This window comes from Hyperoodon ampullatus (genome assembly GCF_949752795.1).
Source record: "Hyperoodon ampullatus genome assembly, chromosome: 3".
Classification (NCBI taxonomy): domain Eukaryota; kingdom Metazoa; phylum Chordata; class Mammalia; order Artiodactyla; family Ziphiidae; genus Hyperoodon; species Hyperoodon ampullatus.
In genome coordinates this window covers 166,475,611-166,763,968 of record NC_136916.1, presented here as the reverse complement: position 1 = coordinate 166,763,968, position 288,358 = coordinate 166,475,611, and the positions used below count along the sequence as shown (strand labels likewise).

The window sequence follows — 288,358 nt, the reverse complement described above, 5'->3', positions numbered from 1 at the left end:
CCGCCAAGCCAGAAAACGCTGTGGGTGATGTCAGCCCTGCCCGCCGAGAGAGGAAGGGGGCTATGGAAAACACCCAGCGAGGCGCACAGCCGCATCTGGCAGTCTAGAGGCTGCAGAGAAAGCGGAAACGTGGAGGGCATCTCCCTTCGGACTGGGAAGTGGCTCGGGGCGGAGAAAACGCCGGGCGAGGGGCCGGGCAGGGGAGCGGGCCCCGAGTGCAGGAGGGTTCAAGGGGGCACCGCCCTCCCAGGCCAGGGAGACCCCCACTCCCACCCCCAACCCCACCTCCGCGGCTGCGCGGCAGGCGGAGGCCCAGTCCGCCCCGCGCCCTCCACCCGCTTCTGCTCCCCGAGGCGGCGAGCCCGCCGCGCCGCCACCGCCTCCCGGAGCAGAAACTTTGCGTCTCTGCTGGAGGCCGAGCCGCGCGCCAGCTCCCTCCTCCCCCGCCTCTCCCCCGCCCCAATTAGCGCGAGCCGAGCGCCTCCCTCGGGAAGGGACCTCCTGGTGTACCGAGGATCACGCACGCCTTTACTGCCGCACAGGGTGGGGGGCTGCAGGGGAGCGAACCGGGGAGACACGAACCCCGGCCACACCGCAGGGCCCCGCCCGGGTGCAGGGCGGCCGGCCCGCCGCTTCCGCCCTCTCCGCCCCCCACCCCGCGCCTTCCTGCCCCCACCCCACCCTTCCCCGGCTCCTTCCTTCCCAGCCCACGCCCGCGCCGCGCCCCCCGGGAGGGAGGAGGAAAGAGCGCCGGGAGAGAGCGCCCAGCGGGGACAGCAGTGTTGGGGGAAGGCTGACGGCGCCCCCCACGTCCCGGCAGGAGCAACGTGCGCCACCGGCTCGCTCCGGCCCATTCATTCTCCGCTGCCCGCCCGCCCAGCTGCCTGCGAGCCAGGGTCTAGTGCCCGGCCCCGCCCGGCTCCCCCGCCCCCCGGGGCAGAGGCGAAGCGCTGCGGGAAGCCCGGGTGCGGCGCGCTGGATGCAGTGTTGCGGACTGGGGGAGGGGGGTGGGTGCAGACGGCTCCGATTCAGCTGGGGCCAGAGCCCCTGCCCGCGGACAGCCCACGGCCAAGCCCAGCTCCAAGACGCACCAAAATTTAAATGAGGATCCCTGGCCGAGGAAACCGAGATGCAAATCCGGAATGCATCCTAAACCGCACCTGCTGCGTAACACCCAGAAAAGAAAAAAACCCCAACAAAGAAAAGAAAAAGAAAAAGAGGAGAAAAATATAGGCTGAACTAAAAATTGGGTAAGAAATCATGGGCCGGCAGCTGCTACGCCGGCGTTTGCCACTCCCGACCTACCATGGTGCGAGCGAACGGAGGAAGAGCAGAGAGAACAAGGGTGGCTGCACCTGCGCCGGGGCTGTGACCGCAGGGGTGCCTCTGCTACTGCTGCTGCTGCTACTAAGGCGCTGTGAGCGCTGAGCGTTATGCCACCGCCGCCGCCGCCGCCCAACTGCGAGTAACGGCTCCGCGTCCGCGAGGCTCCCAGCACCACTGTCGAAGTGCGAGCCTGCGCTCCGCGGTATATATACGACGCTCGGTATCCCTCCGCCTCAGCCGCGGCCGCCTCGTTCTGAGCTGCGCTGCGAGGGCCGGGCCTTGGCCACTCGGCCCCGCCCACAGGCGCGCCCGGCCTCCCGCCGCCCCCTGCGCGCCATCCGCGGCGGCACTGGGCTGGAGACCCACATGCGAAGGGTTAGGGGAGAGGCGCAGGGTCGCGGGGCAGGTGCGGCGAAGAGTCCCGGAAGATGCCCACCGGGGCCGGGGCGAGGACAGAACGTCAGCATAGCCCCGACTTGGGGCGGCCCTGGGCTTCAGAGGCCCAAGGACCCTCACCCCAGCCCCACCCCCACCTGTGGGCCCCCCTCCTACCCCCACCTCACATCTCCTACCGCTCCGCTGGGGCACCCGGGTGCCCCTGGCCCCTGGCCTCGTCGTCCCCAGCTGGCCGCCTCCGTTGGGGAGCTGCGGGCGGTCCTAGGGTAGGGGGCGGCCGCGGGGAGCTGGGGACAGGAATTGACCGCTCTCCTTCTGCTGCCGGGGAGAGGGGTCTGGAAGGGGAAAGACAGTGTGCCTCGTGCAAGTAATTGGTCAGACGTTTGCTTTTGAAAATTTGAAGTAATATCAGAGACAAATTAATATATGCTCAGTTGCTAAATCTGTGTCGTGTTCATATGCTTAGCCAGTCTTATTTTAATGTTTTTACGTTTCCACTGAATTTTTTTTTTTTTATGCCTGAATAATCTCCCTCGTACTGTTTGGTTCTCTTTTTCCTGTGGAAAATACTATTCATCCTGACCCCAGTCTTACTGAAATTAATGTATCTGTGCATCTTCTATAGACTAAAACACATGCTTTGATTTTTTTGTTTGTTTCGTTTTGGTTTTTTTGTTAATTACCTGGTCCTGAGAGAGATCAGATCTTTACTCATACACCCCGTACAAACAAAGAAGGAGAAAAATAGATACATAGAATCCCCTAGATTAGAGCTAGAACACACAGCTGACTGACTCTACTGTGGAGCTAGACCATTTTTTAATGCACAATCTTAATTATATTCTTTTTCAAGTAGTATTTTAACCTTTAAATTTACTAATGTTTTCAATTTTCTGTATACTAGAGAAAGGACAGTACCAGATGTAAATTTGAAGCCCAGAACTTTGTAAAAATCTTGACAAAATGCTGCAGTTTCTTTTTTGGCCAAGGCAGAGCACAGAATTTGATCTTTTGTTTACAGGGCCTGGGCAACAGTTGCAAGTTATCATTTGCTTACTGTTTCAGAGAATGTGGCAAAGTGTGCGATTGACAAGCTCTGCCTGAAAGGGCTTTGCTTGGTTATGTTTGTTTCTGGCTTTGACAAAGTCTGCAGAAAGATGTTTTAAAACAATGGAAAATGTTCAGGCACACTGTAGATGCCCCAGGACTTCTGTGATAACCTCAGACAAGCATCTGTGGAACTGTTCTTACTGATATTCCTTCTGGAATGCTGCAGAAAGGGTGAAACTGCTGTACAATTTAAAGAGAAGCTGTAGCAGCAAGCCAGGGAATGGTACTGCCTTCCCTCTGCAGATGAGAAAGACATCATCCAGTTAACACATCTACCAATCACTGTCCTTGTCATCGCCATCGTCATCATCATCATCTTGTGCTCACAGGGGTAACCTGAGTGGGAATAAAATGTATGTATGTATATTTTTAATGTATATATTAATAGGAGAGTTGGAAATAGGGGGAAAGGGACTAATATAAAGTCAGTTAAAAGAATATTCAGTAATACAGTGAGTTACAGTCTAAATGGCCAAACACACTATGGGAATTTGTATTCTTTTGCCAGGCTTTTCATACAGTAGTTAGTTAAATACATTTTAAACTTGGTATACGTTGTGTAGGTAGGGGGAAATAGTGGCCTAGAAATGAAATGTGTTTGTTAAGGGTTTATTACCTTCTAATAGTCTTCCATTCCTTATAATTAAGTTGCTACAATCTATAGTTTTGAAAACCAGGCATTTTCTAAGATAATATTTCTTCCTCTATCATTTAACCTATTTCACCCAAATAAAACACTTTGAAACTTTTTCATGATTTTACTTGCTAAAAACTGTATTTCAAAATCATTTTACTTATTATAGTAAAATTCATTATTGTGATTCTTCATATTTTACCAGCTAGAGTTCTCTTTTGGTAATTCTTTAATGTATCAAAGCACATCTTAGCTTTCAAGTCTATTGGATTTATAATGAGGTCATGCTTTACTCAGTTTTACGGCTAGTTTGACACATTGAAATATAAGAAGGTCAAGTGACTTGCCCAAGATCTTGCTCAGGGGCTCTAATATTAGATTATATATTAGTAAAATTCATACCTGAAATTTTTAAAGGTACCGTGTGAAGATTTACCTGTTTCCTAAAGCAGGTTCTTCCGACCACCTAGATGATCACTGGGTTTTCATGAAAGATTCTTTAAGTGAATAAACTTCCTAATTTATGAAAAGATCAGGAATCAAGAAAATAAGCCACATTATTATGAAGTCATAATTTACTGAGAACCAAAAAACTATGGAATATTTCATAATATTGATAGAAAATGGTTATTATTATTTATATAAAGTAATGTTAAATTGAAGAAAAATAGAAAGAATGCAACCCCAAGTCAGGAATCTCAAGTTCGAATATCATTTCTGTCACTAACCTGATTACTCTATCTATCTGAGTCTAACAGAAAGAATACAAATGTAATAATTTTACATACTCAGGGGTAAAACAAGAGGTTTGGATTTAATCTAAAAATTCCTTCCAGCTGTAAAATGCTGTGCCTGAGATTATAATATACGTTATTATAAAATATACATGTATAATATATATTATACATTATTTCATATATGCGTGTATACACACAAATATACATATATTGAAGATGAAGAGGGCAATTGGAGAAATGGGAATGGTTTAAAAATTAACATTTGCTGAGCATTGGCTATGGCCAGGCTCTGTGCTAACTGTATTATTTCATCTTCCTGCCCATCCTGTGAGGCCAGTGTCATTATTATCCTTATGCAGAAAGCAAGGCACTGAGAGATTCAGTGACTTGCCTAATTTAAGTGGTGGAACCCAAAAATCTATTTCAGAGGCCCAAGCATGTAAGCATTGCACTATATCTCTTGTAATTTAATAGAATTTTTAATAAAATTTATTTTTAATTTTTTTGGAAGGAGCACAAAGAATAAGATTCAAATTTGGTTGTTAAAGAGATACTTCTTACCCAAGGATTTAAAACTAAAATCAGATCATAGGAATGTAGTAATAGCTGTATCTCCCACACAAGGAGTAGAATGCATAAGAAAAAGCAAAACTTTTACTTTGTGATATTTCCTAGTTGGAGGACATTTCTCATTTTGCAGAGGAGGCCTAAAGAGGTGAGGAGACTTGCTCACTGTCAAACATTTAGTTGACTATATGCTTTCATTGAAAGAGATAGTCAAGAACTCCCTAATCCCAGTCCTATTCCATGCTGTATCTCTGGGAATTGGTATTTTAAATTAAACACAGAGAGAGATAGATGATTGGATGGATGGATAGATAGATAGATAGATCTCCTAGCCTTCATGGAGATTACAGTCTTTTGAGAAAATGACTATGTGTGTGTGTGTGAGAGAGAGAGAGAAAGAGAGGTGGATGGTTGGTTTGATGGTTTTTACAAAGTAACCAGGCTAAATTCATTCACTGAATAAAACCATAGTCTGTTGTGTCTTCGTGGATGGATTATCTAGTTAGAGGATTTTCCTTCAGAAATTTGTAAGCTGTCTCACAGGAAAGAAATCTTGTCTTCTACCTCTCCACCATCCCCAGCTCCCTCCTCTCTGCCCCATAGGCCAATATAATTTGATGATGATCCACCATTTGGGATTCTCTCCCTCATTAATCATCTCCAATAGCCAGAACAGGTTCCTGCTGTTTGTGTGTGGATTTACATTTCATTAAATGTTATACAGGATTATTACACAAGCTTTACTATCCCTATCAATGACAAAATACCTCATTACTTTTCCATATAAAATTTTGCTATTATCTTTTTTTTTTTGCTATTATCTTTTATGAATGACTCTTGGATAGGTAAAGAATAAGGGAAAATTCTAACATTACATTCAAATTTGAAATGTGTTACCATCGTAACAAAACAAGCAAGTGTTAGGCCATGACTTATTACCATGAGAAAAACATTATCAATTTTAGCATATGTCTATTTAGTGTCCCAGAATTTTAAGTGAATCATAACCAGACCACCACATGTCCTACTGTGTGTTCCAGCTTGCAGGGTTCTTCAGTATATTTAGTTAATGATCTAAAGTGAAATATTTCCAAATAGCACCATTCACCTTGCATATGTGCCCAATTCTTGTTTGTTTTTTAAACACTTTCTTTTGTATAGTAGAGGACACATCTTGCCCTCCATTCACAGGGCTTGTGCTTCTTTTGCTAGTAGCTGTGGTCATGGATTTGCACTATTCCCTCCCTGGCTTGGTCCCCCCTTGTGACCTAGGTCATGAATATGCAACACAGCAAGTGTGAGGTCAGGGACAGAGAACAGAGCAAAATAATTTACCATTAATGAGACTGGACCCATGACTTGGGCCTCGTTAGATCTGTGCTTTAATGGACTGAGTTTTAAGTCACAGGCAGCCAACAGTTATACAGACTTAGGGACCAAGTATGTGAATTCAGATTCTAAAATGCCCAACGGGATAAGATCATAGTTTTTGTGCTTTAGGTGTTTACACTAAATTTAAACTTTTTTAAAAAAAACAATGCAGCTGACCTACTGAGCAATGTATTCTCTAAGCCATATTATTTTGGAAATTCCTGAGTCACCATTTTCCCCATTAATCCAAAAGTCAAGTGCAAAAGTAGCTTTAATCAACATCCAAACAATAACCAGCAACTTCTCATTTCTACCACATGTGCTAGAGTGGGGGTCACACCAGAGAGCAGGTCTAAGACATCCATGCAACAATAGGCATTTAGCAGCTTATAGATGATTTAACAACTAGTCATTTGAGGGCTGTGTAGCCACAGTAGTAAGCTGGAATGGCAGGTTTTGGGGTGACTCAGTTTGCCTGAAGGGCAGAGCCAGTGATCAGCACAAACTGGTACTTTCACTGAGGTCTTGATATGCAGAAAACTGGACCATAATGATAAATCAAAGAAACTGATGCTGATTGTGGATTATACCAAAGAACGGGCCTCACCAATTCCAACAGAATTAAGATTTACTTTGGTAGCTGTGTGGTTTGGTTTTGAATCATAATGAATAGCCTTTATCCTGCCTTCTGGAGCCATGATGTTCAAAACAGTAGCCACTAGCTACATGTGGCTATTTAACTCTAAATAATTAAAATTTAAAAATGTAGTTCCTTCGTTTCACTAGCCACAGTCAAGTACTCAGTAGGCCCCCATGGCTAGTGGTTACCATATTGGACAGCATAGAACATTTCCATCATCACAAAAGTTTTATTGGACCGCAGCATTCTAGAGATTTAAAAAAAGGAAGGAGCATCATGTTTGCCTGGATCAAGAATCCTGAGGGTTCCAAATTTTTAGTACCACATCCATTATTCTTCATTCATCCCAATGAGTTTATTCCCTTCTGATACATGCAGCACACAGTCAGTCACCCAAATTAGCTTCATCCTGTCACGTCTCTGCTCAGAAACTTTCAGAGGCTCCCCAATGCCTGCAGGAGATAAAATGCAAAGTCCTTGTGCCTAGCATTCAAAGCCCTTCAACAGTCTGTTGATCTACTTTTTCAGCATTACTTTTGTTACTCTACAAATATGAATTCTCTGCCTCAGACAAATGGGTTTACTCTCTGACCCCTGAATACTCATTCTGCCCTCCCAACTCACTGCCTTTTCCACGCCATTCTCAGTGCCCAGATGCCTGTCTAGATCCTCACCACCCATCTAAATCCTGCCAGTCCTTCATGGCCTCTTTAAATCACACATCTTTCAAACTTTCCCGATAATCATAGCTCTAAATGATACTTCCTCTCTTCCGAATTCCTACACCTCTTACCCATTTCTACTGGATATTATCTTTTCATGTATTTTATCTCCTCAACCATGTCGTAGCAGAAGCTACCATCTTATACCCTGAGCTCAGCACAGTACCTGATAATACATATCAATAGATTATTTAATTGATTAGTGGTGAGCTCAATTCACTACTGGGCTAGAGAGGATATGAGAAATGAATTTTCCAAAGTAGAGAGAAAAGGAAAAGGAAGTCTTTTGCTTTAATACTACCACTGGAACTACCACCAGAAATGAGTCTCCCTAGATTTGGTGGCAGATCATACTTCCTCGGGAATAGGCCAGACTATTCCTGCTTTGATCCTGACCTGTACCCTTCTACAGCCCTGAGCAAGTATGGACCTGGGCTGAGCCTTCCTTCTTCTGCAATGCTTTCCCCACTTTCACATGACTGGATCCATTCCCTGCTTCCTGTATGGAGAAAATACGGCCAAAGGCAAGTTGTAGTTGAACAGAAAAACTGGAACTATCTCTGTCTGAGTCCAGTGAAGATGCTTCTTGAGTCTTATTCATTCTAAGTAGAGACTGCGAGTCATTGGCTAATAAACCAACTCTAGGCATCACAACAAGATGACTGGATCATTTGGTCACTGAAAAGATTTGCCTTCAGGAGAGTTTTTAGGCTGTACAACTGAGCAGCGGTGTGCCCCCTTTCTTCTCACATCCTCCCCTATAAACCAAAACGAAAGAAATTTTGTCTTATTTCAGCGAAAGGCTTGGTTATTTTTATTGTTTTTTTGTTTTTGTTTTTTCGGTACATGGGCCTCTCACTGCTGTGGCCTCTCCCGTTGCAGAGCACAGCCTCCGGACGCACAGGCCCAGCGGCCATGGCTCACGGGCCCAGCCGCTCAGCGGCATGTGGGATCCTCCCGGACCAGGGCACGAACCCGTGTCCCCTGCATCGGCAGGTGGACTCTCAACCACTGCGCCACCAGGGAAGCCCTATTTTTATTGTTTTGACAAAGAAAACAGTTATTTCCCAAGAAGAGGACAATATGGTGGCATATTATTTGCCAGGTTAAATGACTATTTCCTTGGCCAGTTAACCACACAGACTCAGCCATCTCATCTGTAAAATGGGTGTAATAACAAAACCTCAAGGGCTTGTGTGAGGGTTACATGCGAGAAAAGAATGTAGAATTCGTTTGTAAGCAATAAATACCTAGCTAGACAAATACAAGTTGTGGTTGTTTGTAATATCTAAAACATCAATCAGCTAAATATGGGAAACGTCAGATAGAAGGCAATTCAGAACCAGTCAGGGAATCTGAAGCAGTCTAACAGTTCAGCAGTGGGAAGATCCAAGGTCTCCCATCTTTCCACGCCCCCAACAGGCTGGTGCCCAGGGCAACAAGCCCTCGCAGACTCATTCCCTCCACCATGCCAGTGGAATGCTGCTGAGTCATCACTGTCTTCTAGAGCAGCCGAAGAGATTTGTGACTCAGAGAACTGGTTTATAGTTTCACGTTTCACTGCTCTAGCTCTTCTCTGCCACACAAAGTTTCCTAGTTGCACCTGTTTCACACAACGTTTGAAACCTAGGAAATGACCTCAAAACCGAATAGCAGCAAAATATAGAAGCCATGTTTTAAATGGCCTATTGACATAGTGATTCTAATAGAGGTATTTCTGACTTTCAAATCCTAAAGAAAGGTTGAGAACTGAATAGAGCCGTTCAGGACTTTGTATACACCTGTGGGAACTTTGTATTTTGGGGTACTTTGAGACTAGAGCATGCATTTCAACCTGTGCTTTGTATGGTGACACCACAGGCTGCCACCGAGCCATTTTTACTTTCTAAACTCTGCTGCTTGTAACATTTGCTAGGTAGCCAGCTGGGTCGGGGGTTAGGTGCTGCGAAAGGCATGGAACAAGTTTTTCTTTCTGTGAAAGAGCACCATACTCTGAACAAGTCCATTCATACCTGTTTTAATCAGCTGAAGAAAAGAACCAAATTTTTAGGAACCAGCCTAAAAGTTGCACAGTGAGAAATGAAGATATATCCATGATTATTCTTTATTAGCATTTTGCAATACCCTAAAAAATACTTTGGAATGTTATAAAAAATTATAATTGTATAACTACTTGCCCTTTCATTTGTTTGTTACTCATCTCAAAAAATTAGCTTCTTTGGGACTTCCCTGGTGGTCCAGCCGTTAAGACTCCACACTCCCAATGCAGGGGACCCGGGGTTCAATCCCTGGTCAGGGAACTAGATCCCGCATGCCACAACTAAGAGCCTGCATGCTGCAACTAAAAGATCCTGCATGCCACAATGAAGACCCCACACACGGCAGTGACCTGGTGCAGCCAAATACATAAATAAAAATTTTTTTTAAATTAGCTTCTTTGCACTACATTGTAAATAAACTACACTTCAGTTAAAAAAATTCTTTTTAAAAATTAGCTTCTCTGAGCTCTTTTGGGAATAAGAAAGGGAACCACTGCTAGCCTGAAGAAGACGTAAGTAAAGAAACTATGATAAGGCAACAGGAAAGTGTCAGCAATTTAAACGAAGGTCAAAGATTTTAAACAAGCTGTATAGATAAGGCCTAGCACAGGGAACAATTCAGGACAGCCAATCCCTAAATGGAATCACAAAGTCCAAAGCAAAGTCATCTAGAGATTTTCCACAGTCATTTGGAGGCCTTGTAAATGATAACATTCCTCTGATCCCCTTAATATGATTAATCTTTCATTAAAATGTTTTCAAAGGTCAAAGGAAAGATCAGTCTAGTAAGACCCTAAAGGCAGCTCTGTCCTAAACTTGTACTTCTTGGAACTTAATTTTCTTATCTGAAAAATGGGAAAGGGGACCCAGATAGACTTTCTCTGGTGCCTCCCTGATTTAGAATTTTATGATTCTAAATATTTTGCTTGTGAAATTTGTGGGGAACTTGTGCAGAATTCCCTAGTAACTAGGAGACCCCTGGAGATGTGAATGTAAATAGAGCTAAGGTCATAGGGGACTTGACTCAAGAGTTACATCTTTTTATAAATGGTAAAAATTCAGATCATTATAGAGTTCTTACTTTGTTGAATGATACTCAGTTAAAATACTTAGAACAGACTAGGCCATGCCTACTCCCACTGACTGATCAATCCTGAACATTTATTTCCAAAAATAGCCAAAAATGATCAAAATCTGGGAAGAGGACATTATCACTTTACAAAGACCAGAAAAGCAACAATAAAAGGGGAAAGTGAGCAATTTTGAGTGTCACATTTTTTAAAAAAACATTTTCTTCTAAATATTTATATTCTTCAAAGAACATAATAGAATACATACAAAGGAAAGCTTGGAGATAAGCCCTGCTATATCAAAAGATTAATGTCCCATAATGATGATATTTCCTTAATTTAAAAATAAAAAGTGAAGACAATTCAAATGGAAAAAAAAATTGTGGCGTTGAAAAAAGAAACTATACCTTCTACACTGTAGACTCTCCATAAGTATTGGTTGATTGATTTTCTTGGAACTCAAAAGACCCTTTCACATCCAAGTTCTTCTTTCTACCTCTGTCCTAATTATTGTTCATTCATTCCTTCAATAAACTTTTATTGAGCTCATGGAAATGAAATTCACTAAACACTGTGAATAAGAAGATAAATTTGATAGGCCCTGTCCTTGAGGAGTTCACAGTTTAGTGAGCTAATTTTCTGACCACCAAAAGTAGCAGGTTTGGTATGTACTAGGATTGAAGTAAACTCAGAGGAATATTTTGTGGCACACTGATTCACATTAAGATAAACCTGGGATACACTTTACAGTAAACCTAACTTCTTGGTAAATGGGGACTCTCCCTCCAGCATGAAAATAAATGTAAAAGTGACTTTAAAAGCTTAAAGCACTATATGCAGAAGCAGGTAAGCCTAAATATAATGACACAGCTAAGTTATGGTCTAACTTCTTTGCAGCAGAATCAAATATTAGAGCTGAAAGGAAATCTGGAAATCATCTAATTCAATCCTCTCATTCGACAGAATAGAAAACTGAGGTCCAGGGAACGGAGGGGCTTAGCCAAGAATTTCCAATTTGATAGTGGCACAGTCAGAGCTCTTATCTCACATTATGATCTGACTTGACACCGAGAAGTCATGGTACATATTTCCTATACCATACACGTTGCAAAAGAAATATGATGTACTGTTTCTTTGAGTAGGTATTTTTATAATGAGTTGCTCATTTGGAAGTTCAGATATTTGCTCCTTTGGCAAACATTTTTAGAGATGACTACTAGACGCCTACAGAAAGAAAACCATAGGGCTTCCCTGGTGGCACAGTGGTTGAGAATCTGCCTGCTAATGCAGGGGACACGGGTTCGAGCCCTGGTCTGGGAGGATCCACATGCCGCGGAGCAACTAGGCCCGTGAGCCACAACTACTGAGCCTGCGCGTCTGGAGCCTGTGCTCCACAACAAGACAGGCCGCGATAGTGAGAGGCCCGTGCACTGCGATGAAGAGTGGCCCCCGCTTGCCACAACTAGAGAAAGCCCTCACACAGAAATGAAGACCCAACACAGCAAAAATAAATAAATTAATTAATAAACTCTTACCCCCAACATCTTCAAAAAAAAAGAAAACCACAGCTTTTCTCCTTTTTGATCAAGGCTTTGAGTAAAAGTCTAAGAAGCAGCAATAAACAGCAACTGGCAACTATAGCCTTAGATCAGAGAACAACTTTTACACTGGTACAGAGCAGACACCACTACAAGTTGTAAAACCTCAGGAAAGACCATTAATAGCATAATCTTGGAAACAGGAATATACACTAGTTCAATCACAAAAATCATTAGATCATCCAAGCCATATTGTGTCAAAATCAGAGAGAGGATAAAATCACATTTAAATGAAATGGCAGTTCTAAGAAATCCAGAGGATTTCATTTTCTTAGCTAGATTCTTACAGTAGTGAGAATAACCAAGTTACATTTCTCCTCTGCTAACTTTCTCTGTAGGACACTGATGGAAAATTATGTTCAGAGACAACTTAGTTCCCTTAATTCCTGTACCTTCCTTCAGTTATACAATAAAGCTCCCCAAATGCTTGAGCCATCTCACACTACAGCATCAGCTCCAGAAAATGAGGTGTTACTATAGCAGAAAAACTCGGGCTTGGGAGACACAACCTAGATTCTGTTCTGGGCTCTGCTTCTCAGTGGCTGTGTGACTGCAGGAGGGTCCATTGACCCTCCTGGATCTCAGACTGTTTCACTGTACAGTGAGGGATTAGAGGAACCCAGACAGACTATACACTAGGCAGACTATGGTACCAGATCTGGCACGTTTGACAGGTTATTTCACTAAGCCTTCTCCTCTATCTAGGAGAGTATTTCCTCAGGACACAAGAAGCCCCCCGTCGGTCTACCCAGGAGCTAACCATTGGCTCTCAGGTCACTGCCTGTTAAGTTACCCTTGTCTGTCCTGTAGCCCCCAGGCCGGCTCCTGGCGCGTCCCCCCTCAGGCCCCTCCTGCTCGGCCGCGGCGGAAAACCCGAGCCCGCGGGACCACAGGAGGGAAGTGGAAACGGGCCCTTCCGAAACAAAAGTGCCCACAAGGATGCTTGTAGGGCGGCTGGGCCCCCTCTCGTAAACAGGAAGGGTCGTCTCGGAGGCAGATCGAGTCAGGTTTTCGAGATAAGGGGAGGTTTTTCTTATTTCACCAGTGGCAACTGTTTCACACAACGTGCCAGATGAACCGTAACGAGCGCGGCCTCAGCAAGCCAGGAGGCAGGGCGAAGGTGGTTTGAGATCACCCCTCGGAGTGCCACGTGCCAGGGCAAAGGAACTCAGTATTGTTCTTAAATCAACTCCTTGCTTCCCGTCCCTGCGAGGGGAAGAGAATAGGCGACTCTCAAGCCTAAGCTTTTCAAGCGCGCGCGGGCAGGCGGGGCGGGGCGCGGGCCGAGGGCACTATATCTCCCGGCGGAGGAGCACACAGCAGCTCTTGCCTTACACGCCCAAAACGCGCGGCTCTGGAGCCGGTTATTTAGTTGGCGCTGCCGAGGCTGCTTTCCTCGTTCAGTTTGACAAGGATGCTCTGATTGGCTAGCGCGACCCTGCAGTAGTTGGCCGGAAAGAGCCGAGGCGCCTGATTGGCCGCGCCGCACCTGCAATGCGTCAAGCCGCAGTGGGCGTGAATGCCCGTGGCTGGAGGGGCAGCCGGCCGCCTTCTGTAGGGAGCGGCTCCGCCTATGGCCGCCATCTTTACTAGTGGCAGCCGGGACGTCCCGGACGCAAAGGGGTTTTTCGCGGCGTTCTTTGGCCAGTAGAAAAAGGCTTTGCGACAGAAGTTTTGTGGAGGGGTGTACTTTTCCTTGTTTCCATTGCGGTTGGTTGTTTCGGTTTTGCTCAGGTGCCAGGGAGGTGGTGGGGGTAGAATTCGAGGGCTCCCGGCTCAGGGCCGAGCGGCCATCCAGGAAGGAGGGAGTCTGACAGGACGTTTAGCCGCCGCTTCCCGAAAACCGCTGGGTCTGCGTTCTGTCGGCGAGCGCGGGGAGTGTGATTTGACTCCTCTCCATTTCTAGAAGCAAAAGGGAGATTTGCTTCCTGGGCATCTTGCTCGGGCTGGAAAGCAGTTCTGGAAAGCTCTCCCGAATACGTCATGGTTCTTGCTCATGCTGTGCGCCTGCAGGGAATGCGTTTTTTGTGTTTTAGAGCTGTAAATCCAGTAGCCGTCTTGGAAACTGTTTACCGGCTCCAGGGACAGTGGCCTGCAGGAGCAAAACGGAGCTTGCCTGACAGAAATGCTACGAGACGTTGGCTGAAAATTATTTTGATCTTATCAGTTTAGTTGCCTTTTTAGGCAACTATTGTGTGTGTGTGTGTGTGTGTGTGCGCGCGCGCGCGCGCGCATCCGGCTTTCATTCGTCTCTGATATCCACACCCGCAAAAAAGAAAAAAACCTCTTCTTATCTTTTACTGCAGCAGAAGTGGTCGTTGTTCAGGACTCTCTTCAGTGGATATGGGTGAAAAGAAAGACTATGTTCCCTGGGTGAATTAGAGCTGGAGAAACGGGAAAAGGCCGCGGTTGTCTTGGTTTAGCGGGAGTGATGTCTCTGTTGGTTTTGTCTGAGCTGCATAGGTGCAAATTCGGTGCAGTGTGGGTATCCAAAGGTGAATTCTGGAGCTGCCTTGGTGTGGGTGTTGCCATGGCTACAGGGAGAGGTAGTTGGTGAGTTAAGGGGGCCAATAAACCCAGCAAGGCCAGGCCTCTCCCTTGAATGAAACCGTAGTATTAACTATCCAAGTTTATGTATCCTGGCTTTCACCATTCCCATCCCAGTCCAAGATTCCTGGACTGATCATTACAGGCACACGAGAGTCTGTATTGATTCCTATATTGACTAATACAGGCGCAGTCACTGCCTTGTATGGGTTTTCTAATTAGAGGCTGCATACGGGAGCATAATTTTGGAACCATTTGCCATACAATTTGATGTGTAAGTTATTGCTACTCTTACCTCATCATACCGAATTTGAACATTTAATCATTGGCTTTTTATGCCTTTTCCCATAGGCAAACTACCACTTTACCTTAGGGTGCTTTCTGCCTAAAACTTAAACTCCATTTTACTGTGTATCAATATAATACCAGAGCACTGAGTTCACGGACATTGCAAAAGAAAGACAACTCCAGCTTTGCATGATCGCCATATAGCAACAACCACTCGTGCCTTTGTGGAACAGGCAGTAATTCAGTGTTCTTTGGCAGCTGCAGTGCTGGGAGTCCGCCCCTTGGCTTGCTGTGTGAGGTGTACAGCAAAGGACTACATCTTCCAGAGTCTTGGTTTCTTCTGTAGTATGAAGAGAATCAAGTCTGTTTCCCAGTCCTTGTGACGACTGCATGAGATGGGAATGTGCCAGCACTATGTAAATTGTAGAACTATTGACATAATGATATTCAGTTACTAAAGCATTAATTGAGTGCCAATAACTGTCTGACATTGTGAGAGGAAGATTTTCCTTCACTATTTTCTGCTTTGTGGGGTGAACAGATTGACAAACTCAGATCTAAAATAAACCTTAAATGGCATGGTTTTTTTCTTAATTGAAGGCATAGTATTAATGTAGCCTTATTAGCATGCAGGCCAGATTTGAGGGCCCTTAGGGTGACTAGCACATCAGTTTGCCTTGGTCTTTCCTGGTTTTAGCATCAAAGGCCCATGTCCTAGAAAGCCTCTCTGTCCCAGGCAAACCAGGACATTTGGTCACCCTTGGATTGTTTTCATTCCCACAGAATGGGAGGGTGAACAGAATAGGAAATGAAGATTCCTACTATATAGAGGTGATTAGGTTTCCCTGCAGCTGGAGGCTACTGGGCTCAAGAAAAGGGATGTCCTTGTGTAAGGTAAGTGTGGGCTGACGCCTGAAACTCAGCATGTCCAAATTCAAACATAATTTTATCCATCTTTATTGTTCTTCCTTCTCTCAGTCCCCACACAGGCCTTCCTTCCTTCCTTCCTTCCTTCCTTCCTTCTTTCCTCTCTTCCTCTGTTTTCTTTCTTTTCTATCTTTCTGTTTCGGAATTTTCTTTTATCTTTATCTCTGGTAAAGGCTCTCCTAAAGATTTCGTCACTTTGGAGTGCAGGAATTCTTTTTTATGCCATGGATCCCTTTGTCAGTCTGATGAAGCCTAATGCTGCTATGGTTCATTGCTGTATTCATAATTGAAGGCATGCTACATTTCACTTAGAGGTTAGTGAAAAGAGATGTTCTACTTTTCCATCCAAGTTCATGGACCTGAATTGTCTCCATGTAGGCCAGGTTCAGAACCCCACTCCTTCTCCATTGCCCCATTGTAGTTCTCTTTCCACCCTGTCCTCTTTTATACTCTTTCACCTTTACATTCTTTTTTTTTTTTTAATAAATTCATTTATTTATTTTTGGCTTTGTTGGGTCTTCGTTGCTGCGTGCAGTCTTTCTCTAGTTGCAGCGAGCGGGGGCTACTCTTCGTCGTGGTGTGCGGGCTTCTCATTGCAGTGGCTTCTCTTTGCTGCAGAGCACGGGCTCTAGGCACGCGGGCTTCAGTAGCTGTGGCGTGCGGGCTCTATAGCGCAGGCTCAGTATTTGTGGCGGGTGGGCTTAGTTGTTCCACGGCACGTGGGATCTTCCTGGACCAGGGCTCGAACCCGTGTCCCCTGCAATGGCAGGCGGATTCTTAACCACTGCACCAGCAGGGAAGTCCCACCTTTACATTCTTGCCATTATATGTCACCACCATAGTTCAAGACACTGTGGCTGTTTTCCTAACTATTGCAAAAATTGTTCTCCCACCCCTAGTTCCATCTTACGCCTAGCTGATGGAGTAGTTTTTCTAAAGCACATACATGACTATATAATTTCCCTCCTCAACCTCCCATGGCTTCCTATGGCCTCTAGCCTTAAGTGCAGTTTCCTCAGGAATTCCTTCAGGGCCCTCCATAATCTGATCTTTCAGTCCTAATAATCTACTACCCGTTGCAACTCCTAAATTTTGGCCGTACGAACTGTTCTTTAATCTTTGTGCTTTTTCCCCTCCATCTTACATTCACGTTGCTCTCTGGGCCTCGATTTCTGATTTCCATCATCTCTGCCTAGCAGAGTTCTAACATGCTTAAAGACTTACTTCAAATGAAAAGTTAGCTAAGATAACCTCTTCCTCCACTGGACTCCCTCAGTGCTTTATTTTACCCTCTTCTGTTCTTACTGTCTACTTTATTATGAGTATTTGATTACTCATTCCATAAGTGTTTTTCAAGTATCTGTTGTGAGTGTGGCCCTGTACTAGGGGCCATGCGGATATAAAATAAAACTGATTCGAACCTTGGTTTTTAAAGGACTTGTATTTTGGGTTGGGAGGTAATGTGAACCTAAGTAACATTTTTTTTCAAGGTAAAAGAAAACAAGTATTTCAGGCATCCAGAGGGAGAACTCACTTTGCTAGAGGGATGAGAGAAAGCTTTGTGGAGGAGGTGGCATCCAAGCTAGCTTGGAGGATCAGCGACTTATATGGATGTACATAGGTAAGGCATTCAACACAGAGGGAATACCAGGAACAAAGCTACCAAGCTGAAAAGAGAAGGGTATGTTAGGGAAGGGGAAGAAGTTTCGTCTGTTATTAAGGGGCCTCTTGGGAGATAGGCTGGTGGCAGGTTGGTTAAGGCTAGATAGAGAATGGCCACACATTCCAGGCCAGAAGATAAGATGATGCCGTCGCATGGAATCCATTGAAGAGTTTTGACAAGAGACTGACAGAATCAGAGGTGAGTTCAGAATAATTATGTGGCAGCAAAGTGGGAGGTGAATTTTACAGTGATACTGTAGACAGGGAGACTAATGAAAGCAGTAAGAATAATGGCGTATACTTATTGAGCCCTTACAAAATGCCGTGCAATATCTTTCCTTGCGATATCTCATTTATAGCTCACGAAAACCTTATTATTCACTCCTTTTCACAATATATAAGGAAATTTAGGTTAGAGAGGAATAACTAACCTCTAAGTTACAAGAGGTTAGTTATAATAACTAAGTTATAAGAATAACTTATCCAACTTCACCCATGGTGACAGAGTTGGAAGTGGAACCCATTTACTGTATGCAGTAGTTGGTCCATGAATTACCCTTAATCTGAAAGTGTTAGCAGTGGAATTAGAGGAGAAGATCCAAGAAATGATATATATTTTTAAATTGTCTTTATTATGTTTTGGCCGCGTCAGGTCTTAGCTGTGGCATGCGGGATCTTTTGTTGCAGTGTGGGTTTTCTCTCTCTAGTTGTGGCGCGCGGGCTCCAGGGCACGTGGGCTCTGTACTTTGCGGCACGCGGGCTCTCTTGTTGAGGCGTGCGAGCTCAGTAGTTGTGGTGTGTGGGCTTAGTTGCCCTGCAGCATGTGGGATCTTAGTTCCCCGACCAGGGATCGAACCCGCGTCTCCTGCACTGGAAGGTGGATTCTTCACCACTGGACCACCAGGGAAGTCCCCGATACTTCTTAAATTATAGTATTTTATGTACTTTAAGTTTGAAGTGAAGAATGAAAAAGCAACAAATATCACTGTGGTTGGGCTGAATTCCTGAACTGTCTTCTCCAATGTTGGTTTCATCATGTATCTCCTACATATTTTTCTATATGAAGGAAATAAGACCAGTAAGCAAAATGTGTTGCTACAGTTTTGCCTCACTTTACGAAAACTCATGATATCAAAATGGGGAAAGGATATAGATGCTAGTTGGGCTTGGCTTTCTACTTGGACTCCTCAGAAACCTCATAGAGGAAAAGTGCCAACAGCAGTGGCCTGGAGGTGTACCAAGTTATGCTTCCAAATCTTCCTGTTGATTGGGCATGTTTCTGAGTGTGAACTAGAATTTTTCAGTGCATTTGCCTTTGGGTGAAAGACCTTGGGTAGTACCTGCTTAAAGATATTTAATGGTTTCAGAGCACTGGAGGAGTGATTTTCCTACTCTCTGGTCAAGTCAGCATCCCCCTGGCCCCCCACCGTGCCCCTCCAAAAAATACACTAGCAATAAGGAGGAAGAGCGTCAAGAACAATTGCCCTTCAAGAACCACTGGATTATTTTGTGTTTCCCTTGGTACTGTCTTCCCAATCACCAAAGACCGTAAAAAGAGGAGTATTTATTCCAATCCCTTCTATTCCACCTCTCCCTACCCTTTATACTTCTGGTCTTTTCCTGATTATAGATGGCAAAATTAAATGCTGTATATGTCAAAGATCCTTCAAACCTAGGAAAGGCTTTTCATCGTCAGTAGTTCTAGTATACATTTTATAATACACGGACTACCTTTTCCCTTTTGCTAATGTTCTTACACCATTTTGTGTGTTTTTATCATTCTAATTAGATCATAAGTTCCTTAAAAACAGAAGTTACCTTTAAAAAAAAATTCCCACCACCTGCACCATTGTCCTGCATATAGTAAGCACTCAGTCTTGATTTGTCATTTTTCTCCTCTTTTTTTCTGATTTTTCTAGTCAACACTTATCTCTGATGACAGCATTGAAAAGTTTAATGATACTCTAGAAAAAGGATATTCATTCAACAATGTTTATTAAATTCATTCTGTATGTCAGGTACCCTTGAATGTGACTGCTTATTACCCTCTCCTGGGGTCATGGTTATTAGTGGTTTTGGGGTCATCAACACCTTTGGGTATCTAATAAAAGCCATAGAAACCTCCCAGAAAAACATACACAAAATAATTCTGCAACTCTTGTCATAGAGTCTAGACTTTCAGACTCGATCAAAACCAAAACATTTAAAATCTAAAAATCCTCTTCAGTGGGATGTGTTTAGGCCTTACCACTGTATGATCACATATGATCTATCTATGTAAATAACTATATACGTAGGCATTCATATGTAGTTTAGTTGATCAACCATATACATAGCACTAAGGGAACTATTTCGATACTCGAACTGATTGTTGTTTTTAATCATAGACTTTAAAGCAAAAAATGGCCATCTTTTTGCTACTGGAATTTGGGAGGCAAAATACATTATAGCATTGGTTTTTTTTGTTTGTTTGTTTTTGCGGTACGCGGGCCTCTCACTGTTGTGGCCTCTCCCGTCGCAGATCACAGGCTCCGGACGCGCAGGCTCAGCGGCCATGGCTCACGGGCCTAGCCGCTCCGCGGCTTGTGGGATCTTCCCGGACCGGGGCACGAACCTGAGTCCCCTACATCGGCAGGCGGACTCTCAACCACTGCGCCACCAGGGAAGCCCTTGGGGTATGTTTTTACATCGATTCTTAGTGAAACTCTTCCTGTGAGTTGTCTGTGAAGAGACTTTAAGTTATAACACTGGTAAAGATTTACTAAAGCAGAACATAAAAGTAAAGAAGCAAGCCACAAACAGAATGGCATTATAGAAACATTAATCTTATCAAATAAGAATCCATACACCAATGTTTACTAGGAGCATCCTTTTCTACAGTACATAGTATAGTGTATTATGTCTAGTATCCTAAACTCAAATTCCAGAGAAATATAGTATTGTAAATGAATAGGGTTTCTTTCCAGAACAATTTTCCCTTTTCATTAATCTTTCTACATCTGGTTTCCATTGTAGTTCTATATGCAGCCATCAAACAACTTGTCTTTCTGGTTTCTTTCTTTTAATTTTTAAAAATTTATTTATTTATTTATTTATTTTTGGGTGAGTTGGGTCTTCTTTGCTGTCTGCGGGCTTTCTCTATTTGCGGCAAGCGGGGGCTGTGCTTTGTTACAGTGCACAGGCTTCTCATTGCAGTGACTTCTCTTGTGGAGCACAGGCTCTAGGCGCACAGGCTTCAGTAGTTGCGGCTCACAGGCTCAGTCGTTCTGGTGCACGGGCTTCGTTGCTCCGCGGCATGTGGGATCTTCCCCGACCAGGGCTCGAACCCGTGTCCCCTGCATTGGCAGGCGGATTCTTAACCACTGCGCCACCAAGGAAGTCCCTCTTTTAATTTTTTATTTGACATAATTTCAGACTTACAGAAAAGTTCCAAGAATTGTACAAAGAATCCCCATGTACCGTTTATTTCCCAAATGGTAACATTTACATACATGTTCTCTTGTGCTCCCTCTTTCTTGTGGCAGGCATGATAGCCCTTTGTCCCTAAACATTTCAGTGTCTAATTCTAGAAATAAGGTCATTCTATTACATATTACATAACTATAGTACAATTACCAAAATCAGGAAAAGGACATAATAACATTGTCCAATATTGTCCAGTCTACAGTCTTCATTCAAAATTTGCAAATTGTCCCACTGCTGTTCTTTATAGCAAAGTAAAATCCCAGATCATGCATTGCATTCAAGTGTCATGTCTCTAGTGTCACGTAATCTGGAATCCTTCCTCAGTCTGTCTGTGTTTTTCACAACATGGACTAATTTACAGATTTCTAACCAATGAATATGCTGAGAATTTTTAAGGAAGTAAGTATATTTCAAGTAACTGAATTAATCACTGTCAGGATATATAGAAAAAAGGTTTAGGCACTAATTATTTTATGTTACATTCATTAAAAAATTATGCCAAAGAGATGGTAGAGCAAAAGATGAGAAAAAGCAATTTAAAATTCTAGACTTTTCCCCCCCTTCCTAATCCAATTCACTCTTTTTTACAGATGAGAAAATAGAAAGCAGACCAAGACAGATTAGGTAATTGGTCAAAAGTCCTCTAGCTCACCTTCTTGGATCTCCGTACTTTTCTCTATAGCGTATAATGCTTAATGGAAAAAAGTCAGTATAAAACTCTAAAAGTAGTACATTGGTTTATTTTTATTAATTCCATCTACTGTGTTTGGTTTGCCCATAAGAATTCTGCCAACCAGTTGTCTCTGTTACATATGTATCCCATACGATAGTTGTGTAATAGTTGATATTTGATTTCTATTATAATGTTTATAATATAATGTTTTGTCACATAGAAGTTAAATTTATCTTAGGACCATTTACACAGTATTTAGGCAGTAGTGTGATAATTTGTCTAGGACACAAGTGTAACATGACCTTATGTACTTCACAGAAGACAGGGTGGGCTCCAGGCTATGCTCTGAAGGAAAGGAACCTTTTAACCAGGTTCAGTCACCCTTGGTATGTGAGGGGGTTTGGTTCCAGGATCCCTGAGGATGCCAAAATCTGCAGATGCTCAAGTCCCTTATACAAAATGGCATGATATTTGCATATAACCTATGCATATCCTCCAATATACTTAAAATCATCTTTAGATTACTTATAGTACCTAATACAATATAAGTGCTGTGTAACTAGTTGCTAGTGCACAGCAAATTCAAGTTTTGCTTTTTTTGAACTTTCTGGAATTTTTTTTTTTCCGAATATTTTCAATCTACAATTGGTTGAATCCACCGATACAGAACCTGAGGCTACTGAGGGCCGACTGTACAGCTGTAAGCTTTTCACCAGAGTATCCCTGACAGGATAGGGGACAGAAGAGATTTATTGCTGCGAGCCTGAGCTAGTCTACCCAATGCTACACATTTTTTTGAAACTTCATGTATTTCATGTTTAAAATTTATACATATTTTATTTCTTTCAATTAAGAAGATGTTGCGCCTCCAAAACCTGTCTAAGAGATAGGACTTACTACTCCTGTAGCTTCAAAAACCACCCCATATCACCACACCCCCGTTTGAGAAACACACGAACAAATTTATGAAGAGAGTTGTGGAATTCCGTGCCTGGGGTCCAGGCAGAACAGAGTGGTAACTCGTGAGAGACACTTTGACAAGTAAAAGGCAGTCTGTGGAGAAGTGCATAAGTGGGGTTTGAGAGCAGTGAGATAGGGCAGAGCAGTTATGTGGCCTTTGATGCCACCGTGAGGAGCTGAAGAAATATAGTGAATGATAGGATTAATGCCAATTGGGGTGAAGAAAACCAGGATTCTGGGTCTCTCTCTGCTATTCCCTATGCCCTGTGACATTGGGCAATCTGGATTCTGGTTTCCTTATATGGAGAAAGGCAAGACTAAAATAGGTGATCGTGAGTTTTCTTCTGGCTGTAGTATTTTGTGATTCATTATGAACTAATAGAATGCATTAGCTTGTTAATAGTTTCCATGCTTCATAATTTCCAAATTTAATCTGATAGATGCCCTTAATATTATTACTAGCCACACACTGCTGATAATATGCAATATTTATTTCAAGGCAACCAGTATACTTACACTTTTAAGAATATCACTATGAAATCTAGGCCTGCCATCTTATGGATCCTAAATGGTACTACCAAAATACAGGGTAGTGTATCTGTTGGTGTCAGATGATTTCTGAACAGATCAAGAGAATACCTACTTACGTATATGTAGCTTACTTCCAAAGGAGTTTATACAGTATTTTGAAATTTATTTTCTTTGATAATTCTTAATTTAACTTCCTAAGAAAGAATCCAAGTAAATCTAAGTATCCCCTACCTCCAATTTTAGTTGTTTATTGATCCCAATAATTATTTTCTAGACAACATTTCATTTTCTAAATGGCTATAGGTAGTTCCTTTGCTTTTGAAATTGTTTGGAACAAGAGAATGGTCCTTTGAAGTGATTGTGGGGAAGTGCTTGCATGCGTATTGTATGAAAGCTGTGATCAGCTACTCATCCGTGGTTGTGAAGTGTAACAGTCTTCCTTTTTTCTTTTTATATAGCTACAAATTATTAGAGTTGATGGTTTCACATTGCAGCTAGGATGAGTGTTTGTGGAATTCACTCCTTCCATCTCCTGCTGATGGACCTTAGCATTTATCTTCTGTCGTGTAAAGGATCCAAAACACAGAACTTTTATCCACAGAGAACATGGGAGAGGTAGTAGGAAACATTTTTCAGCTCTTTCAAAACTGTAACTTTAAAATATTGCAAATAAATAAACCAAGGAAAAAGGACTCTGCTTCCTAAGTGAATTATGGAATTTGTCTCTAATTAAACTTTGTTTTGTCCCAAACAGATCCAAATAAAATTGTTATGCCTCTCTTCCCACTAACATAATTTGAGACACTGAAAATAGTCTAAGGATTGCTTTTGAAGTCCATTCTGAAATTTTATCTGGGGCACAAGTGGTAATTCTTCTGTTTAAGGTTGCTGATGAAGCTTTTTAAACCACACTCTATTTCTCACTGGTTTTCAATTTATTTTCATTATGCTTCAGTATTTGTGGAGGTTTTAATCCCTTTCAAGTTGAAACGTGATTATTATAGTATAGAAGGCAGCATTTGGACATGGCTGACAGTACAAGCAATTGCTATAACTAATTTTCATCGGTTTGAGTCCTTACAACTGAATCAAACAGCAGCAGCCCCTATCAGTTATAGAGAACGGTAGGGGAGATCTAGCTAAGCCATTTCAGTTTCTCGGGGCTCTCTTTTTTGCTGAATAGAGATGTTGGCTGAGATTACCTTCTTCCTGCTGCCTCTTGGAAGGTAAATGCTTTTGCTAATCATCTCATGATTTAATTATCAGATCTCCTTTCTTTAGAATTTTCTCTCTTGTTCTGACTAAGTCCTATTAATGACTTTCAGGAAACAGTGTAAATTGTTATTTCCACATTGAGCCCAATCCGAAGCCTGTGACGTCTGTATTTTTCTGTTTATTTTGGTTATATATTTTGAGATTTTTATGAACATTTAAAATGTTTTAAAATTCTGCTCAAAGTTAAAAGTTTTCTTTTTAGTCTGACTCTAATGGTTTATTTAAAACATATTTGAGAGGGCTTCCCTGGTGGCGCAGTGGTTGAGAGTCCACCTGCAGATGCAGGGGACACGGGTTCGTGCCCCAGTCCGGGAAGATCCCACATGCCGCGGAGCGGCTGGGCCCGTGAGCCATGGCCGCTAAGCCTGCGCGTCCGGAGCCTGTGCTCCGCAACGGGAGAGGCCACAACAGTGAGAGGCCCGCGTACCGCAAAAAAAAATAAATAAAATAAAACATATTTGAGAAAGCTTTTGGATTTTACTTCCAGTTGCTCAATTTATGTTTCAGAATTTCTAAATCATCTATATTTGCTTTTACTCTTAAAGTATACTGTCATTATAAAATTAAATGACTATACCACGTGCAAACAATATATTTTATAGAAATGAAATTGTTCACAGAAATGAGTCACTGTAGGAAAGATACCTCACAAATGAGTGTTTTGTGAAGTTCAAGTTTCACTAAAAAAGGCAAAGATTGAAAACACTCTAATGCTTAAAGCTGGTTTGGGGGAAAGAATGCAAATGTGTAATGTACATGTTGAAACTTGTGTTAGATTTCAAAATTTAGCTTAATTTTACTGCTGCCACAGGAATATTCCAGAGGTCATAAGTCCAAAAATAAAATCATTGCCAATTTTGTGCCTTTCACTTAAATATTCAATTAAGTAATTTTTTAGGCAATTACTTTTGGAAGAATAAGGTACCAGCGTAAAATTTAAATGGAGCCAACTGGTTTTATAGAGTTCCATGTAATAAGATATATATAAAAAAAAGCTTAAGTAGAATTGCTTAGTAATGGAATAATTTGGCTAGAAAAGAAGTAAAATAGAGCATTGTTCCTATGAAAACTCAAGCATAAGTTGAGGTCACTGTTGAAATTTTGTAGAATATATTTTTTCACTGGAGGGAGGTTGGATCACATATACTCAGAGATCCCTTTTAACTCTAAAAGTCTAAGATTTCAGTAAACTTTAGACTAATCCTTTATATAACTAACGTTAACAATTTCAGAGAGTATGAATGAGAGGCATTTGGGGGGGTGTTTAATCATTATTCTGGAAATATATCCTGAGTTGGGGCAATGAAGAAAAATCTGTTTCCCTTTTTGAAGGCATGTTGACAGTAGAGAAAAAAAAAATGAACTCCTGTAGCTCTAAAAACGTTTTATAAAAGCAATTATCCATTTCAACTTTCTCTTCTATTTCTGCTGATCTTCAGCAAATCCTTTTTAATAAAATGTGAGGATCATTTCCTGTCATTATTGGGTTCTAAAGTTTGATCTCCCCAAAAGGATTACTGTCCTTTGTGAACTGGCTGTGTGTGGTGGCCTGTACCTTGTGGGATCTGGATGTTGATCAATGGTGAAGATTTTTCCATTTTAATTCCAGCAGAAGAACCTTGTGATCAGAACTCAAGGGCATGATTCTTCCCTTTTGGGTGGGTACCAGATACACGTCCTCTCACTGTCCCCCAGCATCATCTAGTTGAAGAGGAAATGGTTCCCTGGCTGCCAAGTGTCAGTGAAGCGCTGTGTTAGAATTCTCTGGGAAGGGGTCTCGTTGACCCTTGGTAAGTAGTAATCTGGCAGTTTGTTTCTGACCAATGGTAAGCTGACCCTTAACAAAACTGTGACATAAGAAAGGTTATTTTTTTACACCATTCACCCTGGTTCCCATCATCAAGTCGCAGCTTCCATCTTCAGACATTCAGAGTCTTGATTTAGTGTTCTCCATGACACACCCTCTCCTCGAGCTTACTTTCTCGGAAGGATGTTATTAATATGCTAATGCAAATTTAGGTTAATGTCTTATCTCTCTCAGGGATATGTGCATTTCAAACCTTTCTTCTATGGAATGATAGCATCAGCTGACAGCAGAGGTATTTGGGGGCCCTTCTGGAAATTATATCATGTTAAACTATCTCCCAGCCTGTCTTCTTTTAAGGTCTTAGCCTCTAGTTCCATCTCCAGCATGCCCCTCTTACCTCTTTCTCTCATTCATTCATTCAACAAATATTTATAGAGCTTCAGTATGCGTGATGTACTAGGCTAGGCACAGGGAGTACCACAAGAAACTAAAGAAAGGGGCTCCCTGGTGGCGCAGTGGTTGAGAGTCCGCCTGCTGATGCAGGGGACACGGGTTCGTGCCCCGGTCCGGGAAGATCCCACATGCCGCGGAGCGGCTGGGCCCGTGAGCCATGGCTGCTGAGCCTGCGCGTCCGGAGCCTGTGCTCTGGAACGGGAGAGGCCACAACGGTGAGAGGCCCGCATACCGCAAAAAAAAAAAAAAAAAAAAAAACTAAAGAAAGGCACAATCCCTACTGCAATGGACTTTATAGTCTAATGAGAGATTCTGTCAAATAATCATATAAATACGTGTCAAGTTATAACTGTGGTAAGTGCTTTGAAGGGGAGAACAGAGTGCTGTGTATATATAATAGGGGCCCTAGCCAGGAGGTCCAGGACATATTCCCTGAGAAAGTCTGATTGAACTGAGTGGGAGTTAATGAGACAGAAGGATTGATAGGATGTATTGGTCTCCTAGGATTGCCATAATAAAGTACCAAAAATTGGGTTGCTTAAGACATCGGAAATGTAATATTTCGTGGTCCTGGAGGCTAGAAGTCCGCAATCAAGGTGTCAGCAGGGCCGTGCTCTCTCTGATGGTTCTAGGAGAGAATCCTTCCTTGTCTTATCTAGCTTCTGGTGTATGCTGGCAACCCCAGGTGTTCTTTGGCTTGTAGATGTACCTCCCAAGGCATATGACTGCCTTCTCCCTTTGTCTTTATATTTCCTTCCCTCTGTACATGTGGGTCTCTGTGCCCGGATGTCCCCTTTGTAGTAAGAACATCAGTCGTATTAGATTAGGACCCACCCTAATGACCTCAATTTGTTTAACTTGATTACCTCTGTAAAGACCCTGTCTTCAAATAAGGTCACCTTCTGAGGCACTGGGGGTTGGAGCTTCAACATATCTTTTTGGGGGCCACAATTCTACCCATAACAGGACAAGAAGAAGAGGAATAGAAGAGTGTTCTATGCAGGGGAAACAGTGCATGCCATGGCCCTTTGGCAGGAGGAAACATGGCCTCTGTGGAGTAGACAGTGAGGGGCTGTGCGGTGTGAGAGGAAGCTGGAATGGAAGTAAAGATGCATGGTTAGGCCTACGTTAGGGACTTTGGTCATAATGTAAGAGCGATGAAACTTTATTGGAGGATTTCAGCAGGAATAAGACGTGATCAGATTTGCACTTTGAAAAAAATCACCCTGGCTACAGTGTGCAGCATGGGTTGGTGACAGCAAGAATAGATGCAGGTACACCAGTTAGGAAGCTACTGCAGTGGAGCAGGTGAGAGAGGAAGGGACATAAAGGGAATTGGTCACAGAAAGTAGAATAAGTGAGCCTTGATGATAGATGGGATGTAAGATGGAGGAGGGAATGGTCAAGAATGATTCACTCCTAGATTTCTGACTCATTTGTCTAAATGCATGAATGAACCATGTTATGGGCAAACTTGTGAGTTTACTTTGGACATGCTGGTCCTGGGGTGCTCCTCTTAGAATCATCAGATCAGCATTTGTAGATCTGGGGCCTAGAGGGAAGGTCCCAGGTGAAGATGAAAATTAGAATCACCGGTGTGTGAGTGATAATTGAAGGTGTGCACCCTGGTTGAGAGAGTGTCTACAGGGAGAAGAGAAGAGGGCCTAGGGCAATAGCAGAAAATAGGCCCACGAAGGAGATTAAGGCAGAGCAGCCAGAGACAGAAGAGGAAAACTAGGAGAGTGTGGCTTCACAGAAGCCAGGGGAAGAGGGAGTGGTTACGTACAGCTGAGAGAGGCAAAAAATGTCCATTGGATGTAGCAATATGGAAGTGACTGGTAACTTAACAGGAAGATTCTTTGGGCTAGTGAAACGGAGGAAGCCGGACTGGAGGGGTGTGATGAGTGGGAGGAGGGTAATGAAGACAGTCTTTATAAACACGGACACTTTCCAGAAATTGGGCTGTGAAATGGTGGAAGAAGTAGTTCCTGGAAGCAAAGTGTAGGACCGTCTTAGCTCGGGCTGCTGTAATGAAGTGCCATAGACTGGGTGGCTTAAACAACAGACATTTATTTTCTCACAGTTGTGAAGGCTGAAAGTCTAAGATCAATGTGCCCGCATGGCTGGTTTCTGGGGAGAACTCTCTTCCTGGCTTGTAGTGGTTGCCTCCTTGCTGTGTCCTCACATGGTGGGAAGTGAAAGCGAGAGAGAAGGAGAGAGAGCATGCAAGCTCTCTGGTTTCTCTTAGCATAAGGGCAGTAATCCCATCATGAGGGCCCCAACCTCATGACCTCATCTAAATGCAATCACTTCCCAAAGGCTCTGTCTCCAAGTGCCATCACATTGGCGGGTTAGGGCTTCAACAAATGGATTTTGGGGGAACAAAATTGAGTCCATAACAAGAGAGTGTGGTTATTTTTCTTTAAACGGGAAGGCCTTCAGCATGCTGAAAAGTTGCAGTTGAGGAGTAAAGATTAAATATTTGAGCAAGAGAAGAGTAATTGAAAGCATGCAGCAAGAGAGGACAGAATAGAAAAAGTGGCCTTAGGTAAAAGAGGAGATACTGCCTCACTTAACAGTACGCTGGGATTTCGTCCTTTGGGGGATACCAGCAGGGGTGTGGAATTGCACAGAACCACTTAGCCTGTGAGTGTTCTCAGCTGTCAGATCTCTCTCCTTAGGTTCATCGCTGCCCCACGCTGCTGCATAGAAGAGGAGCAGACTGTCAGTGTCTGCAGATTTTAATACATTTCAAGTATCAAAGCAAATCATTTTTTCCCTCTTCTCACCCCTGGGCAAGGGTAGGGTGCGAAGTGGGAAATAAGGTGACATTTTTTGGGACCAGACCTATAAAAGAAGGTGGTGGTGGCAGTGGTGTTTTCCTCATAATCCACTACGTCTATGCGCCCCTCCCTTCTCCTGAGTACTTCCTTCATTAATAGAAATCAGCATCTGAGGAGCAGGGGCCCTTGGAATGCTCTCCTTAGGACTCCTGACAGGTAGGGGAGCCCACCGTCTTCCCTCCCTGAGGCTTCCCCATGCCCCTGCTCTCTCAGACGGCCCTCGGACTGGGCTGATGCTGCAGGCTGGGGTAGGTGCTTTTTATTCCAGTTTAATAGAATCTAATCTGACACCTGCTATAAACACAGGAAGACCCAAAGGTCAAGCCTTTAGTAAATCAGTTTGGTAAGATACACCAGGTGGCAAAAGAGAATCATTTCCACTTTAAAAAATAAAACTTTGTGATTTTCAGTCACCTCAAGGCACACCTTCTGTATTTTTCTCCTGAGACAGTAAAAAAAAATTATTTTGTTTTTTTCATGCCATGGTCTAATCAAGTCCAACCCAGAACAAAATCGGCCTAGTCCTCTCCGCGGGGGTGATGATTCTTTTTGTTGTATTCATCATTTCTGGCTCCTTCTACTTTTTAAAATTCTGGGTTTAACTGGTCCTTAATATAAGTGTTCCTGGGACTCCTGTGTTTCCTGTTCTGTATTCCATTCTGCATTTCCCAGATTAAGCTTCGTGTCATGGGTAGGAATTTGTGGGCTGGCCTTCAGCTGCACCTGCTGATAAAGACTGAACCCCACTGTCAGGCAGGTCGGGAACATGCTGGTTCATGCTGGCATAAATGGGCTTAGGGTTTTCATGAAAGTCTTCCTTTCTTATATGTTTATTTTTGTCTTTTGAAAATATTGAATAAGCATTTCCTGCATTTCTCATTGTAAAAGATTTTTTAAAAATACAGAAGTACTTACAGCAAAATGTAAAACAACGTCTCTGCCATCTCTCTTTTCCAGCACTCCCCCGTCAATTCCATTTGTGATTTCTTTAGTGGGATTTGCATCTTTTCAAAACCTTTTCTCATTACATATACCTAAATACTCTAAATATATACTATATATTACATATATATGTATGTATATGTTTGTTTATTTTATATATCTTTATATATGTATAAATACATATATACATATTTTGTATATATTACATTGTATATATAATATATATTATATATACATATATATACATTTATGAGGGTTCTTTTTACATTAACAAGATCAAATCATACATATTAATTTAATTTAATATTTAATATGTTTTTCATTTAATATGTTTTTGCAGTCGTCCTCTTTCCCTTCTCTCCCTCCCCCTTATTCTTTTTAATCTGCAAAGTATTCCATAATACAGATGTATCATTATGTAACCAACTTCCTATTGATGTTTTTGCTGATAACTGATAATGCTGCAGTGGTCAGTGCTTCCTTTGCATTTTTGTCCATGTGTGAAAGTATTTCTTTAGGTTAGATTCAAAGAGGTGGTATCCTGGGCATATGCATTCAGACTTTTGGAAAATGTCTGTGACACCCTTTCTGCCTCCACTTGTTCCCTCAGCTGGTGCCGCCCTGGAACTCCCTGTTCTGGTTTGACTAGTCCTCCTAGCTTCTCAGAGGAGGAGACAATGTCGTGGCTGGGGACTGGGTGGGCAACATGGCCACCGCTGCTGGTATATTCCCTTCAGTCAGAGAACCAAGAAAGTTTAGAACTGTGGCAAAAGCAGAGGATCTCAGGAAGTGCCGCCAACACAGGTGCAATCTTGGTTTGCTTAAGTGGAAATTAACTTCTTCTAAGGCTTTACCCAATGATATAAGTTGAGATAACTGGCTAACTTGTATTCAGGAAAAAAATAAAGTTTGATTTCTACCCTACACCATACATCATATGAAATTTCAGATAAATCAAAAACTTCAGTAACTATCTGCTTTGGGAGGAATTATGACCGATTTTTGTTTTATTATTTTTGATTGTCTCTAGTTTCCAAATAGTTCACATATTATTAAAAATTATTTTAAAAGAATTTCTTGTTGGGACTTCCCTGGTGGTCCAGTGGTTAAGACTTTGCCTTCCAAGACAGGGGGTGGAGGTTCAATCCCTGCTCAGGGAGGTAAGATCCACATGCCTCATGGCCAAAAAAACAAAACATAAAACAGAAGCAATATTGTAATAGATTCAATAAAGACCTTAAAAATGGTCCACATCAAAAAAAAATTTTTTTAATTAAAAAATAAAAAAAGAATTCCATATTTTCCAAGTACTATTTCTAATTCATTAATCTCTCTTCATCTCTTTATATCTACATATTAGAACATTACCCTCTTTTGTAGAGTCTCCTATTTGAGGGTCATTTTTTGGAAGTCTTTAGTGAGTAGAGATGCCAAGTCTTGCCTTAAAAATATGAAAGAGCAGACCTAGAGATAAGAAAACTTTTGTAACAAAATTGTATTATGATTTAAGACATGAGACACATTGTATAATATGTAAATGGCTCAAACACGCTCCTGGAAATACATTCTGAGTATATTTCTGGCTCATTTTTTACTACGTGTGGATAAATACTGTTGTAGATGTTCAGGAATATAACAAATATTAACACTACTATTTTAACTCCCCCAAATATTTATGGATTCTATTGTGAATTAAGAAAAATGATATCATTTTCAGTTGTTAGCCCTCCTTGAACTGGGAATTAGTTCACTCATGCACTTTATTTATTTATTTATTTGTTTGTTTTTATTATTTTATTTTTGCGGTACGCGGGCCTCTCACTGTTGTGGCCTCTCCCGCTGCGGAGCACGGGCTCCGGACGCGCAGGCTCAGCGGCCATGGCTCACGGGCCCAGCCGCTCCGCGGCATGTGGGATCTTCCCGGACCGGAACACGAACCCATGTCCCCTGCATCGGCAGGCGGACTCTCAACCACTGCGCCACCAGGGAAGCGCAATTTATTTTTAATTCACTTGGTTTTACTCAAAATTGTTTTTCTGCAAATTAAAATGCTGCTCTGCTTGCAAAACAATATTACTCAGACACCCTGAACATGCTGACTCGCTCCAGCTCTCATTCTCATCTTTGATCATAGCTGCAGGACATGGTTTCCAGTGAAGATGGTTTTGCTTATCAAGTCTTCTAAAGAAAAAGTGCTGTTTCCATATAGATGAATAGTCCGTTTTAATTAGTTTATTCTGGGTTTGATGAAACCCTTTAATGGATATTTGAGATAACTAAGCAGAGGAAGATTGTAGGTTATCCTCTTTTCTATTCAACAAATTTTGTATAGCACCCACCAGGTGCCAGGCACCATGCAGCTCCCCACCCTCATTCCTCTCTCCCTTCATACCTACTGTGTGCTGAGTGTGGTGTCAGACCATGAGGATCCAATCCTGAGAGAGGCAAACTTGCTGTCTGTCCTCAGGGGGCTTGCAGTGTAACAGATACAGATGAGTTCAAACTATAGCTGTGTGAGAGAAGTATGCTGGGGAACAGTGAAGGGGAAAAGAATAAGCTCAGAAAAGGCTGAGGAGAGGAGATAGTCTTGCCGGGTCATAAAAAATGAGGAAATGCTTATCGTGAAGGGGAGTTCATCACCCTGGCAGCAATTTGGGAGAAAGAGGAGAGAGGAGCTGGACCAGGGCAGGGAGACTAGGTGAGTGATGATGGGACCCTGGACTAAGGGAACAGCAGTGGAGGAAGAGAGATGGGAACAGACGCAATATGCGGTGAAGAGAGAGAAACACAGTCTTGATGCCTGGCTTTGAGGGGTTAAAAAAAAAGGAAAAGCCAAGGAAGACTCCCAAGTCACAAAGCCTTGGAAGTTGCCTGGGAGGGTGGGTATTGGTACTGTCCCAGGACACGACACGGGGACAGGTTTGGTAGAGATGAACAAACAGTTTGAGGTTTGTGAGACCCTGGCTGAGTATACATCAGTCTGAAAGCAGTGGAGAGTCTGGACCAGAAATAGATTTGAGAGGCATCTGTACCTAAGAGCTACACTTAACATAACAGCTAGAAAAGAGCCTAATGTTTTAGACTCTTCGACTCTCACTTTAATTATTATATTGACAGAGCCACTCTCTCATTTCCATTATTTCAAATTATTTATCCCAAAAAGGAACATTGCCAGCAGTAGATAATCACAGCCCTGTGATGGCTAACTTTGAATTGTATCATCTGGGGAGTTTGAAAATGTAGAGTCCTAGATCCTAACCCCAGAGAATGATTCAGTGAGTGAGGCAGAGAGAGACATTTCAGATATCCGCCCTCCTCACCTTTTTTCTCAGCTCCTGGCAGTAAACGGGATCACGTGACAGGTTCTGGCCAACAGACTGTGAGTAGATGTGCCAGGAGTCACTTTGATGGTCTTCTTCACCTGCCACATCAACAGCAAGAGGCTTTATCTCCACGGTGGAGCAACCAGAAACAGCCTGCGTCCCCGAGCCCCTGCTGAAAATGAGATGCTCTGGAGGACACTCAGAGCCACAGCGGACTTTGCGTGAGTGAGAAATAAACCTTTCAAGGTGAAATTGCCAAGCTTCTAGTGTGTGTCTTTTACTGCAGCATAGCCTGGCCAATCCTGACCAATGCAGCCTGCCTTCTAGGGGGCCCAGAAACCAGTTTTATAAACAAGCACTATTGGTGATTCTGGGGCAGTGGCCCACTGACCACACTTTGTGATAAGTGACCACACTGACCTTTTGTGATAGTATAGGTCTCATGGGTACCTTAGAATCTTCCTCAACACCCAGAATGTTAGATCTTCCGTAAAGGAGGTTTGGCTAGCAAAGGGTACACCCTTTGAAATGTTAATGGTGTATGTCTTTTAAAGGAAGCATGATTCATCAACATAATTAATGTATTGATCACAGTTTGTTGAGCATTTACTATGTGCCAGGCACAGCACTAAGTGCTTCACATACATTATCTCATCACCCCCATTGCAAGGCAGACAGGATTGTAGGAAGACACGGGTAGGAAGTGGTAGAGTGGGATTTGAGCCCAGTTCTGTCTGATTCCAAACTTTTGCTCTGACTCATATGCTCTCAACTTGCAGACCCTACCCTCCTGATGTTTTAGAGCTGGGGTCCTGCAGTTGAGGGTGACTTTAGTGCCCTCATCAGAATGACTTGCAAAGGTTGTGGTAATACTAAATGTTGTGTAGTATTAAATAATAAACAGTTTCTTAAACCTACTTCATGATTTTCAGCTAAGCATTTTTCAGGCTTTTGAGGACAGCTATCTAGCATACTTTCAACTTTCCTAACAATGAATGAAGGTTTTTTGATTTCTAAGGGCTGCAAAGGATGTTTGCTGTGGGGTTACAATTCCTTCTCTGGGGATCCCAGACTCTAATGAATTTGCATATCAATAAACCAAACTGATAACACACATTGCTTGAAATAAATTCCCTTAACAGGTCTCTATGCATTGACTATATGTCAAAAAATCTAAAAAATAGTCTCCACAGAGAAAGACAAATACTATATGATCTCACTTATACATGGAATCTAGAAAACCCAAACCCATGGAAACAGAGTAGATTGGTGGCTGCCAGGAACTGGGGTGTTGGGTGGTGATGAGATATTGGTCAAAGGGTACAAACTTCTAGTCATAACATGAATGAGTTCTAGGGATCTGTTGTGCAGCATGGTGATTATAGTTTACAATACTGTATTGTATATTTGAAGGTTACTAAGAGGGTAAGTCTTAAATGTTCTCACCATACACGCATACACACAAATGGTAATTACATGAGGTGTTTAACCTTATTGTGGTAAATATTTTTCAATATAAATGTCTATCAAATTATCATATTTTAAACGTATATGTTATATGTCAATAATCTTTCAATAAAGCTGGAAAATAGTCTCCGGATCAATAGTCTATATAGTTCATCCTCTCTTGATTCTCAACAATTCAGTGTTCTCAATCTGCTTAAAGGCAGATCTGTCTCTTCTTATGATACTAGAGTTAAGTTAGGCCCAGTCTTCTCCCAAGTCATACAGTTTTGCGTTTGCTCCTTCCCCTGGACAGGTAACAGGACAAGCCAACTCATGGACACAAAGAGAACAGTTATGGCCCACTCAAAACCAGAGCTCAGCTAATTAGTGGATGGCAAAGCAGGAGGTGGGAATGTTTAGTAATCATAACAACAACAACAACAGCAAAAAATACCTCGATCGACTTCTCAGTAAAAGGAACTGTTGTCCCAGCAGACCATGGATGTGCTTTTTAAAATCTGTTAAATGTCAAATCAGCTGATAGGGTCCAATGTTGACAAGCATTCAAAAGGGCTTTTTCTTGTCAAATAGAGAACCTTGTCGCAAAATCATTATCTACAGTCTACAGTAGTTGGTAATTTTGTTAGGAACCTTGACTAAAAGATCCTCTGGATTTATTTTTCCCTTAACTTCTCTTCAGAAATGGGTAGCATGGAGGGAGAAGTTACCATGGGATACCATGACTGGGAAAGTGATTTACCGTGCTGTTGCTAGAAAGGTTGGTTAGTTGGTTGATACAATTTAATGCCAACTCCCAGAGTAATTAAAAATTAGAAGAATGATCTGGTGCAAGCTCATGAAATATCTCCAAGCACGATTTGCTCAAGTCCCATTTTCAAACGAAGCATCCTGGAAGAAAAATGCCCCTACAGTTCCAAAGTGCCCCATCAAAGAACCCACATCTTGCCTGCAGTGCGGAGCCACAAAGGCAGGGGTTTGTCCTGGGTGGAAAGTTCACTGAACATGCTGTGCTGACTTGTTGAAAATTACTTGTTCCAAAAGCCATTCAGAAACCAGTAATTTGATTAGCTTGACTTCTGGAACAGTTGCCTACCTGCAGTAAAAAGTAATTACAACTGTCCGCCAGCAAATAATTGCTCCAGTGTCTAAACGAATGGCGAATCTTCTCTGGAAGGAATTACTGTTCTTCAATGAGTCAGCTCAGACCATGTCTCTGCTTTGGTTGCTGACGGACTGGGCCATCTGCCTAAACCAGTGAGGGAAGGGGAAAGGGCTGAGCATGCTTTAATTGGTGGAAACAAGGCAGGACAGGGACTTAACAAAGCTTATCAGCTGCAAGGCTTTTCTGAGCCAGGCAAAGCCCTTCATGAAGACACGGCCACCCGAGGCAGCTTTCAGGTCAAGGACTTGGCCACTGACTGTGAAACCGAGTCCCTCTAAAACCAAGTTCCCTTACGGAGTTTATGATTGATCTCTCTATTCAAAACCTCGATCCCTTTCTTGTCTCCTCTGACCTCAATCCTGTGCTAACTGAACACGAATCAAACAGAGTCAGATGACGAAGATGGCTGTTCTCGGTAACATTGTTAATACAGTAAAATTGCTATTATGGAGGTCATCAGTAACGTAAAGACTCAGAGCAAGATGAGCTCACAGATCCCTGAGCCATGGACCATCTGGCCAGAGAATCATAAACCAGAGACATCCTGACTCGCGAAACGACAGTTAAGAAATGTCACAAAATGATTAATCCCAGTTTCTTTGTTCTTCCCCTTTAAAACAGCCCTAACTCAAAGACCAAGATGGAGTGGATCTGAGACTGGTCCCCCACTCCCTTGCTTGGCACCCTGCAAATTAACCCTTATTTTGCTGCAAACACCCGCTGTCAGAGTTTGGTTTTCTGCACTGTGGGTCTTGCTCTAGAACAGCTGCATCAAAAAACCTCTGATGCTCCGGCCTTTTCCTCCCATTCTTGGCCAGTGCTCACTACATTTACAAGGGAGCCTAGTAGACAGGAATCCCTGTGCCCACAGCTGGGTAGCAATGGCAAGGGGTGTCCAGGTAGACCGTTTCCAGAGGAAAAGAAGGGGAACGCTTTAGCAAGGGCAGGAGGTCAATTTGTAAAAGGAAAATTTCCAGTAAACTGGAACAGTGCTTTTCCAATAACACTCAAAGGTCCAGGCGCTCAGGATTCCTGAAGGACTGCAATATCACTTCTGAAAAGCCAGCTCTACTTCGGTTGGCATCCCCTACGTCATAACAGCTGGCAGAACTGGGATACAGCAGAACCTCCTCCGGACTGGAAGAAGATCAGGGTTCGGGCCCAGTTCTTAGATCTTCCAGGCCCCTGTTTCGTCACATATGCGATGAGAGGAGCAGGTATTGTTGAGGGCTCTGACCTGGAAATTCTCTAGATTTAGGGCACAGTTGGGCTGTGTGGTCTGAACCCTGGTGGGATGCTATGGGCAGCCAGCTTTGGGGATGACGGCTTTTAAAGGGCTCCTCTGCGTGGAGGTCCAAAGGGCATCGTTAAGCCCTGGGGGGGAATTTATAAACTGCTGTTGAGTTGGTAGACAGTAGATGGTCTGGTAGAAGCCAGGATCCGTGTTGGCTCTGTGCCTAGAGGCTGGGGCCTTGTGCAACTGACCAAATGCTCACAGCCCTGATCCTATCCATTATCCTCTGCAAATGAAGATGAAGCACTGGGGGAATGTTATATTGGTGAGCGCGTTATGAGGGACGGGCCCCTCCTGCCGAGCCACCAGCTTCCTGCTTGGTCTTCCATTTCAGTAACACCTAATTTGGCAACTCACAGTTGCCTGCAGTTGTAGCGTGGTTCTGTGGCTGTGCACCAGCCCCTGTTTTTTGTTCTCTCTTCAGCTCTAGTTTAATATTAATATTGACTCATGATATTAAACACCTAACTTAACTGCGGACACAGTTTCTCCTTAGAGACCAACAATATTGGTTTAGAATGTGTTGCAAGGAAGACATGAATTCTTTCCTAAATAATTATGCCCGGGGTTAGTTGCATAGGTAACAGTAATTAAGCAAATCCCTGAGATAGTGATTTACAAATTATTAATGCAAAGTGTATTTTCTTTCTCTCCACTGTAGATTTACTTTATCATCACATCCATGAAAAATGTTAATAGAAATATGTATATTTAATATGCACCTATTAAGGATGTCATTTGACTTTTCATTTGCCGCTTTAAACCACTTTCAACTCCAGTGCTTTTATAAATTACAATTTTTGAGGCAAAGACTAGGGAAATAATTCACCTAATTTTTGCAAAGTACTTTGTTCAAAATATTTTGCAGGCAAATTTTAACCTGATGAAACTCCCATTCCCCCATCAGATTATGTTTCATTTTGAATGTAACATTCCACATTTGTTCGGTAAGTATTCAAGTGGGCTCTTTGTGGAGCCCTGGGCCGGGCACCTAAGTGCTGTAGAAATTGAGAATAAACACTTGACTGTTTTTGCTTTTAGTTACCTTGGAGAGCTCTTTCATTGTCAAGGTTGAAACCTTGGAGAGCTCGTCCTTTTTCAAGATTTTCAACTCCATGCAGACCTTTCCAGCTCTGTAAACCTCCAGGCCCACATCCCCTCTCAGGTATCCTGTCATCTGAAACCAAACTCCACCTCTAGGCTGGTCTTCAGCTGGGACGTGCCTTTGGCTGGGCCTTGAAGTGTGGGGTGTGGATGGGTGTGCGGAGAGAGGCAGGGGAGATGTTCTAGGTAGGAAAGCAATTAATTAGGAGTAAAACAGGTGTGGTGGCACTGCTCTCAGGCTCCTGTGGACTGGGGGGATGGGAGAGAATTAAAGCAGGTAAACCTTGTGTTCCACTGATGATCAGTGAGGTGGTGTCAGTGCACAGAATGGACTGGAAGGAACCTGGAGGCGGGGGGACCAGCCAGGAGGCTGTTCTACTGTTGCAAGTATACCATAGGACAGTATCGATGACAGTGACAGACCATTTCCATCCTTTTGGATGAGAGGGTCATGGGCCCTTTGAGAATATAATGAAAGCTGTGGGTGTGATCACCAGAAAAATATGCACACATGTACCACATATTATGTGTGATTTTGGAGGGTTGGTTCATGGGTCCAATAGGTGATGTGGGATCCCCAAAGGACACAGGAATATTTGCACAAACTGGTGGGAGTAACTAGGGAGACTCTGGGAAAGAAGGGAACACGTTTAGTTTCGTACAACAGGACAGGTGAGCGGGGGTGTGCTCAGGACAACTGGACACCTGTCTGGAGCTGTGAGGAAAGGCCAGGCAGCATGGCTGGAGCGGGAGAGCTGAGTCATTTGATTCAATTGCAAGAGTTTATATTTTGAGAATGAACGGGTTTCCTGATATAACAATAAGCAGAAAGCAATCAAGTATTTCCCAGCATAAATGCTGGGGGCACTATTTATGTGGGTAATCTTCCTAGAAGTGTTTGAGATCACTGTGATAAAAGCCATACATAAAGAAATAGACTCTAGGTGAATCCCTAAGTAAATTAGTTCATTAATATTCATTATGAAGCTTAAAAATTAAATGTAAGATGTAAGACTCAAGATCAGGATAAAAGATGACTATCTAAAATTAGAGTTATTAGGGACTTCCCTGGTAGCCCAGTGGCTAAGACTCTGCGCTCACAATGCAGGGGGCCCAGGTTTGATCCCTGGTCAGGGAACTAGATCCCACGTGACACACCTAAGAGTTAGCATGCTGCAACTAAAGATCCCTCATGCTGCAACAAAGATCCTGCATGTGGCAACGATGATCCCGTGTGCCACAACTAAGACCCAGTGCAGCCAAATAAAATAAATAAATAAATAAATAAAAATTTTAAAGGGTATAAATGCTTTAAAAAATAAAATTATAGTTATTAAAACAAGCTTAAGATGAACAGATACATCAAGATATCTCAGATTTTCAAAATTGCTTTCGCGGTGTCCACAGGCTGCAAGGGAAGCAGTTGTAGGTCAGAATAGCATGCCTCCACATCCCAGCTTCTCTTCCTACATCACCCCAGCTGTCAGCCAAAGCAGCAGCATCTTTTGAGCCTGTAACCTGCACTCAAGGTGGGGCTTTTTGGAGACTGATCGCCTGGGATCAGGTGTGTAGAAGTAGGCTGCTCTTCCAGAAGAGATGAGGGAAAATGATACGGTTAGTTCCCAAAATATCCAGGGCTGCCATCCACTCTCTACAAGAAATCACCACTCTGACATTTGGATTTGGGGAATTCACCAGTTCTAACTGGAGCCAAAGAGTCACACCGATTTCAGAGAGTAAGTGTGGGACACATCCCTGAATCTTCCTTCAGTCACCCTCCCATGCTGTTGCCACCTTCCCAAAAGTTCTGGAGGTCATTGGGCAGGCCATGCAGGGTCCTGAGTGGGTCTCAGCTGGCACTGACCACAGTATAGCCATGAGCCACTCCGGCCAGAACTGAGCACATGTCATGACTTTCTCGGAACCCACACCCTCTGTTCACTACAACCTATGCTAGGTCTCTTCATACAGGCTCTTCAGATAACCTGAAAGCAGAGACTTTAAAATGGATTTTGTGCACTGTCGGTGGGAATGTAAATTGATACAGCCACTATGGAGAACATTATGGAGGTTCCTTAAAAAACTAAAAACAGAACTACCATATGACCCAGCAATCCCATTACTGGGCATATACCCTGAGAAAACCATAATTCAAAAAGAGCCATGTAGGGCTTCCCTGGTGGCGCAGTGGTTGAGAGTCCACCTGCCGATGAAGGGGATGCGGGTTTGTGCCCTGGTCCGGGAAGATCCCACATGCCGCAGAGCAGCTGGGCCCGAGAGCCATGACCGCTGAGCCTGCGCGTCCGGAACCTGTGCCCCGCAACAGTGAGAGGCCCGCGTACCACACACACACACAAAAAAAGCCATGTACCACAACGTTCATTGCAGCTCTATTTACAATAGCCAGGACATGGAAGCAGCCTAAGTGTCCATCGACAGATGAATGGATAAAGAAGATGTGGCACATGTATACAATGGAATATTACTCAACCATAAAAAGAAATGAAATTGAGTTATTTGTAGTGAGGTGGATGGAGCTAGAGTCTGTCATACAGAGTGAAGTAAGTCAGAAAGAGAAAAGTACTGTAGGCTAACACATACATATGGAATCTAAAAAAAAAAAAGGTTCTGAGGAACCTAGGGGCAGGACGGGCATAAAGACACAGACATAGAGAATGGACTTGAGGACACAGGGAGGGGGAAGGGGAAGCTGGGACGAAGTGAGAGAGTGGCATGGACTTATATATACTACCAAATGTAAAATAGATAGCTAGTGGGAAGCAGCCGCATAGCACAGGGAGATCAGCTCGGTGCTTTGTGACCACCTAGAGGGGTGGGATAGGAAGGGTGGGAGGGAGACGCAAGAGGGAGGAGATATGGGGATATATGTATACATATAGCTGATTCACTTTGTTATAAAGCAGAAACTAACACACCATTGTAAAGCAATTATACTCCAATAAAGACGTTAAAAAATGGATTTTGTGGGTACTTCTGGGCAGAGTGATTTACTTACCAAGATAATTGTGACACTTTCCAGGAGCTACATAACTTTTGGGATCCATTTGGATGGTTATGGCATAGGAAGTCTAAAAGCCCCCTGCTCCCCAGAACTTGCAACAACTGGAATGCTGTTGCTTATTTATTTTTACAGCCTTTGTCTCTTATCAGAAAACATCAAATGACAAGAGATGTGACTCAAGCCAAGGATTCCAGTGTCTGGTCCTATCAGTGGATGAACCATATTATTGGATGAACTGTAGCTCTGTGCAACCTTCACTGACGTTTGGAATGAGGACCCTGAGATACATACCATGCTGCATCATTGAGGAAGGCTCAGACAAGAAATCCACCAGTTTTTACAGGTGTTATTTACAATAAGTGTTGATGCAAAATAAGATTTTCTCCTTGACTCCCAAAAGCAAAATTTCCAGAACTGCCTTGGTCTGCTCAGTTGGAGGAACCAGGGCTGGCTTGGTGGGGACCTGTCCTGGGTAAGGGGCTCCTGGAGGGGCTTAGGCCTCATCAAAGAGCTGGGTTTAAATCAAGGAGGAAGCAGAAGGCAGTGTTAAGAGCCAGAGAAGCCATCTGAGCATCAGGTACAAGGGTCAGGAAAGGCCGTAAGCAGGGAACAGGTTGGGGGACAAGAAATGAGGGGTCAGGTCAGACGGATGCTTGTATGACAGACAGTGACTTGGGACCAGCCCTGTGCCAGAGAAGGCAATGGCCCTGGGGGGCGGGGGGCGGGGCGCGGGGTGGAGGGGGACCTGTTCTAATGGGAGGTGACCAAAGGGATGCGGGCAGATTGACCAACTAAGAGATGCCAGAACAGAATGAGGAAAATTCCAGAAAACAGAGGTTATATTTTTGAGACAGGAATAAAATTCCTAAAATTAGAGTTTGAAGTCTCCTTGTGTGATGTGTATTTTGCATATCTATGCACAGGACTAATAAATGCTTATTAGTTACATGGCTACCCCTTGTCTCAAGCACAGGCTTCCTTCCGGTGTTTTGTGTGGTCTGGTCTCAAATTGCATGAGTAAGCGAGGGGATTCCCGGGCTTCTGGGGTATTTGTGGTGCAGTGTCTTGTCATCAGGCCCATTTTTTCTGAGGTGATAACAGGTCTTTCCTCCCTCCCTTTGTCCTTCCTTTTGAATAGTAAAATCCCTCATGCCAGGTGAAAAGCTTCCCTTTCTATTGGCGCATCTGAAGTTCCTGTAGGTTGAGGGTCATGAGCAGAGTGGGTCAAGCTGGCTGGAAGGAGCCTGGGCCCCATGTGGCTGTGGGTTTTTCACAGGCAGTGGCTTGCTGGTGCTGAGTCTGGACTCCCAGTGAGCCAGTTTGCTGCTTCTGTTGCCTTGTCAACCGCTTCTCCTGGCTTCTCACTGTGCTTCTCTCTCTTCTGTGGTTGCGGGAGCAGTTCAGTGAGGCCCCCTCTAGCCTCTCACATTGGCCTCACCTTGAGTTTTCCAGCTGGGGCCATGTACTACATGGGATGCTCCTCCTGGGAATGACACAGGGTTTTCAAGAGATTAAAACAAACAAACAAACAAAACAAACCCTGGGGGAATGTCATCTCTGTGTTATGTTCCCTCAGCCCTTAGAGCCCAGGGAAGGGCTAGGAATCTTGTCAGTGTTGACTAAAAGAAATATGGAAAGAAGTCAGATGCATGGGACACATTTAGGTGTTGGTGCAAAGCATAACCATCACTTCTGGCAGTTCTAAAAATTGATAGGATGATACGACATGTCAGTACTTTCAAAATCTCAGCCTCTTGCTAATACGCTGGATCCTAGAGATTCTTGCTTTTTAGTTCTGTGGACGATAATGGTTCGCCATGAACATTTGCAGTTATTCAAGGGCGGGAGATCAGGTTTTCCTGAACATTCTGATTCTGAAAGCTTCACTTCTGGAAGGTCATTCATAAGCCCACTAACACAGAGCCCAGTGTCACTGGCTAGCACATTAGAGATGCTAATTTAGTTTTCTGTCTTTATTACATGATCCCTTTTAAAAGAAAAACTTGCCCAATACTATTCATCCAATTGCTCAGTCTCATGCCATGATGTATAAAGTTTTACAGTAATTGAAAAAGCAATGAATAATACCCCAGCCAGTAAATAAATCACAAAGTTCATTAATTCAAAGCACTGAACATTAATTTGTAGAAGACTGTAGCACAGTGTAAAATAACATTACCTACAGTGTAAGAATGGGAAAGTGAGAATTAATTTTATTTTAATTTTTAATGCACTTTGCTCAAAAAAGATACAAAGCATTAACATAATTTAATATATATGCTGGCATTTATTAAACCACTGATTCATGAACAAATTAAGCAACACGTATTTTTTAAGTATTAAAGATTCAGTAGTGATAATTAACTTGAATGTCAAAGAGGAGACCATTATCAGCACATTCTGCAGAATCCCCCAAAGATTATGCAACCCATATGCTGAAGGATTGTGAAAGGTTGCAATCAGCTACTTGATAATCCCAGGAGAGGTTGAAAGACATTATGCTTTCGCCTGTCCTGATGGATCAGTTAGCTAAACGTTTGAGGATGGCAAAAAGTCAGGAGATGAATTTCTGTTCTTGATGCCAACTTTCACTCCAACAGAGAAAGATCTGTTTCTTCTATTTAGGCAAATCAAGCTGCATTATGGAGGTTCTGTCTACAGCATAACCATCACTAAGGATGCAGAAGGGAGGGCTACACTGGGAATGTTGCTTAGTCTGAATGACCATCACCACTAGGTGATTTCACTGCTGAGGTCTTCAAATTTGAGGGAGCTGCCGTGAATTTTGATGCTTTAAATACAAAAACTAATTCAAAAGAAGTAGCAAATTGGGATGATTTTTCACTAAAAGGAAACAGTTGTCACTCTGGGGACTGAATTAGTGGATAAACCAATCAGGGACTAAAACAACATATACTGTTACATTGTTTTTTCCTTGTTGTGAAAGTGCAATTTTTTTGTGAAATTCCACTTGGTTGGTGTTGAAATTGTGCATAGGATTCCAAGTTGCTAAAAAAAGGAATCTATTGTCTTTGAAACTTGTCAGTGTATTTGTTTATTCTAACAGGGCCTTTTGGCTTAAATTATGTAGTTTGATAGGCTACAATAATCAAATGGAATGAGTGCCAGTGTCCACAAAACACACCCATAAATTCTGTTGGTTAATTAACACTTTTTCTTTTTTTTTTCTTTTTTTTCTTTTTTTTGCGGTACGCAGGCCTCTCACTGCTGTGGCCTCTCCCGTTGCGGAGCACAGGCTCTGGACGCACAGGCTCAGCGGCCATGGCTCACAGGCCCAGCCGCTCCGTGGCATGTGGGATCTTCCCAGACTGGGGCACGAACCCGCATCCCCTGCATCGGCAGGCGGACTCTCAACCACTGCGCCACCAGGGAAGCCCCTAATTAACACTTTTTTATGGTCATAATTTCTCTGCAAATGAATCTCTTCCACTCAAGATTGTAATCTGCCTCCCATCAGTGGCCTCCACTGGTGCACCCCGTAGAGTCACTTTGGCTCATAGTTTGTAATTATTTATGCATAAAATTAGCAATCAGAATTTTAAGTTTATCTAAATAATCCTGGAAGAAATAAATTTGGGACTGAACTGTCCTTTCGAAAATAACTTTTTTCTCCTTTATTATAAAGGTTAAAATATTCATTTATATTATTCATAAAAATATAAAATTGAATATGTATCTTTCTCAGAGCTCCACTATCCAGATGTCACTTTGTTTACGCTGGGGTACATAAACTTTTTTTTGCAAATATACATATATATGTTTCCAAAAGAGTGGTCATACTAAGCCTATTGTTTTAAAACCTGTTAAGAAACATGTCATAAGGAATTCCCTGGCGGCCCAGTGGTTATGACTCTGCGCTTTCACTGCCGAGGGCAGGGGTTCAATCTCTGGTCAGGGAACTAAGATCCTCTAACCTGTGGGTTGCGGCCAAAAAAAAAAAAAAAGTCACGTATCATGGCAGCTTTCCATGTTAACAAATATAAATCGGCTTCATCGCTTGTGAGGCTGCATAACATTTTACTTTCTGGACCTCTAGGTTGTTTCCACTTTTCACTATTTGCAATAGACTGAATTGTGTTCCCCCCAAATCCGTATGTTGAAGCTCTAACCCTCAATGTGACTATATTTGGAAATAGGGCTTTTAGAGAGGTAATTAATGTTAAATAAGGGTGGAGCCTTAATCCAATATGACTGGTATCCTTATATGAAGAGGAAACAAAGCCAGAGCAAAGCCACGTGAGGACACAGCGAGAAGGTGGCCATCGGCAAGCCAAGGAGGTCTCAGGAGAAACCAACCCTGCTGACACCTTGACCTAGAAGCATATCTAAGGTAAATTTTAAGATAAATTTCATGAGAAGGGCTAGTTGAAAAGTATTCCCTTCAGCATCTCTTCTTCCCCTCTATTTTCTCTTCTCCTTTAACTTTTTACACGTATTACCAAATTTCCATCTAGAAGATTTCTGCCAAGGTATCTTGCCACCATCAGCGTGTAATAATATCTGCTTTCTGCACAAACTGGTATTTTCAGTCTTAAAATCTTCACCATCATTTATTGTGAAATTTGCATTTCTTTGACTATTAATAAGAACGCTATCTTTCCACCTGATTATTTGTAAATCTTTTGTGAATTGCATTTTTATTTCACTTTTCCCATTTTATCGGGGAGAGTCACATTTTCCTTATTCATTTATAAGAGCTCTTCACATCTTAAGGATATTAGTCCAGACGACCTACTTTTTTTAAAAAAAAAAAAGATTGCTTCTCTTTTTACATTTGTTTGTGACCGTTTTCTGTAGTTCAGAAGTTTAAAAATTTAATCTAGCAAAAATTACTTTCTTTTTGGAATTTCTAAATTTGGTGTCATGCTTAGAAAGATCTCATTTGACTCAAGCTTTTTAAAATACCTATATTTCCTTCTAGTTTTTCATGTGTTTTAAAAATATTTAATCTTTGATCCTCCTAGAATTTATTTGCTACTAAGAAGAACTAGGGATATGATGTAATTTTTCCTCCAAACTAAAAATTATTTCAAGATCATTTATTGAATAATCCACACTTTCTTTACTGATATGAAATACCATATTTATGCTAGATCAAACTGTTTCTATACTCTCTATTCTATTATGTCTACCTAGTTTTAAACCAGTGCCATATCCATATAAATTACAGTGGATTATTATAGCAATATATTTTAAATCTGGTAGAGTAAGTTTGTTGGACTATTTTAATTTAAATGGCATTCTCAGCTCTTATTACAAGGTTATAAACAATAGTTTGGATGGGATGAAGAAGGGCGTTGCTATTACCAATTGAGTCTTTAATTTCATCTCTGCTGCAGTTATACTGAAAAAATATCTCTTTCATTGTCCCACCATGTCATCTTACGAGCATTATCTGCTAATGTTTGTGTTTCCCTTTCTGGATTATGAGATCCTTGAGGGCATCTTGAGTGATATTTCCCTCACTTGGAGTGATAGTTTATCACCAGTATAAAGCATAGTACTTAGCATGCAGTTAAAAGATAGTTTTGCTTTTTATTTTTTAAAATAAAAAACAAGGAGCTATTTTTTGTTCTCCATCTTTTTGATAACTTTTTCATTTCTTTTAGTTGATTTTTTTTTTTTGCATTGAAGCATCATTTCAGTATTAACCCCAAATTCTCATAAGCTGTTTGTAACACAAACATCTGTTTGTAAGTCTTTTGTAAGACTATGACTTGAATTAGATCATCCTTGCTTAATAAGCCTGCTTTTAGTGACCCTGTTCCAACAGATGTTATTAAACACTTACTGTATTCTGTAAAAGGGTCAACCATATGATCTTGTAGGATGGACTGCTAGTAGCAGTGTCAAGGGAGACTGAATGAAGAAGAGTTTTTTGTTATGTTTTGGTCAAGGCTAAGCATGTCTAGCACTGTGTCTAATCTTATTTCTGGCAATGGTTTTTCATTGTCTTGTTTTTTACCACAGTAAATAAAGGAGAGTACAATCTCCTCTCCCGCTTTTAGGTGGGCAACACAGCCTAGCTTGAGAAAGAGGGCAGCGCAGATTAACAGTGGTAAGGGGATGGATCTGGATGTGTGTGTGTGTGTGTGTGTGTGTGTGTGTGTAAAGGCAGCACCTTTACAATTGTACTTTTTTAATGGCACAGTGGTGTCTATGTGGGTACTTTCATTCCTGTCGGAGACACTGAGAATTAACTAAAAATTTTCAAAGGGTTGAACCCTAAGAACTTAGCAAAAAAGAAATTGGAAAAATATAACTCAAAAAAAATCCTCTGTCCTTATACCTAATTCAAGTTAATGGCTGCCTTTGGGGAGAGGGTGGTTGAGAAGTGGGTTTGGAAGGGTACACAGGGAATTCAACTTTATCTATAATATTTTATTTCTTTTATTTAAATCAGGATTTTTCAGCCTCAGCATTGACATTTTGGGCCAAATTCTTTGCTATGGGAATGGCCCTGTGCATTTTAGGATGTTTAGCAGCACCTCTGGGCTGTATTCACTAGATGCCAGTAGCATCCCCAATTGTGACAACCAAAAATACCTCTAGACACCATCCAATGTCCCCTGGGAGTCCTCGCCCCCCTGCCGAAAGCCACTGATTTATAATAGAAAACAAATAAGCACAAATAGAACTAATTAATAGAAAAGAAGAGAATATTTACATGTGCTAATTGTGGGCAGGGGTAAGCACCTAATCATTCATTGTATTATTCTGTATCTTTAAACTCTTCCTAAAGACTCAAAAGAAAAATGCACCTTTTTACTTTTTTAAAAGATCCAAATCTTTTAGCTTGTGATAATCGAAAGTGATGTTTCTAATAAACTGCTATCTTCATTCCATGATAGGTTGGGCACATTCTTGCAGAGCCAACCCCAGGGGATGCTGCTCTTTGATCTGCTGCTTCACACACTTATTTCAGAGATTTTTGGTAATTCATCTTCACTCCTGATTGCTGTATGTTGGCCTAGTTTATTGCTCCTGCCTGATTCCCAGCAATCCATAAAGCCCTCCCTTCATATTTTTCCCTGTCTAATCCACTCTTCATACTGCACAGAGTGATTTTCCTAAGACACAAATATGTGATGTCCCTTTACTTTAAAATCCTTCAAAATTAGGTCCAAATTTCTTCCCAGGATGCAACCTTGCAGTGTGATTCCTATGCAGATCACCTGAAGTTTGCACAGACGTACAGGTTGAGGGCACTGTCCCTGGTAAGACTGCTGTCCTTCAGATGCCAGTCACAAGTTCAGGGGCCCCCAGCCTACCTGCACTTCTGACCAACTGGCTACAAATTCAGGGTGCCCTCAACCACCTAGAACAACTCATAAAACTCTCAAGAAAGTACTATACTTACAACTATAGTTTTATTATAAAGGATGCAAATCAGGACCAGCCAGATGTAGAGCTTCTGTGCACTTTCCTAGTAGACTCAGGATGCACCCTCCTCCTTGCACATTTGATGTATTTGTCGACCAGGAAGCTCACTGGAGTCTTGGGGTCTCGAGTTTTACTGGGGTTTCATTACATAGATATGATTGATTGAATTATCAGCCATGTGATTGAACTCAGTCTCCAGCTTCCTTCCACTCCCTAGAGGTTGGCTGGCTCAAAGCCCCAACCCTCTAATCACTTGGTTGATCTTTCCAGCATGACTGGTCTAAGTCATGACAGTCATGCTGGAAAGTCATCTCATTAGCATAAACACAGGTGTGGTCAGGGGCCACCATGAACAACAAAGGATCACTCAGTAAATGACAAGGATTTAGTGTTTACCACTGAGATAGGACTAGACACAAGGACCAGACAAATTCTTTACTGTACAACACAGGGCATCAGGGTTCTTCAGGACGTGACCCCAGCTTCTCTCACTTCACTGCAGCTACATAGCCCTGGTTGAGAGTCCTCGAACACACCTTGCTGTTTTAGAAACTGGACTTCTGCACATGCTATTTCCTCTGTCTACATGTGTTTTCTCCTTTGTCTAGCCAGGGAACTCCTTCTTATTTGTCAAGACCTAGGTGAGCAGTTCCACCTTGGTGGAGCCCTCCCAGGCAGAGTTAATCCCCACCTCCCCAGTGCTGCTAGTACTCCTTGTTTGTTTATAGATTATCTTTGCACTTTGTTTGTTGAGATGTCTGTATGTCCTGTTGGCACGTAATGTAGGGACTGCCGAGTGAATGTTTCATGGAGTTTTGCCTACATTATTTGAAGTTATATTTGTCTTTTTAGAAAGTGTCCTCTTGCCCTTTTTTGCTGCCATGTTCGCCACCTCACCCTTCATGCTCCAGCACTGTGGTAGTTCCTCATTACAAACATCCTTTCTTGGCTACTGGTGGATGAGCTACCACTTAAGATCTTGTTGCTGACAATCCTGCCCGGCCATTCATGTTTTGGAAAACTCACGGGTAACACTGATGAGATGACAGAAGAAGTAAGGTTTGTGAAATATCTAGAAGTAGGAAGTGGTTACGTAGAATATTTCACTGGATGAAATATTATGCATCTAATGCATATTTATGAGGTTTGTAGTAAAACCGAGAAATACTTCTATAGAATATTAGGGGGAAAAGTAATCACAATTATGATGAAAAAATATACCCATAAACTAAGACCCCAAAAAAACATAAAAGAAAGAAAGAAAAGGCCTCTGTAGAAATACCCCAAAATAGTATTTGTCTTTGGGTAATGAAAATATGGGCAATTATTCCCCATCTTCTTTATACTTTCCAGTGTTTAAAACTTTTTTTTTTTTTTTTGTATCGAGCATGTATTGCATGCTTAAAATGGTAGGAGGGGATAATTCCTCTCTGTACTCCTAAATAGGTGGGCACAAGGTGAAACCAATTTAATTTAGATACTTTCATTTGCAACTGTAAATTTACAGGTGAAAGAAATGCACATTTTTTTCTTTTTGGCAATGAGAGGAGGCAGTGAAAAGAGAGGCAAAGATGGGAATAAGAAGGGGAGGAGATAAACCAGCCACGCTTGCCCCATACTTAAAAGACATGCTGCCACAAGCCAGGAGAATCACCAGGGAGAGAAAAGTCAGTAGGATAAAGGAGTTTTTGAATGGAAACTGGGACCAACCAGTTCTTAAAAATGTCACTTCCCTAGTCAAAGAAAGGCAGCCTGACTAGTGGGGATTTAACTATTTGCTTGTTAAAAATTACTTAAAAAAATAAAAGGCTTATGTTTTTTCACGGATCCCTTTCATTTTCAGTATAACTTAGAAAACATACCACTTTCTGGAAGAGCTCTAATCATAACAGAGACTGACAATTCAGGGCATTTTGGGAAGAAAGGCTAGTTTAAGAGTAAGCTACACAAGAAAATTCATTTAACCTTTTAAAACGCTGGTTATAATCCCTTTTATCCAAAGCTCTTAGGTAATGCCCTCAGCCTGACCACATAACCCTCCTTATAGAAGAGTAAACCTGAGTTTCCTCCTAGAGACTCTCCTAAACGCTAACATCATTACCAAGCGTTGTTGCTGACATTCTTCCATAATTTCTGCACAACTTCTCAAAACTTTACATATTTCAGACAGGTTCTTGAGTGTGTGAACTGCGATTAGGCATAAATAGGCCACTTTAGTCATGACTGAAGAACAATTGCTTGGGATTGTGTCCACGTATTAAGGCATTCCTACATAAGACATGCCATCCCTTCTTCCTCTTAAAAAAAAAAAAAGGGAAAGCAGATCACAGCAATGAAATGGCTCAGGCTCTTTTATTTCCTTGTTGATATCTCTGGTTTCCAAAGTCACATTTTCTTTCTTTTACTTCATAGGGACTACCAGAAAATTCCTTAAGATTGAATGAGTTGATAGACCTGTTTCTCCAGTTTGCCTGAGTTAGTGGGTGAAGATTCCTTTCTTCTTAAGATGAAAAGAGTTTGCTTTTACATGTTCTTCATAGGCCAATGTTGACCTTAAAAATAAAAGTCAGTTATTCAACCAGCAAATATGTTTATTCCAGGATAGTGGAGGAATTGCAATTCGGGACAAACAAGCTATAGCAAAAGCCATAGGCAAGTCCAATAAACAAAGGAGAAGAACATTATTTTATAGGGAAAAAGGAGCGCATTGGGAGGGTAGTTTTTTTAAAAAATAAATTTATTTATTCATTTATTTAATTTTTGGCTGCACTGGGTCTTCGCTGCTGCACGCGGGTTTTCTCTAGTTGCTGAGAGCGGGGGCTACTCATTGTTGCGGTGCACGGGCTTCTCAGAGTGGTGGCCTCTTGTTGCAGAGCACGGGCTCTGGGCACGCGGGCTTCAGTAGTTGTGGCGCACGGGCCCAGATGCTCCACAGCACGTTGGATCTTCCCCGACCAGGGCTCAAACCCGTGTCCCCTGCATTAGCAGGCAGACTCCTAACCACTGCGCCACCAGGGAAGCCCGGAGGGGTTGTTTTGAATGAAAGTCCATTAGAGAAAGTGAGAGTTTGGGGTAATGATGGTTTCTCATTGGCTGAATTGCTGAGGTATTGGATTTCATGTAGGAGATGCAATGTACATCTTTTCCTGTTGGGACCTGTAATTGATGGTTCCTTCTTTTCCGTGATTCTTCTGTTGGGGTCTGTAATCGACAGTTCTTCCTGTAATTGAGACCGAGTGGTATGTGCATGAGAGCTCTCCTGCTTCTAGCCTCCCAAATCCATTTTAGTGAGGTTTCCCTTCATTAATGTTTATACCAGTTTAAAAGTCTCATCATCATTGAAACTAATTGGAACACCTCTAGGCTCTGGGATTATGACCTTGAGTGTAGAGATGTTGTCATTTATTCATTCATTCGCTCATTCATTCTGTATCATAAAGGACTCCTGGTTGTGAGTGACAGAAAGTCAACTGGAATCTGTTTAACTGAAATGAGGGATACATGAAAGGGATATTGGGCTGTTTTCCAGAATCCAAGCATAGACCCGAGGCTCCAGGGACAACTAGAATTAGAGTTCCGTACCCCTCTTCTCCAACTCACATCTGCTTTCATCCTTCTCTCTCTACAAGCAGGTGTCCTCTACTTGTCCACCAGCTCCTGGGCTATTATATCTTGCAGTCCAGACACACAAAGAGAGACCAGCTTTCTCTTTCTCAGTTCTAGCTCCAACATTCCTGGGAAAGAACTTTGCTTGGCCTGGATTGGGTCAGAGCTGGGTTGAACACTGACCAACTAAAGACGTGGCCAAGTTGGGTCACATCCTTACCCTGACCAATCAGATGGGGCCAGGACAGTAAGGCCACATTGTACTAACACGACCACCCTGTGGATTCAGAAAAGAGGGTGCTAATTAAGCAAAACAAAAGGTGTCCACTACCTATTCTTCTTTCTATAATATCCTTCTCCAAAAGTAAATGGGAATTATGTAGGTGCTATTTTGGCAACAAACAAGTACCGAGTACCTACACCTACCTACTTGGTGTCTAACTAACTGCCTCCTGGCAATCCTTTTGTTCATGTTGTGTCTTCTATGACATTGTTTAAAGGCTGTTTTCTATGGTTTTCAGCCCCTACCTCATGCCCGCGTCTTTTTCATTCTTCATGGCCAGTCTGACTGCCCACTTTACTGAGATCAAGATTGCATAACTACTCTCATCCAACTCTTCTGCAACTAAAATACAGCCCCTTTTCATATATCTCTCCTGCACAACCCCCCTGCCCCACATCTTTTCCTCCCAGCTTTGGAGGAAAGATTCACTCTTGTTGGTGTCCAAAGGTGATCAAGGTCTGTGAGACAGGCTAAATGAGAGTACATTAGAAAGTGTGACAGATGCTAGAGCAGCAACTTATCAATTTAGAGTGAGTAATCTCTACTCCAAAGAATAGCAACATTTACAAGTAGTTGAGCAGTGCATTCTTTTCCTTTAGTCAAGCTCCATGCAAAACCAAATCATAATTTGAAAACATTGTTGGTTTATTCCAAGAAATCCCTGCCAAAGGCACTGGAAATACCCAGTCTATAGGGTAAAATAATAGTGATAATAATAATAATAGTTAAGTGAGTTAGTTTCACGCTCTCCGGGGTGGTTTTTCCTGTGCAGAAAAGACTATTCAAAAGTTTACTTTTATTTTTGTCTAATGGTAAAAAGTTTATAAGGGTCCAGTGAACTATGGCCGTGGGTCAAATCGGCTCACGCTGATTTGCATGGCCCATGAGTTGAGAATGTTTTTACATTTATAAATGTTGGAAAAAATAGAAAGGGGAATAATATTTTGTGACGTGAAAATTTTTGAAATTCAGATTTCAGTGTAGTTGCCACAGAGACCGTATGTCCTGCTATGTCTAAAATATTTACTATGTGACCCTTTTCAGAAAGTTTGCTGATCCCTGGTTTAAAAGATTAGTGTTCAGTTTATTGAAACAACAAATTCAAAACCTTAGTGTGTTCCTAAGCTTTTAAAAAAACCAGATGGTTCACATCTATGAAACCATGACCACCACAATCAAGATACAGAACATTTTCATCACTCCCAAGAGATTCTCCTTGCACCACAGAATATCCCTCCTTCTACTCCCAGAGCCAGGAAGCCACTGATCCACTTTCTGTCACTATATATTAATTTGCATTTTCTAGAATTTTATATCAACAGAGTCATACAGTAAATACTCTTCTGTGTCTGGCTTTTCTTACCCAGCATAGATTTTGAGATTCATTCATGTCCCTCTGTATATCAGTAGTTTGTTCCTTTTTACTGCTATGTTTTTTAAAAAATAAGCTTTTAAATTTCCAGTTTAAAAATGTTGTATTATGAAACATTTCAATATACTTAACAAAAAAGGCCAAAATAGTGTATGAACCCCCATGTTCACATTACCCAACTTTAATCATTATCAACTCAGGGCCAGTGTTGTTTCAACCATACCTTCACCAGTTAATTCCCTCCCATATTTGAAGCAAATCCTAGGCATATACCATTTTACTTGTAAATAGTTCAGCATGTATTTCTAAAAGATATGGACTCTTTAAAAATATATATAACCATAACACATTTATCATGTCTATAAAGTTTGAACAATAATTCCTTAATTTTATCAAATATCCAGCCAGTGTTCACATTTTCAGCTGTTTTGTAAATGTCATCATTTTACATATACAGTATGTTTGAATCAGAATCCAAACAAGATCTGTGCATTACTATTGGTCAATATGCCTCTCAAGTCTCTTTTAACACGTCTCCATTTGGCTCCTTGCTTTATTTTTTTCCCTTGCACTTTATTTGTTGAAGAAAGCAGGGGGCTTCCCTGGTGGCACAGTGGTTAAGAATCCACCTGCCAATGCAGGGGACACAGGTTCGAGCCCTGGTCTGGGAAGATCCCATATGCTGCAGAGCAACTAAGCCCCTGTGCCTCAACTATTGAGCCTGCACTCTAGAGCCCACGAGCCACAACTACTGAAGCCCGTGTGCCTAGAGCCCGTGCTCCGCAACAAGAGAAGCCACCGCAATGAGAAACCTGCGCATTGCAACACAGAGTAGCCCCCTCTCACGGCAAATAGAGAAAGCCCGCGCACAGCAACGAAGACCCAACACAGCCAAGAGAGAAAGAGAGAGAAAGAGAAAGAAAGCAAGCAGGTAGTTTGTTCCACACGGTTTCCCACAATCAGGATTTTGCTGATTGTATTCCCTGGTGGTGTTTATGATGTTCCTTTGTGCTTTCATTTCCTGAAAACTTGTTGTTGGATATAAAGGAATAAATATTTTAATTGAAGAATAATGTTCTTAAATGTTCAAGTTCAGATTACATATTTCATTTGTTATTTTAGCAATAATTTTTAGGGATCTTGAATAATGTTTGCTTCAGTTTATAAAGGTAGCTAATGAAACACTTCCCAATGTAATACAGGCCTCTTTGGGATTGGCAAATGATGGCCCCTGGGCTCACCACTTGTTTTTGTAAATAAAGTTTTATTAGAACACAGCCATGTCCATTCATTCAATATTTATTATCTCTGGCTGCTTTCCCAATACAGTGGCAAAATTGAGTAGTTGTGGCACAGACCCTCTGGCCCACAAAACCTAAAATATTTACTATCTGGCCCTTTAAGAAAAAGTTTGCTGACCTTGGCTTAGCATTTATGCATCTTATATAAATTTATAAATGTAATACGTTTTATTTCCTCTTTGGGTACTTCAGTTACCTGACAATACATCAATCTTCTTCAAGTATTAATTTTTACAAAGGTAATCAATTATACCTAAAAGTATGGTAAACTTTAAATTATTCGATGGTCTGAAACTTTGCCTAAACTTCATAAGATTTCGACTTAAAATCAGGAGTCTAAAGCAGTTACTCGATTACATACTTTTAAATTGTGCTTATAAGGCGTCTCTTAAGCCAAATTCTCTTCCCCATCTGTAGTACAGAAAATATCTAATATGCCCAGATTCCTTCTTATGACAAAAACGTTACTATTATGGCCCTGATTCTCCTAACCCTTCCACATTAGTTGCTCTTCTGGAATGGAAGGATACGAAGCAGTGGGGAAGGCGGCAGTCCGGGGGGTCTGCTAAGGGAGGCGGAAGCTGCCCCGATTAGCTGAGGGAACTTAGAGCCAGAGATTTTGGTAGAACCTGAAAGTTGCAGACTTTTGCTGCTCATATCGTCATACTGTCTCTTTTTGTAAGCACTGTGTAGAGGCCTTCAAAACTTGAAGGGTGCTCATTTTGGACGCACACAACCTAATTCTCACACAGGTCTGCAACTTTCACAAGAGTCCATCCATCCTTTGACTTGATTTGCATCTCCCACTCTTAATCTGTTTCCTAACTAAAGATCTTTGAACTCCCCGGGACTCCACCGCCCCCCAGATATATTTTCATTTATTTATTTTCACATGCAAATACTTCACTATATATCTCTGATATATAAGAACTTTTAAAAAGTAACCTCAGTGCCATTAGTACATTAGTACATCTAACAGAATTAATAAGAATTACCTGATGTCATCTAATATTCTGCCGACTTCTAATTTCTCCACCTGTCTCAAAAAAAGAATTTTTACAATTCTTCCAACCAGAATCATAATGAGGCCGTATATTGCATTTGGTTGATATATCTCTAAAATCTTTTAATCTATTTCAATCTCCCGCCCCCTTAAAGATGTTGATTCGTTGAAGAAACTGGGTTGTTTTCTATAATTTCCTACACTCCGAATTTGGCTGATTGCTTCTAGGTGGTATGAGCTCTTTAAATTGTTCCTTTACCCATATATTTCTGGTAGCCGTCTTCATTAGATTCAGATTCAATTTTTTTTTTTTTTTTTTTTTGCGGTAGGCGGGCCTCTCACTGTTGTGGCCTCTCCCCTTGCGGAGCACAGGCTCCGGAGCACAGGCTCAGTGGCCATGGCTCACGGGCCTAGCCGCTCTGCGGCATGTGGGATCTTCCCAGACCGGGGCACGAACCCGTGTCCCCTGCATCGGCAGGCAGACTCTCAACCACTGCGCCACCAGGGAAGCCCCAGATTCAATTTTTTTAAAGTCAAGAATACTTCATAAGTGGGTAAATATATTTTCTAACCAACAAAGACCTTTGAACTTGAGAGGACCTTGAATTCTTTTGTATTTCTAAAATATTTAAAATGAGAAATTGATTGAAGTTTGGATATTTCACAAGGCTTTGAGTCAGACTTTCAGTCACAACTCACATAATAGCTAACTTGTATTAAGTGCTTTCTACGAGCCAGGCACAAGCCTAAGCACTTTACCTCTATGCTAATTTAACCTTCAAAACATTTTGCAGAAGAAACTGTCTACACAAAAAAATTAATCAATTGTCAATCTAAGAAAGAAATGGAAAGTTTTGTTTGAGCCAAACTGAGGATTATAATATAGGAGACAATCTCCCAGACAGCTCTGAGAACTGTTCTGAAGAGATAAATAGGAGGCCAGAATGTATGTGATTTTGGTGAAGGGTTACATGCAAACTCTCATCTTGATAGAAGGTTACTGCTATTTGGGAGGAAAAGATATCTTAGTTAATGGTTTTAGTGCTTTTCTAAGTATTGGAAGGTGCAGGAAAATGGGTTCATAAAATTTTCACCTGAAAATATCTAACTATCTGAGGGCCAGTTCTATCAGTTCTCCCAGGGCACAAAGTGCCTCATCCTGATGCTTGCCCTGAATTCCTTTCAGGGATTCCTTTCAGTGACTGCAGTGGCTAGTGACCTGATTCTTGTAGAACTGGATGGTGGGTGACATTCTTTATTTTACAATCCCCTCCCTTTTGGTCTTAATTTTGACCAAGGTTTGGGAGGCATTTCGTGACCACTTTGTCCCAAGGTGCCAGGAATGCTCATTTGCAGGTCAAGCAAAGATTTCATTGATAGGCCCCTCAAGGTACTGTTACTGGACTAGGCCCCTTTAACAGTAACCAAAAGCCTCTGGACTGCCTGTCTTACTAGTCTTCTATGGTCCAGGAAATGGTTGCCTCTTGTTGCTTTTTCCTGTATCTAGAGTTACACTATTACAGTCATTGATCTTATAGAACTATGTATTTGATCAATCACTTCAAGGCATCCATTCATCATTAATTTTATCTGAGACTCAGTCACACATTTGGTAATGCAAGAAACAATAATCTTATAGAATAGACAGAAAACAAGTAATATAGCTAGTAACATGAAGTTCATAAATATGTATTTAAGCCAAGAACTTCCATAAGGTGTGGCCCAGTATTCTCCCCAGGTCGTCTGACCAGTCTGTTCTGCACCAATCACTATCTTTAAGGGAAATGACATATTGGCATTGTACATAAAGTTCACCAAAGCTGCCTACACATACAGGGTGAGTGGTGGGTCATAGGTGACCCCTTACAGGATTGAGAAAGGAATGTTATCTTCTGAGGAATTACCCAGCTGGCACCGGAAAAAGAAAAATTGATCTTTATGGTTGAGCAGGTATTTCTGCCATTGGGGAGGTCTGGTTAATGCATAATGCATATACACAATGCACACTAGATGAGAGGGAGGAGGTACAAATGGGCAGAGAAAATTTTTGTTTAAATTTTTATCTTGCCTTAAAATACAAATTTTTATTTCATAAGAACTGAAGCTTAGGGCTTCCCTGGTGGCGCAGTGGTTGAGAGTCCGCCTGCCGATGCAGGGGACACGGGTTCGTGCCCCGGTGCGGGAAGATCCCACATGCCGCGGAGCGGCTGGGCCCGTGAGCCATGGCCGCTGAGCCTGCGCGTCCGGAGCCTGTGCTCCGCAACGGGAGAGGCCACAACAGTGAGAGGCCCGCGTACCGCAAAAATACCACAAAAAAACCCCTGAAGCTTAGGGAGTTTGATTTGACTCAGTTAGGAAGCCATGGTGAGAACTCAGGGGCGTAATCAGAATCCCAACTTCCTTGAACTATGTGCTCTGAACAGTTGCACCTGCAGTCTCAGCATTTTCTGGTTCTCACAGAAGCCTGACGGTACTAATTACTTCAAAGTGGTCCCTTCCACCCCTTTCATTCCGCCCCTCCCCCGCGGTTGGGGTCCAGGCCAAAGGACCGACGGGAAAACTACACTTCCCAGAGTGCACAGCGACCGCAAAGGGCCTTAACTACCGGCCTCGGCTTCCCGCCGCCATTTTTGTGGAGTGAAAAGGCGGTGCGGCCTGTGGTCATGGCGCTGTTTCCCGCCTTTGCGGGTGTTAGTGAGGCGCCCGAGAGCGGGAACCCCAAGAAAGGTAAGCACACAAAAGGGATGAAGAAGGTACTTGGCGGGCTTAGGGCGGAGTTTCTCGGGCCCAGGTCTCGCCCTTGCCTTGGATTTGTTTATTCATTTGTATCCCAGAGTTCTCCGCGGTGCTGCAAAGCCTTGTGGGAGGAGCAGCGGCACTTGTCCGGGTTTCTGGGCTAGAGTTGTAGAGTCCAGAAAGAGAAAGACAGACCAGGAGAGGCCTCGGAGCTGGGACTTCCATGTAATCATATTGTTGAGCCCCGTTTTCTCCCCCCAGCCTCAGTTACTTCACCTGTAAAATGGAAACAGTGGTACTCCACATCTCGGGGAGACTACTGATGCAAATGCTGGGTGTTCTTATTACAGCTTTTTTTTCCTTCTCTGTTCTCCTTATTTCTGAATTGTTTATTGGGCTCATATCTTTTGGCAGACCAAGAGCTAGAGAATTAGGATCCAAAGGCTAATCAAACACAGTTTCTCTCCAGATGGGCACAGCTGCTGGGAATAAGAACTAACATTTATTTATTGAGGGTCGACTGTAGGTCAGGTAATGGCATTACATATTTTATTTAAGCCTTAAGCGTTCCCAGGTCTGCATTGTTAAAAACTGTGGCACATAGTGAGTTGTAATTTAAAGTGATTAATCCTAAATCATGCCCTTATGTGGCAGAGTCCAGCTGTGTCTGATACCTTTATCGTATCCTGTAGTAATTCCTACATTTCTTTTTTTGGTACACTTCTCATAACTGTGAGTAATTTCTTATATAATTAGTGTAATTTTGGTCATCCTTTACTAGACCGTAACATCCATGTCGTCAGAAACAGTGTTTGTCTATTCATTGCAGCATCGTTAACCCCTAGCACAGGCCCAAAGTATAGTAGGTGTTCGATAAATATTAGCTGAATGTACAGACCAATAGTAGGTACTTAACAAAAAAGTAACAGTACATACAAGGTGGGATGTTATAGATGACACAGGTGAACCAGAGGAATAATGACTTCTGTGGGGAAGTTCAAAGAAAGCATTATATAGGAGCTAACTTTGGAGATGGGTCTTCAAGAGGGTAGGATTTGGACAACAGATAGTGGAAGGGCATTCCAGGGCCTTCAAAGGCACGCAGGAAGGAAAACATGAGACCTCTGCAAAAAACTGCAAATATTTCAATTTGTCTGGAAATGTAGAGGTGTAAGGAGGCACCTTGGGAAATATGGTTGGAACTGGTGATGAGGGATGGTACTGACTTGAATAACAGGCCAAGGGTTAATCCTTTTATTTTGGGAGGGTGAAGTGGCAGGTTTACAGGGGAGTGTTGCTCTTGTCATTTATCTTAACCAGTATTTATTGGACATCTTCTGGGTACCCAGCATCAGGGTAATGATTGTAAAAGAGCTTTTATTCTTTTTAAATTTATTTTCATTTTGTTTTTTTAATTTTTATTTTATATTGCAGTATAGGTGATTTAAAATGTGTTAATTCCACGTGTACAACGAGATGATTTAGTTATACATATATCTATTCTTTTTCAGATTCTTTTCCCATATAGGTTATTACAGAGTATTGAGTAGAGTTCCCTGTGCTATACAGTAGGTCCTTGTTGATGATCCATTTTATATATAGTCATGTATATATGTTAATCCCAACCTCCTAATTTATTCCTCACCCCCCACCTTTCCCCTTTGGTAACCATAAGTTTGTTTTCTAAGTCTGTGAGTATGTTTCTGGTTTGTAAATAAGTTCATCTGTATCATTTTTTAGATTCCACATATAAGTGATAGCATATGGTGTTTGTCTTTCTCTTTCTCTGACTTCACCTACTATGATAATCTCTAGGTCCATCCATATTGTTGCAAATGGCATTATTTCACTCTTTCTTATGGCTGAGTAATATTCCATTGTATATATGCACCACATCTTCTTTATCCTTTCATCTGCTGATGGATATTTAGGTTGCTTCCATGTCTTGGTTATTGTAAATAGCACTGCAGTGAACACTGGGGTGCATGTATCTTTTCAAAATATGGTTTTCTCAGGGTATATGCCCAGTAGTGGAATTGCTGGGTCATATGGTAGTTCTATTTTTAGTTTTTTAAGGAACCCCCATACTGTTCTCCATAGTGGCTGTATCAATTTACATTCCCACCAGCGGTGTAGGAGGGTTCCCTTTTCTCCACACCCTCTCCAGCACTTTTTTTTATGTAGTCTAAAAAATTTAATTTTTTTCTCTTTAAAAAAATATTTTTATTTTTCATTTTTTATTTTTTACACCTTTATTGGAGTATAATTGCTTTACAATGGTGTGTTAGTTTCTGCTTTATAACAAAATGAATCAGTTATACATATACATATGTTCCCATATCTCTTCCCTCTTGTGTCTCCCTCCCACCCTCCCTATCCCACCCCTCTAGGTGGTCACAAACCACTGAGCTGATCTCCCTGTGCTATGCGGCTGCTTCCCCCTAGCTATCTATTTTACGTTTGGTAGTGTATATATGTCCATGCCTCTCTCTCGCTTTGTCACAACTTACCCTTCCCCCTCCCCATATCCTCAAGTCCATTCTCTAGTAGGTCTGTGTCTTTATTCCTGTCTTACCCCTAGGTTCTTCGTGACATTTTTTTTTTCTTAAATTCCATATATATGTGTTAGCATACGGTATTTGTCTTTCTCTTTCTGACTTACTTCACTCTGTATGACAGACTCTAGGTCTATCCACCTCATTACAAATAGCTTAATTTCATTTCGTTTTATGGCTGAGTAATATTCCATTGTATATATGTGCCACATCTTCTTTATCCATTCATCCGATGATGGACACTTAGGTTGTTTCCATCTCCGGACTATTGTAAATAGAGCTGCAATGAACATTTTGGTACATGACTCTTTTTGAATTATGGTTTTCTTAGGGAATATGCCCAGTAGTGGGATTGCTGGGTCATATGGTAGTTCTATTTGTAGTTTTTTAAGGAACCTCCATACTGTTCTCCATAGTGGCTGTACCAATTCACATTCCCACCAGCAGTGCAAGAGTGTTCCCTTTTCTCCACAGCTTCTCCAGCATTTATTGTTTCTAGATTTTTTGATGATGGCCATTCTGACTGGTGTGAGATGATATCTCATTGTAGTTTTGATTTGCATTTCTCTAATGATTAATGATGTTGAGCATTCTTTCATGTGTTTGTTGGCAGTCTGTATGTCTTCTTTGGAGAAATGTCTATTTAGGTCTTCTGCCCATTTTTGGATTGGGTTGTTTGTTTTTTTGTTATTGAGCTGCATGAGCTGCTTATAAATTTTGGAGATTAATCCCTTGTCGGTTGCTTCATCTGCAAATATTTTCTCCCATTCTGAGGGTTGTCTTTTGGTCTTGTTTATGGTTTCCTTTGCTGTGCAAAAGCTTTGAAGTTTCATTAGGTCCCATTTGTTTATTTTTGTTTTTATTTCCATTTCTCTAGGAGGTGGGTCAAAAAGGATCTTGCTGTGATTTATGTCATAGAGTGTTCTGCCTATGTTTTCCTCTAAGAGTTTGATAGTTTCTGGCCTTACATTTAGGTCTTTAATCCATTTTGAACTTATTTTTGTGTATGGTGTTAGGGAGTGATCTAATCTCATACTTTTACATGTCCCTATCCAGTTTTCCCAGGACCACTTATTGAAGAGACTGTCCTTTCTCCACTGTACATTCCTGCCTCCTTTATCAAAGATAAGTTGACCATATGTGTGTGGGTTTATCTCTGGGCTTTCTATCCTGTTCCATTGATCTATCTTTCTGTTTTTGTGCCAGTACCATACTGTCTTGATTACTGTAGCTTTGTAGTATAGTCTGAAGTCAGGGAGCCTGATTCCTCCAGCTCCATTTTTCGTTCTCAAGATTGCTTTGGCTATTCGGGGTCTTTTGTGTTTCCATACAAATTGTGAAATTTTTTGTTCTAGTTCTGTGAAAAATGCCAGTGGTAGTTGATAGGGATTTCATTGAATCTGTAGATTGCTTTGGGTAGTAGAGTCATTTTCACAATGTTGATTCTTCCAATCCAAGAACATGGTATATCTCTCCATCTATTTCTATCATCTTTAATTTCTTTCATCAGTGTCTTATAATTTTATGCATACAGATCTTTTTTCTCCTTAGGTAGATTTATTTCTAGATATTTTATGCTTTTTGTTGCAATGGTAAATGGGAGTGTTTTCTTGATTTCACTTTCAGATTTTTCATCATTAGTGTATAGGAATGCCAGAGATTTCTGTGCATTAATTTTGTATCCTGCTACTTTACCAAATTCATTGATTAGCTCTAGTAGTTTTCTGGTAGCAGAAATCTCCAGCACTTATTGTTTATAGACTTTTTTTTTTTTTTTTGCGGTACGTGGGCCTCTCACTGTTGTGGCCTCTCCTGTTGCGGAGCACAGGCTCCGGACGCGCATGCTCAGCGGCCATGGCTCACAGGCTTAGCCACTCCGTGGCATGTGGGATCTTCCCTGACAGGGACACAAACCCGTGTCCCCTGTATCGGCAGGCGGACTCTCAACCACTGTGCCACCAGGGAAGCCCTGTTTATAGACTTTTTGATGATGACCATTCTGACCGGTGTTAGTTGATACCTCATTGTAGTTTTGATTTGCAATTCTCTAATAATTAGCGATGCTGAGCATGTTTTCATGTGCTTTTTGGTCATCTGTATGTCTTCTTCGGAGAAATGTCTATTTAGATTTTGTGACCATTGTTTCTTTTTTTTTGATTGGGTTGTTTACTTTTTTGATATTGAGCTGTATCAATATGAGCTATATACATGAGCTGTTTGTATATTTTGGAGATGAATCCCTTTTTGGTTACATTGTTTGCAAATGTTTTCTCCCATTCTGTGGGTTGTCTTTTCCTTTTTGTTTATGGTTCCCTTTGCTGTGCAAAAGGTTTTAAGTTTAATGAGGTCCCATTTGTTTATTTTTGTTTTTATTTTCATTACTGTAAGAGGTGGATCCCAAAAGATATTGCTGCATTGTATATCAGAGAGTTTTCTGCCTGTGTTTTCCTCTAAGAGTTTTACAGCATCCGGTCTTACATTTTAGGTCTTTAATCCAGTTTGGGTTTATTTTTGTGTTTGGTGTTAGAGAATGTTAAGAGCTTTTTATAAAGTACTGTATTTTAAAAAATTTAAACATAACATTATTAGCCATGATGAAATTAACTATAATTCTTTAATATCATCTAATTGTCAGTTAATGTTCAAATTTCCAGAGTTGTTTCAAAAATGGCCTTTTACAGATGGTTTCTTCAAGTCAGTATCCAAAGAAATCCAACACTGCATTTTGGATATGTCTCTTAGGTTTTTTTTTTTTTTTTTTTTTTTTTTCTGTATGCGGGCCTCTTACTGTTGTGGCCTCTCCCGTTGCGGAGCACAGGCTCCGGATGCGCAGGCTCAGCGGCCATGGCTCACGGGCCCAGCCGCTCGGCGGCATGTGGGATCTTCCCGGACCGGGGCACGAACCCGTGTCCCCTGTATCGGCAGGCGGACTCTCAACCACTGCGCCACCAGGGAAACCCTCTTAGGTCTTTTTTAAAAATATAAAACAGTTTCTCCCTCCCTTCTATTTTCTCCTGTGATTTGTTGAGGAAGGTGCATCATTTGTCCTATAGACATTTCCCACCAAATCCTTATGGTGTCATTTAACATGCTTCTCTACCCTAGCATTTCCTGTAAACTGGTAGTTAGATGTAGAGAGTTAATTAGATTCAGGTACAATTTTTTTAGTTGAAAATACCTCATTGGGTGTGCTCTACATTTGCTGTTGAGCCAAATCAGGAAGATGGGCTGTCCAGTTTTCTCTCTTTTAGTAGTAAGATTGATCAGTGGATTCCTGGATGGCCTGATTCATCCATTATGAAGCTGCCCATCAGTCTTTCACCTAATGATTTTTGCAGCCATTTATGATTATTGCTTAGATCCACCATTTCATTGGGGTTACAAAATGGTTATTTTCCATTTTTAGCATTCCTCCTATATTTATTAGTATCAGTTATCCTATAAAGAACTTCTTCTCTACACTGTTGGGATACCCTGAAATACAGTTCAGGCAGGAAAGACAGGATGAATACTTGATTTGTTCCTTTTGTCAGTTTACAGAATAACAAGTTTGGATCTTGGCAACTTTTAGAGGTGACAAGTGAGGTGTTTCTCCCCCCACCCCCTTTAATTATGAGCTCATGAATTTTTAACATGCTTATATTTCAGTCCATTGCAAATACTATTTTCTAATGCTCAAATTGTCCCATTTTTGGCTAATGGGGCCTTGATCAAGTTGGGCCTGTGTCTTTTTGGCATAAATCCGTTGTCTTTAATCACTTCCTTGCTTTCTGCCCTTAAAGCTGCTCAGAGCTCATCGCTTACATGTTTTATTATGGCCTGGAATTGGCCATTTCTCAAAGGAACCCTGGTTTCTTTTAGTGGAAAATGGTATGGGTATGTTAAAACCACAAATTGGATGTTGGGAGTACTCATGGCACTGGGTTGTCATTACTTCTAAACATTTTCAGTGGCCAGAACCAGAAAGAGAAAAATACATCATGACTTCATACTGATATTTCTAATCCAAGTTTAAGATTATGAGATTTTTAATTGATTTCTTTGATTTACTATTTATATTTATTTCCTCTTATGCTGGAAATATTAGTTCTTAGTGTCATTAGTCCAATTATGTACAGGTCCAAAATAACAATAGTAATATGACTAATACTAAATAGTTCAGTATTTCTTTATGGTTCTATTTGTCCTTAGGCTGTATCCCACAACCCATGTGCTGTCAAATTACTGTGTTTTAAATTCACTTGAAATAATTCTCTGTGTGGCTTCATTACCAATTTGATATACAATTAGGTATATTTGTTTTTAATTTTGGGGGATTGTGTTTTCCTTCTTTTTGATTTGGTCCCGTTTTATAATGTTGTGAAACATTTACATGGTTCTAAAGTTGAAAATACATATAACCCAGTTATTTCTGGAGAAAACCTTCCATCTCAGTTCTCCAACTTTCCCGTACAGTTTAGAATTTTTAGTAATCAATGATAGCCTTCCGTTTTTTTCCTCCTTAACATGAGCAACAACATTTCCACTCTGTTTCTATTTTTATTTTAATTTTTTGTTTTTTTATTAAAGTATAGTTAATTTACAGTGTTTCAGATATGCAGCAAATTGATTCAGTTATACATAAATATATATATATACTTTTTCAGATTCTTTTCCATTATAGGTTATTACAAGATATTGAATATAGTGACCTGTGCTATACAATACGTCCTCATCGTTTCTCTATTTTATATATAGTAGTGTGTATCTGTTAATTCCAAGTCCCAAATTTATCTCTCCTCCCCTCTCCACTTCGGTTTCTTTCTTTCTTTTTTTTTTTTTGCGGTACGCGGGCCTCTCACTGTTGTGGCCTCTCCCGTTGCGGAGCACAGGCTCCAGACGCGCAGGCTCAGCGGCCATGGTTCACGGGCCCAGCCGCTCTGCGGCATGTGGGATCCTCCTGGACCGGGGCACGAACCCGTGTCCCCTGCATCGGCAGGCGGACTCTCAACCACTGCGCCACCAAGGAAGCCCATGCTTCTGTTTCTTAAATGCATATTATTCTGCATTTTACCTAAAATCCCAGACATCACTCTACAGTGGAGTATAGAAGTCTTCCTCACTTCTTTTGACTGGTACACAGAGCTCCATAGTGTGGATGTCACATACTTTATTCTGTCAGTCCCTATTAAGGACATTTTGACTGTTTCTGGTCTTTTGCTGTTAAAAATAGAAGCACTGTACTTTTGGCCTTACACTATAAAATGTGATAAAAATGTAAGATGGTGTTAGTACTGGTGTGTGCAGAGCTTCAATTAAAAACAAAAACAGAAACAAAAAACTCCTGGACAGGAAAGATGAGCAATACCAAAGCAAGTGAGAGAGGCTCTGTTCGCCACTCTTGGTACTGTTAAGAGTTAGGCCAGGATTTCAGCAGGCATCACACTCAGTAAGTGTTTTGGGGAGGCTAAATTCAGTAACATTCATTCGGTCAACAAACAGGTATCCAGCGCCTCCCTTGTGTTAGGAGCAGCAGAAAGACCCCAGTGTGTGCTCCCTCCAATTCTCAAGCTTTTCCTTCTACACTGTCAGATTTATTAGGCTTGTCTACTCTAAAACATTGTTGCTTAGGGGTTGAATATTCAGACAGAGTTGGGCTGGAAGATATGAGGCATATGAGGCAGGTGTATTATTTATATTTGGGGAAGAAACTACACACATTGTCTTTTTACCTGAAATCTGCTCTGCTTCCTGTGTCCACATGTCAGAAAATGGCACCAGCATTCTCCCAGGCCAAAACTTAGACACATACCTCAGCTTCCTGTTTCCCCCATTCAGTTCTTCATCCAGTCCTTCCAAATAACTCTTAAATTCATTAGTTTCCCTCTATTCTCACTCTCACTGCATAATTTTCACCACGGTCACTCCCTGGATTATTACAACGGCCTCCTAAATAGTCACTCCCTGAACCACTCTCCACACCATAGTCAGAGTTTTAAAACTACTTATTTAAAAACACTGTGTCTCTGATATAAATCGTACCAGTGTTTTCTTAGCTCAGTCTCCCAAGACAATAGAAATAAAAACAAAACTAAACAAACAGGACCTAATCAAACTTACAAGCTTTTGCACAGCAAAGGAAACCATAATCAAAACGAAAAGACAACCCACAGAATGGGAGAAAATATGTGCAAATGATGCGACCAACAAGGGCTTCATTTCCAAAATACACCAACAGCTCATACAACTCAACAACAAAAAACCAAACAACCCAACTGAAAACTGGGCAGAAGACCTAAATAGACATTTCTCCAAAGAAGACATACAGATGGCCGATAGACACATGGAAAGATGCTCAACATTGCTAATCATTAGAGAAATGCAAATCAAAACTACAGTGAGGTACCACCTCACACTCGTCAGAATATGGCCATCATTAAAAAGTGTACAAATAACAAATGCTGGAGATGGTGTGGAGAAAAGGGAACCCTCTTATACTGTTGGTGGAATGTAAGTTGGTGGGAATGTAAGTTGGTGTAGCCACTGTGGAAAACAGTATGGAGGTTCCTCAGAAAACTAAAAATAGAACTATCATATGACCCAGCAATGTCACTCCTGGGCATGTATCTGGACAAAACTATAATTCAAAAAGATACATGCACCCCTGTGTTCATCGCAGCACTATTCACAGTAGCCAAGACATGGAAACAACCTAAATGTCCATCAACAGATGAATGGATAAAGAAGATGGCACATATATACAATGGAATATTACTCAGCCATAAAAAAGAATGAAATAATGCCATTTGCAACAACATGGGTGTACCTAGAGATCATTCTACTAAATGTAAGTCAGAAAGAGAAAGACAAATACCATATGCTATCACTTATATGTGGAATCTAAAATATGGCACAGATGAACCGACCTACAAAACAGAAAGACAGGGCTTCCCTGGTGGCGCAGTGGTTGAGAGTCCGCCTGCTGATGCAGGGGACATGGGTTCGTGCCCCATTACGGGAAGATCCCACATGCCGCGGAGCAGCTGGGCCCGTGAGCCATGGCCGCTGAGCCAGCACGTCCGGAGCCTGTGCTCCACAACGGGAGAGGCCACAACAGTGAGAGGCCCGCGTACGGCAAAAAAAAAACAAAAAAACAAAAAAACCCCAGGAAGACAGTCATAGAGAACAGACTTGTGGTTGCCAGGGGAGGGGGGGTGGGGAAGGGATGTGTTGGGAGTTTGGGGTTAGTAGATACAAACTATTGTGTATAAAATGGATAAACAACAAGGTCCTACTGTAGAGCCCAGGGAACTATATTCAATATCCTGGGAAAAACCATAATGGAAAAGAATTTAAAAAAGAATGTATGTGTATAACTGAGTCACTTTGCTGTACAGCAGAGATGGGCACAACATTGTAAATCAACTATACTTCCATAAAAAAATAAATTAAGGGCTTCCCCGGTGGCGCAGTGGTTGAGAGTCCGCCTGCCGATGCAGGGGACACGGGTTCGTGCCTTGGTCCGGGAAGATCCCACATGCCGCGGAGCGGCTGGGCCCGTGAGCCATGGCCGCTGAGCCTGTGCATCCGGAGCCTGTGCTCCGCAACGGGAGAGGCCACAGCAGTGAGGGGCCCGCGTACCACAAAAAATAAAAAAATAAATAAAGTAAAAAAAACCACTATGTGCCATTCACTGGTCTGCATGCTTTACAAATACATATTAAGTCACTGAATCCTCATAACAACCCTATGAAGTCAGTATTATTGTCAGCATGTTTAGGGAGGAGGAAACAGGCACAGAAGCAGGATTTGAGCTCAGGCAATCTAGCTTCAAAACGTGTGTGCTTAAACACTACTCTTTGCTGCTGATCTTTTGAACCCTAGGCCTGATTTTGTCACCCTTGCTCAAAACTCAAGCATTTCCGCATTGCTCTTAGGGTAAACACAAACTCTGATAGGGGCTTTTAGGCCCCTGAACCTCTCCGGCTTCATTTTGCTCACTCCCAGTGGTCCAGCCACAGCAGCTCCCTCCTGTTTCCCAGAGAGTCATGCGTTCTCACTCTCAGGCCTTTGTGTAAGCCATTTCCCCTGCCTAGATGCTTCCTAGGAGCATATTTGCCTACTTTTTTTCTCATCCTTTAGGTCTTATTGAGCTGTTCTCCCAGGCAGCTTTCTCTGATCCATACCTAGTTTGGACTAGGGAACCCAGCTGTGTGCTCTCATTATACCCTGTAACTTTTATCTTGGCGTTGTCTAATTACATGTAAATGATTGCCAGCGTGTCCGCTCCCTGAGGGCTGTCCTGGGTCTGTCCATGCCTGGCTCTGAGGGAAAAGGTGCTGGATGAAAGGAGAAGACTTGGAGAGATGAGGTTTTTTGTTCCGAGTTGCACAACTAAAAAACTTTAAAGCCAGTGTTTGAACGCAGGTCCTTCTGACACCGGAAATTGTATTATAAACCACACTGTGATATTGGAACGTTGGGGTTTCGTTGTTTAAACATTACCTTTGGGATCCCTGGGTCTCTTCAAATTGTAGCTTAACTCTGTGGAAAGCCTGACTTTGCTTAGATTCTCTGTACTCACCGTCTTAAATGCAGTTTAGTCATGTTTGCCAGTGCTGTTTGTACGAATGCTTGTGCTCTCAGATTCTGTCAGGAATCAAGTGTTTCCATCAAAACAAAGAGCTTGGCTCATTCTTTTTAAAGGAATAACCTCCTTCCCTAATATATATGCTGTAGAGCCCTAGAAATGTCTTTTGAATTATCACTGAAGGGGTGGTGCTTGCCTCTGAGTTCATGTAAACTCATAATCAGTGCTATTTTGTTACACAGATTTCCCCCACTATCTGAAGGTAGAGCAGCGTTCCGATGAAACCTGTCCTAAGCTGAAATGGTGTACAGTGAAGAAACAGTTACTTCAGGACACATCTTGCTAACGGATGCACAAAGTAAATCAGGATAAAGCACAGATACTCACAGACATAGTTCAAAGCTATGGCGGCTTGATGCTGAGCTCCTTCCTGGGGAAGGAGCTTGGTGAGGCCACTGTTGCTGCTTGGGGTGCTCACTGCCTCTCAGAAGGCTCGCTGCAAAACAAACACTGAAGGCTACTTTTGCTTTTCGCCTTTTTTTTTTTTTTTTTTTTTTTTTTTGTAAAAGCGAAAATCCTCTTCGGATTTTGGCTAGTGAAAATAGGTACTAGTTGAAGGTCTTTCATAAAAGGAAAGTGCCATAAAGTGAACTTTGGAAAAGAAGGGGAAAGCCTAATACAATGGGGAATGAGTATAGAACAAGGATATTTTATCCACTTGTGGTTCAAAATTTGTTTTTATTTTTTTAACTTTTTAATTTTTAAAAAAATTTATTTTTGGCTGTGTTGGGTCTTCGTTGCTGTGCGCGGGCTTTCTCTAGTTGCGGTGAGCGGAGGCTACTCTTCGTTGCGGTGCACAGGCTTCTCATTGCGGTGGCTTCTCTTGTTGTGGAGCACGGGCTCTAGGTGTGTGGGCTTCAGTAGTTGTGGCACGCAGGCTCAGTAGTTGTGACTCGTGAGCTCTAGAGCGCAGGCTCAGTAGCTGTGGCGCACGGACTTTGTTGCTCTGCGGCATGTGGGATCTTCCCGGACCAGGGATCGAACCCGTGTTCCCTGCATTGGCAGGTGGATTCTTAACCACTCTGCCACCAGGGAGGTCCCCAAAATTTGTTTTTAAAATTTAAATCTATTCATGACAATTCCTTGTTCCCTCCATCTATAGTGGAATTGAATTAAAGCATTTTCACTAGTGATGGAGAAATAGAATTATATAATAAACTTATATAATCGCAAAAAGCATTTCAGCTTGAAGTATTCAGTGATGATACATTATATTTTTTTCTGTAAAATTACACATGATGTGGTTTTTGTAGTTATCTGCCTGGTTTTGTTAGGCAGTAGTTCTAAAGTGTTTTTCTGCCGGATACTTCCACTCTTCTTCCTTTCTTAGATGTGTGTATGTGTATAGCAGTGTGCTAATTTCCAGGTAAATTTCAACCTGTGATTTACTTACTAACCTGCCGGGACAGAAGGTTTGTTAGCTAGTCATCTTCTCTATCTTAAACCCTAGGCATGTGGTATCCTGCTAGTCTTCTCTGTAATGTGTTACATCCTGCTTGGTATTAGCACAGTTATCTAAATACGTAACTGGTATTTGTAAATTATTTGAAGATGTAAGTAACTGTAGAAAAGGACTTTGCAATCTGATTAATAAAGCTTTTTTTTTTTTTTTGTGCGGTACGCGGGCCTCTCAATGTTGTGGCCTCTCCCGTTGCGGAGCACAGGCTCCGGATGCACAGGCTCAGCGGCCATGGCTCATGGGCCCAGCCGCTCCGCGGCATGTGTGATCTTCCCGGACCGGGGCACGAACCCGTGTCCCCTGCATCGGCAGGCAGACCCTCCACCACTGCGCCACCAGGGAAGCCCAATAAAACATCTTTTGATCTCAGATAACTTTCCAGGGTTCTGTGTAATTAAAATTTAAGAATGCAGATGTATCACATGAACAGTTAATGTTATGATTAAGTATAAGCACCACTCGAGCAGGGACTTGTTCACCACTGTGCCTCCAAAGCCTGGAACTGTGCCTGGACACATAGTAGATATTCCATTCTTTAATGATTAAATCTGAATTTACAATGAAGACTGGAAGAATTATAAAGTAGTACTTTATACCTAGATAATGGCATGCTTTTAACAATCAAATTTTTTCAGTTCTGTAAATTAGGTGCTGGGGGTACAGGGATGCAGAGATATGATTCAGATCCTCATTCACTTTACTTATTCAACAAATATTTATTGACTCCAGTTACTTTGTACCAAGGCACTGTGCTAGGAGTTGGGAATACAGGAGTGAATAGTCATGGCTCCTGCCCTCATGTTTCTTTTGGTTTGGGAAGAAGGGAGTGGGAGTGGAGGCAAGCTGGAAACTTGGGTGCACGAGTTGTAAACCGGTTGGTATATTTGTTTGGCTGGAAGAATATTTTTGTCGTTTTCGTTTTTTCTGTTGTCACTCTCGATAGTGTCATAGTAATCATTACTCATCTGGTCCCCGTAAGGATTTGAGTTGTTGGCCTTTGGCTTAGAATATGATGGGAAGACTTGACATGCAGATAATGAGATTACAATGTGAACATTGCTGTCGTAGCCCCCTGTACCAATTGCAGGGAGACTTAGGAAAAGCAACTCCTTAGTTGAGGCGGTGAAGAGTTAGCACCATGGCATGGTTAGAGAGGGCTGGATGGAGGATCCCAGGTCCAGGTTCAGACGTGTGTGTGACTTAACTTCTTTGAGCCTCCGACTATGGATCTGTAAATGAGGGAAGGGTATCCAGGCTGTGCTCCAGTGAACCTCTGTGGACCTGCTCCCTCCCTGTGAGCCCCCAGCAAGGGCATCCTGCTTCTTCTGTTCTGCATTTTGAACGTCTCTGAAACATTGAGCTTGAACAGTGAGTTCCTTGGCTAAGAAAGTTTGAAAATCTGTGGACTAGGTGAGCTCCCAAATTTTTCTAGGCCTAACACCCAATGATTATTACTTTAATATTCCACACATGGCTACTGCTAATATGATAGCCTCCTCCTCCCGCCCCCCCAAAAAGCAGCAGCAACTTCTTATCAGGTAAAAATACCTTTTGTTCCTATAAAAGGTCATTTGATTGAGATGAAGGTCACTCAGAGGGTCAGTGATGATTTGAGTTCAAAACCCAAGAGTTTTAGTTCTTTATAAACTACTTGTTTTTCCTCCCCACAGTGGTCCCATGTGGCAAAGCCTTAAATGCATCCTTTAAAAGCTTTTTTTGTACCTTCTGAAGGACTCTGGAGAGCTACACACTTTGTTGTTTTAAGGTATCTATTTCTTTACATTTCCTCCAAGCTCTCCTCACTATCCAGATATTTATGTAAAAATATAATGGACTTCTTTGAGAGCATCTCTCCTTGCATATTGTTTGTTCCACTTTTTCCCACTTTTCCTTTGCTCATGATAGAATCCAATTATTGTGAAAATAATTGTGATCTCAGTGAGCAACAGGAACTATTTTCACATACCTCTTGCCAGGAATTAGGCCCAAGGGAAGGGAACCCCACAGAAGGAAAAAGGAGACAATAGAAGAAAGACTGCATGAAGAATTCTTTTAACTCTTATTAAGTATGACCTTAAAAATTACTTGATCCCTTTGAGCCTTAGTCTCCTCTTCTGTACAGTGAAGACTGGTACCTCCTATAGAGGGTTGTTGTGAGGATTAAAAGGTGTAAATTAAGTGCTTAACCTGTTGCTTGGCCTACAGTAAAGCCCTTCATAAGCTAGATTCCCTCTCTTCTTTCCCTCTTTCCTGTGCTTTTCAATGTACCTTTTCTCTTTAGGAACCTTCCTTCCTTCCTCGATCCCCTCTTTTCCACAAATATTTATTAAACTCCTACTGATGTATGCCAGGCACTGCTCTCAGTGCTAGGGATGCAGCAGTGAATAAAATAAGGTACTGTATCATGGAGCATACATTCCGACATCCCCTCTTCACTAAGATGCAGTTACCACCAGGGACTAGAATACAGAATATATAAAGAACTCTTACAACTCAATAATAAAAAGACAACCCAGTTAAAAAATGGGGAAGAGATTTGAATAACTATTTCTATTGAAATATGAAGGGCCAACAAACACATGAAAAGATTCTCAACATCATTAGTCACCTGGGAAATGGAAATCAGAACCACAGTGAGAAAACAGCATACCCAGTAGGATGACTGTAATCTAAAAGACAGAGAATAACAAGCTGGCAGCGATGTGGAGAAATTGGAATCCTCATACCTTGTTAATGGGAGTATAAAATGGTGCAGCCAGTTAGGAAAACAATCTGACAGTTCCTCAAAATGCTGAACATGAGTTACCATATGACCCGGCAATTCTGCTCCTAGATATCTGCCCAAGATAACTGAAAACATATGTCCATATAAAAACTTGTACCTGGATGTTCATAGCAACATTATTTATAGTAGCCCAAAAGTGGAAGCAACCCAAGTGTCCCTCAACTGTTAAAGGATAAAATGTGATATAGCCATAAAATGGAATTATTATTCAGCAATAAAAACGAATGGAGTACTGATACATGATACAGTGTGGATGAACCTTGAAAACATTATGCCAAGCGAAAGAAGCCAGTTACAAAAGACCATATATTGTATGATCTTGTTTATATTAAATGTCCAAAATAGGCAGATCTATGGAGAGAGAAAGTAGATTTGTGGTTGCCTAGGGCTGGTTGTGGGAGTCGGAGGGCAGGAGGTGGGTGATGGGGAGTTGCTGCTAATAGGTGTGGGGTTTCTTTTGGGGATGATGAAAATGTTCTAAAATTATCTTACAGTGGCAGTTGCACAATTCTAAATATACTAAAAACCATAGACTTGTCCACTTTAAATGGGTGAACCTTGTATATAATCTATATCCCAGTACAACTGTTAAAAAATGTAATTAACCCTTCTCTCTTCTAATTTCAACCATTTTGTGGGTCCTTTCTCCTGAGCATGTGATTATACTCTGGCCTCCCATCCTAAAACAAAGCAGGACAAAATACACACCCCACCGTGGGCCCCCTTGCTGCCACCATTCTTTTTCTTTCCTTCACAGCCAAGACTCCTAAAAGTTAGAAAATAAGTAATTTAGAAATAGTTCATCATAGAAGAGTTAGAAATTAATAGATAAGCAGAAAGAAGAAAAATTTTGGATATTTAACCTCACTGCCCAGAGATAATCATTATTAACATCTTATATAATTTTAGCATTAATTTAAACAGTTGACACCTTCTGTTTTTATTTTCACAGAGTACTGTTATAAGGAAAAGCTTAAGTTACTGTACTAAGATAGAACATTGGAATTTTTTTTTAAAGAAAAATATCTGAATCTTCTGGAATAATGTTAAGCCTGGTGGGTTTCTATGCATGATTTGATGTTTTTAAACTTTTCAGAATTGTCTAAATCAAATTTGGGGTCATTAAAACCTAATGCTTTGGAAGCGTTCATGCTCATTAGAGTGTGGATGGAATACGTAAAGCCTTGTTGTATTTTAGGCCATGCTTATTACATGGCTTTTGCTTAAGCTACAGCCTGATATCACAAGAGGATTTCAGCTTTAAATATTTTAGAGTGTGTTAAAATCCCATGCCCTATGAAATAACAATTTCATGGATTCCCTTCAGCTTCTGTGGACTGTTCAAAACGTCTGGCTGACGTTGGCTGTGAATTAAGATGTCAGCTGGTAAGATGGATTTCCTGCTTTAGAAATCCTATTGAGCTAATTTCATTGATCTTTTCTCCTTTTTGCCCACGTGCAGAATTAGACTGGCTGAGCAACCCAAGCTTTAGTGTTGGAACCATAACACCTCTGAGCCAACAAACTGAAGAGGCCACAGCCTTTGTTTCTGAAGAGTTGCTACTGACCAGGTAGTTTTTTTGATAGGTGGATTTTTAGTCTTTGTCAGTGTACCGTCTATAGCTTAGTTTGAATGATGCTTCATAGAAAACCCTGTGATAAAAGAGTTAAGTAAAACTCTTCCTTTTACCTGATGTAATGAGGTGATCTTTGACTATTTTCCCTTATCTCACTCTTACAGATTATCCTTTTTTTCCCCTTTCCATTGGAGTAGCAAGTACATGACACAGTTACTGCCAGTAATTAGGCCACAAGGGAAATGGCATCATTGTGATTCTTCAGTAACTTTATTAACCTCATTAGTAACCTTTAGAATATTATAATTCAGGTATTTCTTTAGTTGCATAAAGATAGAAGTTGCATGCAAAAATAGAAGGAGCTTTTGTAATAACATAGGATAAAACCTCATGAAAACTTTGGGGAAAGCAAAATGGCACACATCTGTACCCAGCTTTGAAAGAATTTTGTTATAGATCACTGGCTTGAGAAATGAGCTCTCTCACAAATATAGACCAAATGGTCTCATTAATATGATGTACTCTAAAAGTGTAGGAAGCTTTTAGAAATTGAGAATAGTTGATGCATGAGAGGGAGTAATGAGGAAGATCTCGTTATAACTCTAAAAAACAAGGACCAGAGTTAAACCATTTTTTTTTTTTGGCATTAAGGATATGCTGGCATAATATGTAAGACTGAAAATAAACCTTGTATAGCATTAAAAAATACTGTATTTGATAAAATAACTGGTAGATTAATTTAAAAATATATAGCTTTGAAACTATAGGTTTACAAGCTTAGAAATCTTAGAAAGATTAGAATTTCTTCGGCTGATGTTATTTTAGGTCCAACTCTTAAATCTTTAAGGTGAGTTGCAATCCAGGAAGGTACTGTATAATGTATGGGCACATAGTAAGTCTGTGTGAGCATTTATAGAATTTCCTTTTGCATATATGTTTATTTGCATACTTGCTTACATATTATTTCCCTAATTCTCCTTTGAAAATAATTCTATTGTTGATTTTCCCAAACAGGAGTCCTCTGAATTCAGAGCCTTCAGATGAAAGTGACACTAACAAAAAGCCCAAACAAACAAGCAGAAAAAAGAAGAAAGAGAAAAAGAAGAAAAGGAAGCATCAGCACCACAAGAAAACCAAGAGAAAACGTGGGCAGTCAAGTAGCAGTGGATCTGAGTCATATACTGATTCTGAAAAGGACAGATCTTCCGGAAGCATCAGAAGCAGTAAAAAGGAATCAGAGAAACCAAAGTAGGTTTTCTATTCTCAAATACCTATGATTTTTCAAATCTTGAATTTTTCTCCCTTGATCGTTGCCACAAGTTAGACATCTGAATGACTATTTAGCCACTCAATCAAAATGGAGTCAATAAATACCTCAGTAAAGTGGGAAAAAAACAAAAAGAGCTCTATCATTAGGTCAACATAAGAAAAGAAAACTTCATTAAAAAAAAATAGGGCCATGATTTTATTTGAGAAATATTATTTAGACATAGTAATGGTTGTGTCAAAATCTGATTCAGACAAAAAGTCTACAGGATTTCTGAAAGATGGCAGATGTGCCTTACAGTGGGCATATGGGCCAGTTCATTACTTAGCTTTACACGCTTTTGTAATGAGTAAGAAAATGTCTTCTTTCTCTTTCTTGATATGTCTTCCTTTCAGTCACTGACATCAGAACCCCTGTGTGCATAACACACACACACACACAGACACACACACACAGGTTAAGGTTAATATAGCACTTAAAAATAATCATTGCGTTTGTCCTTATTTCACATTTGTTTAGAACCACTGTGTTAAAGGTATAGAATGGCTCATGACCACAGTACTTCCTTTCCTTGGGGGCCTTTTTTCTCCCCGTGTTTCGCTCTGCTGTCTACGCCGAGCATAGTGTTCCAGGTGTTCTGCAGGTTGACCCCCGAGCAGGTGCTTTTCCTCTCTGCTTAATCTAACTTCCTCTTACATAGGGAGGCACTTTTCCCATGCGTGAGACAGGTGGTTATGTGGTGAAACTACTTGAATTATTATTCCTCATTTAACTTTTTTCTTTTCTTTGTTCATGTGGTCTAGAAGAGAGAAAATCTAAGTCCTGTCCAAGGCATACTTGAAAAAATTGAGTGCTGTTAAGACTTTTGCGACTCTTCAGGGATTATTTGCTCTTGTGGTGTGCTTAGAAGTCCCGTTGATGTCAGTGGGAGCTGTGGTCGGAGTGAGCCTGGAATCCGGCCCGTAGTCTCCAGAGAGGCAGACACCGTAGTCTTCTGGGACCCTTCTGTCTGCAGATCCGTGTTGAAGAATGCCGCAGTCCTCTGTGGCTCAGAGGACCCAGATTTATTTATCCTTCTCTGTGTCTCACGTGCTATCCCTGTAACCCTAGAGGAGGAAGGAATACAGGAGTCTAGCAGCAAGGTTTCGAACTTGGCTGAATTTCTGTGGGCGGGAACCACCCCACCTTGCTTGCCTTTGAGTCCCCCCAGCGGTTGGCACTGGGCCTGATGTGGAGTAAACGCTCAAGTACGTTTTTGTTACATGAATGAATGGATGAATATACCATTGATATTGTTGCTTTTTTAGTATGTCTTCAAAGCAAAATACATTCATTGCTGTGTGTTCTGAAGACTCATCTTTATCTTTTTTATGGCTGAGGAAAATGAGTTTTAAAGGATTTCCTGAAACTGTACAGGAAGGACCATAAGAACTTGAAAGGTAGTTATTTTCAGCCTGTGCTTAACCACATCAGAGGTGATCTTTACAGCCTCTTGATAGTTTTCTGATCCAGACAGCATTTTTAAGTCTGTTGACATTTTGTAGAATATCCCCATTAAGATCAGAGTGGATTGTTCGTGTCTTTGTCTTTTACTTTCTCACTACTCACTTCTGCAGTCTGTTCCTGGGACGGTGACCTGGAAGAATCGTTTATTTCTGTACAGACAGGGAGTAAGATATTACTGAGTTGTGAGAGTCTTTCCATGATGTCAGGAAAGCGGCCTGGAGGGAGGGGTGGGTTGCATACCATATGGGACTCTATTTCAGGGTGATGGAGGGACAGCTTCCCCAGAGGTCACAGCTTATAACTGACCTTTGTGTCCTAGGATGAGCTCTTCTTCACCTTCGGGGGAGACGCTTCCTTCCTCGTACACAGCCTAGACCACAGCCTGCTTCCTGACCGCAGTACCCAGCAGGGGAGGAATGAGGGCTTGTTGCCCCCCAGGGGTGGTCTGCAGCCTGGCCCTTCCCGCCCCCTCTCCGCACTGGCTTTCCATTTCTTTCTGGAATGCATCGATCTCTTTCTCTCCCTTTGCTGCCCCTTTCAGTTTTTGTCATCAGAAAACCCTCCACAGTTGTTCTGGAGGGGAATGTGTTAAAAATCACCATGTATTTTAACCCGAGATGCATCATTCAACAAATATTTATTGAGTAGCTACTTTGTGTCCCTGAAATACCATTCAGCCAATAATTGATTTAGAAGCCGTTAGAATCTTTATTTCTATCTAGGCAGAGCCAAAAAGCAAAGATGGAACAACACTTAATGGCTGTTTTGACTACTTTGGCACTTTCTTGTGTCAGCAGCATTATGAACTGATTTTCTTTAGAGGAAGAAAGATGTTAGATGCCAGAAAGAAACCTCCCTCTTCTTTGACTCCTAGGGAACTGGTTCCCTTTGTATCTGAAAGTCTGCCAAGTACCAAATTGGTTCAAAGGGATAAATAAGGGTCTTGTCTTATAGTGGACTCTCTGTGCTTTAGATAGAGGTCCGGACGTATAGGCAAAACACCCTACACAGAGCCCAGACTATAAAAATGAGACTTAGACCATGCCTATACAGTAGCACACAAGACTGAAGAATTGAGAACTGTGGCTTTGTTGCTGTTGTTGTTTTTAATTGGAATAAATTATCTGAGCACTTTCAAGTAAGTTAGGCAAAGTTAGGGCAGCCTTATTTTTCTCTCTCTCTCTTTTTTTTTTTTTTTTTTTAGAAAAAACCTTGTTTATAAATATACTTGAAAATCAAGTTATAATCATTTAAATGAATTATTTTTTAAAAAAACACCTATATCCTTCACATCTATTTCTGGGATAAGTTGACTTCATTTCTTGGTAAAGGTCACTTAGTGTTGACAGTTTTTGCTCTGTATTTTAAAACTTTCTCCAGAGTAGGAGTCCTCTTCCCATTTTTATGGCATGTGCACATTTTATGTACTTAGGTGTGCTTGATGCTGTATGGAGTTTGAAATGTGTAACTTTCACATTTCTGAAACGTGAAATATGTAACTGGGAGATTTCTAAGTGCCTCTTCCCTTTTCTTGTTCGCCTTCCTTTGTCCCACAGCCAAGAAAATAATGCCACTGCTGATATTGGACGTCACTTTGTTTGGCTTGAGGACGTTCAGGCTCTGACGGGAGAAACCTTCAGAACAGATAAGAAGCCGGATCCTGCAAACTGGGAATATAAGTCTCTTTACCGAGGAGATGTAGCAAGGTATCCATTGTACAGCTCTCCCTGGCTTTCCCTGGTGGGAGGGAACTTCCTTCTCCTCTGTGCTCTCTCAGCACTGTCTGCGTCTCTTTGCCTCCTCACCCCCGCCATCGACTCTGTTGACTTTTATCCACTGTTAACTTGTGTAGGCATATACGATAGAAGGTGAGTGATCTCACATTCTAAAATAAAATTTTAAACCTTGAGATCAGGACCCAGGTCAGATTAATCTTATTTAGCCATGGTGCTTGGCATAGTGTGTGGCATAGTAGGTGTTCAATGAATATTTGTAGAATGAATGAACCGAAAAATACCTTGAAATAATTGTGACTCTCCGTAAACCATTTGGTCTAATCTATATGCCGTTCTTAGAAGTTACAAAGCCCTTTTATTTATCCACCCCCTGCAACGCACACATGCCATTTTTAAAAATGACATTAAATGGTAATGACTTTTTCAAACTGTTTCCAGCATACATACGTCACCAGATAATCGTAAAAATAGCTGATGGTATTTCCTTCAGTAATGAGTTTAAACTTTTCTCCTCTAATCTGTCAATCAAAAATATTTGAATCCTCAATAAACCCTTTAGACACTTAGTACTTTGTAAGAACAATAATACACAGTCTCTGTTCCCAAACAGCTTATAGGTAATGAAAACTGAAGGTAGAGAATCATGGAATATATGGCCAAGAGGAGGCCTTGAAGATCATTATCATTCTTCATGGGCTAATTAGTTTTTAAAGTAAATTTTAGTTCCCATTACTTTTCTGCACCTCCACATTTTAGTCATGTTGTCACTCATTGTGACACTGTAACTCACCACATAAGCAACTCCAACTAAAATTTCCTCTATGATGAGTTTATATCAGTTTTTTTTGGTGCATATTTTTATCTCCATACTGTCTACTAAAACCTCATGGCAGGGAGTAAATGACTATCATATTTAAAGTGTATTTGTGTATTTTTAGAATGATTTTAATGCTCCCTAAAGTCCTGTGCGGTTTTTCATGCCGCAGATGTGGGGATACACAGCAAATGCTGGCTTGGCATGAAGTATGTAGCCTGCTCCTGTGTGTGTTCTCTCACCGATGCTAGCCTGTCTGACCCTCACAGCTCCTCCATGAGGAGGGGGCACTCTGATTTTACCAACGAGGAAAGGAATCTCAGAGATGAAGTACCTTCTCAAGGTCATACAACCAGGAAGCAGGAGAGTTGGGGTTTAAACCTGTATTTCTCTGACTTCAGATGTTCTTCCAACTGTCCACACAAAAAAAAGAAGAGACAGGTTGGGTGGTAGGGCATTTTCTAGGCTGGGAAACAGAAGACTCTGGTTCTCATTCTGACTTTGCTGTTGACTAGTAATATAATCCCAGGCAAGTCTCTTAACTTTTCTGAGCTTCCATTTCTTCAGTTGTAAATTGGGAATTGTAACGCCTGCTGTGCCTTACACTCAAATATCAAAAATATTTGCTATGAAATTAGAAATTGGTGTGCAAATAGAAAGAGTTATTATTTAGTAATAGATTGAAAAAAAGAAAAAATATGAACAGAGAGTGGCTCTTGAGCCTCTGTTAATCAATGGCCCAGAGCTCAGGAAGAGTAATTAAAGACAACTTTATTAATCTAAACCACAAAGAGACTACTACAAAGGGCTTAGGGCATTGGTGTGATTTCCTAGTAAATTACTAAAACTTAAGTGAGGCAAGTCTTGCCCAGATTAATAGCGGTACAACTGTTGGTGTCCAGGTCTGAGAAAGTGTTGGTCCCATGGTACTCTGAGCTGCTCAGGGGACGGTGGGAATACTGTGTCAGGTACTGAGTTTTCACACTTTTTAAGAGGGATACTGACAAACCAAGAGCATTGAGAGGAAGGTGAGCAGACACTTGGCTAAGGCCATCGCGTGAGGATGAGGTGAGGGCTTGTGGGTATTTGGCCCCTGTCAGGGATATGGTCGTCGTTTTGTAGGCTTTGTTGGACTGTCTTTTGGAAGGTGGGTTGGCAATGTTCTGTGTAACTTGGGAAGCAGAACCGGGACCAGTGAGTGGAAGTCTGGCTCAGCATAAAAGCGATCTAAGAGTGTGAGCATCCCAGCAATGATGTGTGTTTTGGAGCACTGTCGTAAGCAAGGGTCAGGTTCTAAAGTTAGTGTATAACAAGTCAGAATTACCTTTGGAAAATTCCGTAGGACTAATATACTATCTGTCAGTGAAGTTCAGCTAGTTTTTTCTCCATTTTTGGAAGAGATTATTGTTTCTTTGGCTATATACCAGATGAAATAATTGGCTTAAGTTTAGGAGCCAAGTTGTATGAAATAATAATAATAATTTAAACTTATCTAGTCCTTACTGTATGGCTAAGGACTTTACATATATAATTTAATTTTTTTTCTATTTATTTATTTAGTTATTTTTGGTTGCGTTGGGTCTTCGTTGCTGCGTGTGGGCTTTCTCTAGTTGCGGCGAGCGGGGGCTACTCTTCGTTGCGGTGCACAGGCTTCTCATTGCGGTGGCTTCTCGTTGCAGAGCACAGGCTCTAGGCGTGCGGGCTTCAGCAGTTGTGGTGCGTGGGCTCAGTAGTTGTGGCTCGCGGGCTCTAGAGCACAGGCTCAGTAGTTGTGGCACACAGGCTTAGTTGCTCTGCAGCATGTGGGATCTAATTCCCTGACCAGGGATTGAACCCATGTCCCCTGCATTGGCAGGCGGATTCTTAACCACTGCGCCACCAGGGAAGTCCCAGGACTTTACATATATAAACTTTTTTGATCATCCTAGCAATTCTCTGACATAAGGTACTGTTATTATCCCTGTTTTACAGACAAGGAAACTGAGGCACAGTTTGTTTGTTTGTTTGTTTTTTAAAACTTGGTCATGGTCACCCAGCTAGTAAATGGTGGAGTTGGAATTTGGACCTAGGCAGTCAGACACTGAGAAGGCATGTGTGAATTGAATTCGCCAAAGGAAAGGCAAATTCATGTTGCTCAGCCCAGCTTACTCTGGGGCTCAGACCCACTGAGTGGATTCAGGGCAGAACTGGGTGTTTGATTTAAACATATTCTCTTCCCAAACCCTTTCCCTTTTTCTTTTCTTTTCATTTCTTTCACTCTTTCTTTCTTTCTCTCTCTCTCTCTTTTTTTGGGGGGAGGTGACTAAGTACCTGTATCTGAATTTATTTAAATTAGATACATGTGATATCATTCACTGAACCTCCAAACAAAGTGGGGGTCCCTACCTCTGGAATTATTCAAGTGAAGACTAGCTGATTATTTGGTAAGGATTTTATAGGAAAGTGCCTTTATTTGGGGAACTATTGCATTAACCCTAGGTTCTGTCCAATTATTGAGGTTCTGTGATAAGTGATAAATTGTATAGAACCTAAATATCCAACAGTAGGGAAATGATTAAATAAATTATGACACACTCTTCCAATGAACCAGTTTGAAGCCAATAAAAATTGTATTTTCTAAAACTAATGGTATGGGGAAATGCTTAAAAGTAGGGAGGAAAGCCTGAAGCTATATATCAGCTATTTTAAAAAAGGATGTGTGTATGTATATATGTGAATATATGCATATGCACATTATCTGAAAGTTGATACTTAATAATGTAGGCCAGTAGCATTCTTTTTTCTCCTTTATCATTTTCATCAAATTTGCTATAAAAGGAAGCTATTAAAATCAGTTTTACAAAATGCAGTTTTAAAGTCAGAAAACATTTTTTAAGAGATTGAATATCTAAAATCTTGTTCATTTTTAGTGAAAATAAAATAGTAATTAAGGAAAACAAAACTAGTTTTTAACTTAAAATTTGTTTCTTAGGGGATGAAAGGCTTATGTAGAGCTGTTTTAGCCTATTTTATCTCATCACCCCTTTGCTAAAGTTGTTTGACTCATAAATGGAAAGGAGAGAGATTATCCAGAGATAATCCAGGAGGAACGGGAGAGAGGATAAAGAGAAAGGGTTTGAGAGAAAACTCGTGTGTGTGAGAGAAACTATTCCCGCAAAGTGGAATCACTACAGTAGAGCAGTGGGGGAGGCACAGGCAAGCAGAGAGCTTCTCAGGTCTCTGTTGACAGTGAGGAAGGAGAGGAGGTGATGGAGCTGGACCAGGATGATGTGGAAGAGAAGCTCCCTGGGAGTTGACAGAAGATGGCAGCACCTCTCTCTTGCTTTTTTCTCTCCACAGCATTTTATTGTGAAAAAATTTAAAAATACAGCCAAAGTCGAAAGAATTTTACAGTGAGCACTCATATAGCCATGCCCTGCGTTCTACCATTAATGTCTCTGTGCTTGCCTTGTCACATACGTGTCCATGCGGCTGTCTACCCACCCATCTTAATTTTTGGATGCGTTTCAAAGTAAACTGCAGAAATCAATACACTGCCCCCTAAATACTTCAATGTGCATATCATTGGCTAGAGTTCAAGATTTGCTTATTTTTTCTTTTGATTTAAAATTTACTTACAGTGTAATAATCCACATCTTTATTTGCTGAGTTTGACAAATGCATATACCTGTGTAACCCAGACACCTATGAAAATAGAGGACATTACTATGACCCCAAGAAGTTTCCCCAGGCTCCTTTCCACTCAGTCCACACCCCACCTCCCTAGAGAAGATTACCATTCTAATTTTTTTCCACCATCAATTAGTATGGTCTATTCTAGAATTTCATATAAATGGAATCATATAGCGTGTGCTCCATTGTGTCTGGCTCCTTTCACTCGGCATAATGTTTTTGAGTTTCATCCATGCTATGGCATTTATCAGTAGTTTGTTCCTCTTCCTGGTGGGAGTATTCCATCAATGGCCATACCACCATTTGTTCATCCATTCTTCTATTGATGGACACCTGGACTTTTTCCAGTATTTGGCTGTAAGGAATAAAGCTGCTGAGAACATTTGTGCACAGCTCTTTGTGTAGACATGTGGTTTCCTTTTTCTTGGGTAAATACCTAGGAATAGAATTGCTAGGTCATAGGGTAAGGTCTGTGTTTAGTTTTTTTAAGAAACTGCCAGACCTTTTCCCAAAGTGATTGTACCAGTTTACATTCCCACCAACAGCATATGAGAGTCCCGGTTACTCCACAGATCATTTGCCAACATTTGGTATTGTCAGTCCTTTTAATTTTAGCTGTCTGGTGGGCCTGTGCTGTATCTCACTGTGGTTTTGATTGCTTTTCCTTGATGACTAATGATGTTGACCACTTTATGTGCTTATTGGTCATTCATATCTTTTGTGACATTTCTGTTCAGATCTTTTGCCCATTTTTTAATTGGGTTGTTTGTATAACATACATACAGAAAAGTGTGCACAGTTTTCCTTAGCTTTTGTGCACATATTCAGTAGTCTCGTGTTTAACTCTGGGGACGCCTACATGATCCATAAAAGCATTTCAGAACCCAGCCTCTTTTCCTGTAGAGTAGAAAATAGCCAAATGTAATTTTATTTGACATACTTTGTTTCAGGATTAAAAAAAGAATCTTAGACCTCTCTGTTATCTTAAGTAGGGACACAGGGCAGTACTGAGAAAAAGGGACTGGTCTAGGAGACGGATGACCTAGCGTCACCTGAGGTCTCAGCGTCCTCATCTAGGAATGGTGTAAAAGAGGAGATGATTTCCGCCTTGCCTGTCACACATGATTGTGATGTTCAGATGACATAATGTATGGGACAGTGCTGTACAAAGCTGCAGGAGAATATAAGTTACTAAGATCTGGAAGACAGGCGTGATCTTAAATTCATGAGACGTAAACAAAGAGTCATGTTAGAGGAATAAGTCAGGCAGAAAAAGTTAACAGCTAATCCTTGTACTTCTCTAAATAGAAGCAATTTGAAGGGAAGGTGAATTTGAATGTATGCAGTTAACTTGCAGAACAGAGTGTGTCTGCTGGGTCTTCAGTGATTTGGATCCAGGGCACATGTTCTCTCAGTAACTTGTTTTCTTTTTCAAATATAAGATACAAGAGGAAAGGAGACTCCTGCCTTGGCATTAACCCTAAGAAGCAGTGTATATCTTGGGAGGGGACTTCCACAGCAAAGAAGCGGTCACACAAGCATATCGAGCGCTACTTTACAAAGAAGAGTGTGGGATTAATGAACATTGACGGAGTTGCCATTAGCAGTAAAACTGAACCTCCCTCATCAGAGTCGATCTCATTTATCCCAGTGAAGGGTGCAGAGGATGTGGTTTCCCCTGTTACAACCTGGTTGAACCCTCTGGGGATTTATGATGAAGCCACCACGCAGTGGTTACAAGGCCGGGGTCCTTCAGGGCAAGAATCCAAGCAGCCAGATTCACAGCCCAACAGAGAGAACGTGCTTCTCAAGGCCAAGGTGGAGGAGTTTAACAGGAGGGTTTGGGAGAATCCTCGGGATATTCAGCTGTGGATGGCATTTGTTGCTTTTCAGGTAAGTGTCACTGTCCCAGTTCTCTTACCTTAGAATGACGGTCTTAATTTGGGGCACTGATTTACTCTGCAGTGATTTTTGAGCTCCTAGGAGGAACCCTGGTGCCGGGCCTTTAAAGATAACTAGAATTCAGCCCTTGCCTTGAGTTTACTCAAAAGCCCAGTGAGGAAGGATAAATGCCATCTGGGGTAATAAATGCTATAACATCTAATTTGGGGATGGAATGAGGGGGTGACTTGCCACTAGGGAGTAAGAAATGGCTTCCAACGGATGGTGAAACTTGAACAGAATCGTGAAAGAACAGTAGATGCTAACCAGGCAGGGGGAGGCGTTCCTGAAATACAAACAGAACATGCGAAGTGCACAGAATTGCAAAGAGGGGCTGCCCGTGCAATGACGTAGTTAGAGCTATGTGCTCCCCTTCTGGAACACATGGATTTGTCTTCGTCCCACTTATCTTTTTGAACCACTTATATAATTATCATATTTGTCCTACATTTGGCTGTGTTATTGGTAAAACTGGCTCTTCAGAAAAGGTTTTCAAGACATTGCATGCTAGTTATTGATACATAAATCTAAGTTTAAAATGACAGAGAGTGGATAGGTAAATTAGGTGAACTAAACACAAGATCAAACATGTCTGAATAACAATTCATTTTGAGAGGTGAGAAACCGTTAGGGGCTTATAAGTCACTCTACAAGCAGCCTTGAAATCCTGAGGGTCCCCCACTTCCATTTGCATTTGTAAATTGGTGTTTTTGTTGTTGAGGACGAGGTCATGAGAAGTCCGGGCCTGTACGCCATCGAGGAAGGAGAGCAGGAAAAGCAGAAGCGGTCCCTGAGGCTGGTTCTGGAGAAGAAGCTGGCCATTCTGGAACGGGCCGTGGAAAGCAACCCGAGCAGCGTGGATCTGAAACTCGCCAAGCTGCAGCTCTGCACCGAGTTCTGGGAGCCCTCCACTCTGGTCAAAGAGTGGCAGAAACTGATATTTTTACATCCCAACAATACAGCCCTTTGGCAGAAATACCTTTTATTTTGCCAGAGCCAGTTTAGCACCTTTTCCATATCAAAAATTCAGAGTCTTTATGGAAAATGCTTGAGTACTTTGTCTGCTGTTAAGGACGGCAGCATCTTGTCTCACCCTGAGCTGCCTGGCACTGAGGAGGCCATGTTTGGTAAGGAGATGATGACCAGATCCTCGTAGGCGGGAGGAGCTGTACTTTCTTTTGGCTAAGTTGAAAATGAAGATTTGTTTTCAGTTTATTTTAGGAATGTCTAAGTCGATAAAACTGATTTTTAAAAAAGATATTATGACTCCTTTTGATAACAGGTTCTCCCCCTCCAGCTTCTTGGTGGTGGGGCATTAGAGCCAGTAGGGTTCGGAAAATATCACCAGACTAGAAGTTCCAACTTTTCTACTTATTAATCAGGTAAATGTAGTCAAGTCTCTTAACTGCTTTGGCTGTTGGTGGCCTTCTCTACTGAGATGCCTGCACTGCTCATCTGACCCATTATAGCATAGGGTCTGAGGCACTAGTGTTTGCGGGATGCCCTGACTGGCTGGAAATCACTGATAGATGTAGGTTTTTGCTATTATTATACTGTTGCCATTTTTGGCAGGTCCTGAAGGAGACTAGAATATAAATTTTGTCCAGTAATGAGGCACGGGAGCTGGAGAGTGTCACTCTTGACTTGAATCCTGAGTTTGCCCTTCATGGGTTCTGGTGTGACCTTGGATAGGTTCCTTAACCTGTTTGAGCTCTAGTTTCTCCCTCAGCAGCAATAGTACAATACCTGCTTTACCTGATTGTTGCGCATGTCAGCTAAGATAAGATATGGTGAGTCTAGCTCAGTGTCTGGCATGTAGCAGGTGTTTATTTGATCAAATCCCTGCGATCGAATAGTGCTACTAATTTCTAAAGATAGAAATATATTGCTCTAGAAATAATAAGCATTTACTCCACTGACTTAAAGAGTCTCATGTTTGATATCCTTTGTGACGAGCTCAAACAGCTTAATGGTATTTAGTAGATGGAATTGTACCACAGTTAAAATGAACTGAAATTTTCAAACATGGAACCCTGATTTGTTTACAGCGGACTGAGTACACAATGAAAACTGCTGGTGAATAATGCCATCTAGTGATCAGTTGAGTACAGATCTTTGCTTTCTGATAAAAAATCTATGACGCCATCCTTTTCCTAGAATTTTTCTCATATTAATGAGCTTTGAGTATTTGATAACCAATATTCAGACCATCCTCTTGCCTTATTTTATTGTTACTATTCGAACTCTGTGATAGTTTCACATGAAAATGAGAATGTACTTTCACTGCAGTACTATTTGAGTCCTTTAAAATCAGGACATGTATGTCCCACAGCTTTGAAAATATTAACAGTCACTAATTTCAGGGAAGAGATGTTCTGGGTGTTGAACTGCATGTCTGTAGGAGTTATGTTCTCTCCCTTTTTGGGTGTTAACCGGGGTTCTTCCCCTTTGCTCTCCCTGCCTGCAGCCCTCTTTCTTCAGCAGTGCCACTTTCTGCGGCAGGCTGGTCACTCCGAGAAGGCCGTCTCTCTGTTCCAGGCCATGGTTGACTTCACCTTCTTCAAACCCGACAGTGTGAAAGACCTGCCTACCAAAGGACAGGTGCAAGTCCTGCTTGAGTCCCCCCACCCCATCTCCATCTCTCTCCCTCCCCCCTCCCTCTTTCGTGGGGGGTTGTGGATAATGGGGGGTGGTGGTCGTATTTTTTAAATATTTATATCCTCCTTTATATCAGTCCTGTTGAGGATTGTTCCTCAGAAATATTCTGGCAATCCAAGGAAAATTCCGTAATGAAAGTAGTGAAACATGGAGAGAGGAAAGACGATCCCTCCACCTCCCCAAATACAAAGATTCACTTGTGTTCCTTTTCTTTCCCTTACTTACTGCCCGTGTTTAAATGCTAGTTGCCCCCGCCCTCCAGGCAGGCAGTTGTCATGCCCTTTAAACTGTGGTCCTCTCTCCTGCCTCTGTGGATTCTAATCTGGGTCTCGTGTCTCTCCCCTGGTGGACCTTTCCACCACCTAAAATCTTTGCTGGAGTTGCAAGTGAAATTACATGTTGGTGCTTTGTCAACACCGATCCTGACTGGGGGTGGGTAGGGCTGGGGGGGTTAGGCATTTAGAAGATGAGGGAACATTGCCAATATTTGTGATGTGAAGCAATAGAAAAAACTTACCGTAGAACTATCCAAATAAGAAAACCTTCTTTTCCCTTTTTCCACTCAAGAAAACTCAGTTTTCTACTCAGCAAAGAGGGTCTGATGAGAGATGGATTGGACATCTGAATTTATGGTGAACTTTCAAAGGTCTTTCGTGACAGGCTACGGTCTCCATCTTGTGGAGCTTTCATGAACTGCCTGTAAAGACTTTTTATCATCCTTATTTTTAACCTTTTTTTCCTAGACAAAATTGGGTTAAAGAATATTGGTTAGTATTGGTCTAACTGATTATTAGTATAAAAAGCCAGATAACACAGTTATTTTAAGACACGTTTTGCTGTTTGAATAACGTGCTGTGCTGCAGAAGTGGTTCTTAGCCTCTCTGCGGAGCCTGGGGTATGTGCTGGGGGTCAGGATCGAAATTGCCCTCACCCCCACCCCTTTGCTGACACCCTCTGGGGTGGGAGCGGTTGCTGATGGGCTTGGGGGGCGCTGCCCAGGACAGAAGCATCACCCAGGGCTGGCCCACGCACTTGAGGCTTTAAATACTCTTGAGGGCATGACCACACCTCAACTTAATACATGTTCCCAGCACACAGTAGGGACCAGTGCTTGTTGGCACCGAGCTGAAGGTGGTGGGCACCCAGTGAGTAAGAGGTCTGTAATTTCAAAGCATGTGTATGACAACTTTGAAGCTTTTATTTAATGACATTCCATACCTTTGTAACTGAGAGACACTGTTACCATAAACAGAGTGGTACAACAGAAAACAGGCAGAGTCTGGGATTACTGGTCTGTGTTTCTGTGGAATAAATGAATTGGTTATAACCATTCATCACACTTAAAAAAACAAACCTTCTTTTCCTTGACTGCGCTTCTGCCATCCCTTTTATTTATTTATTTATTATTTTTTTTGCGGTACGCGGGCCTCTCACTGCTGTGGCCCCTCCCGCCGCGGAGCACAGGCTCCGGACGCGCAGGCTCAGCGGCCATGGCTCACGGGCCCAGCCGCTCCGCGGCATGTGGGATCTTCCCGGACCGGGGCACGAACCCGTGTCCCCTGCATCGGCAGGCGGACTCTCAACCACTGAGTCACCAGGGAAGCCCTGCCATCCCTTTTATAAGAGCAAATCCTGTAAAGAGGGAGTGTAGTCCTCCCGGTTCCCCTTGCCGAGGTGGCTGCCTGCACTCGGAGCGCAGGGCCTGGCCCTCCTGTGGCTCTCCTGGATGCAGACGGGGGCTCAGGCTGGGTCATCCTGCTCCTGCCCTTTGAAGCCTGCTCGTTTTTCTTCAAGAGGTTTCTTGCAAAAGCTTTCATTGAACAGGTTACTGGCTCACTTTTTTTTTTTTTTAATATTTATTTATTTATTTGGTTGCACCAGGTCTCCTTAGTTGTGGCTTGCCAGCTCCTTTAGCTGCAGCTCACGGGCTCCTTAGCTGTGGCATGCAATCTCTAGTTGTGGCATATGAGATCTAGTTCCCTGACCAGGGATCGAACCCAGGCCCCTGCATTGGGAGCGTGGAGTCTTAACCACTGAACCACCAGGGAAGTCCCTACTGGCCAACTTTCAAAGTCCTGATTGCCAGGTGATGACATGTTCAGTTTCCTGTTCATGGAAGTGTTCACGTTTGTTCCATAGGGACTTGCTGCCGCCAGACTGCCCCCACACGCTGCAGGCCTGGTGGCCAGATGACTGAGGGAGGGGCCAGGCTTTACCCTGCAGGCCTGTTTGTTCACGAGGTGCTCGCCGTGTTCAGCCGTCTCCCAGCAAACACTTATTGAGTCCCTCCTGTGTGTTGGGCACAGTGCCAGGTGCTGGGGGTTTACTGTAATTGAGATGTGGTCCTGACCTCTAGAGCTCACAGTCTGTCCTGTTGAAACTTTGGTAATATAATATTGTAAATCAACTGTAATTCTATTAAAAAAAAAAAAAAGACGTTGAATCTCCTTCCCCTCCAAAGGTCTTGAAAGCAACATGACTTCAGGTATCAGTTAGGGGGCCCAGTGGCATTCAGGGAACTGGCAGTGCCACTGTCCCTGGTCAGAACCGGCAAATTGTCCCTCTGCCACCCAGCTGCAGGTCCCTTTTGGTGGGCTTGGCCCGTCTTTCTGTAACTAACCTCAGAGGCGTCCTCCCATCACCTTGTGCCATATTCTGTTTGTTAGGAGAAGCCGCTGGGCCCAGCCCACATTCAAGGGTGTGAATACCTCAGGGCAGGGGAGGGCCACAGGGGCCTCTCTTGGTGGCTGCCTGTCACACTAATTGTTTTTTCTGTTTTGTGTATCGTATATCTACTCCCAAGACTGATGACAGGCAAGATTTCAAGAATCATAAGCCCCACTTATGCCAGTCAGCACTGATTTTGCCCAGTGACTTAGCAGTTCTGTACAAGGTAGACTAACCTCTTTATTTTAAACCTGAACAGGTAGAATTCTTTGAGCCCTTTTGGGACAGTGGAGAGCCCAGGGCCGGGGAAAAGGGCGCCCGAGGCTGGAGAGCGTGGATGCAGCAGCAGGAGCGGGGCGGCTGGGTGGTCGTCAGCCCAGGTAAGGCGCCTCTCAGTTGAGATGCTCCACCTTTTCCTTCCAGAATTTGTTTTCACGTCTTCATGGGTTATTTGTTCGTAGGTGTGAGCTATTTATCAGTAGCTTAAGAACACTGTGCAAACATCAAAGTGTCAAAAACTCATGAAGTAACTGACCTGGGAGAAAGACTGTTTCTTCCCTGTAGAGATTTTAAAGCAGTTGACTGCCATCCCCTCCTTTAGTCCATACACTCTGAGGGTTGAATTTCTTTCCAGAGGAAGTAATTTTCATTTTTTCTTTTGTAGGTTGCTTCTGATTAGTAATTTTGTTACTAATCCCCTGCTCTCCCTCCTCCCATTTTTGTGTGTGTTTAAGACTGTCTTTTTGTTTTCTTGGCAATGTACAGACCAACATATTATTTGAAAAATACTTGCCGTTTTAGGAATACTATAAAATAATTATTAACTAGCATTTATACAGTAGTCATTCTAAGTGACTCCAGAGTATTTTCCAGATTTGTACTCTTCAAGACAGCATTGACCAACAGAAATATAATTCAAGTCACATATGTAACTTCACATTTTCTGGTAGTCACGTTAAAAAAGTGAAAAGAAAGAGGTGAAATTAATTTTGATAATGTATTTTGTTTAACCTAGTATATCAGAACATTAACATTTCAACATGTAATCAATTTAAACAAATTAATGAGATATTTTGCCTTCTTTTTTTTCCATACAAAGACTTTGACATCTGGTGTATGTTTTATACTTACAGCACGTCTCAATTCAGACCAGCCACTTTCAGGTGCTTGATAGCCTCACACTATGGCTACTGAATTGGACAGTGCAGCTCTCAGCTATTCAGGAATTGCTTCACTTTCTGGTTTTGTTGAAAGTGTGAGGGGGAGAGAGCCCAGACTCAGCCAGCCTCTTCTCACAGGTGCGACCTTTCTGGGCCTTGGTTTCTTCATCCGCAGCATGGAAGCTTTGGATTAGCTAAGGTCTGCGTGGCAGCGCAGAGCTCCAGGCCAGGTGGCATCCCCGCCTCCACTAAGGCAGGTTGGGTGGTGGGACCGTCAGGTATTTGGGGTGACTCTGCTCTGGGCAGCGCTGTCTGGTGATGGTCATGCCTCACCTGGGCTGTCAAAGGCTCAGCTGTTTTGACTTCTCTTGAGTGTCCTTTCCTAAAAGAACTGGAACTGTTCTTCAGGCTGACCTCAGTGGTTTCATATATGAAAACAATAACCTGCAGGGAAAAATGGAAGTAGGTGTTGCACTTTTAGCCACTGAGTCTGCAAGACCACATGAAGAGTTACGAAAATAGGTCTTTGGGTAATAAATCTTCTTTCTCTGGGTGACCGACTCAGCATGGTTCTGTGTTTTCAGCTTGTTTTTGTTTGTTTCTATGTTTTGTGAATGAGCAAGACTCTTAGACTGCATGGTATGTATGTTCTAAAGTTTACCATATTCTGCAATTCTATGAGGATAGAGTTCTCATAGCAGTGCCCAGAGACCAAGTTAACATTACTTCTCTGATAAATGTCCAAATGTCTAATCATCACTCATAATCAGATGTAAAGTAATTTTCTCAGAAAGGTAACCCCAGTGTTGAAACCTTGATTTTTAGTATCAAGTTAGGGACATGTGTTGGTGCTAATATTCCTGCAAAGTTTCCATTATAGAGAATCTTCTACTGAATTCAGTGAATTTCTTTCTAATGAATATAATGGGAGTACGCAAAACCCCAGCAGCATCAGGAGAAAGGTTGAAAGATTCTTGTTTTCAGAAAACTAGTGGATAGCTATTTTTGGTTTTGTTTTATTTTTAAGTTTTTGGTTCATCATGACAGGGTTGGCATCTAGAGAGTGGCTGGTGTTTCTCATTGATTCTGAAGTACTTCTTCATACATTACAACTTATTTCTTCTTGCTTACCCTCACTTCCTGTTAGGCTGTGATTGTTACGTATATACATCTGTCCACAACCATGTAACTTTTTGAATTACTGATGTAATAAATTCTGGTATCTAAGTCTGATGTGTAACTCACAGGGGTAATTTCTCTTATAGTAAGTTTCTCAGCATGATTAAAGGATTACTTCAAATGTAGACCTTTAGAAGAAGGTGATAAATAGTTAAATTTGTTTTCTTCTTTGAGGAATTCAGAAGAGCATTGGGTAGAATATTGGGTTTAAAATGCTGGTACACGTATCATGCATTTCGATTTTTTGAGATTTTTGCTTGTTATTTATTTTGAAATACTTATAGACTCACAAGAAGTTGGGGAAAAAATACACAGGGAGGTTTGTGCACCCTTCACCCAGCTCCCCACAGTGGTAGTGCTGCAGACAGTAGCACAGCCAGGAAATCGATGCTGGTACAATCCACAGAGTTCATTCAGATTTCACTGGTTTGACAGGCACTCGTCTTTGCCTGTATTTGTTTCGTACTTTACGGCTTTACCACATGTGCAGCTTCACGTAACCACAATCAAGATACAGAAGCACTGCATCGCCACAGGGCCCCCTATGCTGTACCTTTCTTGCCACACCTCCTCCCCGCTCCCCCCAACTCCTACCACTGATCTGTTCTCCATGTCTATTATTATATTACCATGTTATTTCACCTGTGTTTATAGAAATGGGATCATAGGGCATGTAACTCTTTTCAACATTTTTTATTGTAAAACACACACAAAATTTACCATCTTAACTATTTTTAAGTGTACAGTTCAGTGACATTAATTACATTCAGACACTTGTGCGTGACCATCATCACCTCTATCCATCTCCTCAACTTTTTCATCTTCTCCGGCTGCAACTCTATACCCATTAAGTATTAACTCTCCATTCCTCTCCTCTGTCCTTAGCCCCTGATAGCCACCACTCTACTTTCTGTCTCTATGAATTTGACTACTTTAAGAATGTCATATAAGTGAAATCATTCAATATTTGTTGTTTTGTGATTGCTTATTTCACTTAGTATAATGTCTTCAAGGTCCATACAGTATGAAGCACGTGTCCATATTTCTTTGCTTTTTAAGGCTGAATAATTTTCCATTGTACGTATTTCCACATTTTATTTCTCTCTCCATCTGTGGATGGACACTTGGATTGCTTCAGCTTTTGGCAGTTGTGAATAATACTGCTATGAACGTGGATACACAAATACCTGTTGGAGTTCCTGCTTTCCATTCTTTGGGGTCTATACCCGGAAGTGGAATTGCCGGATCATGTGGTAGTTCTGTGTTTAATTTTTTGAGGATCCATCACACTGTTTTCCACATCAGCTGCACCATTTTACATCCCCACCACCAATGCACGAGGGTTCCAGTTTCTTCACATCCTCACTAACAGTTGTTTTCTGTGTAACTTTTTAAGATTGGCTTTTACTCAGCAGAATTCCCCTGAGATCCGTCCATACTGTTGCATGTGTCAGCAGTTTCTTCATATTTATTGCTTAGCGGTGCCCATGGCATAGATGTACCACAGTTTGTTTCTCTATTCACCCTCTGTAGGACATTTGGATAGTTGCCAGTTTTTGGCTATTACGAATAAAACTGCTGTGGGCATTAATGTATAGGTTTTTGTGTGAACATAGGTTTTCATTTTTCTGGGATCAGCACCAGGAATACAATTTCTGGGTCTTATGGTAAGTGCATTTTAGTTTTATAAGAAACCGCCAAACTGTTTTCTGGGTGGCTGCACCATTTTACATACTCTGTTTGTTTATTTTTAAATATTGAACTTTACAGAAGACTCAGACTTTTTTCCTTTCCTATTCTGCATGTTCAGAGTTAGGAAACAAAAGTGAAATAAAGTATAGGATATCTTGACTTGCTTCTTTTTAAAAAAAAAGTGAACATGTGTCATAATCATAGGGCCACTGGCTAAAAATTCTGATGGCTTAAGAAAATCTAAAGCAATGCTCTCATTAAATGTCATTTAGCATTCTAGAAGTGTATTGTACAATACAGTAGCCACTAGTGACACGTGGCTATTTTAATTAAAATTAGTTAAAATGAAATAAAATTTAAAATTCAGTTATTCTACCAGCTACATTTCAAGTGCCCAGTAAGTCACTTGTAGCTGGAAGCTATCATATTACTCAGCACAGAATTGGAACACTTTCGGCATCACAGAAAGTTCCGCTGGGCAGTGCTGTCCTAAATATGTGTCATTCCCATTTTAATTGCTGTGATAGCATTAGCAGTCATCTTATTTCACCGGCTAACCTGCCGTTTTTTTCTGGGAACCTGAGTGACTATGGGAGAGTCTGTAAATGCCACTGAGTGTCCCAGAAGGCTGGGCCTGGGTCTTACCTTGGCTTTCCAGTTGCCCACCCCTGTAGCTGGCACAAGCAGGTAGATTTAAGTGTTGATGGTGGCTTTATTTGCTGGTTAGGTGTGCTAGAAGTTTGATTCTTGCCTAGATGATGACGATGATGAACCAGAAGACGACGACCAGGAAATTAAAGATAAGACTCTGCCCAGGTGGCAGATCTGGCTTGCTGCTGAGCGGTCCCGAGACCACAGACACTGGCGGCCGTGGCGCCCTGAGAAGACCAAGAAGCAGGCGGAGGAAGACTGTGAGGACCCAGAGAGGCAGGTGAGCGCCACGCCCCCCGCGGGGTCTTTGCTCTGCCCCCGTTCCCGTTGGGGTTTGGCTCCCCGGAAGGAGTCTGCTGGGCTTTCTGGGCACCTGCCTGGCTTGGGAGGTTCTAGCCTGCTCCTGCCTACAGAAACTCCCTTCTTTCCCGGAAACCGGGGAGGCTTTCACTGGCTGCTAGTGATGGGGGAGCATGGAGGCACTCAGCCTGATAGTTCTTGTCCCCGAGGAGGAGCGTCGGCTCTGGTGGTCACCCTTCTGGAGATTGTCTTCCAGGTTATTCAGTTAATTTTTCACACGGAAGCCTGGGGGCTCAGGGTTTAAAAGCGTGGAGTCACTGTCCTAGATTCTTCAACTGTGTCCACTTTCCCCACCCTACTCTTGGATCCTTAAAGATGGGTGGGTAGGTGTGACTCCGGAAGACAAGAGGGACAGGAGTGTAGAGGCCATGTTGGGACGGTGGGTGTCCAGCTCATCTTGCTGGGGAGGAAGTAGCATCTCTTGGGCACCTGTGCTCGCCAGGCACTCAGGTTACGTCCCTCACGGCTGTTGCATGGCTTGGCGCCTGGTACTCTGTGCCCAGTGGCCAGCAGCTTTGGAAGTTTTACATTAAACGAAAGGAAGAGATTCTATTTTGATACCTGGAATTGAGCCACTTTGACAAGATACCAAGTACAGTTGACACCTTAAACAACGAGGGGGTTATGGGCACCGACTCCCCCGAGCAATTGAAAATCCGAGTATAACTTTGCAGTCAGCCCTCCGCATCCGTGGTTCCACAGCTGCGGATTCAACCAGCCACGGGTCACAGGGTCCTGTGGGACATGTTTAGTGAAAAAATCCGTGTGTAAGTGGACCCGCCCAGTTCAAACCCGTGCTGTTCAAGGGTCTACTGTGTGCTGCTTGGCATGTGACAGGTCACAAGTACAGTCTGAGAGGTTTTACAGCAGCAAAGGCTCCTGAGCTTTGACCTGCTTGCTCTCTGCAAAGCACATGCCGTGAGAGTGGAGACTTTGCCTGTTTCCGTCACTGCTGCGTCACCAGTGCCTGGACGAAGCTTGCCCATTGGTGAGCGCTCCGTTAATAGTCCTGGATGTGGACAGTATTTATTTGATGCCAGAGCCTCGGCTCCAGGCAGAGGGATCAGCACGAGTGAAGGAACCAGAGGGCGGGGATGTTCAAGGAGTGGCCAGAATGAGAAAACAGCACTGGGAGGAAGGACGGGGTTGGCCTCTGGGCAGGGGGGAAGGGCCAGCGCCCAGGCGACCGTCCATCGTGAGGCGAGCCTGCCCGTGAGGGCCCCGCCCCGCCGAGCTGAAGTTTTCAGGCAGGGTGGGTGGGCTCGGTCTTTGGTGTCTGATGGCTTTACAGAGTTCATGGTCACCCTTCAGAAGTTAGTTCTCAAGGCTCAGCAGTTTGGCGGTTTCCCGGAAGCCCATTTCTGGAGCAAACTACTGCCGCGAGCGATTTCTTAGATTTTTTTCTCTAGTCAAAGCTTGGAGGAGAAAAAACTTTCTGATTAGTGATGGTTTTGATGAGCTGAGTCCCAGGTAGTGCACTTTTATTGTGCTTGTGTTTTGATTTCCTCTTTGCTGAGGGCCACAGAGACCAGTCAGATAAGCAGGACCTGAGACACAGTGTAGTCCCCGTGGCCTTACATTTTACAGTTATTACGTGAAGTCAGCTACAAACAGTTACAGTCAGTATTAGGCTCTTACAGTTGCTTTCAGCATGGTCCGTTGCTCCTGCAGTTTCCTTTTTACTGTGCTGCTGTTTGTGTATTTTTTAGCATATTTTTCATTTCCTGAAGCAATTTTATACAAAGAAACAACAAAGTAGTAAAGTTCTTCTATCTTAAAATAAAAATTTTTCACAATTGTAACTTATCAAAGTAACTAGAAAAGCAATTTTGTGTGTTCTCAGAAGTGAATGTAAAAAAAAAAAAAGAAGTGAATGTGATTTTAGATTTCCTGTGAATCCGTTAGGAGACTTTGAAAGTTTCCACTTTGGTGTCCCCTCCTGTGGAGGATTCCCAGGAAGTGTGAGATGCTGCCGGTGCTGCAGGACCCCTGGCACTCACCCTCCCGCCTTCAGCTTGCCTTGGGAGGCCTCTAGCTTTTTTGCGTCTTGCAGATAACCTAGCTCCTGTCTGTTTAAAATTTAATTTGAATAATGTTGACTCGTTAAGTATATCCCTATAAAAAGAATTGTGGAAAAAATTGTGAAGGCTTTTTTGTTTGTTGCATTTGGTCACTTGATTTTGTCTTTGTTGCAGGTGTTGTTTGATGATATTGGACAGTCTCTGATCCGACTTTCCAGCCCGGATCTTCAGTTTCAGCTGATTGCAGCCTTTCTGCAGTTCTTGGGTGTGCCTTCTGGCTTCAGCCCTCCGGCCTCCTGCCTCTATCTGGCCATGGATGAGAACAGCATCTTTGACAACGGACTTTATGATGAAAAGCCCTTGACTTTTCTCAACCTTTCATTTTCCGGCGTCAGCTGTGTCGGACGCACGGACCAGCTGGGTTGCCGGCACTGGACCAGGGGTCACAGTCGAGAGGGCGAGGAGTTCATCCGCAGCATCTTCCACCTCGTGATGCCTTTGTTTTCAGGCGAGGAGAGGTCTGAGCTCTGCTTCTCCTGGTTACGGTACGAGATTGCAAAGGTAACTCCGGCCTCCTCTCCCCTGTGTGAGGACCTCATTTCCCGTCGCTGTTTGTCAGGGGGATGGCCAGGCTCTTGGTGTTCTTCAGGGCTCTGGGCCACAGCACCACCGGGTGTGTGGCTGCCCTTTCTGAGGGGCCACGGGGAAGAGGAGGAAGGTGGGAGTGAGTCCAGCGCGTCAGTGACGGGCTGTTGTGTTGACTCTTTATTACCAGATGTCTGTGATCATGTGAGCAGTTAGTGTTAAGGACCAAGCTTAAGCTTCAGCCAGGTTAGAGCATTTAGGGGCTTATTAAGATAGATGAAATAAGCTACTTACTTATGCTGCTCTTCAGTATCTGCTAGAAGTTCGTCTAGGGTTGACTCCTCTGCCCTCTGCTGGCCACCGGTTAGTATTGAATTATAAAACCCAAAGTTCTGATGCTTTAATTGCAGGTTGCACACACCAGGCTGTATGTATTATTAAAATAGTGCCTGGGGGCTTCCCTGGTGGCACAGTGGTTGAGAGTCCGCCTGCCGATGCAGGGGACACGGGTTCGTGCCCCGGTCCGGGAGGATCCCACATGCCGCGGAGCGGCTGGGCCCGTGAGCCATGGCCGCTGAGCCTGCGCGTCCGGAGCCTGTGCTCCGCAACGGGAGAGGCCACAACAGTGAGAGGCCCGCGTACCGCAAAAAAAAAAAAAAAACAAGTGCCTGGTAAAATTTGGTGGTCATCTATCTTTGGAGAAGAACACGTGGCGTATATAAGCCTTCTTTGTAGGGTTTCAGATGGAAACCTAGATGTGTTCATTTTGGGGCTCCTGTGGCCCTAGTGGAATCCTGATTTGTTTCTCAGAGAGCCTAAGCGTTTAGCAGACACGTGATAAAGGAAGGCAGTGGGGACGCCTTGTGTGGCTTTCTGCAGCTGACAGTACAAAGGGATGTCGTTAATATCCCAGCACTTGGAATCATTCTTTTCTTTTTACCTTTAGGTCGTTTGGTGTCTGCACACTAAAAACAAGAAGAGATTAAAATCACAAGGAAAGAACTGCAAAAAACTAGCCAAGAATCTCCTTAAGGAGCCAGACAACCGCAACAATTTTTGCCTCTGGAAGCAGTATGCGCATCTGGAGTGGTTGCTCGGCAACACAGAGGACGCCAGAAGAGTTTTCGATACAGCACTGGGCCTGGCAGGGAGCGGAGGACTGAAGGACCATGAGCTGTGTGAGCTCGGTCTCCTGTACGCGGAGCTGGAGGTGGAGCTGTTGCCGGACGTGAGAGGGGCCGCCCCAGACCGAGCCATTCACGTACTGACCAGACTGACCGAGAATGGGGCCTACGGGCCCTACGCCGGGCAAGTCTTGGCCGTTCAAATTTTGAAAGCTCGGAAGGCTTATGAACACGCGCTGCAGGACTGTTTGGGGGAGAGCTGTGTCTCCGATCCAGCTCCCGCCGACTCCTTTAGCCGCCTGATTAGCCTGGTTAAATGCTTTATGCTCTTCCAGTATTTGACCATAGGGATCGACGCCACTGTGCGGATATATGAGCAGGTATTTGCAAAACACAAGGTCTCTGTTTCCGCAGAGGGCCCTGGTCTGGAGAGCAGTGCCAGCCCCCCGAGCCTGAGCAGGGTCCTTGAGGCCGTCACCCTGATGCACACGAGCCTGCTCAGATTCCACATGAAAGTCGCCATCTACCCTCTGGCTCCTCTGCGAGAGGCTCTCTCAGAGGCTTTAAAGTTGTATCCGGACAACCAGGTTCTTTGGAGGTCGTATGTACAGATTCAGAGTAAGTCCCACAGTGCCAGTAAGACCAGAAGATTCTTCGATGTGATCACCAGGTCTGCCAAAGCCTTGGAGCCGTGGTTGTTCGCAATTGAAGCTGAGAAAATGAGGAAAAGACTAGTGGAAACTGTGCAGAGGTAATTACAGAGCATCTTGTCCGTGTGTCCAGAAAGCTTTACGCAGTGCTTGCTGTGTTCCCACCACCCACTCGGCCTCCAGAATACAGAAGTGAATGCGGCCCGGGCCTGGAACGCCTGCCGGGGGGTTTCTCTGTGTTGTAGAAAAACATGGTGAAAAAGGAATAAGAGACTTGCAAGTAGCAACACCTTTCGTCAGAGGCTCCTGTGGCTGTCTCCCTAGGGCGTGGTTTTTGGGATCCCTGAGCATTGCTTATGGTGCATGAGTGGTGACTGCCAGGTCTTCAGGTGTCTGAGAAGGTGTAGTAAAAGCATAGGGGTAAGAGCACAGGCTCTGGAGTTGGAATCTGGAGTCAAATCCCAGCTCTTAGCAGCTGTGTGATCTTGGACAAGTCAGTTCATGTCTCCAGTAGGTTCCCCCTTCTGTGAAATGGGAATAAAGACCTGCCTCAGAGGGTTGCTGGGAAGGTTGAGTACCGAGCACAAAGAGAGTGCAGACTAATTACTAGCCTCTGTTACTATTACTGATGATAACAGTGTCATGTTTTTTTTTTTTTTTTTTTTTTTTTTTTTTTTTTTTTTTTTTTTTTTTTTTTTTTTTTTGTGGTACGCGGGCCTCTCACTGTTGTGGCCTCTCCCGTTGCGGAGCACAGGCTCCGGATGCACAGGCTCAGCAGCCATGGCTCACGGGCCCAGCCGCTCCGCGGCATATGGGATCCTCCCAGACCGGGGCACGAACCCGTATCCCCTGCATCGGCAGGCGGACTCTCAACCACTGCGCCACCAGGGAGGCCCCAGTGTCATGTTTTAAATGGTTTTTGGGTTTTTTTTGGATACAGTATTTTATATCTGAAGGTTAAACGACAGGCTTGGGAACATATTGGCTTAGGCATTGTTGTTCCTTCCAGAAGCTTTGTTGTTAACTTCACTCTGACCTTAGAAATCGAGTGTTCAGAATTGCCTTTGAATAGTATTTCTTTCTTTTTTTTTAATAAATTATTTTAAACTTTTATTTCCTTCCTTTCTTTCTTTTCCTTCCTTCCTCCCTCCCTCCCTCCCTCCCTCCCTCCCTCCCTCCCTCCCTCCCTCCCTCTCTTCCTTCTTTCTGCATTGGGTCTTCGTTGCTGCATGCGGGCTTTCTCTAGTTTCATTGCGGTGTGCGGGCTTCTCACTGTGGTGGCTTCTCTTGTTGCGGAGCACAGGCTCTAGGTGCGCGGGCTTCAGTAGTTGTGGCTCGTGGGCTCTAGAGTGCAAGCTCAGTAGCTGTGGTGCAAGGGCTTAGTGGCTCCACGGCACGTGGGATCTTCCCGGACCAGGGATTGAACCCGTGTCCCCTGCATGGGCTGGCAAATTCTTAACCCCTGAGCCACCAGGGAGGTCCAGAATAGTATTTCAGTTTACTTGTTTTTTTACTTCTTCCATCAGGATTTTATTCACTCTACTTTCAACTGAAAGGTCTTTCTTTCCCATACGGTAAAATTTGCACTCTGCTAATGAAAGGGTAGGTTTTCCTTAGGAAACAGAGAAACAGGGAGTTTGTGTGCCTTCTGGGCAGACCCAGTGTGGTGGAGACACCACAGCACCCTGGACTCTGGCTTCCTCTGGCCCTGGAGGAGCCACATCATACTATATCCTGCACCCCCGTGTCCCCAGACCTGGGCGCAGCACTGCCTCCGACGTGCTCAGATCCACTTGTCGCTGACGTCTGCTGTCACTGACGTATCTCTTCCCACTGCAACGTAGGTGTGGGAAGTTGTCTTGGAGTTACATGAGCTTTTGTCTTGCAGGGTAGATGGTAGAGAGGTCTACGCCACCATTCCCGAGACCGGCCTGACGCATCGGATCAGAGCCCTGTTTGAAAATGCGATGCGGAGTGACTATGGCAGCCAGTGCCCTTTACTGTGGAGGATGTATTTGAATTTTTTGGTAAGAAAAGATGCGGAGTTTTTGTGTTTATGCAGAGCTCTGCTTTCTCCTTCGTAAGTGAGCGGTGTGGGTGTCCAGCAGCCCGCACCCCTCTCAGCCTTGCCTCATCCTGTGGGCGTCCTGGTGGGATGACGTCAGGTCCCTCAGGACGTGGGAGGGGTCACAAGTTGCCTTTTCAACTGGGGCCTTTGGTAGAATGGTAGCGAGGAGTGATGCCTGGGCTGTTCACTGCAGCAGAATGTCATGTGGCTTTCTCCTAGTTGACTTTGTTGAGTCAACAACTTGGAAACGGTCTAAGAGCTTTCATTTGAAAGAGACCTAAATTTGTTGCCATTCTGCTTCTAAGAATTTCCAGGTCCTGATTCTGTTTTGTTACTAAAAGATAAGATTCAATCTGGAATGTGGTTTTTAAAATAGACCTTTCCAAAGCAACTTTGTCTTTACTTAAAAGTACCACGATGACTGAATATGGTGAGAGGCCATTTAGTTTTGTTAATGTGTTGTGCAGGCTGAAAGGTGGTTCCTGGGCTTCATTCCTGGAGTCTTGAACTGTCTTTGCCTTTGCTTAAAGGCTTGGCATTGGGCTGGGCCTCCTTTACTATAATATATCTACTGCTAAGTTGCATGCTTTTTTTTCTTTTTTTTTTCTTTTTTTTTTTGCGGTACGCGGGCCTCTCACTGTTGTGGCCTCTCCGTTGCGGAGCACAGGCTCCAGACTCGCAGGCTCAGCAGCCGTGGCTCACGGGCCCAGCCGCTCCACGGCATGTGGGATCCTCCCGGACCGAGGCACAAACCCGTGTCCCCTGCATCGGCAGGCGGACTCTCAACCACTGCGCCACCAGGGAAGCCCTGCATGCTTTTTTAGAAACAGTCTTCTAGGCCACTTGAGTGTTGTTTAGCTCAAGGCTGTTGAATCATATCAGAGTGACTGCCATTGAATATTGTACCTTTCAGAAGCCAGAAGTGACCTTCCTGAAAAAAGATAAATATATATCTCTCTGATTGTTTCCATAGGATAATTTCTCAGAAGTTGATCAAAGTATTTGAACATTTCCCATTGACATTTGACAGAGTCGGGTGTAAAGAGATACAGAGAGAGTAAGTTAGGGGTTAGGAGAGGTTTGGGCCTCCCCCATCCTCTTAGAGTCCAGAATTCATCGGGGAGCACCTCCCCTGACCTCTGAAAGGCCTGAGTAGCAGGGAAGGACGCATCTCAGGACAGCACACCCAGGACAAACGGGCACAGTTTTGTGGGCAGAAGTCGGCATCAAGATGAATTACCACCGAAGTTTCTGTGTTTTTAATGTTTATTCTTCAGACTCAAAAGCTCAGATTTTACGTCTTGACTCCCTTGTGTGAAATGGAAACCTTCAGAAGTCCAGACGCCAGCGTGGTGTCCGTGGGCACGCGAGGCCTGGACGCGGGCCCTGCCCGTTACCAGAGGAGGCCACTGGGGCGCAGCAGGAGGGCTGGGTTCCCACTGAGCTCCACCCCCGTGGTCAGGCCCGCACTGAAGGAGCGCGCCAGATGCTCCCTAATGGTTCCAGCGCTAACACTCTGGGAGTCTAAGCCAGTGAAAGACTTTAAATTTAAAAAGAGGGAGAGCTTGCACACTTGCCAGTTTAACTTCTCCAGTCTTTTTTAGGTAGAGACAAATAGGGTGAAGTGCAAACTTGTAGTACTTTTACTGAGGATCTGCCATGAGCCAAGTCTGGGTGGACTGTAGACAGAAAAATTCTTGTTGACTTAGAAAAAAAGACGGGGACCATTAAGGAATGTCTGTCTTTTTGGAAAGATTAGCATCAGACCAAGAATTAAGTAGAGCAGTGATTTCCCCTAGCAGTTTCTGAGGCATCTGGGTGAGCTCCTAACGCTTTGATGAACTCAGGAAAAAATCAAATTAGGGCCAAACTGTGAGGTGTAGGCTCTGAGCGCCAGGAGAGGGCAGGACGCCGTGGGGCCACTGTGGAAGGATGTGGCTCTGGCTCCCTGGAGGAAAAACGGTCACTACCACGCTTTCACCTGGCCTTTAACCCTTTCATACCTGATGCAGCAAAGGCGTTTTCCAGTGGCCGACTGATGAAGGAAATAGCAGAGGGCAGTTCTCATTTGAGGCTAGCCAACTTACGTACCTGGATTTGCTGGATTCCAGGGTTAACTGTGAGTCTCACAAATGCAGTGGTTGAGAAAGTACAGGAGTACAGTGTTTCTTCTTTCAGGAACAAACAAAGCCTTAAGTGTAGTTACTATTTTAGCAGAGGACACTGAAGTATTTTGGTGTGTGAAGGAAGGACAGCTCACACTGGCTTCTTGGGTATAAATTCAGAGGTCCAGCCTCAGAATGGCCGAGGCTCATACCAGGGAGGGAGGCAGGAGTCCCCCCGGCCACGCGGCTGACTCTGTGGGTGGCACTTGGAGCGGGTGAGGAAGGCCCGCGCCTTGCCGGCCTGAAGGTCATCACAGATGCTGGTTACAGCCCGGAGTTCCAGTCTTCCTGACTGTGGGAGTTAACCTGAAAGATCCGAAAAGGAGGCGAGACTGTCCTTGGTAGATAGAGGTCCTGAGCTGTGGATGGGGGTCTCTTGATCCCCCACGTTTCTGAGAGGTCGGTCAACAGCCCTCACCAGTCCTGTCTGGACACCATGCCCTGGCTGCCTGGTGGGCAGAGCCAGCGTCCACTAGAAAGCTCTGCTGTGGGAAGGGGAAGTCTGGCAGAGGTGGGTGGGCAGGAAGCCCAGGAACAGACTTCAGTTCCGTGAGCTCGGCTTGTGCCCATTCACAGCTGCGGACGCCCGCCTGGGGAGCTGCCCGGTGGGTTGTGACTCCCTGGAGGAGGGACAGATCCCTCCCTGGGACTTGGGAGAGGCCCGGGGATATGGAGGGGAGGACACATGCTGCTCCGGCTTCCGCAGCAGGTGTGGAAAAAGCGCCTGTGAGTTGATACAGGATATAAGGATTTTATACCTTAGTGTAAAAATGTGCTTAGATTAAAAACATGCTGAATATCTGCGTGCTCTCAGACTGAAATTTCTGACCCGAAATTTGCTTTTGATAAGGTTACTGATTCAGTAATCCTGGTTACCTCATTTCTCTAAGATAGTTTTCAGAAAATGGCAAGTATTAAAGCAAATATTTTCTCTGTGTAAAGTTATCACCCTCACCTCACGCACAAGGCCTCGTTCTAGGCACTCTTAGTAATGCCAGGTGTGATGGCCCACAGTGATGGAGGAGATGAAAACAAGTCATAAGTGTTAAAGGTCAACTCCAGGCCCACTGAGACACAGCAGTGGCCCCTGAGGGCATCCCGTGGTACATGGACTCATATCACCCATCAGCCACTGTGGCAGTGGATCAGTACCGGGATGGCCTTGGATTCTCTTTCATCATTTTTGTATTTTTTCCCCTTGCCTCAGGTTTCCTTAGGAAATAAAGAAAGAAGCAAAGGTGTGTTCTACAAAGCACTTCAGAATTGTCCTTGGGCAAAGGTGAGTTTTAAAGGCCACGGTCTCTTCAGATTCCCAAGGACCTCCCTGCCAAGCCTCATCCAGTCAGTGTCATGGGGACAGGGCACTTCCCAAGCCTTTCCATAGACAAAGTATCCCCTTTGGAGACGGAGGGGCATGTTTCCTTTCCCTGCACTGCAGCTGGCATTTCATGGGAGCGTTTCTATAGGCGGCTGGTTCCCAACATTTGCCCAAAGCTCAGCCCAGATGCTGAGAGCGTTGGGATCTGTGTCCCAGCTCTGCCCTGTACAGCCCAAGTCAGGAGACGTTCAGAGACCAGACTGATGGTGACCGCAGTGTCTGCCAACAGCTGCCGGCCCCACTTTGGAAAGAGAGGGTCTCACTTTCCCTCTGCTTTTGAGCTCAGCCCTTCCTGAAGCACGTCAAGGCGTTGCCGGGTTAGGACAGCAAGGGGACCGTGGGCTGTGGTGGGGCAGCTGGAGGGAGCGGCGGCTGACCGAGGGTGTTGCTCTCCGGCCCCAGGTGCTGTACCTGGATGCCGTGGAGTACTTCCCCGATGAGCTGCAGGAGATCCTGGACCTGATGACGGAGAAGGAGCTCCGGGTGCGCCTGCCGCTGGAGGAGCTGGAGCTTCTGCTTGAGGACTAGAGACCAGGAGGGGAGTGGGGCATGCCTCCGAGGCCTCGGCGCCTGCCCCGTGGGAGCCAGGAGATACCAGAAGAGACGGTGACACATGCGTGCGAGCGTGTTAAGACCTCTGCCTTTGGAGTTTCTTTCTTGATAGTTTGTGTCTGGGTTATTGGTCTCTCACCTCTTGCACTTTTTTTGCGTGTGCAAATGACACAAAAGCCATTGTTCTGCATATTATATATGTACGTGTAGATATGTGCATAGACAGGAATCACACTAAGTGATAACCGAACCTGTCATGGTTGGTGTGTGAGTTCTCGTTTGGTCCACTTCCCCTGCCCAGCCAGCGCCAGCCCTGCTGGGGTGAATGTACCTTCTCGGTTGGTATCCTTGGTGGTCCTGCCAGGTCTCCTGGGTCTTGCAGTCAAAAAGAAGGTCTGGTTACTCAATACTAGGACTTCCTCCCCTGGGCTGGTGAGCAGATTTTACCCTTATCTTCAGACCAGAGCAGAGGGGAGTCGTTTAAACCTTGGTATTCTCACTTGTATCAAATGTGTTGAGTTCTCATTACTCCCTGAACCCTGTTCAGTGACGTCCTCGACTATGGCCCGAGCAGCCAGCGTCGCTTGGGAGCAATGTAGACCCTCAGGCCCCTCCCCAGCCCTGCTGTCAGAACCTGGGCTCTAATAGGACGCCGTTAGGGGACTTTGTGGGTACATTACCGTGTAGAAAGCACTGCCTGAACAAATAAGGAGCCCGCTGCTGGGGAGCTCACCAGCAGCCAGTCGTGGAGGATGGAGCGAGCTCCTTCCCACCAAACCCAGTGCTGCCTGTGACACGTGCCGAAGGTGGCTTTCAGCGGTGTTGGCCACGCTCTCATTTTGATTTCCAGGAACTGAGTTACATTTGACTGACAGGAAATTGCTTTATCTTCTCTGAGGTCCTACTTTTTAAAAAAGTGGACAGCTTCTCTCTGGCTTTTTTTTTTTTTTTTTTTTTTTTTTTGTAAATCATGCTCTCTAGAATTGCTGAAAGCATATTTCCTTGGCAACTCATCCAGAAAAGCCAGTGCTGTGGAATAGAATTTTGGCTAGAAATCGATGGACACTGGTTGGGAAAAAGCAGCAGAGGGCAGCACAGCTACAGCAGCGGTCCCCGACCTTTTTGGCACCAGGGACCGGTTTTGTGGAAGACAGTTTTCCCACAGAAGGTGGGGTGCGGGGGAGGGAGATGGGGAATGGTTCAGGCCGCAGTGCGAGCAATGGGGAGCGGCAGATGAAGCTTCCTTCACCTGCCACTCACCTCCTGCTGTTCGGCCCAGTGGTTCCTAACAGGTGGAGGCCCGGGGACTGGGGACCCCTGAGCTAGAGCACTTTGTAAAGAGCGTCTCGGAGCAGCCAAGGAAGTTGGCCAACCAAGGGGAGGCTTTCCTTCATCTGCCCCGCTTCCAGGCTTTGAGATGGAACTGTTCTGAAATGGGAGAAGAGCAGGAAATAATAGACAAAGAAAAGGGAAGGGGAAGCTTGACACGTTTCTGAACACTCCTGGGAGAGATCAGGTTCTGAACCCGAGAACAAGGGATGGCGGGGCTGGTGCGGGACTCTTCGGCCCTGCCCTTTTGAGGACTCTCGGTAGGAGCCTCAGTCTCTTAGCAACAGCGACACCTCCTTCCTGCCTCCAGAGCACTGAGAGCCCACATGCTCCACCGACCTTCCAAAAGGGAAGCCACGGCTGTAGGGACTCCTCAGCCCTGTTGCTTAAACAACAAAGATAGCCGGCTATTCACGTATGATCGTTGCTTTCCCATCAGCTGCCGTTGAACAACTGCCACCAGCTCTGGGGGTGCGACGGGGCAGCAGGTATTGGAGTCTGCAGTCCTTTTGGTCAGCCAGCTTCCTCAACACCCGGATCCACCGACTTGCTGCTACTGAGCAGCCGGTATGGAGAGCCCAGAAACAGGATTCAGTGTTTGTTTGAGAAAGAGCACGCTTTATTGGCAAGAGAGCACTGCACACGAGCAACATACGAAGAGGGCTGCATGGGCATCCTACACATCACGCTCAAAAGGTACTCGGGGTGCTGTGCTAGTGAAGATCAACCGCAACATGGACTCCTGGGCAACTTCCCCAACCTCACACCTCTGAGGGGGTTGACACACTTCCAACCTTTTCCTGGAAGGCAACTGTGGTCCACTAGAGATAGAGCCCCTCAGGGGTGCCTTCTTGTTTTTTATAAAGAACATTTTCTTTAGACTTTTTGAAGTCTTCATTTGTTACTTTCATCCTACGTTCTCTCAAGGCCATCAGACCAGCTTCTGTACAGATTGCCTGTAAGAAGAAACAGTGTGTTCAGAAAATGAAATACTTTTTATTCTAACAATTCAGAGTGCTATTTTGAAATCTGGTGTAGGCACCCAACCTAAACATGAAGTTCTCAAACCATTTGGGAACGATTACATTTTTAAAATGTATTAAACAGTCTAATTATTTCCTCAAAGGACCTGAAGTGGCTTAAACTGGGATTATTTCACTAAGGAAGAGGACTGGCTCAGGTTCCAACCCCCGCCGTGTGGCCTGGCAGGCCAGTAAGTTCTCACAGCCCTGCTTTCATTAAAGGCAGTAATCTTCCTAAGAAATAGATAAAATTATTCCAGAAATTTAGAGCCCACATAGAGTGTACATCCATTTCATTTACCTATAGTCAGAAGAGAACTTGTATTTTCTGGTTAAATATTTACAAGTTTCAGTACAGTATTTATTCTAATATATTTATTTTCTCAATAATTACTTGCCAAAAGTAAAACAAGAACCCAAGCAACATGATATGATAAAAACACAATCCTGGCATTGAAGATTCTATCTGGTTATGTCCTTTAGGATATTTATTTCAGATGGTTCAGAAAAGAGTGTGTTTCTGCATACAGAGAGAAGAAACAGGTAAAAGGGTAACATTTGGTAAATGGGGGTGATGAGTATGTGGATGTTTTTGTCGCAACTTTTCTGAAGGCTTGAAATTTTTCTAAATAAAAAGTTGGTGCAGAATTTTAAGGTTATTTAAATTTTAAAGAGATTTACTCCCCAACTGAGACACTAACCTAGTTCTACAGATGCCAGGGATACGCAGTTCAGTGCAGGCACCAGCATGAAACGGCCTGTGTGTGCCGCCCCTACCTAACCGTGGCATCAACCCAGGTCCTCCCCAGAAAGCAGGCTGTGGCCGTATGCAGTGCTGCCAGGCCTTGCTTTAAACTCTGGTCATCTGGAAAGACATGTCCAAACTCATACACACATACGATAAAACAAAGAGGTACAATCCAGCCCAGGTCCTCACCTTGATGTCAGCACCAGAGAGGTCATCTTTAGCCATGATCAAGTCATCCAGGGTTACGTCGTCTGCTAGTGTCATCCTGCTCGTGTGGATCTGAAAGATGCGCTTCTTCGTCTTTTCATCGGGCAAAGGGAACTCGATCTTCCTGTCGATGCGGCCTGTGGGTATAAAGGTTTTCAGTCACACCCCTGTGGGCCCCGGGAGAGGCCTTAGTCTCCACACGAGTGGTCTCAGTCACATAGTGTCCTATGGAAGGAGTCCAGATCTTAAAAAGTGAACACTCATGTCTGTAGTTTGTAAATATCAACGTTTGAATTCATCTCATTTACAAAATCCTCTCTGCTCTGGTACTTTGGGAAACAAACGAAAGGAGCGATTCCTAAATGGCACAGTTAGTGGAAAAGGACAGATCAATCATGTTAAAAACATTACAAAAGACAGTAAAATTAGCTACTGCTTCTTTTGGTACTACCTGAATGTAAAAAATGGACCTGAGCTGTCATGAATTATTTCTTTAAAAAAAAAAAAAAAGGCGTCTCGAGGCTAAAAGGGCCAAGCTACACACACTACGTCACGATTATCTCAAGGGAACACAGTTTTGGTGAATTATTCTAAGTTTCAAGGCAGTATCTGCCTTACATGTATCATTTATATTCTCCCCAAAGCGCTCCTAAGAAATACAAATCCACATAGGACGTTCATTCTCCACAGTGAAACCAAAGCAAACGTGACCTGGTCTGATAAGTGCTGGGTCCAAAGTCTCTATCCGGTTTGTGGCCATGATGACTTTCACGTCTCCCCTTGAATCAAACCCATCCAACTGGTTCAACAGTTCCAACATTGTTCGCTGAATTTCTCTCTCACCACCGGAATTTGAGTCATACCTTTGGAAAAGAAGTGAGGGAGAAGTGAAGACCCAGCTGATCTCCTGTTAAAGGGGATTACAAAACACAGCTGTCTCAGCCTATATATAGTCACACCCTCCCAAAGCCCAAGATAAACAACACATTATTTTCTTCATAGCGGTTTTCATGCCTGAAATTATGTGATTTATTCAGTCTCCACAACTGAGCTCCTCAAGGGCAGAGACTCATCCTTATGGCTGTGTCTCCAGAGTCAGGATGGTGCCGTGCTCAGAGCGGGTGCTCAAGGCATGGCTACTGACGGACCAATCAACTGCCGGGTAGTTGTTACCTGGCACGTGGGAGAGCAGAGCCTAAAGCACCCATGGAAGCGACCCAGTAGAGACTGTGGCAAACCAACATGCGGGCCATGTAGGGAGTGCCCAACGGTCGGTCATTCTCAGAGAAGAGCCATATGGTTTTTACCTCTAAATAACACAAAAGAGGTAAGAGAAAGTCTACCTTTTCGTCCCAATAGCATCAATTTCATCAATAAACACGATGGACGGTGCATGTTCTTCAGCAACTCGAAACAGTTCCCGAACAAGTTTGGGCCCATCACCTAGGTACTTCTGAATAAGTTCAGAGCCAACCACTCTCAAGAAAGTGGCCGAGGTTTGGTTTGCTACTGCTTTGGCTAGTAAGGTTTTACCTATTTTAGATTGAAAGAGAAAAAGAGGGAAAGAAAATCTCAAGTGCTGTTTTAACTTTAAAACACTCATTATCACCTTAAAAAGACATCAAGAATGGGTGGATCCCTCTATGAAAAGCATTCTGTTCTCCAAAGCAGACGAGGAAATTCAAAAAAACCTAAAAAACATATTTTGATTATTTTTAACCATCTTCCTAAATTCATCATGATAATGTCAGAAAATACTTTTTACTGCAAAGTTGCATATAATATTAACCTGACCTATGCAACCAGGGTTAGAGAACCAAACTCAACTCCTACAAAACTATCAGTGATGAAAAAAAGGCCCGGGAGCCCTAGGTTTGACCAAAGGACACATAGTGTCCCTGAGCAGGGCCTGCAGTGCCCTGGGGCTACCTGAAGACGTTGCTGTGGGCTTACCCCAGGGCTGAGTCAGCTGAGCCAAGACCAGCTCCTGATGAAGCCCACAGCTGAGAGCTGCTGAAAGCTCAAGAGACTTTTCCCTTTGTGGTGTGCCCTTATGGGACGTTCCTCACTGATCTCAGGAAAGACCTGACATTTCCAACCTTGCTCTGTTCCCTGATATTCCTCCTTCAGATCAAGAACAAGAGTAAGCAAAGGGTACCAACTTAAGAACTTTAGAGCTCAAGGCCATGGCCCCTTTGATGGTGAGGGCTGGGCAGTCACCTCAGGACACAGAGGCAGTTAGAGGCAGAGCTGGCAGAGGACCACCCTTAGGCCTGTAAGGGGAAGGGGAGGAGGCCGGCAGGCGAGTGAGTGAGTGACACAAGATTTCGTGCAAGCAGGAAGGAGGACAGGGAGTTAAGCTCTGCAACAAGACGGGGCAATGGCGTTCCCTCAGCCGGGCAGTCAGAGTGGCAGGTTCAAATGCTTATTAGAGGGCTGGACTGCTCCCTGAGAGCATCATTTAAGGATGGCTGACAGAAGACCAAAAGGACCTTCTACGTGGATGGGATCTTACAGTCCAGAAGCAGCCAGGTTCAGCTGCTGGGATGTTCAATGGCCAGAGGGATCCCTGAACCAGTCTCCTCCTCCTCCCGACAGGGCTGACACCCAGTACTCCACTCCAGCCCTTGTCAGCACATGTGCCCCAAAGAAGGCTCACGGCTGTGGGTCAGAAGGCCTGTGTTCCAGCTCCAGCCCTGGTACCAGTTCAATTCCCAGAGCTAATGGGGCCTTGGGCTAGTCGCTGGCTTCTCTGAAACTCACCTCCCTGGGCTATAAAATGACAGGCTGCAGTAGCTCCCTGCCTCAGGGTACAGCTGGCTCCCTGTCCCTCCAGCGTGGGCAGTCCTCAGTATAGACCCTCTTGGCAACATGGCTTCAGTTCACTCAATCAAATAACCTCTCTTCCTTTGGAATTTACATAGCAATGACTACACAACTTACTCAGGTCAACTTACTGCATAATGAACCAGATACATATATGCATTTTTATCTTTATCCATTTATTCATCCAATGGTAGACTCGTTCAGTACCAGTGGACCAGGAGGATGAACCTAATCTGAACAGCACAGGATAGCTTTTAAAACAGTGGTCCTCCAAGGTGCTGATGCTTGGCCACACTCCAGATGAACAGATCAAAATCTTCAGGGATGGGAGCGGGCATCAGTACTTTTTAAAGCTCCCAAGGTGATTCCAACGTACAGCCAAAGTTGAGCACCCTGTTTATTTTTATTTTTTCTTACAAAATATTTTCAGCAGACTCACATTACTCTTTAAAATATTTTAAAGCATTGTTTTACAACATATAAATCTAGCACAGTTGAGTGTACAATAGGTGTGCTGGGGAACTGGAAATGCATTCACATTGAGCAGGCATTTCCGGGGGGGGGCTGCCTCCTACTGGTGTTTCTCTTCTGTTGTAATTCCTACTATTGTTTTTAACACATTAACTCTGTTAAGTCTACAGTTACAAGCCTAAGATCGTTCAGTTTCTTAGTACACCTATTATACAGAAATATATACTTTCATGCAATAGGTATGTTTCCAGAGGAGCTGCTTATTCAGAAATGTCCAAAATGCTGCTTAGAGCACATTTTCAAACTAAGGAACTGTGGCATCCTCACTCAACAGCTAAGTCATTATAACCAGCTAATGCTGCTGCTCAAGAGATGAGCTCAGTGCCTGGAAAGTGACCAACACAGAGCACACATACCTGTGCCAGGTGGACCATACAGAATGACCCCCTTAGGGGGCTTTATACCCATCTCTTCATAATATTCAGGATGAGTGAGTGGAAGCTCCACAGATTCCTAAAGAAAACAGACACTTGGTAAAAATAAAAGGCTTTCTTATTGAAATTTATCAGATTCATTCACTGACATCATGGGTACATCTCACTTTCAACAAAAATAAGCTAAAATTTCTACTATCCTTGTTAGAGACAATGTTTGACTTCCACTAGCTGCAAGGACATATTGAAGAGGACCTCTGTCCTACCTGAGGTCCCAGCACCCATCCCCTCTTCCTAATAGCACCCAATTTCCCTTTCATTTCCCAGTAAAAGTTAACCTTGAGTAACATTTAAGCCCTTCCTGAGCAAAAGAAACTTAAAGCTAAAATTCACCCTTTTCAATGAAACTGCAGGCAGGAGCTGGCAAGATTTTCTGTTGTGACCACCTAGGGACATGATGGCTATTTCCCAGCTGTCTGAGTCTCACCAGTGGAGATCTGTGATCACTCTGAATGACCTTGCAGATGAAAGAACCTGCAGAGGGCTGGCCCACCATGTGCCCCTGACCCCAGGACCATGGCAGGAGCTGGGGTTAACGTTCTAGACCCCAGCACTGTGCAAGTGTGTGCCACTCACCCTACCCCCAGACATCACTGGAGGCTTCTGGATAGCCACAGCTGAAGTCAGGACAATTGGAAACATGTTCACACAGATAATTATTAAACATTACATGTAAAAAGTATTAAGCTACTGCTGCTGCAAGAACTATCATACAATTCATACTTACTTCTATTACCTAACTCAGTATTAACAACACAAAACACCACCACTAGCAAGGTCTGAGTCAGTTACTGGTCTGATCAATAAAGAAAAAATAAAACATGCAAAACAACTCCAAGCACCCTAAATGAGACAGCAGTAAGAAACCAAAGGTCTAAAAACCCAGAGCTCAGGACTTCCCTGGTGGTCCAGTGGTTAAGACTCCAAGCTCCCAATGCAGGGGGCCCAGGTTCAATCCCTGGTCAGGGAACTAGATCCCACATGCATGCCGCAACTAAAGAGCCCGCATGCCACAACTAAGACCTGGAGCAGCCAAGTAAATAAGTAAATAAATATTTTTAAATAAATAAATTGGGCCCCAGAGTTGGTTCCTTGACATACCTTAATTTCCTGGATTTGGTTGTCTAACCCCCCAATATCAGCATATGTCTCCTGGGGGGCCTTTTCCACCTTCATCACTGTGACCAAGGGATCTGTGTCATCCATCAGCACCCCTATCACAGCATGCACCTAACAGGGAACATTAAGCTTTAACAAAGGCATGTAAAGTTCACACAATCCACTTACGATGAAATGGCAATCACAGAATTTTCTCTACCCTTTGGAGTGCTCTGGTGATCTACTTCCACAGGACGGGTGGACGGATCTGCAAGGAAGAAACAACCACTCTGACGGGCTTTCTTAGGCTATCAACTTACCTTGTGGTTGAGCAGGACCGAGCAGCCCGGTTCCAGCAGATCCTTGTCTACAAATGAAAGAATGCTGACGTAGTGTTCTGAGCCCACAGACGTAGACACGATGGCATGATTGTCATCAATGATCTCTTCCAAGGTTCCTACTGACATTGGGGTCCCCCTCAGATCATCCACCTTTGATCTTTCCTCCTACATAAGAGTAGGCCAAGAAGGAAAAGCAGATTTGACCTAAAAAGTAGACGATGCTGACAGTTCACTAGATTCACAAAGCAGTTGGTACTTTTCAAAGGCAGCTAAGGATTTCCCTGGTAACACAGTGGTTAAGAATCCGCCTACCAATGCGGGGGACACGGGTTCGAGCCCTGGTCTGGGAAGATCCCACATGCTGTGGAGCAACTAAGCCCGTGCGCCACAACTACCGAGCCTGCACTCTAGAGTCCAAGAGCCACAACTACTGAGCCCGCACGCCTGCAGCCCGTGCTCCGCAACAAGAAAAGCCACCGCCATGAGAAGCCCGTGCACCGCAACAAAGAGTAGCCCCTGTTCCCCGCAACTAGAGAAAGCCCGCGCACAGCAACGAAGACCCAATGAGGAAGACCCAACGCAGCCACCAATCAATCAATCGATTAATAAATTTAAAGTAAAAAAAATTTTTTTAAAGGCAGCTAAATAATAATGCATTAAAGCCAGAAAATGAATTTCATTTATTCATGAACAGTTTTAAGTTCTAAGTAGAATTCAATTGGTAAAAAAACAAGTTACAGTAATTTCTCAATTTACCTCTTGCTTTTCTTCTAAAGGCTTCATTTGTTCCTGATTTCTAATGAATTCTTCCTCCATGAGAAGATAGTCTTTAATTCTCTCTAACTTCAGTAATTTTAACCGGCACTGAGTATGAGGTGTCACTGTAATTAAAAAAGAAAGTTTTATTATACTTGGAGCTTGAAGTCTGCAATTAATTCGGTTCATCCTTAAGAACAAAAAGAAGTTAACACTTAAAATAGACTTAGTTTAGTTGGACAGACACTGAAAAATTCAAAGTTTGGTGACCCGAAGTAAGCAGGTGCTTAAATGCAAAGGAGAGAGGGATTTTATGTATTGGGATGGCCAGAAAGTTCGTTCGGGTTTTTCTGTAACATCTTACAGAAAAGCCTGAATGAACTTTTTGGCCAAGCCAATAATGGGATGAGGCCTATGACCAAACAGATAATATAAATGACATATGGTAACTGTCTACAAAGAAGAAAACACTCATTGACCAAAAAGATAGTTTGCTTTGGTTTATTATTCCCCACAGGTGCTAATAAAGATAGCTGCAGGTGCTGTTCAGTCAGTATAGGTTGTTGCACCCTAGCTGTAACACATACATCCATCTATAGGAGGATTATGAAATACTGGGGATATTAACATACGTGCAAACATTTTTTTCCACACTCGTGTGTTCTTTCTTTTGGCCTAAAGTCTCATGCTACATAGGACTTTTAACATTTATATAGACAACTTCTCTTTTGTAGTTTCTGGGTTTCTTGGCTTCTTCAAAAGGTCTCTCCTCCCCTAAGGTTAAATGTATTCCTGAATTTTCATTTATTTACTTATTTACATATGTATATCTAATTCATCTGGCAAAGAGCAAGGGGTCTAATTTCATTTCCTCTCAGTAACAAATAAAAGATGCCAGCCATTTATATTAAATAACCCATCCTCTTCCACAGAACAGAAATGTCACCTTTACCACATATTAGTTATCCATAACTTGACTCTGTTTTTGAACTTTATACACTCTTCTGGGGATCTGATGATCTATTCTTTATCAATACCATACTGATTCACTACGGTAGGTTAATGGCACATTTTTTTACTGTCTATTATTAACCAAGCAATATTTTAAAAATTATTTTATTGCATCTAAGCAAGAATAGACTTGTTTAGATGATAGATGAGGATGGCAGAGGTATTTGAGCTGAAGCCTGAAGGGATGAGAAGCAGGCAGCCATGGGAAGGACTGGGGGAAGAACATTTTTAAGCAGAGGGAAGCAAAGGCCCTGATGCAGGAGATTCAAAGGACACGAGGCAGGGCAGTGTGAAGAACAACACACAAGGGGAGTGCAAGAGGCTGAGGATGGAGCAGTGGGCTGGGTGACGTCACCTGATTGAGTTTTATTCCTTGCTTAGTAGGAAGACATTGAAAAATTTTATGTTCAGGCATCGCATGCTCTGAGTTCCAATACACTAAGTTCCATTTCTTCATGAAATAAGTGTATCTTATCTCTAAGGTAATCAAGCTCAACCTGAGTTTTCTAATCTAACCCCGTACTCTAATACACTAGAGGAGCTGGTTATTTAAAGGAAATTAATGGAATTTCTTAAAATGAATAACAGTCGTATCCTGTGTATACTGTTAAAACCAAAATATAGCGTTTATTCCAACCTAGAGAATGCCCCACAAAGTCACAGACCTAGAGCTTCAACCACGCCCTATTTCCTGTCTCCACATTCAGACCTCTAAGCTACACACACAGAGACAATCCCCCTAGGAATTGGAACCATGTCATTACCCAGGGGCAGTTTGCTGGCAGCATCTGGTCCCTTTGTTTTCTTCTTCTTTTTCCCCACTCTAGTTGGTACAGGAGGTTCATATTTCTTTTTCTTGTCCTTGAGTTTTTAGAATAGCAAGGAAAAAAAATCACACAGAAATCATATTAAAACACAAACTTACTTATGCGGGACCATCATCTATTTTCAGGTAATATAATTTTCCTCATCTTTTAGGATGTTATTAAAGACGGTCCTAAAAAAACCCCAAAATCTGTTTTTACATTCCTGCAATGTTAATATGTGAATGTAACTGATCTTTATTATAATACACATTGATAGATCATTCAATAATGAACAGAGGTCAGAATTCAGAATTATATGCCAGAAGTCTGAGGTGAAATGATTTGACACAATTCTTCACACCTAAGCATATTAAACACTAAAATCACAGGCAATTTATTTTAACACTTCTGTAACGTTATTAATTTTACACCTTTAAAAATCATTAATTCATAAATACCTAAATGACGGTCAATAATCTTTTGTAAAACACGAAAAGGGTGTTGTATCTGTAGGCTAGGCTGGTTAAATGAACAGAGATCATTTATTTTGCATTTTAAAATTCATGGATCCCCAAAGAACTTCCCAGCCGAGATCCGCCGTTTGCCGCCGTTTACTCACACGACAGACACATCCGGCTTCTTAGTTATTTACCTTGTCATCCTTCTTTCCACCGCCAGGACCGTGACCACCACTCTGACTCTGACCCTGAAAAAAAGAAGAAAATTAAGACAGAGGTATAAATTCGGAATATGATCACTTCAAAAAACCCTTCCTATTCTCCTGCAATTCTAAGACACCAACACTTCCCCACATTTTAACATTTCTGAACTCAAGATATACCTTGCAGTCAACGTGTACATTTAATGTGGCAGAATTCCTTTTTCCTGGAAAGCTGTTAGTAGATCAATGGTGCACCTTGCCACAGACTGCATCTTAAATCAAGGACAACTCTATTAAGAAACAGATATAACTCATGTGTCATTATGAGACAAAGATCTTAAGACCACCCTTTCTTGAGGGGAAGGTATACAGCCTGACACTCTCTAATATAAAACTACCTGGCTGAGGCCACCGAGAGAATATTTCCTGAAACTGGGCCATGAAAGCTAAATCATTTAACCTACTCAACAATCACTTATCACTCACTTACTCCTTACTAGGATCACACCAAGATCCAGGAGACTTTCCTTTCAATGGCAGCTTAAATACCTCCCATCCCTAAAGCCTGGGGCGCTCGGGCAGGTCCTTCTCCCCAATCTAAAATGTTGAATCACCTTAAGCTATCAAGAACTTAGTGTATTAAGAAGTTCAGTGGGATTTCTGACTTTAAAACAGACCCTTCAGTTACAGGACAATGTTTCACACAGAGCAGTGTCTCAGAAATGACGGCATTTGAAATGAGCAACAGTGAATTTACTTGATTAGAGGGGCCCTCTGTTCCCACAAATCACTTCCTCTAAATTAATACAGCACCAGCTTCGTTATCAGGACAAAACAACCCTCTCATCGTTACCTGAAAGAGTTAAAGTCAAATCTATTTCCCTACAGGCAGGATTCTTAAAACTTTGCACTTTATTCTGAAGAAGGTAATTCAAGGCTCTGAGAAATTTTGGGAAATAGAATTAGTTTTACTGCAATAAGCCGTCCAAATTGCAGGCCTTTCACAATCAATTACACCCCTAAGGAAGTGTGCTGTTGGCTGGGGCAGCTGATGTCTGAGATGTTTACGATGCGCCTAAGTCTGTACCAGACGTTCTCCCCCACTACCGCATCAATCCCGGACAATCCTTCAAGGTAGGGTTCATTACTGCTACTTTCTAGATGAGCAACTGCAAGAAGCCTAAGAACATGGGCTAAGGAAATAAATGTATCCAGGTTTGAATTCCGACTTCATTCCTAATAGGCTATGTGACCTCAGGTAAGTCAAGTCACCTCTCTGAGCCTTGGTGTCCTTAACTGGAAAGTGGGGATGGTATTAGCTCCTATTTGTTGCTGAAAATGAAGTAATGCACGTAAAACACTTCAAATTTGCATGACTCATAGTACCTGCTCAATACAATATCATCGGTGAATAAGAAACGTCAGGGTCAGGGTTTTGTCAGTCTGGTTATGAAGTCTGGGCTCTGAAACAAATCCACTCTGGTTCAGTTCTTCACTCTCTCTTCTGTTCACACCCTGTCTCTGGTTTTGTCCAGGCCATCATATCTTATTTGGGCTCTAGTCTCCCAACTGAGATTTCCAGGTCCAGCTTCTTCCCTCACCAATCCAATTATTACCACCTACAGCAAAGAGCCGATCCCTCAAATCTCCTCAAAAACGTTCAACTGCTCCCTAACATTTAGAGTGTGATGTCCAAACTCTTTAGCTTGGCATAACTGGCCCTTGCCAAACTGGCTGCAACTAACTTTTCCCAGGTTCATCTACCTTTCCCATGATCCTACAAGTCTGGCCCCACTGGAGGACGTTTTCCTGAGTTGGTCCCGAACTTCTTCATGTCTGGGCCATTTACGTGATGTTTCTCAGCCTCAAATAATAACAAGTCTGTGCGTTACACTATATGCCAAGCAGTGTGCTAAACATTCTCAGGGCATCATCTCGTTTTATTCTTACAGACGCTATGAGGTTGGCACCATCATTACCCCTAGTTTACAGATAAGGAAATGAAGGCTTAAAGAGGTTAAGTGACTTGCCTGTTGTCACAAAGCTGTCAGAGAGGTAGCCAGGAATCACACTCAGGTCCACGGGACACCAATACCTGTGTTTCTCTACTGCCTGGATAACTAGTACCTCGTAGCAAAGACCCACAGGGTTTGTGTTCTAGCACAGCCGCTTACCCTGTCTCAGTTTCCTCCTTGGTAAACTGAGGATAATAATAATGACCTCAAGGGACTGTTGAGAAGAATAATGAGCAAGTGCTGGAAAAGTACCTGCCACGTGTTTATCATACCTACAATACTGCTACCCCAAAGTCCTTCTAAGACCTGTAAGACTGTGGTCGGGACTTCCGGCTGTTCACGATACAGGCCAAACACATTCCCATCTCAGGCCCTTTGCACTTGCTGTTGCTTCTGCCTGGACCAGTTTCCCTCAGGTATCTGCACAGGCTACTCTCTCATTTCATTTAGATCTCTGCTCAAATCTCACCTCCTCATCGGGACTCGCTGACATCCTATGTAAAACAGCCACCCCTCCCCATCCTATCCCCTTCTGCAGAAACAGCCCTAAGCGACGGCCACCCGCCCCCACGTCATATCACATATCCCTTCCTCTATTTTTTTTTGTCTGCCTTCTTGAGAATGTAAGCTCCAAGAGGCAGAGACTAGGTCAGTCATGCTCACCCCCTGTATCCCCAGCGCCTAGAGCAGAGCCTGGGCCCTCCTTCCGTCAAAGTGCAGCATCAATCCGCGAACTAATGAATAAATGCTAGCTGCTTTTATTATTACTAGCGCACCACGGGACCTTTCCCTCCAAGGTCCACCTGTTAGAAAGGCATCTTAAGGCCTCCGTCAAATGCCTCCAACTCCGGGCGGTCTCCCACGACTCGCTCTCCCTCCGCAGCTGGAGCGAATCCCTCCCTCCGCTCAAGCCGCCCATCCCTCCACTTGCGCGGCTCCGAAAGCCCTCGTCCCAGTTACTCGAGGAGGCTCCCGCCGAAACACCCCGCGCCGGTTGGCAGAGCCCTGGCCGGCGGAGGAGTGAGGCCGGGCCACCTGACCCGCTCCGCCGCCCCCGTGGCCCGCCTGGGGGACCCTCCGTGCCGAGCCCCGGCCCCGGGGCCCCGGGATAAGGCCCGCCCCAGGAGACCGGGCCGGCGGGTGGACCGAGTGCCTCCGGCAGCCGCCTGGTTCTCTCGCCTCGGGTCGCCTCGACCCCGTCGCACCGCCACTACCAGCCGAAACCCTTAGTCACTCACCATCTTGCTTCGGCCGCTCGAGCCGCCGCTGCCGGAAGTGCACCGCCTCGGCGGCCCGTCAGAGGCGGAAGTTGCCGAGGGACGCCACGGGGGCCGATAGGAACCAAATCCCGCACGCACCAATGCGCTCTCAGGGCTTGTGCGAGCGGGTGGGCAATGATACGCTAACTTACAAGCGAGATTTGAGCCTTATAAATATTTCACTTGAAAAAAATTTTAAATCGCAGTTATTAGGTTATTGTCAACAACTTAAGACAATGACCTCGATTGTCAAACTAAGACAATTGTGAAAATATAAAAATTTTTAATATGCAAAAATCAAGCTGGGAAGACCTTTACTTACTTCTCCAAGAACTGGACTGGCATTTGGAACTGAGAAGTTAACATATACTTTTGCACCAACATTTAAGCTCTGATTTGGTCTCTGGAATTAATCTGCTCATCCGAGAGGCTGTCTCATGAATCATCTAAATCTTTTTTTTTTTTTTTTTTGATGACTTGTGATGATGCCAAATGTTGTCTTAAAAGTCCTCATCTTGCACCCAGTTTGTAAAGTTCGTCATTTATTACATCCATCAGAACATCAGAAAGATGGCAAGCATCCTTTTGGCCTCTGGAAACTTCCATAACAGGTGCTCAAAATGCTGCATCTCGCTGAACTGGAGAGATGGATTTATTTGTCTGATTTCCTCCCCATCCCCATCCAGATTAATTTAGGCATTTTAATTTTGAAACTCTAAAAATATTTCCCTAACGCGACAGGAAATTACTCTTTCCATTTCATCACCAAAATACTGTAATAGAAAGTCTTGACACTGTCAACCTCCACCAACAAATGTGGCATCTACATGATACATGAAATGATGTGATAGGTTAGGGGCAAGACAACTCTCCCTTCACGAATGCGGAAAGCAATTCCAGAGGTGTGCAGAATGTCTAGGAAATCTGTGTGTTATCTGAAGAAGTACAGTGCCCCTGAGATTGCATCACTTTCAAAGAATATAGGCTAATAGTGAAAACTTACGAAGTTATTCTGGAGGATATTCATTAAAAAAGACTTCTTAATGCAGAGCAAACATGGTCCTCTCTTTTCTCCCCATCACGGACCCTCTCAATATTCTCCACCCAGCTGACAGCCATCAGCATATGGGAAGAAATCAGAATGTTTTCATGCTAAAAATGAAACTAAATCTAAATCTTTCTATTTTAGATACTAAATACTAAATCTTTTATTTAAAAAAGAAGAGCAATTAAACAGGCAATCAGCACAGGGGTTAAGGGTGTGGGCCCCCACTTCAGGTCTCCTTTCTGGCCTTCTCACTAAGGAGCTGTGTGGTCTTAGTAAGCTGTTTAAGCCCTTTGTGCCTCAGTTTTGCCATCTGTGAAATAGGGGCCTTAAGAGTTCCTCCCTCGATAAATTAGGAGCTTGGGATTAACATACGCACACTACTATATGTAAAATAGACAAGCAACTAGGACCTACTGTATTGCACAGGGAACTCTACTCAGTACTGTATAATAACCTATATGGGGAAAGAATCTGAAAAAGAATGAATATATGTATATGTATAACTAAATCACTGTGCTTTACACCTGAAAGTAACACAACATTGTAAATCAACTATACTCCAATAAAATTTAAAAAAAAATTCCTCCCTCACAGAGTCCTTGTTTGAGGACTAAAGTGCCTAGAACTCTGAGCATCAGCTACAATTATTAGTAGTAGTATTTTTAATAATACTCCTAGTTTCCTTGTTCTGTGCTGTATCAAATGGTCACATATCCCTCACAAAATTTATAACCTATTGGTACAGAGATCTTCAAACACGATTGCCTACACGTGTCCTCAAAAATACTCTGCAGGGCTTCCCTGGTGGCGCAGTAGTTGGGGGTCTGCCTGCCGATGCAGGGGACGCGGGTTCGTGCCCTGGTCCGGGGGGATCCCGCATGCCGCGGAGCGGCTGGGCCCGTGAGCCATGGCCGCGGAACCTGTGCGTCTGGAGCCTGTGCTCTGCAACGGGAGAGGCCACAACAGTGAGAGCCCCGCGTACTGCAAAAAAAAAAAAAAAAAAAAAAAAATACTCTGCAAAACCACGTATTGTGTGACACATTTCTAAGTTGGCATCTAAATTTCATCATAAGTTTTAAATAGCTGCAAGGAATCCATTTGTCAGCACATTTGAAGTCTTGATATTTTCCTGTCTATCCAGTGGAATCTAACTAGCTTGATAGCTTGATATCTAACACCATCCATTTGAAAGTTATGTACACAGGTTCTTCTTTAGCATTGAAAAATTTTCTCCCCATGATATAGCCAAAAAGGGATTAATATCCAAAATACATAAAGAACTCATACAACTCAACGACAAAAAAATAAACAACCGATTAAACTGCAATGAGATATCACCTCACACCTGTAAGAATGGCTATTATCAGAAAGACAACGAACACCAAGTGTTAGTGAGGATGGGGAGAAAAGGGAACCCTCATGCACTGTTGGTGGGAATGTAAATTGGTGCAGCCACCAGGGAAGACAGTATGGAGTTTCCTCAAAAAATTAAGACCAGAACTACCACGTGATCCAGCTATCCCACCTCTCGGTATTTATCCAAAGAATACGAAAACACTAATCCAAAAAGATACCCCCATGTTCATTGCAGAATTATTTACCAAAGCCAAGATATGGAAACAATCTAAGTGCTCATCAACAGGTGAATGGATAAAGAAGATGTAACTGGTATACATGTGTATATATATAATGGAATTCTACTCAGCCATAAAAAGAGATAAAATCATGCCGTTTGTGACAACATGGACAGACCTTGAGGGTATTATGCTAAGTGAAATAAGTCAGATGGAGAAAGACAAATACCTTATGATTTCACTCATATGTGGAATATAAAAAGCTAATAAACAAAACAAAAGAAAGGAACAAACCAAACAAAACCAAACATATAAATACAGAGTAGTGGTTATGAGAGGGGAAGGGGCGGGGTGGGGGAAGGGTGAAATGGATAAAGGGGATCAACTGCATGGTGACAGATGGAAAATAAATTTTTGGTGGTGAGTATGTTGTAGGGTTAAACATTTTTTTCCTCCTTGAATTCACATTTCCACCTCACATACTTTTATCCTAATGTCATGTATTTCTGTGCTTGAAAATATTTTATTGATCAATCTCCCAACATCTCTGTAAATATTTGATACAAATTAGAATTTTACAATGTATTTTATTTTCTGTCTTTAAGGTGCCATGTGTTAAAAATGTTTTCTAGATTGAGTTATTACAAACTATAACTAGTACACACTTGATCAAAAGTATATATTATATTATAGTTTGTGATAAATTAATTTTTAGGAATTAAAAAGCAAAGGAAAGAATTTAGTAATTAATTGTCACCCTTTTTTTTTTTTGCGGTACACGGGCCTCTCAGTGTTGCGGCCTCTCCCATTGCGGAGCACAGGCTCCGGACGCGCAGGCTCAGCGGCCATGGCTCATGGGCCCAGCCGCTCCACGGCATGTGGGATCTTCCCGGACCGGGGCACGAACCCGTGTCCCCTGCATTGGCAGGCGGACTCTCAACCACTGCGCCACCAGGGAAGCCCATGCTTAACTTTTTAAAATTACAATTTTACTGATGGGTGAGCCATCAAAGAAGTTTGGAGGTCATGGTGGCCTGCAGAAGAGAGGACAGAGAGCAGCGGTTCTGGCAGCGCCGCCGCCAGCATCCATATTTGCTTCTCTACCCCCCTCTCCGCTTCCCTCTGGGCCCCGTGACCTTCCTCTCCTACCCTCCACCTTCTCCCTTCCTCCTTCCCACGTGTGCTGAGCCCCTCAGGCGCGATGCATAGGGTGCCTTCCCTTCAGAGTTGCCTCCTCAGCTAAGGGGGCCGCTTGGCATTACCTGAGAACCCGTCTCAGTACTGGCTGCCTTTGTTCTTGCTGGTGTCAGTCTCCTTTAGGTGCTGTGGTGAAAGAATAGTCTGGAAATCCTAACCACTGGCAGTTTTGTGTCCCAGTTTCCAACATCGCCTTTTACCTTTTGCCCTCCCCCATTCTGCCGGGCTCTCCTGGACCCGTTGCTCCAGGTGAGGGATGGAGAGGTTGGCACAGAGCAGAGAAAAAGGAGCCTCTGCTTCCTAAGTCAATGTCAGAAGCCAGCTTCATGGGGGCAAGGAAAGATCTCAGGACCTAGAACATAGACTCGATAGAGTCCACGTGGATTAAGAATGAAGTTTCTCCCCAGGCTGGTGGGGAGGGTAGTAGGTGCAGAAGACAGGAAGGGAATCTGGGGGGAGGAATGGGTGTCCAGAGCTGGGTTCCCAGGGACCGTGCCGCCTAATGGGACACTTAGGAAAGTTCTGGGGCAGCTTTTGGTCCTTGTGATGATGAGGAGTGTGACTGGTATTGGGGGGCAGGGTGGGCAGGGACACCCCACACAATGAAACATCCTGCATTCACCAGGACTCTCAATACCTAACCACCAGGCATCTTTGTGGTTGAAAAACCTGTTTCTGAGGATCAGAGCCTGGAACCGGACTCTTTTTGCATCGACCATAAACTTCAACCATTAAGGTGACTAATTTTTCCTCTCAAGGCTTGATTCCTGCTGTAAAACAGAAGCCCTTGGGAAGGGTTTAAGCGTCATCTGGACCTTGGTGTGGAAGGAAGTTCTGCTATTTGGTGTAGAAGGTGAAGAGAAACAGGCAGAGGAAGGGGTGGAATGTGGCAGTGCTGGCAGCTCAGCTGACCCAACGGGTGAGGCCACCGGCCCAAGGGACAGTGTGGTGTAGTGGGAGGGGCACTGGCCTGGAGTCAGAGACTTGGGGTCAGGTTCTGGCCTTTTCTTTACCTTGTGTGTGACCTGGGGAGAGTCCCTTCCCTCCTGGGGCCTTACCTTAAAAAAAGCACACATACATTAAAAAAAAAAATGAGAACATTCTGGAAGCTGTTCTGGAAGGTTCAACAGAGCTACCCTGTGACCCAGCAATTGCACTCCTGGGTGATGATGAGAGATGAAAACATAATACATCCACACAAAACCTGTGCATCAACATTCATAGCAGCATTATTCTGATGGAATAGAATTATTTTTAAGGCATGACAAGAAACTTTTTACCCATAAAATTCTCTCTCTGCCCATTTGGGCCACTACCCCTCTTTGGTGCGCACTGTGCATCTACATTATACATTAACCAGATCCCCTTGGAAGACACAGGAATGCCTGCTCAACTGAAAAGAGCAGTTTTCTCCTGGTGCCAGCACGGTAACTCCTTAGGAGATAACATTCTTTTCCCAGTCCTGTAAAGGGTCACGATGACCCACTACTGGCCTTGTACGTGCAGATCTGGACCATGTAAACTGTCAATATGTTACTTTGATGTATAACCCTTTGTCTCGAAATCAAGACTGTGCTTTGACCTCTAACGGGTGGAACAGTCCTCAGAGCTTTCTGAGAGACTGCCTCCAAAGTTATAATCCTCAAGTTGGCTGGAGAAAAATTCTCCCATTTCTATCTTCAATTGACTATTAATTAATTTCTCATCAACATTCATAATTACCAAAAAAGTGTAAACAACCCAAACAACCCAGATGTCCACCAATGAATGGATAAACATGAGGTGGTATATATCCACACAATGGGATAGCATTCAGACATAAAAGAAATGAAGTCCTGATACATACAACATGAATGAACCTTGAAAAAATTATAAGCGAAAGAAGCCAGTCACAAAAGACCACATATGCTTCCCATTCATATGAAATGTCCATAATAGGCAAATCAATAGAGACAGAAAGTATATAGATCCGTGGTTTCCTGGGAATGGGTGAGGGGTATGGGGATTGACTGCTGGTGGGTAGTGGGTTTCTTTTGGGGGTGATGAAAAGATTCCAAAATGTATCGCGGTGATGGTTGTACATATCTGTGAAGACATATAAAAACCAGTGAATCGTACACTTTAAGTGGGTAAGTTGTACGCTTGTGAATTATATCTCGATAAAGCTGTTTAATATATATATATTTAATATATATGTATTTTATATATATATATAAAAGAGTGGGTGGTGTAGAGTAATGGTTAAGAGCAGAGATTCTAAAGTCAGGCTGCCTGAGTTTGACCCCCAGTGTGCCACTCACACAGCATGTCAGCGTGTGACCCCGTGCATCAGTTTCCCTATCTGTAAAGCGGGTGCGCTAACCGACCCTACTCAGAGAAGTACTTAAAATAACAAACTAGGTGACATTTGTAGTACATAAAACAGTGTGATAAGCAGTATATATGTTTGTTAAACTATTTTTTAAATAAAGGGTTTGGGTAAAATGACTTGAAGTTTGATAACCTTCCAACAAAAAGAAACCCCAGAGTTAGCGCCCAGGCTGCTTGTTCCTGTCGGTGTGTCTCCCACGCTGGGGGACTGGAGGAATGAACGGCGGCCAGTTTCCCGGGTGGCTGACGGGTGCATGCAGTTCAGAGACTCACCAGCAGAGGGGGCCGCCCAACGAAATACTGCGCAGTGGTCGTGCTCGAAATGCCTCGTGGAGCGGGACGCTTGCTCCTCCAAGGCGCCCGAACGGCGCCGGGGCGCTCTCCCTTGCTCACCCACTCCTCCTCATTTCTGCTCCCCTTGGGCCCTTAACCCCATGGCAAGAACTAACGCTAAAGACTTCGGAGTCCACTTAACTCTCACCCAGTGCCCCCTGGCCACATTCTTAGACCTGGGCTCACATGACCTCACAACAATGCTTTGAGTTCCATCTATTACCCCCAATTAGCAGATGGGAAATTGGAGCTCAGAGTCATTAAATGACCTGCTCTAGACCATATAGCTGATGGGCAGTCAGGTCTAACTTAGACATTCCGGCTCCCAACCTTTATTTTCATCGCTTTTTTTTTTTTTTTTTTTTTTTTTTGCAGGAAAATCCAGGGGGTTTTAGGACTGGGGTGCAGCCTCAAGTTCACATTCTACACTTCCCAGACAGTGGATCAGTGCCTCAGCCAGCCCTTGGGGGGCCCCGTGACCTCTGCTTGGGGACATCTCTGCCTGGCTTCCTCCTACTTAACTTGCAGATCTCAGCTTAGATACTTTGGGTAACCACTCAGAATCCCAGAGTTGGTAGGAAGATTATTATAAGCTGAAAACATTTGAGAGTCAACAGATGCAGAAAGAAGCCTAGGAGCTTCCCTTATCTGACTAAAAGCAGCAACTTTGGGGAAATGAGGCTGCCATGAATTTCCTCTTGGGGCAGTTTACTTCCAGGAGAGAGACCTCTGAGGTCTCTCCTCCCTCTGAGGGAGTTTTATGGCCCTGAAGAAGACAGAAAGCCAACTCAAACCTGCATAGACAAATATCATCACAACCTTTCTTATCTCCCATTTGTTCTCCTGAAATATGTTTGTCTTTCCTAAAGAAATCAATTTGTTCTTCCATAGAAGCCTTCTCTCCCCCCTCCCTTTACGCTACTAAGTTAGGTATATAAGCCTCTAACTTTAACCATTTATTGAGCTACTACTTCTTTTGTTACCGCTCATATGCATATGAATAAACCTTTTCTCCTGTTAATATGTCTCTTGTCAGTTTAATTCGCATGTACCCACTCACTTAACCTAAGAGGGTAGAGGAAGAGTTCTTCCTCTCCCATAACAGCATCCACCTCAGAATATCTCCCTGGCCCTCAGATCTGATCCCTACCCCAGCCATATCTCCTCATCCTTCTCTTCTCTGAGCACGAATCCCACAAGAGTTAGATGCTTGTCATTGGAAACAAAAGTTTACAATTCTCAGACACTGTCTTCTGGGTGCCACATCTACTGCTCACCCCTGCATCCCTGTATCACTGTATCCTGCCCCAGGCACTCGGTGGGGCCTCCTTAACCATTTACTGGTTGAAGGAAAGTGCTGCTCAGCTGGGAGCAGTTCTGCTGCTCTGCAGTGGGTCTGGCTAAATACAGAGGCATTTAAACTGAAACCACTTCTACATTCCTCCAGGGTTTTCAAAGTTGGCTCCTTGGGCTGCTTCCCCACCTTGCCTTCAGTCAGGTTCGGGATCCTCATCACCTGGAAAAAGCCTCAGCTGACCCGGCTGTTTCTGTCTGATTTCTTTCCTTGTCTCAGCAGGACTGGTGGGACCGCTGCTCCATGCCCCTGCAGTTGATTTCTCCTCAACCTTCCATCTGCTGTGTGGTTTCCGTGACCTTCATTCTGCTGACCCTGCTCATAACATTTTTTTTTTCTAACTCTGGAAGTGCCGTATGTTCAGTACAGAAAATGTTAAAAATAGAGAAAAAAGTTGAGAAAAACTGAGCGAATACAAGTCAGTTGCTGTTCTACCACTCAGATGTAACCCCATTAACATTTTGGTGTGTTTCCTTAAGCTGTTTTTTCTATGTATAATAAATAATTAAGCAAAATCGGGAACATACTATATATTTTGTGTGACATATTTCCTTTTTACTTAAAATATTATCACAGTCATTTATCATAAATATTTCCCTCATGTCATTAACTACTCTTTGAAAAATGATTTTTAATGACCTTTAATATTCTATGATATAGGCTTATTCCTTCACTTATTTTATGAATTTACCTTATGAACAAATATGAAATAAACTCATTTATTGAACATCTGCTATGTTCCAGGCACTGTTTCAGGCACTGAGGAACAAGTCAGACGAACACCCCACACTCATGGAGCTGACCTTCTCACGAGAAAGAGTCAAACAAAAAAAGAATGAAATATCACCATTTGCAGCAACATGGATGTATTTAGAGGGTATTATGCTAAGGGAAATAAGTCAGAGAAAGACAAATAGTGTATGATATCACTTACATGTGGAATCTAAAAAATATACTGGTGAATATAACAAGAAAGAAGCAGACTCACAGATACAGAGGACAAACTAGTGGTTACCAATGGGGAGAGGGAAGCAGGGAAGGGCAATATAGGGGTATGGGATTAAGAGGTACAAACTATTATGTATAAAACAAGCTACAAGGCTATATTGTACAACATGGGGAATATAGCTAATATTTTACAATAACTATAAATGGAGTATAATCTTTAAAAATTGTGAATCACTATATTGTACACCTGTAACTAATACAATACTGTACAGCAACTAAACTTCAATTTAAAAAAAAAGAATGCCTTGAACTTGCCTTCCTACTCCATGAAGGAGCTGTGCTTTCATGAGTAAGCACTGCTCAAGCTGTTTCCCTCTGATCATTTTCCAGGGCCCTGCAACGGTCGTTTTGATAACTTTGTCCAGTTTTATATGCATTTCCTGAAGAAGGTACTCACCTCATGCCACCACTTTCAGAAGGAGAATCTCTTTTGTCTCTTTTTCAGTCCTGAGATTTAGTCTTAAATCCCCTGCTGCCTCCTGGACATTTCAGTTTCTTCTGGACCTTCTCTCCCCACTTAGTGCAGCATGGGCTTCTCAGCCCCTGGGCTTTTGAGTTATTCAGGCTTGGGTTCAAATCCTGACCCATAACCCTTCCTAGCCACATCCTCCTTAACCTCTCTGAACCACCATTTCCTCATAAAATAGGGATGATAATACCTCTTCCTCAGATCTTAGTGAGAATTAGATAAGACGTGCCACGTGCTTTCACACAGTAATTATTTAATCAATGGTGGCTACGTTTTTTTAAAAAATTAAACTCTAGGGCTTCCCTGGTGGCACAGTGGTTGAGAGTCCGCCTGCCGATGTAGGGGACACGGGTTCGTGCCCTGGTCCGGGAGGATCCCACATGCCATGGAGCGGCTGGGCCCGTGAGCCATGGCTGCTGAGCCTGCACGTCCGGAGCCTGTGCTCCGCAACGGGAGAGGCCACAACAGTGAGAGGCCCGCGTACCGCAAAAAAAAAAAAAAAAAAAAAAGATGCTTTATTAATCAGATTGCAAAGTCCTTTTCTATATTTACTTACATCTTCAAATAATTTACAAATACCAATTATGTATTTAGATAACTGTGCTAATACCAAGCAGGATGTAACACGTTACAGAGAAGACTAGCAGGATACCACATGCCTAGGGTTTAAGATAGAGAAGATGATCTATAACAACACAATTTCCTAGAGATTCACTATTAGTGTTTTTAAAAATCCCCTTATATAGTAATTATCTGTTCATGTATCTCTTTCTCCTAATAGATTGTGAGCTGTAAGATCTTTTCCATCTCTGTGTCCTCAGCAGCACTTCTGGTATACAGTAAGCACTCAGGGAATATGTGTGGATAAAGGTATGGCCAAGGCCTCCCCAGACCCATGGTGTCTGTGCCACACCCACCAAGCCCAGTAAGGCCCTCACCAGCTGCCATTCCCAACGTCACGGCTTCCGGCTCCTTTGTCCCTCTTCCAAGCCATCTCCTAAACTATTTCCATTCCCACTTTGACTTCTCTCTAGCCTCAGTCTTTCTCTCCTTCCCCATCCTATCAGGCTCTTAAAGCAAGGCTTGAAATGGAATAGAAAGTAGAGAGGAAAAAAACATGGCTGAAACTCAGTTATGAAAAATAGAACTCATAATTAGGAAAATAATATATAAGGACATTTAGGGTGTAATGGCATCCCACATACATTCTAAAAGTGAACAAAGAATGAATCAGACGCTGCTCGTTTGGAGGTGGCTTCTTAGAGTGATTTCTGCAGCAAAAGCGTAAATGACAGTGTGATACTAAATCCTTCATGTCCCAGTTGATTTTCATGGCACAATCAGAAAGGTCGTTCTAGCAAAAATGTTTGACGGCCCCCTGGACTCTCAGAGTTCAATCACTCTCTTTCTACGTGTCACCACCCGCTTGTTGAAGCTCTTGTCCTGGGGTGTTAACTGGTCTGTCCTCACCACATCCTCCCTGGACCAGACCTTTGCTTGAGACACAAGCAGCTCTCCAGCATCACTGTCCCAAAGTCCAGCATCGTTGTCAAGATTCAAGGTTCTGCTCTTGCATCTGGATGGCAACATCTGACAATCAGACGTGAGCAAGAGACTGAGGACAAAGCTATGGACCCCGTGTGCTGGGAAGCGGGGGTGGTGACTGGGTGGCACTGGTTTTATAACGGCTGAACTCATTAGTAAAATGGCAGCGTTGCTTCCTGTAGCCTGGAACTGTTGCTTGCTGGGATAACAAACACCCCCATAATGAAGACCCCTCTGATCCCCTCCACAGGGTTTTGTGGTCCAAGCTGCCAGCAGGATGGACCCGCCCAGAGGTTCACCTTAATCAGAGCAGGAGTTCAGAGCCTGGTTTTCCCCAGCCCACCTTGGTTCACAGCTTAGCTCCTCAACCTCCACCCAGCTGGGTGACCTTGGGCAAGTCACCTGACCTCTTTGCCCCTCAGTTTCCTTCTCTGTAAAATTAGGTTTTAAATGAGATAATGCACGGGAAACCCATAGTGTGGAGCTTAGCACATAATAAACACTGATTGTACATATTCTGGGGTTCCAGCTGACTCATTTTCTCTCATCTGCTCTGCATACAATCTGGCTTCCAGGCTCAGAGACCTACCTACAATTCCCCAAAGAACGGTGCTTATTCATTCATTTTTAAGGGGAGGTGGAGGTTGACAGAAGTTAGGAGAAACCCTAAAACTGAGAAGAGCAGACAACGAGTCCTTCCACCTGCTAAGAGAGGTACCAGATACACCTTTGCAGGGCTTGGTCTTATCAACTCCCATCAGCCACCATGATGGCCCCTATAAAGGAACTGGAGAGAGAAGGTCACACATGGAAGCAGAAAGTACTTTGGATTTTCCCTTCCCCCTCCCAAACCAAGTGAGCAAACCCAAGCAGAATCACCCCTAGAGATGTGGGGCTCCTGGTCAGAAAGGGGATGAGTGCAGGTTCCCTGGCTGCAGGTTTGCTAAGTTGCAGACATATGGGGGTACCAGGCTGCAGCACGTGAGAGTAATTTTGGTGGGAATTTGACATGTATGCCTGTAGTTGGGGGGCCCACGTGGGAGGGTGACTGGACCAGCTTGCTGTGGCCATTGGAAAGAGGAGGCAGCGTGATTGTTGCTCATCATGGAACAAGAGGATGCCACAGAAAACAGCTGGCTTGAACCTTCAGTGGATCCCAAACAAGAGGCGTCTGTCAGCATGCAGGAACCCCAACAGGGGGAGTCTGTGTGACATACCCCCAGGGGCAGGAGGGGGGGTGTTAATGAGAGGTCAGCTGGAGAATTTGAAGCCAAAGTCAGGGAACAGAGCAGTGTGGAGGTCCTCATGGGGAGCCTCCACAGAATCCCAATGTGTTTCATGAAAGTACTGACATTTTGCCCAGTCGGTGTCAGACAAAAGAGCATGGCAAATAGCCCCAGGTAAGACTCAGTTCTTAAAAGAAGGTAATATCACTTCCTTGGGGAGCATTTGTAAGCATGAGGAGGTGCTTTTTTTTTGTCATAATGATTGGGGGGAGGGGTTGCCCTGGCATTTAGTAGGCCGGAAAGCTGGACATCTCATGATGCCTGAAACAGTTCAGCACAATGAAATGGCCCTTCAGAAATAAAACACACTCCAGAATCACAAAAGACACTAAATAGCCAAAGCAATCTTGAAAAAGAACAAAACGGGAACTATCATGCTTCCTGATTTCAAACTATATTACAAAGCCATAGTATTAAAAACAGCAGTATTGGCATAAAAACAGACACACATATCAATGGAACAGAATAGAGAGCCCAGAAATAAACCCATACATATATGGTATCACATAGTTTATGGCAAAGGAGCCAAGAATATATTGAGTTGGCCAAAAAGTTCGTTTGGGTTTTTCCATAACAACTTACAAGACAATAGAGAAAGGACACTTTCTTCAATAAATGGTGCTGGAATCCCTATCAAATTAGCAATGGCATTTTTTACGGAACTAGAACAAAAAATCTTAAAATTTGTATGGAGACACAAAAGACCCTGCATAGCCAAAGCAGTCTTGAGGGAAAAAAACGGAGCTGGAGGAATCAGACACTCTGACTTCAGACTATACCACAAAGCTACAGTAATCAAGACAATATGGTACTGGCACAAAAACAGAAACATAGATCAATGGAACAAGATAGAAAGCCCAGAGATAAACCCACATACCTATGGTCAACTAATCTATGACAAAGGAGGCAAGGATATACAGTGAAGAAAAGACAGTCTCTTCAATAAGTGGTGCTGGGAAAACTGGACAGCTACATGTAAAAGAATGAAATTAGAATACTCCCTAACACCATATGCAAAAATAAACTCAAAATGGATTTGAGACCTAAATGTAAGACCGGACACTATAAAACTCTTAGAGGAAAGCATAGGAAGAACACTCTTTGACATAAATCACAGCAAGATCTTTTTTGACCCACCACCTAGAGTAATGGAAATAAAACCAAAAATAAACAAATAAAACCAAATGAAACTTCAAAGCTTTTGCACACTAAAGGAAACCATAAACAAGACGAAAAGACAGCCCTCAGAATGGGAGAAAATATTTGCAAACAAATCAACGGACAAAGGATTAATCTCCAAAATATATAAACAGCTCATGCAGCTCAATATTAAAAAAAAAAAAACCCAATCCAAAAATGGGCGGAAGACCTAAATAGACATTTCTCCAAAGAAGACATACAGATGGCCAAGAAGCACATGAAAAGCTGCTCAACATCACTAATTATTAGAGACATGCAATCAAAACTACAATGAGGTATCACCTCACACCAGTTAAAATGGGCATCATCAGAAAATCTACAAACAATAAATGCTGGAGAGGGTGTGGAGAAAAGGGAACCCTCTTGCACTGTTGGTGGGAATGTAAATTGATACAGCCACTATGGAGAACAGTATGGAGGTTCCTTAAAAAACTAAAAATAGAATTACCATATGATCCAGCAATCCCACTACTGGGCATATACCCAGAGAAAACCATAATTCAAAAAGACACATGCACCCCAGTGTTCATTGCAGCACTATTTACAATAGCCAGGTCATGGAAGCAACCTAAATGCCCATCGACAGATGAATGGATAAAGAAGTTGTGGTACATATATACAATGGAATATTACTCAGCCATAAAAAGGAATGAAACTGAGTCATTTGTTGAGATGTGGATGGATCTAGAGAGTGTCATACAGAGTGAAGTAAGTCAGAAAGAGAAAAACAAATATCGTATATTAACGCATATATGTGGAACCTAGAAAAATGGTACAGATGAACCAGTTTGCAGGGCAGAAATTGAGACACAGAAGTAGAGAACAAACGTATGGACACCAAGGGGGGAAAGCCACGGGGGCGGTGGGTGTGTGTGTGATGAATTGGGTGATTGGGATTGACATGTATGAACTGATGTGTATAAAACTGATGACTAATGAGAACCTGCTGTGTAAAAAAAATAAATAAAATAAAATTCAAAAATTCAAAAATAAATAAATAAATAAATGGTGCTGGGAAACCTGTACAGCTACATGCAAATGAATGAACTTGACCACTGTCTTACATCATACACACAAATTAACTCAAAATGGATTAAAGATTTGAATGTAAGACCTGAGACCTAAAACTCCTAGAAGAAATCATAAGCGATAAGCTCCTTGACATTGGTCTTGGAGATGATTTTTTGGATTTGACACCAAAAGCAAAGGCAACAACAAAAAAATAAACAAGTAAAAGGACAACATCAACCTAAAAAGCTTCTGCACAGCAAAGGAAACCATCAACAAAATGAAAAGGTGGCTTCCCTAGTGGCACAGTGGTTAAGAATCTGCCTGCCAATGCAGGGGACATGGGTTCCAGCCCTGGTCCGGGAAGGCCCCACGTGCCACGGAGCAGCTAATCCCATGCGCAACAACTACTGAGCCTGCACTCTACAGCCTGTGAGCCACAACTACTGACCCCATGTGCCACAACTACTGAAGCCCACGCACCTAGAGCCCGTGCTCCACAACAAGAGAAGCCACCGCAATGAGAAGCCCACACACTGCAACAAAGAGTAGCCCCCGCTCGCCGCAACTATAGAAAGCCCGCACACAGCAACGAACACCCAACACAGCCAAAAATAAAATAAATTTTTTTAAAAAATGAAAATGTAACTTATGGAATGGGAGAAAATACTTGCAAACCGTCTATCTGATAAAAGGTTAATATCCAAAATATATAAAGAGTTCATACAACTTAATAGCAAAAAAACAAACAATCCGTTTAAAAATGGGCAGAGGATCTGGATAGATATTTTTTCAGAGAAGACATACAAATGGCCAACAGGCACATGAAAAGATGCTCAGTTATCACTAACCATCAGGAAAATGCAAATCAAAACCACAATAAGACAGAATGGCTATTATCAAAAAGACAAGAAATAACAAGTATTGGTGAGGAGGTGGAGAAAAGGGAACTCTTTTGCACTGTTGGTGGGATGTGAATTGGTGCAGTCACTATGGAAAATAGTATGGCGGTCCCTCAAAAAAATTAAAAACAGAACTACCATATGATCCAGCAATTCCACTTCTAGGTATTTATCCAAAGAAAATGAAAACACTAACTTGAAAAGGTATCTGCACCACCATGTTCATTGCAGCATTATTTATAATTGCCAAGATATGGAAGCAATCTAGATATCCATTGAAGGATAAACAGATAAGGAAAATGTGGCATCTATATACAGTGGAATATTATTCAGCCATAAAAAAAGAAATCTTGCCATTTGTGACTACATGAATGGACCTTGAGGGATTAGGCTAAATGAAATAAGTCAAACAGGGAAAGACAAATACCGTACAATGTGACGTATATGTGGAATCTTAAAACAACACCCCCAGCCTGAATTCATAGTTACAGAGAAGAGATTGGTTATCAGAGGGAGGGGTGAGGGTGTGTGTGAAATGGGTAGATGGGGGGTCAAAAGGTACAAACCTCCAGTTATAAAATAAATAAGTCCTGGGAATGTAATGTACAGCATGATGACTACAGTTAATAATACTGTATTGTATACTTGAAAGTTACTAAGAGAGTAGATCTTAAAAGTTCTCATCACAAGAAAAAACTTTGTTACTATGTGTGGTGACGGATGTTAACTAGACTTACCGTAGTAATCTTTTTGCAATATATACAAATATAGATTCACTATGTTGTATACCTGAAACATATAATATTCTATGTCAATTGTATCTCAATTTGAAAAATAACAAAATGCAACACACTCCATTGAGGAATGCAGAGTCAACACAAGACTTTTGTAGCATCTTCCTCCTCCCCGAGTCCTGATCCTGGGGGTGTCAGAGCAGCAGAGTGATTGGGGGAGGGGATCCTGAAAGGAAAGGCTCCACCCCTTCTCCAATGTGGGATCTTGAACCATGAATTGGGTCTGAGGTGGGGCCTGGGGAGGCTTCAGACTGAACTGGACTTTTTAATCAGAGTGAATCTTCCTAAAATGTGACTGTTACCTGCAGCATCTCAATGAAAACATTAATTGAATTATTAAAGAAAACCTTGAAATCACTGTAGGATAATTGGAAAAAAAATCTGCCTCCTTTTATTCGCCATTTTTTCAGCACTTCACACTGTGTGAGCCTAAGCACATTGTTCTCTGCCTCGAAATCCTGGGCCTCACTTTTCCCATCTGTGAAGTGGGCTTATAATCCTTACGTTCTCAGGTGCTGTGAGGATGGAATGGAATGACATAGGTGGAAAGCCCGTTCTGGGGACTTGGCTGCTGGGCACTTCACCTCGTGGGTGTTCTAGCCACAGCATCGGCAGGACCATTGCGAAGCAATTGCTATGCCTTCTGGATCATCTTTCTCATTGCAAAATCAGGATTCTGATGAGCTTTCAGGCATTTCCTAGTGCTTGTAGATTTATGGATTGAATCCTCAAAGGGCATTATTTAATTTATTTATTTATTTGGCTGTGTTGGGTCCTCGTTGCTGCACGCAGGCTTTCTCTAGTTGTGGCGAGTGGGAGCTACTCTTCATTGCAGTGTGCAGGCTTCTTGTTGCGGTGGCTTCTCTTGTTGTGGAGCATGGGCTCTAGGCACACGGGCTTCTGTAGTTGCAGCACATGGGCTCAGTAGTTGCAGCATGCAGTCCCTAGAATGCAAGGGCTTCAGTAGTTATGGTGCGAGGGCTCAGTAGTTGTGGCTCATGGGCTCTAGAGCACAGCTCAGTAGTTGTGGCACATGGGCTTAGTTGCTCCACGGCATGTGGGATCTTCCCAGACCAGGGCTCAAATCCACGTCCCCTGCATTGGCAGGTGGATTCTTTTTTTGTGTGTGGTACGCGGGCCTCTCACTGTTGTGGCCTCTCACGTTGCGGAGCACAGGCTCCGGACTCACAGGTTCAGCGGCCATGGCTCACGGGCCCAGCCGCTCCACAGCATGTGGGATCTTCCTGGACTGGGGCACCAACCCGTGTCGCCTGCATCAGCAGGCGGACTCTCAACCACTGCGCCACCAGGGAAGCCCCGGCAGGTGGATTCTTAACCACTGTGCCACCAGGGAAGTCCTCAGAGGGGATTATTATTATTATTATTATTATTATTTAATATCACCTCTCTAGTTTCTTCTCCCATAATTTCAGGCTTTTCAGCCAAGTTGCACCAGTTCGTGTTTCCCATTCATGCCCTGGGATTCCCACCGCCCTGCCTTTACTCCCTGCCTTTACTTCTAACTCTGCCACTAGCTGCTGAACTCCTACTCAGCCTTCAAGACCCACTCAAATGCCATCTGTCAATAAAGCTTTTCCTGATTCCCCCACAAAGTTTGTGCTCCTGCCTCCTTCTTAGGACCTTTTCGTTCACCGACTTAATTAGGGAGGTGATGCATGTCTTATCCCCTTTCTGAGCCTGGAAGCTCCTAGACTAGGGACCATATCTGTTTTGTGTCTGTATCCTGGGACCTGTGCCTGACTCAGTGGCCTGTGGCGGGGCAGTGGGGGGAAATGCAAGGGACTTCCCAGAAAACAGGACTGAGATCATGGGGGGTATGGGCGGGTCCTGGGACAGGAGCTGTGCAGCCCAACATCTGAGCTGACCCCTGCTTCCATCATAGTCTGCCTGGCATGGCTCTGCCCGCATGGTGCCAACAGAGCCACCCACGAGTGGAGGCCCATTCATTCCATTGGCTGGCTTCCCCCAACTCCCAAGAGAAATCAGCTGCGCCCCTGGGAAGCCCTCGTGGAGATAAGAGTAGGTGCAATTTGTTAACAAGTGTGCTCACCAAATGTCAAAATGTGACTTTCTCTGCCTCAGCAAAGCCTTCCTGACAGAGCAAAGTCCCTGGGGAAATGGAGCAAGTCCCTGTGGTATTTAACAGCTGAAAGCCAGCTGCTGGAAGGATTCCAGCCAAGTGCTGCCAGCAAGGGATTGACTAATTTACGGAATCCAATTTGCAGTATTAATGGTAGACATCATTACCCAGATGTGTTGGCCCTACCGGCTAGGCAGAGAGCTGTGGAATTAAGAGCTGATTTTAAAGACAGCTGATGGGAATTCCCTGGCGGTCCAGTGGTTAGGACTCTGTGCTTCCACTGCAGGGGTCATGGGTTGGATCCCTGTTTGGGGTGGGGTGGGGGGGAAGGAAGATCCCCCAAGCCGAGCGGCCAAAAAAAAAAAAAAAAAAGACATCTGAGATCTGGGAGCCAGCTTGAGGGGTGGAGGAGAAGAACGTCCCGACAGTCAGAGGGCTCAGGTTCCAGGCCTTCCAGGGTCCTCTCCTTCCAGCCTGGAGTGATCTCGGGTTTCCATGGCTGGGAATATGTCCACTGGATTTCAGATGGTTGTCATGGAGCATTTATTGAGCATCTACTGTATGCATGGCACACTGGCTCAGGAATTAGAGAACCTGGCTCTGCCCTTTATAGGATGACAACCAATTTTACCTGTCTGGACCTTATTTCCTCAACTGTAAAGTGGGGACAATGATGGTGACAGTGATGGTGACAGCTTCTATTTGATGAGCACATTCAATGTGCCAGGCTCTGTGCTAAGAGCTTTCCAGCCATATCTTACCCGATCCTCATAACAACCCTATAACGTGGAACCTACTAAGGGCACTGTTTTATGGATGGAAAAGAAAGACAAGGCTTAGAGGGTGTACTGGGCTGGGCAGTGTCCTCTCCCAAATGTATGCCTTTCCGGGAACCTCAGAATGTGACCTTATTTGGTTATTTGGATAGGGTCATTGCAGATGTAATTAGTTAAGTTGGCTGGATTAGTACTGGAGTTAACACTGGGGTAGCATGGGCCCTTACTCCAGTATGACTGGTGTGCTTATAAAATGAGTACTTCTAGCCTCCAGAACTGTGAGAGAATAAATTTCTGTTGTTTTAAGCCACCCAGGTTGTGGTAATTTGTTACAACAGCTTTAGGAAACTTACACAGAGAGGTTAAGTAAGTTGCCCAAGTCTGCACAGCTGGGAAGCAGAACCCCTGGGATTCCAAAGCAGATTCTGATTCCAGAGGCCCAGTGATGAGCAACTACTCTTTATTAAATGAGTCAGTTGTATAAATCAGTGGCTGGAACGTAGCAAGAGCTAAAGAAGTGCTAGTTGCTATTCCTGTTGCCGTGTTATTAATTACACATCACTGTGGGCTCTCCTCTCCTCCACATACTTCACGGAGTTGATGTGAGGATCAGGAAGATAATGAGTGCCTTGTAATCTTTCAAGACCCAGACAACTGTAAATTGTATTATCATTAATATGATCAGTCAATGAGATAAGAAAAAATATAGCGAATATTTTTCACAACCCATGGAAGTGTGTTTAGTCAAAGCAATACCAGTTCATTCTAATGAAAGGTGGGAAATCAGTAATTCTGTTGTCCTCTGGAGAGAACTTGAGATGTTCCTGCTACATTTATGTCATCAAATGCCGTCAGGTACAAGAAAAGAGAGAGAACAGTCCCCTGAACCCACACCTTTTACCAGCTTTGCAGCTCCCGTCACTTCCATGGCTGGCCCATATTTCCCTGTCCTTGACTCTGGGTTGGCCACGTGACTTACACTGGTGAGTAAAATGAGATGGATGTGATGGTATGCTTAATTTCTTGCATTTCTACCTGCCCTCTTGTGAGTCTGCCATCACCATGAGAAGGATGCTCTGGGGCAGCTTGCTGATTCCAGGAGAAGGATGAGAGACACCTGGAGCACAGTCCCACCCAGATCAGCCAGTCCCCAGCTGCAGACACACGAGTGAAAGCAATACTCATTGCTGTACGCAGTTCAAGTTTTAAGATTGTTTGTTATGCAGTATGATTGTAGCAAAAGCAAACTGTTACAAACCCCCAAGGACTTCCTCCTTTACAAATCCAGGTCTGTAAATGATGCCACAATCACCTGGAACTGTGACACACAGTGAGACTCAAATAGCAGTGAGGACGATCTCTCGAACCTCAATGGGGATTTGAGGGGTTGAGAATTTGGTCACGTGAATGGCACCTAATGACTATATGACCTTAGACAGCTTCCTGAAACTCTCTGTCTCGGACTTTTTCTTTTCTTTTTTTTTTTTTTTGCGGTACGCGGGCCTCTAACTGTTGTGGCCTCTCCCATTGTGGAGCACAGGTTCCGGATGTGCAGGCTCAGCGGCCATGGCTCATGGGCCCAGCCGCTCTGCGGCATGTGGGATCTTCCCGGACCGGGGCACGAACCCGTGTCCCCTGCATCGGCAGGCGGACTCTCAACCACTGCACCACCAGGGAAGCCCTCTGTCTCAGATTTTTGACTGTAAAATGGGAATAAAAATATGTCCTCTTAGGACTACTTTGAGTATTAAGTGAAATAAAATATATGTAGAATATTATGCTTAGTGAAATAAGTCACACAGAGAAAAACAAATCCTGTATGATATGACTTACATGTGGAATCTAAAAAATAATACGAATAAATGTGTATGCAAAACAGAAAGACTCACAGATATAGAAAACAAACTTGTGGTTACCAAAGGGGAGAGGGAAGGAGGCAGGAACAAATTAGGAGGTTGGGGTTAACAGATACACACTCTACTGTATATAAAACAGATAAGCAGCAAGGATATACTACATGGCACAGGGAGTTACAGCTATTGTCTTATAATAACCTATAATGGAATATAATCTGCAAAAACATTGAATCACACCTGAAACTAACATAACATTGTAAATCAAATATATTTCAACAACAAAAAAATGTAAGGACCTAGCATAGTGCCTGGCACACAGTAGGTCTCAGTAAGGGTTAATTCCTTGCTGCAAAATTGAGTGGTCGGGGGCCTTGCACTGATTAGACTTCGGTCTGCGGGTGTAGAGGCGTGTCTTCCTGTCCATCTGCAAAGCTGTTTCCCACACTAAGGCTTGGGGCCCCAAGGAAGGCTGTTTGCCTACGAGCCCCGATGACCTTCAGTCAAGTTCTTGAAGAGTCTGGGGCCCTTTACCTTGCCCACTCTTCATGATGCAAGTTTGTTCTGTGTGACATAAAGAGGTTAAAGTACAGTTATACGCTGGAGGCGGGAGCTGGCTTAGCGACTCTGCTGTGCCCCCGGAAGTGAACGCGACCTAAGGGGAGGTAACTGAGCTCTCCGGGCTCCTGAGTCCTCACCTGTGAAGTGCAGGGGATGATACCTGCCTCGTTGCGCAGGTGCGGGGGAGGGAGGCGTCGTGAAGGGCTTAGGACAGCGCCTCCTGTCACGAACGTCTGCGGGCCAGGCCGAGCCAGGGTCTCTTCATCCTGGGGACTTACCCAACCCCACGCACCTGAACTCACCTGCCGCTCCCACCCGCGGAAGCCCGTCTCCCTGGCAAGAAGGAAGAGGGGGTGTGAACCATGTTTTGTTTTAAACCCCGCCCCCTCAGCAGGGTGTTCCCTCTGAAACGTTTCTATGAGCAGGGCCAGCTCATCACCCGCTCTGTTCGTCCCCTTCTGTGTCTTCCTCACCCCTCACTGGTCCCCAGATGACGCCGCGATACATGCTGGGAATTATCCAGGGATGAAGCCAGAGCGCAGCTCCTGACTTAAGGACTCACGATGAGGGGAAGGAAATGAGGTGCAAATGTAGAGTCACAGGTGCTGCCCTGTGGCTGAGCGCTTCCCAGCGCCAGGCACTGGGCTAAGCAATTTGTCTGCTCCATCCCACTGAAGCCTCCCACAGCCCTGAGAGATGGCTGCCACCATACCTGCTTTTACAGGCAAGGAAACTGAGGCTCTGTGCAAAACTGCCCAGAGGAGTGGGGGGTGGGGAGCGGGGAGTCGCGAGGGGGTCACTTCCGGTTAAGGGTGATGGTGAGTGGGGCTGGGAGGACCTCAGGAGAGAGAACGTCAAGGAGGAGAGAGAGAAATAGAGACAGAGAGAGACAGACAAAGAGACAGAGAGAGAGACCATGCCGGTGACCCAGGAGCTCCTGACTGCCAGGAAAAGCAGAATGACACACGGATGATTCTCAGAGGCCACAGCCCCAAACTAGCTTTGCATCTAGAGGGGCATTTTGTAGCTGAGACAGAAAAAGCTGTCTTTATGCTGTTCAGCAAAAAAGAGATTCCTTTGGCCTATAGTAATAATTATAACTGTTTATGAAGTGCATTTTATTATCAAAAATAATAATAACAGTAGTAACAATAGCTGCCACCTCTGTCCAGGGCCTCCTCTGTGTTGGGTCTAATGCTCACAACAATTTAGAAGGTAGGTCCTCTCCCCACTATTTACAAATGAGGAAATTGAAGCACAGATGGTTGTATAACTGGCTTAAGAGACACAGCAGTGAGTGGCAGAACTGGGACCTGAATTCGGGTCTCCTGACACTTAGAAAAGGGTAACAAAGGATGGTCAGCGTTTGAGCAGCGGAGAGGCCCCACTTCCACACCCCCCACCATCCCTCCTTGGGGACCCAGGCCAGGCTCCCATCGCTGCTGTCTGGGTGGGGTTGCAGGCTCCCTAGGGCCAGTGGCTGGGGGCTGGCAAGGATCCCCTTGAAGGTCCAGCTGACCTTGCACCTGTGTGCGGGTGCTGGGGTGCATTCCACCTATGCCCACCCACCGGCAATGGCACCCATCTGCCTTCTTCCTGCTCTATTCTCCCAGGGCCACTGCTGGAAACGTTTCTGGAGATTTAACTGCATGTGGAGCTGAGCCGCAGTCACTCTCCTGCTCTGAGTCCTCCCTGTAATGGGCTTTGTGCTATTACCAAACCAAGCAACCAACTACCCAGCCATCCATCCAACCATCCATCCATCCATCCATGACCCAACTACCCATCCATCCATCCATCTGTGACCCAACTACCCATCTATCCATGACCCAACTACCCATCCATCCATCCATCCATCCGCCCACCCATCCATCCACTCACCCACCCATCTTACATATGTTTATGGAGCACATACTACATGCCAGGCACGATGCTGGATACTGGGCTCTCAGCAGTGAATAAGACCATGAGCTCACCCTCATGGGAGGGCACGTTCTAGTGGGGAGATACAACAAAGAGGTAAACCTATCAATAAATACTGTCAAGGTAGATGGAGGGCCAGATATAGGCTGTTGGTTCTTAGCGCCATTCTCTCACTTCCTCTTTCCCAATGATGACAAAAAGAACGATGATGACAACAGAAATAATAGGTGTCCTGTGCTGACTGGTCACTCTGTGCTGGGCATTTCACCTGCATTAACTCACTGCATCGTCACAACAGCCTTTTGAGGTTGTGCTACTATTATCCACATCTTATAGTTGCAGAGAAACTAACTAATTAGCCTAGGATCACACAGCTTGTAAGTCAAGGACTGGAAGAAATGAAAACCCAGGCTCCCTGGGCTCCAACAGTCTTCCAACATACCCTCTCCCCAGCCTTTGTGTGACTCATCCCTCCGACATACCTTTATACACACCCTCATCTTCTAATGCACCTTCTCCTTTTGGTGGCTCCTATTTACAAAAAAGCCTACTAAGTGCCAGGCAGCACCTAGATACTATATGTACATTATTGTTTTTAATCTTCCCAAGAACTCTTCTTAGTAGGTATACTATAGATAGGGGAACTGAGTCTCAGAGAGGCTAAGTAACTTGTCTCTGGTCATATGAACAGTAAAGAATGGAGCTGGGATTGGAACCTTGGACTGCTTGATTCCAACACCTGTGATTTTTACCATCTCACATTGATCCTTCATCTGGTGAACTCTTACACATCCGTCAAGACCCAGTCTAAATTAACCTCTTCATAAAGTCATCCTTGACTTTGAGGCATAGATTTTCCTCTTCTGCACTCCCATTGTCCCTTTAATGTGTTATTACTTTGTGATTATTTGTTTACTTCTTCATCTTTCTCCCTAGGCAGTGAGCTCCCTGAAGGTGAGGCATGTCCGGCTTCATGGTAATCTTGCCTCTTCCTCCAGAGACTGGGGCTCTGTGCGTTTAACTTCATTTCTGGTTGTAAACTAATTTAAATTGTTAGCCTATTTGTCCATTTATTTCTGCCATTTACCACTAATCAATTAGTGTGGAATGGGGATTCCACCCCAGTGAAGCTAAAGGAACTAGTGTTCTCAAGGACAAGTCCAGTCCTTAGCAATACTGTGGACTCTGCTTCAACCAATACTTCCCCCTCCACTGTGGGCACCGAGGGCTCTCTGGCTGTATCTTTCCCCTCTTATTGGAGACACTGGCTGATAAACATTCACCCCAAGTTAAGCTTCATGGAACCCTGTTCCTCAGGGACCTGCATGCAATCAAGAAATAAATAAGATTGCCAGCACTTGGAGCAAGGCTGTGGTGTAACTTCTGTGGTCCCTTTCCTCTTAAAAAAAAAAACCTATTAAAATTATATTTGATGATTGCATTGGTTCAAAAGACAAATACAATCCAGGGTGGATTATACTCAGGTTCTTTCTTTCTAGTACTTTTTCTTCCCTCCCTCCCTCCCTCCCTCCCTTCCTTCCTTCCTAGACAGGAAATATAGCTTTATTGTGGAAAAGCAGACTTGGAAAAAATAAGAAACAGCAACAGAATGTTTAGCCCATCTATTTACAACAGACAGGGGTTAGGGTTTCCCATGCACAGCTGTACTGTTCTCCCTCCTTCAGCCTCAGATGTATTTACCCCCTTCATCAACAACCATTGCCTTTCTCTAGCTCTGGACCTTCCAGTGACCACAAAATCGACACAACTCTTCAGGGTGATGTCCCATCATGGAATTCCGAGGCACTGTCTCCTAGTCGCTCTGGCTCCCTTCCCAGCCTACGGCTCCCACAGAGCACTGTGGGGGCCCCTGCTCAGTGGAGGGGGCTTCAGTGGGCATTGTGGGGGGACCTCCAGCATTGACTCTCCCCCCAAACACATAACCCCAGTCTAATTGTGAGAAAGCATCAAACTAACCCAAACTGGGGGACATTCTGCAAAACACCTGACCAGTACTCCTCAAACCTGTCAAGGTCTTGAAAAGGAAAGCAAGCAAAGGTTGAGAAGCTGTCATAGACCAGAGGAGACCGGGGAGACACAATGACTAATTTGCAGTGTGGGACCCTGGCTGGGATTCTGGGGCAGGAAGAGCGCATCAGTGGGAAGACTTGTTTAGTTAATAATAATGTAATAATTATTAATGTAATAATAATTAGTTAATAATAATTAATAATAACAATCAATTAATAATAATAATTAATTAATTAATGTAATAATAATTATTAATGTAATAATAATAATAATCAGCACTACTCTCTAGTTTTGACAATTGTGCCATGGTTACGTAAGCTGTTAACGTTCAGGGAACCTGGGTGAGGGGTATATGGGAACTTTGTACTATATTTGCAACTTTTCTGTAAATCTAAAATAATCCTAAAATAGAAAATTTACTTTATTTTTTATTTTTTGCCCACGCCTCGTGGCATGTGGGATCTTAGTTCCCCAACCAAGGATTGAACCCTCGCCCCAAGCAGTGGAAGTGCCGAGTCCTAACTACTGGACCGCCAGGGAAGTCCCGAAAATTTATTTTAAAAATAAAGTATTAAATAAAAAAACCTCCATTGGCAGGACATTTTTTATGACCTTAGATTTTATCCTATCCAAATGGAGTGTTGTGAACCAAAAGTTCATCTTATAATCTGTTGAACATCGGGTTCTTTTTTTTTTTTTTTTTTTTTCATCGGGTTCTTTTGACGACTCTGGGCAGCTTCTAGTGTTTGGAGGCAGAAAGGAGTGCTGCACCCCTCTGCACCCCGGTGACCACCACCAGGAGGTGAGTGACAGTGAGAGCAAGTCCCACTCCAGATTCTTCCAAACACACAGACATTTATTAGTAAACAGCCTGGATAGTCTCACTAGTGGTTGGAATTTCAGGAAAGGTGTCTCTCTCCATCTCAGGGACTCACATCTACCCCATGCATGAAAGCTCTGAGTGACAACATGGCTCACAGGTAAGGGCTGTGGTCAGACTAGACTTCCAGAGGTTTCCCCATCATAAGGGCTCACCAGTGTTCATACTTAATCACACGGTGGGTCCCGATAGTTCACCTGTAATGCCACCAACCAAAGGATGCTCTGTCAGTCCTTATGCTCATTAGGCAACCCTGCGGAGGTGTTACAGGTTTGGATTATCTTGAGGGTGCAGCCTTCACCACTACACTTCTCACACTGAAGTACTGACAGATATAACAGGGAGAGGAACGTCTGCAAAGAGAGTATCCCTTACACAGGCTGAAACTTGCTCTGCCTTTTTCTCTACCACCAGCAGGACACGTGAGTGACATCAGTAGAACTCTAAGCAGTGCTCCACAGGGCAGGAGTAAAAGGCACGTGGGTGGGTGAGTGTAAACCCTGGAGGATGTTCGCAGCACGGACAAGGAAGAAGAGCCCTGGAGGAAGGGTGCCCAGAGAAGTAGGACAAAACTGTCAGCCAGGCTAGCAAGGACACAATTTCAGGGAGGCCGTGGACGCCAAATACGCCAGGACACAGTGTAGGGTCTGTGCCCAAGTATACGTTGCCCCTGGCAACATGGATGCTGCTGGTGACCATATCTCGTGGGTGCTGGAGGCGCAGCCTGTGCTGCAGCGGAACAGAGATGGGTAGAGAAGAGGAAATGGCAACTTCAACTCTTGCTTGGGGAAGCATTGCTCTGAAGGGAAGACGAGAGCCCAGGTGGCAGATCAAAGGAATTTTCTTGTTTCTTGTTTCTTTTTTACTTTATTTATTTGTTTCCCTGGGAGTGACTCAAGCACAGTGCAGTGGTTAAATGCAGTATGTGGTTAAGTGGTTAAAGTCTTGGCACCAGCCAGACCTCCCTCTTTATTCCTCTAACTTTGGGCACCTTTAATGCCTGTAACCTAGGACAAGTCACTTCTCCAAGCTCCACTTTCTTAGTTGTACAACAGGGCTTCTAATACTTCCTAGGTCATATGGTTATTATGGGGACTGCATAAAATAACATCTACAAGGCGCTTAGCACAGTGCCTGGCACACAGCAAGAACTCGGTACGTGTTGGCTGTTCTATTGGTGGAGGGTGCTAATAGAAGAGATCAACTGTGCAGAAGGGAAGGGGTGAAGACTGAGCCCAGTCCCTCAGCCAAGTCTCCAAGTGTCCCTTGTCTAACGCAGAACCTAGAGATCTGTTTTGATGCTGGCTACTGGTCCCTCTGCCCTGATGAATGTTCTCTGTGGAGTGTGGCCAGAGGGTATAGAAGGACAGGGGCTGGGACTCCGTCAAGCTCACGGAACAGGCTGCAGGAACTGGTTTGGGACCGGCATGCTGATAGATAGTTATTTAATAAATGTCTATATGTAGGGTGGAATTTGGTCTAAGACTTGCTTTCGTTATTTCCTGGCAGCAAGGTTTGGTGGGGTACTTAACCCTTTTTCCTCTCAGAGTTTTTGGTGGTCTCCAGCATCTAGCACAGAAAACATAAGAATTGTAAATGATCAAACTGGCCCAGGTCAGGCCAAGGGGAGGCACCAGAAATGGGCTTTTGAAGTGAGGACCAGGAAATTAAGAGAATGGGAGAAGTGGGGGATCACAGGGGCTAAGGTGAGATAAGACAATGGAGAGTCCAGGGTGGAAAAGTTGTAACATCTGCAGGTCAATCTCTTCATCTAGTTAGAAGTGACAGCCAAAGATGGCTCAGTGGCTGAAATGCAACCAAGTGTCTGGACTAAAAGGGACCCCTGGAACTGCCCTGCAATAGGCCTGTCACTACAACGTAGACTCAGAAACTTATCAAGTAACTTAATTACGACTTTCTGGTGAGTGGCATCCATTATATTGAAGGTTCTAATTAAGGATCCCTTTAAGGAAGCCTTTGAAAATGGAACTGATTGGAGGAATGTTTCTTAAATTTTTCTGAGAGCCTCTGAGTAAGAGGCCATTTTTGGAGATGAAGAACAATTGTACTCGCACTCTCAGCCCAGTGAATAGATCCTTGAAACATTCAACAAGAAGCTATCTGTTGGCCTCACACATGGGGCTTCAAACCATGTTATGATTCAATCCTCCAGCCCCCATCACTAATCTGAGAAAAAAGTAAAACAAATGAAGCAGGAAATATTTTGGATCAAAAACAATTAGACGATTGTAACTGGTTATTTCTGCCCCCAACCACTTCATATTAGAGAAAGATCTTTCCCTATAGTATATAATGGCATCCTTCTCAGCAATAATTTAAAATAATTCTTCTCCTTTGTGATGCTAATTAGAGATATTTATTAGATTCAGTGATAGGCCCTTTTCACATTGAAGGGGCATAATTCAAAAGAGGAGGACAATGAAGAGAAGGAAATATTATACTTCTTCATAAATGATGAGAAGAACTGGTAGTTCCCCAGAATAATCCAGGAGAGAATGAGAAGGTGAGGCAGGAAGGTGCATTAGTTGGGGTGTTCCAGAGAAACAGGACCAATAAGAGATAGATAGATGACAGATAGATAGATTGTTAGATAGATAATAGATAGATGATAGGTAGATAGAGATATGAAGATATAGAGATATAGATACAGATATAGATACAGATAAAGAGATTTATTATGAGATATTGGCTCATGGGATTATGGAGGCTGAGAAGTCCCAAAATTTGCTGTCTGCAAGTTGGACACCCAGGAAAGCTGGTGGTGTAGTTCAAAGGCCTGATAACCAGGAGCTCCGAGGGCAGGAGAAGATCAATTCCCCAGTTCAAGCAGTTAGGCAGAGAGCAAATCCAACCTTCCTCAAACTTTTTGTGCTATTGGGGCCCTTGACAGATTGGATGGTGCCCCCCACATTGGGGAGGGCCATCTGCATTGCTCAGTCTATGAATTCAAATGTTAATCTCTTCTAGAAACACCCTCACAGACATACCCGGAAATGTTTGACCAGATATCTGGGCATCTGGCGGCCCAGTTAAGTTGACACATGAAATTAATCATCACAAAGGAGAAGAGGGAGAGAGACGCCAGAAGAATGGTGCCTGCATGCTTGTGGGAGCACACACAACAGGAACCACACATGCGTTCACCCAGGAAGGCATTTAAGGACCTATTTAGAAAAAACACTAGTTTAGACTGTTAAGAATCTCAGAGCCAGAAATGACCACAAAAGCAATGGCTCCCCTAGAATACATAGCAGTCTTGGGAGTAGGGAGGGGAGGGCTTTGAACTGATCATTTTGTTTTAATGTGATTTTTTTTTAAACTTATTTTTATTTTTTTGCTGTGCTGCACATCTTGTGGGATTTTAGTTCCCGAACCAGGGATCAAACCCGGGCCCTCGGCAGTGAGAGCATGGAGTCCTAACCACTGGACCGCCAGGGTATTCCCTGAACTGATCTAGCTCTTCGGGGACAGAGAAATCCACCTTAACACCCATCTAAGCATCAGACAGCAGTTTTTTGACAAGTTCCATGTTGTGGAATAAAGGCTGAAGTCTGTGGATCTCCTAAGTCTGGACTGTGCCTTAGTCATCTTCCTACCTCTAATGCCCATGGTAGCACCTGGCAGATGGTAGATGCTCAATCTATATTTGGTAAATGAATGGTTGATTGAATGAACATAGCAGCACACAGATTTAGCCCTAAAATGCCATAAACCCTACAGTAAAGCCAGTCATTCTTGCTTAGACTCTCTTTCAGCTTTAGTAACTCATATTTAATCAATAATTTAAAATTCATTTAAAGGTCTATTTTAGAAGCATTAACTAGGAGAGGCAGTGCAGGTGGCTGGTCCAAAAGGCAGAGTGGTAGCTGAAAAAGAGACAGCCACCAGGATGACCCTAAAAGCGGAGGGAGACAGTAACATGTCAAGAACAGAGTCAAAGTTAGTTCCTCTAAGAGCTTACTCTGAGCCAGGAACTTCTGGTCATTTTGCAGACATTAAATCTTTTCAGCTGTGCAACTCCGCTGTAAGGTGAGCATAATTATTCTGTTTCACTGATGGGGAAGCTGAAAGTCAGAGAAATTAACAAAGTTGCCAACATGCAAATAGAAATCTGTCTGATTTTCCCACTACATAGTACTGAACTCATTTTATTTTGTATTTTTATTTTAATTCTTGAAAATTTAAAAACAATAGATAACTACAAAGAAGCAATTAAGAGTCAGCCATACTAAAACTCAGAATTAATTATTGTTAGCATCTTAAGTATATTTGTTTCCAGGTTTATGCCTGAACAAAATTTCAGACATCTTTTTAGGCATCAGAATATGGATAAATAAATGGATGAATAGATAGCTGTAGAAAGAAATGCTACTGCAAAAATGGGATGAATCTATATAAGACATTTAGAAGACTAATTACATTTAATCTTATTTGAACTTTATAGAAGTAACTGACAAGAAATAGAAGAAATCATTAAACTTCAAATAAATGTTTCTTCTTTTCAAGAGATATTTCTGAAACGATCCATGTAAAGTAATGAAAAATATTGAGGTTGAAATAATTGTCTTCCTTCTCTCCCTCCCTCTCTCCCTTCCTTCCTTCCTTCCCTCCCCCTGTCCCCCTCTCTTTCCTCTTTCTTTTTTTTTGCAGTACGCGGGCCTCTCACTGTTGTGGCCTCTCCCACTGCGGAGCACAGGCTCCAGACACGCAGGCTCAGTGGCCATGGCTCACGGGTCCAGCCGCTCCGCGGCATGTGGGATCTTCCCAGACCGGGGCATGAACCCGTGTCCCCTGCATCGGCAGGTGGACTCTCAACCACTGTGCCACCAGGGAAGCCCCTCTTTCTTTTTTAACTAGATGTTTCCCTCATAGATTATTTTTCTTGTCTGATTGCTCTGGCTACTGCTTCCAATACTATGTTGAACAGAAGCGTCTGAAGTGGGCATTCTTGTCTTGTTCTTGATTTTAGAGGAAAAGCATTTAGTCTTTCATCATTGAGAATGATACTAGCTGTGGGTTTTTCATATTTGGCCTTTATTAGGTTGAGGTAGTTTCCTTCTATCCCTAGTTTGTTGAATGTTATTATTATGAAAGGGTGTTGAATTTTGTCACATATGTTTTCTGCATCAGTTGAGATGATCATGTGTTTTTCATCCCTTCATTCTGTTGATGTGGTGTGTTATGTTGACTGATTTTCATGTGTTGAATCATCCTTGCATTCCAGGAACAAATCCCACTTGGTCGTGGTGTATAGCCCTTTCAATATGCTGTTGAATCCAGTTTGTTAGTTTTTTTTTTTTTTTAGGATTTTCGCATTAATGTTCATAAGGGATATCGTTCTATAGTTTTCTTGTCATGTTCTTGTTTGGCTTTGGTATCAGGGTAATGCAGCCTTGTAGAATGAGTTAGAAAATGTTACCTCCCCTTCAACTTTTGGAATAGTATGAGAAGAATTGGCATTATTTTTAAATGTTTAGTAGATTCCACCATTGGAGCCATCTGGTCCAGGGCTTTTCTTGTTGGGAGGTTTTTGATTATGGATTCAATCTCTATTCAGGTTTTTTACTTCTTTGTGATTCAGTCTTGGTAGAGTGTATGTTTATAGATATTTCTGCATTTCACCTAGGTTATCCAATTTGTTGTTATACAAGTGCTCACAGTATTCTCTTATAATCTTTTTATTTCTGTAAAATCAGTAGTAATGTTCCCAATTTCATTATTTTATTTTAGTCATTTGAGTCTTTGCTCATTTTTCCTTAGTCAATCTAGCTAAACATCTTTCAATTTTGTTGATGTTTTTAAGAACCAGTTCTTGGTTTTGTTTATTTTTTTTCTATTGTCATATTGTCTATTTTATTTACCTCTACTTTATTATTCCCTTCCTCTTCTAGCTTTGGGTTTACTTTGTTCATTTTCTAATTCCTTAAGCTGTAAAGTGTGGTCATGAATTTGAGATCTTGCTCCTTTTTAATGTAATCACTTATAGCTATAAATTTTCCTCTTAACTCTGCTTCTGCTGCATTCCATAAGTTTTGGTATGTTGTGTTTTCATTTTCATTTGTCTCAAGATATTTTCTAATTTCCCTTGTGATTTCTTCTCTGACTTATTGGTTGCATAAGAGTTACTAAACTTCCACATATTTGTGAATTTTTCAGTTTTCCTTCTGCTATTGATTTCTAGTTTCATTCTGTTGTGATTGGAAAAGATACTCTGTACGATTTTAATATTTCTGTTAAGACTTGTTTTGTGGCCTGACATATGGTGTATCCTGGAGACTGTTCCATGTGCCCTTGAAAAAAATGTGTTCTGCTGTTATTTGGTGGAGTGTTCTGTATAAATCTGTTAGCTTAACCCACTTTGTATCTAATTTAGCAATTTTATTCCAGCATCTTTTCTTTCACTGTGTGTGTGTACATACATATGAATTATGTATCTCCTATCATCCTTTGAATGATTTGTCGTCTCTCATTTTTTCTTTCCTTTTTGTTCCCTCATTGAGTTAAATATATCTTCTATTAAAAAAAAGAAATCTTCTATTTTTGCTCACTGTATATTTGCATGAGAATTATGATTTTAATTTTTTGAAAATTATGTTTTGACACATGGATCCAACAAAGAAGAGCATGTTTTGTGGCCTCCCTGCAGGAGGCAAGGCATGGATATCTAATCTGACTTTCCTACTCATGCTCTTCTCCTGAGGCTGAGTGAGGACCAAACCACATCTCTCCTGAGCCAGGATAAAAATTTCAAAACAAATCTTACAAAATATAGCTCAGGGAAAATTTAAAAATACATAGAATTTATATAAAAACACAGAATTTATATAAAAATTTATACAGCATAAATTGAGTACTTCATGCAGTTCTCTCTTGTAACAACTATGGAAGCAACTAAATAATACTCATGACTGACCATCATCCCAGACCAACCGAGCCAGAATCCCTGGAGACGGCAATGGGGCATCATATATGTTTTAAAGCTCTCAAATGATTCAAGTGTACAGTGAGAGAAGGGGATGCCCTGTTGAAGGAAAAATGCTAGAGGAGACACTACAGACAGCAGCTTTCACTTTTGGCAGAGGACAGAATTTTCTCTTCTCTCCCTTCTTCAGTCTCCCAGCTGAATTAGGGAAGGGAAGGATCAAAGGTGCTCTCCTCAGGGCTCTCCCTCTGATTTAATCAGAGTCCATTTGGAGATGGAAACCACACCAACAATCTGAACAGGGAAAATTTAGTAGAAGGAATGGTTACCTGGTGAAAGGTGTTAACCACTCAAAGGGGGAAGGAGGATCTTAAGTGTGCAGATGTAGCAACTGCAGAAAGCAGCTACCGCCCCTAGGGCAGAGAGAGAGTGGCTGAGGGGGACCTTGGACACTTAGAGGAGTGCTTGCCCCTCCCTCAGAGCTGAGGTCCAGACCCCTGAGGCGAGAGTGTGCCATTTGGGGCATTCTCTCTGAAGCTTAACTGGAGGGGATTTCAGGGCTTAGGATAGTTTCTGATTTTTGTCTGCTTTAGGCTCTGAGGTGTTTAATGGATGTGATGATGGTTAATGTTACGTCAACTTGGCTTGGGCAAGGTACCCAAATATTTGGTCCAACACCAGTCTGGATGTTGCTGTGGAGCTATTTTAAGATGAGATGAACCTTTATATTGGTAGATTTTGAGTAGAGCAGATGACTGTACAAAATGTGGGTGGGCCTCATCCAATCAGTTGAAGACCTCAAGAGAAAAAGACTGAGGTCCCCAGAGGAAGAGGGAGTTCTGCCTCTGGGCTGTCTTTGATCTTGAGCTGCAACATCAACTCTTCCCTGGGTCTCCAGACTGTTGGCTGGCCCTGCAGATTTTGGACTTGTCCGTCCCCACATGTGCATGAGCCAATTCCTTAAAAGAAATCTCTATGTATCTACACAACCTATGGGTTTCGTGTCTCTGCAGAACGCTGGCTAATACAACAGGCTGTGGCCTGCCCATCTTCCCCAGGTGGTGCCTCTCGGCTCATCACTCTCCTCTGTCCCATGTCTCTTCTCCAGGAGCATGAGGTGTTGATGCTGGTTGCTACCTTCCTTTCCCACTAGATCGAGCTTAAGCGACTCACGGAGAGTTTAAAGGGTCCTTGCAGTTAGTGTAAAATCCCGGAGGACCCAGGGTGACCAAGAAGGAGAGAGATTCTAGTAAAGGAAAGAGAAGAGTCAGGACAGACTCTCCTTAGAGGAAGGAGAAAAAGAATTCCAGAAAAAGATGAGCAAGCAGTTTCCTTCAGCTCTAGACTTGTTCTCACCCCTGACTTCCCTTGCACATGGGAGGTACTCTTAAATACTCAATGTTGGTTGCAGGACACAGTCTCTTTCCTTGCAGTCATGATCTTCCTTCTCCCTTTCTCACCTACCTGTGCCTTTAGCAGAGAGCTCTTTACTGCTCGTATCCATTCTCCCGGTCCTAGCTCCCAGCCCACCTCTTCCATGCAATCTCCCTGACTTGCTCAGTCCACACGGACTCTCACCCATTCCTGGTCACCCTGGAAATTTTTCAGATACTTTGTTTTCAACCCTTAGTTATATAAAGTGTGTTGAGTGTGTCCCTAAAGTCAGGGACTGACTGCCTGAGATTTGCTTTGTACCTTCAAAGCAGCTCACACAGGGCAGGATTGAACTGACTTACAAGAGCCCGCGAGAAAGCAGAGATGAACATTTCCATTGCACATGGAGAAGCGGATGGGGTGGTGCCCAAGTTCCCACACGGGTCAGAGAAAGTCAGGAATAACTCCTGGGAACAGGTGCACCATGCAGGTTTTTGATCATCTCAGTGGCCATCAGCCCAACCAAGCTGAATGCACAAAGCTCTGCTGCAATTTACAATCTCAGGTGTCCATGAATCTTTCTCAGCAAACCCGAGGCAGATCCTGCATCTTCTTTGAGGCGATGTCCTTTCTTCCTCCCACCTAACCGCACAAAGCAGTGGTTCTCGAACGTTAATGTGCTGAAGGACTGATTTTTACGGGGATGGTGGATGCATATTAAAATAAAAAATGCAGATTCCTTGGTCCCACCCATAAAGGTTCTGATTGAGAAGGTCTGGGGCAAGTCCTGAAAATCTGCATTAAAAACAATCTCCCTAGGGGATTATGGTGATTTTTGAGGAAGGTAGGACGTACTGGACACATGGCTTCCACTGGCAGGGAATTCTGTAATAACTTAAATTCCAAGGCCAGCCTCTGGGAAGACTAAACAAAATTCACTCAGCAAATGCCCTAGGAATACAAAGAAATCTACCCAAGTATAACTATGAGATGATATTTTTAAAAAAATCCCTTGCAAACAAAAAAGCACCATCTTCTGCCTAAATCCAGAATCATTACCTTCACCTAATAACCTGCAGGGAGCATAGTTTCCAGAGTAGTTATTTTAGTGTCTGGGAAATTCAAAATGATTAGAAATGGCTCTGAGATACAGAAGAAATTAATTTCTGGGAGCCACTGGGATTTGGCAACAGTGGAATAGCCTGATGGGGATGCAGGCTGGGTCCCAGGGAGGGTCTCTTTCCCATCCTTTATAGCTCATGCTCAGGAAAGCACTCTTTACTGGAAAAGATTGCCTGAAAAACGTGTTAAAATACAGATTGCTGGGCCCTACCCTCAGAGTTTCTGATTCTTTAAGTCAGGTTTGGGGCCTCAGATAGTTTCACTTCAAACTTCCCAGGTGCTGCTGTTAAGGCTGCCGATCTGAGGACCACACTCTTAGAACTATAGCTTTACAGCTATGGCCAAGACCTGCTTAGGATGTGAGAACTGAACTGGAATCATGGGTGTACTACGCTCAAGTTACAGCCCACGCTGAACTGTGACTGGCTGTGTGCAAACTCGAGAAAGTCTTGGGTTTTTTCCTTCTAACTTTTTGAGATGATTTTAGACTTACAGTCAAGTTGTAAAAATAGTGCAGAGAGTTTCTATATACCTTTTATCCAGCTTCTTATTTAACATCTTACATAACCATAGAACAATCATCAAAACTAAGACTGTAACCTTGGTATAATACTATTAAGTAGATTATAGAATTTATTGAATGTCACCCTGGTTTGTCCACTAAAGTCTGTTTTATATTCCAGAATTCAATGCAGGATCCCACACGCATTTAGTTGTCATGCCTCTTTAGTTTTGTCTTTCACTGGCTTGAAATTTTTGAAGAATACTTGTCAGTTATTTTGTAGAATGTCCCTCTGTTTGGGTCTGTCTGATGCTTTCTCGTGATTAGATTGAAGTTACTGCAAAGGATGCTTTAGATGCTGCTCCCGTCTCGATGCATCATTTTAGGTGGCTCATGATATTTGTGACATCATGGTGTCACTGGTGACATTAACTCCACTCAATTGATTAATGTGGTGTCTGCCAGAACTGTCCACTGTTAAGTGACTATTTTTCTTTTTGTAATGACTAAATATTTTGGTGGTTGGTGGAGATCCTTTGAGACTGCAAATATCCTGGTTCTTCTTAAACTTTTACATCACTAATTTTAGCATCCATCTGTGGGTCTCACCTGCAGCAATTATTACTTTGGTGTTCTAATGGTAATTCACTATTTCCCTAATTTCCTCTACATTTACTAATTAGAATTCTTCTGTTTGGAAGAGTTGTTCCTTCTCTCCCATTGTTTTAAAATGTTAAAGAACTTTAAAAAACATTTCTTGAAGGGTAGGTTTGCTGGCAATGAATTCTCTAAGTTTTAGTTTGAGAAAGTGTTTATTTCTCCTCCCCTTTTGAAAGATTTTTGATGTATATAGAATTCTGGATTGACAGGGGTTCTTTAAAAATTTCAGCATTTTAAAGATGTCATACTATTGTCTTATGACAGCCATGGTTTATGATAAGAGGTCTGTTGTAATTTTTATCTTGTTTTTGTGAATGTAATGTTCTTTTTTTCCCTGCTTTCAAGATTTTGTGTCTTTTGTTTTCTGCAATTTGAATATGATATGCCTAGGTGTATGTGGTGTGTGTTTGTGTATTATATGTGTGTGTGTGTGTGTGTGTTTATATCTAAAACTTGCTAGGTGTTCTATGAGCTTCTTGGATCTTGGCTTCTGTCATTAATTTTGGAAAATTCTCAGCTATTATTTTCTCAAATATATCTTCTGCTCTGTTCTCATTGTTTTCTCCTGGGATTCCAATTATTCATGTGCTAGCCCATTTGATATTGTCCCAAAGCTCTTGGATGTCATTTTTTTTTTCATTCTTTCATCTCTTTGTGGTTTAGTTTGAGCAATTTCTATTGGCCTGTCTTCAAGTTCGTGGATTCTCTTCTTGGCTGTGTCAGTCGACTGACGAGCCTGTCGAGGGCACTGTTTATCTCTGTTGCTATGTTTTTTTATTTCTAGCATTTCTACTTGATTCTTATAGTTTCCATCTCCCTACTGAAATTATCCATCCTATGTTGCCTGATGTCCACTTTTTCCTCTTGAATCTTTAACATACTAATGATAGTTATTTTAAATTCCCTGCCAGATATTTTCTAACATCTGTTTCAAATCTGAGTCTGGTTCTGAAGATTGCTTTGTCTCTGGGGGAAGTTTTCTTTTTCGATGTTTTTTGCCTGCCTCATAATTTTTTTCATGAAAGCTGGGCATCTTGTGTATGTCAGCAGAGACTGAGGCAGAGTTTTTATGCCTAGACACGAGCATGCTTTTCCTACTGATAAATGCTTAGTGTGGATGTTTGAATTAATCCAGTTAGGAGTTGGCCTGGACTTGAGGTTGGTGGTTGCTATGGTTACCCTCAGTGCTCCTCAGGCCTCACATTCCTGTAGCAATGCCTTGTGTTTAGAATGAAACTTGATTTGTCAGAGCAAGGTTTTGTTTGATCTTGAATGTTAGGTCTTCTCCCTGCATCCTTCTGAGAGAGGGTCTCTTTGCACACTCTCATCTTCCTAGCAGTATGCCACTGATACCTGTCATCGGAAGCTCCTGAGCTCGATGGGGAGGACGTTGGGAGTGTTTGTGTTGTTCAGATTCAGCCTTAGTTTCGGAGAGGTGCCATGTCCTTGGGCATCAGGGGCATGTTCATCCCCGTCCTCCTGCTTGTCCCCTGCCTGTGCCTTTTGGTGCAGCACATCTTCCTGCCTCTCTCCCCAAAGCAGAGATGCTTTTTCTGTCCCCTTGCCCCCCTGCAGTGAGTTTTCACTCTGCCCTAAGGAGAGCAGGTTCTGTTGCCCCACCTCCACTCCACATTAAGGCTTTTGTCCCATAGGGGAGACAGGAGAGAGAGGGTCCTGGTGGAGTTTCTCTCCCCACATGGCAGCCACTCCCCTCCCCTGGGTTTGCGCCACGATGGATACTTTCTTGGAGCTCTTTTTGGTCTCTTCTGTGAGTGCTCAGTGGGGTTCATGGAGAAAAGATCTGCAAGAGGGTGTGGGCTCCTCCAGTTTCTGTGGCCCTTGGGGCTTCACACATCCCACGAGGCTAGAATCATCATTCACCAGTTCATCAATTATTCTGGCTAAATGTTTCTACCCCAGCTAAGTGAGCACTTGCGTTCCCTCTTCTTCGGCAGATTATCTGTTTTTCCTCCTATTTTGGGCCAGTTGCTCTGCAACCTCAGCTCTCCAGTGGTTTCCCACAAAGTGGAGAATTTGAAGCTCATCTGGCTCTTTTTCATTGTTTGGCTGGAGTGATGTTCCTTCCAGCTCTCCACATCTAGGGGCAGAGGCCAGAAATTTTATCAAGTCCTTACATTTTTCTGAGGCTCAGTTTCCTCATCAGAAATGTGGGAATGGTGATGCCTTCTTCACAGGACTGTCATCAGGATCAAGTGCACATGGAACACATGGAAGCTCTTCAAAAAGTATAAAGATTATGCCAGGTAAGGTATTGTTCTTGTTAGATCATCCTTACTAATTATATACAGTAATTTCTGGAACCCAAAATAACAAGCTCCTCCTCAACAGGGGCTCTCAACCTGACTGCACATCAAAAGCACCAATGAAAATTGTGCAAAATATATTTCTGAGGTTCCAGCATCAGAGAATATTTTGCAGTAGGTGAGGAATGGAACCTGATAATCTGTTGTGTTAACAAAAGTCCTTAAAGGATGCTGATGCACAGCCAGGGATGAGAATTCCCATCTCATCTGGTACTTTCCATCCCACCTTATTAGCACACCACTGTATATCCAGGAAGCAGTAGCTAAATTTTTAAATGAGATGACAAGACAATCTATCAAACCACTAGGCTACCTTTTTTCCATACCAGAAGATTGAATCTTCTAGTACACTTTCTTGTTTAAATAAGGGGTGGGAATTTCCTCCTTGCTCCCCATGTGGTACATGGCTATAGATAACCCCATTCCTCTGGAGGCACAGAGAGTATGACATTGAGAATTTTTTCACGTACCTGTTGGCCATTTGTTTGTCTTCTTTGGAAAAATGTTTATTCAGGTCCTCTGCCCATTTTAAAATCAGATTGTTTGATTTTTTTGCTGTTGAGTTGCATGAATTCCTTATACATTTTAGATATTATCCTCTTATCAGATAGATGGTTTGCAAATAATTTCTCCCATTCTGTAGGTTGCCTTTTCATTTTGTTGATTATTTCTTTTGCTATGCAGAGCTTTTAAGTTTGATGTAGTCCCTCTTGTTTATTTGTGCCTTTATTGCTTGTCCTTTTGGTGTCATATCTAAAAAAATCATTGTCAAGACCAATGTCAAGGAGCTTTCCCCCTATGTTTTCTTCTAGGAGTTTTATGGTTTCAGTATTTATGTATTTAATCCATTTTGAGTTAATTTTTTGTGAGTGGTGTAAGATAAGGGTCTAGTTTTATTCTTTTGCTTGTGAATGTCCAATTTTCCCAGAACAATTTATTGAAGAGGCTGTCTTTTCTCTATTGAGTATTCTTGGCTCCCTAATCAAATATTAGTTGACTGCATATGCTTGGGTTTATTTCTGGGCTTTTGATTCTGTTCCATTGGTCCATGTGTTTGGTTTTATGCCAGTACCATACTGTTTTGATTACTATAGCCTTGTAATATAGTTTGAAGTCAGAAAGCATGATACCTCCAGCTTTGTTCTTCTAAGGATTGTTTTGACTATTTGGAGTCTTTTGTGGTTTCATACAAATTGTAGGGTTGTTTTTCTATTTCTGTGAAAAATGCCATTGGAATTTTGATAGAGATTGCATTGAGTTTATAGATGGTTTGGGGTAGTATGGCAATTTTACCAATATTAATTTTTCTAACTCATTAACATGGGATATCTTTTGTGTCTTTAATTTCTTTAATCAAAGCCTTATAGTTTTCAGTGTACAGATCTTTCAACTTGGTTAAATTTATTCCTAAATATTTTATTGTTTTTGATGCTAATATAAATGGGATTCTTTTCTTTATTTCTTTTTCAGATATTTCATTGTTAGTGTATAGAAACACAGCTGATTTTGTATCCTGCAACTTTACTGAATTCATTGATTAATTCTAACAACATTTTCTGTGCAGTCTTTTGGATTTTCCATATGTAAGATCATATCATCTGCAGAGAGAATTTTTACTTCTTCCTTTCTGATATAGATGCCTTTTATTTTGTTTCTTACCTAATTTCTCTGGCTAGGATTTCCAGTACTATGTTGAATAGGAATGATGAGAGTGGGCATCCTTGTCTTATTCCTGACCTTAAAAGATTTCAGCCTTTCACTGTTGAGTATGATGTTAGCTGTGGGCTTGTCATCTACAGCCTTTATTACGCTGTGGTACATTCCTTCTATACCCAGTTTGTTGAGAGTTTTTTTTTTATCGTGAAAGGATGCTGTATTTTGTCAAATTCTTTTTCTACATTTATTGAGATGACTCTATGATTTTTATCTTCAGCCTATTGGTCATGTATCACATTTATTGATTTGTGAATGTTAAACTGTCATTGCATCCTAGGGATAAATCCCACTTGGTCATAAAAGAATGTATTACATTATGTCATATAGGAAGGAGGAAACTTCCTTTCTTTCCAAATCTTAGAATAAAATGGGCTCTTCTAGAAGCTAGTCTTGTTTTTCCTTTGGCTTCTGAAATGCTGTGACTTATCATCCTTCACTTCCAAGGGCTTAGGGACCATAGTCTTGATGATGAGAGTCTAGACCCAGATCACTTCATTTACCTGGTTCAGTGATGCCGCAACGTGGATACAACCATTCCCACATTAACAATGAGGAAACTAGGCTTTAAAACATTAAGTAATTTTCCCATATTCATATAGCCAGAACGTGACAAAGCCAAACTTCAAACCCAGTCTGTATAATTTTTTTTTTTTTTTTTTTTTTTGTATGCGGGCCTCTCACTGTTGTGGCCTCTCCTGTTGCGGAGCACAGGCTCTGGATGCGCAGGCCCAGCGGCCATGGCTCACGGGCCTAGCCACTCCGCGGCATGTGGGATCTTCCCGGACCGGGGCACGAACCCCTGTCCCCTGCATGGGCAGGCGGACTCTCAACCACTGCACCACCAGGGAAGCCCTGTATAATTTTAACTTACTTATTCTCTAACCTACTTCAATCTGAACCCCAGTTAATTTTTACGTGAAGTGTGATTATTTCTCTCTCTTATTTCAGAAAAGATTAAAGGCAGTTTGAAGATAAGTACCCTACCTACTTTGCAATGTGGTTATGAAAGTCCAAATATTACAACTGTGAATGGATAAGCCTTAAGAGTTATAAAATTCTAGCAAAATCCAAGATATTACAGCTTTCCCAGAACAATCTACTGTGTCAAATCATTCAATTGGCTCAGCTAATACTAAAATAAAAGGACTCAGTGGAACAGAAATAAAGGCATTGTGGCCTTTTGGTTTAGTATAAAACCATCACCAAGAGTCACACCATTTAATAAATGAGAACAGTTAATGAAGCGCAGTGTGGCAAGTGCTGGGTGGCAGGTGGAAGAAGAGAACAAAATCCTTCCCTGTTGGATGTAACATCCCCCCAACCCCACAGCACATGGACCACCAGAACCCACTGCATTTGCAGCTCCTCAGAGGCCACAAAGCCCTGCCCTGAGCATCTCCTCATTTGATCTGGTGTTGCTACAGTTTCCACATCACAGGTACAGAGGGAATGGGACACAGTGAGGTTGAGAGACCTGCCCACTGTCTCTCACATTAGAACTACTGGGCCTGGTGTTCAAATCCAAGAACTGTTCTTTACCACGTGGGGGGCATGACCTCAGAAACTGTGCTGTACTTTGTTACTTTTATGTAGCCCCCCCAATGTGGGATGTGCACCAATGATTTGGGTGGAACATGAGATGATTTTAGGGGCCCTCAGGCTTGGAATGAATTAACACTGAACTGTACGGTGAGAAAGTTACTCCCTTCCCAATTCTCTTCCTGTCCTTTCATTACATCATGAAGAGAGTCTCTGTTTGGTGCTAATGAGTCTTTATAACAACTTCCCCACATTTGCCAATCTCCGTTTTTAACCTAGAGAGAAAAGATCTTGGGATTAAAGCCTTTACTAGGATACGGGATCTTGTTAGAATTTAATAACATAGTTTTATCTTAATTATATTGATTTTTGCAATGACTCTATTTTCTGTTTATGGCAAGTGATATGAGTCTTCTGTTTAGGCAGTGAGACAAAGTTTCTTTTTAAACAAAACTAATTAAAATTGAGTTGATTAAAATATTAAGAAGATACTATTTCAGGTAGGATGGAGATACAACAAAACTTGTGCAAGTGTGTGGGATGACGGTCACTTGAGAAACTTGATGGTCACTTGGGTCTTGGCTTTGAGATCCCTGCATTTAAGGCCAGTTCACATTTATAGCGTCACAGAGAGCTCAAGATGGCCAGCTGTGAGCCCAGCCATGGATGAAGCCTGACCACCTCATGATGCTGAGTCAGTAGGTCCTTTATCACTCTGTGGAGTCTCTGGGTTCCTAAACAGAAGAACCTGGGCCAACCTAAAGGTCACACAGTGGCAGTTCAGAGAGAACAGAATAGAGAGAACTGGTCAGGAGGGCTAGAGACATGCTGAGTGGGGACAAAGGTAACAAGAGAAAATAGCAGTAAACGTTCTTACTCTAGTGAAGATGTGAGGACCCCTTTGGAAACATGATGAAAACCATGAAGCTTGTTACCTAGGAAATCGCACATGTGTGTTTCCGCTCACGTTCGTGTACGCATACATAACAATATTAGGGGATTTGTGGGCTCCAGGTTTTGAACTCCAGCTTTGATATTTCTATCTAGAAATTCTCTTATTGACCAACTCACGCCTAAGGGTACGTATAAAAAGGTTTATCTAAACAAAGATTCCTAGTTTTGTAATTTTTTTGGCACGTTACTCCCATCCATCTATCCATCCATCCTAAATGCATTGCACTTTTCTCTCCTTACACTGGTTCTCAAGTGTTTCCATCAGGGAACCCCCAACGTAGAGGAGAACAAACTCATCCCCTGAGACTCTGAGAAGACTTAGAAAGCTCATCATAAGATCACAAATGTTTTTCATGTTTAGATTAAAAGTTTATGCCAATTTTGGGACCTAGTTAAATAGATGTGTTTTGACATAACACCTCTCTGCAAAAATCATTTAGTAAAACTGACCCTCCAGGAAGATGAGGCTTGCTTATACTGATGCTCCTTGGCCTCTTGGTACACCTGCAAGATCTCTAGGGACCCAGGTTAAAGAAGCAAGGCCTTGCTTCATGCCAGTCCCTGAACCAGGAATGTGGAGATCAAGAAATTCCCTAGGGACAGGGACCCAGATGCTCTCCCCATCCCCACAGTGCCTCGTGCAGGGCAGAGCCCCCAGGGAGCTCAGTTTATGATCAGAAGTTCCTAACAAGGGTTTTGCAGTAGCTCCAGGCTGCTGCCCTGTAAGAGCGATACAAGGTAATGGTTGAAGATCTCTGACTTTGGAGCTTCACAGCCCTAAGTTCAAAGCCCAGTGCTACTGCTTATCACACTTTGGCTCTAGTGCACCCCTGGTACCGTAAAGAAAATATCTGGGTTTGACAGCTGGAAGAAAAGTCAACTCAGCCTGGAGAGGGAGCTGTTGGGGGTGTTCTGAGGCTGGGTAGAGCGTGGGTAAAGAGCCCAGACTTCATCAGAGACCTGGGCGCTTCTCCTAGCTGCATCTCATCGGCTCTGAGCATTCAGACAAGGAGCAATCCCCGCGTGCCTCTGTTTCCTTGTGTCAAAAACAAGGGGGTTGAATGGGATGGTTCCTAAGGTTCCTTCCAGCCTGATGCTTTCTGCTCAACAGCTCAGTTTCACTGGGCAGAGCTTTTCTGCTTTATCTTCTTTATGGCGCCCATCTTTCTTCCTCATTTCTGAAAGTGCCTTTTGGACACCATTCTCATCTTATAAAAACTGCAGCTATCTCTTATGAACTCTGCTCTCATCCCCCCAGATCTTCTCTCCTGCGTAGATGAAGAAGATCAACAGCTCTTGCTCCTAGCATGGACTGCTTTAACAACATGGGAGGTTATGTAATTAGACCTGTTACAATACCACAAGGCAGAACTGAAACGGATTAGACAAGAGAAGCCAAGTTTCATTATCTGGTCTAGAATGTTTCTCCAGCCAAGAATCCAAGATGATGTCCACATTCCTAAAAGTTAACTTCCTGTTTCCTTTTTCTCTGAGTGCAATAAGCACCTGTTTAATTAGGCACCCTCCCCGCAATGTCCTTAATGAGCACTCATGTAATCTTCGTTAATAAAATGAGGATTTATTAAACTTTCGATTCTAATAAATAGTCAGCCATTATCTTTGCAATGGGCCCCAAGCCCTGGTAAAAATGAAGTGGTCTCTGGGACCATTCAAAGGGTCCATTCAACAGAGCCTAACGTGTTAAGAACAGAGCTTAACGTGTTAAGAACAGAGCTTAACGTGTTAAGAATAGAGCTTAACATGTTAAGCTCTATTCTTTAGTGACAAGAGTGAGTCTTCCCACCACCATGCCTCAGTTTAAAGGCCTGAAGCTGAATTTTGTTTTCTTACCACACTGAGGTCCCACAGACACCTTAGTCAAGCGTTAAGAGCTTAAAAATAAAAGAAAGGAAAAGCAAAAATAGAGAGGCAGGTATAAAGAGGAACAGATGTTTTCCCTAGCCATGGCCCCATGGATGAATCTGCCCAGAAGGAAGCCCAGCAAAAAGAAAGTCCAGTCACATTCTCAAATAGTTCCCACCCTCCCTTTATTGAAGGGACTAAGAGAGGCAGTGAATTCAGCTGTTCAGAGTTCCAGGGGAAAATCAGGGTCTTCAGGATTTTTATTTCCAAATGAAGAACAGAGCAGCAGGAAATCAAGGCTTAAGGAAGCCCTCTCTCTCTCAGGCAGTTAAAACCCTGGAGCAAGGTGGGTAAAGAAGACAATGTGATGTCTTAGACTGCTTTTGTGGTTCATTTTTAAAAGACTGAATTTAGACTTAAAGAATAAAGATAAGGAGAAAGGCATCGAGGCTGCAGGTTCCCGCAGCCCTGGGAAGTGGCTGTTTGCTGGAGACAAGAAGATGAGATTTCTCAAGCTGGGCTCCAGGCTAGAAGGAACAGAATGAACCTAGCCAGGGCACAGAGCTGAGTTGGGTGACAGTACCCTCATTGTCCTTTCTCTCCTTGCCCCTACCTGTCCCCACTGGTCTCTGCCAGCCTGTTGTTCATTATTGCAAAGGCTCCTATCCCCCCTGAGAATTCATCGTCCAGCGACAGAGTGCTGGTCTGGTGGGGGCAGCCATTGGCCGTTTCGGACAGCTGCTTCTGGAGGATGGCTAGTGAGACCTTGTTGGCCGCCAAGAAGTCCTTCATGGAGATCATCTCACCCGAGAGACGCCGCCCATCTGTGTCACTCTCTATGACTCCATCCGTTTCTATGGAGATGTTGCACTGGTTCTGGACAGTGCCTGGCATCACCACATTCCTCCGGGACTGCAAGAGTCTTCTTTGGCATTGTTGGCAGCACCCGCCATCCATCTTCCTCAGGATCCAGTTCATGGACTGCTTAATGAGGATGGAGATGACATTGAACAAAGAATAGATGCAGCAGACGCCCATGAGGATGAAGACGAAGTTGGCGAAGCGGTAGAGGCCCTGGCTAGCATACCGGGCGTTCTGGCTGCTGACGAGGTCCCCAAAGCCAATGGTGCTGAAAGCCACAAAGCAGAAGTAGAGCGCGTCGAAGTAGCTCCATCCTTCCACGGAGGTGTACATGGCGGACGCGCAGCAGGAGATGAGGAGGGAGGCCATGCACAGGATCAGCATGACATAGTACACGGAGGGCTTCCAGCCAGCCGAGCTGTCCACCTCACCCTTCCCCGGGTTCTTCAGGCTCTGCTGGGGCAAGGCGCCCCGCCTCTGGAGCTGCCGCTGGTGGCACGATTTCATGATGCAGGCGATGATGGTGATCAGGCGCTCCAGGAAGAGGTTGAAGAACAAGATGGTGCTGGAGCACCCGAGGAGGCCATAAAAGATCAGAAAGGTTTTCCCTTCTACTGTTGCTGGAGTCGTCATCCCAAACCCTGCAGGAGACAAAAATCAGAGGAGAGTGAGGGACATCTTTGCCGTGAATGGGGTCAGTCTTGGCTTTGATGGCTGGCAAAGGACCTGAAGAAACAGTTTCGTAAAGGCACTCTGTGCTAGCCTTTCTAGGAACGAGAGGGAGAATTCTGACTCGCTTTTGAAGACACTAAGTGTTGTTCAGAGCTGGGCTGCTCAAAGCCCATATGGTTCCACAGTGCCAATCAGAAAAAGGTACCTCTTCCTCTGAGTGGATACCACCAGTGACAGTGGCTTGGTGATGAGAATCTGGGCTGGATTTCAGCCTCCCCTCCCAATTCTGATAGATGTCCTCGTACAGTAGATGACCGGAACGACCATACTTAACAGACGTTGTTCAGAGAGATAAACAAAGGCTCGTACAAAGAAAAGTCTTACAGAATTCACTTATTCTATAAACACTTATTGGCTGCCATTCCAGGAATGGGGAATAGTACTGTGGAAAAAGAGAGACCTTGGGCTTCCTTGGTGGCGCAGTGGTTGAGAGTCCGCCTGCCGATGCAGGGGACACGGGTTCATGCCCCGGTCCGGGAAGATCCCACATGCCGCGGAGCGGCTGGGCCCGTGAGCCATGGCCGCTGAGCCTGCGCGTCTGGAGCCTGTGCTCCGCAGCGGGAGAGGCCACAACAGTGAGAGGCCCGTGTACCGCAAAAAAAAAAAAAAAAAAAAAAAGATAGATCTGGTCCCTGCCTTCACAGAGCTCTAATGTAGTGAAGTGATTACTATGTTTTGTGATAAGTGTTGTGATAAGCGTGGTGCTGGAGAATGTTCAGGGTCTTATGGGAGCTATTAAGAGGGAAACCCATCTCAGACTTGGGGTCTAGGAAGACTAAACAGGGAGAACCTAAAGCTAAAGAGGAGTTAGGCAAGGCAAGGAGGGTGCATGTGTGTGTGTGCGTGTGCGTGTGCGTGTGTATATGTGTGTGTGAGTGTGCGTGGTGGTGGTGATGTTTCAGGCAGAGAAACAGCACATGCCAGCATATACGGAAATGAACAAGTTGCTCAAGATTTTCCCATCTTTAAACAAAACTCTTATGCTTTGGGAGTGGTAACTGATGTGTTAGTTGTTATAGTTTGAGAACATATAAAAAGTCTCTCTTGCCTTTGTCTCTTACTGTTCACAGTTTTGACTTTCTTGACCTTTCTATCCCTACACACAGATATGTTAGTAAGAATACCAACTGTAGGACAGTGGACATCACTAAGAAAAAGGAGAAACGGAAGACAAATACACTCAGTATTTCTCACTCAGGGGCACTAATCTTCAGCCCACTGTGAGGGACACGAATTTCTTCCAAGCAAATGATTCAGTAAACATGAGGAGGCTGATTTGTTTGAGGGGATGGGCGTCAAAGTCCTTCTGAAAATAAACACCATCTGAAAAATAAGTACTCATCATGCCACCCTGGGTTCAGATTTTTTATTCAAGTCAAACCTCCTTCTTTGTATTTTTTCTTTATTATCAAGCTCAGTTTCCTAACCGAGGCCGCATCATTGGGATCTCTAGGATTCACCCATTATCCTCTTTCCTGATAACACCCTGCTATCATCAAGCCAACACTTTTCTTTGCTGCCACAGCTCAGCTCGTGGCTGCCTCTCAGTGCATCCTGGGACATGGTCAGATCAGACCTCGCGATTTGTGAGCCTCTGGGATTATGACTTCCTGCTCCCTCATGTGGAGCCAACGGGCCACCTTTCCCAAACACCTAGGTGTGCATACTGTGTTACCATTTAGTTTTCCAAATAAATTCAATTTTCCTTTCTCAGCATACAAGGGTCTATCTAGGGTAGGAAATTAACAATATATAGCCAAGAGCCTGCAGGAAGATACTGATTGCTTTTTAGCTGGATGGCATGGAGTGGAATGGGTGATCAGGTAAGGAAGGAGTGAGGGACAGGGAATGATTCCACTGGGAGTTACAGTCCTGGCCCTTTAATGGTAGAGAGAAAGTCAGACCATCATCTCTTCTCTGGGAACTCTTGTTTTGAAAATTAAAGGCCTTTAGTGACTCTTGGCAGTGTAGGTTTCATTTATTAGATATCTTCATTATGATGTAAGGAAATTCTCTCTTTGCTGTCTTTTCTCTTGTTAGTAACTTTAATTCTTATCCCCAAGCTTGAGTTGCAATGAGGCAGTTGAAGTAGTGGAGAATTAAGAAAAAACTTACTGAGTTTAAGGACTGAGCTGAGAGCAGTGTCTTTTTCTACCCAGTCTGAAGAACATGGAGGAGTGACCAAGGTGTGGAGTGATTAGTTCCTGATCACTTAGGGCTGCAGGGGGAACCTCCTCTGGCTCAGTGAATTCCTGAAACCAGTAAAGCTTGTGAATGCTTCTGCACTAAGAAGATATAAAAATGAAAGCTGGAACCCTTGCCCCAGAGCTGTAAGGCTAGCAGAGTATTGCGGCTGTCTTCACTGAAACAGAACTGAGGCAACACGCAGGAAAAAGGAGAAATGTTTATCTGCAGCCATTTATTGACCCAACAACATTCCAAAAAAAGGATAAAGTTATTGAAAATAGGGAAGGCCCAATATACCCTGAGAAAACCATAATTCAAAAAGACACATGCACCCCAATGTTCATTGCAGCACTATTTACAGTAGTCAGGACATGGAAGCAACCTAAATGTCCATCAACAGGTGAATGGATAAAGAAGATGTGGCACATATATACAATGGAAGATTACTCAGCCATAAAAAGGAACGAAATTGGGTCATTTGTAGAGACGTGGATGGACCTGGAGTCTGTCATACAGAGTGAAGTAAGTCAGAAAGAGAAAAACAAATACCGTATATTAATGCATATATGTGGAATCTAGAAAAATGGTACAGATGAACCTATTTGCAGGACAGGAATAGAGACACAGACATAGAGAATGAACATGTGGACACGGTGGGGAAGAGGGGATGGGATGAGTTTGGAGATTGAGATTGACATATATACACTACCATGAGTGAAACAGATAGCTAGTGGGAACCTGCTACATAGCACAGGGAGCTCAGCTGGGTGCTCTGTGATGACCTAGATGGGTGGGATGGGGGGTGGGGTGGGAGGGAGGTCCAAGAGGGAGGGGATATATGTATACATATAGCTGATTCACTTTGTTGTGCAGTGGAAACTAACACAACATTGTAAAGCAACTATACCCCAATAAAAAACAACAATAACAATAAAAAACAATACAACAGGGCAGCTCATTTTTTGAGCTGTATTTGTTAAATTTAAAAATATATTTAAAAAAAGGGAAGGCCCAGAGGTAACAACAGGTGTATATGTGGAGGAGTGAGGGGAGGCATTTGCCAACAATCAGAGAGCTTTCTTGTGTAACACAAGACTCAAGTGGGCAAATGTTTTCTTTTACAAAATCTTCCTCTGATCCCAGAAGGAGCTGAATGATTTTCCTCTTGGAGAGCAGAGAAGCAGGAGTAATGAGCAGCTCCCAGTCAAAGGTAAGAACAATTATTTACTGAGCATGTGTTAAGGTCAGGGGCAGCACTAGGTGTCTGGGCCACACAATGATGGCCTGGACAAGGTCCTTGGCCTCCAGGAGCCCATCACCCAGGCTGCGACAGATAAACTGCTGCCTACAAAACAAGGCAGAGTGACTCAAGGGCCAAAGTAAAGGCACAGTGGTGCTATCCTGGCTTCAGGGTCCCAAATGCAGCCTCACTTGGGATGAATGACTGGGATCCATATAGGTGTGTGGCTGAAGCCAGCTGACAAGCTTGATAAGATGATTTTTTTTCCAACGACTGAGACTTCTAGTGATTCTGCAACATGTTCCAGGGATTTAAAATCTCTATATGCTATCTTGTTTGTTTGGTTTTAAAACATTCAATTTTATGAAAGAAAGGACAACCTGTGGCTTTTGATTACCTACACTATTTGCTTGATCAGTACCATCTTTTCAATCAGCAAAATGACAGAAGATGGCACAAGTGGTGTTATTCATAGAAGCAACGGGAGACAGCTTCCTAATATTCGCAGTTAGAGGTGTTACTCTCAGAGCTTAAAAGTGGGTCAGCTAATAATGCAGGCTTTTTCACAGAAAGTCTCCCACTTTTTTGAGTCCCATAATACTGAGCATTACGGATCCCTTGGATTGGGAATAATAAGCCTCAGGGTCCTCCTTAGTGGAGGAAAAGAACACAGGCATTATCAAAGGCCTGCCCTCTGCCAGGTATCACTGACTCCTAATACCCAGGCCCGCTCCCGGGTGTACAGGTGTAAAGCCAGAGTTAGAACCTAGATTTATCTTGTCTCCCAGGCTTGTGATCTTTCCACCTGCCTATGCTAAGTGAGTGAAACCACTGTCAGGTGTACACACTGTAAGTAGAACTGAGAGAGGGAAATTAACCAAGCGTCTAAGTTCCGTGCTTTACATAGACACCCAGACTGCAGTAGCTGCCAGGTCTGGTACCAAAATCAGGGGATCGGCTGAATCAGAAGCTGGAGCCCTACAGTCTTCACTTACATCTCTGAATGTACGTGTGCCTCTCCCAATGATTGATGCCATTAAATCGGTTTAAAAAACTTGTTACACCCCATGCATTCGGCCTCTTTGTATTTCATAGGCACACAAATGAATCTGATAGTCACAGGTGGTGCTTTCCAATATACAGTTTCTTTCCTGTGCTTCAAGCCTGAAGTCTTCTGATTTGTGTCCAGTCCCTGAGTCTGGGGGCAGATGAGCTACCTGATTGGGGATCAAGGGCACCTAAGTTTGGTTTGGAGGCCAAGGGAGCTCGCCTGGCATTCTACTTCGGCCGAGCTCCCTTGGCCATTTCAGATCTGTTTTAATGTGTTCCTGGGACCAAACCAGGCTCCCTGGTGTCCTTGGGGCCAGGAATGAAGCAATTAGGCACTGCCAGCATCCCAGTCAACGCCAAAAGAGCCCTTCACTTAGACCATGAAGAGAGGAGAATAGGTCTGCCGTCTCCCACCCTTTGATGCGTATAGTGTCAACTACATATTCTTTCAAAAAATTAGTCAAGGTGAAAAATCAAAAAGCTTTGCGTTATATTTTTCAAATATACACAGAGGTAGAGAGACTACTATAATAAGCCCTCCTTTCCCAGTTTCAGCAACTGTCAAGATCTTGCCAATCATGTTTCTTCTATCCCACCCTACCCCCCTTTTTTTTTTTGCGGTACGTGGGCCTGTCACTGTTGTGGTCTCTCCCGTTGCGGAGCACAGGCTCAGGACGCGCAGGCTCAGCGGCCATGGCTCACGGGCCCAGTCGCTCTGCGGCATGTGGGATCTTCCCGGACCGGGGCACGAACCCTTGTCTCCTGCATCGGCAGGCGGACTCTCAACCACTGCTCCACCAGGGAAGCCCAACACTAACTCTTCAACACCAATACCCAGTCCATATTTCAGTCTCTCAAAAATATATTTTTACAGACTATCTGTATGAATCAGGATCCTAACAAGGTCCATGCAGTATATCTTTTAAGTCTCTTGCATTTGTTAACAGTCTCCCTTTCCATTTTTTTTATGCCATTGACTTGTTGGGCAAATGTGTCCTGTAGACTTAAATCATAATTTTTTCCAGAAACATTTGGGGAAAAATGTATATTATGAGAGTGACTTCAGATGCAGTAGCAAATCTCAAACATTGCATGGGGACATACAAATTGGCATAAACTGTCTAGAAAGCAATTTGGGAATATGCATCAGACATCTTAAAAATATTTATATCTTTCTCTCTGTTTTTTTTATTTTTAGGAATATATCCCCCAAAGTATTAGAAATGTGACGAATTATGTACAGTGATGTCATCCTGTCTTTACTTTTAATAATGAAAATCTTTAGCAACCTAAGTGTCAGATAACAGGGCAAGGACTAAATAAAAGTAGCCATTAAAATGAAGCCATTAAAATTACACATACATAACAGAACTAATACAAATAATCCTAAAATCTATATGGAACCATAAAAGACCCAGAATTGCCAAAGCAATCCTGAGGAAAAAAAGAACAAAGCAGGAGGCAAAACCCTCCCAGACTTCAGACAATACCGCAAAGCTACAGTAATCAAACAGCGTGGTACTGGCACAAAAACAGACATAGGGATCGATGGAACAGAATAGAGAGCCCAGAAATGAACTCACACACCTACAGTCAATTAATCTTTGGCAAAGGAGGCAATAATATACAATGGGGAAAAGACAGTCTCTTCAGCAAGTGGTGTTGGGAAAGTTGGAAAGCCGCATGTAAATCAATGAAGTTAGAATACACTCTCACACCCTACACAAAAATAAACTCAAAATGGCTTAAAGATTTAAATATAAGACATGACACCATAAAACTCCTAGAAGAGAACACAGGCAAAATATTCTCTGACATAAATCATACCAATGTTTTCTTAGGTCAGTCTCCCAAGGCAATAAAAATAAAAGCAAAAATAAACAAATGGGACCTAATCAAACTCATAAGCTTTTGCACAACAATGGTAAACAAAAGGAGAAGACAACCTACAGACTGGGAGAAAATACTGCAAATGATGCGACCAATAACGGCTTAATTTCCAAAATGTAACAGCTCATACTACTCAGTAATAAAAAAACAAACAACCCAGTCGAAAAAATGGGGAGAAGACCTAAATAGACATTTCTCCAAAGAAGACATACAGATCACCAATAGACACATGAAAAGATGCTCATCATTGCTAAGTATCAGAGAAATGCAAATCAAAACTACAATGAGGTACCACCTCACACTGGTCAGAATGGCCATCATTAAAAGTCTACAAATAACAAAGTGAGAGAGTGGCATGGACATATATACACTACCAAACGTAAAATAGATAGCTAGTTGGAAGCAGCTGCATAGCACAGGGAGATCAGCTCAGTGCTTTGTGACCACCTAGAGGGGTGGGATAGGGAGGGTGGGAGGGAGGGAGATGCAAGAGGGAAGAGATATGGGAACATATGTATATGTATAACTGATTCACTTTGTTATAAAGCAGAAACTAACACACCATTGTAAAGCAATTATACTCCAATAAAGATGTTAAAAAAAAAAGTCTACAAATAATAAGTGCTGGAGAGGGCGTGAAGAAAAAGGAACCCTCCTACACTGTTGGTGGGAATGTAAATTAGTGCAACCACTACAGAAAACAGTATGGAGGTTCCTCAGTAAACTACAAATAGAGTTGTCATATGATCCAGCAATCCCACTCCTGGGCATATATCTGGACAAAACTGTAATTTGAAAAGATACCTGTATCCCTATGTTCATAGCAGCACTATTTACAATAGCCAAGACATGGAAACAACCTAAGTGTCCACTGACAGACAAATGGATAAAGAAGATGTGGTCCATATAAATAATGGAAAACTACTCAGCCATCAGAAAGAATGAAATAATGCCACTTGCAGCAACATGGATGGACCTAGAGATTATCATACTAAGTGAAGTAAGTCAGAAAGAGAAAGACAAATACCATATGATATCACTTATATGTGAAACCTAAAATATGACACAAATGCATTTATCTGCAAAACAGAAACAGACTCACAGATAATAGAGAATAGACTTGTGGTTGCCAAGGGGGAGGGGGATGTGGGAGGGAAGGAGTGGGAGTTTGGGATTAGCAGATGTAAGCTTTTATATATAAAATGTATAAACAACAATGACCTACTGTATAGCACAGGTAACTATATTCAATACCCTGTAATAAACCATAATGGAAAAGAATATGAAAAAGAATATATACATATACATATATATATATATATAACTGAATCACTTTGCTGTACAGCAGAAATTAAAACATTGTAAATCAACTGTACTTCAATAAAATAAATTTTAAAAAATTCTGTATACATAAGATATATATTATGTACAAAATAAGCTATAAGGACATATAAACAGGGAATATAGCTAATATTCTATAATAACTATAAATGGAGTAGAACCTTTAAAAATTGTGAATCACTATATTGTACACCTGTAACTTATATAATATTGTACATCAACTATGCTTCAATTTAAAAATTACATGTACAAATAATTTTTAATGACTAGAGAAAATGTTAAGTGGAAAAAAGCAGAGCCAAAGTGTGTCTGCAGAATGACTCAAGCCTGGGACATCCTCATTAAATATTTGTTGGATGAAAGAATAAACTTTACAAAATATATTTATACAGCTATATATATTGTAGCACTTAGGGTGCTTTTGGATGCCAGTAACAGCAAATCATAAGTAGTGGTAGCTTAAACATGAAGGGGATATATTATCTCATAGAACATGAAATTTGGAGATAGGGCAGCTCCAGGAATGGTTAATTAGGTGGCTTTTGAACATGATCTATGAACCAAGATCATTTCACCTTTCTGGCTCTGGCTCCATCAACACGTCGGCTAGTCCCCTCTCCACGCCAAAAGCTTCAGGAGTTACCTCCGCATACCTCAGTGTCCAGAGTCAGAACATGTTGTGTTCCTGCCTTGTTTACGTCTTTATCAGAGGAGAGAATCCTTTCCAGAAACCCCCTAGCAAAATTCCCATTGTATACCATTAAGCAGCACCAAGTCACACGCCCACTTCTCAAACCAGTTATCTACAGGAGGAATGGATTTCCTCTTAGACTGGTCAGGGTTTACCAGCGCCCCTGAGGAAGAGACGGACCCCAAAACAGGCAATGTCTGCCACAAACATACACAGAAAAAAACAAAATAAAGGGAAAGACACAAAAGTCTTAATCGGTTATTTCAGGGTGGTGATAATTCTTTCTTAATGATTTATATAATTTATAAACTGAGAAAAATATGTTATTATATTCTGGAACGTTTCCTCAGATTGCAGGTAAATACCTGCCCAGAAGAAACATTCCTCTTGATTCATCTCCTTAATACACGGAGAAATCAAACTTTGACTTGAATAAATATTTTCATAATCTTTTTCGAAAATTTTTATTATAGTTGATTTACAATGTTGTGTTAGTTTCAGGTGTACAGCAAAGTGTATCAGTTATACACATACATACACCCACTCTATTTTCTTGGGGGGGTTGTTTTTTAAAATTATTTATTTATTTATTTATGGCTGCGTTGGGTCTCTTGCTGCGCGCGGGCTTCCTGTAGTTGCAGCAAGCGGGGGCTACTCTTCATTGAGGTGCGCGGGCTTCTCATTGCGATGGCTTCTCTTGTTGCGGAGCACAGGCTCTAGGCGCACAGGCTTCAGTAGTTGTGGCTCGCAGGCTCTAGAGCGCAGCCTCAGTAGTTGTGAGGCACGGGCTTAGTTGCTCCGCGGCATGTGGGATCTTCCTGGACCAGGGCTCGAACCTGTGTCCCCTGCATTGGCAGGTGGATTCTTAACCACTGCACCACCAGTAAAGTTCTTTTTTTTTGATTTTTGATTCAGAAATGTTAAGCCTCTTTGTGTGGGATGAAAGAGGTTTCATAGGAGTTTGTGGGTGTTTTTTTCAGAAGACCCTCCAATTTCAATTGGGAAGGAAAAAGGGGGCAAGATCAGACCCCATGGATTATTCTTGGGGGGAGGCTGGGGGGTGGGGAGTGGGTTCCAATGATGGAAGATTCAAGGGTCTCGCACACTATCTCTACACAGCCTTCACGTCCAAGGTTTTGTGTTCCAGGTGAGGAAACTGAGGCAACAGGAAGCCAGGTAACCTTCATGAGTGGTGGAGGCTTGGCCTGAACCCAGGTTCTCCATCCAGACTGCCCTCCTTTACTCTTGTTGCCTGTGGTCAAGTGTTTCCAGAGATGATTCTGAGCTAACTGCTCCCATCCCTGTAAGCACTTATTGGTCCTCCCATCAACAAGGGAAGCCTACTTTGCTTCCCCCTTGAACCTCGGGTGACCTTGAGACTTGCTCTGATCACCAGAATGTGGTAGAAGTGAGGCTGCACCAGTTCCAGGCCTAAATGGTAAGAAGCCCAGCAATTTTGTCTTTCTCCCTCTGGATCCATGAGTTGCCATGTAGGAAGCGTGACCCCTCAGCTGGAGAAAGAGGCCCGGCTCTCCCCAGCCATTCCAGCCTCCCCAGATATTGAGTAAAGCCATCTTGGACATTCCAGCCCCAGTCGAGCTCCAAGTTGAATGCAGTTGTATGAGTTATACCAGCTGATACCTGATGGAACCAAAGAACCACCAGCTGAGCCCAACAGATCACAGAATTATGAGAAATGTCCATGGTTGTTGTTTAAGCCACTACTTTGGAGCAGTTTGCTACATAGCAAGCAGTGGATAATGAAATGACTTCTCTCTGGGACTTGCAGTTTTTTCACCAGGCATCTTCTCTATTTCCCTGCCCCTCCAGCTCCTCCCTCCATTATTTATTTTTTTTTTTTTTGGCCACACTGTGCGGCCCGGTTCCTAATAGGCCATGGACCAGTACCCCTCCTTGGCCCAGGGGTTGGGGACCCCAGGCCTATGGCATAGATTTTCATAACAATATTCATAGTGCTAAACAGCCACCTCTTTTAAAAAATTTATTTAATTAATTTATTTATCTATTTTTTGGCCACGTTGTGTCTTAGTTGCAGCACGCAGGGTCTTCGTTGAAGCATATGGGATCTTTTGTTGCAGCGTGGGCTCTTCGTTGTAGTGCGCAGGCTTCTCCCTAGTTACAGTGCATGGGCTTTTCTCTAGTTGTGGCATATGGGTTTTCTCTCTCTAGTTGTGGCGCACAGGCTCCAGGTTGCGTGGGCTCTGTGGTTTGTGGCACGCAGAGTGCGAGCTCAGCAGTTGTGGCGCTCAGGCTTAATTGCCCCGCGGCATGTGGGATCTAGTTCTTGGACCAGGGATTGAAGCTGTGTCCCCTGCACTGGCAGGCGGATTCTTTACCCCTGGACCACCAGGGAAGTCCCAACAGCCATGTCTTGAGAATGGATTCCAGAAGAGATGCTTCCATTGATGGCTAACTGCTGCTAGGATATAAACTGAAGTTAACGTACACAACACACACTTACCTGTTTATAGTGAAGTGTTTAATGATAAATGACCACTCAAACAACACAATAACACCAGAAACTGCTTGTGTTAACACCCTGTCAGGACTTTTATATGACAAGCCAGGGTTTGAACCGTCTAACAGAAAGCTGTGGTTGTGTACCAAATGCTGACACGCCCTACAGGAGAGAAACAACTTCCATTCATCTCACACTTGAGGCACCCCTGTACTAAGGCAAAGGAACAAGAGGATGACTCATCCTTTTGGAAGACCTTCTAAAACTTTTAAAAAGTCACTCCTTTCCCATCCTAAACACTTTGTTGAGTTCTGTAAGAAAGAATTCTGCCAATAAATGAAACATCCCTTTGGCTCTTTAGCTTGATGGGATTTCACATGGCACCATGTTTGCGGTCACCCTTATCTTCCTTATACAAACTAAAAAGACAGTCCTTATTAATTAGTAACATCAAGCTAAGAATGTCTCTCCTTTGACACGGTTCTTTCTTCACAACCAAAAACTGGAAAATTACCAAGAAGGAACGATGGGACGCGAAACTGGCTTTCTCTGGCCTCTTTCAGTTTTCCTTCCTGGTCCAGCATTGCGCCCTGTGGCTCCCATGTGCGTAATAAATCAGGGCTGCTCAGCAGAGCCTCGGTCCTGCAGGGGAAGAGCTGCCCCAGGAGGGATGTCGCAGGCCCTTCAATTCCACCGAAGTCCTGGTGTCCAAGCCCTGTCTCTTCCCTCACATGTCCGGAAATGAGCTGGAGGGATGGGTGACAAGTTTAAGTAAGTGAACTGCTATTTACTGAATAGTTAGATGGGTAAAACCTTGTCTTAGCAACTTATATTAAAGGTTTAGAAGATCGGACCCTGTCACTTCAGAGAAAGAAAGTAGAGTGTGGTAGTAATTAAAAAAAAAAAACCACTCTGGGAGTGCCAGAATGGTGATGAGGGTCCCTTAAAAGAAACTTGGGATAATGAGAAACTGGGAGGATACCTTAGGACGCTAGTACAGGAGGTGAGCGGGGAGAGGCGTGCAGGTACGTGAAGGGGTGGAGAGGTCACCCGTGCTTCCCAGGCTCTTGAAAGTGTGGATAGGGCTTCCCTGGTGGCACAGTGGTTGAGAATCCGCCTGCCGATGCAGGGGACATGGGTTCAATCCCTGGTCCGGGAAGATCCCACATGCCGTGGAGCAACTAAGCCCGCGTGCCACAACTACTGAAGCCCATGCGCCTAGAGCTTGTGCTCCACAACAAGAGAAGCCACAGCAATGAGAAGCCCGCGCACCACCAACGAAGAGCAGCCCCCAATCGCCTCAATTAGAGAAAGCCCGTGCACAGCAACGAAGACCCAATGCAGCCAAAAATAAATAATTTTTTAAAAAGCGTGGATAAAGTTTTATGAATCTTCTAAAGAACATGCTTCAAGACAGAGGTTTAAAACATGAGGGTCAAGTGTTCACAGTCAAAAGTTACTTCCTCTTGGATAGGTTCTAGATGTTGAGGAGAGAGCCACGGGAAGGTCAGTGTTGATGTGACAGTCAAGTGAGGCAACATTTCAGTATTTGTTAGGTTCCAAACACTGTGCTAAGAACAGGGGCAGGGACTTCCCTGGTGGCGCAGTGGTTGGGAATCCACCTGCCAATGCAGGGGACACTGGTTCAACCCCTCGTCCGGGAGGATCCCACATGCCACGGAACAACTGGGTCTGTGTGCCACAACCAAGAACAGGGGCAGGGTGGGGGGTAATTAGAGGAGAGAACATCAAACCTGGTCCAGGAGATCAAGTACTAGAAACAACACACAAGAAGGAAAGCTGTACCAGGTTGTGTATCAAGTAGACTCCTTTACCGAGTCATCTGCAGACAACATAAAAGCTGGATGGAAAACTTCTGTCAAGCTTCAGGAAGGATGGAAGGTCTGATCACACCTTTATTTACAGTCCGAAAATTAACCGAGAAGTGAATAAGGTAGAAGGAAACTACGGTCACTTAGGACAGAAGTCTTGAACTTGAGTACACATGAAAATTCCCTGAGGAACTGGTTAAAAACTGGGGATTTCCAGGCCTCACCCCCAGAGATTCTGATTCAGGAGGTTGAATGGGGCCAGAAAACCTATGTTTAAACCAGCACCCATAGTGATTCTGATAAAAGGGCTGCAGACCCCACTCAGGAAAACACCACCAGCTGGGTTCAGAGCATAGGGGGCAGGAGGGTTGGAAACAAAAGTCATGTCTGCCTGGGAAGCTTCTAAAGTAGGGCCCCCCATTTTCCCTGCCAAAACCCAGTAAAGGACTGATACCTCCGGGGTCCTAAAGGCAAAAGCAACCCATTTTCTTTTGTATATTAATATACAATGCAGAAAACATGGCAGATGGTACATTATATCAAAATGAGCCGTCTTCAGAAGTTCTGGGTTAGCTGTGGGACCATGGCAGCTGCAAACATGATGGCAGCTGCTCCTCTTCCTTTGGATTGAAATGACTTCCAAAGTAATCAAGGATATTTTTAGAATGTGCTATTTTTAGGATTATGACACACCTCTCTCATTTTGTTAACAGTAGAGCATCCTTGACAAAAGATTATGATATCATATGTAGTAAAGATTAAGCTATTTTCCAGGTAACTCTGAACTAAGGGATGTTTCTAAACTCTTTAGCAATAAGTAGTTTATAAGTCAAAAATAAATGACTGATGTCCTAACTATAAAAGCAGAAAATGGGGGTGTGACCAAAAAAGGATTCTTTAAGTCATTTGCATTACTTTAAGTCACAGTAAGTTTTGTACTCAGAAGGTAACAAAATTGGCCTCGTGGGAATCAGACTACGCCAGCTCCCGAAGAGAAATTTTACAAATTTCATTTCCCTGAGAGATCCACGGAGTCATGGGGGCATCAGCTCTGTGTTTAGTGCTGTCTCAAGCTCTCTGCCTCCTCACAAACATTTAGCTAGTGTGACAGCTGGAATAAGTGCTCTCATTATTTCTGACTTTACCCTCATTTTCAAGGGGGAAAATCATTTGATTTACTTATCTCAAGTGGGTGTCCCAATTCCAGGCCTTCTTAATTTTTAAATAGTGAAACTACTCCTTAAAAACAAGCACCTAGGGACTTCCCTGGTGGCGCAGTGGTTAAGAATATGCCTGCCCATTCACGGGATACCAGTTCGAGCCCTGGTCGGGGAAGATCCCACATGCTCAGATCCACTAAGCCCATGTGCCACAACTACTGAGCCTGTACTCTAGAGCCCGCGAGCCACAACTACTGAGCCTGCGAGCCACAACTACTGAAGCCTGTGCGTCTAGAGCCCATGCTCCGCAACAAGAGAAGCCACTGCACTGAGAAGCCCGCGCACTGCAACGAAGAGTAGACCCTGCTTGCCGCAACTAGAGAAAGCCCGTGTGCGGCAACAAAGACCCAATGCAGCCAAAAACAAACAAACAAACAAACAAAAAAAGCACCTGTAATTTTGTTCTCTCTTGAACAAAACTGCCCTCCCCAACACTACAAAGAAATGGTTCAATTAAGTAGAATGTTAGCACAACACAGGTGGCAACTGATGAAAGGTGCCTTTTCTTCAACATGAGTGAGAGGATCTGGCTGCAAGACATTACGAAAATGATACCTTTATTGTAATGGATATCCAGATAAAGCACAAGCAAATCCACCTGCCTTTTTGAATTTCTTGCTGCTGCTGAGAGGGATGTAAGGTTCTCCTGGAGTGGTGGTAGCTGGTGTACACAACAGTGATGCCCACCTGTTCTGCTTGACCTGGGATGGCTCCCAGACCACCTTCTCAACACCTCGCTTTTCCCACAGCAGCAGCCTTTTAGCTCCTTTGTGGGATCCTAGTGCTTCTAGAAATCTGGTGTGAAAGTCAAAGACCTACAGAATATTGATGTTTCTCTCGCTCTTAGGGTTTTACTTAGATGTATGATGTAACAAGGATGAAAGAAGCATGGCCCAGGCAAGCTAAATGACAGAATCATATAAGACTGAAGAAATCAATGTGTTATTTATACTATCATAATATATGTTCCTCCCCAGTCTGTACTGCTTCCCTAGAAACTCATGAAATTTCCTACATGTTACAGACTGAATGTTTGTGTCCTCCCCAAATTTATATGTTGAAACCCTACCCCCTCAACGTGATGCAATAGGAGGTGGAACCTTTGGGAAGTAAACAGGATTAGATGAGGTCATGAGGGTGGAGCCCTCATGATGGATTAGTGCCCTTATAAGATTCACCAGAGAGAGCTAGTTTCTTCTTCTCTGCTCTCTACCACGTGAGGATACAAGGCGAAGATAGCAGTCTGAAACACCTAAGGGGGCTGTCACCCAAGAACCCAACCAAGCTGGCACCCTGATCTTGGAATTCCAGCCTCCAGAACTGAGAGAAAGAAATCTCTGTGGTTTATTAGTCACCCAGTCTATGGTATTTGTTATAGCAGCCTGAGCTAAGACAGTATGTTATTACTACTGTACCCATACCGACTCTGCATTACCTACAATTTCCTAGAAACATTTGGCAAACATCCTCATGTTTGCAAAGAAAAGTAGCTCTAGGGAATCAAAGCTCCCTACAGCAAATCAAGTTTTTCTTTCCTTTTTTTCCCTTCCTTCCTTTGCTTCTAGTCTCCTACCTTCCATTTCTTTGAAAAAGTCTTTAGAGACTCAAACCTCATTCTTTGTAGAGGCACCTTCTGGGCTGTATCTAAATGAGTCACTGCTCTGTAATAAACTGTGCTTTGAGGGGCTCTGTTGGGGCCTTTTCTTAAAAACATTAATTTTGATATTATTAGTTCCAGAAAGCAATTATAACTTTCTTTTGCCCAAAGCCAGTCGAGAACCCATTTCAGAAAGCACCATGACACCTGTGGCACAAATGGGATTGGTATAATAACTGCCAGCGGAGCTGTTTGAAACTAGTATAACAAAATGGTATTTTAGCTAGTCGTGGGGAAAGAAAGGGCTAGTTCATTAAGACTGATTTTTTCACTGAGGGAAAAAACACTGAAGACAAACACTTCCTGTGAACTCAGGCTATTAACCCAAATGCGAGGGTCTCTGTTAAGTTACTTCAGAAAATGGAAATGTGAACTTAAAAGTTGGAGAACAAGTCTCAGGTGCCCAGTGCAAACCAGAATTCAGGTGCACCCTGAATCTGATGTGCATCTCGTCAATCACACTGTTTATGCTGAGCGGCGTCAGATTTGATGGCAAAATCATGGGGCTGGAAAAGGGCAAAGGCACTGGTTACCCACTGGGGGATGGGAAGAGGAGTGAGCAGCTGCACATTCAGACAATAGGCCTTGAAAAGAACGGTTTAAACCCTAAGCTTTATCTCAGGGACTCTCCTATCTGAGTGTACTTTCACTGGAGGCTTTCTGGAGTTGACACAAAGGGATTTTCTTCTGATGACATCATTTCTGGTTTAACTGGCCAAACAGGCTCTATGATCAAAGTCCACCTAATTTGCCCATTTCTCCCTTAAAATTATGCTACACTTCTACCTTTCTCTTCTCTCCCATGTGCATCTGAAGTATTCCTTCTCCTTGACAGGTCACCCGTGTTCTTCTCTCTGCTTACTCATCCATGCAACAAACATTTATTGAGCATGTACTATGTGCCAGACGCTGAGCTAATTGGTATCAGTAAATAAGATATCACCTCTCAGCTTCCTTCAACTATATTTCTTCCATAATTTATACTTTCTTTCTCTACCAATTTCTGCTTCATTGCCTACATTTTTCATGTTCATTGGCCTTTTGTTTCTCTTCTTTTGTGAATTCCTATTCATGTCTAGTCCATTTTCCCATTAGGGTATCTATTGTTTTTCTTATTGATTTGTGAGAGCACTTCATATATTTTTAAGAAATTAACTTGTCATCTTTTACATATGTTGAAATAGTTTTCTCAATTTATGTCTGTCGTTTATTTTTACATGTTTTGTTGCTATGCCGAACTTTAACTTTTTTTTTTTTTTTTTTGCAGTACGTGGGCCTCTCACTGTTGTGGCCTCTCCCGTTGCGGAGCACAGGCTCCAGACGCGCAGGCTCAGCGGCCATGGCTCACGGGCCTAGCCGCTCCGCGGCATGTGGGATCTTCCCGGACTGGGGCACGAACCCGTGTCCCCTGCATTGGCAGGCGGACTCTCAACCACTGCGCCACCAGGGAAGCCCCGAACTTTAACTTTTATGTAGGAAAATCTATCAGTTTCCATCAATCTTCTTTTGTGGCGTTTGGCTTTAGGAGTCATGGAGAGAAAAGTCCTTCCTTACCCCAAGAATATACTGGTATTCACTTACAGTTTGAATCTTAAAACTTGATAATCATTCCTCTTTAACTGTAGGGATCTAACATTTTGAAAATACTAGTTTGTTTTTCTCAGTACTATTTTTAGTTAAAATTTTTATTGAGATAATTGCAAACTGATAAGCAATCATAAGAAATAATAGTGTGTTTATACTTTACCCAGTTTTTTGCTAATACTTTGCAAAACTACAGTATAATATCATGACCAGGATATTAACATTGCTATAACCTACCATCTTATATTTACATGTTGCCTTTTTCCCTTGTACTCATGTGTGTGTGTATTTAGTTCTACACAACTTTGTCACGTGTGTAGGCTCTTCAGCATCATTTTTAAATAGTCCATTCTTTTTCCACTCTCTTGAAATGTCATTTTTATCAGAGGCACTTTTCTTAAATTTGTTTCTGGATTATGTATTTTGTTCCATTCATCTGTCTATGCTGGGACTGGTACCCAAAACCCAAACAGTTCTCCTTTTTTAATATCCATGAAGACTCTTCCCTCTTCCTTGTCCCCTCTTCTCTTACTCCTTTCTCCTTTTTCTTTTCAAAAATGCCCAGCTTATTTCATGTCCAATTTCCCTGATGAGCTTTAGAATTATTTGGTTAAGTTCCAGAAAAGATATTTGGATTTCTGATTAGAGTTGCCTTATGTTTAGAGATTCATTTGTAGAGAAATGACATCCTTACTAAATTGAGTTTTCCCACCAGGAAAACACTGTATCTCTATCCATTCATAGAAATCTTAAAAAAATAAGCCTTAGTAGAATTTTGTCATTTCCTCATATAAATCCATCACGAATCTTGTCACACTGAATTCTGTTTCTTAGCTTTTGTAGGTGATGTGTACGGGGTCTTTCCCTCTACCATATATATTTTTTTGGTTGTCTGTTTTCTTATTGACTGTTTTTATTGATGCATAGTTGATTTACAATATTATATTAGTTTCAGGTATACAACTTACTGATTCAATACTTATTATAAAAATTATACTCCATCTAAAGTTATTATAAAGTACTGGCTGTATTCCCTATGTTGTACAATATATCCTTGTAGCTTATTTATTTTATACATATTAGTTTGTACCTCTTAATCTCCTACTCCTATCTTCCCCCTCCCCCCCGCCCTTCCGACTGGTAACCACTAGTCTGCTCTCTATATCTGTGAGTCTTTATTTTTGTGATATTCACTAGTTTGCTTTATTTTTTAGATTCCACATATAAGTGCTATTATACAGTATTTGTCTTTCTCTGTCTGACTTATGTCACTAACCATAAGACCCTCCAAGTCCATCCATGTTGCTGCATATGGCAAAATTTCATTCTTTTTTAAGGCTGAGTACTATTCCATTGTGTATAAATACCATATCTTCTTTATCCATTCATCTGTTGATGGACACTTTGGTTGCTCCCATATCTTGGCTATTGTAAATAGTGCTGCTATGAACAGGGGGATGCGTGCATCTTTTCAAGTTAGCATTTTCATTTCTTTGGATTATGTACCCAGGAGTAGAATTGCTGGATCATATGGTAGTTCTATTTCTAGATTTTTTTATGAGCCTCCCCCTCCCCTCCACAAGAAAACCCCCCAAACAAAACCAAAACATATGTCCTCATCCTTCAAGGCCCTTGCCAACTGCCTTTCCTGCTTCTCTCAGGCCCTGACCTCACCGTGCTAGTTATTGATGAACGCTTGCCCATTCCTAGACTGTGAGCTCAGCACATACCAGATACTCAAAGCTTTAAAGTTTAATTTTTAGTTAAAAAATCAGCTCTCTCTTTGTGCTTTTGAATCTTCTGGATGAGTTTCTCTGCGAAGGCACAAGAGAGTGGTTGGTGTAGGTTCAACAGAGAGATTCCTTCAACCTGGCCGAAGTGACTTGAGGCCCAAAAGGCAGCAGAATTTATCTGAAGGGGCAATTTGTCCCATCAATGTCCAGATATTTGTGGTTGCCTGATAGCTCCCTTGGAATACACTTCTCTTCAGCTCTCCGCACAAACAACTTCTCTCTTTCTTATTTTTTTTTTTTTCTTTTTTCTTTTGGCTGCACTGTGCAGCTTGTGGGATCTTAGTTCCCGGCCCGGGGATCAAACCTAGGCCTTGGCAATGAAAGCACCGAGCCCTAACCACTGGACCTCCAGGGAACTCCCACAATTTCTCTTGCTAACCTGGGTGTTCTTGTTTTGCTGTGGCCTGAAGGCCTGGACTGAGTTCCGGATCAGCACTTCTTTGTATTCTGTTAGACTTTAAGTTCCTTGAAAGCAGAGTCTTGTCCTTCAGCCTTCCCCCTCCCGGGGCCACCCCGGCACACACACACAATGGTTAAGAACACCAAGCCTGAAGTCAGTCTGTCTGGGCTCAGATCTGAGCCCCATCACTTTCCCAAGGACACTCAGCTACAAAGGGATGCAGAGAGGGTTTGATCATTATCTTAACCTTGAGCAAATTATTTAAACTATGCCTTGGTTCCTTCATCTGCAGAACCAGGTAGTAACAACACCTTCATCATAGGGTTTTTGTGGGGATTAAATGACCTAATACAGGCAAAATGCTAGAGTGGTGCCTTCAAGTTTGAAGAGTTAGCCCTTTAAAGGGGCTGCTGTTACTGACATATGGGGCCAAGCTTCGCACAGTGTTTGCTAAGTGATGCTTTCTGTAAAGTTGAATGTTCATCGTGCGCCTTGGGAAAACTCCTTACATAATCACAATGGCCCAATCACACGGTACACTTGACTCCCACCATCCTGCCCTCACCATGGCACCTGGAATAGCATTTCCATTCATATTTGACTGGAGCCAGCCATCAGTAACAGACAGCGTACAGTGGCCGCACTGTCCACTGACTGGCCGTGCACGTGGCCCTGAGAGCAGCGGGCGCCTGGAAGGAGAGGAGGGCCAGATGCTGAGTCTGTGGGCCCCATTTCTGATTTCTAACCTGCGCAGAAAGGCTGTGGCTGTCTTCTCTGGATACTTACAGTAGCCTCTTGACTGGTCTCCTGCTGCTGTCCTTGAAACATCCTACAGCAGCCAGAGGTACCCTTCTGAAATATGTCAGATCACACACTCCTTGGTCCCAAACCCTCCAGTGACTCCCATTCACCAAAGTCCTTACAACAACCTACAAAGTGGACCCAACCTGCCCCCTCCCTAGTTCACCTCCGACTTCTCCAGCCCCTCTGCTCTTCCAGCCCCAATGGCCTCCTTGCTTCTTCTACATCCCAGGCCCACTCATGCACCTTTTACTCTCTCTGCTTTTCCCCCGGATAGCTGCAAGATTCACCCCTTCACCTCTTTCCAGGTCTTTATTCAAACGGGTAGGGGAGCAGGCACTGTGGGTAGGAGAACACAGCAATGTGGTAGGAAAGCCCATTGCAGGGTTGGTAGAGATCACTCAGGATTGTTGGCAAGGGCAGAAAATTCCAGTGCTTTCAGGTCAAACCAAAGAGAACATGAGCTACCTAATTATAGCCAGGTAGAAGCAAAGTACAAGAATCCTGACAGAGGTCAAGGCATAGGGACCTATCAGAGATGAGGGACCAGGTAGAGGTCAGAATCCAAATGGAACTCACCACCTGAGGTGGCAGGTCCGTGCCAGGACCCGCTCACCAACACCCGGAGCCCCCAGGACAGGGGCTGCTTGCCCTTGCTCTAAGCACCTTTCTTGGTGGGTACATCAAGCCTGCCAGGTGTCACTGCTCTTGGGAGAAAGGGTGGGAGCGCAGGGCATGTGGCTGCAGCTGCCACACCTGAAGAGGGCTCCCTGCCTCTGAATCTTCTTCACAGCTCGGAGGCCTGCAGGTTGCAGCCCGTGTTTCCTCCTACAGTTCCCCTTCCCGTTCTTGCGACATCAGGTGGAGGACCTTGAGCCAACAGGAAATTTATTCATACCACAATATTCACTGACCACCCACTGCACGCCAGGCTATGGGCTGTGCACTGAGATCATGAAGAAAGAATAAATCCAGTTCCCGCCTGCAAGTGCAGCGGTGAAGACAGAAACATACCAAGTATAAGTGAATGATAATCATGATAATAGCAACAGTTTACTGGGTGCCAGGCTCTGTGCTCTGAGCTTTACATGGATTCCTTGACTTTAGGAGCCCATGAGGTAGGTACGACTGGTATTATTATTCCCATTTTACACATGAGACTTACAGGGGGTAAAATAAATTGCCCAGAGTCATGTAGCCGACAAGACGCAGAACCAGGTAAAAGAAATACAGTCTTTTGGACTCCAAAGCTGTTTCCTAATCAGTGAACCCTGCTGACTTTTGGGGTGCTAGGTGATACTGTGGGGAGACCCCTAACTCTGACTGGGTTTAGGGAAAGGCCAGGGGAGGAGTGTCAGGGACATCAGAGAAGGCTTCCCCTGGGAGGTGGATGGAGGAGGCCTGAGATGAGCAGTCCAGGTAAAGAATGATGGGAGCAATGTTCCAGGCCAGGGAACTTCCAGTGCCTCGGAAGGGGCTCGAAAAGCACATGGTGTGCCCTGGAAAGTGCCAGCAGGATGGGGATGGAGACAAAACGTCAAGGTCCAGATCAGGCCCTTACTATGATGTCGTCCAGCAAGGCCATGAGCTATAGATTTCTCAAGCCTCAGAAATCTCCAGAATGAAGCCCCCTGAACAGGAGTTCCCATGTTGGTTAAAATGGGTGACCTACGAGGCTCTGTTAGCCATAGGCTTCCTTAAAGAAGTTTCCTTAGCATGTACACTTGAAAGTGGAAATCTGCTTCCTTGTACGTGAGACAGACCTTCCCTGAAGTAGCTAGCTCCAAATATTTTTCTGGACTTTGTGGGTTGGAGTGTCTCATTCATGAAGGCTTTTGAGGGCTGGATTGGGGATCCCATCTTTAACAGGAGATCAGAGTAGTTAAGGGCATGGACTCTATGGCTAGACTCCCTGGGTTCAAAACCTGGTTCTGCTACGTGTTAGCTGTGGAAACTTGGGCAAGCTACTTAACCTCTGTTCCTCAACGTTCCCGTGGAAGAGCCACAAAAGTTCCATCTATCAACCTGCCTATTGTACCCAGAACAGCCGGTGAGGAGTGCAGACTAGCCCCTGACAAGCCCCGCCACCAACAAGCCGTGCCCCTGACAAGCTCCGCCTCCAGCCCGAGCTCCAAATCACACTAAACGAACACCTGTTCCACGGAGCCACACCACCCGCAGGGAGAGAATGGCAGGACCACAGGGGAAAAAAAACCTTACCCTGAACTGCCCTTACATGAATTTCTTTTACCTCTTTCCATTTACCACTCAATCTTTTTAAAGTTTAGGAGTTGTCTACACTTGCTATCTCCAGATGACTTTCCTAATAGTTCTGTCAATTTGACTTCTGCCTCATTGTTCTTGGGTTTGCCTGATCCAGCAGTTCATTTTAGTCCTAACTTGTTCTGCTATGTTGACCCGCTTCCTCCTTATTGAAACTCTCCCCTTGGCTTTAGGGAACCGCTTGGTTCTTCCGTTTCTCTGGTCCTCCCTTCATTGGTGTCTCCTTCTCCATCCACCCCATGGAATTGGTGCTCCCCAAGGAATGCCAACACTTCGCTCTTTTCTTTGTCTTCTCATCTTTGTGTGAATTCAACTACCCAGACACCTCCCAGAGAAAATAGAAGCCATTAGCACAGAACTTCTCAAGAAACCTACACACATCCCTGCTTCCACACCCTTCTAGCTTTCTCTTCTGAGAAAGAGAAAGGGATGAGGTGGCCCTCCCTCAACTAAGGTTAATCCTGCCATGTGTGCCTGTCTCCCACCTGTCTCCCAAGGGGTCCTGCTTCATCACTTACCTCCTCTTTCTCCTATATCTTTCATTCTCCTTCTCTAGACCCATCCTATCAGCATTTACACTGTTCAGGTCTCTCCCGTTTCCTCCTATGATCACTACCTCTCTTCCTTCTCTACTTCCCTGCCAAATGTCTTCAAACTGCTGAGAGAATCAGTTGTTTCCATTCCGTATCTCCAGTTCACTCCTCTGGAACCTTTGGAATACGGGCTTAATTTCCCACCTCCAGAAGAGTGTTCTCAGACAAGTCACTGAAACTTCTTTTCAGGAAGGCCAATGGATATGTTTTAGTCCTCATCTCCCGTGGTCTCTCTGCAGCATTTGACACGACTGACCCCTCTTCTGTTGGAACCCTCTGTAGCTTCAGTTTCCATGACACCGCACTCCTCTGCTTTTCCACAGGCCTCCGGTAGGTCCTTCTTGTTCTCCTGAATGGTCTCTTGTTGTACCCCCCTTCAATGTCGCTTTTCCTCACGACTGTCTGTGTTCTGTCCTTTTCCCATTTTCAACCCACTCTGACAGCGCTCACACGTTCTCTGAGCTTTCACTACTATCTATATCCTGATGTCATTAAAGTTATATCTCAACCCAGATCTCTCCAGTAAGCCGGACATCTGCATTTACATGGCCCATTGACACTTCAAACTCAACCTGCACCAAACGGAAGTCATCATCCTTAAGCCCCAAACCTTTCCCTCCCTTTTGGGTGAAGAGTATCACCATTACCCCAATGCAGAACCCTTGGGGTTAGCTTGACTGCCCTACATCTTTTATCTGGTTAAACTTCACGTCCCATTGATGCCAGCACTGGAATAGCTATCTGATCCATCACGGCCATATCCCTGGGTCCAGGCCATCATCTCTCTTGCCTGGGTACCACCAGTCTTGTCCCACTCCTACCCATTCTTCATTCTGCAACTAGAACTTCGGTTAAAATGCAAAATTGACATTCCTGCTTCAAACCCTATAGTATTCCTTGGAATAAAGTCCAAATTCCTCAGATACGCTGGCCTCTCTCTGCTTCTCCAATCTCATCTCTCGCCATACCCCTCTCATACTACACCCCTGCCACGTTCTCCCCAACTTCTGGACCTAAGCCTAGAACTCTCTTTTATTATCCACTCACCTCTTTGGCTGGATAGTTTCTACAGTGTATCTCAAGTTTTGGATTAGACATCATGAGTCCACCAAATCTTTGAAGACTGACCAGTTTGTGTGTCCCTCTGTGAGTTCCTATGTACATTCCTGTGAGCAACATTACATATCCCTATGGTAGGCCTAACTTAGTGCTGTAATTGCTGGTTTGCTTGTCTGTTTCACCTTCTAGATTCCAAGCAGTTGGAGGGCTGGGAATTACTTGATTGCTGATATGTCACCAGTGCCTAGCACAGAGCCTGGCACACGGTAGCTACTCTGTACGCATCTGTGAATACAGTTAGAAACCTCAATCATCCTTTGTCCTCTTCCATCTCCCTGAATCCAACGTGTACCGAAGTTCTTTTTCAGAAATGCCTCCTGAATTCTTTCTATCACCATGGTCCTCATGGCCTTAGTTTAGGCCTTCCTCTAGTCTCACCAGGCCTGTTCTGATCTCCTTATTGCTTTTCTTCCTGCTGAGCAATAAACCCTGCAAAACCTTTCCTGACCTCGCCTCTCAGTGGGGCACAGCTGTAACACATCGCTATTACAGTTTTTACAGTGTATTCACAATGAAATGCAAAGCGTGGTCTTCTCCCAGAGAGCAAGGACTGTGTGTTGTTACTTGTTCATTCGTGCATCGCCAGCATCTTTTGCTGAGTGATGGCTACTAAAGCAAGTATGATTTATGGATTGCTCCCTTTTGAAAAAACCTCTATGAGCTTCCTGTTGCTCACAGGAGGAAATATAAATTCCTTAGCAGGACCCCAGAATCTGGCCTCCTGAAGCTTTTCCTGCCACATCCTGCTCCTCCCCGGCACATGGCAGAGCTTGGGTGCTCTCCAAAGGCACCATGCCACTCTGCACCTCGGGAATGCTACCTGTATGTGTCCTTGGCCTGCTGTGCCCCTTTTCTGGCCATTCAAGACTTAGTGCAAAGGCCACCTTCTTTGTGAAGATTCGTTCAGCTTCCCTGACAGAGTTTCTTTTCCTTTCTTGCCTTTGGCAGCATTTGTTATCTGTGTGAAATGATCTGTTTACAGGTTATTCCTCCCTCCCTGGACATGATGGGTCTTAAGGCCCTGGGACGAAGGGAGAGGATCTCATTCATGGCCTTATGGCTTGGGTAGTACCTATGATGGATCAGGTGCCCTAGACTTATTTGTACTTTATGGATTAGTAGCATGGTACTAGGGCAGGAATGGGTAGGCACACTAAACAGCCAACAGACGATGAACTAGGAGACAGCTAATAACATGATGTTGGTGAAGAGTTTTTCATTATTTAAGAAAATGTCCTCTTCCCCTTAAATTATAAGACTATATATAGGTTCAATTGTGTGAGAATGTAAAAAAAAAAAAAGGTAAGGGAAATATGGTAAAATATTAATAGGGGTTATTTCTAGGTGATAATATTATGGGTAATATTTTCTTTTTAGTACTGTCTGACATTTTCTAAAATTTCTGTAATGAACAGAGATGAAAAACTTTTACTTAAAAATTAAAAAGATGTGGCTAAAAAACTCTTAGGATTTCTCTTCTGAATATGATGGAATAACAAGAGCTAAATCTACCCTCTTGCCTTAAATGACTAAAAATAGTGGACAAAATACATGAAATGACAGCTTTCAGACACTGAACAGCAGGCAGCACACATGCTGAAGTAAAATGTATGACAACAATAGAACAAAGGCCGGGAGGGGAGAAATGGAAATACACTATTTTAAGGTACTTATACTGTATGTGAAGAGACATAATAATGTTCGAACATAGACTGGCTTAAATACGGATATTATAAACCTTTAGCAACCATTAAAATAACACATCAGAGAGTTTTAGCTAGTGAGCCAGCAGGGAAGATAAAATGGAATAATAAAAAATACTCAGTTACTCCAAAAGAAGGCAGAAAATGAAAAAAAAAAGAGTGAGAACAAAAATAGACGGAACAAACAGAAAAAAGTAGTAAAATAGTAGATTTAAACCCAATCATACTAATCATCAAATCACATTAACTGTAAATGTTTAAACACCTAATTAGCCAGCACGGATTTTCAGATTGGGGAAAGAAAAAGCAAGATCCAATTATATGCTGTCTACAAGAGACCCACTTTAGAGGAAGGAGGGCAGTTGTGCTAGGAGCTGCTATGGTGCTGAATTCCCTGGCAGAGTCGACCCAGAAGCAGCGGTTGCGGCCATGAAGGCGGGTGCCACGTCTATGTGGGCTTCGTGCTGTGGGCTGCTGAATGAAGTCATGGGGACTAGAGCTGTCAGGGGCCAGCAGTCAGGATTTGCAGGAGGCACTGGTCCATTCAGATTTACACCGAGCTCTGATTTTTCCACTTACCCACCAGCACCTACAGAAGGGCCTAATATAGTTTGCAAAGCCTGTGGACTTTCATTTTCAGTCTTTAGAAAGAAGCATGTATGTTGTGACTGCAAGAAAGATTTTTGCTCCGTTTGTTCGATCTTACAAGAAAATCTCCGTAGATGTTCCACTTGTCACTTATTACAAGAGACAGCCTTTCAGCGCCCTCAGTTAATGCGACTGAAAGTGAAGGATCTACGGCAGTATCTCATTCTTAGAAACATACCGATCGATACCTGTCGAGAGAAAGAAGACTTGGTAGATCTGGTACTGTGTCACCGTGGGCTGGGCTCTGAGGACAACCTGGACACAAGCAGTCTGAATTCCTCAAGGTCCCAGACTTCTAGCTTTTTTACACATTCATTTTTTTCAAACTATACAGCCCCATCTGCTACCGTGTCTTCCTTTCAGGGAGAGCTTATGGGTGGAGACCGGACCTTAGGATCTGGAGTACTGGCACAGGTGCGAAGTGAAATAGCTTCAGCAAACACAGAAGATGATGAAGAAGATGATGACGAGGATGAAGAAAACTTGGAGGAGCGGACATCTGGCCTCGCTAAGAAGAGAGTGAGAGCTTCTGTCTGACCTGTCAAGCCTTGAAGACGTGGAAGGGATGAGCGTGCGCCAGCTCAAGGAAATCCTGGCTCGGAATTTTGTCAACTATTCTGGCTGTTGTGAAAAATGGGAGCTAGTAGAGAAAGTAAACCGGTTATACAAAGAGAATGAAGAAAATCAAAAGTCATATGGCGAGCGGCTGCAGCTGCAGGACGAGGAGGACGACAGCCTGTGCCGGATCTGCATGGACGCCATCATCGACTGCGTCCTGCTCGAGTGCGGGCACATGGTCACCTGCACCAAGTGCGGCAAGCGCATGAGCGAGTGTCCCATCTGCCGGCAGTACGTGGTGCGCGCTATGCACGTGTTCAAGTCCTGAAGCCAAGGACCCCCCAAGCTCGATCCCAGACGTTTCAGTGCACAGAAGGGACTGGAAACTTCCTGTTCAAAATTTGAAGCTATTTTAAAAAATTATTTTCACAACTAACTGGGGACGGGAAAGATTCATCCTAAGTTGCAGCAGCACTGGTCCATGCTGTATGCCTGTCAGCTGGAGGACTGGCTCAGTTTCCCAGTTTCTGCTGGGCTTCTTCACACATCTCTTATTACTAATCACAGAAGTCAGACTGCTTATGGCATCAGCTACTGTTCTCTTTGGAGGACATTTATCCTGTTCTCTTATTTCTCCTTCATCCTATTTTTAACTTAAACTACTCAGATGTTTGAAACTTCTGCTCTCTTTGGATGAGGTCACTGTCTGCAAATGGCCGACATGGTACATGCTGAACAGGGTCACCTCTGAATGTTCATTTTATTAGTCATGTATATTTTAAATGCTACTGTTTGATGAATGTAATTTTCCACATTGTTGCTATTTCTGCGTTTAAACATAATTGGGAACAACTGACATTCTATAGTCAACTGCCAGGGCCTGAGACTAAACATGTCCATTTTTGTTCAGGTGCAGCTTTTTATAGCGAGGGCTGCATCTAGCTTCCTTCATTAGAGAAGTGTGTGTGTTAAATTCTTTATTAACGTGTAATCAGTTTACACTGTTTTATATATTGAAAGTGTATTTTCAGTGCTACCCACTAGCTAGTTTGAACCTTAGGAATAAAATTAGGTTTAAAAAAAAAAGAGAGACCCACTTTAAATATAAAGGCACAGAGAGGTTAGAAGTAAAAGGATGGAAAAGATATTCCACATTAACACTAAGTAAAAGAAAGGTGGAGTGTTTATATTCATTAAAGATAAAGCATAGGTTAGGGCAAGGAACACTGTTGGAGGAAAGAGGATCATTTCTAAGGGGATCTTCTACCATGGATAAAGGAACCAATTCATCCAGAGGACAAAAAACCCTTAAATGTTTAAGCAACTAATAACAGAGCTTTGAAATATATGAAGCAAAAACTGCTAGAACGGTAAGTAGAAATAAACAAAACCATGATTACCACTGAAGATTTCAACACATGTCTCACGATAAATGACAGAACGAGCAGATAGAAAATCAGTAAGGATATGGAAGAGTCGAACAAAAGTGTTGACCAACCAGAACTCATTAATACTTGTAGAAAACTCCACCCACCAAGAGCAGAACACACATTCTTCTCAAGTGCAATGGAACCTTTACCAAAATAGATAATATTCTCAGCCATAAGACAAAACTCAATAAATCTAAAAGCATTCAAATAATAATTACGTGGAGGACCACAATGGGCCTAAGTTAGAAAATAATAAGAAAAGGATTGGCACAAAATCCCCAGTTACTTGAAAATTAAACAACACACTTAAATAGCCCATGAGTCAAAGAAGAAATAAATAGAAATTGGAAAGTATTTTGAAAGGAATGAAAATCAAAATATGAAAGATTAAAGATTCATTTAAAACAGTTCTTAGAAGGAAAGAAAGAAGTCTTCATTTACAGGAGACATGATTGTCTACATAAAAAATCCAACTGAATCTTAAAAAAAATTAAGAACTAACATATGTTTAGCAAAATTGCAGGACACAAATACAATTGTATTTCTACATATTAGCAGTATATATGACAATAAAAATTGAACTAAAATATCATTTACAATAACATCAAAACTGTAAAATACTTGGGAGAAAATATTTGCAAACGAAGCAACTGACAAAGGATTAATCTCCAAAACAGACAAGCAGCTCATGCAGCTCAATATCAAAAAAACAAACAACCCAATCCAACAATGGGCAGAAGACCTAAATAGACATTTCTCCAAAGAAGATATACAGATTGCCAACAAATACATGAAAGGATGCTCAACATCACTAATCATTAGAGAAATGCAAATCAAAACTACAATGAGGTATCACCTCACACCAGTCAGAATGGCCATCATCAAAAAATCTACAAACAATAAATGCTGGAGAGGGTGTGGAGAAAAGGGAACCCTCCTACACTGTTGGTGGGAATGTAAATTGATAGAACCACTATGGAGAACAGTATGGAGGTTCCTTAAAAAACTAGAAATAGAACTACCATGTGACCCAGCAACCCCACTACTGGGCATATACCCTGAGAAAACCATAACTCAGAAAGAGTCATGTACCACAATGTTCATTGCAGCACTATTTACAATAGACAGGACATGGAAGCAACCTAAGTATCCATTGACAGATGAAAGGATAAAGAAGATGTCACACATATATATTATGGAATATTACTCAGCCATAAAAAGAAACAAAATTGAGTTATTTGTAGTGAGGTGGATGGACCTAGAATCTGTCATACAGAGTGAAGTAAGTCAGAAAGAGAAAAACAAATACCATATGCTAACACGTATATATGGAATCAGAAAAAAAAAAAAGTTCTGAAGAACCTAGGGGCAGTACAGGAATAAAGATGCAGATGTAGAGAATGGACCTAAGGACACGGAGAGAGGGAAGGGTAAGCTGGGACGAAGTGAGAGAGTGGCATTGCCATATATACACTACCAAATGTAAAATAGATAGCTAGTGGGAAGCAGCCTCATAGCACAGGGAGATCAGCTCGGTGCTTTGGGACCACGTAGAGGGGTGGGATAGGGAGGGTGGGAGGGAGACACACAAGAGGGAGATATGGGGATATATGTATATGTATAGCTGATTCACTTTGTTATACAGCAGAAACTAACACACCATTGTAAAGCAATTATACTCCAATAAAGGTGTTTAAAAAAAAAAGAAAAAAAAAGGAAAATATTTAAGGAAAATTTGACAAAAGACATGCAAGACCTGTACACTGAAGACTATAAAACATTACTGAGAAAAATGAAAGACCTAAATAAATGGAGAGAGATGCTATGTTTATGGATCAGAAGACTTCATATTGGTTTTTTTGTTTGTTTGTTTTAAATTAATTTTTATTGGAGTATAGTTGCTTTGCAGTGTTGTGTTGGTTTCTACTGTACAGCAAAATGAATATAAGACTTCATATTGTTAAGATGTCAATTCTCCCCAAATTGGTCTATACACTCAAGGCAATCCAAATCAAAATCCCAGCAGCATTTTTTTTTGGTAGCAAATGACAAGTTAATTTAAAAATTTATATAGAAGTGCAAAGGACCTGAAATAGCCAAAGCAACTTAAAGAAGCACAATGCTAGAGACTTATACTACTTGATTTCAAGGTTTTACATAGTTAAGACAATCTAGACAATGAGGTATTAGTGTAAAGATAGACATACAGATCAATGAAACTCAATAGAGAGTCTAGAAATAGACCCACATCACACACACACACAGTCAATTGATTTTTTAGAAAGGTGCCTAGGCAATTCAACTGAGAATTGAAAATGTTTTTAACATCAAAACAAATGATGCTAGAAATAATAGACAGCCAATAACAAGGAACAAATTATTGATACATGCAACAAGATGGATAAATATCAGAATGATTATGCTAAGTGAAAGAAGCCAGTTTAAAAACTGTATAATCCCAATTACATAAAAATTCTAGAAAATGCAAACTAATTCATAGTGACAGAGTAGTAGTGGTTACCTGGGGATGGGGAAGGGAGGGATGGATTACAACAGGGCACAAGGAAACTTTTGGAAATGATGGGTATGTTCATTATCTTAATTCTTTAGCTGGCTTCCTGGAGGCACACATATGTCAAAACTCATCAAACCGTATACCTTAAATAGGTGCAGATTACTGTATGTCAATTATATTTCAGTAAAGTGTAAAAGACAAAATCTATGGTTTAAAGCAAATAGCTCTCTGGTTACGCTATTAAGCCTTGAAGTGATGCCACATCCTTGTTTGTGTTTGCACTGGGGAAAATGCTCCTTGAAATGTGGTCAATTTTAGAGTCTCTTCCTGGCGAAGAGCCAAGAACTGGGAAGGAGGGTCCTGGCTGGGTTGCCAGCAGGGGGCCAGCTCTCTTGGTTTTGACCTGGAGAAGCTAAGGTGTGCAGGAGGACCCCCATATCTGGGGGAGAGGATGGTGGGTGGTGGAGAGAAGTCTTTCCTCTCATTCACTCTTGGTAAGAGCGTAAATTGGTCTGACGAGAAAAGTATGACTTCCCCTAACGGAAGAGGTAGGTGGCTGAGGCTCAAGCCCCCTCCACCACATGCTGCTTTTAAGTTGCCAGTATTTACTTACTTATAACCCAGGATATGTGAGAGCTCTGCCAGAAGTGGCTGGAGGAATGATCATAATAAATTCACTGCCCCAGGGAGAGAATGAACCTTTGCTGATTTATTTCTCACCATGGAACCTAAAACCTACAAAAGTCACTGGCACATTTATCTTCAGCTCCTTTCCACTACCCTTAACCCTCAAACTCTACTGAACATAATTCATCTTCCTCAGATAATTCAGAGGGTACATTGGGATCTTACAGGGGATCCTGTGGGATTTTCAAAGCAGCAACGTTAACATGAAATGGGTGTCAAATGATTTCTGTGCTTGTCCAGCTTTAGTACCAGAGTTATTTCTTTGGAGAGGGGGCTGGGATGGAAGGGGCGATGACTCATGACCTCAGCCCTGCATCAATGTTTAACAATTAATAGCACCATTCCTTGTCTCCCTTTCCCCAGATCTAAATGACTGCTTTGTCGTACGGTATGTTTAAAATGTTTAAGTTTGGGCTTCCCTGGTGGCGCAGTGGTTGAGAATCCTCTTGCCAATGCAGGAGACATGGGTTTGAGCCCTGGTCCGGGAAGATCCCACATGCCACGGAGCAGCTAAGCCCGTGCACCACAACTACTGAGCCTGTGCTCTAGAGCCCGTGAGTCACAACTACTGAGCCTGCGTGCTGCAACTACTGAAGCCCACGCACCTAGAGCCTGTGCTCTGCAACAAGAGAAGCCACTGCAATGAGAAGCCCGTGCACTGCAACGAAGAGTAGCCCCCGCTCATCGCAACTAGAGAAAGCCCATGCACAGCAACGAAGACCCAATGCAGCCAAAAATAAATAAATAAATTTAAAAAAAAAAAGTTTAAGTTCATTGCTTCTTAATGGGCCTTCAAGAACCAGAATGTTCTTAATGATGGGGAGGTCTTCGAGAACCAGAAGAAACAAACACATTTCTCAAGTCTTTTATCCTGTAGTTGAGACCAGGCACTGGGAGAATCTAGCCCTTATTCAGGAGCCTACATGATGGCTCAGAGGCTCTGGGGTGTGGTTTCCTGCTGGTTATTATAACCACCCTCTAACCTCACACCCCAAAGTCAGGGGGCCTGTCTCAACCTTTACTATCCTAGTGGTTCTCATGATAGCCATCCCGGCTCCCCTGAGACCGTGGTTCCTGCTACCCTGACATTGCGAATCTGACCACTCCCCGTCTGCATGGCCACCCACAGTCGAAGACCTCACTGCTCGCCTGGACCACTGCAGATGCTCCTGTAGGACGTTTCTGCTTCCTCTCCTGCTCACCTACAACACCGGGTCCACCCGGCACGCGGAGTTCATCATTAAGTTAATTTTTCATTCTGAGAACGACTGTTTGAAAATATAACTCTGATCTTGTCACTCTCGTGCTTAAAATCCTTCAGTGGCCTCCCACTGCAGGAAAGTACACAGTGCCACCTCCTCAGCATGGCTTCCAGGGCCCCGCATGCTCTAAATCTCACCTAGTCTCCAATTTCATTTAGTTATTTTGTCCCCCTAGCTCACCGTGCTTTGGCCATGCTGGCCTGCCACAGGGCCTTGGTACCTGCTATGCTCTCTGCCTGGAATGCTCTTCTCCAGCTCTTCATTCACACTGCTGACTTCAGATCTCAGCTTCAGTAATCCCAAGCCCTTGGCCACCTAAAGAACAGCCTGGCCCTCTGCCCAGCTGCACGCTATAATCTCAGTCTGCTTTATTTTTTTTTTAAGGCACTTGCCCCTATCTCAAATCACCTCCTTATGTACTTGTTATAACAGAATGAAAGCTCCATGAGACGGTGGACCTCATCGTCTTACTCTGCTGTCTCTCCAGGGCCAAGCAGATGCCTGGACCACACTGGCTCCCCATGTGGTTTCCTCCTTCCAGAGTCCCCTGAGCCACACTCTGTGTGATTAATGGAACCAATCCTTTTTACCTTGTTGGGCCTTGTCTGGAGCCCCACTATTGCCTTCTAAGCATCGCTTGCGTGGATGTGCAGGGTAGGCCCTCCCTACCTCCTTCCCCTGCTTCTGGGGCATGTCCGGAATCCAGGAGTCCTGGTCCTCCGAGCATAACACCAGCTGCCTGTGCAAGTCCATCTTGCAAATGTTGCCCGGTGCACTCTGGGAGGCCTGCTGGAGTTAGCAGCATCCCATTTAGGGGAGCTCAATATTCCAGACCAACTTCTTCAGGGTGATGCTGTGCTATGTCTTAGGATGTAACAGAAAATTACCCCATAAGAAGCAACCTCTTACTAGTAGTCAAAGGGGTGCCACTTAGCTGGTGTGGGAATTTGTGTGAAAATCAGAAAGAGGCTCCCCTCTGGGCAGATGTAGCCCCCTGGGTGCAGAGCGTGGAGTGCATGCAGGCTGGCTTTGAGCTCTCCACTCGACTCCTCTTGTGCAGTGCACACATCACCCAGCTGTACACAGCATCTCTGAGTGGCCACCTCAGAGATACCAGGTCAAGTCCTATAGGCTAGATTTTTAGCTTCCTCACTGTAAGCCTCAGTTCTCTGGTATTTTATATGAACTCTCAATTATCCATGGTAAATAGAGAATGAAGATCTGAAAGCCAAAGGGAACCCCCAAATCTTACTTTCGTAAATCTCACTACTTACCAAGTCCTAACTATGTGCCAGGTGCTGGGCTAGACACTTGAAGCACATTGTCACATTTTATCAACCACATGACGTTAGCACTTTGTAAAACGAGAAAATAAGTTACAGAATTCAGTAGATACATGATCGCATTAGAAAATCAAAATGAATTATTTAAGTATGGATAGACAGGACAGTAGATAGTAGTAGTTATTTGGGGGAGTAGGATTTACAATGGGACTTTATAGTTGATATATTTCTGAATGGTCTAATTTTTAAAAATGAGCTTATCATTAGTTTTATAAACAGAAAATAATAATATTGCTGTTTTGGAAAAAATAGTACAAACTAAAAAACTGTGAATAAAAAGTAAAATTAATTGCTTTGAATTTCAGTTTCTTTCATAAATAAAAAAGTAAATATAAATAAAATTTTAAATTTTTCAAAAAGATACATGCACCCCAATGTTCACAGCAGCACTATTTACAATTGTCAAGACGTGCTAACAACCCAAGTGAATATCAACAGATTATTGACTTAAGAATATGTGGTATATATATACAAAGGAATATTAGTCATAAAAAAGAATGAGGGCTTCCCTCGTGGCGCAGTGGTTGAGAGTCCGCCTGCTGATGCAGGGGACACGGGTTTGTGCCCCGGTCTGGGAAGATCCCACATGCTGCAGAGTGGCTTGGCCCGTGAGCCATGGCCGCTGAGGCTGCACGTCCAGAGCCTGTGCTCCGCAACGGGAGAGGCCACAACAGTGAGAGGCCCGTGTACCACACAAAACAAACAAATAAAAAGAATGAAATATGGCCATTTGCAGCAACATGGATGAACCTAGAGAATATCACACTTAATGAAGTAAGTCAGACAGAGAAAGACAAATATTGTATATCACTCATATGTGGAATCTAAAAAATAATAATCTATATACAAAACAGAAACAGACTCACGGACATAGAAAACAAACTTATGGTTACCAAAGGGGAGGGAGGGCAGGAAGGATAAGTTAGGAGTATGGGATTAACAGATACACACTCCTATACAAAAAGTAGATAAGCAACAAGGATTTACTGTATAGCAAAGGGAACTATATTCAGTATCTTGTAATAACCTATAATGGAAAATAATATGAAAAAAATATATGTGTATAACTATCATTTTACTGTACACCTGAAACTAACACAATATTGTAAATCAGCTACACTTCAATTTAAAAATTTTTATTTTACTTCCTGTTATGGGTGCTGGTAAGCAGAGAAATGACCCCAGATGACTCGGGTCAGAGGAGGAGATTCTGCCCAAGGGCTGAAAAATCAGGCAGGGGACATCGCCCCACTCCACACGAGGACAGCAACTCCTCAGGGGCGGAACAATCCTGCCTTCACACTAACAGTTAAACTGCTTGCCAGGCTAACAGTGAAATCAATTTCTAATTATAAGAAACTACAGGTTTTTTAAACACACAATCGTGTGTGTAAGCCACTCATTACCATTGTGTCAAGCCACTGGGTGGGAAAATGAATTCTGGCACTCGCAGTTCTAATACGGTAAACACTCAGCTGAGAGTCAATTACATGGTTCACATTTTTACAGCTCATTTATTTCCTCCATTTTTAGGAATAACTTCACAATTAATGGTCTTCTTTCATTTGTTCCTGAGGTGTCCTTTTAAAACAAGAATAGGATCACTGGCCACAAAGCAGCAAAGTGGGGGTGGAGGGGGGAAGTCTCACCGTTGAGTGTATACCTTATTACGGGCAGGAAAATGGAAGTGGTATTAAGTAGCCAGCAACCACAGTGCAGCAAGGAGAAAGGAAACCAAAGGTCAAGAAGTCAGAAGAAGGTTGGCCATGTTTTTGTGTGTTTGCTTTGGCTCTTTTTATTTATTTTTTAAAAATCTGCACTCCCATGTTTATTGCAGCATTATTCACAGTAGTCAAGATATGGAAACAACCTAAGTGTCCATGAACGGACGAATGGATAAAGAAGGTATGGTATAAATGTATATACACACACACACTGGAATATTATTCAGTCACGAGAAAGAAGAAAATCCTGCTATTGTGAAAACCTGGATGGAATTTGAGAGTATTATGCTAAATGAGAGAAGTCAGACAAGAGAAAGACAAATACTGTATGATATCACTTATATGTGGAATCTGAAAAAGCTGAACTCGGAGGAACAGAGCGTTGAATGGTGGTTACCAGGGGCTTGGTGTGAGGGAATTGGGAAGATGTTGTTCAAGGGGTACAAAGGTCAATAAGTTCTGGAAATCTAATGCATAGTATTGTGACTACAGCTAACCATACTGTATTATGTACTTCAAAGTTGCTAAGAGATTAGATCTTAAAGGTTCTCACCATAAAAAAGGAATGGTAACTATGTGACATGATGGAGGTGTTAGCTACCACTGTGATGGTGATCGTATTGTAATAAAAATGTATCAAATCAACGTATTGTATACCTTAAACTTACACAATGTTATCCGTCAGTTATATGTCAATTTAAAAATAAGATATACTTTTGGGTGATGCTGAAAGATGCTGAAGGAAGATGATAAATTTCACTCACGTGGATTAATCTTAGCAGTCTAAAAACAATGATGTCCGCAATGAATTTTCTGGGCATGCCTCACAAGAGCTGATTCTACTCAAGAAGATAACAATAGCTTCAAAGGACATAAGGTCATGAGAAGGGAAATGTTTAACAGCTTGTGCTGGTTATTCTTCGTAATAATGAGAGCACATGGCGTTGGAACACAGCTTTACACTTCTCAAACGGCTAGCTCAGCCACTGACCCCTTTGATCCTCACAACAGCCAAATGAGAGTGGTCAGGGAAGTGACATTATCACCTCCCTAAAAATGAGGAAACTGAGGCTCTAAAGGTTTAAGAGATTTCCCCAAGTTCACAGCAGTATCTTCCTGGGAACTCCAAGTTCAGTGTTCTTCCTACTACTCCATACTTGCATACTTCCTCTGAACCTGAAAGGGAATGGAACTATTTATGCTGAATTGTACGGACTAATTAACTTTAAAAAGTGATGTAGAGGATGTACAGTGGCAGGAAATATCAGAACTGATTTCTGTGCTTGTTTAGATGAGCCTGCTTTGTAGTATACAGCTTTAGCAAGCTCATGTGTAAACAAGTGTTTTAACCAACAGAATGCAATCCAATAGTTAATAACTTGTCTGCATTCCCACACAGGGGATTTTGGTTGGAGAGGAGAGTGAGGTAGGAGAGGGTGGGAATTTTATATATATATATATTTTAACATCTTTATTGGAGTAGAATTGCTTTACATTGTTGTGTTAGTTTCTGCTGTATAACAAGATGAATCAGCTATACATATACTTATATCCCCATATCCCCTCCCTCTTGTGTCTCATTCCCACCCTACCTATCCCACCACTCTAGGTGGTCACAAAGCACCCAGCTGATCTCCCTGTGCTATGCAGCTGCTTCCCACTAGCTATTTTACATTTGGTAGTGTATATATGTCCATGCCACTCTCTCACTTTATCCCAGCTTACCCTTCCCCCTCTCCATGTCCTTAGGTCCATTCTCTACATCTGCATCTTTATTCCTGTCCTGCCCCTAGGTTCTTCAGAACCTTTTTTTTTTTTTAATTCCATATATACGTGTTAGCACACGGTATTTGTTTTTCTCTTTCTGACTTACTTCACTCTGTATGACAGATTCTAGGTCCATCCACCTCACTACAAATAACTCAATTTCGTTTCTTTTTATGGCTGAGTAATATTCCATTGTATATATGTGCCACATCTTCTTTATCCATTCATCTGTCGATAGACAGGTTGCTTCCGTGTCCTGTCTACTGCAAATAGTGCTGCAATGAACATTGTGGTACATGACTCTTTTTGAGTTATAGTTTTCTCAGGGTATATGCTCAGTAGTGGGATTGCTGAGTCATATGGTAGTTCTATTTTTAGTTTTTTAAGGAACCTCCATACTGTTCTCCATAGTGGCTGTATCAATTTACATTCCCACCAAAGTGTAGGAGGGTTCCCTTTTCTCCACACCTTCTCCAGCATTTATTGTTTGTAGATTTTTTTTATGATGGCCATTCTGACTGGTGTGAGATGATACCTCATTGTAGTTTTGATTTGCATTTCTCTGATGTTTAATGATGTTGAGCATCCTTTCATGTGTTTGTTGGCAATCTGTATATCTTCTGTGGAGAAATGTCTATTCAGGTCTTCTGCCCATTTTTGGATTGGGTTGTTTATTTTTTTGATTTTGAGCTGCATGAGCTGCTTGTAAATTTTGGAGATTAACCCTTTGTCAGTTGCTTCATTTGCAAATATTTTCTCCCATTCTGAGGGTTGTCTTTTCATCTTGTTTATGGTTTCCTTTGCTATGCAAAAGCTTTTACGTTTCATTAGGTGCCATTTGTTTATTTTTGGTTTTATTTTCATTACTCTAGGAGTTGGGTCAAAAAGGATCTTGCTGTGATTTATGTCTTAGAGTGTTCTGCCTATATTTTCCTCTAAGAGTTTGGTAGTGTCTGGCCTTACACTTAGGTCTTTAATCCATTTTGAGTTTATTTTTGTGTATGGTGTTAGGGAGTGTTCTAATTTCATTCTTTTACATGTAGCTGTCCAGTTTTCCCAGCACCACTTATTGAAGAGGTTGTCTTTTCTCCATTGTATACTCTTGCCTCCTTTATCAAAGATAAGGTGACCATATATGCATGGTTTTATCTCTGGCCTTTCTATCCCGTTCCATTGATCCATATTTCTGTTTTTGTGCCAGTACCATACTGTCTTGATTACTGTAGCTTTGTACTATAGTCTGAAGTGAGGAAGCCTGATTCCTCCAGCTCCATTTTTCTTTCTCAAGATTGCTTTGGCTATTTGGGGTCTTTTGTGTTTCCACACAAATTGTGAAATTTTTCGTTCTCATTCTGTGAAAAATGCCATTGGTAGTTTGATTGGGATTGCACTGAATCTGTAGATTGCTTTGTGTAGTATAGTCATTTTCACAGTGTTGATTCTTCCAATCCAAGAACATGGTGTATCTCTCCATTTGTTTGTATCATCTTTAATTTCCTACATCAGTGGCTTATACTTTGCTGCATACAGATCTTTTGTCTCCTCAGGTAGGTTTATTCCCAGGTATTTTATTCTTTTTGTTGCAGTGGTAAATGGGAGTGTTTCCATAATTTCTATTTCAGATTTTTCATCATTAGTGTATAGGAATGCAAGAGATTTCTGTGCATTAATTTTGTATCCTGCAACTTTACCAAATTCGTTGATTAGCTCTAGTAGTTTTCTGGTAGCATCTTTAGGATTCTCTATGTATAATATCATGTCATCTGCAAACAGTGACAGTTTTACTTCTTCTTTTCCAATTTGTATTCCTTTTATTTCTTTTTCTTCTCTGATTGCCGTGGCTAAAACTTCCAAAACTATGTTGAATAACAGTGGTGAGAGTGGGCAACCTTGTCTTCTTCCTGATCTTAGTAGAAATGGTTTCAGTTTTTCACCATTGAGAATGATGTTGGCTGTGGGTTTGTCATATATGGCCTTTATTACGTTGAGGTAAGTTCCCTCTATGCCTACTTTCTGGAGCATTTTTATCATAAATGGGTGTTGAATTCTGTTGAAAGCTTTTTCTGCATCTATTGAGATGATCATGTGGTTTTTATCCTTCAATTTGTTAATATGGTGTATCACACTGATTGATTTGCGTATATTGAAGAATCCTTGCATTCTTTGGATAAACCCCACTTGATCATGGTGTATGATCCTTTTAATGTGCTGTTGGATTCTGTTTGCTAGTATTTTGTTGAGGATTTTTGCATCTATGTTCATCAGTGATACTGGCCTGTAGTTTTCTTTTTCTATGACATCTTTGTCTAGTTTTGGTATCAGGGTGATGGTGGCCTCGTAGAATGAGTTTGGGAGTGTTCCTCCCTTTGCTACATTTTGGGAGAGTTTGAAAAGGATAGGTGTTAGCTCTTCTGTAAATGTTTGATAGAATTCTTTGGCTCTTTTTAAATGAGCACAAACAGAAAAGGAAGAAATACGAATCAGAAAAACTCACTGAGCTGCCCTGTGACCTGTGGGCAATTAACTGGTCCTAGAAACTACTTTCCCTGCCTGGTTTGCTATTTTGTGACTCTTTCTTTCTTCCTCTTTTCAATTCTCTTTCATTGTCTGTTTTAGCCAGAGTAATACATGTAGAGCTACTCATGAAAGTAAGCTTGTGATTTAAAAAATGTACCTGGTGGTAGACTTTCACCACCCCAAGTGGTATGTAAAAGCTGACCGGGTCTGTAGTCACCCTCGGTTCAGCCTGGAATGAGGGGAGGGGAGACTGGAGGACTTTCCCTCTCTCTCCAGTCTCTCCCCACAGTCCATCCTTGAGCCTTCATTCAACATCTATTCTGGTTAGACTCTGAGAATGGAGGTGAAAGACTCCCACCTTCAAGTAGCTCAAAAAACTTAACTGGAGAGACAGAGAGTAAGGGGCCATTTCATTACAGGATGCTATGTACTGTTTCTATTATAATGATGACCATTAGTATCAACTATTTTATTTTCAGTAAAACCTGAGACAATTCAGGTGTTACTAAAATTAAAAACAAACAAACCCTATAATCAGTTAGTTAGCTTGTGTCCCTGCACTAAGGGAGAGGCTTATGTTATGCTTTCTGTGGGGTCCTGGTTAAAGAATACCCCCTTCTGGGTTCAGGACTTACTTGGTAAGGAGTCTCCGGATTCCTTGTCCCCAGATGCCCCACTTCAATCAGCAGCCACCTATGCCCAACTTCCTGTTCCCACTTAGAAGTGACTGTTGCATGGGAACCACAAGAACAGAAGCAAAGCTCTGTGATGGGAAAACAAGGGGCCTGCAAAACAGATCAGGAACCATCGGTCCATCTACTCTGTTTTGCAGGAAAGGAGGAGCCATGCAGACCAGAGATATAGAGAGTACACACCCAGCAGGCACCGACTTCCTTGACCTTCAGCCGTCTGCCCTGTCCCATCGCATCAGCTCTCACTCACATTCTGGCCACTGTTCATGACCCTCAGACCAGGCTCCCTCTTCAGTAACATGTTTCAATTTCCCGATACCATTTGGCCTGTCGGTCCATACCACCGCTGCACTGGCCATGGCTTACTCAGGCCAGGTGTGCGTGTCCTGCAGGTGGCGTGCGTGGTAGTGGCGGGCCTGCAGCACCTGGGGAATGGTTCCCTTCAGGTCAGGTGAGTGATGACAGCTGGAGGCCTCTCCTCATTTCTCCCGGGGGAAGAAAGTGGCTTATCTGCATCTCCCGCTGTCCCAGTGAATGTGGACCCTTCCTTCTGATAAGTCCTTTCAGGCAATTTGGGAAACTTCTTTAAAACTCTGTGAGCAGCTCATGCCCCTAAACTCAATTATAAGTAAAGACCTCAACACTTGGCCACAGGGACAGGCGGTACCTTAGTTCCCCCACCAGGGAGAGAACCCACGCCCCCTGCAGTGGAAGCACGGAGTCTGAACCACTAGACCGCCAGGGAAGTCCCAAAGCTTCTTGTTCTCGAAGAGGCCATCTGCACGATCTAGAGCTGAAAGGCAAGCCAAGTGCCCTCCAACCTTCCCCACCAGGCCAGATGCTTCTCACGCCCACCCATGACGCGGGAGCCACATCAGTCAGAAATCACCCCCGAACGGCGATGAAGGCAGGAAAGGTCTTCCCAGACCTGACACCAGGCACTGGTCACCAAACAGAAAACAATGGAACCTCAACATCTTTATGTTTTGACAATCTGAAAAATCACGTATCAGCCTGGAAACAGTGCGAGCCATAAGTGAACCTCAGCACCTCCCTTCCCTTGGCTCTCGGTGAGATAAACGGTGACCACACGCTGTGTCAGGCGAGACAGGCCCGGGGCTGCCAAGGAGATGCTGGCCGGCAGCACACTTCCCGTCCGCCTTTGCCAAGAAGTCATCAAGCACATGGTCAGTTTTCTTTCATGAAACCCACTTTATCCTTATCTTTGTTTTCTTTTTGAATGAGTCCCAGTTGAAGGATTACGCACAGATGTGTGTGTTTTTCTTAGAAGACCTGGGTCACCGGCAGCGTGGAGGTGAAAGTCCCTCAGATGAGCCACTGAGCACAATTCCTCTGAGATTTCACAATGTGAAATGTCAGGCGTTCACACATGACTTTAAAAGTAAGCTGGCATGATTTAGTAAGCCTTGCAGCCAGGACAGAAACCCTCGAATCAGTCCTGTGCATGATTAATAGGCCATCTTGATCCCCACCAGCCCCACGGCGGGGCAGCCCATCATCTGGGAAAGCATTTCCTCCTCAGTGGTTGCTGCATTCTTTGGTTTTTTTTTTTTTTTTTTTGCGGTACGCGGGCCTCTCAGTGTTGCGGCCTCTCCCGTTGCGGAGCACAGGCTCCGGACGCGCAGGCTCAGCGGCCATGGCTCACGGGCCCAGCTGCTCCGCGGCATGTGGGATCTTCCCGGACTGGGGCACGAACCTGTGTCCCCTGCATCGGCAGGCGGACTCTCAACCACTGAGCCACCAGGGAAGCCCTGGTTTGTTTTCAACAACATTTTGTTTGTAATAACATTTCATATGTGTTATTCCTAATGACACATGTTCGCTGTAGAACATTCAGAACATGCAGAAAAGCAGAGAAAAGCAATTAAAAACCCCTCACAATCCTGCCGTCCAGAAAAAGGTGGTTAACACAGCTCTCCGCAGTTCAGATTTCCCAATGGCCAAACAGGGACAAGTAATAGTTCAAGGGTAGGAGGATTTAAGTGAGTTTATAGTGTAAAGAACTCAGCACAACACAAGAGATAATTAAGGTGAGCTGCTTTACGGATAACATCTTAATGTATTTCCTTGCAGTCTCTGTGTGTGTGTGTGTGTGTGTGTGTGTGTGTGTGTGTGTGTATGTACAAACATCAACATTTCACACACCTTGGATCTTACGGAGGAATTTAATTTTTCTTAAAATCCCTTTCCATTTCAGCTGGGTTCTGACTGATCTTCCAAGGCTATGTTCTAAAAACTATCATAGGAGGAAAGACGGAGGGTCAAAAACTAAGAAGTGTCATCTCTGTGTATAAGGAATAGCGTTCATTCCCACCACTTGGACATGAACTTGCAAATAGTTTTCCAGAGGCAATAGCGTATTTTTCCCCAAGGATACATAGTCATTTCTAGTATCCTATCTTATCAACTGCACGGGCTTTACAAGAAGGCTGTCTGGGGTGAGGGTCCAAACTGCAATCACAGAAAAGAAAGCAACGCTCAGTGACCTGCACGGAGATTAGACTGGCCACTTGGGCCTCATCAGTGTGACGGAGGCATCAGCCAAGCTCATCATACCCAACTGGGTCCGTAAACGTATCGCACATGGGGTCGTTTCGCTCAGGAGTCTTCTTTGATGCTGGTGCCGAAGGACGCTTTGTGGAAGGCACTGGCTCTTGCCCCATTATTTCAGCCACAGTGCCAGGACTGAACGCATGTAATTGATGCCAGACACGAACTAGGCCCTGGATTTATATAGCCCTGGATTTACATGCTTCCTAGAAGCATACATGGTTATACTGAGGAAGCAAACAAGCAGCTCACCTTACAGGACACTGTGGAAAATGCTCTACAGAGGCGGTTTTCTTGGGACAATAAGGGCCCCGGAGAGGGAGTACGGAGGCTGCCTGGAAATGCAGAAAACCTTTCGGAAGAGGAAGAATTGAGCTGAATCTGGAAGGACCAGCTGGAGCTTGTCAGGCAGACAAATAGGGAGAGATGAACCCAGAAGCCTCAAGTGTGGTCTCTGAACTCAGTCTGCCTGCTACTTGCTAGCGCTTATAATCTTGGTCAAGTTCCCTAACTGCTCTGAGCCTGTTTTGTTTTCATTTTAAATAAGACTTTTAAAAAATCAGCTTTACTGAGATATAACTCACACACCATAAAACTCCCCCATTTAAAGAGTACAATTCATTTACAATGTAGCATATTCACAGAGTTGTGCAGCTACCTGCACATCAATTTTGGAACACTTTCGTCCTCCTATAAAGAAACGCCAAACCCACTAACAGTCATTCCCCATTTCCCTCCAGTCCCCTTAGCTCCTGGCAACCACTGACCTACTCTCTGCCTTGATAGATCTGCCTTTTCTGGACATTTCAGATAAATTAAATCACACAATATGTGGTCTTCTGTGACTGGCTTCTTTCACTTAGCAAAATATTTTTGAGGTCTGTGGCTATTTAGTCATGTATCAAATGAAAGTAATCATTGATTCTACCTCGGATGTAGATGTTTTATGAGATTGAGATGAGAAGCCTGCCAAACGTCTGGTGCAGAGGAAGTACTCAGAGTTAGGTCTCCTCATGCTGATGTTTCTTTGCAGAGCCAAGGAGGGGATCAGGTGAGACACCTGTCCAGTCCGTAATGATCTCATCATCCATACGCTCAGATGAGAGTGAGGAACCATGGCGCATGCGCACCGCTCTTCAAAGTTCAAAACGGTGCGCAGAGAGCAAGGCGTGACGTTAATTACAGAGGTGACTTGCCTCAGAGGTGAGGCAGGTGAGGTGAATGAGCACGTAATGAGGATGATGGAAAGGGCATCCTCTTGGGCGCTATGAGCATTAGATATGGGAAAGGGCTTTGCCAACAGTGAACTAATGTAAAAATGGCAATACTTACTCTTCTTATAAACTTGGTCCAAAGGAAAAGAAGACACGGAATGCTTATTGGGTGCCCTACCATGTGCCAGGTGCTGTGTGTGTTATTTCATGTAAACCTCTGCAACACGGGACTGATTCCAATTCACAGAAGAGGAAACTGAGGCTCAGGACAGAGCAAGCAATTGGGACGAGTTCTCACACCAGAGCTTGGCTAAAGGAGCTAAAATTCAAGCTCAAGCCTGGCAGACGAAAGCTGATACTGTTTCTACCATGTTCTGTTTTGCCACCTTGTGGGCAAGTTAATCCTTCCATGTCCTGCACAGGGCAGTCTCCTCTCTCCTCTTATTTATTTTAAATACCTATCTCTTATCTTCTTCCAGTTCTGGCATGTGATACATCAGTCCTAGATCATCTTATCTGTCACAATATCAAAAAATTTCAAACACATCCCTCTTGAGTCTTCATCTTCTCAAAAAGAAGTGCCTTTTGATTAAACAGCATTGTACTCTGATGGGAGAATAGACAAAAATGTCTGTAATCATTTCAGCTAGTGTGTGAGGACCTTCTCCAGTTTTTCTACTTGGAAAGAACCTAAATGACTAAACCACCCAGCTCCCCCTGACACTGGTAAATGACGTCCTTTTAAAGTTATATCAGTTGTTCACTATTTACTTCCCTTGGCAAACCTGTTGAGTCCATTCTTTCGCTTGTTAAGCCCAAAGAAACACACTCAAATAGTGAAAAGATCTGTTTTCTTTTTAAAAAGTGTAAAACGCAGTAGCCAAGAAATGAAAGCAACCTAAGTGTCCATCAAAAGATGAATGGATAAAGAAGATGTGGTATATATACACAATGGAATATTACTCAGCCATAAAAAAGAATGAAATAATGCCATTTGCAGCAACATGGGTGGACCTAGAGAACATCAAACTTAGTGAAGTAAACCAGACAGAGAAAGACAAATATTGTATGATATCACTCACATGTGGAATCTAAAAAATAATACAAATAAATTTATTTACAAAACAGAAACAGGGCTTCCCTGGTGGCGCAGTGGTTGAGAATCTGCCTGCCAATGCAGGGGACACGGGTTCGAGCCCTGGTCTGGGAAGATCCCACATGCCGCGGAGCAACTGGGCCCGTGAGCCACAACTACTGAGCCTACGCGTCTGGAGCCCGTGCTCCGCAACAAGAGAGGCCGCGAGAGTGAGAGGCCCGCGCATCGCGATGAAGAGTGGCCCCCACTTGCCACAACTAGAGAAAGCCCTCGCACAGAAACGAAGACCCAACACAGGAAAAATAAATAAATAAATAAATAAATAAATAAATAAATAAATAAATAATTAAAAAACAAAAAAAAACCAGAAACAGACCCACAGACATAGAAAACAAACTTATGGTTACCAAAGAAGAAAAGTGAGGGGGAAGGGATAAATTAGGAGTATGGGATTAAGAGATACAGACTACTATGCATAAAATAGATAAGCAACAAAGAACACAGGGAACAATATTCAATATCTTGTAATAATCTATAATGGAAAATAATCTGAAAAAATATAAATATATAACTGAATCACTTTGCTATACACCTGAAACTAACACAATATTGTAAATCAATTATATTTCAGTTTTAAAAAGTGTAAAACATACTTGTCTCAGTATACAAATCCTTTCCCTTCCTACAGTGTCAGTCACATTGAATGTAGAGAAAGAACAAGAATAAAACCAAGGATCTGTGAAAACATGGCTCAATGGAACTTTTCTATACTGTCATGAGAAAATAAAATGATACAACAACTGGAAAACAACTGGGTATTACCTCATAACAGGTACTTCCCCTGCAACCCAGCCATCCAACTCCGAGGTGTTTCCTCTAGGACAGCGGTCCCCAAAGTGTGGTCCCAGACCAGCATCAAAAGCAGCGTCACCTGCAAACTTATTAGAAATGCAAAATCTCTGGGACCCAGTGAATCAGAAACTCTGGGCATGGGGCCCAGCAATCTGTGTTTCAACAAGTCCTCTGGAGAATTCTGATGCATGCTCATGTCTGAGAACTACTACACTAATGAATGCTCATATGAAAATGCACCAGGAGACATCCACCAAGAATGTTCCCTGGGCCCTCAATCATAATGGCACAAAACCTGGAAAAAGCTCAAATGCCCCAAGTCAGGAGAATGGAGAAGTAAACTGGAATATTCATATTACAGCATACTATATAGACCCAAAAATAAATGAACTACAGTTAAGAGCTCCACATAATATACATGAATCTTAGGAACATAATTTTGAGGCTGAGGAGAACATTGCAGTTGACTACATTCAGTGTGGTGCATCTTTTGTAAACCTCAAGCCAAAAATGAAACAGTATATTCCTTAGGGCTATAGACTTATGTAATGAAAGTATAAATTTTCAAAAACTGGGGAAAAGATAACCACATAGTTTGGGGTAATGGTCACTTCTGGGGGTGGGGAGGTGGGAACAGGTGGGGAGATGCAGCGGTGTAGGTAACACTCCCAGTTCTTAGAGCAGGTGGTGGGTTCACCTTATTAGGAAGATTTGTAAGTTACGTTTGTGTTACACACATTCTTCTGTGTGTATCAAATATTAAGTTAAAAAAGGGGGGGAGGGCTTCCCTGGTGGCGCAGTGGTTGAGAGTCCACCTGCCGATGCAGGGGACACGGGTTCGTGTCCCGGTCCGGGAAGATCCCACATGCCGCGGAGCGGCTGGGCCCATGAGCCATGGCCGCTGAGCCTGCGCGTCCGGAGCCTGTGCTCCGCAACGGGAGAGGCCACAGCAGTGAGAGGCCCGCGTACTGCAAAAAACAAAAAACAAACAAACAAAAAAAAGGTGGCGGGGAAGGGGATGAATTCTGACAAATACCACACTATTCTTGCTTGATTGGGGAACAATGCTCAGGAAAAGTACTCTGTAAGAGAAAGGATGAGAAGTCTCCAAAGGGGAACCAGACTGGAAGGACTGCCACCCTCAGAGGAGCCTGCAGAGGATGAAGGAAGTAGACACACACAGAGAATCCCCCTCCCTCCTCCTCGTCAACCTCCATCTCTAGGACAGTAACAGTGCTGTGTGTTGGCTCTTTTTCTGCCACCAGCCTTGTCTGGGTTAGTCATTCACTGAACACTTGAGCTGCCAGTGTGCCAAGCAGGGAGAAGTCAGTGGCAAGGGCTGAGCTGTAAGGCTGTGAGGAGAGGAATCATGAGCAACAGCTGGCCTAGGAGGCCCAGGCCTCCTGAAATGTCAACAACTAAATACATACAGGCACCCTTACTACACACACACACACACACACACACACACAGATTTTTTCCTACCACCGGTTGAATCTTCCCTGGGACTGGAAATAAATTGCTGCTTGGAAAATTGTTAATCTTTTCCTGAATGAGTAAATTAGCTTCATTTGAAGATAGAGAACTTAACCACCTCTCAAAGTACTTAAATGTTTGCGCCATCAAGTCCACTGTTTAAGATGAGATACACGATTCCTATGCTCCCTCTGATGGACTAGAGGGTAATGCACCCATTTTTATTTCCATGTGCAGATGGATTTACAATCCATGTGCAGATGGATTTACAATTAGAGTGGAAAGCTCTCCTAAAAGGCATGGGCTAGAGCTGGGCTCCCAGAGGCCCAGGGTCAAACCAGGTTTGCCTTCAACTCAGGCAAGTACCAAAGCTCCGTCTCTTTTCCATGATGCATATTTTTTCCTTATTTCCCAAAAGTATACTCAAAATGGTCACGGAATATACTTTGTTAAATGAAACATACTCTTGGAACATCAAATAGCTTTAATGTAGTATGATGAGTGAGTCGTATGTGAGACAGAGAAAGTAGTGTACAAAAAAAATAATAAAGTATGGTGAGTGCTTTTACTTTTAAACTGCGTGAAAAATAAATGCCCCTTCCTCTTAACTGCTCTGGGGGCCGTGTCCAAATCCACACACCCAGTGCTCCTTTTCCCCTTCAGAAAATATAGAAAGATTATTCTTACTCTACGGAACGTATGTGGTCCATGGAAGAAACATTTGTAAGGTGCATATGCTTTTCTTTTTTACTTAAAAAATTACGTTTTATTTTAGAATAGTTTTAGAGTCACAGAAAAACTGTCAAGATAGTATACAGAGTTCCCATATACCTTACACCCAGTTTCCCCTATAGTAACAGCTTTTATGAGTATGGTATATTTGTTACCATTAATGAACCAATATTGATGCATTATTATTACAGTCCATTCTTTATTCAGATTTCCTTTGTTTTATCGAATGTCTTTTTACTGTTGCAGGATTCCATCCAGGAGACCATGTTACATTTAGTCATCGTGTCTCCGTAGATGGCACTAGTCTGAGACACTTTCTCAGACCTTCCATGTTTTGGGTGACCTTGAGAGTTTTGAGGAGCACTGGTTAGGTATTTTGTAGACTGTCCCTCAGCTGGGCCTTGTCCGATGCTTTCTCATGATTAGACTGGAGGATGTGTCTAATATCACATCCTTGGGGAGGAAGACCACAGAGGGGAAGTGCTCTTCTCATCACATCATGTCAAGGAAACTTACTATCCACATGCCTTACCACAGATGATGCTAAAACCTTGATCACCTGGCTGAGGGAGAGTTTGACAGGTTTCTCCACTATAAAGTTATCTGTGTCCCCACCTAGCCTTCTCTGCCCTGTGCCCTTGGAGGAGGTCATTGTGCACACACACATAAGGGGTGGGGAGCTGTGCCCCATTCACCTCCTTGAGGGTGGAGCATCTACATAAATTATTTGGAATTCTTCACGGGAGGTTCGTTTCTGCTTCCCCACTTATTTATTGAATCATTTACTTATATTAGCATGGGCTCATGGATATTTACTTTATATTTGGGTTATTATCCAATACTACTTTATTTTATTCCTCAAATTGTTTCAGCTTTGGCCACTTGGAGCTCTTTCAGTTGGCTCCTATGTTCCTTTGACTACCCCCATCATTGTGGAATTTTCTTCTTCTTTTTAAATTTTGAACATTTCCTTACTAGATGCATATGATTTTTACCATAAGCTTTCATACTAAAATTAAGATTTGGGGGCTGAGGGTAGGAGAAGATAGGTATTCCTCTGAAGTCTGAGGAGCTATTATTACATAATTTTCTTTATATAAAGTCTACCCTTTCTATATGATCAGTCCTTCCTATATTTAGCTACAAAAATTTCCCTTTTCCATCAATCTGTGGTAACAGGGTCCTCATTCTCCTTTTACCAGAAACTTCCAACAAAAGTGCAGAATTTGGGAGAGTGCCCAAGATGGCAGAGTAGGAAGACCCTGAGCTCACCTCCTCCCATGGGCACACCAAAATTACAACTATTTACACAGCAACTGTCAATGAGGATGACCCAAAGACTAGAAGAAAAGATCTTCTAAAACTAATGATATAAAAAAGGAACTACAATGAGACAGGTAGGAGGGGTGGAGACACAGTATAGTCAAGACCCATACCCCTGGGTGGGTGATAATTATAATTGCAGATGTTCTCCCCAAGGAGCAAGGGGTACAAGCCCTACATTGGGTTCCCCAGCCTGGAGGTCCTGTCCCAGGAAGATGAGCCCCCAGAACGTTTGGCTTTGAAGGCCAGTGCAGCTTACTCCTGGGAAAGGCACAGGACTGTAGGAAATAGAGACTCCACACAAAATCTTACACACTATGAGACTCAGGCCAGAAGCAGTCATTTGAGAGGAGCCTGAGTCAGACTCTCTTGCTGACCTTGGAGAGCCTTCTGGACAGGCAGAAGGCAACTGGGATTCATCCTAGGGTCACAGATGATGGGGGCAGCCATTTTTAGGAGTTCATTATACCATGAGGACACTAGTGCTGGCAGGTGCCATTTTGTAATCCTCCCTCTAGCTTATTAGTGCTGGGACCTGCCCCACTCACCAGCCAATTGTTACCAGTCCTGGGATGTCCCAGGCCAAGTAGCTAGCTGGGTAGGGACACAGCCTCACTCACTAGCAGGCTGGCTGCCATAGGACCCTGAGCCCCTAGCTACCCCAGGATTTGGCCCCACCCTACAGATGGCCCAGGACATAGTCACATCACCAGTGGGCTGACACCAGCCCCAGGATCCCCTGGGCCTGAGCTCCACACACCAGCAGGCCAACACTAGTACTACAGGACCCCCAGTCCTGCAGCCAGCCACCCCAGAACTCAGCTCCTCCCATCAGTGGGCCAACACTAGCCCTGTGACCCACCCCAGGACTCCATAGCCAGTCACATCATAATCCAACCCCACCCACCAGTGAGCCAGCACCAGGACTGAAACTCCCCAGGCCTTACAACCAGCTGTGACAGGACCCAGCCCCACCTACCAGCGTCCAACAGCACCTGCACTAGGCAGGGCCTGGCAACTAACCAGACCGGGGGCCAGCCACACCTACTAGATGACCACAGTAGTCAGCAAACCACAATAGAAGGGCCCATGCAGTCCACATAGTGTGCAGGCTAAAGCATATAGCTCTGGTGAACAGAGGGGAGTATGCTGGTGGGCCCCATAGGACATCTCCTACATGAGGCCACTTCTCCAAGATTAGTAACTATAATCAACCTATCAAATACATGGAAATAAAAACAGAGAACAGGCAAAATGAGGCAACAGAGGAATATGTTCCAAAGGAAAGAACAAGATAAAATCCCAGAAGAACTAAGTAAAGTAGACATAAGCAACCTACCAAATAAATAGTTCAAGGTAATAGTCATAAAGATGCTCAAAGAACTTGGGAGAAGAATGATGAACACTGTAAGAAGCTGGAAATTTCTAACAAAGAGTTAGAAAATATAAAGAAGAACCAAACAGAGCTGAAGAATACAATAACTGAAATAAAAAAATACACTCAGAAGAATCAATAGTAGATTAGATGATACTGAGGAATGGATCAGTGAACTAGAAGACAGAGAAGTGGAAATCACTCAAGCTGAACAGAAAAAAAGAAAGAAGAATTTTAAAAAATTAGGACAGTTTAAGAGACATCTGGGACAACATCAAGCACAATAACATTCACATTACAGGGGTCCCAGAAGGATATTAGAGAGAGAAAGGGGCAGAGAACATATTTGAAGACATAATAGCTAAAAACTTCCCCAACCTGGGAAGGGAAACAGACATCCAGATCCAGGAAGCACAGAGAGTTCCAAACAGGACCAACCCAAAGAAGATCACAACAAGACACACTGTAATTAACATGGCAAAAATTAAAGATAAAGAGAGAATATTAAAAGCAGCAAGGGAAAAGCAACAAGTTACATAAGGCTATCAGCTGACTTTTCACCAGAAACTCTGCAGGCCAGAAGGGAGTGGCACAATATATTCAAAGGTCAAAGTGATGAAAGGGAAAAACCTGCAACCAAGAATACTCTACCCAAAAAGGCTATCATTCAGATTTCAAGAAGAGATAAAGATTTTTACAGACAAGCAAAAGCTAAGAGTTAAGCACCAGGAAACCAGCTTTACCAGAAATGCTAAAGGGAATTCTCTAAGTGGAAAAGGAAAGGCAACAACTGGAAGCATTAAAATTACACAGGAAAAAATCTCATTGGTAAAGACAATATACAGTAAAGGCACTAGCTCAACCATTTATAAAGCTAGGAGAAAAGTTAAACAATAAAAGTAGTAAAAATCATCTATATCCACAATGAGTAGTTAAGGGATACACAAAGCAAAAATGTTATATATGACTTAAGAAACATTAAACGATGGGAGGCAGAGAGTAAAAATGCAGGGTTGTTAAAATGTGTTTAAACAGATACACACACACAAAAAAGAAAGGAATCCAAACATAAGACTAAAGACAGTCAGCAAATCACAAGGGAAGAGGACAAAAGAAGAAGAAAGGAACAGAAAAGAACTACAAAAACAATCCTAGAACAATTAACAAAATGGTAATGAGTACATAGCTATCAATAATTACTTTAAATGTAAATGGACTAAATGTTCCAATCAAAATACATAGAGTGGCTGAATGGATAAAAAAAAAAATACCCACGTATATGATGCCAATAAGAGACTTGCTTCAGATCTAAAGACACACAAAATCGAAAGTGAGGGGATGGGAAAAGGTATTTCATGCCAATGGAAATCAAAAGAAAACTGAGGCAGCAATACTTATATTAGGCAAAATAGACTTTAAAGCAAAGACTGTAACAAGAGACAAAGAAGCACATTATGTAATGGTAAAGGGATCAATCCAAGAAGAAGACATAACAATTGTAAATACATATTCATGCAACATAGAGGCACCTAAATACTTAAAACCAATATTAACAGGCGTAAAGGGAGAAATTGACAGTAACACAATAGGAATAGGGGACTTTAACACCCCATTTACATCAATAAACAGATCATCCAGATGGAAAATCAATAAGAAAACACTGGCCTTAAATGACACATTAGACCCAATGGACTTAATATGTATAGAACATTTCATCTGACAGCAGAATACACATTCTTCTCAAGCTCATATGGAACATTCTCCAGGATAGATCACATACTAGGTCACAAAACAAGTCTCAGTAAATTTAAGAAGACTGAAATCATATCAAGCATCTATTCCTACCACAACACTATGAGGCTAGAAATCAATTACAAGAAAAGAAATTTCAAAAACACAAACACATGGAGGCTAAACAACATGCTACTATACAATCAATGTGTCACTGAAGAAATCAAAGAGGAAATCAAAAAATACCTGGAGACAAATGAAAATGAAAACACAATGATCCAAAATGTATGGGACGCAGCAAAAGCAGTTCTAAGAGGGAAGTTTATAGCGATACAAGCTTACCTCAGGAAACAAGAAAAATCTCAAATAAACAACCTAACCTTATACCCAAAGTGACTAGAGAAAGAAGAACAAACAAACCCAAAGTTAGTAGAAGGAAAGAAATCATAAAGATAAGAGTAGAAATAAATGAAATAGAGACTAAAGAAGCAATAGAAAAATCAATGAAACTAAGAGCTTGCTCTTTGAAAAGATAAACAAAATTGATAAACATTTAGCCAGGCTCATCAAAAAAAAAAAAAAACAACAGAGGGCCCAAATCAATAAAATCAGAATTGAAAAAGAAGTTACAACTGACACTACAGAAATACAAAGGACCACAGATTACTACAAACAATTGTATGCCAATAAAATGAAAAACCTAGAAGAAATGGACAAATTCCTAGAAATGTACAATCTCCCAAGACTGGACCAGAAAGAAATAGAATATATGAACAGACCAATTAGCAGTAATGAAATTGAATCAGTAATTAAAAGAAAAAAACTCTAAGCAAACAAACAAAAGTCCAGGACCAGACAGCTTCCCAGTGAATTCTACCAAATATTTAAAGAGTTAAAAATATATTCTTTTCTTGGTACTGATGAACCTAGTTGCAGGGCAGGAATAAAGAGATAGACATAGAAAATGGACTTGAGGACATGGGGTGGGAGGGTGAAGCTGGGGCCAAGTGAGAGTAGCAGCGACATACATACACTACCGAATATAAAATAGCTGGCTGGTGGGAAGTAGCAGCATAGCACAAGGAGATCAGCTTGGTGCTTTGCGATGAACTAGAGGGGTGGGATAGGGAGGATGGGAGGGAGGCTCAAGTGGGAGGGGATATGGGGACATGTGTATACATGTGGCTGATTCGCTTCGTTGTGCAACAGAAACTAACAGAGTATTGTGGAGTAATTATACTCCAATAAAGATCTATTAAAAGTTTTTTTAAAAAATCTATTCTTTTCGGGCTTCCCTGGTGGTGCAATGGTTGAGAGTCCACCTGCCGATGCAGGGGACACAGGTTCGTGCCCCGGTCTGGGAAGATCCCACATGCCGCGGAGCGGCTGGGCCCGTGAGCCATGGCCGCTGAGCCTGCGCATCCGGAGCCTGTGCTCCACAATGGGAGAGGCCACAACAGTGAGAGGCCCGGGTACAGCAAAAAAAAAAAAAAAAAAAAAAAAAAAATCTATTCTTTTCAAACTATTCCAAAAATTCAGAGGAAGGAATACTTTAAAAACTCATTCTACAAGGCAAGCATTACCCTGATCCCAAAACCAGACAAAGATATCACACATAAAAAAGAAAATTACAGCCTGATATCACTGATGGACATGGTTGCAAAAACCCTCAACAAAATATTAGCAAACCAAATTCAATAATACATTAAAAGATCATACAACATGATCAAGTGGGACTTATCCCAGGGATGCAAGGATGGTTCAATATATACAAATCAATCAATGTGGTACATCACATCAACAAATTGAAGAATAAAAATCATATGATCATATCAATGGATACAGAAAAAGCTTTTGACAAAATTCAACATCCACTTATGATAAAAAAAACTCTCTACAAAGTAGGTATAGAGGGAGCATACCTCAACATAAAAAGGCCATCTATGACAAACCCACAGCTAACATCATACTCAATGGTGAAAAAAACTGAAAAATTTCCTCTAAAATCAGGAACAAGTCAAGGATGCCCGCTCTTGCCACTTTTATTCAACATGGTATTGGAAGTCATAGTCACAACAATCAGACAAGAAAAAGAAATAAAAGGCATTCTAATTGGAAGAGAAGAAGTAAAACTGTCACTCTTTGCAGATGACATGATGCTATATATAGAAGACCCTAAAGTCTCCACCAAAAACCTATTAGAACTAATAAATGAATTCAGTGAAGTTGTAAGATACAAGATTAATATCCAAAAATATGTTGCATGGGCTTCCCTGGTGGCGCAGTGGTTGAGAGTCCACCTGCCGATGCAGGGGACACGGGTTCGTGCCCTGGTCCGGGAAGATCCCACGTGCCGCAGAGCGGCTGGGCCCGTGAGCCATGGCCGCCAGGCCTGCGGGTCCGGAGCCTGTGCTCCACAACGGGAGAGGCCACAGCAGTGAGAGGCCTGCGTACCACAAAAAAAAAAAAAAAAAAAAAAAATGTTGCTTTTCTATACACTAATAATGAACTATCAGAAAGAGAAAGCAAGAAAACAATCCTGTTTACAATCACATCAAAAAGAGGAAAATGCCTAGGAATAAAATTAACCAAGGAGGGCTTCCCTGGTGGTGCAGTGGTTGAGAGTCCGCCTGCCGATGCAGGGGACATGGGTTCGTGCCCCAGTCTGGGAAGATCCCACATGCCGCAGAGCGGCTAGGCCCGTGAGCCATGGCCACTGAGCCTGTGCTCCGGAGCCTGTGCTCCGCAAGGGGAGACGCCACAACAGTGAGAGGCCCGCCTACCGCAAAAAAAAAAAAAAAAAAAAAATTAACCAAGGAGGTGAAAGATCTATACTCTGAAAACAATAAAATATTGATGAAGGAAATTGAAAATGATACAAAAAATGGAAAGACATATTGTGCTCATGGATTAGAAGAAGCAGTATTGTAAAAATGAACATACTACCTACAAGTATCTAAGGCAATCCATGGATTCAATGCAATCCTTATTAAAATACCAATGGCTTTTTTTCACAGAACTAGAACAAATAATTCTAAAAGTTGTATGGAAACACAAAAGATCCTGAAGAGCCAAAAGAATCTTGAGAAACAGCACAATTGGAAGTATCACACGCCCTGATTTCAAACTACACTACAAAGCTACAGTAATCAAAACATCATGGTACTTGTACAAAAACCAGACACATAGATCAATGGAACAGAATAGAGAGCCCAGAAGTGAACCCACACTTATACAGTCAACTAATCTATGACAAAGGAGGTAAGAATATACAACATTCTGAAAAAACAGCCTCATCAATAAATGGTGTTGGGAAAACTGGCAGCTGGATGCAAAAGAATCAAACTGGACTACTTTCTCACACTGCATACTAAAATCAACTCAAAATGCATTAAAAATTTAAATGTAAGACCTGAACCCATAAAACTTCTAGAAGAAAACACAGGCAGTATGCTCTTTGACATTAGTCTTAGCAATATATATATATATATATTTTTGTTATGTCTCCTCAGGAAAGGGAAACCAAAGCAAAAATAAACTAATGGGACAACATCAAACTAAAAAGCTTTTGCACAGTGAAGGAAACTATCAACAAAATGAAAAGGCCACCTACTGAATGAGAGAAGATATTTGCAAACAGTATGTCTGATAAGGGGTTAATATCCAAATAGACAAAGAATTCCTAAAACTCGATATCAAAAAAACCAAACAACTGATTAAAAAATAAGCAGAGGACCTACTGAAATGAATAGACATTTTTCCATAGAAGAAATACAGATGGCCAATAGGCACATGAAAATATGCTCAACATCCATAATCATCAGGGAAATGCAAATCAAAAACATAATAAGATATCACCTCACACCTGTGAGAATGGCTATTATCAAAAAGACAAGAGATGACAAGTGCTGTCGAGGGTGTGGAGAAAAGGGAACCCTTGTGCACTGTTGGTGGGAATACATATTGGTGTAGCCACTATGGAAAACAGTATGGAGGTTCCTCAAAAACCTAAAAATAGAACTACCATATGATCCAGCAATTCCTCTCCTGGGTATATATGCAAAGAAAATCAAAACACTAATTTGAAAAAATGTATGCACCCCTATGTTCACCGCAGCATTATTTACAATGGCCAAGATGTGGAAGCAACCCAAGTGTCCACTGATGGATGAATGGATAAATAAAATGTATATGTATGTATATATATGGTTTCCCAGTGCATGTAAGAGTTATGTTTACACTTTTAAAAAGTGCATAATTTGGGCCTCACACACCACCTAACACCCAGGGCCCTTGAATTCAAAAACTTCTTGAGCCTAAGACTTGAGTTGAAACTTGATTTGTTTTTCCTTTTATAAATTTTGCTAATTTAAGTTGCTAAGCTCCATGACAGCAGGGAGAATGTGTTATTATTTTATTTTTCACTTTTAAGCTGTATTAGTTTCCTATTGCTGCTGTAATGAGTTACCACAAATTTAGTGGCTTAGAACAACACAAATTTATAATGTCACAGTTTCAGAGGTCAGAAGTCTGACTTGGGTCTCACCACGCTAAAACCAAGCGTCTGCAGGGCCACACTCCTTACATCCCTTTCTGGAGCTGCTAGGGGAGAATGCTTCCCTTGCTCGTTCAGGTTGTTGACAGAATTCAATGACTTGAGGTTATAGAACTGAGGGGCCACTTCCTTGCTGGTTGAGAGCTGAAGGCCGTTCCCAGCTGCCCAGTTTCCTAGGTTACTGAGGCTGCCTGCATTCCCTGGCTACTGTCTCCCGTTTTCCATCTTCAAAGGCAGCAGTGGTGGATGGAGTCCCTCTCATGCTTCAAAACTCTCCTGCCCTTCTTGGGTCGTATTTCTCTGACGTTTGCTAGGAAAGGTTCTCTGCTTTTAAGAGCAGTAGTATTAAACTGAGTCCATGCAGATAATCCAGAATAATCTCCCTATTCAAGGTTCCAAGGACTAGGGCATTAACATCTGTGGGGGTCATTATTCAGCTTCTCACATCAGCACAGTGTCTGGTGTATCACAGGCCTTCAACGAACGACTATCTCCTTTAATGACTGAGAGAGAAAGCTGAGTGTGCATGAAGTGGAGACTCAAAACTGAGAGGCTGCTCTGATACTTTGCTGATGCTGATGTATTCTATGCATACAGCTAAGTGTTGGCCGGACAGAAAGCAGGACAGTTTCAGACAACAAAACCAGCTCAGGTGTCTCTTTGGTATTTCAATTCAACAAGGCTCCCAGTCCTGGGTGCGCATTCGAATCACCAAGGAGCTTTTATAGAACACCTTTGTCAGGTGCTCCACAGACCAGTCAAGTGAGACTCTGGGGGTCCACAGCTATTTGTTAAAAGAACTCCCTAGGTGATTCTTTTTTTTTTTTTTTTTTTTGAGGTACGTGGGCCTCTCACTGTTGTGGCCTCTCCCATTGTGGAGCACAGGCTCCGGACGCGCAGGCTCAGTGGCCATGGCTCACGGGCCTAGCTGCTCCGCGGCACGTGGGATCTTCCCAGACCGGGGCACAAACCCGTGTCCCCTGCATCGGCAGGTGGACTCTCAACCACTGCGCCACCAGGGAAGCCCATCCCTAGGTGATTCTAAAGTGCAGCTGAGGCTGAGAGGCACTGGCTTGGAATTAGCCATTAGTCCTCATAACTGAGGACTCACAACATTTTGGACACCATGACCCTTTGTTATGGGCTGAATTGTGTCCCCCAAATCCATATGTTGAAGTCCTAACCCTCAGGATGTCAGAAGGTGATTATATTTGGAGAAAGAGTCTTTAAAAAGTTACCTTATTAGTTACTTAAGCTAAAGTGAGGTCATTAGGATGGGGCCCTAATCTAGTATGACTGGTATCCTTCTAAGAAGAGATCAGGACACAGACGCGCACAGAGAGATGACCGTGTAAGGACACAGGGGGAACACAGCCATCTTCATGCCAGGAAAAGAGGTCCCAGAAGAAACCAACCCTGCCAATACCTTGATCTTGGACTTCAAGCGTCCAGAAATATAAGAAAATAAAGTTCCGTTGTTTAAGCCTCCAGGTCTGTGGTACTTTGTTAGGGCAGCCCGAGCAGACGAATATATCCTTTTAAGCATATCTGATCTCCCTCAATAAGTGCAAGCTCTTAGCTTGGGCCTGGCCTTCTCACCTGTTTCTCAGGATGCTTATGCTGTTTTGAATATAGTGGTAGCTCAATAAATCCAATCAAAGCAGCCACAAGCCTGGGTTTATGTCCCATCTCCACCACTAGTTGGCTATGTGATCTTGGCTAAGTCATTAAGCTTCATATCTTCATCTGTAAAATGCCATTACCTCATGTGACTGCTGAGATAACGCGTGATGGAAAAATCTGTGTGACGGGAAATCTACTAGGATCCTTCCTCAGCCTGTGTGATTTTGATTTTGATGGGAGGGCTTACTGGGTATGTATTGAAAGAATGAACAGAGTGTCATAAAGCAAATCCATCCAAACTTTTTCTTCTATCAGCTCAGCTGCAATTTTAAAAATTAGTTCTAATGTTGGTCCCACCCAGTTGCAGCTTCTCCTTTATTTTGCTGTTTTACTGAATGCCTTGGGCCAGTTGGTAAATATCACATTCTAAATAAGACCCAACATTTTCACATAGAATCCTTAAAATATAAATAGATACAGCCCTTTGCAAAAGTAATGTCAAATTATGAGTGAAAAGCCGTTAAAATATTCATATCCTATCATCCAGAAATTTCACTTCTGTTACTTCTGAGGAACAGAGGCTAAATACAGAAATAACTCTGTTAGTATTGACAGCATTATAGGTAACTGAAAAATCAGCGACAATCTAAATGCCCAAATAAAATATAAAATAGTACACGCTCAACACAGACTATTGTAAAACTAGTGAAATTATGAAAAATACTTATATTATGGTGTTTACTTAAGAAAAAGATGCAGAATACATAAGTTAAAAATGCATAGAGAGGGCTTCCCTGGTGGCGTAGTGGTTGAGAGTCTGCCTGCTGATGCAGGGGACACGGGTTCGTGCCCCGGTCCGGGAAGATCCCACATGCAGTGGAGCGGCTGGGCCCGTGAGCCATGGCCGCTGAGCCTGCGTGTCCGGAGCCTGTGCTCCGCAGCGGGAGAGGCCACAACAGTGAGAGGCCCGCGTACCGCAAAAAAAAAAAAAAAGCATAGAGATAAGGTTGAAAGGAAATCCAACAAGGTGCTAATAAAGCGGGGGGACCTTAGCTGGTGGGATTATGTGTCATCTTCCTCCTTCCTTCTACTTCTCTGAAGTTTCTGACTTTTTTTTTTTTGTATAGATATATGCTTTATTTTCTATTGTGAAAATATCTAGAAGTGGAATACTAGATCATATGGTAGGTATATATTTCACTATTTTTTCTTTAATGCCAAACTATTTCAAAGTGGCTGTTATTATTTGAAATTTCAGTCAAAAATGTGTGAGAATGCCAGTTTCTCTACATCCTCACCAAGGCTTAGGATCATCAGTCCTGTTTAATTTTAGCTACTCTACTAAAAGTGTATTACTATTTTATTATGGTTTTTTAAAATTAATTTTTATTGGAGTATAGTTGCTTTACAATGTTGTGCTAGCTTCTACTGCACAGCAAAATGAATCAGCCATACGTACACATATATCCCCTCCCTCTTGGACTTCCCTCCCATTTAGGACACCACAGTGCATTACGTAGAGTTCCCTGTGCTGTACAGTATGTTCTCCTCAGTTGTCCATTTTACACATAGTATCAATAGTGTATGTGTGCCAACCCCCATCTCCCAATTCCTCCCACCCCACCCCTTTCCCCCTTGGTATCCATACATTTGTTCTCTACCTCTGACTTTTTTCTAAAAGGAGAGTAGACTACATTTATCATAAGGGAAAACAAAACTAGAGTTAATATAAGACAGCCAACAACAATCAACAGAAAACAGGACCCAGGTGATCCATTTTGTCCGGGATTCAGCTGTCTCATTACAATGCATACAAATGATCGAATGCCATTTAGCTAATGACACGGCTCTGGCATGACGAGGTCCCCGCCAGAACATTTTCCTGGTGTGGGTGTAAAACGTATCCTAAGGAAGTCACAGTGCTTAAAGAGAGGCGAGGGCAGGAAGTTGCCAAGTGCTGCTTCAGCAACTTCTCTTCTATCCCTTAAACAAAACATGCTCCTTAATTAAGTTAACAGAAACCTGTCGATGAGAGTCAATATTTACACAAACCTGCAGTTCTGATAAGGCACGTATATTATTCCTACACTTTGTAGCACGCTCTACACAGTGGTCCCAACCTCTGCTGCGCGCGACACAGCCAGCCACTCAGTTAAGGCAGAAATCCAGGCACTGAGTCACTGCCTCCCTACCCCTCTCACTGCACCAACCCTTCAGGTCCTGTTGCTGAAGGACTCCAAATCCCTCATCATCCGCTTCTCCATATGGCTAATGCCACCACCGTCTCTCCCTCAACAACTCTAAGCCAGACACTACTTTCCTTCTAAATTCATCCTCCCCTTCTTCTAGAGTAACAGCACCTCCTAAAACAGCTGGCACATGGCCACTTAGGAAAAAACTACAGTTCCCTGTTTCCTTTAATTAGGTGAGATCATGTGACTGATGGGGCAACTTCTGGATTATGTGCATCCTCCTCTTCCCCTGCCGCTTCCCGTGGGCTGGAATGAAGACACGGTGGTCATGGTTTCCAATTCTTTACCTACTAGGGGGATGTACCTGAACTGTCGGTTGATAACGTATTAGATTCCTTCAGCTGCTATTACAACCCAGCACAAACTTAGTGACTTAAAACAACACAAATTTATTCTCTTATGGTTCTGGAGGTCAGAAGTCTGAGAACGGTTTCACCGAGCTAACGTGAAGGTACGGGCAGGGCTGGTTCCTTCCGAAGGATCTGGAGGATCCAGGATCTGAGGGGAGAAAACTTTTCCTTGTCTTTTTCGGCCTCTGGCGCTGCATCCCTTACATTCCCTGGCGCGTGGCCCCTGCCTTCAGAGGCAGCAGCACAGCGTCTTTGAAACTCCTTCTCCTTCTGTCTTCGTATCACCACCTTCTCCTCACAGAACTCCGCCTGTGTCCCTCTTTTCTGGATGTTTGTGACTACATCAGCCCCACGTGGATAATCCAGGCTTATTCTCCCATTTCAAGATCCTTCACTTGATCATGTCTGCACAGCCTCGTTTGCCATACAAAGGAATATTCCTAGGTTCCAGAGATTAGGATGTGGAGCTATTGGCAGGGTGGGCGGCGGGGAGGAGCGGGGCATCATTTAGCTTACCACAGTCATTAAATATAATTTTTGATGAAAATGCATGTATGATTTTGGGCATGTAACTCAGAAGACATTCAGAAAATTGAGTGGCATTGCTAAACAAAATTTCCTTCCATTCTTAGTTGCCTGTTTATATAAACAAGGCTGCTTGCAGGCTTACATTCAACTGAAAGATCGGAATAGAATTTCTAATTCTAAGCCGAATTCTTTTTAGCAATAAGTAACATTCATTCAATGATAATTGGAAAAAATTATAAAGCTCCATTCATCTCACTTAGAAATGTATTTTCAGTAAAATTTCACTTTTTATGTGTTTCTTGTTTATCCAAATGTGTTACATATTCATGTGGTTTTGATCAATAATATACTTCTAATAATTGAAGGATAACTCAATCAGGAAGAAATTTTTTAAAAATTTAAGCCTTATCATCACAGGAAATTCAAAAACTTAAATTTAAACTTATATGTATATATTTTTGTTGTAGGAGAAAGGTGATCAAAGAAAGATTTATGTATAAAATGCATTAGTATAAATTTCTGTGGGGGAAGTGGAATGGGTACACAGGTTCCAAAAGAAAATGAAACAATATGAAATTTCTGACAGGTGAAGAAAATCTTGTTTTTATGTTTTTTAAATGGGTGGCGGTTGGTGGGTATCAAATTGCTATGGTATTTAGATTCCATTGGGTACATTTAGAAGAAAGATATGACAGTTTTGTTTTAAATATCAATATTTACAGTGTATCTAAAAAGCCATCTTTACTATCTGCATTTATGATGAAATTCTAGATGCTGACTTAAAAATGTATGTTTTCCAAAATCTTTTAGGAAGCATATGAACAAAAAGTTTGAAGACAACTACTGATGGGCCTGCTTGTCAGGAGAGCAGCACCCCGTCCAGCCCCTGGCAAGGGGGTTTTGCTTGAACCACAGTGATGAGAAGTTTCCTTGGGCTCTTGGACTAATAAAGTATCTCAATGGCTATTCCCAGCTCCGTCAAAATAACAAGGAAAAATACCCAGACTCTTCTATTCACCAGCTCACTCATTCCCTTCCTACACTGCCAAGCCAGAGATACTTCTCTGCAGTTCATCAGGCCGGAGAACCTCACACTCTGGTTGCCAACACAGAGTGCATGGTGGTAAGAAGAGGCCTCTTAATGGATCCAAATGTTAAGTTCTGACTAGAAGTTGCCACCGGGCTAGATACAGATATTGCCAACTCCCCCATCAGAAAAACAAAAGCAAGACTCCAGGGACCCATATTCAGAGCTTGTTATGAGACTACTTTAATGAGCGTATATATATATATATATATATATATATATATATATATATATATATGGTGATTATTTTGGGTAAACGGGAGTAGATAAATAAAATTCAAAGTAAACTCTTGGAGGGGATTAGTTGGCTATCTTCACTGGAATGGCATGAGCACACATACAGCACACACACAGCATAGCACGACACAACACACACATCACTTGAAGAGTGAGCAGAATGGAAACCAAGGATCAAAGTGTCCCCAGCAAGGGGCTCTGAGCACACAGTGGTAACACAATGAATACTTGGTTGACTCAGAAAACATATACCAACACTTAATTAAAGAAAACCAGAAGGAATAAAATGGAATAAAGCAAGAAGATGGGACATTGCCAGGCAAAGGTAGACTTCATCACTTGTTTGGGCAGCTGTAAAAAGGGAGTGGGCACTAAGCCATTCTGTTTAGGCCTATATCTCAGCTCTATCATTTATGAGCTCTGTGACCTTGGACATGAAAATCTAATATCCTCATGCCTCAGTTTCTCCAAATGTAAAATAGGAATGCCATTGCATAAGGCTATTATGAGGACTGAATGAACTAGTACTTAAGTCAGTGTTAATTATTAGCTATTCTTAAAAAAGAACATTTATTGAACACTGTACTCTCATCAATGTCTAGGCCTTGGGATATAGAAACAAAGGACTGTGCCACTTCCTAGCTCAAGGTTGACCACCCAGCCCAGATGGGCACGTTCCAAAGGGCTTTCCTGGGGACTCCTCAGATATCCCAGCCATGGAAGCACAGCCAGGGGTAGGGCCCCACTGCAGAGGGACACAGAAAACACTCATTAAGGGGTGTCTTGGGGTGACCAAACCCACCTGGCCAGGTCAGAAGGCATCTGGGGTAGGCAGTTCTGATGTCCTGTAAAGCATCTTGCCCAAAGACGGGAGTTCAAGTCTGGCATTAGGCTGGCAAGGGGAGTTTGTTGAGGGGTTATTTTTGCTGCCTCTCTGACATCAGTTATGAGCCAGTTGCTGTTACTGATTTTATGAAAACTTAGGAGAACAGAAGACCACCACTGTACATCACCACATTGCTCAGGGCTCAATCACTTGTAAGAAATGAACTCCCAGTTTATGCTAGTTTAAGCTGAAAAGGAAGACTGGCTCATACGACCAGATTAAGAGAAAGCAGTCTTTCACTCTGGGACAGCTGGCTGCAGCACCTAAACTGGTATGAAGCTTCTTTTTTCAGCTCTATCTCTCATCTCAGCCTTTGCATGTTGGCCTATTGGGAGATAATTCTAGTGTTTCTGCATACATTCTGAGCAAAGCTGAGTATTAGCAGCTATGTTCAAGAATGTTTCCAAAACCGCTCTGAGGCATGGAGCAGACTTTTAAAAAATATTTATGTATGTATGTATGTATTTTTGGGTGCATCGGGTCTTAGTTGCAGTGCATGGGCTCTTTGTTGCGGCATGAAGGCTTCTCTCTAGTTATGATGTGGGGGCTCCAGACTGCATGGCCTCAGTAGTTGCAGCACGTGGGTTTAGCTGCACTGCAGCATGTGGGATCTGCATGTTCCCTGACCAGGGATTGAACCCGTGTCCCCTGCATTGGAAGGTGGGTTCTTAACCACTGGACCACCAGGGAAGTCCCTACATGGAGCAGATTTGCTTACATTCTAGGATCTGGCAATGGTGTCGTAGGTATGACACAAAAATCATAAGAAAAAAAATAGGTATATTGAACTCCATCAGAATTTGAAACTTTGGTGTGTCAGAGGACATTATCAAAGGACAATCTGCAAAGTGGGAGAAAATATTTGCAAATCATATATCTGATAAGGGTCTAGTGATAAGGGTCTTGTATCCAGAATACATGAAGAACCCTACAAGTCAATAACAAAAAGACAAACAACACAATTTAAAAAATGAATAAAAGAGTTGAATAGATATTTCTACAAAGAAGATATACAACTAGCCAATAAGTACATGAAAAGACATGCAACCTCATGAGTTATTAGGGAAACACAAATTAAAACTGCAGTGAGATACCCACTGGGATGGCAATAATAAAATGGAAAATGACAAGTGTTGGTGAGGATATGGAGAAACTAGAACCCAGGTACTTTTCTGGTGGGATATAAAATGTTACAGCTGCTGTGGAAAACAGCATGGAGGTTCTTCAAAAAGTTAAACATAGAATTATCACATGATCCAGCAATTCCACTCCTCAATTTATACCTAAAAAGTTGAAAACAAGTACTCAAATACTTATATATGAAAGTTTATAGCAGCATTATGTATAATAGCCAAAAGGTAGAAACAACCCAAAAGTCCATCAACTATGAAACACTGATATATACCACAATACGGATGAACCTCAAAAACATTATGTTAAATGAAAGCAGCCATACCCCAAAGGTCACAATATTGTATGACTGCCTTTACATGAACTGTCCTAAATATTTCATCCACAGAGGCAGCAAGCGGATTGGTGGTTGCCAGGGGCTGAGGGGAGGGGCTGATTGGGGGTGACAATGGGATGGGGTTGTTTTTTAGGGTGATGAAAATGTTTCAGGACTAGATACAGGTGGTGGTGGCACAACGTTGTGAATGTATTAAAGGCCACTGGACTGTACGTTTGAAAAAGGCAAATTTTATGCTATGTGAGTTTCATCACAATTAAAAAAAAATAAAGCTAATGTCTGTCTGTGGGGAAAACGTTGAGCACATTTGTTTTCAGTCCCTTATAAGACTAGGGGTTTTCTGAGCTCATGTTCCTCAGTTGGAACACAGGCCCATGGCGGGAGCAGCGTTCACCTGGGCCTGCTGTACACGGCTTCCCTGGGATGTGAGAGGCAAGGGGACCATGCGAAGATGAAGCTCATGCTGCCTGCTGTGCTGAAATGAGCTGTCTACTCGGGCTTGTTGTTACCTTCCCAGCAGAATCCATGGAAGCGTGGTGAGCTCACTAGCCCAGGCCTGCTTGAAAGCCTTCCCTGTTCCCTGAGGATCATGGGCCAATGGGGCCTGCAGAGCTTGCCTTCCAAGGGTGCCGTGTGCCACAGCAACGAAATGTACAGTGGAAAATGCCAGGCACACCCTATGCTTGCCTTCACCCCTGTAATGCCAAGAAGATCTGTGGGCAAAGCAAGCTCCAAATACTCGGTGACTTAGTGACACCTATTCCTAGAGAACATAGATTTCAAAGCAGGCTTCAAAAAAACATCAGGAGGCTACTGACTGGGAAGGGGAACAGGGCTTCTCTGAGTGTCTTATACTTCGATCTGAGTGGTGGTTACATGGCTACAATATATGTGAAGAAGGATACAATCAATAAATGTTTTTACATTCATCAAGCTGTACACTTAAGATCTGTACACTTGACTGCATATATGTCATATTCCGTTAAAAAACTGTGGTCCAGGGAGAGGCAGGCATAGAACAGTATGCCTGGAATACTTCCATTTAAATAAATTTTAAAAATCAAGCAAACAAACATACAAAGAAAGAAAAAATCTCTGCAGCAGACTCAACATCGTGTCAGAGCAAGACTTTTAGAATGATGTGTGCAATCATAGTATATTACAGCTGTGGGTCTTAATCCCGGCTGATTAAAAACTCACCTGAAGAGGTTTTCATAAATACCCACGCCTGGGCACCCCCAATGGAGAATCTGATTTAATTGGCCCTGGGGGACAAGATGATTTTGTGGCTCCCCAGGTGGTTCTATCAGGGGTGGACAACATATGACCCGAGAGCTACATCAGCCTGCTGACTGCTTTTACAAATGAAGCATTACTAGAACACAGCCATGCACATGCGCATTCGTTTACATAACGTCCCTGGTTGCTTTCACACAACAATGGCAAAGTTGAGCAGTTGTACCAGAGCCCATGTAGACTAAAATATTTATTCACTGGCCCTTTACAGAAAAAGTCTGCTGATCCCGGCATCAGATCAGGACTGCACATTTGAATCACCTGGGGAGTTTACAAACCACTCAGATGTTCCTGCAACCTTCCATAGCCAACTCTTCAGGGATAGGGCTTAGGTCTGATGTCTTTGTAAATTCCAGGAGATTTTCACAAGGAACCCTGAGTTCCGAACCAGTCCCTCGATGCTTTGGGTTGACGCAGTTCCCAGTGGAGCCCAAAAGCAGCAGTAGTGGGCTGGCTCCCCCAGCATCATCTGAGGAACTTAGGAAGACTCAGATTCCCAGCTGTCAGCCTTCAGATTCTGAATTCTGAATCAGAAAGTCTAGGGTAGAGTCCATCAACTGCTGCTATTAAACAATCAAGAAGCAAACAAAAAATCCCCCAACTCCTCTCTGTGTTCGGGAATACTGACATCCAGGGGCTGAAATGAGACCAGATCCCAGCCCAGATCCAATGTTTCCAAGGCATAATTCCACCTGGACTCTCGAATTGATACTGACCAGGGTTCTTGGCCTTCTGCACTCAATAGAAATTGACTAGAGGCCAGACAAGTAATTCAGGCAAGGCTTTATTGGGGCCCCGGTGGCCGCAGGAGGGAGCAAAACAAGTAACATATTCCCTTGCTCTCTCCCTGAGAGGGGGCTGCCGGGTTCCTTACATGGGGTGAGGGTAGGGGTGTGTCCAGGGGCTGGGCTGGAGCAGTGGCTTAGGTGTTTTGCCCACCCCTCTGGCAGTGCTGAGTGCAGGGGGCATGTACACTACCCTGCTTTTGCTCTGGACACCCTGTTTTTGCTCCCAGCTCTTCAGAAGAGGCAGTTGGGTTTTTTTGTTTTGGTCTTTTTGTATCTTTTGTCCAGAATTTGCCCCAACAAATTATTTTTAGTCCCTTATAGCTTCTCTGTAATTTGTAGCTCTAGGAGATGTTTGTCCAGGTGCAAGCGTCGCAGCACTGCAGCAAAGGGTCCCAGGTCCCAACCTCTCTCAGAATGTGCAATGAATTAGTGGGAGTCAAGTGATTTTGATCTGACTCTGGCTTTAAGGGCAAACAAGAGAGTAGGCTCTGCCCAGGCCATGCTCAGAGGGCACCCGAGAGTCTCTGCTCTGCAAAGGAAGTGATCAGAGAAGTGATCAGCAACTGCATCAGGGATAAGGGCCACCTGCAGAAGAGGAAACAGGCACTGTGGGCTGCTACACGGTGAGGCCGATGCTTACCTAACAATGAAGTCCCCCAGGACAGTCAAGGCCATCTGCTTCCAGAAGAGAAACCAGCAATTTAACTCCTCACTCTCAGGATGACTCACAAGAACATCCTGAGAATCAGGAGCACGAACCTCCTGGTGGTAGAGATGCAAAAAAAATACTCAACAAAACTGCCCACAGGGTGCTAATTAACATATATGAAAGCAGAGTGGGCGCAATGTACATATGCAATCATCTATGGTGGAAGGAGCATGTGTAACCTCCATGGTCCAGAGGACAGGGAAGGGCTGCTGTAATTAAGTCAGGGCTTCACTAGGCTTTTCAAGGACTAATAGGATTTGGTGAGGTGATGCCAAGGGTTCTCAAACTTGGCTGCAATTAGAATCACCTGGGGAGGTTTTTTGGTTTTTTTTGTTTGTTTGTTTGTTTGTTTGTTTTTTTTAATAAATTTATTTTTATTTTTATTTGTTTTGGGCTGCATTGGGTCTTTGTTGCTGCGCACGGGCTTTCTCCAGTTGCGGCGAGCGGGGGCTACTCTTCATTGCGGTGCGCGGGCTTCTCATTGCAGTGGCTTCTCTTGTTGCGGAGCATGGGCTCTAGGCTCGTGGGCTTCTGGTGCGCGGGCTTCAGTAGTTGTGTCACGCTGGCTCAGTAGTTGTGGCTCGCGGGCTCTAGAGCACAGGCTCAGTAGTTGTGGCACACGGGCTTTGTTGCTCTGCGGCATGTGGGATCTTCCCCGACCAGGGCTTAAACCCGTGTCCCCTGCATTGGCAGGTGGATTCTTAACTACTGTGCCACCAGGGAAGCCCCTGGGGAGGTTTTTAAAATCCAGAGGCCCAGGCCATTCTCCAGACCACTTAAATCAGAATCTTTGTGGGTGGCAACCAGGCATGAGAAATTGTTAAAGCTTCTCAGATGATTGCAATATTTGGCCAAGTTGGAGCGCTAGGTCTACACACTGGGAGATCCAAGGGAGCTGGTTCCAGAATGAGCAGTAGAAGGCTGTCTGGAACCGGAGGAGAGCATTGTGGGGAGAGGCCAGAGGCTGGCCATGAGCTCACGGGTGCTGAGGGCAGGCGTGGCATTAGGTAAAAGTCCCTAGAAAGAAATCAATGCAGCACAACCACAGGGCTCCACCGGGAAGTGAGCCGCAAGGCTCATGGCAGAGCTGCAGTGGGAAGTTTGGGTTGTTTTTTCCTCTGGTCCAGGCCATTTTGAGCCCACCATATTTGGGGAGTAATTTTAGACTTACAGAAAAGTTGCAGAGATAATACAGAAAGTTCCTGTTTGCTCTTCACCTAGTTTTTCCTAATATAAATATCTGATATTACTATGATACATTTGCCATACCTAAAAAACCAACATTGGTACATTACTATTCAGTGAAGTCCAGACTTCATTTGGATTTCACCAATTTTTCCACCACCATCCTTTTTTTTTCTGTCCCAGGATCCAATCTAAAGTAGCATTTAGTCATCTAGTCATCATGTCGCATTTGTCCCCACCCACCAGTTTTGAAGACTCTATTTGACCCAGTTGGTGCTTTGCCCTTAAAAACATTTTTTTGTTCTGTCTTTAAGAATATGTAGGGGCTTCCCTGGTGGCGCAGTGGTTGAGAGTCCGCCTGCCGATGCAGGGGACACGGGTTCGTGCCCCGGTCTGGGAAGATCCCACATGCCGCGGAGCGGCTGGGCCCGTGAGCCATGGCCGCTGGGCCTGTGCGTCCGGAGCCTGTGCTCTGCAGCGGGAGAGGCCACAACAGTGAGAGGCCCACATAATGCAAAAAAAAAAAAAAAAAAAAAAAAAAAAAAGAATATGTAGATTTTAATCTGAATTTTACCAACACTGAAGAAATTTCATTGAGAAACTATATTTTCCTCAGTGAATTCCATCATAAACCACTTTAATCCCTCAACGATTTTTCCATTCTGTGCGGTTAAACTATTACCATGTTGTCCCGATTTAAAATTTTCTTTTCAACACGAGTTTTTCCCTGCTAAAATATTACCAAAAATACATGGTTCTTCAATTACTTTTGTCTGTATGAATGCTGTCCATCATGGCTTCTGACAATCTGAGTTTGCTTTGATGACCGCATTTCAACCAACAGCAATTTCCTGGGTCAAAATCTGCATATCCAGATTGTGCCAAGATTGATTCCTCTGATTAAAAAACTCAATTTTTATTTTTTGAATTGAGGTATAATTGATATACACTGTATTACTTTCAGGTGTACAACATAATGGTTCAGTATTTGTATACTATTATATATAATCTTTCTCAAGATTGCTTTGGCTATTCAGGGTCTTTTGTAGTTCCATATAGATTTTAGGATTGTTTGTTCTATTTCTGTGAAAAATGCCACTGAGGGGGGAAAAATCAATTTTAAATGTGCATGCATGTTTCCTTCTGCTGGTTTTATTTTGTGTAGGTGTTTCCTATTATACCTATTTTTTCCCAGTTCAATTGTTTTGTACTTTTCAAACTTACCAACAAGTTTACAATCATGAATTTCTCATTTGTAACATTTTATTATGTTCAGTGTTAACTGTTGCCAGTTTCATGTTGCATTGGATATTTCTACTAATAACATTTACTGATAACTTGGGTAAAAACAGATAATTCGTATTCTTTTGGGTAAGCCATGGAAGAATTGAGCAGCTCTTCTCAGATATTCCAGGAATGCCCTACTGTCCAGAAGTAATCTGTTGTGTTGGCCATCCAGCTCTTCTGGATGCTTGAGCTCACTTCACATGCTTGGTCTGCCAGAGTAAGAACAAATGGGGTCAAATGAGTCAAATGACCTGTCTCATTAAAAAAAAAAAAAAGGCGGGGGGGCTTTGATTTTTTGATGCCTGTACCCCAGCAGCACTGCTTTGCCCACGGGGCAGTGTAAATGGCACTCTTGGAGTTGTATGGGATGGCAGCCGGCTGTGCAGACAGCCGTAGAGGATCAACAAAAGACAAGGCACAAGAGCAAAGCAGAACAAGCAGAATAGGATTTGGGGCAGAGACATGGGCACCAGAAATGGGCCGAGGCAGAGGCGTGGCCAAAGGGAAGAAGTCCTAGCTCTTGGAACCAGGGTACAACGTCAGGGTGGGCCAGCCCCAAGCTGCTGAACTTTTGGCCTCCCCCCTGTAGACCCCGACAGGAGGAGTGGAGTCTATTGCAGCATCTGTAACATGACACAGCGACCCACCTATGAGGGCTGCACCAACGGGGTGCAGCCAGGAAATCACCAGAGAGGGTAATTCATCTGAGGAGATCAGAGGCCTATTTTAGGTAAAAATGTTCTTAGAAGGTTTAGCTGTAACACTCTCGGGGTAACCACCTGCCAGTACAGAGGGAAAGTGGCTTTGTCGTGGCTGAGCCACGCGGGGCAGAGATGCTGCATCGAGGGAGAGGAGGGACGTTCTATATCCAGAAAGAGAAAGACTCGACCCCTTCTCCAGATGCCCCCGGATGGCCTTTTCCAAAGTAGAGCAGGTCAACAGCTCTCTGCTTGGTCTCAGGACAACAAAAGGAAACATTTCACTGTGTCTCCCACGCTGCCCTCCCCCACCAGCAGCTGAGAATAAGTGAAACCAACAGAAAAAGGGCACAGCTGGGAAATAAAGGATAACTGGCCTTGAAGAGTAAATAACAATTCCCCTCCTGCTTTCCCTGGGCTAAACGACCACATCTATTAAAGCCACCGAGGAGAGGTCTTACCGGTATGTGAAATGTGGCATACATTCAGAAAAAAGTGAATAAGTGCGCAAAAGGCTTGAGCATCTGTGTAACCACCACCCAGTCAAGAAATAGAAGATTTCTAGAACTTCAGATGAGTGGTTGACTTTCCAACTGCTATCTGATGAACCAGGACAGTTTTGTGTTTTTTTTAAATCTTTATTTCATATTGGAGTATAGTTGATTCACAATGTTGTGTTAGTTTCAGGTGTACAGCAAAGTGATTTGAGTTATACATATATCTATTTTTTTTCAGATTCCTTTTCCATATAGGTTATTACAGAGTATTGAGAAAAGTTCCCTGTGCTATATAGTAGGTCCTTGTTGATTATCCATTTTATACATAGTAGTGTGTATATGTTAATCCCAACCTCCTAATTAATTCCCCCCCCACCATGTTTCCCCTTTGGTAACCATAAGTTTGCTTTCTAAGCCTGTGAGTCTGTTTCTGTTTTGTAAATAAGTTCAGCTGTATCATTTTTTAGATTCTGCATATAAGTGATATCATATGATATTTTAGGAGTTTTTTGATTTGCGCCACATCTGAGATTTTGTTGGAGAAACGGGGCTTTGTTCCACAAAGATCCTCAAGATCCAGAGATATCAAGATACGTACTTGGGGGTTTTCAACGTTAGCGATTTTAAGGCCAGACTCAGGGAATTAATTATTAAGATGCAGAAACAGGGAGTTCCTGATTCAAGACGTCCAGGTGAGGCTCTGGGATGTACTTTTTTTTTTTTTTTTTTGCGGTACGCGGGCCTCTCACTGTTGTGGCCTCTCCTGTTGCAGAGCACAGCCTCCGGACGTGCAGGTTCAGCGGCCATGGCTCACGGGCCCAGCCACTCTGCGGCATGTGGGATCTTCCCGGACCGGGGCACGAACCCTTGTCCCCCACATCGGCAGGCAGACCCTCAACCACTGCGCCACCAGGGAAGCCCAGGGACGTACATTTTTGAAAGCACCCCAGGAGATTTGATAGCAGTGGTTCTCAAAGACACCCCACTTTGGAGAGCCACGCACTGAATCTACAGAAGCTTAGTGCCATGTGAGTCCTGTAGGTCCTTGTTACTCAAAGTGTGGTCCCAGCCCAGCAGCAGCAGTGGCACCTGGAAGCCTGATGGGAATGCAGAATCCTGGGCCCAACCCAGAGCAGATGAATCATATGTATGAAATGAGATCCTCCAGGTAACGTGTGCACATCCAAGTTTTAGCAGCAGATCCTGGGTGCATGGAAGACAGAGTCTCAACAGGGCAGTGCTGCCCCCGCAGAGCATTTAGGAAATAGGTGGTTTGGCTGTGAACAGAAATGCTTGATATCCTGCAATGTACAGGACAGTCAACACATGAAAGAAGCATCCTGCCTCCTGCAGACTTTCAGACATCCCGCTGGATATTCATGGTTACAGAAAACCTGTCTGGATTTATCTGAACTTAGAACCTAATTCTTGTTTACCCTTTTGAGGGGCACCATTTTTACATACACTGAAATTTCCAGGAATGCAACCGCTGTATAAATTGAGGGAAGAGTCAACATTGATTTTAAGTATTACTATGAGTTGTTCACCGTAAGTGATGGTTCATTTTATGTGCCAACTTGACTAGGTGAAGGGATGCCCAGAGAGCTGGTAAAACAGTATTTTTCAATGTGTTTATGAACATGTGTCTGGAAGAGATTAGCACTTGAAACAGTAGACTGAGTAAAGATCACCCTCACCAAAGCAGTGGCATCATCTAATCAGTTGAGGGCCTGAACAGAACAAAAAGTCTGACAAAGGAGAATCTGTTCCCTCTGCTGGAGCTGCGACATCCATTTTCTCCTGCCCTTGGACATCAGGGCTCCTGGTTCTCAGGCTTTGGACCAAGATCAGGACTTACCCCATCAGCCTCCCCAGTTCTCAAGTCTTTGGACTCTGACTGAGTTAAACCACCAGCTATCCTGGTTCTCCAGCTTGCAGACAACAGAATGTGGGACTTCTTGGTCTCATACCCACATGAGCGATTCCTATAATAAATCTCCTCTTATTTCTGTCTCTCTCCCCCATTGGTTTCGTTTCCCTGGAGAACTCTAACACACCATCTCAGATTATCCCACTGCGGAGGGCAGTGCAGTTGTGTGTAGTACAGCATACCTGTCAGTCTACCTGTAGGTGTAGCACCAGACTATTTCATCAGAGTCAGACCCTAGAATGGATTTATTAACGTACATATTATTTTACTATATTTTCCTTTGTTTTCTTCTTCATGTTAAAATTAAGTCAATACACTGTCTTTTTTGAAATTATGTGTACAGACGGCTTATTTTGTTTATACAATCTCATTTCAGGATAGTAAAGGAATATCTTATTTGTTAAAGTTTCATTTTAGTACCGTAAGAAAACTTTTGACATAAAAAGGAAGTTATTGGGTATGACAGAGCTAAGAAAAAATGCCCTGATTGAACTGCCTCATTCTTTAGATAAAGGATTGAAACCCAGGGAGGTAGAGTGGCCAAGGTCATGGGATAACTTGCATCAGTAGGACCAGATACCCAAGAATCCAGCCCCTACCAGGAATGGCTTTCTGCCCCCCAGCACCGCCCACTCAGGCATCTGGAGATCTTGTCTCCACTGAAAACCTCCTTCTCTGCCCCTGCTCTTACCAAGGCCCTGGCTAATAATTGGTAACATCATGCAGCTGCACAAGGAAGCACAAAACCTTTGCTGGACTCTCAATTATGATTTTTTTTTACCCAGGATCTTTTCCTTGGAGACAAAGAAATTACAAATTACAAAATAAATGGAGCCCTTGTTCCTGGCTCTCTCAGGACACAAATTGCTGCCTGTCCTTGTCTGTTTGCAATTAGATTCAAGGGACTTCAAGAAAATTGACAAGAAGAAAAAAACAATAACTTCCTTGATTCTGGAAGGCAATGGATTTTGTACCTAAAGACCCAATGCCTGAGATGCTAAGCCCATTAGTACACTATCACCCTCAGCGACAACGATCCAGGACCACAGGGTGGGTGGTGCCTAATCTGTCCCCACAGGGTGTCCCCACAAAAGTATAGGGGGACTTGTGTTGCTCAAATGTTGGTTGTTCCGCCACTTGCTCTATCCTGCATGTGAAAATCAAGTGACAGCTTTGCCTCTAACATCCATCATTTCAGGTAAGGGCTAGAGAGGAGGTAAATGAGGGGAGGGCTACTTCCCAGAGCAGATAATAGAAGGTAGCATGTCCTTAGGTGAGGCTGAAGGACACTGACCCAGTTTCATATACAGCTGAGAGAAGGAAAGGTGAGTCCAAAGGGGCCGGAAGCAGAAAGGAGCATGGAAGACTGGAAAACCAGAAAGGAGACCAGCGTGGGTAAGGGACAGTATTACTGAAGGTCAGAGGAGTACGGCTGAACGCAACCCCACCACCCTACTATTTGTTAATAGCAAGATGGAGTTGGAAAGTAGTCAATCCCCAAGTTTAAGATGACAACGCCTCATAAAGGAAGGGATTCCCCGGGGCTCTCCCACCTTCCTGGCCAAACATGAGTAGCGCAGAGTCTTCTCTTGGGCTTAACCTGGCCATCGCATGAGGACACACTGCCTGGGAGAGAAACAGAGAATGGATATCACCCTCACGAGACAATTCTGGCAGAATTCGTCAGATGATCACACAAAGGCTTCAGGGACATTTTTTAAAGATAAAATTATCAAGCAAGTCACAGAGTCCCCAAACACGGGCACACATGTTGCAACAAGGGCAGTGTGACTTGCTGCCGGCTGGGTGCTTCTGCTGTGTCAAGAGAGAGAACAGGCTTCTGGCAATCTGTGTTTTCAGAAACTCATCAAAGAAAGGCCTGTAGAATAATGGATTTGAGACAGTCTCTATAGAAAATAATGTTACTGCTTTCAGGGAGGAAAGGGTCCAGAGAGAAAGTCCCAAAATGACTCAGTTCCTGACACCCAAAGAGAAGGCAGGGAGGGGGCCAAACAGCATGAAAAGGAGAAGGCGCAGGGGCGGGGGGCGTTGAGCAAGGCTCTCATTCCTCTGGTCCTAGAGGAACAGCAAGATTAGGACTTTCTGACAGGAAGAGGAAAACTGATGTTGAAGGAAAACTGGGCACAGGAGCAAAGTAAGGGGGTTGTCAGAAGAAAGGGGAAAGATCAGCAGAGAAAGAATGGAGGATGACAAGTGGACAAAAGGGCTGACTCCTGGCTGCCAGCAATGTGCAGAGATAAAGACGGGGTAGCTTTCAAGGAAGCTGAGAGGCTGATCTCAAGCATCTGGACAAGCTCCATGCTTCATTTAGCATAGGGAGAACAGAAGAAGAAAAGAGAAGTCTTCAGAGGGACACGATGCGCTTACAGGTCTCTCTGGCCCAAGGGAGGGAAAAAGACACCTTTTTCTCCTTGGTGTGGAGAGGGTGCTCTAACTTCCCATGTATTTTTCAATATCCAAAAATACCTGCATTATTTTTCATGGGAAAAAGCTCCTGGATAAAATCACCCAAGTTGCCATTAAAATTCCCGAAGTGTTAACGAACACAAAATTCCTCAAACTCTAATGTTCTAACACTGTAGATGAAAGCTTTCCAATTCGACTAGAAATCCGGAAAACAGCAACCAGCAGAGAGATGGAAACTTAGTGTGAACATCTGAGAAAACACACCATACTGATTTAGAAGCTCCAAGAAAGGCTCCAGTTCCCAAGGGCTATATATAGATAAGGGAAGGAATTTCACAGGGGTTGGGGGAAGGACCCAGGAGAGAAGATACTGTTCATGTAATTGATTCCGATAACCAGGACCGGGGCAGGAGAGAACACAGGGTTCTGAGCGTGGCTGTGTGCAGTCAGGGTTGAGATTATGACTCCTGGAATCCGATCATCCAGGATGGAGTCCTGCCTTTGTCACCAGGCATTTGAGAACATGCAGGATGTTTACTTAACCCCTCGAAGCCTCAGTTTTCTCTCATCTACAGGTGAAGATATTCCAGTAAGTGGAAGAGCTATGTGCTGAGTCTGGTGTCCAATGAGCTTTCTCTGAGATGGTGGTTACAGTCACCTGTACCACAACACAGGTGTACGTCTCCACCTCAACCAGAATTAATGGAGCAGCCCCATATTTGCAGAGGAGTTCACTCCAATGGGCCATTCCTGAAGATGAGACCCCGCTCCCTTGTCTCAGTACTGGTTTTGCCATGCAAAGGACAAGACACCCTCATTGGGATCACTGATCCAGGACAAGCTATCAGAGTAGAGACAGGCTGGGACTTATGATGACGATTTCAGAAAAAGAGTCCCCTGCCCATTTTGTACTGAAAGTGACTTCAGTGAAAAAGCATGGTTCTAAACGCCTTGCCTATGTCATTCCTTCATTCCTCAGCACAACTCCGTGAGCTGTGATTACTATCACCCCGTTACTGATGGATAAACTAAGATACAGCAGAGTGAAGCATCTTGCAAGGGGTAAATCCACAGGTAAGCTGCAGCCCACTTAGTTGTAAAGCATGTAGGGCATCTGCAGGAGTCAAATAGCTACCCTAAGGTGCAAATACAATTTTATAAGTAGCAGATCTTCAGAATATTTTTCAAAATCATTCCACTGTTTCACGTGTACAAATCAAAGCTACAAAAATAACCACTACTAATTGGATAAAATTATTGTTTTCATTTGTTCAATCCGCTGCTTCACACTTAAGATGCCTGCCTAATAACCTTGGGGCTGATTAGGCCTTGTCTTCTATGAGGTAGGCAGTTTTCTCTCCAGGAAACAGAAAAGCCTTATGTCCTGGAAGTCACAGGTACCAGCCAGAAAGCAGTTTATTTACTTATTTTTAATTTTTTGGCCATGCTGCATGGCTTGCGGTGCCCTAGTGCCCCGACCAGGGATTGTACACGGACCCTTGGCAGTGAAAGCGCGGAGTCCTAACCATTGGACCACAAGGGAATCCCCAGGAAAGCGGTTTATTAAGTGTAATTTCATTATGCAGTATCTACTTCGAGTTCAGACTCCATTAGGGTCAAACCTCTCTGAGCTTTGAGAATGGGCCAGTGACAAAAAATTAAGCCACAGAAATGCACCCATGGCAACTATTCTGGAGTTTTAAGAATGCAAAGTGAACTCACACTTCCTTGCATCAGGGTTCCTAAATAAAGCTCTAAAAGTTTTGTTCTTTTTTGACTGTGGCCAGTCCCTATTTATCCAGGTGTAGATTATCTACACTATTTACACTAAAGTGGAATTAATGCCAAAGAAACTTTATCTAAGCCCTTAGGTACTTCCTAACATAGAAAAAGCAAATTAATTTTAATATTGAGTTGCAAAGGGAAAGGCAGGAGAAAACCAAGCCTTAGGTAATGTGCTAATGTGCTAATACAACAGCAGCTCAAGAAAATTCAAGAGCTGCATAATTAGTCAGGTATATATATATCTATCAGAGAAGGAAATTTGCTGGGTGGGGGGAAGAAACCATTCTGTATGTCAAAGCCAAATACACACAATTTGGGGACTGTCTGCACTACTTGCCTCCCCTGGAAGGAAAAATTATGTTTGTTTGGTAGGAGAAAGAATGTGGTTCTGGGACTTTCTCCCTTAAGCAGATGTTCCAAACCCTTCTGAATAATTCTGTGAACATCATGCCCACCCCGATTTCCATTTTTCTGCTGTATGGTCAGGTTCTCACAGATGTTGACTTACTGCTCTGATCACACAGGGTTTCACTTTGCTCTGTGATAGCAATGCCTTTCATCTAGAGCCCTCAAAATTTGCCTAAACAATCAGCACTTTTTCCCCACTTGCCTCAAACAGAAAACTTGATGATACATTCAAAGCCAATTGTTGAGTCAGAAACAATCTAAAAACTCATATAGATAAATCAATGATCAATTTCCTGAAACCCAACTAATGGACATTATATTTTTCTTGGGATTTCTCCTATATATAACTTTCAGGAAAAGGAGGTCATTAACAAGAAACAAGGTGTATCAGAGATTTATTGAGGATGTTTACAAAATCACCAAGGGAGTGACTTGAATAAGGGTGGAGAGGGGTCCATTTTTGATACTTCCTGTACTTGCAGTTGTACATAGCAGTATTGGAGGCCATGCAGAGTCCCAAACAAAAACTCTACCTACTGAGACAACAGAGTGGGTTAACCTATTTTAGAAATAGTTCATCTCAACTCTGTGAAAACCATACACACAGTGTTTGAAAAGAAACACACAAAAGTGGAAGCCCTAACTCTGGTTAGTGAGGTAACAGGTGATTTTCATTCTTTAGTTTCAAAGATGGATACAAAATTATTTTTTTAAAGATTCGGGATAGGATCCTAGTATTTCTTGATGACAAGAGAAGCCCATTAATGTGACGAGCTCCATTCCCAAGGAAATCTGGGTGAGGCTTTTAGGGTCTCCAGAAGCTCTCTCCATGATGTGGCCATATCGACCTTTAGCTTGAGTGGTCATGGACCTAATAATGTTATATAAATTGCAGCACTTGGAAACTCTGACTAAACTTCCTCCTAAACAAAGAGAGCAAAAATCACAGAGGGGTGTGTGTGTGTGTGTGTGTGTGTGTGTGTGTCATTTAAATAAAAATTGGAGTAAATAAATGTCAGTTAAATACCCATTTAAAAATACACTGTTTTCCATGTACCACCTAAAATTATATGTAGCCCCAGTGGTACTTAAAGAACCCTGCAGTAGGAATGTCTAGTTCCTCTGAATTCATATTTTAGAGCCTATGAAGAGTCCCCAGGTTAGGGCCTGGGATAGAGAGAAGTAGAGAGAGAAACATGACGCAGCTACAGGAGGCCCAGAGACAGACTGAGAGTCATCCCCCACCAAGTCTGCCCTGAGATTTTGAGAGTGAGCTGGATTCTTGTGATGGATTCTCTCTGTTTGCTTAAGTTAGTGTGTGTGGGTTTTGATACCTGTGTTTGAAAGAGCTGGGTTCACTTTTCTCTCTCTGGCCCTCAGGATGCTGTATACACTCTACACCAATGGGTGATAACTGGACACGATGCCATGGTGGTTCCTATACCCCATTCCTTTTTCTAAAGGGGAATTTGTGTTGTAGGTGATGTAACCTGATTGCTTAGTCCACAGATGGCAGCTGATAGGTGGTCATACCTGGGAACCAGGATCCTCTCTCCACTGCAGCTCACAGGACTCTGAATATTCTCCCATCAAGGATGCAGAACACAATTTGTGGCTGTTGATAACATGGCTGGTTATACTGGGCCATGTCTCAAGGTGTATAGGAAGGGGGGCTTATGTTAAGAGGTAAAATAAGATAAAATGAAGGAGGTTTGGGGTTTCCCTCCACCTATTTCCTCCCTGGGGATTTTGCCTTTGCAGTCATGTTTATCCTGCCTGATCCAACCCCCCAAGATTCAATTGATTGCACAAGGGATAAACACCTGACTTACATATGGCCAATCAGATTCTCTAAGGAATGTAGAGGCGGGACTAAGAAACAGCATGCAGTCATTGCTGGTTGTTTCAACTCAGGAGATAAAAACTCAGGGGCTGAGGGGTGGCCATCAGCCTCCAAGAGTGGGGAGAGGCAGGAAGCAGAAGTCAAAAACAAGAGATTGAGAAAATGACTGCCGTTTCCTGCTGGTTTTCTACCTCATAGTTTAGGGCTCTTGTGAGGGCGGGCTGTGCTTCCTGCCCTACAGGTCCAGAAACTACCCCTCTCTCCTTATAATACATTCTGCATTTTGCCTTGAGCTAATCCCAGTGAGTTCTAATACTTGTAAGAAAATGAGGCAGTACAGAAAACATGGTCATACTTACTGCTAATAAAATTGTCCCTAGTTTTTATAAGAGAATTAAATGTCACAATGTTTCATTATAGTCTGCAAGGAGGACTAAGACGGTTAGGTATCTCATCATCTGAACAAGTATGAGAATGACTGCTCTAATGTGTTGGCAGAAGGAAGAAGCCTTTCTTGGGTCCTCACACAAATAACCTGAGAAAAGTAAGGCAGCTGATACCAGCAGCAGAAGACATGCTGACTGTAACACTGGCTCTTAAAGAAGATAAAAAGGAAGCTCTGGAGTTTGTTTTATATGGAGCTTCCAAGGCCCTACCTCAGACCTACTGAATCAAAAACTCCAGTCAAGCTGTCAAGGCAGTTACACATTTTAAAAAAAGTTTCCTAGGAGATTTTGATGTGCACTCCTATTAGGAAGAGCCACTTGATCCCAGGACAAAGGGACATCTGAGCAAAGGAAGGTTCTAGTGGTCACAGGTTAATGTAAAGACAAATAATGCTAACCACAGTGGTTCCTTGATGGCACTGGTAGAATTCCTTCCTAACTCAGAAAGGTGATTTTCTTGCCCATGGTGATAAGCTTCAAACATCCAAAGTGGCTTAAATTATGTTCAATATATACTTCTTGAGGCGGTAGGATCACATGTAATCCATTTTTTTTTAAAAAAAAACAGGGGTTGAGTTTACAATGTGCATAAAATTTTAAAGTAACTTCTTCATTGTAGAAATTGGAAAATAAAGATAGGCATTAAGAAAACAAATTACATCCTAGAATCACGTCACCCACTGTTTTGCGATTTATATCACACTGTTGGGTTTCTATCTTTCTTTATGTTATCAGGTTATGTATATATTTTTTCCTTATATAAATAGGATATTGTTTTATGACATATTTTCTATTTTATATATTATGATCATGTTCTGTGTAAAAAATATACTTCTTATAGCTTCATTGCATTCCGGTTATGGATGAATTTGTGAGGGTTGGATGAGACAACCATCTGAGATGCACAGTAGGTACTCAATAAATGGTAATAGTTACTACTGTTACTATAATGTGCTTAATCATCTCCCTACTGATGGAATATTAAGTTGTTCCCAGGGGTGCGGGTATTCATGTTTTCTTTATTGTGTATATAACAGACATTAACTTTTTTTTTTTTTTTTTTTTTTGCGGTACGCGGGCCTCTCACTGCTGTGGCCTCTCCCGTTGCGGAGCACAGGCTCCGCACGCACAGGCTCAGCAGCCATGGCTCACGGGCCCAGCCGCTCCGCGGCATGTGGGATCCTCCCGGACTGGGGCACGAACCCGTGTCCCCTGCATCGGCAGGTGGACTCTCAACCACTGCGCCACCAGGGAAGCCCAACATTAACTCTTTTCATTAGCTAGAAACATTTTTTGTAGTTGATTGTTTTATCTTTTGTTTTAGGTGTTAAGTACACAGAAGTTTTGTGTTTTCACCCAAATCTCTCAGTCTTATCCTTTGTGATTTCTAGGCTTAGAAAGCTAAATCCTCACTATGATATTGGGTTGGCTAAAAAGTCTGGGTTTTTCCATAAGATGTTACAGGAAAACCCAAACGAACTTTTGGGCCAACCCAATACTATAATAAATCTTGATACATGATAAATATCAGTAGACAAACATTTAATTCATTAAAATGCTTCTACCAAAATGATTAACTTAGAAACAAGTTTAGGACAAATGCATTTCTAGAGAAAACTTTAATTCTAGAGAAAAATCCTTGATAATGTAGCACGCCATCCCGTAGGCGCCCGATAAACCTGATGATGCTGTGGTGCACGTGTAATGGGGACTTGTCCTCCTTCTAGGTGACCAGGAATAGGACTTGATCTCATTAAGACAGAGGAAAAGGAAGCAAGTAAAGCAAGAACTACATACTCTGGTATTTCCTCTCACAGAATCAGTTTTTTTTTTTTTTATCGTGTTAACTTTTTTTAGGCATTTTATTTTAAATATAGCAGCATGTACATGTCAATCCCAAACGCCCAATCTATCCCCCCACCCACCCTTCCCCGCTGGTAACCATAAGTTCACTCTCTAAGTCTGTGAGTCTGTTTCTGTTTCGCTTTATTAAACATTAAGATTTTTTTTTTTTTTTTTTTTTTTTTGCAGTACGTGGGCCTCTCACTGTTGTGGCCTCTCCCGTTGCGGAGCACAGGCTCCGGATGCGCAGGCTCAGCGGCCATGGTTCATGGTCCCAGCTGCTCCGCAGCATGTGGGATCTTCCCAGACCGGGGCACAAACCCGTGTCCCCTGCTTCCCACTAGCTATCTATTTTACGTTTGGTAGTGTATATATGTCCATGCCACTCTCTCACTTTGTCACAACTTACCCTTCCCCCTCCCCATATCCTCAAGTCCATTCTCTAGTAGGTCTGTGTCTTTATTCCTGTCTTACCCCTAGGTTCTTCATGACATTTTTTTTCTTAAATTCCATATATATGTGTTAGCATACGATATTTGTCTTTATCCTTCTGACTTACTTCACTCTGTATGACAGACTCTAGGTCCATCCACCTCATTACAAATAGCTCAATTTCGTTTCTTTTTATGGCTGAGTAATATTCCATTGTATATACGTGCCACATCTAAGATAATGTTTTATTAAACATTAAGATAAGTCACTTCACACTTGTCTCACCTCTGATAATTCATTTGAGCAACCCCTGTTCGGGGCTTTGAGCTGGATCACTGTCCTCTCTGGCTATCAGAAGAAACAGTCATTTTGGGAGATCGTATGAATGCCGGGTTCTCATCCAGTGGCGACAAAGGAAGCGCACAAGGACATCACAGTCAAAACGCACAGAAAGTAGTTCCATTTATTCATCTACTCAACAAACATTTACTGAGGGCCTGTGGTGTGCCAGGCATTGTGTGGTAGGTGCAGACACACAGAAGTAAATGAGATAGACAGGGGATTCATGGTTCCATGTGGACTGCAAGACCTAAGAGGTACCTGGGAGACTCCCCACCCTTCCCCATGGAGTGAATGCTGAAGCAGAAGTGATGAGATATAATGTAATGAGACAAAGGAGCCAGAGCAGGAAAGTGGCACCCACCAGGGACTTCCCTGGTGGCGCAGTGGTTAAGAATCTGCCTGCCAATGCAGGGGACATGGGTTTGATCCCTGGTCCGGGAAGATCCCACATGCCATGGAGCAACTAAGTCCGTGCGCCACAACTACTGACCCTGCACTTAGAACCCATGAGCCACAACTACTGAGCCTGCGTGCCACTATTACTGAAGCCCGTGCGCCTAGAGCCTGTGCTCTGCAATGAGAAGCCACCGCAACTCAACAAAGAGTAGCCCCCGCTTGCTGCAACTAGAGAAAGCCTGCACGTGGCAACAAAGACCCAATGCAGCCAAAATAAATAAAAAGAAAAGAAAGGAAAAGGAAAGAAGGGAGGGAGGGAGGGAAGGAGGGAGAGGCACCCACCAAACCCCATTAAACAAATGCCAATACAGCCAAGCCAATTATGTGATAAATCAGCATTTCCAAATGCCAGGCACTAATTCAGCTACAGAAAAAGACCAGTTAAGTTATCGAGAAAGATTTAGGACTGTATTCCAGAGCTCCATTAATGAGGATTTGATTTAAGTCTCCACCCATGCATGGTCAAGGAAACCTTCGGTGTCTTCTGGGAGGGACTCATCCTAGAGAACTGAAACAGCTCATATTGTTCTCCGCAAGTGAATGGGAGAGAGGAATCCTCAGACAAGCCCAGTACTGTCTGCTCTCCTTGGGTCCTTTAGCCCTTTAGCAATATTCACACCACATCTAATTTAGGCTGGGCACACCAGCAGGATTAGGATTCCTTGGAATACAGCATCAGAAGCATCCACCATTCTCCCTGACTTACTCTGGATTTGTTGAAAATGCAGAGGTGGCAAAGGGTAATCAGGGTAATGGTAATAGCTTTTATTAAAAAAAAACTATCAAGGAAGAATAAAATCAGGTGGAAGTGGAGCTGACTCCATCTTCGCTGATATTATTTTGAATTAATTTTTTGTCAGTGCTGGGAGAACAACAGCAATTCTACATCGTGTTTTTGGGGAGCATTATGCTCAACTAATTAATTAGTTCACAATACAATCTGGTGCTTGTGAAGGTGACACAGCAGTCTGGAAAAACTGTGGGCTTTGAAGCCAGATGGACCTGCTCCTTCTTCTGCCAGCTGTGGGATGAGAAGCAAGTTTCCTAAGTCTCAGTTTGCTCATCTCTGAAATGGGGATGTCATCACCTACCTCGGAGTGTTTTTCTGAGGATCAAACAGGATGATTATTACATAAATTATCGCTTAGTACAGTGCCTGGCACACCGAAGGGCTCAACAAATTTCATTATTATAATCTGGGCACCTACTGGGAGTGTCTGCCCAGTGCCCAGAGGAGATTTAGCATCTGGTGCAAAATGGGTACCAGTGGTGGCTGTTTGGTCTCCCTGCCCTTTCAGAGCATCATGACGCTTCTCTAAAGACAAAGAAATGAAGATGCTGATGTCTGAAAAGCTTGTTTTCTGTATCTTGCATCCTACCCATCTTCCTTCCTCACTGGCGGCTTTTCCTTCTACCTCAAAATGCTCCCTTTGACATCTATCTTCTATGTTTCCTTACCTCCTGCCTGCAAACCTCAGTATTTTTCTTTGTTTTTAACTGTGGCTTTACTGCATCTGTGTTTAATAAACTCAGTCCATCAGTTAAAAACCCTTTCCTCTCTTCATTTTATACAAATTGTTGGAAAGAAGAACCTGAAGGGATGGATGAGTTAGCACTGGGTCCCATCTCCTCTCAAACAAACATGAGATCATGAGAATGTACAGGGTTTTTACAGAGGAGTCATGAAAAACGTCTCACTGGGTTAAGGTTAAAAAAAAAGTGACTTTAAAAATGGAGCTCCGGGCTTCCCTGGTGGCACAGTGGTTGAGAGTCCGCCTGCTGATGCAGGGGATGCGGGTTCGTGCGCCAGTCCGGGAGGATCCCACATGTCGCGGAGCGGCTGGGCCCGTGAGCTGTGGCCGCTGGGCCTGCAAGCCACGGCCACTGGGCCTGTGCGTCCGGGGCATGTGCTCCGCAGCGGGAGAGGCCACAACGGGGAGAGGCCTGCGTACAGCAAAAAAAAAAAAAAAAAAAAAAAATGGAGCTCCGAGAGGAACCAAGATGGCAGAGTAGAAGGACGTACTCTCACTCCCTCTTGCGAGAACACCAGAATCACAACTAGCTGCTGGACAGGAAGACACTGGAACTCACCAAAAAAGATACGCCACATCCAAAGACAAAGGAGAAGCCACAATGAGACGGCAGGAGGGGTGCAATCACAGTAAAATCAAATCCCATAACTGCTGGGTGGGTTACTCACAGACTGGAGAACACTTATACCACAGAACTCCACCCACTGGAGTGAAGGTTCTGAGCCTCACGTCAGGCTTCCCAACCTGGGGATCTGGCAATAGGAGGAGGAATTTCTAGAGAATCAGACTTTGAAGCCTAGTGGGAACTGACTGCAGGACTTCGACAGGACAGGGGGAAACAGAGACTCCACTCTTGGAGGGCACACACAAAGTAGTGTGTGCGCTGGGACCCAGTGGAAGGAGCAGTGACCCCAGGAGACACTGAACCAGACCTACCTGCTAGTGTTTGAGGGTCTACTGCAGAGGCTGAGGGGGTGCTGTGGCTCACTGTGGGGACAAGGACGTGGACAGCAGAAGTTCTGGGAAGTACTCCTTGGCGTGAGCCCTCCCAGAGTCTGTCATTAGCCCCACCAAAGAGCCCAGGTAGACTCCAGTGTTGGGTTGCCTCAGGCCAAACAACCAAAAGGGAGGGAACCCAGCCCCACCCATCAACAGTCAAGTGGATTAAAGTTTTACTGAGCTCTGCCCACCAGAGTAACAGTCAGCTCTACCCACCATCAGTCACTCCCATCAAGCCTCTTACATAGCCTCATCCACCAGAGGGCAGAGAGCACAAGCAAGAAGAACTACAGTCCTGCACTGTAGCCTGTGGAAAAAAAACCACATTCACAGTAAGATAGACAAAATGAAAAGGCAGAGAACTATGTACCAGATGAAGGAACAAGGTAAAACCTCAGAAAAACAACTAAATGAAGTGGAGATAGGCAACCTTCCAGAAAAAGAATTCAGAATAATGATAGTGAAGATGATCCAGGACCTCGGAAAAAGAATGGAGGTAAAGATTGAGAAGATGCAAGAAATGTTTAACAAAGACCTAGAAGAAGTAAAGAACAAACAAACAGAGATGAACAATACAATAACTCAAATGAAAGCTATACTAGAAGGAATCAATAGCAGAATAACTGAGGCAGAAGAACAGATAAGTGACCTGGAAGATAGAATGGTGGAATTCACTGCTGTGGAACAGAATAAAGAAAAAAGAATGAAAAGAAATGAGGACAGCCTAAGAGACCTCTGGGACAACATTAAACGCAACAACATTCACATTATAGGGGTCCCAGAAGGAGAAGAGAGAGAGAAAGGACCAGAGAAAATATTTGAAGAGATTATAGTCAAAAACTTCCCTAACATGGGAAAGGAAATAGCCACCCAGGTCCAGGAAGTGCAGCAAGCTCCACAGAGGATAAACCCAAGGAGAAACACGCTGAGACACATAGTAATCAAATTGACAAAAATTAAAGACAAAGAAAAATTATTGAAAGCAGAAAGGGAAAAATGAAAAATAACATACAAGGGAACTCCCATAAGGTTAACAGCTGATTTCTCAGCAGAAGCTCTACAAGGCAGAAGGGAGTGGCATGATATACTTAAAGTGATGAAAGGGAAGAACCTACAACCAAGATTACTCTACCCGGCAAGGATCTCATTCAGATTCAATGGAGAAATCAAAAGCTTTACAGACAAGCAAAGGCTAAAAGAATTCAGCACCACCAAAACAGCTCTACAACAAATGCTAAAGGAACTTCTCTAAGTGGGAAACACAAGAGAAGAAAAGGACCTACAAAAACAAACAAGAAAATGGTCACAGGAACATACATATCAATAATTACCTTAAACGTTAAGGGACTAAATGCTCCAACCAAAAGACAAAGGCTCGCTGAATGGATACAAAAACAAGATCCATATATATGCTGTCTACAAGAGACCCACTTCAGACCTAGGGACACATACAGACTGAAAGTGAGGGGATGGAAAAAGATATTCCATGCAAATGGAAATCAAAAGAAAGCTGGAGTAGCGATACTCATATCAGATAAAATAGACTTTAAAATAAAGAATGTTACAAGAGACAAGGAAGGGTACTACATAATGATCAAGGGATCAATCCAAGAAGAAGATATAACAATTATAAATATATATGCACCCAACATAGGAGCACCTCAATGCATAAGGCAACTGCTGACAGCTATAACACAGGAAATCGACAGTAACACAATAATAGTGGGGCACTTTAACACCTCAATTAAACCAATGGACAGATCATCCAAAATGAAAATAAATAAGGAAACAGAAGCTTTAAATGACACAATAGGCCAGATGGATTTAATTGATATTTATAAGATATTCCATCCAAAAACAGCAGATTACACTTTCTTCTCAAGTGCGCACGGAACATTCTCCAGGATAGATCACATCTTGGGTCACAAATCAAGCCTCAGTAAATTTAAGAAAATTGAACTCATATCAAGCATCTTTTCTGACCACAACACTGTGAGATTAGAAATGAATTTCAGGGAAAAAAACGTAGAAAACACAAACACATGGAGGCTAAACAATATGTTACTAAATAACCAAGGGATCACTGAAGAAATCAAAGAGGAAATCAGAAAATACCTAAAGACAGATGACAATGAAAACCCGATGATCCAAAACCTATGGGATGCAGCAAAAGCAGTTCTAAGAGGGAAGTTTATAGCTATAAAAGCCTACCTCAGGAAACAAGAAAAATCTCAACTAAGCAATCTAACCTTACACCTAAAGGAACTAGATAAAGAACAACAAAAAAAACCCCAAAGTTAGCAGAAGGAAAGAAATCATAAAGATCAGAGCAGAAATAAATGAAATAGAAACAAAGAAAACAATAGCAAAGATCAATAAAACTAAAAGCTGGCTCTTTGAGAACATAAACAAATATGATAAACCATTAGCCAGACTCATCAAGAAAAAGAGGGAGAGTACTCAAATCAATAAAATTAGAAATGAAAAAGGAGAAGTTACAACAGACACCGCAGAAATACAAAGCATCCTAAGAGACTACTACAAGCAACTCTATGCCAATAAAATGGACAACCTGGAAGAAATGGACAAATTCTTAGAAAGGTATAACCTTCCAAGACTGAACCAGAAAGAAACAGAAAATATGAACAGACCAATCACAAGTAATGAAATTGAAACTGTGATTAAAAATCTTCCAACAAACAAAAGTCCAGGACCAGATGGCTTCACAGGTGAATTCTATCAAACATTTAGAGAAGAGCTAACACCCATCCTTCTCAAACTCTTTCAAAAAATTGCAGAGGAAGGAACACTCCCAAACTCATTCTATGAGGCCACCATCACCCTGATACCAAAACACGACAAAGATACTACAAAAAAGTAAAATTACAGACCAATATCACTGAATATAGATGCAAAAATCCTCAACAAAATACTAGAAAACAGAATCCAACAACACATTAAAAGGATCACACCATGATCAAGTGGGATTTATCCCAGAGATGCAAGGATTCTTCAGTATACGTAAATCAATCAATGTGATACACCATATTAACAAACTGAAGAATAAAAATCATATGATCATCTCAATAGACGCAGAATAAGCTTTCGACAAAATTCAACACCCAGTTATGATAAAAACTCTCCAGAAAGTTGTCATATAGGGAACCTACCTCAACATAATAAAGGCCATATATGACAAACCCACAGCAAACATCATTCTCAATGGTGAAAAACTGAAAGCATTTCCTCTAAGATCAGGAACAAGACAAGGATGTCCACTCTCACTACTATTATTCAACATAGTTTTGGAAGTCCTAGCCATGGCAATCAGAGAAGAAAAAGAAATAAAAGGAATCCAAATTGGAAAAGAAGAGTAAAACTGTCACTGTTTGCAGATGACATACTATACATAGAGAATCCTAAAAATGCCACCAGAAAACTACTAGAGCTAATCAATGAATTTGGTAAAGTTGCAGGGTACAAAATTAATGCACAGAAATCTCTTGCATTCTTATACACTAGTGATGAAAAATCTGAAAGAGAAATTATGGAAACACTCCCATTTACCACTGCAACAAAAAGAGTAAAATACCTAGGAATAAACCTACCTAGGGAAACAAAAGACCTGTATGCAGAAGACTATAAGACACTGTTGAAAGAAATTAAAGATGATACCAACAGATGGAAAGATATACCATGTTCTTGGATTGGAAGAATCAATATTGTGAAAATGACTATACTACTCAAAGCAATCTACAGGTTCAATGCAATCCTTATCAAATTACCAATGGCATTTTTTACAGAACTAGAACAAATCATCTCAAAATCTGTATGGAGACACAAAAGACCCCAAATAGCCAAAGCAGTCTTGAGGGAAAAAAACGGAGCTGGAGGAATCAGATTCCCTGACTTCACATTATACTACAAAGCTACAGTAATCAAGACAATATGGTACTGGCACAAAAACAGAAATATAGATCAATGGAACAAGATAGAAAGCTCAGAGATAAACCCATGCACCTATGGTCAACTAATCTATGACAAAGGAGGCAAAGATATACAATGGAGAAAAGACAGTCTCTTCAATAAGTGGTGCTGGGAAAACTGGACAGCTACATGTAAAAGAATGAAATTAGAACACTCCCTAACACCATACACAAAAATAAACTCAAAATGGATTTGAGACCTAAATGTAAGACTGGACACTATAAAACTCTTAGAGGAAAACATAGGAAGAACATTTTTTGACATAAATCACAGCAAGATCTTTTTTAATCCACCACCTAGAGTAATGGAAATAAAAACAAAAATAAACAAATGGGACCTAATGAAACTTCAAAGCTTTCGCACAGCAAAGGTACCATAAACAAGATGAAAAGACAACCCTCAGAATGGGAGAAAATATTCACAAATGAATTAATGGACAAAGGATTAATCTCCAAAATATATAAACAGCTCATGCAGCTCAGTACTAAAGAAACAAACAACCCAATCCAACAATGGGCAGAAGACCTAAATAGACATTTCTCCAAAGAAGACATACAGATGGACAAGAAGCACATGAAAAGCTGCTCAACATCACTAATTATTAGAGAAATGCAAATCAAAACTACAATGAGGTATCACCTCACACCAGTTAGAATGGGCATCATCAGAAAATCTGCAAACAACAAATGCTGGAGAGGGTGTGGAGAAAAGGGAACCCTCTTGCACTGTTGGTGGGAATGTAAATTGATACAACCACTTTGGAGAACAGTATCGAGGTTCCTTAAAAAACTAAAAATAGAATTACCATATGATCCAGCAATCTCACTACTGGGCATATACACAAAGAAAACCATAATTCAAAAAGACACATGCACCTCAATGTTCATTTCAGCACTATTTACAATAGCCAAGTCATGGAAGCAACCTAAATGCCCATTGACAGACGACTGGATAAAGAAGTTGTGGTACATATATATAATGGAATATTACTCAGCCATAAAAAGGAATGAAATTGAGTCATTTGTTGAGATGTGGATGGATCTAGAGAGTGTCATACAGAGTGAAGTCAGAAAGAGAAAAACAAATATCGTATATTAACACATGTATGTGGAACCTAGAAAAATGGTACAGATGAACCAGTTTGCAGGGCAGAAGTTGAGACACAGATGTAGAGAACAAACATATGGACACCAAGGGGGTAAAACCACGGTGGGGTGGGGGTGGTGGTGTGCTGAATTGGGCAATTGGGATTGACATGTATACACTGATGTGTATAAAATTGATGACAAATAAGAACCTGCAGTATAAAAAAACAAACAAAAAAAACAACTAATACTAAACTTTCTTTGGGTTATTTGTATGGAAATATTTTAATATAAATGTTTCAGACATTACATGAAATTTGTAAAAATCTCATATGTTCTGGTATAATGTTATAAGTCATAATTCTAGTTATTACTCTAAAATGTATATCTCAGAAATAACTAAATTTCCTTGTCAATTGCATTATTATGAACTTTCATCAAATCTTTAACCGTGGTCATTTTTAAGTCTTTTGTCATTTACAGACAGTTCTGGGTGTACTCTGACACTTTCGCAAAAATGTTCCTATAAAAGGGTTTCATCTTCAAGGAATTCATGGAAAAGACTGACAAGTACAGGTTTCTGGTAACTGACTATACTGCTGAACTGAATGAATAAGCATTTTCAGAACTCTAATGGAAAACTGATGAATTCATAAAAGTGCTAACAAAAGATAAAGATAAAAAAAATTAATTACATGGGACTGAGTGAACAGATGAGGATGATTATAATTTTTGTGACTTTCTGTTTGAATTTTTAAAAAATGGAGCTCCCTTTCCCACAATGAAATTGATTTTATTCTTAAATAACACTCTTGCCGGGGCTTCCCTGGTGGCGCAGTGGTTGAGAGTCCGCCTGCCAAGGCAGGGGACACGGGTTCGTGCCCTGGTCTGGGAAGATCCCACATGCCGCAGAGCGGCCAGGCCTGTGAGCCATGGCCACTGAGCCTGTGCGTCCGGAGCCTGTGCTCCGCAACGGGAGAGAGGCCACAACAGTGAGAGGCCCGCATAACGGAAAAAACAAACAAACAAACAAACAAAAACACTCTTGCCAATGTTTAAATAAGTACATACATAATGCAATTCCTAACACCACTGCTTTTCTGACCGACTTTCCCTCATCCCTCAGCACTGGAAACTCCAAGACTCTCCCTTAGCCCTTTTCTAAACCTCGAATTCCTAAATCATCTGCAGAAGCACTCCACCTCACCCAAGAACAGGGTATTAAAGTGTCTAATATCCTTTCTGGGTCCCTTAATACCCATAAATAATGAGGTATTTATGGTACAATCACCTTGGCGGGGTTGGTGTTCCAGGTTTAAGAATGATTTTTCTCCCAGACACTTGGGCATTATCCAAAATCAACATGGCCGGTATCCAACAAGACCTCAGAGACGCTCTTTTCCTTTCACTGTGCTGTATCTATTGCCTACTGTACAGGGCTTGATACATTTTTAATTACTCCACTGAGTTTCCTTTGAACTTGTTACTTTTTGCCATTTCCAGTTAGTGTGTCTTAATTTCCCATAGGAAAACCTTTAGCCTGTCATAAAGTTCATGCCTTTCTGATTCAACCTCATTTATTACATAGCTTAAGAAGAAAAGCTCTTTTGCCTACTGATCTGGGATGATCAGAGAGAAATCAACAAGAGTGGAATAAAATCTCCATGCATCCCATCAGGAGAAAATTGACTGCCCCATGATCAAACTGGAAGCAATTTCTAAAAAGTATTTTCATACAGGACACAACTCTGCAACTCCCTCTTGATTTTTTGATAAAGAGCCAGGTGACGAGATCACTTGGTTCTTATATCTCAAAGACGTAGGAAGAACCTCAGTGCTTAAGCCAGGGGACAGCAAAGAAGTCAAACACACTGATGAATGGCAGGTAACACTCAGCCTGGATGGGGTGGGACCAGGGAACCAGTGGGCTCCCCAAAGGGAGCACCCATAGCTCTGCTTCATCCAGTGGTTAGAATGCAGGAATGTGGGCCCAGCATAGCCAGGTTTCCTATTTTCCAAGAGAAATCAGAAATCTAGACTTTGACTGGAAATCTCATTTTTAAAAGTTGACAGCTGATTCGAATTTTCTCCAACACCCTGCAGCCCATAGTCATGTCCTGGAGCTGGCTGCTACAGGCTCACAAGAGGATATTTTCTCTACTCTTGCCTTCAGTGACTTCATGTTCATAGCTTGAAATCAGCCATTTGGGGAATATTTACATCACAGAAACAGGCAAATGTTACAAATTGGGTTGTTTGTTTTTTAAGCTGATTGTCAAACATTTACCAGCATCTGTGGGTCAAATAAAGCATTTCACCTTTGGCCAAAGTTGCATCTTCTAATTTAAATACTAAACTAGAAGTAATGTTAAATAACCATGAAGAAGTAGTATATATTCCCAAACCTGTATTTACAACAAAGAATACATGTGACACTGTAACCACAGGAGAGGTGGTAGGCCAAGAGTCAGAGGGACACCATCATCAGCTGAGAGCACAAAGGTAAGGACAGAGCGAGGCAGCTCTGAACCGAGCCTGTGACCCCAGAAAAAGTACACCCTATAAATATGACATTTCTAAACACTTACTGCTTCCCCACTGCTCTGAGGGAGTGTGGTATTTTATGCTCCAACCATGACCCTCAAGACACTGCAACAGGGGTTTCCCTGGTGGCTCAGTGGTTAAGAATCTGCCTGCCACACAGTGGTTAAGAATCCACCTGCCAATGCAGGGGACATGGGTTCAAGCCCTGGTCCAGGAAGATGCCACATGCCGCAGAGCAACTAAGCCTGTGCGCCACAACTACTGAGCCTGTGCTCTAGAGCCCACGAGCCACAACTACTGAGCCCACGTGCTGCAACTACTGAAGCCTGCGCACCTAGAGCCCGTGCTCCACAACAAGAGAAGCCACCACAGTGAGAAGCCCACACACCGGGACGAAGAGCAGCCCCCACTCGACGCAACTAGAGAAAGCCCGTGTGCAGCAACAAAGACCCACACAGCCAAAAATAAATAAATAAATAAATAAAATTTAAAAAAAAAAAAAGACATTGCAACATCCTGAAATGTCTTCTGAATCATCAGCAAAAGATGAGATTATGCACAGTGATTGAGCAATAAGTCTTTCAAGTCAGTTTTCAAACAACTGCAAGTGGATTAAAGCTCTTTGCCAGCCATGCAAGGAGAAGCGATAACAACAGTTACAATTTCCCCTTCTGTCTTCATTCAAAATCAGCCTAACCTCAGTCTGGTTCTCAATTCCTGTTTTCTGTGACATAGAGCCTTTAGCAATCTGGGGATGCCTGCGGGTTCCATCTCTGAATGTTTTTTGTAAATGAATGAAATAAAATGCATAGAATTACAAAAGCAACTATATTAAAACAAAGTTATTAAACTAGGAAACAAATGTGTGATATAGTATACGACTTTATTATATCATTAAATAACAGGAACAGGCCTAACAACTACCATAATTTTGAAGTATGTTGAGGGGGGATGACCATGGTGGGATCCGCCACATTCTTAAATGAGAGGAACACCATCTGTGATTTCTACTGGTGACAAAGCTACAGGTGCCACTCATTCTGCCTCTGAGTTGTTGCCTATATTCTTGATTGAAGGAAATGCTAGAGGCTGCTTAGTTTGAGGTTAGTAAACATAAAGACGGAATTCTTTTCCCATCCAAATTTATAGCCCTCCTGAATGCTATGCATGGACCCAGGTTATCAGGCTGGACACATAGTAGGGATTCAATAAATTCTGACTGAACCAAACTAAATTTTCTGCTTGATATAAGATGGGTGCTGAGTGTGGTTCTAAGATGATAAGAAGGGAGAAAAGACTGTTCAAACCCAGTGAGGGACATCTAGATGTCTTCCTTATTATACAGCCTGGGAGCCCAAGTTCTTCAAAATGATAACTTGCAAATAATATTCATCACTAACATCAAATCCACTGATGGCAAAAATAGAACTAGTGTCACAGGTTTCAGTTTTCACTAGAAAACTATCTCAGAGACTTAACTTCCTCTCCAAAATTTAAATCATGGCTAAACAAAGTCTGAACTAAAGTTCCAACACTTACTATTTGTATGACTTTGGGAAAGCTATTTATCCCTCTGTGCTTCAGTTTTCCCACTAACAGAATGAGGAAAACAATAATCCTACATCACAGGATGAAAAATTGTGTATCTAGAGCATTTAGCATAATACCAAGGAAGAAGAAGAATACAATATACTTTAGCTGTGAGAATAACAAAATTCTTACAAATTAGTTAAGAAAATTTTTAATTTTAAAATTCTCAAATATTTAGCAGTACCTAAAAATATTTACAATTGAAAGTTTAAATATTAAAATTTAAAATATGCTTTATAGAGCTGTTGTACTAGCAAATAATTAGAAACAAACTACATGTCCCACAATAGAAGGAACAAATTATTGAACATTCATACCACAGTTGTATATCCTGGGCAACCTCAGAAAGTTACATAAGAACCATAGGTGAATACTTCCCAACTTATTCTATAGGCCAGTATTATCCTGACACCAAAGCAAGACAGAGATATCACAAGAAAGGGAAAAAAATAGACAAATATATCTTTTGAATATAGATGCAAAAATCCTCAACAAAATACTAGCAAACCAAATGCAGCAATATATGAAAAGGATTATAAACCATGACCAAGTGGAATTTATCCCAGGAATCCATGGTTGGTTTAATATCTAAAATTAATTAATGCAGTACCATAGCGTCAGTAGCAGAAAGGATGAAACCACATGATCATCTCAGATGCAGAAAAATAAGCTGACAAAAATCCAACACCTCTTTGTAATAAAAACACCCAACAAAGTAGGAATAGAAGGGAACTTTCTCAACCCAATAAAGGCCATCTACCAAAACAAACCAGAACTAATATCACACTTCATGGTGAAAGACCGAAACTTTCCCCCCAAGATCAGGAATAAAGCAAGAATGTCCACTCTCACCACTTCTATTCAACACTGTATTGGAGGCATGAAATAAAAGAAACAAAAGGCATCCAGATTGGAAGGAAAGAATGAAAATTATCTCTATTCATAGATGATATAATCACATAATCTTTTATATAGAAAATCCTAAGGAATCCACTAAAAAACTATTAGAACTAATATATGACTGCAGCAAGATCACAGGATACAAGATCTATATATAAAAATCAATTGTACTCCCTATACTTGCAATAAACAAATCAAAATAAAATTAAGAAGACAATTTCATTTACAATAGCACTAAAAAGAATAATATATTTAGGAATAAATATAACAAAAGAAGTGCCAAACTTATATTCAATACTTTGAAAACTACAAAGCATTGGAAAGAAATTAAAGGATCCAAATAAATGAAAAGACATCCCGTGTTCATGGATTATAACATTTAATATTTTTAAGATCACAATATTCCCCAAGATGATCTACAGATTCAACAGAAGTCTTCTTTGAAGAAACTGACAAGCTGATTTTAAAATTCACATGGAAGTTCAAGGGACCCATAATAGCCAAAACAATCTTGATAAAAAAGAACAATATTGGAGGATTCACATTTCCTGATTTCACAATTTACTACAAAGCTACAGTAATCAAGGCAGTGTGGTACTAGCATAAGGATACACATATACATCAGTGGAATAGAATTGAGAGTTCAGAAATCAACCCTCACATTTACGGTCAATTGATTTTTGACAAGGGTGTCAAAACTATTCAATGGGGGAAAGAATAGTCTTTTCAACGAATGGTGCTGGAACTGGATACCACATGGAAAAATATTAAGCTGCACCCACATCTCATACCATATACAAAAAATGCCTCAAAATGGATCAACAGCCTAAATGTAAGAGCAAAACTATAAAACTCTCAGAAGAAAACATAGGTACAAATCTTTGTTACTCTGGATTAGGCAATGGTTTCTTAGATATGGTACTGAAAACATAAGCAACAACAATGACAAAATAGGTAAATTAGACTTCATCAAAATTTAAAATGTTTGTGCTTCAAAGGACACCATGAAGAAAGTGAAATGACAACCCACAGAAGGGGAGAAAATATTTGCAAATTATGTATCTGATAAGGGACTTGAATCTAAAATATATAAAGAACATTTATAACTCAATTACTAAAAAAAAAATTTAAAAATGGGCAAAGGATTTGAATAGACATTTCTTTCAAGAAGTGTCTATATAAATGACAAAAAAAAACACGTGAGAATATGCTCAACATCATTTGTTATTAGAGAAATGCAAATCAAAACCACCATAAGATACCACTTCACATCCACAGGATGGATGTAACCAAAGAGACAGGTTATTGAAAGTCTTGGCAAGGATGTGAAGAAATAGGAACCCTCACACACTGTTGGTGGGAATATAAAATGATACGCCTACTTGGAAAGAGTCTGACAGTTCTTCCAAAGATTGAGAATAGAGTTTCTATATGACACGGCAATTCCAAATCTACCCAAGATAAATAAAAACATATGTCTACACAAAAACTTGTACACTTATTCATCATTGTACATCGTTATTCATAATAGCTAAAAAGTGAAAACAACCCAAATGTCCATCAACTGATTAACTGATAGATAAAACATGGTACATCCATATAATAGAATATTATTCAGTAATAAAATGGAGTGAAGTATTGATATGTATTACAAGATGGATGACTTGAAAACATTATGCTAAGTCAAAGAAGCCAGGCACAAAAGGCCGTGTACTATATGATTCCATTTATATGAAATGTCCAGAATAAGCAAATCTACAGAAACAGACAGTAGATTAGTGGTTACCTAGGGCTGGAGGGGATGGGAGGTGACTGCGAAAGGGGATGTGGTTTCTTTGGGAGATGATGAAATGTCATCAAATTGATTGTGTCGATGGTTGCAAAACCCTGTGAATACACTAAAAACCACTGAATTGTACACTTCAAATATGTGAAATTTACGGTATATGAATTATAGCTCAATAAAGCTATTACCAAAAAAAGAAAAGAGAACCCTAGTATGTGTAAAAAAACAATGGTTACCTCTGGGGAGTAGGATGAGAAAGTAAAGGGAGACTTTGATTTTTCACTTTAAACACTTTTGAATTATTTGAAAATCTATTCAAATGTGCATATATTAGTTTAGGAATTTTTTTAATGGAAAAAATATTTTTAAAAAGAAAAGAACAAAGCCACTTTACAGTTAACAATTCAAGTTAAAGGTGAGGTGTCGGGGTGTGGGTGAGGCATGGACAGAGGCAAACACTCCAAACCCTGTGTGTCAAAATTTTCTCTTTGGTCCAGAGACGCTGCTAGACGTCCTACAAGGCACAGGACAACCCCACAACAAAGGATTATCCCGCCCTTTTTCATGTGATTTTTTCCCCCCAGAAACAGCAAAGTGCCTCGTTCTTCCCACCCCAGCCAGAGCCAGTGAGTGACTGGTGTGGGCGTCTAAAAGCCCAGTTCCTCTGCCTCAAGGTGGGACAAACCGCAAGGTGTAATTTATGCTGCAGAGCTCCATAAGATAACCTCCCACTTGGCTTCTTCCCTTTTCCCATCCTCACACCCCTCCCTCTCCTACTAGTCTCTTCTGGAGTACTTCCTTGATAAATCACTTCCACCCAAACCTTTAGCCCAGAGTCTTCTTCTTAGAGAAAATGACCTCAGACCTTGAAAGACTCTCCCTTTCCTACTACTGTTACTTATGGTGTGGATATGATGGCCAGAGCTCCGGCAACCACATTGAGCCCTGAGGAAGAGGGCAACATCCTAGGAATAACAGAGCTGAAGACACCTGACTCCCTGTTGACAGTATGCAGTCACCACACTTGTCCTGAATTGTCTATATGCAGTGCAGACCTCTTTTCTGGAACAGAGTAAAATTTTGTCTGCTTCAACCACTACTTTTTGGGTCTGGTAACTTGACGTTGATATACTCCCTTAGCAGCTGTGTGTACTTGGGAAATTTACTGACTCTCTCTGAGCCTTACTTTCCTGAACTCACAGAATTGCTGAAAGAATAAGCAGGTCATCAACTCTTCCCAAACAGCCCCTAGACTATATATCCTCCAGGAAATTCGTCTTAATTAACTGAAGAGGGAGTGATAGTTGTTGTTTCAAGTTATAAACTCCCAGATGGATGGTCTTCATCCATCATTCCATGAAATGGAATCCCTGTGTGGTCAAGGCATACCTTCTACACATTTGTTTTTACAGATGTTGGTATTAAGTCACAGGCTGTTAAATAAAAGAAACTAAGTCTAAAAATACAGTAGGTCAAGAAATAGTATATATAGCATGCCTCCCCACCAAGTACCAAAAATATAACATCTGAAGCAGAAAACATCAACAGCCAGAATTCATTTAAAAAGCCCGTAGTGGGGAAAATGCTAACTGTAGCATAAATTCAGTTTTCAAATTTTAAGTCCCAAAGAAAGATCTCAAGATTCTGGTGGGAATGGAAGTGGCTTATAGGAAATAGCAGGAAACTAAGAAAGGAGGAATCCCACAGATGAGCAAGATTGAATGAACATCTACTTTAAGAGATGATAGAAACTATCTTTAAGAGAGTTGAATTGAATGAACATCATCTTTAAGAGAGATAGAAACTAACTATAAACCACCAAAAGCAAAGGCAACAAAAGCAAAAATAAACAAGAAGGACTACACCAAACCGAAAAGCTTCTGCACAGCAAAGGAAACCATCAACAAAATGAAAAGGCAACCTCTTGAAAGGGAGAAAATATGTGCAGACCATATTTATCTGATAAGGGGTTAATATCCAAAATATATAGGGACTTCCCTGGTGGTCCAGTGGCTAAGACTCCATGCTCCCAATGCAGGGGGCCCAGGTTCGATCCCTGGTCGGGGAACTAGATCCCACATGCTGCAACTAAGAGTTCGAATGTCACAGTTAAAAGATCCCACATGCCACAACGAAGATCGAAGATCCCGAGTGCTGCAACTAAGACTCGGCGCAGCCAAAAAAAAAATATATATATATATATATATATATATATATATATATATATATAAAACTCAGACAACTCAATAGCAAAAAAACCCCCAAACAATCCAATTTAAAAATGGGCAGAGCAATTATACTCCAATAAAGATGTTAAAAAGAAATGGACACAGGATTTTTTTTTTTTTGCAGTACGCGGGCCTCTCACTGTTGTGGCCTCTCCCGTTGCGGAGCACAGGCTCCGGACGCGCAGGCTCAGCGGCCATCGCTCACAGGCCTAGCCTCTCCGCGGCATGTGGGAGCTTCCCGAACCCTGCATCGGCAGGCGGACTCCCAACCACTGCGCCACCAGGGAAGCCCCTGGACAGAGGATTTGAATAGACATTTTTCCAAAGCAGAAATACAGTCGCTCAACATCACTAATCATTAAGGAAATGCAAATCAAGACCACAATGAGATATCACCTCACACCTGTTAGAATGGCTGTTATCAAAGAGGTAACAAGTGTTGGTGAGGTTGTGTGGAAAACAGAACACTTGGGCACTGTTGGTGGGAATGTAAATTGGTGCAGCCGCTGTGGAAAACAGTATGAATTAAAAATACAAATACAAAAAAATAAAAATACAAAGAATTAAAAATACAACTATCATATGATCCAGCAATTCTACTTCTGGGTATTTATCCAAAGGAAATGAAAACACTAACTTGAAAAGGTATCTGCAATCCCATGTTCATTGTAGCATTATTTACAGTAACCAAGACTTGGAAATAGCCTAAGTGTCCATCAATGGATGAATGGATAAAGAAGTCATGGTAGGGACTTCCCTGGTGGTGCAGTGGTTAAGAATCCACCTGCCAATGCAGGGGACACGGGTTCGAGCCCTGGTCTGGGAAGATCCCACATGCCACGGAGCAGCTGAGCCCGTGCGCCACAACTACTGAGCCTGTGCTCTAGAGCCCGTGAGCCACAACTACTGAGCCCATATGCCACAACTACTGAAGCCCGTGCACCTAGAGCCCGTGCTCCGTGACAAGAGGAGCCACCGCAACGAGAAGCCTGCGCACCGCAACGAAGAGTAGCCCCTGCTCGCCGCAATTAGAGAAAGCCTGTGCGCAGCAACGAAGGCCCAATGCAGCCAAAAATAAATAAATAAAAATTTTAAAACCGGGAAATTAAAAAAATCAAGTGGTTTACCTTAAAAATTAAAACTAGAGAGATGATCCAAAAGTCAGCAAGTCTCTGCTAATATAATGCAGGAATTTAATCAAAAGTATTATTAATAAAATTTAAAGTTACACAGTGATGAAATCAATAACACTGAATTTATATGTCCCCAAACACACAAATGTTATTTTGTGTGTGTTTACTAGGCTTAGAGTGTGGTTGGGGATTATGTTTCCTCCTGCTCCAAAATTCTGTAAGGTAAGAAAAAATCCAACTGAAATATATACAGATGCCAGGATACACAGAAACACTCAAATAAAAAAGAGAACTCTGGAAAATGCACATTCTCAAACCATTATGTGATAATTTTAGAAATAAATCATATATTATATAATTAGATAGCCAGCCATAAAAAAGCATTTAGAAAAGTCTTTTTGAAAAACACTGAGATGAGTTAGAACTAAACAGAGAATGGATAAGAATATTTATCTCAACCACAGAGAGGACCTAAATTTATGAAAAAATATAGAAAAAAATGCCAGTGAAAATGAGTGCATTTGGGTATATAAAAATCTTTTCTACATTCCAAACAATAGTCAATAAAAAGGTAGCAGAATAGGATAAATATTTGGGACATATATAAATAAAAACACAACAAAGATAAGAACTTGATGTGTCCCCCTTGGCGCTCAAGACAGCACTTATATACCACAAAGAATCCCAGGGGTCCTTGGAGCATAGTTTGAAAACCATTTGCCTGGTTGGTCTCTAAGATCGATGTTGGTCTCTAAGATTGGTCTCTAAGATCAATCTGATCTTCATCAGATGCTTAATACTAGGGAAGACCCAAGACACAGCTTTGGTGCCAGTATTCCAAGAGTTCATGGGCAGAGTCAGGAAGTGACTTCTGGGATCAAATATGTCCAAACTGGAGAGTAAAATTCTGGGGACAGGCTCATGAGTTGTCACGGTGATGGGAGGACGCTTGCAACTTTGAGAGGACATCAAATATTCCAATGGGAGGTACAGGCTCTGATTATGTGGACTCCTGGGAGGTAGGCAGAACACCACCCAAACCTTTTACCATCCTGACATTCTGCTAACCAGGCCATCTCTGTCTTCTTCTATTACTGCAGGTTGCCTAAGGACCAACACCACTGAAAAAAAGGGTTGTGATCTCTTTAACTGGCAATTCTCCCCACAAGGACCCCAAAGGAAGAAATGGCAAAGAAGTGGTGGTTCACAGTATAAGCTCTAAAGGGATGCCCCACACTACTTCCACTGGGTAACTTCAGACACTGCCTGGAAGCTCTCTGGGCTTCGGATCCTGGTCTGTAATGTGAGAATATTAACAGTACCTACCCTTATGGGGTTGTTATAAGAATTAAACATATGTAAAGATTGTACTGGGTTTAACCTATGGTAAAGCACTCCATAAATTTCATAATTTTTAATTAAACACAAGAGTAAAAAATATCACATATAGCCCCCAAATCCAATAATTTAAGGATCGTTAAATAAACTATTCTACATTAATTGAACACATGGAATTCTTGAGAAAGTATACAGGAAATAACATAAAAGGAAAGGAATAAAACCAGAATAGTAGGTACTTATGGATTACAATACAATATGTTTAGTCATGAGTATCAGAAGAGTTAAGAGAATATATCGATAACTACACCCAGCTCCTTTTAGAGATTAGTGGGTGCACAATGTGACAGCGAATATGTTAGATTTACCCTCTGTGATGATCAAGTGTCCTGCACAAACAGGTACTTAAGTGAACTGCAAAGATCAAGATGCTGCTACTGATGAAGAAGAATTCAGAGCTTCTTATCCTTCTCCCTCCCAAAGGGAAAGCAGCCTGGAGCTCACAGATGATCAAAGCTTTAACTGAGGGGCTCACACTCTGGAGTCGAGCTGTCCTCAGACCTGTCTGGCCAGGACAATGTTGTTCTGCAATTAGCATCTGAATGCCTGTGGTGGGGCTGCTCTTTCCAGGGCACATGCCCCACTGCTCTCTAATGCCCCACACCTCTAAGTCACACTCAGTTGCATTCCTGGTCTGACCCCTGGGCTCACTGACCACAGGATTTCCCTTCCAAGAAGAGGTGATCAATAGCAGAGATGCTGGGGGGTTGATCAGAGAATGGGAACAATAAATCCTGAACATTTCATGACGCTTCTATGATGGCTCTCCGGCCAAAGGAAGATGCGGTGGGTGTGCTAAAGGTGCAGCCTTTCAGAAAAGTGGTATAATGTCCAGCAATTCAGATAAACTGAAGAGAAGGAGGCAGAAGTCTGGAGGGTGAAGGGAGGGCAGCATGATGATGGAGATGTGTCCTGATGAGGTGTGTTTCCCCACTGTCCTCAGCAGGACCGTGGGCTTCTGGGTCCAAACACGGTAATGTGTTCCTCTACAGGGAGAGTGTCCCCGTGTATAAAGTCATTGATGGGCTGGTGATAGTAATCATCCCCTGTCCTTCTCTCTTTCCTCCTCAGGGGAAAGGACTATGGCTTGCTGGGTCAGCTCCTGGGGCTATGCTTTACTATGAAGACTAGGCTGAATGAGGGGAAGCTAAAAGAAGTTGGAGAGGTTAAGTCAATCACGATAATACAGAGCAGAGAGAGATGGAGGAGAAGAGACAAGGAAGGACAGAAAGACTGAGAGGGCTGCCAGTTGGGGGGGATTTGGGGAGGGGTTTCGGGATAAAAGGCTCCAGAACTCCTTTGAGGAACGAGAGACCGGGAGATGCGGAGAGAGGAAGCTTTCCTTTGTGTTATAAATTGGAGACTAAGATTCTTTTTTTTTCCTTTTTTCATTTTTTTATTAGTTTCTGCTTTATAACAAAGTGAATCAGTTATACATATACATCTGTTCCCATATCCCTTCCCTCTTGCATCTCCCTCCCTCCCACCCTCCCTATCCCACCCCTCCAGGCGGTCACAAAGCACCGAGCTGATCTCCCTATGCTATGCGGCTGCTTCCCACTATGTATCTACCTTACATTTGGTAGTGTATATATGTCCATGCCTCTCTCTCGCTTTGGGAGACTAAGATTCTTTAGAGATACACAAGCAAAAATTGAATTTATTTTTCCATTACTTTGGGCTAATGGAACATGCTTTTTTGTATGGAACACCATACCCTAAGAACCCTAAGGAGCCCAAGAATTATCTGGGTTACATTCATACCAAACCCATCTCTCCTTCACAGAGAAAGGTATGAAGGGGAAGAGAGAACAGGAGGGAATTTAGGATAAAAGAAGAGGAAATCCCTGTTTTACAACATAAACGAGAATTTCTAATGAAACAAGCTGAAATTAACATGTATGTGTATGAGAATGCTGGGCAGTGGAGAGTAAGAGCTATGGCCTGCAAAGTCTCTAATTTCAAGATAGGTACTGAAGTTTCCTAAGTAGGAAACAAATAATTAAACAAATCCAGGGTCCTCAGAATGGACAGTCTGAGAGCTTCCCCGTGAAAATTTGGTAGTAGATCCCAAGAGAGATGACCCTACCTTGAATGAATGAATGCAAATTCCTACCAGCCACTCTTTCTGCTCCCTCATTCCCCATGACCAGCATTGCTCCTTGGCTACAGTCTTAAAATGTACCCCATCCTTGTTCACATGAAACAACAGGTTACAGTGTTTTAACAACTATTGCTATGACTAAAAGTGTAGAGCAGTTGAAAAAATACTGAACAAAAACTGGCATCCTGGCTATTATCAAAAAGGCAAGAAATAACAAGTGTTGGCAAGGATGTGGAGAAAAGAGAACCCTCCTACACTGTTGGTGGGAACGTAAATCGGTGCAGCCACTATGGAAAACAGTATGGAGGTTCCTCAAAAAGTTAAGACGAGAACTACCATATGACCCAGCTATCCCACTTCTGGGTATTTACCCAAAGAATATGAGAACATGAATTTGAAGAGATATATGTACCCCAATGGTCACTGCAGTATTATTTACAATAGCCAAGATATGGAAACAACCTAAGCGCACGTCAACAGATGAATGAAGAAAATGTGATACGCACACACATATATACATGCAATGGAACGCTACTCAGCCATAAAAAGATGAAATCTTACCATCTGTGACAACATGGATGGGCCTTGAGGGTATTATGCTAAGTGAGATAAATCAGACTGAGAAAGACAACTACCATATGATTTCATTCATATGTGGAATATAAAAAACAAAAAATAAATGAACAAACTAAATCAAACAAAAACAAACATGTAAATACAGAGAACAGAGTGGTGGTTCTCAGAAGGGAAGAGGCAGGGTGAGGGTAAAATGGGTAAAGAGGATCAACTGTATGGCTACAAATGGAAACTAAATTTCTGGTGGCGAGCACATTGTAGTGTATACAGAAGTAGAGATATAACGCTGTACACATGAAACTTACATAATACTGTACACCAATGTCACCTCAATTAAAAAAAAACCAGTAAGCATTCTTACAGATGGGAAAAGATTTTCTAAGCACAAAAGCAATGGAAGAAATCAGAAGGAAAAACTAAAATATGAAATGGCACACAAATTAAAAATGTTTCTATATCTAAATAAACATTAAACAGGAATCGACAACGGATGGAAAGTAAGACACAAACATGGCAAATGGCTAAAATCCTCAAAATATAAAGCACAACCATACAATGATTCACACAATATCTCTTGCTCCCAAAAGAAAAATGGGGGATTAGCTAGCTGATTCAGAGATGAACTGTATTTTAAATAAATATTTAAAATTAATCAACTTTAATATAAATCAAGGAAATTCTAACTATAATGAGATTCATTTTTACCTAATTACATCAGTTGTTATACGCTCATTTTATACAACAGTTGTTATATGCTCATGGTATAATGGTTATATGGAAAACAGATACAAAATATATTTCAGTGATTTTAAGTTATTTTTCTGAATATTTTAATATCTCAGAAATCAGGATAATTTCACAACTGCTAGCATGTCAAGATTTAATTGGCAGCATTATTTGCTTTCTCAATGGTACATAAAATAATGATGCATGTTAGATTCAGTAAAATCTTTAGTACTTTAGGTCCAATATAATATGATATACCAAAATATTAACAGTGGTTCTTGTTGGATGGTAGAATTATGGGTGATTTTTAGTTTCTTTTTTATACTTTCCCATATATTTCCAGTCTTCTAAAATGAATATGTATTTCTTTTATCAACAGACAATAAACGAAATGAAATCCGGTTCTAATCTTGACTTTGCTGCTTTATAGCCACGTGGTCATAAAATATTTATGCTATCTGTACCTCAGTTTCCTTATCTGCAAGATGGAATTGATAGTAACTTCTCTGCCCATCTCCTAAGATTTGTGTGCAAATGCTTTGTAAAATGTGAAGTGCCAATTCAATGTGTCAGTTAAATCTTGACACACATATGACATCTGCTAACATGTGACATTTATTAATGTATTCATGGGATGCTTTTACTCTTTCACAATGCCTGTTCATCATCTTTGATGTTCGGTTATAGCTTTAGACTATAAGATGGTGATTCCCAGTATTTTATTTTTTGGATCTAATATAATTTGATTCAAAAGCTCTTTCCATGTAGAAAAAAAAAAAAACGATTCTGAAAACAACATCCAGATCAGCACCCCATAGGTGTGTACACTGGCCAGGCCAAATCACATACCTGTCTGCCCAGCTCCTGAACCCCACAAAAGCCTTGTAGAATACCGCTGCACAGGTGCTAATCATGAACCACACCCAGGTCCAAAAAGGGGCGCCACTATGATCATCTCTGTTTAGTTAAAATAAATAAAACTGTGTTGAAGATCTGGTCATCTACTTTGAGTGGTCCACCACTGAGGCGGGGCTGGGCATCTCTGAGTCTGAGCTTCCCAGACCCATACAAGCCAGAGTCACTTTCTCAGCTCAGACGCAGCACATCCCAGCCTCTGATAGTGTTGTTCTAGACTTTTTTTCAAGAGTTTTTCCTTATCTCATTTGTTTTCATTTGCACCTTTTTTCCCCTTTTTTGTTTTTATTTTTTATTTGGCCTCGACACCCAGCATGTGGGATCTTAGTTCCCTGACCAGGGATCAAACCTGTGGCCCCCTGCAGTGGCAGCGTGGAATCCTAACCACTGGACTGCCAGGGAAGTCCCCGTGTTGTTCTAAATTAACGTTCCCGTTGCCTCCTTAACCACCAGCAGGTGAGGAGGTCCACCAAGGCAAAAGACAAGCACATCTCACCCCTATCCATTCTAGCCCTGCCACCGGCTTCCCTAAGTTTCAAAGCTCAGGGAGGGGCCTTCCCTAGTCAGCAACATCACAAGACAACAGCCTTCTAGACTCCAGAGTTCTCAAACTTTAACGTGGCTACAATTCACCAGGTGGTTTGTTGAAGAGCAGCTTCTAATTCAGGTAGTCTGGGGCTGGCCTGAGACTCTGCATTTCTAACAAGGTCCAAGGTGATGCTGATCCTGCTGATTCACGGACCCCTGTTTGAGTAGCGAGAATCCTTGGGGGTGGCCTCAATTTTCAACCTTAGGCCAACTCCTATCCTCCAGTGTGCCCCCTGTTCTGCCTCTATCAGAGCCATCTGGGGAAGTTTCTTAAAATGCATCAGGAGCTCTGAAAGGAGGATCCAAACAGCTGCATTTTAACAAGCACCACACTCCCCTCAGGTGAGTTCTTATGGACAGTGAACCTTGGGAACCGCCAGTAGAGAATTCTAAACGTTCTTACTGGACCATACAGTTGGAAGCTGGACACCACCCTGCATGACCTTGGACTTAGGCAGAGGGGCTTTTACAGAACTGCACCTTGTACTGAGGGACGCTATGCCATGCAGGAGCACGGGGTTCTCTTTCACAGCTGAGATGCAGTGGAGAAGACTACTCATCACATTATCTTGTCCCTTTCATGACAATCTATTGGAGAGATTTTTATTCACATCTAAAAAAGCTGGGTGTCTTCCAAGCAGCCAGCCTGGATTAAAGGAACCATTTAATGGTTGCCCTTGCCTCTTTCTTTCAACAACTGGAAAACTCACAGCCAAATCTGGCAGTTACGTGGGTCCTTTTGACATATATCTCTGTGTATTAACAATCTGTGGCTTAACTGTCCTATCCTACTCATGTTTTCTCATCTCCCCAATGTCTTAAATCCATTAGTATCCATTTCTAGTGCACTGTGCACATATGTGCGGTAGGCATCCGTGCTGTTCACCAGGATCAAGGCTTATCCACTTCTGGACTTACGGGAGGAGTGCGGTTCTTTACATCCTTGAAGTTGGGTGTAGCCATGGGACTTGATTTGGCCAATGAAACGCGTGTGGAGGTGACTTCTTGTCACCTCCAGGTGGTGGCCATTTAATTGCAGGTGCTCCACTCTTCAACCCTTTCTGTCCCCTCCTGGGCAGTACTGGAGGCGTGAGCTGACAAAGAGCAGCCACAAGATAAAAGAATCCTGGAACACTGGGCCAACCCAGGAGACAACCATCCTGGTAAAGCACCTCGCCCGCAATGGGCTTTGGGTGAGTAAGAAGTAAACGCTTGTTGTGTTAAGCTACTGAGATGACGGGGTAGCCCAAGGCTTAAGGCTACCCTGACCATATCAATATGCAAATGATCTCATATCCTTTGTGGACGGAAGCTGAGTTATATATACACAGGCAAACACAAAAACAAATGCCTAACAGATGCCTATTTGAGAGAAAAAGACATTTACAGAAGATCACTTACAGAGTATAACGTCAATCTACTTCTCTGAGTACTTCAAATTCATTCTTGTTTCAAGTCTGATCACCAGCCTCTTTCAGAATCAACTCCCTGAGTTGTGTTTTAATATTCTGCTCTTTCTATGCTGTGGTAAAATATACATAATAGGGCTTCCCTGGTGGTACAGTGGTTGAGAATCTGCCTGCTAATGCAGGGGACACGGGTTCAAGCCCTGGTCTGGCAGGATCCCACGTGCCGTGGAGCAACTAGGCCTGTGAGCCACAACTACTGAGCCTGCGCGTCTGGAGCCTGTGCTCCGCAACAAGAGAGGCCGCGATAGTGAGAGGCCCACGCACTGCGATGAAGAGTGGCCCCCGCTTGCCACAACTAGAGAAAGCCCTCGCACAGAAACGAAGACCCAACACAGCCAAAATAAATTAATTAAAAAAAAAAACAAAAGTACCAATGCCACCGTGGATGTGAGGATTAAATTAGTCAAAAAAAATATATATATACATAATATTTGTCATTTTAACCATTCATAAGTGTACTATTCAATGCATTAAATACATTCACATTGTTGTATAACCATTGCCACTATCTATATCCAAAATTTTGTTATCATCCCCAACAAAAATGCCATTAAATAAGCCTTCCCTTCTTCCCTCAGTCCCTGGTACCCTCTATTCTACTTTCCATCCCTATGAAATCTGCCTATCCTAAATACCTCATCTAAGTCGAATTGTATTTGTCCTTCTGTGTCTGGCTTATTTCACTAAATATCATATTTTCAAGGTCCATCTGCGCTGTCCGTACATTCCATTGTATGTATGCACATTTTGTTTATCCATTCATCTGCTGATAGACACTTGGGTTGTTTCCACCTTTTGGCTCCTGTGAATAATGCTGCAATGAACACTGGTGTACAAATACAGGCATACCTCTTTTTATGGTGCTTTGCTTTACTGTGCTTCACGGCTATTGTGTTTTTTACAAACTGAAGGTTTGTGGCAACCCTGTGACGAGGAAGTCTATTGATGCCATTTTTCCAACAGCATTTGCTCACTTCGTGTCGCTGTGTTACATTTTGGTAAGTCTTGCAATATTTCAAACTTTTTCATTACTGTTATATTTGTTGTGGTGGGCTGTGATCAGTGATCTTTGATGTTACTGTTGTAAAAAGACTATGACTCACTGAAGGCTCAGATGGTGGTTAGCATTTTTTAGCAATAAAGTATTTTTAAATTAAGGTATATACATTTTTTAGACATAATGCTATTGCACACTTAACGGACTACAGTACAGTGAAAACAGAATTTTCATATGCACTGGGAAACCAAAAGAAATTCATGTGACTCGCTTTATTGTGATATTCGCTTTATTGCAGTGGTCTACAACCGGATTCGCAGCATCTCTGAGGTGTTCCTGTATCTGTTTGAGTCTCTGCTTTCAATTCTTTTGGATATATATTCCCTAGGAGTGGAATTTCTGGGTCACATGTAGTTCTATGTTTAAACTTCTGAGAAACTGGCCACAATGTTTTTTACTCTGCTCTGACTTTTAAATTAAACAACAGTTGCATGAAATCCTCAGCTGCATTTTCCAGGAAACTGTTGTTTGTGAGCATCACCCACTGTCCTATGCAATGTTTCCCAAACAAAATCCCAAGAGGGAAATATTTTTGAGGATTGCATACTGGGAAAAGGTGTATGCTTCCTTTTGTCTACTAAGAATTCCAGTGTGGGGACGTCCCTGGTGGTGCAGTGGTTAAGAATCAGCCTGCCAATGCAGGGGACATGGCTTCAATCCCTGGTCCGGGAAGATCCCACATGCCACGGAGCAACTAAGCCCATGTGCCACAACTACTGAGCCTGCGCTCTAGAGCCCGCGTGCCACAACTACTGAAGCCCGCACGTCACAGCAACTGAAGCCCGTGCTCTAGGGTCCGTGTGCCACAACTACTGAGCCCATGTGCTGCAACTACTGAAGCCTGCATGCCTAGAGCCCGTGCTCCACCACAAGAGAAGCCACAGTAATGAGAAGCCTGTGCACCACAACGAAGGGTAGCCCCCGCTCATCGCAACTAGAGAAAGCCCACGTGCAGCAACGAAGACCCAACACAGCCAAAAAAAAGAATTCCAGTGTGGGTCAGGACTCCGCCATGGACCCTGCAGCCAAATCTGAAGCTTGAATAGTCACTGGTGATACTCAGTCCTCACCCCCTGGGATCTCCTTTACCATTTCTGGACACACTGGCCTGACTTCAAATGGCCAGTGCCTATATCTTATCAGAAGGCTACTCTTGGGCCGTCCATGAAAAATCAGGACAGAAGTACCTGGAAATTATATTTTTGTGCTTCCCCCACCCTCCAAGCGGCTTTTAACCAATTTCTGACTAGTGTGGGTGTATAAATACCCCAGCTCCCTTGCCTGGGGTAAGTCTGGTTCATGAGCTTTGCACTGTTCTCAAGCTTCCACTTGAGATTAAGGATCAGTTGCCCATTATGCTTTCTGCCTAATACCATACCCTATACTGACTGACTTCCCTTTCTTGTATCACTTCCTCCTTCACCTCCCTGTATCCCTTGAATCTGCCAATAAACTGCTTGCACTCAAATTCTTGGCTCAGAAGCTGCTTCTGAGGGAACTTCAGCTAAGACAAAGCTCCTCTCTACCAATTTCCTAGATTCAATTGCTTTCCATATTTCTGTTCTCCTTTTTTTCCTAGTTCTGAGGTTTTATTTACATTTTATGATTATTCTACTGTATGCTTTCTTGTTATCTGTTACCTCAACATCTTTGCAGAATAAAGCAAAGAGGAACTAATATTTAGAAGAAAAAACCATCATGTAATACTACGATTAAAATACAAGATGTAAAGGGTTTATAGAATATGATCCAAATTTAGAAAAATACATATGTACATATGTGTGTCCATAGAGAAAAAGAATAGAAAGAAATGCACCAACCAACAAGGACCTATTGTATAACACAGGGAACTATACTCAATATTTTGTAATAACTATAAGGGAGAAGAATCTGAAAAAAATTGATATATATGTATGTATAACTGAATCACTTTGCTGTACACCTGAAACTAACACAACATTGTAAATCAACTAACCTTCAATTTAAAAAAATGACCAAACTGTCAACCATGGTCAATTTTAGGTGATGTCATTACAGATGTCTTTTTTTTTCTTCTTTATTTTACAAAGAACATGAAGCTTCAGTTTCCTCATCTATAAAACAGGGATAATCACACTTCACACATATGAATCACATATCACATATATGAATTGTGTTGATTGAAATTGTGGTTGATCTATGCAATTAGCTGCATCACATATTCACATAATAATCACAGTATGTGCCTAATTACGTACCCCAATAAAGGGTTGCAAGTGCTGTTATTACATCAGCGATTAATGAAACAATTTAAGGACATGTGAGAAATGAGAAAGTAAAAATAAGCCCATACTTACATAGTGCTTTGTTCTTTTTAAAGAACATTCACTTATATGAACTCATTATCCCTAGCAAAAACCCTGCGAGAGGGGCAGGCTTAGGGGCAGGGTGGGGGAAGGAGACAGGACTAATATTTACTCAACAGCTACAATGTGCCAGATACCAAGGTGGGCACTTGTAGGTATCTCAGAAGAGAAGGATGGGGCTCAGAATGTTAAGGAACCGGCCCAACGTACAGGCAGGGTCAGTAGCTCCAACTCCAGACTCTCGGTCCAGGTTTCCTTCTATTCCATCAGGCTTCATGATTCTATTTGTGCCCCCGGATGACTGTGTGCTTACATGCCCACCCATCCACGACATCCGTGGTTTCTCTGGCATTGGTGTTCACCAGTCTTTTTTTTTAGACCATACTTCATTCAGATTTCTTTTGCTTTTTTATTTATTTATTTATTTATTTATTTATTTATGGCTGTGTTGGGTCTTCGTTTCTGTGCGAGGGCTTTCTCTAGTTGCGGCAAGTGGGGGCCACTCCTCATCGCGGTGCGCGGGCGCGGGCCTCTCATTATCGCGGCCTCTCTTGTTGCGGAGCACAGGCTCCAGACGCGCAGGCTCAGTAATTGTGGCTCACGGGGCTAGCTGCTCCGCGGCATGTGGGATCTTCCCAGACCAGGGCTCGAACCCATGTCCCCTGCATTGGCAGGCAGATTCTCAACCACTGCACCACCAGGGAAGCCCGGTGTTCACCAGTCTTTACACACACTCTGCTCCTTCCTACGTCCATGGCCATGGGAAGTACAAACTGGGGGGCCTGTGGAGGGGGTGGGGAGGACTTAGCTCCCCAATCTCCCCCCAGAACCACCCCCAAATGAATAATCTAAATCAAAACCCTGTACCAGCTACACAGACATAGCAGATTCAAGGAAAGTTCCACAGCAACCCTTCCCAATCAGTTTGCTCACCCCAAGTCCTCCCTACATAGAAATTCTGGAACTGTCTTTTGAGAAATGGGAGGACTTAGGCAATTCTGCTAAGAGAGTCCAGTGGAGAACTGGGCTGGGGGAGAGAACTGTGGAGGGTATTACTCTGCCTCCATCCCCGTCAGGACCCATGTTCTGGTCATCGTGGAGAATGCTATAAAAGTCTTTCTTACCAGATACCCAGTTACCGTGGTGTCATAATGGCCCACGGATGGGCAGGGCCGCCTGAAATGAGAGAGGGTTGCGGTGGCGAGCTGGGCAGTTCAGCCCAAAGCACTTCAGACGCAGCCCGTGTATCCGGAATCACGCCAGTCCTCTCCACCTTGCCTCCTACTCACCAGCTGGAGCCCTGGGCTTCTAGACTAACCCTGGGAAGTCTTTCTTGACCAATCAGGTCTGAGGCTGATCCCTGTTGTACCTTGTGCTCCTTCTCCTGGTAGAACGTCTACCAAAGGCAACCTTGCGTGGGAGCTTCAAAGAAGTCCGCCTTGTAACTGCCTCACGGACGAGCTCTCCTGGCAGCACAGGGGCTACAGCAGCCGAGCACCTGCGCGGCCCCCTGCCGGCCCTGCCGCGGCTCCGGTGCTCCGGCCGCCAGCCGGGAGCCGCTCCCTTTCTGCGCAGCCTTTCAAAGCCCCCTCCTCCGCTCCAGCTCTCTGCTTTCTTCAGAATTTCTACAGCATCTTTCCCAACCCCCTTATCACTCAAGGATGCTTTAAGCGTGAACAGTCCTTCGGAGTGTGGTGCAAAGACTCCCAATCTTTTTCCTTCTGCTGGTAATAAAGGCATAACTGACGGTAGCCATGAGACCCTCTTGCTCAAAAACTCTCAATAGCTTCCAATTGCCTCTAGATAAGCTCTAGCTCCTGAGTCTGTCCGTGAAGTTCCCCCCTCCATCCCATTAGCCAGGAGACTCCCCTAGCTTTCCTTCCACTACTCCCTACAGATCAGGGAGCTCACTGGACCCTGAACGCAATTCTCTCCTCCTCCGGAGTGTAAAGCACTTTTAGTTTCCAGAGCCCAATCAGGCCAACACCTAGCGGTTCAGCCCATAGGTCCCTTCTCCCCACCCCCACCTGCTTCCTCCTGGCAGAAAACAGTTTCCATCCTGATTAGCACTTTAGCCTCCTTACTTCCAATCTCGTTTTCGATCTATTTTTTCTCTCTGTTAAGTTTTAAGTCACGGACAGTCTCTTTAAAATTTGTTTCTCCCCCTCAGACCAGCGCCTCCTGCATGGTACTAGCTCAATTAATGTTTAGGTTCCCGTCCCGATCTGTAAGCTTTCTCCCGAATGTTCCATAATTCAAGCTCAGTCTCCTTAACTAGGAACACTCCCAGAGCAGAACGTCTCCAATTTAAGGGATCACTCAAATTCCCTGGAGATTTTAACACGCAGATCCTGACTCAAGTGGTCTGGGGAGGGGCTGAGACTGCATTGATAACAAGCTCCCAAGTGATGCTGACACAGCTGGTCCGTGGACCTCACTTAAAGAAGCAGGGAGGCAATACCACCTTTGGATCAGGCAACAGCTCACATCGGTGCCACCTGGCCGAGCGCGGAGGTGGATGAATGCAGGGCTGGGAAGCGCGGTCCCGCCCTTTGAAGCGCCGGGCCAGAAAAACGCCTGCGAGGCTGGCCGCCCCTCCGCCCTCCCGCAGGGCCCACTTACCTATGGTGGACACGACGGTGCCCACGAAGTAGAAGGCGCCGGTGAAGTCCCAGCGCTGGCGAACATTGTCCACGCGGATGCCGGCCTCGGTGGCCTCCTCGTAGTGCCGAAGGAAGCCGCGTAGCTCGTCGCGGCTCACGTTGTGGCGGCGGCTGAAGTTGGCCAGGCGCTCCTCCCAGCGCTGCTTGGCCTGGCGTTCGTGCGCCAGCTCCAGCGCCGAGAAGACGGCGGCGCCGCCCAGCAGGTAGAGCACGATGAGCGCGGCGAGCAGCAGGAAGCGCGCGTTGTCCTCATTCAGGTGGCCCGGGCCGCAGCTGCAGCCGCAACCCCGGCCGGCCATGGCCGGACCCCCGGGGGCAGCCCCAAGCCGGGCGGCCGTAGCCGCCGGCTGACTGTCGCCCGGGCGCCCCGGGAGGTGGGGTCTCGGCCCGGCGTTCAGTCCGCCCCTGGCCGCGCGACAGCCAGCTCGCCCATGACCGCCGGACGCTCCTCCAGGCCACGCGGCTCCCGGGGCCGCCGCGTCGACCGCTCCTGCAGCGCCAGCCCCCCACGTCCGCCTCGACTCCTGGTTTCAAATCCGTATTTTCGCCGCCGTCCCCGCCCCCCTAGGAGTTCTTCTAAAAGCTGAAGAGCTGAGTGACCCGGCACAGAGTCCGCTTCTGCTTGGCACGAGGATGCGGCCGCTGCTTCCCCCTGGTGTCCTGCCCGGCTCAGATTGGGGAGGGGGCGTGGCGCATCTTCAGGGCAAATTCGGGTGGGCTTGACCTTCCCCCAAAGCAAAGGTCTGGGGGCCTCGGAGGCTGACGGGTGAGCGGAGCCCCGCGGTCTCCGCGTCCTTAACCGTCGCTTCTCAAGCCGCGGACGTCTAGGACGCGGGCTCTCAGTCCGCTGGTGCTGGAAGTGCCTCCCCAGATGGAGCCGCAGTGCTGTGTCCCAGGCTCGGCGTCGCGCGGAGCCTCGGGCCTCTTGGGTCACCGGCCCGGCTGCCGGCGCTTAAAGACTGGAGCAGGTCCCGGGCGGGCACACGGACAGAGGGATTGCGCAGAGCGCGGTTCACGGGTTCCGACCTCCCGCCCGCCCCCGACGCTGCGCGGCGTCCGGCGGGCCGACTTGCTGGAGGAGGAGACCAGAAAGGGAGGTTGGAGTGACGGAGCGAAGTAAGTTAGGGGCCTCTCCCCCAGGCAGCCTTCCTAGCCTTGCCCGACCAGACGCCCTTGGCTTCTGGATCCCGCGCGGGGGCGTCTTCCACCCCCACGTGTCGGATCCGCCCGCTCGAAGCGCGCGCCGCGAGCCAGCCCCAGCTCTTGGGGAGGCTGCCAAGGACCGGGGACTGGAGGAGCCCGCGGGCAGGAGACAGTGACCCCGGAGAGTTCCATCTCCCGCACCCCGGCTTGGCTGCCTCGGTGGGCTCCAGAGATCCTGCGCCGACAGGGCTCCGCTGAGAGTGCTTTACCCCACCCTAGCCACAGGCTCGCTAGCCAACCGCCGGGGCCCCTCCCCGAGACCCCGCCTTTCAAGGGGCGCTGGCGCCGTGCTCGAGTCTCACTCACCGGGGAGTGCCCCCTCCGCGCCGCTCTGTCAGTACTGCCCTCCGGGTCCCTCTCCGCGGGGAGCAGAGGTCCACGCCGCGCTCTGCCTTGCCTGGTCCGCGCGCTCCGACGCTGCAACAGGTGGAGCCGCTCG

At 43.0% G+C, this 288,358-nt stretch overlaps 5 protein-coding genes across 6 annotated transcripts in view; 2 read left to right on the top strand and 3 right to left on the bottom strand.

Moving 5' to 3' along the window:
* Nucleotides 1–1,550, bottom strand: part of CALM1 (calmodulin 1) — an 8,539-nt gene extending 6,989 nt beyond the window's left edge. Inside the window, exon 1 of the mRNA XM_079700065.1 lies at nucleotides 1,306–1,550. Within this exon, the coding sequence (XP_079556191.1) occupies nucleotides 1,306–1,308 (3 nt within the window). The 5' untranslated portion in view covers nucleotides 1,309–1,550. The remainder of the gene's footprint in view (nucleotides 1–1,305) is intronic.
* Nucleotides 1,551–59,561: 58,011 nt separating this feature from the next.
* Nucleotides 59,562–108,618, top strand: NRDE2 (NRDE-2, necessary for RNA interference, domain containing). The gene is made up of 14 exons (XM_079700013.1): nucleotides 59,562–59,651; nucleotides 76,551–76,659; nucleotides 77,680–77,913; nucleotides 80,995–81,144; nucleotides 87,103–87,553; nucleotides 88,323–88,728; nucleotides 90,069–90,202; nucleotides 93,186–93,306; nucleotides 97,713–97,888; nucleotides 100,164–100,550; nucleotides 101,521–102,449; nucleotides 104,237–104,375; nucleotides 107,789–107,860; nucleotides 108,362–108,618. Exons 1-14 carry the CDS (start codon nucleotides 59,588–59,590, stop codon nucleotides 108,485–108,487), a joined length of 3,498 nt encoding a protein of 1,165 aa, XP_079556139.1. The 5' UTR covers nucleotides 59,562–59,587; the 3' UTR covers nucleotides 108,488–108,618.
* Nucleotides 108,619–110,437: 1,819 nt separating this feature from the next.
* PSMC1 (proteasome 26S subunit, ATPase 1) lies at nucleotides 110,438–123,590 on the bottom strand. Of its 2 annotated transcripts, none has more exons than XM_079700014.1 (11): nucleotides 123,535–123,590; nucleotides 120,273–120,326; nucleotides 119,579–119,675; nucleotides 117,804–117,928; nucleotides 117,027–117,212; nucleotides 116,710–116,838; nucleotides 115,531–115,627; nucleotides 113,161–113,350; nucleotides 112,529–112,680; nucleotides 111,800–111,954; nucleotides 110,438–110,796 (listed from the first exon to the last, which is right to left on the bottom strand). In XM_079700014.1, exons 1-11 carry the CDS (start codon nucleotides 123,535–123,537, stop codon nucleotides 110,662–110,664), a joined length of 1,323 nt encoding a protein of 440 aa, XP_079556140.1. In that variant the 5' UTR covers nucleotides 123,538–123,590; the 3' UTR covers nucleotides 110,438–110,661. The 2 variants fall into 2 exon arrangements, with proteins under 2 accessions (XP_079556140.1, XP_079556141.1); XM_079700015.1 differs by lacking the exon at nucleotides 123,535–123,590 and adding an exon at nucleotides 120,462–120,553.
* Nucleotides 123,591–169,374: 45,784 nt separating this feature from the next.
* KCNK13 (potassium two pore domain channel subfamily K member 13) lies at nucleotides 169,375–287,015 on the bottom strand (the record flags this gene model as incomplete). Its single annotated transcript, XM_079700841.1, has 2 exons — nucleotides 169,375–170,267; nucleotides 286,676–287,015. 2 exons carry the CDS (start codon nucleotides 287,013–287,015, stop codon nucleotides 169,375–169,377), a joined length of 1,233 nt encoding a protein of 410 aa, XP_079556967.1.
* LOC307050656 (E3 ubiquitin-protein ligase RNF34-like) lies at nucleotides 196,651–197,755 on the top strand (the record flags this gene model as incomplete). The annotated part of the gene is given in 2 exon segments (XM_079700842.1): nucleotides 196,651–197,396; nucleotides 197,398–197,755. Coding segments are annotated over 2 exon segments (1,104 nt in total).
* Nucleotides 287,016–288,358: the final 1,343 nt, after the last annotated feature.

Bases quoted from the DNA above. Each gene is read 5' to 3' on its own strand.
- NRDE2 (XM_079700013.1), top strand. From the start codon at position 59,588: ATGGCGCTGTTTCCCGCCTTTGCGGGTGTTAGTGAGGCGCCCGAGAGC. The intron at 87,554-88,322 runs GTAAGTGTCACT...TTTGTTGTTGAG, and splicing joins TGGCATTTGTTGCTTTTCAG to GACGAGGTCATGAGAAGTCC. The intron at 93,307-97,712 runs GTAAGGCGCCTC...ATTCTTGCCTAG, and splicing joins CTGGGTGGTCGTCAGCCCAG to ATGATGACGATGATGAACCA.
- PSMC1 (XM_079700014.1), bottom strand. The intron at 113,351-115,530 runs GTATGTGTGCTC...AATCTAAAATAG, and splicing joins GTATGGTCCACCTGGCACAG to GTAAAACCTTACTAGCCAAA. The intron at 110,797-111,799 runs GTGAGGACCTGG...TTCTTCTTACAG, and splicing joins TCTCTGGTGCTGACATCAAG to GCAATCTGTACAGAAGCTGG.